At 45.4% G+C, this 288358-nt stretch overlaps 3 protein-coding genes across 3 annotated transcripts; 2 read left to right on the top strand and 1 right to left on the bottom strand.

Annotated features, from left to right (window-relative positions):
• Positions 1–64493: 64493 nt before the first annotated feature.
• TDG (thymine DNA glycosylase) lies at positions 64494–203828 on the bottom strand. The gene is given in 11 exon segments (XM_085653250.1): positions 64494–68924; positions 70445–70576; positions 75218–75336; positions 75338–75387; positions 122934–123028; positions 123109–123191; positions 123277–123412; positions 128984–129053; positions 144503–144777; positions 153290–153552; positions 203623–203828. Coding segments are annotated over 11 exon segments (1383 nt in total). The 5' UTR covers positions 203646–203828; the 3' UTR covers positions 64494–68787.
• Positions 183584–201721, top strand: LOC146855460 (uncharacterized). The gene is made up of 3 exons (XM_085650315.1): positions 183584–184802; positions 184957–185128; positions 201598–201721. Exons 1-3 carry the CDS (start codon positions 183599–183601, stop codon positions 201719–201721), a joined length of 1500 nt encoding a protein of 499 aa, XP_085506441.1. The 5' UTR covers positions 183584–183598.
• A 435-nt stretch (positions 203829–204263) lies between the features above and the next one.
• Positions 204264–279569, top strand: UQCC6 (ubiquinol-cytochrome c reductase complex assembly factor 6). Its single transcript, XM_085653249.1, has 3 exons — positions 204264–204399; positions 221847–221983; positions 279227–279569. Exons 2-3 carry the CDS (start codon positions 221876–221878, stop codon positions 279320–279322), a joined length of 204 nt encoding a protein of 67 aa, XP_085509375.1. The 5' UTR covers positions 204264–204399; positions 221847–221875; the 3' UTR covers positions 279323–279569.
• Positions 279570–288358: the final 8789 nt, after the last annotated feature.

Raw genomic sequence — 288358 nt, 5'->3', positions numbered from 1 at the left:
TTACAGAATATATGGTTCAACAAGCACCTGCGTGCAGCAGCGAAACAAAAGGTCAGAACATGTATGATCTGTTGCCAATTCAATGCAGGTAAAGGCATTCCGATGGAACAAGGTGGATTCCATCCACCTGACCACCCTTTTGAAGTGCTCCAAATGGATTATATCCAAATAAACAGATGTAGAGGTTACAAATATGTCCTGGTACTAATGAAGCAGGTGTCCCTTCTGTTAGGGTATACCTGGAAATTCCATTGTGTGCGACATCCTGAAGCAGCAGGCCTTGTAGAAAGACATAATCAGACATTAAAATTTTGCGCAGACAAAGGTATAGACTGGATGGTAGCCCTGCCGGTTGCCCTCTTTTACATGCGAATGGTAGCTCATTCTAGAACAGGCTTATCTCCCTATGAAGTGGTCTTTGGTAGACCACCAAAATATGTGGGCACTACAATGCCTAAAAGATTACTTATGTTGACAGTAACATGCTGACAGATTACCTGGCTTCCTTGATGTCTGCACTACTCTCTTGTTGTTCGCAGGTTGCTGCCGCCTTCCCTGACAACACCCAGGTCAAAGAATACTCCATCGCTCCTGGATGGAAGGCGCCAAAGTCAGTGCTCTGGACCACGGGGACGGCCGTTAAAGTCAAAAGGCGGAAAGGATGATTGCACCTTCACCACTCTTTTACAAAGGAAAAAAAAAAAAAACTTTGAACTATGATTTTGGATTTTGAACAACATTTTCTAGAGGAGAATGCCCAGAAGTTTCCACAAAGCTAAACCTTGATTCAAAAAGTCAGAACCCGTTTGATCAATTAAGTCCACTAGGTGGTGAAGCGGTTGAACATGTATTCTGGCTCGCATAAGATCTTGGACAATAACATAAAGCAAAAATAAGAGAGCTAGATAAGAAGCAAATAGATGTATAGTGACTGTAATTTTTCAATCTCTTATGTGCATCATGATAATATGTATCAGCTTAATACTACATGCTATTTTTCCTCCTATTGCCTCACTCTTATACTCCTCCACTAATGATACCATAAAGCACACCATAAAGCACACATTTAGTGATCTGCCATCCTATGAGCTATCATATCGACTTGCCTTACGCAACAATACCTTTATTCAGATGCTGCACCATTCACATCAGACTAGCAATGCTACAGACTGCTGGGTCTGTGGCCGACTCCCCCCCTATCAGAACTATAAGGGAGTTTTGCCCCTCTTTCTCTATCCGTTCACACACAATGGCTCCTGTGGAGCATGGTTTAGTTTGATTAATTCCCTAGATTTGAATTCCGCAGTTTATCAAGATAACTGGGTATGGGGAAACCTGAACTTAGTTTTGCTTAAAGTCTGCTACCCTAACAAGGAGGGACTTTCCAAAAAGAACAGGAACTGATCTAAGAAATGAAGTATATGGATTAGGTAATTTTACACTTAACCTCATGATCCTGAACGTTGAATCTGAAGCTACACCAATATTGCCCGCCATGTCCGTATTCCCAGTAAAAGGGGAATTATGTATAAGAAAGAATGGCTCCATACACATGGGCCATAGTAAATGCACCACTGTAATAAAATTCAGTGAGCAAGGCAAGTCTACATTTAGAGCTTCTCGTCATTCCTACTTTATATGTGGCCAGACCGCATATATACGCTTACCTCTAGATTGGGATGGTACCTGTTACATAGCATTCCTCCTACCACCTGTTTTCCTAGCTCCTCCTGATTCTCATAGAAATACTCATTTAGTACACAATAGACAGCAGAGAGATCTCCCAATTGTCAATTACACTGAAACAGCATGGGAAAAATACACAGATTTCAATAAAGGTTTCTTTCCCTATATAGGTACAGTTACCAATAGTAAGCTGATACGTAGATTAACCAGAACCCTTGAAGCAGTAGTGAACGAAACTATTTCCGCCTTAGGCAATTTAACAGAAGAGCAGTCTGCTATGCGGATTGTTGTGCTTCAAAATAGTCTTGTCCTTGACGTTATCCTGGCCGATAGGGGCGGAGCTTGTAGGGTCATCGGATCAAGCTATTGCATTTTTCATACCAGAAAATTCGCCATCTGTATATAAAGCCATAACTCGCCTTCATAAGATTGTAAACCAGATACACCAGAATCCAGGCACCTGGACTTGGTCCGGTTGGTTTTGGAGTGTATTATCTACCTTTGGATGGAGGGTCCTATCCTTCCTAGGTATTGGCCTTCTCATACTATTCAGTTGCTGTCTATGTCTACAATGTGGACCAGCGATCTGTGGTCTGTGTGCCACATCGTGTATTCCACCACCAAGATTTCATTCAAGATCACGGAAGAAGAAAGAAGAACAAATGATGCTATATGAACAGATCAATGGATTGATGAAGATTGATATCTCTTGAAGGGCAAGTAGGGGACAAGGAGGGAATGTGGAAATGTGGATTCTCCTGACCAGTTATGTCCCCTATCTTGGACCCCAACGGTTCTATATGCATGTTACAAGTACATGTATGTTCCCTCCAGTTCCAGTTTCGAAGACGCAAACACATGTGCGTCCACCGTTAACATGTCCTCTGTCAGATCCGCCATGAATGGGCTGGATATTCGATTCCTAAGTATGAAAGGCCACCGACTTTTTATGGCTAAGTTACTCCATTTTTGCAGTTCAGGCAGAGTAGGCCCGATTCTGTCCTCAAGCCTTTCCCTGCTCTCTGCCTCTGACAGCTTCAGCTTGAGCTCGCATCTGTATCCATGAACTTTGTCCTACTCCCTGTGCGGCTAACGGTGCCTGCCTCGGCCAGTTTTGCCTGCCTGCCAAGAAACTGTATTTCACCTTCGAATTATCTGCTTCCCCCTCAGCCGATGCATTCCTGCCTAGTAGTTTAAGTAAACATTCTTCCAGTTACCAAGCAAAAGGCCCGGCTTCTCTGTCTTCATGCAAGTAATTCATAGCCCTGTTACCATGGAAAGTTTCTGCCCCTTGCATCTCATATAGACACTTAGACGCTTGTACACGCACTCAGTCAGTATAGAATAGATTTTGTCCGAGAGCCCTTCCCTTGTGGATAACACAGTTCTTTAAACATAGGATATTAGATATGATTTGGGATTAGGTTGACATAACCCCAGACTTTTTGTCTCCACATGTAGAGCTAAATGTCAAGTCCCCTTCACCCTCTAGTTGCACGTCTATCACACGTCATGCTGCTGCGCGCGCATCTCTGCCAAGTATTTCTGCTGACATTGCGAAATCATCTCCAGGTATCCACCCACACATGACAATTTACCCATTATCATCAAGTGGACGCCCACATGGACGCCCACCTTCACGCCTACTTACACGCCCACATGCTCTTATCTCATTCTCTCTTGCTCTCTTGCTTACGTACAATTGAGAAATGTATATATACTGTACTCTGTGAATAATGTTTTGAGAATATTGAGAATACTTTTCAGCCCCGTCCAGATCCTTTTTGGTGATGGAGATATTCTCCCTTTGACTCGAGTTATTGGAATAAAGCCCTTTATGTATCTGATACCACAGACTCAGCCTCTTGCTTTATGCATGATCTTATTGATATCTGAAAAATTATGACAGCGTGATATTTTATTTACCACAGTACAAGCGCCTTGAGACCCTTGCGGGTGAGTAGTGCGCTATACAAGTATCAATTTACAATTTACAATTGTATATTTAGCTCTCCTTTGTACCATTTCAACCTGTTTATCTGTTAGATTATAGTCAGAAAACAGAGACGTACTGTTTATAAAACGCCAAGGCACAAAGCCTGCACGCAATGATTGCAGTGTCCAGCTCCATAACATGATAGAACGTAATTGAAATTGCCGTGTTGTAATATGGCCAAATCTTGTTCTAGGATGTCTATCTCAGACTGAATTTTGCCTAAAGAATATATTCTGGAGGACAAAGTTGTTAACCCATTGTCTACCACAGCTAACGATTTTTCTAAGCTAATACGGTCTATTTTCCGTATTCTCTCTGCAGCCTGCTGTTGAGATATTTTCCAGATTTCATTATAGGCACCAAAAATGCCAGCATATATGAAACGTTTCTGACGTGTCTTTCTGGGACTTGACCTAATAGAAAATCCCTAAGATCCATGTCTTGTGAGAATAAAGATAAGTGTTGTTTCACGTCTGTGAGTGTTGAGGTTTCTAGCCAATCAAGGCACAACTTCCCAATACTGCAGGATGTCACTACCCCTGGGTGTTCACTTTGTACATAGTGTGGGTCCGGCCTGTGGATACTGTACCCTTCGGTAATACCCAAGAATCTCTTATGACATATGTTTGTGTCTAAAGACCAAACCACCCATTCTTTCCAATTTGGGTCTGTTCTATCGTACTGTAAAATGTAATCTACTGTTGCCCCATCTTGTGAAGTGGTGGTCTGTTTTGAGAGGACATTACTTTGTCTTGTTCTGGATTCATTTAGATCCTGTAATACAGCCTAACGATCATGGATATCAAATGGTTTCCCATCCACCACTGCGCCTTCACAATCAAGATCTGGTACCCACATTCTCGTCCCAAATAGGATCTCATATGGAGTGACACCCCCCTAGAGAACTTCTTGGCTGGTTATCGAGGGCTCTCTGTACCCCATATAAGTGATTGACCCAAATACCGCCCTTGCCTAATACCCTAGCTGTTAAAGATTGCTCTAAGTCCCGGTTTTTCCTCTCCACAACCGAATTTCCCTCAGGATGGTACAGAGAGGAGTACCGCAATGCTATGCCCATACTTTCCATCTCTTTGTAAGCCAGAGAGCTAAAAGCAGGGCCATGGTCCGAATATAATGTGCCAACTGCGTATGTCCCTATAAAGACTTGCAAATCTTTTATAACAGTTTGAGTGTCAGCCGAGCGCGGAGGCCAAACCCAAAGGAATCTGGAGCATGAATCCACTTCCACCAAGATATACTTTTAAGCCCTATCAGATTGTAAGGGGCCACAGTGGTCCAAATACACACATGCAAGAGGTTTGTCTGATTTTAATAGTGGTGTCTGTGCCGGGTGTGTTATGGTAGACCCCTTCATCTGCTGGCAGATGTCACATTTCAAGATGTAGTCTTTAGTTTGTTTGGTTAGTCCTGGCCATCAATAGCGCTGTTTCAATAAAGAAATAGTCGCTGTAACGCCTGTGTGTGCAGAGCTCAAACCCTCGTGTGCTGCTAGTATTAAACCTTGCCTACGATCCATATTTGGTATTATTCTGTCCCCCACTCCAGGAATTTGAGCATATGGAATGTTGTGTGCATCTAACTTGTAGGAGTACTTGAGTGGAATTTCTTCTGGTACTGCTGAGCTGCCCTTGCGTGAAGCAATGACAGCCACCATCATATCACCGTCTATTCTCGTTTTAGAGTGAGTGATTACAGCTACGGGAGCCGTGCGTACAGCCCACTTTGCGTCTTCATCAGCCAATGAATTCACTTCAACGTGAACGCCATCACGCTGATGACTTAATGTGTGTATCACGTGAGCCCGTGTTAGTTCGTTTTTCCACTCTACCTGTTCCCATAGGATTTTATGCTTAATTTTGCCACCTTTCGCATCTTTAAACCCGTTTAGTTCCCAATGATGTAAGTACTCATGGTACGATTGTACACAGTAAAAGGAATCACACACAATTAATGTGGGGAATTCGTGATCCGTATTTACGAGTGTCAGTATTAGTGCTTTTACTTCTGCCAACCGAGCCGTGCAGTCTCCTAGAGATTGCGTTTTGGTGCAACTTGGATAGAACTTTCCATCCTGCATGCAACCTTTAACGATAGAACATGCCGCGCTGTATTGTTGCTTACTCCCTATGGCTGGTTGAGCAGATCCTTCAGTGTAAATAATATATTCATACTGATCGAGAGGCAAGAGTTCATTTTGTAGTGGGTATTCTTGTTCGTATTGCAGGAATGCTTGTGTTTTTAGTTGGGATCAAATCTGTATTCAACATCCGTTGCAGTAAGAGAATTCTTCTAAAGTCGGTATCGGGGTTACGACTATTATGCGTTTCCCCTGAGCCAGTGCTCTTTCTCTTGCTACGCAAACAAATGATGGACGGAATGCTGAATAAATCATACATTCACCCACAGTCAAGAAATCTGGGTTAAATCCATTGTTCTTTTGCTCACCATGCTACCCCAGTTTAGACCCAGCCATATGCAAATCAGTCTTGACCCTGTGCCTCATGGGAACAGTCCAGACCAAACTGCCAAGCCAGGTCTTCCCTGGACTGGAAGCAAGCATCCTGGGACCAGTTTCTGGGTATTACCCTTTATCAGCCAGGCTAGCTTGAATCCAGTGGCACAGCGAGTAAGGGACCCATGTCGGGGCATACCCATCCCACTTAGCGTGAAAAGTGCTACACAAACAAATGATGGACGGAATGCTGAATAAATCATACATTCACCCCCAGTCAAGAGATCTGGGTTAAATCTATTGTTCTTTTGCTCACCATGCCACCCCAGTTTAGACCCAGCCATATGCAAATCAGTCTTGACCCGGTGCCTCATGGGAACAGTCCAGACCAAACTGCCAAGCCAAGTCCTCCCTGGACCAGAAAAGAGCATCCTGGGACCGGTTTCTGTGTATACCCTTCATCAGCCAGGCTAGCTTGAATGAATGTATGACATTGTTCTGCATTCTATCCATCAACTGTTCTTTTTGCATTTGTCACCCCGAGTGGGACGTGTATGCCCAGACACGGGTCCCGTGCTCTCCATGCCACTGGAGTCAAGCTATCCTGGCTGATGAGGGCTGAAAGCCCGAAACCGGTCCTAGGATGCTTGTTTCCAGTCCAGGGAGCAGTTTGGGCTGGACTGTTCTCATTGGGTGCAGTGTCAAGACTGATTTGCATATGGCTGGGTCCAAACTGGAATGGCATAGTGAGCAAAAAAAACAATGGATTTAGGCCCAGATCTCTGTACTGTGGTGAATGTATGAAATTGTTCTGCATTCTGTCCATCAATTGTTCTTTTTGCCCTTCGCTTGCTACAGCGGTCTGAACTGCTGTCAGGATGTTTTCTGTTGAGGTGAAACGCATTTCTGCGTTTGTGTACAGGTGTGAGTTGTATGCGATTGATACCGTTTCACCTTTATTGAAGGTTAAGTAAGTGTACCCGCATTGACCCGCTATTACACGAATCACCAAGTTGCGTACATTTACACGTGTCTGTAAGTGTTTGGAAGCAATCATGTCTTCTTGTAATGAACGTAGGATATTGGAATGTTCCGTTGTCCAACGTCTAACTGAAAAGTCAGGTTTTATTAAGTTGTAGAAAGGTTTTACTCTTTCTGCGTAATCCAAAATGTATGTTCTGCCGAAATGTAGGAATCCCATTATTGATTGTAAGTTTTTTAAAATGTTTTTGGAGGTTGGAGCAGCGCACACTTTTCTGAAAAGTTAGCTGCCAGGCTTTTTCCTTCACTTGAAAGCTCGTATCCTAAAAATAGGACACTGAGGTGGGCTATTTTTGATTTTTTAAAGTTACATTTGTAGCCCTCAGAGGCGAATCCCATAATAATGGTGCTTATCCTGGTCAAGTGCCTCTTTAAGTCATCATCTATCCGATAAATATCATCCACATAGAACAATGCTTCCTCATCAAAATTTTAGAGTAACTCAGTTACTCTTGCTGAGAATACCCCCGGGCTGTTCTTATAACCCTTGGGGAAGATGACAAAATTGTCCCTGGGACCCTAACGCCCAGAATGCGGTCAAATACCTGTTTTCAGGTGCTATATTTTGGCATATTTTTTCTGCACAATGTTATTCATTAATGCGGCACTGTGTGTTTTGGACAGCGATTGTCTTTGTGCAAGTGTTTAAATGTCTGTAATCTAAAACTAGACAATATGAATTATCTAGTTTTGATATGGGAAACAAAGGATTGTTCATTGGTGAGGTGCAATGTTCAATCACCCCTTGATCTCCCAGATCTGTTTTTTAGCTTCTTGTTTTATAGGGTATTGCCTCTGAGCATTTGGTGAAACTTTTAATGGGATCACATGGTGGGTAGACTCCCACCCTGCATGATTTTTATACAATGCTGGAGCTAGGGCTACTACCCACTCCCTTGCATATGCATGTTTAAGATGTATAGGTACGAGGTCAGAAAATGCTGGAAAAAGTATGTTTTCCCCCCTAGGGCACTCCATAACAAATGCTGGCGGCCAATCTTGCTCTGCTAATAGGATGTCACACCCCGATGACAGATTTTCCCAAAAGAGACCCTTAACTTTCCCGGGCTTGTCCCCCTCCATTAGGAGTGTTATCTCGTGTAACTTATGTGGGATGCTCACCCTTGTGTCTGGTGTTTCCACCGTGATGTAATCATTCAAGTCCGCTGTCATCAGAAATTCCTTCTGGTTCTGGCGAGCTATTGTTACTTCTGCTGCACTGTCTAGCATCGTCTGAGCACGTTCAGAAGCTCTGTCCTCAGAATTCTGGGCATGTCTGATCTTCAGACCTGCAACTTTCTTTTTCTTAAATTGAGGTTTTGATTTCGGCTTGTCTTCTTTTTTGGAAGTATAAACTTGAGCGTGCTCCTTGTCTCTGGACTTTGTACGTTCTTCTTTGTGTTCTGACCATCCTTCACTCTGAGGTTTTCGTCAAGCCCTGAAAGGAACGAGAGGAACGTGTATCAGTATCCTGATACCTGCCAGATTATACCTCTTTTCAGAGTGCTCCTGTGGAGGAGATCTACCTCGGGATTGAGATCTTTTTTCTGTAGCGTTATGTTATTTTTATTATCCCACTTCTTTTTAGAAAAAGAAGCAGGTATCTGCTTAGAAGTATCCTTTTCAGGACTGCCCATCAGTTGTGGTTTTAAAGCTTTCCCACCTAAACTGTCCCTGGCTAATTAAGCATACGTAGTTTCAATTATTTTGGGTAGTTTGTGTTGTTGATCCAATGGACCGAACTCCCTTAGGTGTTGGTGGATTGCCACTGACGCTGCTTCCCCTTTAATATAAACTAGTATTATGGCTGATACCGGGTCATAGTTATTTAATAACTTCCTCCCTAAGATCAGAGCAGGCTCTGCTCCGTACTCATTTTGTATTTGTCTCAACACATCGGGTATCATCGCTAATTAAGGAATACCATGTGTTCTGGTATATATGGCAGCAAAGACTGTACCCCAAGTGGTACAATCCTCTAATTGTGGTGTTATCCCCATGGGCAAGCAGATTGTTAACATTTTGTGTTTTTCAAATGTAGTAGTATTTCGGAATACAGCCTCGAGCTGAGTTATTTTCTGAGCTACCCAGAATGGTATTTGTTCATGTTTCGTGGGCATTTTGCCCATTACTGTGTGTAATATTTGTGGAGTTATTTTAGTTGCTGTACCCTGAGATTGAGTTCCATTGTTGCAACTATTGTTGGTTGGACTGTAAAGGTCCTCATGACAAATTGCGTCAAGTTTCTGTAGATTCTAATTAAATCTTTGTGTTGTATGAGTAAGTCTGGTTGTGGCATTTTATCAATGTCAGGATGTGGTGTGTTGGCCTGTTGAACTTTACAATGGATTTTCCACCACATATTGCTGAGTAAAGGACTCTTAATATGTAGTGTACCACAACAGTGAAAAGAGCCACCACATGTAATTTTCACTCTGGTTCTAAACATTGTTCTGGCTCCACTGTTCAAAGTGTTAGTCTCCCCCACCCAAAGTTTGGTCGAGTTGTACCCCTGTATGTAGTATATATGTGACGTAAAGTTCCTCCCGACATACTTACCACAACATAAGGACACTCAGTCCCATTTCTCCATTAACTCTTTGTTCTTTTTGCATCATATGGGTTTAAGGAAAACATATAAATCCCTAGGGAATATTCTGGCTTTATATTGCATTAATGTCAATGTGTTCTCTCTTTTTTTGCAGTCTCAGGTTTGAATAGGTGTTCGAGAAGGCATACATTCTTTTTGGGTATTTTCGTCAACATTAAATGTTTGCCTATTTCTTTAATTTGAGTGTATATTTCAAATGCATGCAAAAAAACAAGGGTGTTTGTTCTATATTCTGTGATGTGTGGAATTTCATGAAATGACATGCTGGTTGCCAGACACAGGTTAACCATTAAAAATAGCATGCAAAGGCAGTCGCGTCCTGTTGTAGCATGCAACAAAGAAGAAGAAATATTATAAAATAGGCTTAATTACATTCAAACTGAGTGCAAGCTGGAGACCGCAAAGACTCAACAGTCTTTTGTAAAGAAGCACACTTGTGAGTCATAGTGAGGGTGGTGGTAAAATCTATGTAAACAATCAAAAATTGATCAACCTGTGAATGGCAGGGTGATCATATATACTCTGAACTTGGGCTGGAAAGGAGTTCAATAGTTTGGACCGAGAACATCGAGTCTTTTCGTTAAGAAATGCTAAAGTTCGAGTCTTCAGTCCAGAGATGCATCACTGAGCTGAGACTTCATCCACGGGGGCGTGGCCTGACTCGCCATGGAATAGGGAGTGCATGTTGGCAGGTTCTGCGCCGCTGCAAGCCCCCCCAACAACTCCCCTGATCCTACCCCCCCCCCGAGACATCGGAAACAGACTGAGCTGTCTGAAAGTGTCTGTCGGCTGAGAGCAACAGACGAGCGAGCACAAAAGATGGCAACCACCACGCTGCCCTGAGAGGACCGTGCACAGCAGCAGCTATTTTGCTCCATAAATAGGTTCATAGAGGCAGAGTACTGGGCCAGGGGAATTAGTGATCACTTGCCTTTGCGCATGACTAGGACCATGGGTGAATGCAGTGAAAAAGGGACCTGGGAGATGGAGACTTAGCACCTCTTGAACAGGCGAGAGGACCAGCGACTAGTCAAGGCCACGGAGCTCTACTTCAACGAGAACAAGAGAACAATGCAGAGTCTGACAACGTGGGATGCGGATAAACTACGATCCAGGGAGTGATTATTACTGGAGAGATAGGCGACAGGAGGGAAAGACTCAGTAGGATGACCACCTTGAAAGGAGAAATGATGCAGCTAGAGAAGGATTATGCAACCTCCCCTGATCCCCACTTGAAAACTGACATGGACTAGAGGACAGAGTTCCTAATTGTTGCTAGACATGAGGCAAAAACAACTTATCTAGCGAAACAAAAATGTGTACACAAAGCTGGGACTAGAGATGGAAAATTATTGGCGTAGATAGGTGGCAAGAAAGGGAAGGAATGTATGTGCGAGAACACCTGGCAGAGTCAGGGAAAATCGTGAGCGATAGCAAGAGCACAGCAGAGGTCTTTGTGGGCTATACGGAATTGTTCTACAGAACACAGCTGCAGGTCACTGAGGAGCAGGTACTGGCATTTGTCAATAACTGCCCAGTGAATCGTCTTGGACCACAACAGGTGAGAGACTTAGAGGCGGACATCTTGGTTGAGGTGTCACTGGCCATGGGACAGATGCAGGCAGGAAATGCTCCAGGCCTGAACGGTTTACCGGTTGAGCTGTTCCGTAAGCTGTCTAAGAGAACGGCAAAGCCTGTTCATGATGTCTATATGGCGGCATTTAAGGCGGGGAAACTGCCGGAAGATAGGTGGACGGCGACAGTCATTTTGAATCCGAAGGCAGGGAAACCCTGTGATCATTATGAGTCTCATCAGCCAATTTCTTTGCTCAATGCCAATATCAACATCTTGGCAATGGTCCTAGCAACAAGCTACGGGATGGTAATTGATTTAGTGCAACCAGACCAAGCTGGGTTCATGCCAGGTTGTTCAACTAGACTGATCCTGAGGAGACTTGGCTGCAGCGGAGGCTTTGAATGAGGAGCGAATTATTTATATCACAGATGATATTTTGCTGTACTTTACAAAACCGGACCAAATTCTGTCCTGGCTGCGGGACATCTTTCACATATTTAGTAAACATAAAGGACTTTCCATAAATTAGGAGAAATCACTATTGTTCCCGGTAGGCGACTGGGAACTGGTAGGTGTGTTATTCTTACCACAGAGAGTGGAAACAAAGCAATTTAAATATCTTGGGATTTGCATAATTCTGAATCACAATACGAGGGAAATCTGGGACCCATGCTAAAGGGGCTAGAATGGGACATCAAACACTGGCACACGCTGCCCCTCTCGTTACTGGGATGGAAAGCAATGTTTAAGATGGAGCCCCCCCAACTGCTGTATGGCCTTCAGAACAGCCCATATAAGAATGTAGATGCACACGTGAGAATGCTTCTCTGGGCAGGGAGACACCCACGCATTGCCTTGAAGGTCCTCTAAAGATCCAAATATGAGGGGGGTATTGCCCTACCATGCATCCAAAAATACTATGAGGCAGCGCAGATGGGCATTGTTAATGGTTGGGCCTATGTGCACTGGGACGACCCCACTTTCCATCGGGACAGGTTAGGTATGGGCGAGCAGAGTTATCTGTATGTGTTATATGGGGTTAGACTGGATCCCACTAGGACAGTAGTTGATGTCTGGCAAAGACTGACCAGGGAGATGGGATCGGGTACTAGATTGACCCCGAAAACTCCGCTGTGGGAAGGATCCAGATTGCACTGATGGGCTTCTGAGGCTGGGATAACATAGGCCTCTCCACATTGGCGGACATTTGGGATGCCAAAGAAGTAGTGCTATTTCACTATCTGAAGAAGGAATACCAGATGCCAGAGTCGCAATGGCTAAGATATGGCCTTTGGGAATGTGTGTCGCAGGAGTCGTCGTCCCATGAAGAATCCCCATTAGAAGGAAGACTGTTGGATGGATAGTAAACGAATCTCATCGACGTATGGCAACTATAATAAGGAATACACTAATCGTCCTTCTAAGTTTGCAGGTTAGATGGGAGCAGGAACTGGGGGAGATAGATAAAGATTGGCAGGTGGCACTGTGGTTCCACTCAGTGATGGCGATAAAGGCAAGTAACAACCTAGTTTAACTTAATATCCTCCACCGAACATACTACAGGAAACCCTTACGGAACAGAATTTGTAGGGCGTAGAGTGCAAACTGTTTCAGGGGCTTTGGGATGGATGGCACACTACTTCCTACACTACGGAGTTGACCCAGTGTGCGGGCCTTCTAGGAGGAAATACAGCGTTCACTGGAGCAAGCCCCCGGGAAACCCCTGGAGTTACAGCTGAGTGTGGCGATACTGGGCATATGGGGGCCAACGGATATGGCATGGTACCAGTAGATTCTATTGAACCTGTTCTGCATCGTGGCAATAATGAACATTGCCAAAAACTGGGGTAGTGAGACCCCCAACCCACCCTACCCCCAGGCTGCGACTGGGAAACAGGCACAGATCACTGCAAACTAGTGTAAAGGGAGGTATAGAAGGAATATGGGTGCCAGAGTCAATTTGAAAAAATCTGGGGCGCTTGGGGCTCGGGGCACATGAGGACTTAGATGGAGACACACAAATACATTCTGTTGAGGGCTCATGGACGAACACTCGGTGAGGCTCAACTTGTTTGTAGACCGCACATGCAGGGTGATAGCTAGGAACACTAATAGGTGACTGTGTACGTATTTACATGACAAATTGCTTCATCGAATCGCTAGGCGCGAAAGGCCTGGGGGTAGTTCTGGGATGTACAGGGTGCACAGGTATAAAATGTTGACATTTGATTATGTCATGTCATCTGTAAAACAATAAACAAATATGAAAAAAAGACTTCATACGTGCCAGTAGATTTCAATTCTTCATGGGAAAAATGATTCACAACTCCAGCACCTTTAGCTTCCTTGGTGACCTCAACTACTATCTGGAGGACCTCACCCATCCCAGTACAAGCAACTTCATTGAGGACCTGTCCAACCTCTGACTCACCCAGTGAGTGGAAGGCCCTACACATGCAGCTGGATACACACTCATGCAGCTGGATACTTACTCAGACCATAATCAGACCAACACCCCATCTTCACCAACATCACATTAGGCAAACCCAGACAAATCACCTGGTTTGACCACACCCTCCTCAACTTTCACATACCCATTCCACATCAACTTAGAAACAGCGTGACTGGAACAAGATCTCAGAAGCATCCTGGTCTCCCAAATTCCTATGCCACTGGCCTTGACTCAACAACAACCGCCCCAATTTCATCTCAAACTTCACCCCTGGATCACCAACTGCGTATTTACCCTGGCTTCTCTCAAAATTAATGAAGCCATGAGAATCAGACCGCAAGCAAGATGGTACACAGAGGAGCTCAGGCTCACCAAACACCACTGCAAGCCACTTGAACACAGATGGAGACAAAGTTAGAATGACACAGACAAGAGCACCTACAAATCCACACTCATCCGCTACCATCAGCAATTTAAAGCCACCAAACGCTCTGTGCTCACTGACTGTATCGAAAGCAGCACCAATGGTGCAAAGGAAATCTTTGCTATAGTAAGACATCACCTCTCTGGCAATAAGCTCCACCAGTGTAAGCCCTTTTGCAGGTCCACTGTACCCAGCTGTCCATATTCTTCAGGAACAAGATCACCGGCATCTACGAAAACTTCGAGCCCTAAACAAAATCTTTCAGCCTTGAAGCCCTCCTGCCAATCTCTACCAAACCCCAAAGGACCACCCTGACCGCCTGACCTGGATCACCACTCAAGAAACTGCAAATTTGCAAGCCATACACTCTGGAACACCCTCACACCCAAGCCCTCACCACATCTTCATCTAATGACTATACCCCCATCACCACAGCTCTCGCACCAATCCTGAATGACTCAGTCATCGCAGCCACCTACAAAGATCCAGCACAGTACTCCCTTTCCTGAAGAAACCCTCAGCAGACCCAAAGACACTAGCCAACTACTGGCCTATCTTCCTGCTCCACCCACCTCATTGACAAACACCTCCTCAGCCCAACTCATTCTGCATTCATGCCCAACCACACTATAGAGAACACCCTCATCGCCGCCACGGATGACATTTGGATAATAATTAACAATGGAGACACCGCATTCCTCATCCTACTGGACCTTTCCACAGCCTTCAACACAGTCTTCCACCCCAGCCTTATCAAACAACTGCATGAAGCCAGCATCTAATGTCCAGCACTTCACTGGATTTGCTCCTTCCTGATAGGTCGCACCCAGTCAGTCAGCTTGGCAACCTTCACCTCAGACACTGTCAACCTCATCTGTGGAGTTCCACAAGGATCCTCACTCAGCCTCACTCTGTTCAATTCCGACATGACCCCACTTGCTGACATCATCGTGCCCACAAAATCAGCCTCATATCCTATGCTAACTCAAACCTAGCTCATGCTTTCCCTCTCCAACAAGACTCAAAACACCCAAACCAATTTCTCCTTCTGCCTTAACACAATCAACAGATGGATGAAAGCCAACTGCCTCAAGCTCAACACAGACAAAACAGAAGTAGTCATTTTTGGCAGATACCTCATATTAGGAGCCCACATGGAGGCCTGCTGAACTCAGACCAACACTCCTCCCGGCAACCCATGCAAAGATACTCGGAATAGTAATGGACAACCAACTCACAATGACCAGCCAAGTGAACAAAGTCTTTTTCTCCTGCTTCCACACAGTCAACATGCTCAAGAAGATCTTCAAATGGCTATGCACAAACACTTAAAGAATCGTCACCCAAGCCCTCATCACCAGCAAGCTGGACTATGGAAACGCACTCTATGCTGGAATCAATGCTCAACTAACAAGAGACTCCAGACCATACAAAACTCAGCAGGCAGGCTCTCAACCTCCCACCCAATAGTCACATCACACAGCACCCCAAAGAGCTCCACTGGCTTCTTATCCACAAATTCTTCAGACTCATACATAGCCTTACACAACATTGACCCGTATATCTCAACAACCGCATAAACTTCAACAAACCTACCAGACATCTCTGCTCAGTCGGGCACCTACTCGCACCAACAAATACCATCCACCCCCACCACTGCATACACAGAATCCGATGCAGTGGTAGTGCCTTCTCCTACCTTGCCCCTCAAGCCTGGAATGACCTGCACATCCGAGACACCTCCTCAGTTCTTGAATTCCACAAGAAACTGAAAACCTGGCTCTTCACATAGCCCTGACCTTGGCTCAGCCCATACAGTTACTGCTTTATTTATCTTTATTTTCTAAGTTATTTAAAGTTTTATATAGCGCGGACAAGACCAGAGGGAGTATCAGAGCACATCACAGAAAGGTAGTTACATAGTTACAAGAAATATACACCAGGATAACGTCCAAGGTGAGGTGTGTGCTATACAAATAGACATAACATAACAAATGCATCCACTACCATGTACGGCCTGATAGGCGATGAACTCCTTGAAAGAAATCTTCCTTTCTATATGAAGCCAATAAAGAGCATGCAGGCTGAAAGCAATAAGATCACACAGTAGAAGGTTAAAATAAAGTCTTGCCAATATGTTCGGGATCATATGGAGCCTTTGTAGGAGGCATGTAGGAGCATGAAGATACAGTCCAGCAAGGACCAGTGCCTCTGTCCTACAATACTTCCTATATGTCGAGGACTGAGGGTGGCCGAGGTGGGCCAGAACACAAGGGAAGGCATGCCTTCAGTGCATTAGCACAGAGGCTCTCCACTAACTGCCTGGGTGACACTCTCAAATGCCATATACAAAGCATGAAAGTTGGGCTCAACTGAGAGGATGCATGAGGAGTCATGCAATTGTCCTACTTCATCAACCTATGACTGTGACATGATCCCCTGACCTGCACCCAAGGTGGGGGGCCAGTTCAATGTCTTGATGCAAGAGACGTGCAACACCACACGCAATAATTTCAGCTTCCCTAGAGATACACACTACTCATGTATTGCTACAAAATTATCTCCTATTGGATGAGTCCAGGGGGACGATGATACTCTGTATCTGGTGGCAGAGGGCCTGTAATTACACATTACAATTTCTTTCCGATTATAAAATCAAAAACATTTTTAACTATCATTGCACTCGTGCTGTGCAAGCAAGCCAGACATGTTTGCAGAGACCCCATACCAATTGTTCCATGAAGGTATGCATTGGATAACAGCTACTCAAAATAAGATGGGCTGCTGCTACAAAAGGCTGATACCAAGAATAACATGGTTAAAGTAGGAGTGTTATGGCATAATTTACCATCAAGACAACACAAAAGAAGATGCAACTTCTAATAATAATCATTTAAAAAAACATCAGGTATAGGAGCAGTATACAGGTTCAACCTATAAGCAGTGAAGGCATAATCTGTAGAAAAGCATAGGTTCTTACCTTACTTTTAGGTCTTGCCATGCAGTGCAAGCTGTCTGTTGGTAATAAGACCTAGTGTCTGCTTGCAGTTGGTTTGGAGCCTGCCCATTGCTCACCATTGCTTGGCTTTTTTGTCATTTGTTGGCTTGTTTTTTAAATTTCTTAGCTTTTGTGGGCTTTACTTCCTCTACTTGAGTGTGCCCCCCCCCCCCCGAAGCATGGACGCATTACTTATGTCCTTCCACTGATCAAGTTTTAAGCACTACTTTTTTAGGTCTCGCCTGACCCAGCGCATGCGCTGGTCTGGCGAGACTTATTGAGAGGGCTCCAAAAAGTGCTACCAGGCCAGCCTAGAGCTACAGTGCACGGGCGTGCGCACCGCGCTTTACCGCGATTACTTTCACTTTCGCGGCTGCACGACCTAAAAACGGCCTCCACCCTTCCCCGCCCACCAGGGAAATGCTCGGTGCCCACTACAGCCAGTCCGGCCCTGGTGATTTAAGATTTTGATATTCTTTTGGGTGTGGAGAGGGTATGCGGGGGATTTTACCTGTGAGAGGAAGGACTTTATTTAAATCCAAGAAACATGATTTTTTTTTATCTGGGATTAGGCTTTGAAGAGACTTTTAAGGAATACTTTAACTAGTCTATTAAACTACAGTGCCAATTGCCCTGTAGATCTTCTAAAGCGCTCAATTGCCATTAGGTAGACCTTGATCGAATTACGAAGAAGGCCTGAACATGTTAGATGTAATAATTATGGTAAGATCTGCTTAGGTGAAGATGAAAAAGGGTGTATGTCATTTCCAGAGCACCATATGCAGAAACGAGTCCATTTAGATGTATAGGCTGCATTCGTCATTTCAGCCCCAGCTTTGGTGAAAATCTCTGTGCAATACTCTGAAATGTTTAAGTAGTTGAATTTGTTGAATACGGGAGTTAGGCCGATAAGCTCAGAGAACCCGATATTAGTTGAACAAGTTGGCCCTTGTTCATTGTCAACAGATTTGGTGCTAGTTTAAACAGAACAGGTTGTTGTTCTGACAGGAGAAGTAGCCCTGTGTACCAAAATTATCTTGGCCATGCTGGGGCTATTAGAAAAATGCAACATGGTTCCCCTTTCATCTTTTCTTTGAATAATCTTGGAATTAGAGGATGAGGGGGAAATATTTAAGTGAAGATTCCTGTCCAGGCTATATGAAATACCCTCTCTGAGGGTATCTCTGGCAAAGAATCAACACTTTCGGTTGAGATGTAGTCTGAACAAGTCCAGGTATGGGCTACCTTAGGTTTGAAAAAACTACCTCTAGTTGACTATCTAATTTCCACTCGTGGCAGTCTCTGATGCTATGCTTAGAGTGTCTGTCCATTGGTTGCTCAATCCAGGAACATGCACTACTTTTATATTGACCTGCTGATGCAAAATCTATTTCCTTGTAGTCTGGCTTTCTGTTGATAGCAGTAGTGACGTTTTTCCTGCCTTGCTTGTTCAGGTTGATAGTTGAATTGTCTGTAAAAGCAAACACTGAGAAGTACACCTGGGAGAAAATGATTGAAGCACTAAGGCAACTGCCCTCAGTTCCAACATGTTTGCATGCATTTTGGTTTCCTGACTAGACCATTTTTCGTGGACTCCGAAGTTTTGTAAATGTGCCCCCAACCTGCTAGCAATGGTCACCATAAACCTGCATAATTCCAGTGGTCCTGAGTGAAACCATTCTAAATGATTTTCTCAAGAATTTGTCTAACTGCAGAAGATAGGATATTTGCCTCCATTGGACCAATTTTTTCTTTATAAGGAAGAAATCGTAATCAAATCCATTTTGTATTACGTGTAATGAACTTGTTCAATAACGCCCTTTTAGAGGAACGAAATAATCTCCAACTTTAACAAAGATGTTGATGTGACCTTCTGCAGGGTAGATTTTGAATTTTTTGAAGGAATTCTAAGGTGTGGCCATGTTGAATGACATCCAGCACCCACTTACCTGTTGAAGTAATTGGAAAGGCTTCTGCTCACCTGCTGCAGGGGGTTCGTGGTGACCGGTGCCTAGCAAGCGCCACTGACACCTGGCGAGGTCCTGTCATCTGCCTGATAGTGCAGATCTTTTGCATGGAGGCTGTCCTGATCGGCTGCAGACTCTGGTTGTCTGTACTGCTGTTGAGAGTATAGGTGGCAGGAACCCTATTGGTGCTGGGAGTAAGGTTGGAACCTGTAGGACTGAAGTTACTTTGTTAAGAAAAATGACCTCTAGTGCTTCAAAAAGGTTGAAAACTGCACTTCTGCAGCACTGCCAGAGATCTTGTCTTCGTAGTATCTAATATGGGCATCATCCATGTGTTTGCCAAACAAGGCCTCACCATCACGACATGTCTAACATTTTTGCCCATTGTTCAGGTCTGAAGGAGATTGCTCTAGGCCATCATGCCCTTCCAGCTGGCAAAATGCTTGGATGTGTTGCTGGTCTACTCAGATGCCCTCTTGGATGATCATTTTTGCTTCATTTCACTTGTCCTCTGGCATAACTTTGAGGTCATATCTGCCTATTGCATCTCCTGGTATATTGTATCGCCCTATCGGGTCTTCTCTCCTTGTCAGGTCGTGTGGAAGGATTTCTAGAATGTCTCGAGGGTAGCCTCCATCACACCACATCTGGCAGAGGGTGTCCTATTAGGCAAGCTGGAGAATCGTCTGGGACCTTAAGCTTGTTATCAAGATGTGATAAAACCGCAGCCACTTTTGCCTGAACTTTCATTTGCTGAAAACCCTCTGCCCATTTGTAGTGTAAAATTGGTTTAGCCTCTGCTGACTTGTTTGCCAGTTCCTTAAGTCATAAAGAAAACAGTCTGATTGTTTTATAGGGAAAGGGAGCTTAAATCTCTTAAAGGTCTCTCCAAAAGAGCTTGAAACCCTCCCATGTAATCTGGAGGTGAGCTAGCCGCAGATGGAGTAGGCAGTACTGATAGCGGTGCGGTCCTGTGTTATCACACCCTCCCCTACTTCACCATCATCACCATCAGTGTCATCATGCTATATACTAATGGGTGGAAGTATTCTGGGTGGGGGTACTAGTCCTGAATGTGAACCAGGACTTCTTAAGGTCTGAACTAAACAACGAGTAGGAGGAGAAACAATCTGTTTAGGAGCAAGAGTTGGTTGTGGAGTATCAGAGGGCCATCGCATTCTCGAAACATCTTAAAGTAATCTCCCAGCATCTAGAGAAGATCTGCCACTAGAGCTGTGGGTGCCTGGATCATCGGCTCTAATATCGGTCCTCTTCTTGGTATGTGTCTTAAGCGTACGGACCAGTAAAGGAGTCACTAGGTCTTGGCCTTGTCACCTCTGGCTGGACCTAGACCCAGAAAGAGAATTCACCCTCCAAGTATGTATCAATGTCATCAATGTCCCGATATTTCACAGAGTTGAGTGAGAGTATATGCAACACCAAAAGGATTGCCATCCCTAGACTCCACCAGCCAACAAGTGTGCTCTGGCACAGTGGAAACTGTCATTCCCTTATCAATATTCAAAATAATGCCCTTTTCCTTCATAAACGGTCACTCTAAAGGATGTTGTCAGATCTTACGATGAAGCTCTCGATGTCTGAGCTGTCAATATTTTTGTCATCAGTGGTGTTTTTCCTGCAGCTGAAAGGAGCATCAATGAAGCGGACGTCATTGTCGTTTTTGACGTGGACACTGTCGATGACATTGTCATGGTCTGTGTTCTCATCTATGGCTTTTTTTTTTACCACATAGGTTTTGTTGACAAGGGGTCCGCATATGCCTTTTTTTACCTTCAAACTTAACAGCACATTCAGCAAAGTTATGAAAGGTTCTGACCTGGTCTTTTCCAGAAGAAAATAGATTTTTTTTCCTGCCATATTTTTCCACTCTGAAGCAGGGCTCTTACACAAAGGCCTCTTTTCTGGGCCCTTCTGGATTCTTTTTTTAACAGAGTTTCCCTTCTTCATGATGCTCTCTCGTGGGATTTCTTATGATGAGCAGGTGGGCCCCACCTTCACCTCTTGAAGATGGATTGTCCTTTGACTTCTTTTTCTGAAAGCCAAAGTAAGAACTTGCTTTCTCTGTCTTTTAGAGACTTTTCTGAGAAGGCACGGTAGTACTCACAGTCCTTTGGGGTCTGGGTGAGGATGAAGACAATAGAGGACTTCTTTGTGGGGGTCTCCAGAGTAGAGCCTGAGCTTACCACAAGACCCATACGGTTCGCAAAGACCTTTTTTTAGAGGTCTCTGACATTGTTTTCGATCAAAATTAACACCCAGTAGATGTTGTCTTGGGGGTGTACCCACAATAATCCAAGCAAAAGGTCAAAGGTTGTCAGAAATGAAGTAGATAAACTAGGCAGAGGTCAGGAAGACTCCATTCGCACAAAGTGCGGTTGGAATTCTGAGGTGTGGTGGCCTTTGAGAGGAAGAGTGCTTCAGGAGGTGCTTCCTCATTGACTGAAGTCTGGTTCTTATTGAAATGATGTGAATTGGCTCACAATGTCACTTATTTAAGCTGAACGTTATACTGCTTGTTATAATTACCATTGTCTCCCACCTCGACAGGAAATAATAAAGTATAGGACTTTTTGAAAGATTCAATACTGGATAATTTGTGGTTTGAGAGCTTATCCACCAGAAAGATAGTTATTGAAGGTTAGTAACTTGATCTTCTGAGGAATACATCTAACTGCAGATTCTGCACCTTGTGTAGATACTAAGGCAGTACTTCTCCAGGTAGTGGGTCTGTGCACTGATTCAGTTCAGAGTGAGCAAAATGCCCCCTCGACGAACATATCGTGGCAGAAGCGCTTCGTAAACTTATGTACTTACGTCCACATAACCGCCAGACAAATGAACAGGTACTCTGCATGCTAGTGCATTGGTAGCAGCTTTTACCCTGATAAAATGAGCCCGCAAGCCTTCTGAAGGCTATTGATTTGCCAGTTCAAAGAATACCCTTATGCAAAGAACAATGCACTGAGAGATGGTCTGTTTTTGCACTGCCTTGCACTTCTTTGCCTTGAAGGACTCTACAAACAGCTGATCGTCCACCTGATGATCTTCAATGTGATTTGCATAAAAGCGTATTACCCTTTTAGGGTCCAAAAGATGGAGTCTCTTCATTGATTGAGGGCGGAGGTGGGGCAAATAATGCCAAAAGGGTGATAGCCACCCAGACATGAAATGGAGTGGCCATTATCGGAAGAACTCATGCTCTGGTCCTCAAACCCAACTTATCTGGGAAGAATATTGTATAAGGGGGGCTGACAGAAAAATAATGCATCTTGCTCAAACGCCTAGCCGATGTTAAGGTGAAAAAAAAGACTGTTTTCTACGTCAGAAGCTTTAATGGATAACTGTGCAGCAGCTCAAAATTGCGTATCAAACAGTGAGAACTCAGTTCCAGTCCTACTGTGGAATAACAAAGGGTGCTGGCACAGACAGACAGGTGTTGCAAAGCTTTAAAAAAACTCATCACAACGTATTGCTGCCGAGAGGACATTAACAACCTCAGGAGAAAAGTCAAGTGAGTTAAACTGCTGTTGTTCAATCTCCAACCATGCAGATGCAGATAGTGCACACTCAACAGCAGCACCCAGCCTTGATCCTCCACAAGCAGCATCTTGCCCATGCCTAGAAGGTTCGGGTACCGCACTCTCCTGGTCCAATCCGGTGCCACTAGGAGGACTTGGGCTTGAATGTTCCTGATCTTCTTTAGAAATTGAGGCAGGAAAGGCAGCAGAAAGAAGGCATATAGGTGTCCCGTGCTCCACTCTAGGATGATTGAGTCTCCAAAAGAGAGTCTTCTTAGGAACTCCAACGGGCAAAAGTGCTGACATTGAGCATTCTTGACCGTGCAAAAAGATCGAACCAGGATTCTTCTCTAATGTAAGATGCCCTATTCCACCTCAGTGTAACTGCCATTTGTGGCCCACTACGATTTGGTGGCTGAGGTTGTCTGCCCTGGAATTTAATGATCCTACCAGATAGTTCACCACCAAAGAAACTCCCTGGCGGGCCAACCAATTCCAGAGGTATAGAGGCCTTCAGCTCCAACATACTGACGTAGAGTTCAGCTTCTGCCAGGGATCAGAGGCATCTGATCTCCACTTCTACCAGATGTCCCAACCCAAAAGTGAAGAAGAGGGGTCTTCCACTGACCGAATCCCGATCCAGCACCCACTAGTGAAGTTCTTTTCTAGTCCCCTCTGAAATCTGGATACAATCTGCCAGATTCCCCGGATGCTGTGCCGACTGGGACATCAGGTCCAACTGCAGCACACAAATAATGCCATTTAGCAAGCTGTATCAGCAGATGCAAGAGGCAAACAATGCCAGCAGCTTTAAGTCGTCCACACGGAGATCCAGGACAGAGGCTGAAACATCGGGATCATAGCCAGAATGCCTTGAACTCTATGAACTGGAAAAATAGGCATGAAACCGTACCATATCCAAAATGGCTCCCATGAAAGGGAGCATCTGTGGAGACAGATGTGGTACATGGACAGTGACAACCAATGATATGAGGTTTGCCGTCATGTGGAGGTAGTGGACTGCCTTGGACAAGCAAGCCTTCAACAGCCATTCGCCGAGGTAAGACTGGTACCCCCGAGCTCCACAAGTATGTCGCAACCACAGTCATAAGATTCATGAACACCTGAGGAGCACTGGTGAGGCCAAAAGGGGGCATCAACACTGAAAATGCTTCTGGCCCACTGCAAACCGCAGGTAGCACCTATGGCCATGCAGATCGGGGATGTGAAAATATGCATCCCGTAGATCCATTGCCACCATCCAGTCTCCCGGGTCTAGGGCAGAAAGGACCTGGGCTAGCTTAAGCATCTTGACTTTGTCCTTCCATAGGAAGGCATTGAGAGGGCGAAGATTCAAAATAGAACTTGGCCTCTGTCCTTCTTTGGCATAAGGAAGTAGCAGGAGTACCCCCCACCCCCAGCTCCTACTTGCTGTGCCAGAACCCTTTCTATAGTCTCTTTGACCAAAGAGCCTACACTTCCAGCTGCAAGACAGGTGGTCCTCTGTCAGCCACCCAGATGGTGTTGCAAGGTGCAGCGGGTGGAAAGAAAGGGGAGGGCGTAACTACTATGTACAATGTGGGAGACCAACTTGTCTGAAGTGAAGGCTTGCCGCCCTTGGAGGAAATATTGGATCCTACCTCTGACAGGGTGGATGCATCCTGGAAAGCACACAGTAAAGCAATTGTGTGGCTGTAGATGATGGAAAGGTGGGAGACTGCTCTGCACGCTGTCCCCGATGTCCTGGGCATTGTCTTTGCAAACTGTGGCCTGGACCACGAAAGGGCTGGGAGACTTGTTGGGGTCTGGTATTAACAGCAATAGAAAGCCCTACCATAGCCCCAAATGGGTGAAATTGTTACTGGGTGGGTCACACAGACTAAAGGATCGTGCTGCAGCACAGCTTTCATTAAAATGTTCTAGGGTGGACTCAGACTTATTGCAAAAAGGCTTAGAGCCATCAAATGGCAAGTCCATGAGGGATGCTTGGACATCCCCAGAAAAACCCATCGGCCTCATTCAGACATGTCACCACAATAAGCAGTTGGTTGTGTCCAAGTCGAAGCAAATTACAAATGTAGCTGTATCACTGCCATCCTCCCATTAGCAAATAAAGTGGGGGTTCTCTCTGGACAAGATGTCCTAGTAAAACGACCCACTAAAAGGTTTATTAGTTTCGTTTTAGATTCTGCAGGCAAAAGCGCATTATGGGAATACTAGATAAAGATTGAGACAGGGGTCAAGGGCCGCTAAGTGAGACAAGTTCATTTAAGGAGACAGAGAAAGAAATGGTGAAAAAATCGGTAACAGGGAGGCAGCAAGCAAACAGAAAAAAGAGAGAAAGGTAACAGAAAAACAAGATGAGAAAAGAAAGAAAGATCGGTGGTAGAAAGCATATGGGGAAAAGGCAAAAAGAAAGGGTGAAAGGAAGAAAATGTGAAAGGAAGGAACCAACACAGAAAGGAAGAAAAAGTGAAAGGATAGACCAAAGGAAAGAAGAGTAAAAAGAAGAAAGGTGGTAAGGATGAATGAAGGGGTATTGGATCGAATGGTGGATGGATGAGCGAAAGGATGGATACATGTGCAAACTGATGTATAGCATACTGAAAGGATGGATGAAAGTGTGAAATGATGGAAGAATAGAAAGGAGAAAGGATGCTTGAATAGAAGGTGGATGGAACTATTTTATGAAGGGTAGCTTTTCTCACTCTGTCATTAAAGGTTTAGTTATACGTGGGGGGTATTTCAATTTTCTGGCTACTCCTTTGATAGAGGTATTCCGGAACTACTGGTAAGACTTGGGTCAGTATGTCAAATAGGGCATGGAAGTAGCGGCCTAAGAGGCAGATGGTGTTCACCGATTGCAGAGAAAACTCAGAGGAAAAGATGCACTTGTCAAATATCACTATTCTCCTCGACGACGATCAAGCGGGGTGTGGGGAATACTGTTGCTATTAACCATACTAGCGGGCGGTTGCATCACTAAATTCGCTGGTGTTGGATGCTGTTTAAGAAAACCAGGGACACCCTGCATCGAGTGACCTGTGTATGGACTGGTGGTCCTGAACATGGTTTTGTCCAAGAGGGCTTTGTTAAATGACGATAGAGGTTCTATAGGTGCTTAAACAGGCTGGAGTACCTGTCACAGAATTAATCTTGCAAAAAGAACAACTGATGGACAGAATGCAGAACAATGTCACACATTACACAGATCTGGGCCCAAATCCATCGTTTTTTTGCTCCCCAGCTATATGCAAATCCGTCTTGACCCTGCGTCCAATGGGAACTGTCCAGCCCGAACTGCCAGGCCAGGTCCTCCCTAGACTGGATTCAAGCATCCTAGGACCGGTTTTGGGGTTTCACCCTCCTCACCCAGGACAGCTTGACTCCAGTGGCATGGAGAGCACAGGACCCACGTCTGGAAATACCCGTCCCACTAGGGGTGACAAATGCAAAAAGAACAATTGATGGACAGAATGCAGAACAATGTCACACATTTACCCCAGTACACAGATCTGGCCCAAATCCATCTGGCTTTGCTCCCGATGCCATTTTAATTTGAATCCAGCCATAGGCAAATCAGTCTTGACCCTGCACCCAATGGGAACAGTCCAGCCCAAACTGCCAGGCCGGGTCCTTCCTGGACTGGAAACAAGCATCCTAGGACCGATTTCAGGATTTGACCCCTCATCAGCCAAGACAGCTTGACTCCAGTGGCATGGAGAGCACAGGACCCAGGTTAGGGCATACCCGTCCCACTCGAGGTGACGAATGCAAAAAGAACAATTGATGGACAGAATACAGAGCAATGTCACACATTCGCCCCAGTAGAGAAATCTGGGCCTCAACCCATTGTTTTTTTTGCTCACCATGCCATTCCAGTTTCTCCTTCTTAGCAGGGAGTTCCAGTACTTCTGCTGACCACGTCATAACAGCAAAGGAGGTGCTTTTTAAGTGGCAGAGCTGGAAAGAGAATCAAGGCCAGTGTGTGAAAAAGTATCCAGGCGCTGCCATCTTGTAGGCTTCATACCAATTTTCCTCATCATACTGGGAGAGAAAAATCATCCCCTTCCTCAAAATTCTCTGTGCGAGTGAGGGCTGAAAAGATTGTGTAACATTTGAGCCCTACCACGTGGTGAGGGCAACATATCAGAATCGGAAGGGTTGCTGGCTGTGCTCTGATGGGAACAGGTTGCGGCCTTGGTCAAGGTCAGGTGGATTCTGCTCAGAGTCAGAGAACACAATAGGCCGCGAATCCTCCTCTGGCACACCAGACTAGACTTGGGATCAGCTCCGATGGCTTTTGGGAGAGACCCCAGATGGCACGTTTTAGCCCTCACTGGAGTCCGAGAGCGGTAGGAAGGGGTTGATTCCCACTTTATTTTCTCATGCTTCTTATTGAACTTACCAAAGACTTTGACCGCAGTACTAATTACCCATGGGAATGACTTGGGACCTTTCTTTCAACTTCGACTGCTCACAGTGCGAGTCTTACTATCTGTGGCGACATACTGGGTCGCCTCGTGGTCACATATGGCCTTTGGACTGATCTGGGCACAGTTATCACAGGCCCTGGAATCATGCTCCGACGCCAGGCATCAGAGAAATACTATGTTAAGGTCTGTCACAGATATCCGTTTGCAACAGTCCCTTCATGGCTTGAAGGGGAGACATTTTCCCTTGCACACTTGAGAACTTTAGTGAAAACGGTTCAGAAACGACCATGGAGTAGCTTCAGATCCATGTCTGAAGGCGCGGAAAGGAACAGGCGTCAGTGTGCATCAGCTTATATGCAGCTCTGCTTGTCACTTCTGGAGCAGATCGACAGCAGTGTGGAGCAGCACAGTGCCACCTACCGCCACGCAGGAGTACTGCTTTAAGGTTTCCAGGTCCAGCCTGATGCCTGGGGAATAGTCACGAAATAAGAAACCTGCGGTTAGAAGTATCCATCATGTATTTGTAGTAAAGTGACAGTCGTTTTCAAGTCTGCCAGTCCTCTCTCACTGTCATTTGATGAACTATTAGATTTCAAAAGGTTTGCTACCCATCGCGAGTTAAAAACACAGAGGGTCCTCTATGGTGCCAATGGCATATGTGCCATTTGCACAGATCACATATATGCCCCACCTGACACGACAGAGGAGGGGATAAGACTGGTTCAAGAGCACAAGCTTTTTCTTGAGGTTATGTGCGCTGGTGTAGTGCTATCCTTGGTGCTGGCAATGCATGTACCTCTACAGTGGTAACAAAGAGGCACTTACCTGTGCTCCTCACAGTGCAACCTATTCAGCGACGTCTCTGGAGGGGGCATGTCTCTTCTCATGCTCACATCCACCACCAGGTCTGCAGGTCCCTATCCGTTGCAGACAAGACAGGACAGCACCTTATGCTGGGAAGGTGGGACAGAGCAAAGGTGGCCAATCCATTCAGATGGAGGTGGCAGTACATGTCTGGTCCCTAGCATACTTAGTTGGGCTTCTGGCCTCTGCTCCTGCAGGAAGCAGTACATCGTACAGAGCACAGGTCTATCTCGTCTGAAGCTCTGTACATCGATAGCGAGATGGACTGTAGTTTACAACCCTGCTCTCCATTACTTGAACTCTGGGCCCAGGAAGGCAGGGGTGTTGTAAACAACTGGTTGTTAATAGAAGACTGTCATCTGGGAGGGAGGACAGGACCAATTTGCAGAACAAATGAAAACCTTCAGAATAACTCTATTGACTTGGACCTGCTCCTAAATGATAATTTTAAAATTGGTTTTACACAATTGCTCTACTGAACTTTCCTGTAGATGGTGCAGAAAAAGCACTAAAGGCAAGGAAGTTAAATGTCATATTTGGCCTGCGGCATGTATCTACATCATCCACATATGACAACAATACATGGATCCCAGAAGCGCAACTGTACTCTGGCAGGGCTGCAGTTTAAAAGCACTGCAACAACACAGGGAATGGAAAAGTGCCTTTGCCATTTAGGAAAATATGTGTTTTACATATTAAGTAAGTGTGCATGGGTGTACACACACTAAATGTTCAAAATAATGTACCCTCATAGTGACTACATCCATCAAAGCAGTTTTCACCATGCAAGTTAAGTTACAGTCTCCATGACTTGTCTGTTTATCCATCTCATACTGGGCCATTCTGGTAGCTGGGTGAACATTGAGCATTGAGTCTGGCACCCGGGATCAATAGAGACAGATGTTCACTATTTCTGATGGGAAACTGCTTGCACCTCACAGGTTTTTCACATTAGGCCCTGTAAGCAGGATATATAATGTAGGAAGCTGGCTCTGTGTATACTATACCAAAGTAAGGTATAGTGTGCACAGAGTCCAGTGGAACCCCAAAGGTAGGCAGAGGTAAAAGTAGATAATACCTTACTCTCTATTTGTGGTAGTGTGGGCAAGCAGTAAGGCTTTATCAGAGGGTAGTGCTAAGCATTTATTGTACACACTCAGGCAAGAAATGATGTCACACACTCAAAGACTGAACTCAGACCAATTTGTTTGTATAAAAATATTATTTAGTTACATTTATTTCCTAGAACCAAGCAAGCCTGACACAGGTAAGTGAAATAATACTTTGCAAAATCTTATGCAGTGATTTACAGTTGAACGCAGGTTCAAATACAGTTGTTTGAATTACAGATAAGTCAACAGTTCAAATGATTTTTAATTTACTTTACAGATTACTGGGCACGTTACTTTTTAGATTACTTTTTAAGTTACTTTTGCTAATCAGTGTGATATGCCTAGATTTCACACTGAGATATTTCCTAGACAACAGGTAAATTATTCCCTTTAGTACAGTTGCAGTTTTTCAGTGTTTCATACAAAGCAACTCCACACTTTTCAAGGAAAAGCAGTTAATTCAATCCTATGGAAGAAAATTAAGTTAACGGTTTGCAGGTAAGTACTTCTTTGTGGGAGTTGGTATTCGGGGGTTAGAACCAGGGTTCCGCCAGGGACGAGAATGCGCTCTCAAAACACCCTCAGCGGCACTAAGGCGGCTGGGTGCTGAGGCCCAATGTTATCCAAGGCTGTGGTAGGGGGCCGCCGGTTGGTAACTGCTCACAAGCAGGCCACAAGGTTGGGGGAGCAAAGCTCCTGGTGTTAGGCTCAGGGCAACTCTCCGGTTGCAACAAATACTGCAGGCTCGGGGACGAAGATCTTCTGGAGGGGACCACTGGTTGGAGAGGTAAAGTTGGGATGCCTGGGGATACTGGGACACCGTCGGTTGGGCCACCCAAGGCCATGGAGTGCAGGGGTGTCTTTAGGTGTCAGGTTTTCTTACCAGCTCTGGTCGCGGTCAGGGGGGATCCTCCAGAAAGGGGCTGCAGGCGTCGACTGGAGATTCAAGGCAGTTCAGAGATCACCAGATCTCAGGTCAGGATTGCCTCATGGAGACCTCCTCGTAGTGTTGGGCCACTTGAACTCGGGCCGTGAGCGTCGGTTGCAGACTGGCAGATTTGGCCGGAGAGCCAGAGTCTGTGGGCGAGCAAATCCAGTGTTCACAGGAGACAAAGTCTTGGTTTGGAAAGGCAGGGCAGGTCCTCCGGGTTCTTGGGGGCTACTGGCTTCAGGACACACAGGGATTTTGCTGGAGCAGGTTCGAGGTGCGGACAGGCCGGTAGGGCTGGAGTCAGTCAGTTGTCGTCGTCCTCTTAGTTCAACACGGCTTCTTCGGTCCTTCTTTTCTTCCGGTCGGTTCTTTTCTTCGAAGGCAAGGTGCGAGGTTGCCCCTAAATACTAGATGATGGGGCGTTACAGGTAGGTGAGGGTCGGGACCAATGGGTCCCTTCCCTGGGGTGGATAAACCCCCTATTATGCCACCCTCCAATGGGAGGAGGGCATATGCCTCTCTCTGGTTGGCTGGGTCCTCCCCCCCATCTACAAGATGGCGGGGACCGAGAGTTGTGCTTCACCTCGCCTTCCCCACCTGAGGGTTGGGATTGGCAAAGGTGGGCACACCTCCCTACCTCACTTGGTTTTCCCGCCGATTCTCCTGCCCAAAGTGGGGGTCAGAACCAGTGGGGGCCAGTTGCTGGAAGCAGCAAATGGCTGGGGAAGCTCACAAAGGCGGCAAGCCTTTGAAGCTTCCCCTTCGTGGACCCTTCCCATTCTGGTGGAGGAGGCTTGGCACCTTGTCCCAGGACCTACATTGTTCCAGACCCAGAGAGCAGCAGTCTTTCGACCCAGGGGTCCAGAAACATGTGTGATGGTGGCAGCTGGCGAGCAGCCACTCAGCCAGGACACTAGAGTTAGGTCGTTTTTCAGGGGTCATCTCTAAGATGCCCTCTGAGTGCATTTTTCATTAAATGCCACACCGGAATCAGTATGGGTTTAATGTGCTGAGAAGTTTGATACCAAACTTCACAGTTGTCAGTAAAGCCATTATGGTGCTGTGGAGTTCCTAATGACAAACTCCCAGTACCATATCATCTTAATGGCATTATTGCACTTACAATGTCTAATAATTGGCTTAGAAACTGTAGGGGTACAGGGCTCATGCACCTGTAACCTCACCACTGGTATAGAGCACCCAGCTAGAGGGGTGGCTTGCCTATGCCAGGGCAGTGGGTTGTGGGCATGGCACACAGGGATGTGTGCCATGGCGACTCTTCACTTTGTTCTGCACCAAAACACGCAGCCTGCAATGGCAGTGTGTGTGTGTGTAATGGTACAGGGCCTCTAAGGGTGGCACAATAAGTGCTGCAGCACTTAGAGGCCTTCCCTGACCACAGTGCCCTTGGTACCTATGGTACCAGTTACAAGAGACTGACATGTGGCCAAAGAGTGCCAATTGGGTTTTGTATCAATGAAGTTTAGGGAACGAACATAGGCCCTGGGTACCTGGTGGGCAGGAACCAAGGGCACACTCAGTGAAAGTACATCAACAGTTTGGCAAAAAGTGGGGGCAACCATGCAAAAAGAGGGCACTATGTTACACATAATGCTCATTGATGCTTGAGGCCTATATTCTGCTCCTCGATCTTCTTCATGTCTGTGGTAGTAACTTTAAACCAGCGCTGATCCTCCATTTAAGCTCTTGAGATACAAACTCGCTATATATTTGAGCTTTCCATAGAATGTGACTGCTTATTTTTTCAGGAGGTTCAAGTTCTAACGGATCCAGTGCATTAACCATTAACCACTGTGTAAAGATCAGGATGCCATAGTAATGTTGGAGTCTGTTTCTTTAAGTTGAAAACACCAATGCAGGAGCACCTCCTCTCCGATGCTCTCCCGGTACGGCCGTGCAGGAATCTGCCTAATGGCAGTAGAATAGCACACAGGGGAACAGGAATGCGCCTGGAATACATACAATACAAGTATAGAGCGCAAGAGTTCACGTGCATATTAAATAATTAAATAAATACAATACTCACACGCTCGTGAATATAATTACATTACTAAAGTACTCATGACATTGTCTCTGTATGATGTGGTCTCTCGAGCTTTTGTTAATAAAAAGATTTAAAATATATATATATATATATATATATATATATATATATAAAATTACATTACACAACACATCTTACCCCTCTCCAAAAAGAAAAAAAAATGTATCCTTACATTTAAATATATTTAACAGAATCATTCTATAGTATTTTCGCATACAAAATCTGATAATCATTTTGGTATTGTGGGCACCCGTCTATTCCTATCTTCCTTGACTGGCGTGTTCAGTCATTAGCAATGGCATAATTTCCTTCTACTCCCTTCTCAAGATCTTCAACACTGTTCTCAATCGCATCTTTACCAGTAACACTCCTACTATCAACGCTTTCTTGTTCCCTACAACCTACTTCCTTTTCTCCACTTTCAATGTCAAAAGTCTCTGAATCCTTGTTTACAAAACGATCGCCCAATGATGCCTTCTTCTCAAATGAATTACTATCCCCTCTCATTGCGCAAAACTTTAAGCACTTTAAATTGTTCTGAAAATTGACTTTCCCCTTTTCTTAGTCTCCTGGGTTTTTTTCTACTTTGACCCAACAACCTTCTTTCGTGTCGCACACCTTTGTCCCTTCTCTTGAAGTCAAACATCTCCTTGTGCTTGAGGAGTTTAGTCACAATCCTTGACCTCCACTCGTACTGTGGGTAAGGTATTCTGAAATAACCACTCAGGATTACACTTGGTTCTAGCTCCTCTTCCTCTCATCAAATGGTGACACTTCTAAAGCTTCTTGAGGTGTAGTTCTATACATCCATAGTGTCTTAAACACTTGCACCTCCCAATCACCACCATTCTTAATTGCTAACTGTATGGTGTTTTTTTAAACTCTGTTGAATCTCTCTATCACACCAGTAACAATTGGATTGTATAGTGAAGTGATTCCTACGTTCTCAAAATAATCTTTAGCTAGCTTAGATGTAAACTGAAAACCATTATCGCTAATAAGGTGCATTGGTAACCAACCCCTCAGCAATAAAAACCTTGCCAGAAATGTTAAAATCTCTTTAGAACTGACCTTGTCTACAATTTCTATAACAGGCCACCTCAAGAATACATCTATAAGCGCTATATTTATTCTTGATACCTATAGGACCCATAATGTCAATTGCTATAGTATGCCATGGTTTGCTGGGAACAGAAGGTTCCCACCTTTCGGGCCTCAGAGTAACCAATGACTTGTCAGAGTTAACGCACCACACACAATTCCTCGCAGCTCTCTCAATGCACATATCCATGCCAGGCCACCAATAATACTGTTTTACTTGTTGTTTGGTTTTACCTATACCACTATATTCTTCATGACACATTTTAGCAATGTTCATTCTGAGCGAAGAGGGAGGAATTATCCTCTCACCACTTAAGACATTCACCTGAAACTCCAACAACTAATTGCGTGTTTCCCAAAATGGTTTCAAATCCTTAGATACTCTAGATTTCCTAGGCCAGCCTTTAGCAATGTACCTGATAAACTGTTGCAAATTACTGTCTCAGCATACAATTTCTTCTAATCGTCTTTCTTAAACTTGAAAAGACTTTGGTCATGAATTAACCTGGCTTGGCAGTTCGGACTGGACTGTTCCCATGAGGCACAGGGTCAAGACTGATTTGCATATGGCTGGGTTCAAACTGGAATGGCATGGTGAGCAAAAAAACGATGGATTTAGGCCCAGATCTCTGTACTGGGGTGAATGTATGACATTGTTCTGCATTCTGTCCATCAATTGTTGTTTTTGCATTGGTCATGAATTAAAGCAACTTGTACATTTTCCCATTCAGGATCTGAACCATCAAGTAAATCTGTTGGCATTTATGATAAGAAGTCTGCAACAACGTTTTTTTTCCCAGGAACATATACAACTTTGTAAATAAAATTGTGTAACTTCAATGACATCCTAACAATCCTGGCTGAGGCATTGAATAAACCTGTGGTGAGCAATTTAACCAATGGTTTATGGTCACTACTCATCGTGCAATGTTTTCCCCACACAAATGCACAGAAATGCCCTAACGCCCACACACAAGCCAGTTTCTTTTTCTATCACAGAAAATGTCTCTTCTGTAGGAGATAACACACAAGAAGGCATACGCAATTATGCATTCTTTACCCTCAGAATTCATCTGTGAAAGTAAGCCTCCTAATCCTTTGTTGCTAGCATCCACCGTGATGATATTGTCTAGATCAGGGTCAAAACTACTTAAAGCTGGTGCATCAGGATAGCTCTTTTAATGTCTTAACATGCTCTATTGCACTCATCAGACCACAGAAATGTAGTATTGTTTTTAAGTAACTGTCTAATACTAAATATCCTACTGGAGAAACCCTTCTCAAATTTAGAGTAAAATGATTCCAACTAAAGATCTCACTTCATCTTTAGTCTTGGGATGAGGAGCATTAGTAATAGCTTCCACCAAGGATGGTTTGGTGGCGACACCATCACCACTAACCACATGACCCAAGTATGTTATGGGTCTTACAGCAATTTTACATTTGGTGGGTTCTACTGTTAACCCCTTTTCCTCCAATGCTTTCAAATCTGCGAATAAAACGTTGTCATGCTCTTCTCTATCTTTCCCAAAAATAAAATTATCATCTTGAAAGCAGCGTACATGTTCATGTTTCCCAAATAGTTGATGCATAAGTCTTTGAAATATGGCTGTTGCTGAGGCTAAACCGAAAGGTCATCTTTGGTACTGAAAACATCCTGTTGGAGTTACAAATGCTGTGAGTGATTTACTTTCCTCACATAGTGGTATTTGATGATACGCAGCCGATAAATCGATGGTGGAAAACCACCTGGTGTCTTTAAAAGAGTTAACATTTCTGTAATTTTGAGACGAGGAGACTTATATACTACTACATTGTTGTTTAGATGGCGCAAATCAATGCACAACCTCAATTTGAATTACTGTGTCATGCCAGGACAATTGGCGAATTCCACTCTGAAGACTCTATTGGTTCTATAATGTAAGCTTCTACTAGTTTCTCTAACTCCCTTTCTACTTCTTTCCTGAGGAGTATGGGAATGTGTCTTACTTTGTGAACTTTTGGGCATGCATCAGACTTTAAAACAATACGATGTTTGAAATTGTTTAGTTTTCCAATCTTCTCGCTGAACAACTCAGGAAATTTATTCAAAATGTCCTTACACATGTGGTTCATTATCATCTACAATCATGACAGGAGCAGGATTATTTGGGTTAAGAATAATCCCCAAATTGCCCTGATCTCTCCAACCTAACATAGCTGGACCTCTCTTAGCTACGTAGAGCTTCATGTAGGATTCCCTGCATTTGAACCTGAATAGTAAATTCCTGTATCCAACCATGTCAATCTTCTCCACAGAAAATCCTTCAGGGCAAATATCAGACTGTAGTTAAGTTTTTACCTAAACTATCCCCAAAATTACTATTCATGTATTTTCATCCACAATGGTGTAAGGAGAACAAGAGTCCGCATACATCTGCACAGTTACACCTCCAATAGACATAGAACACAATGTTTTTTAGGTTTTGCCTATGCAGCGCGCATGCGCTGGATAGGACGACCTTTAGCAATCGAATTAGTTTGTGTCCCAAAAACGTACACGCGTTGCATTGCTTTTAACGGTGACGCGTGCACGTTTGGCGATTCACTTGCGGAAGCGAGCTTTAAACCCAACTGGTTTTAATTAACATATGGTTCCTGCTCGCTACCCCAAGGGAAACAGGCCCAGGCTCCCTCCTCTATCCCCTCCCCCTGCTGCTTTTTACTTTCAGCGCGAGGCGCGGGCTGACAAAGCCACAGCGCATCTCTTCACTCTCCTGCCTCCTGCGCTCTCGCGTACTCTAGTGCATAGAGCCGCTAGAACACTAAGTGTTTGTCTGTCGTTGTGTCTTCACAAACTATGCGTGAGCGGAGAAAGCAAACACTGGAGAGTGAGCGCTCTCCTAAAACAATTTACTAGCATTAGCAATGCTCCTTTTTGTCTGGACGTATATGTCGTCTGCCGGGCTATGTGCGTGTGGCTGTCTGCCGGGCTGCATGCATGTGTTGGTCTGGTGTATGTGTCGGCCGGTTGTGTATATGTCTTCAGGGTGTATGCTTGTGTCTACCAGCCTGGCTGTATGTGTCCAATGCACAAGGACAGCCGCTGAGGGAATCGGACTATGATCGGTTTTGCAGTCTGGAGGTAAACTCAGATTTGGTGTTTCACGAGCCACCTTTCGCCAGTGTTATTCGCCAGCGCCTGCCCTCTGCCCCGGGGCTGGCTCTGTGCTCAGGGTCTGCTGTGGCGGGCGCAGCCAGTGCCCGGTCAGATTATGCTCAGAGCAGCTGGGAGCGCGCGCACAGCCCCGACTCAGACACACAGCGAGCCATTTCATTCACACAGGGCACGCCGCAGCTCGACTGACTGGCAATACCGGCCCTGGCTCAACACCCAGCAAAGGCAGGTGCATCAGGGAACGAGGCATTGCAACAAAGAGCGTGAGAACAGCAGTGCCCACGAGTTATCCTCTTGCAGGAGTGCAGGGACCGTCACCTTTCCTGGGTCTATAAGTAAACTGCAGCAGCCTACCCGGTTCAGCTTCGGGTTGCATTTTGGTACTTGCAGTCTTCATTTCATTGTGGTCAACGACGGACTACAAGTCCTCGAATGTAAAGTAGAAACCTGGACTGCGTTTCCCGAGCAAGGACTTCTGAAACCCAAGAGGCAGTGTGAAGACACCACCTTGGCGTGGGGCAGTAGGGAACACCAGCGCTTGAAGTGTGTGGAAGAGATGACAACGGCAGTATACGTGAATGCCTTCTGTGATATCCGACACTCCACACAAGTTGTTTCACCTGAGTCTTCACCAGAATCCCACATTTTCATAAAGCGTTGAGGTAGAGAGAGGCGCGGTGTAGGTCGTGTTTAACCTGCCCCTTGAACCTGCATTTCTGAGCACGTTGTGAAGTCGAGCTCAGAGTTCTCTTTTTCTGCACCTGCTTCCAAATCTGTCTGGCTTCCGCTTTATTAGGTATTCCTTAAGTTTGTGGCACCGGCACACTTTTTTTTTACTAAGTATCGTGCAGGATATATATATATTCCTAAATTTCTAAGACGTTACAAAGTATGTTAACTGTGTTGTCTCCGATTGGAGTCGCAGTGGTTCGCTCAGCCTTTCAACCTCCTTAACCAGAGTTGCCACTATGTCAATGAAATATCACTTTTCTGTCCTAAGACTTTGCTTTTAGATATAAGTGCATTCTGGGAGTTGTAGTCATAGTTCATTTTAATTGGACCAACCCATCAGATGTTATGTGAATGCTAAGTCCAAGAATGGAAAAGTGGTGTCCGGTGACAAAGCGCCTCCTGGTCACCCTAACAATAAACACCATTGAGTTTTGTAAAATAAATATATATATATATATATATCTACACATTAATACATACATGCAGTGTTAAACCTCCGTCTCGCCGTTGAAATCGCTATTAAGCGGCTGTGTGCTCTAATGCAACCGTATCTCGGCAGGCAGCTGCACCCCAGTCCATGGCTGTCAAGTGTTTCCCTTTCTTTCTTCCTGGGTAGGACTGTATAGCTCTCATTTCCGAATTCACCACCCCTGGGCTAGGAGTTAATATTCTGAAGAAGGCAAACTTGCCTGGGGTTCAAAGGTATGTGTTTAACCTGTGGATTCTGGTTTGTCATATGTTAACAACAGTGTCTGTGAGTTCAGGTGTTTGTGAGGAACAGGACGAGGCAACAGCATTTCCCCATATACTGTGCTTACCTCAGGGGGCTCCATTTCGATCAATCATATTGTGCAGGAATCCCAGAAGAAGTGCCAAGGTCCTTCTGGGGGTGTTCAGCTCTTTGGTGTTGCCAGAAGCGTTTTCTTTCATGTCGACATAATATTTTCTGTATTGTTTTTTAATGGTGAGATAACAGATTTTCCTGTTACAGTATTGTTTGCGTTTTTTTACATTTTTACATGTTGAGGCTTGCATGTGTATTTCTGTTGTGCTTTTTAAATGTTTGTGTTACATTTCGTGAGTTGGACACCATGGCATTTTCGTGTTTAATTTTTCCTTCGGTAATCCACGGGCTGTCTCTGAAGTGAAAACAGCTACAGGGTGAGGTCCTTTCACTTGGATGCACTCTCCTGCTCTCCCTCTCACAACACTGACCGCATCCACGGTGCTGGGGCAACCAGCTATGCTCTGCGAGCAAACAGAACAAACAACAAACACTGGGATCAACCAACAAATGCCACACCTAGCTGACATGTGAGTCGAAACAAAGCAACAAGGACTACATAAATCAAGCATTGGCATAGCCAATAGGTCTTGCCTTTGGGACCTTATAAGTGTTTAGCCATGCAACAGTTGATGTTGTTGCACCAAGGATATTGTGCTGTATAACTAAATACTTATAAGGTCCCAAAAGCGAGACCTATTGGCTATGCCAATGCTTGTTTCTTATTATCATAAGACTTATCAGTGATGTTGAGAATGAATAACTCTTTACAATCATAACTTTGTGCCCCATCACAGTGATTACAATCATTAATAGTAAGTTTCCTAATCAAATTCTCTTCATCACTGGAACTTGCCATATCATCCTCCACACATTTGACTTTCACATTCTTCTTTTTGCGAAAATGGCCTATGATATTACAATTGGAACATTTCTGTTTAAGTGCCGGGCAGAATTTGCTAGACACCAAATTTGTGCTACTATCACAATAGTAACATCTAGAATTTCCATTCCTTTTTTAATCTTGTCCTTTAGGGTTATGGTGTTTTTTGTGAATTCTCTATTTTTGATTTTGCTAATAGTTTCTTCTAATTCTACTTTGGTATCTGATCTGAGAATTTTCGCACTGTGACTAGATAACTCAGCCTTTCTCACTTTAGCCAGTATATCCTTCAATTCAGAATCACCATTAATCCATAACATCTCTTGAATGGCGGGGTCACTTGCGTGCATGACAACTTGATCTCTAATAAACTGGTCCTGTAAATGATCAAACTTGCAGTCATCCACTAACTTCCTCATTGCAGCTATGTTCTTGTCGAACAAGTTACTTACCTTCGGTAACGATGTATCTGTAAGAAACATTAGTTAGTTAGATTCCTCACCTTAGAATATCCCCAGGCGTCAGACTGGATCCGGAAGATTTTTCGTCAGCAATACCCCTTGCGCGTCGCTAGGCGTCGTCTGCGGCTCCGCGTCCGTCGTCGGCGTCGTGCGCCGGAATGACGTCGTCGAGTACTTAGACGCCGCCCTCGCGCTCTGACGTCAGTTCTTGTACATAGCTTTCCGCGCCAGGAACGCAGAGCCATGCAAAGACCGACACTGGTGCCAAAAATAAAATCTAGGGGCCTGAAAAGGATAACCTTAACCCTAGATGTCAGTTCGCAGAACGGGGAGGATGGGTGGGTCGGTGAGGAATCTAACTAACTAATGTTTCTTAGAGATACATCGTTACCGAAGGTAAGTAACTTGTCCATCTGAAAGAAACACGTTAGTTAGATTCCTCACCTTAGAATAGATACCCAAGCAATACCATCCCCGGTGGTGGGTCTGCGAACCAAGATCACACCAGAAAGTCCTGGAGGACAGAACGGCCAAAGAAGCCATCCCTCCGGACTTGGCTGTCAAGGCAATAATGCCTGGCAAACGTGTGTAGCAAAGCCCACGTTGCCGCCTGACAGATGTCCTGCAAAGGGACACCCCGTCCCAAAGCAGTAGTAGCCGCTGTGGCCCGAGTAGAATGGGCGCGCAGCCCAACAGGAGGGTCCTTTTTTGCCAAGGAGTAACAAATTTTGATGCACAAAACGACCCACCGAGAGATGGTCCGTTTGTGCACAGCTTTCCCCTTCTTAGCACCCATGTATCCAACGAAAAGTTGGTCGTCCACCCGGAACTGCTTTGTGCGGTCCAAATAAAAGGAGATCGCACGTTTTGGGTCCAGACGGTGGAGCCTCTCTTCCTCTTTGGAAGGATGCGGAGGCGGAAAGAAGGTGGGCAAGGTGACAGACTGCCCAAGATGAAATGGAGTCACCACTTTCGGAAGAAAGGAGGGACGAGGCCGAAGGACAACCTTGTCCGGATGAACAGAGAGAAAAGGAGGCTTTGAAGATAAAGCCTGGAGCTCACTCACCCGTCTAGCCGAGGTGATGGCTACTAGAAAAGCAGTCTTAAGCGTCAGCAGACGAAGAGGACAATTATGAAGAGGCTCAAAGGGAGCACACATTAGAAATGTGAGAACAAGATTCAAGTCCCACTGAGGCATTACAAAAGGGACAGGAGGGAACGTGTGAGTAATGCCTTTTAGAAAGCGTGTAACTACAGGGGACTTGAAAAGAGAAGGCTGATCAGGAAGCCGCAAGAAGGCAGAGATTGGAGCAAGATAACCTTTCAGGGTGCCCAGGGCAGAGCCCTGCCGGGCCAAAGAAAGAAGAAAGAGGAGAACCTCAGAAAGAGGGGCGGAAAGGGGGTCCACAGCCTTTGCTGTGCACCATGCCACAAATTTGTTCCACCGGCAGGCGTATACCGTCTTTGTGGAGGGACGCCTGGCTGCCAGAATGATATCACAGACTTCAGGAGGCAAGTCAAATGGCATCAACTGCCGCCGCTCAATCTCCACGCATGGAGGTGGAGGCTGGACAGGTTCGGGGGGAGGACCGTCCCCTGCTGCTGCGACAGAAGATCCTCCCGAAGGGGCAGACGTATCGGAGGATCGGTCAACATACTGAGTAGCTCGGGATACCAGTACCTTCGTGCCCAATCCGGAGCCACCAAGATGACTTGGGCCGGTCGTGCCTGATCTTCTTCAGCACTCTGGGCAGAAGTGGTATAGGCGGAAAGGCGTACAACAGACCGCAACTCCACTCGTGACGAAAAGCGTCGCCGAGCGAGTGCCGCCTTGGAAATTCCAACACGCAGAACTGCTGACATTGCGCGTTCTCTTCGGTGGCGAATAGATCTAACCAAGGCTCTCCCCACTGCTGAAAGAGACCTTGCGCCACTTCGGAGTTCAGACGCCATTCGTGATCCATCATGCACCGGCGGCTGAGTTCGTCTGCTCTGGCGTTCAGAGAGCCCGCCAGATGTTGAACCACTAGGGTGACGCCCTGGTGTTCCAGCCACGTCCAGAGGCGCAGAGCCTCCTGACAAAGGGTCCACGACCCCACCCCGCCCTGTTTGTTGCAATACCACATGGCGGTGGTGTTGTCCGTGAACACCTGCACGACACTTCCCCTGACAGAGGGAAGGAAGGCTTTCAGTGCAAGTCGGATCGCTCTCAACTCCCACAGGTTGATGTGGAGACGAGACTCCACCGGAGACCAGAGGCCTCTGATCTCCGCCTCTCCCATATGGCCACCCCATCCCAGGAGGGACGCATCCGTCACTACAACATGCTCCGGTTGGGGAAGGGAGAGGCTCTTGCCCTTGACCCAATCGCGGTCCGTGAGCCACCACTGCAACTGCTGTGCAATGCCCTCCGAGATCAAGACATGGTCGGACAGGTTGCCGTGATGCTGGGCCCACTGAAACTTCAGGTCCCACTGCAGAGCCCGCATGCGCCGCCTGGCGTGATGCACTAGTAGGATGCAGGAGGCCATCAGCCCCAGAAGCCGCAACACTAGCCTGACCGAAACCCAGGATAGAGGCCGAAAGATGGGAATCAGGGCCTGTATATCCCGGACCCGCTGTTCCGATGGATGGACCCGGAACTGTGCCGAATCGAGAACCGCTTCTGAGAGGGACTCAAGTGTGACTTCAGCACGTTGATGGAAAATCCCAGCAAATGCAGGAGATCCGCCGTAGTCTGGAGGTGGGAGACAACTGTCTGGGGCGAGCCCGCCTTCAACAACCAGTCGTCGAGATAGGGGAAGACTGGAACCCCTGATCTGCGCAGATGAGCTGCGACCACCGCCATCACTTTCGTGAACACCCGAGGGGCACTGGTGAGGCTGAAGGGGAGCACGGTAAACTGGAAGTGCTCTTGGCCCACCGTGAACCGCAGGTAACGCCGGTGGGCCGGCAGGACGGGGATGTGGAAATATGCGTCCTGCAAGTCCAACGCTACCATCCAGTCTCCGGGGTCTAGGGCAGCTAGAACCTGAGCCAAAGTTAACATCTTGAACCTTTCCTTCCGGAGGAAGGCATTGACGTTCCGGAGGTCCAAGATAGGGCGTAGGCCCCCTTAGCCCTTCTTGGGAACCAGAAAGTAGTGGGAATAACAACCACGTCCTACTTCTGGGCTCGGAACGCGCTCGACGGCCCCCTTGGCCAAGAGGGCCGAAACTTCCTCGTGGAGAAGATTCAAATGATCCCCCGAGATACGGTGGTGCTGCGGTGGCATGGCTGGAGGGGTCGTCTCGAAGGGGAGGGAGTAGCCCCTTCGGACGATTTGCAGCACCCACCTGTCCGATGTGATGGACCGCCAGTGGAGCAGGTGGTGGCGAACTCTGCCGCCCACTGGCGTGGAATGGGCCTGAAAGCTCGGACTAGGAAGGCTTTGAGGCGGATGCTGCCAGAGTGGATGTGGGCTGACCTCGTCGTCCTCCAGAACCGCCTCGGCGGAAACCACGTCCGCGACCGCGCGCAGGTTGGTTCTGCGGCTGGTGGCTAGGCGCACGTGAGGAGGCACCCCTTCCTTGGCCACGAAAGGGGCAAAAGGCGGAAGTTTGCGACCGCGGGTCCGAGAGGCCCAAGGACTTGGCCGTAGCCCGGGAGTCCTTAAAGCGATTCAGCGCACTGTCCGCTTTCTCGCCAAAAAGGCGAGTGCCATCAAAGGGCATGTCCATGAGAGTGCTCTGGACATCGCCCGAAAATGACGTGGACCGCAGCCAGGCGGGACGTCTAAGCGCCACTGTGGTAGAAATGGCCCTACCCAGCGAGTCCGTAGTGTCAAGCCCACATCGGATAGCATGTCGCGCTGCATCCCTCCCATCGGCCAGAGCCTGGGTAAGTCGTGTCCGGACCTCCTCCGGACACAGGGGCAGCACGTCCTCCACCGCATCCCACAGAGAGTGGGAATAACGGTCCAAGAGACAGGCGGTGTTCAAAGACCGCAGGCCCAAACTAAGGGAGGAGAACAGCTTTTTGCCAAACTGTTCCAGTCTCTTGGAATCCCGGTCCGGCGGGGCGGTCGGGAAGGAGGATTGGGAGGTAGAGGCCTGGATAACCAGGCTCTCAGGGGTAGGGTGTTGGGACAGAAAACTGGGGTCGCCAGGAGCAGGGCGGTGGCGCCTGGCGACGTTCCTGTCCACAGGAGGAACTGTGGAGGGCTTGGACCAGGTGCCCTGCAGAACGTCAATGAGGACCTCATTGAATTGCAGCAGAGGCTCAGTGGAGCTTGCTGCAGACTGAAGCACCTCAGTAAGGACGTTAGTCCTCACAGCCACGGCAGGCAGCTCGAGCCCAAGGGCTGCGGCCGCCTTGCGCAGCACCACAGAGAAAGCAGCGCCCTCCTCCGAAGCCGGAGGAGAGACGAATCCAGTGTCTGGAGAGGTATCCAGGCCACTGGCCTCCCCAGTTCATCTGCCCAGTCCTGTGACATTTGAGCCTGAAGGGCCATAGGATCCTCGGATCCCTCCCAGTTGTCCCCATCATCCGATTCCTGGTATACAGGAGGAATGATCGGAGCCGGGCGATAGACAAAATGTGTCTCCAGCGGCGCCGAACGCGGCGTCCATCGACTCCGTATCGGCGCCAGGCCCGGAGCGGGGCTGAACTGGGGCTCGACGTCGAGCGTCGGGGGTGGTACCGGTGTCGACGCCGGCAGAGGAGGCGTTACGAGGTCGACCGGCTTCGGCGGGGACTCGGGAACGGGTCCCTCGGGCGCTTGCGGCATCGAGGCCGGAGCCGTCAACGGCGCCGGGGCCGGAGCCGCCGGCATGCAAGGTTGCCCAGTCGGGTCCGCGGGGCCCGAAGGCGCGCCAGCGGGCGTCGACGGCGGAGCCAGGCTCCTTATGGCCGAGAGGAAGGCACTGACTTCCGCCGGCGTCGCGTCAGTCCCAGGGACCGGTGGGTATGGGGATTTGCGCAGCGCCTGCGGCTCCGCCGGAGCCGCGGGGGTGGAACCACCCTGACCCTCGGCCGAGTCGCGCGACCGGCGAGGGGAGTCCGAAGAGCGGTGTCGCCTCTTGGACTTCTTGGAATGCTTCGACTTACCCGAAGACTTGGAGCCCGACGACCGATGGTGACGTCAGCTGCGGCTCCGCGACCGATCCTTGGACCTCCTCCTGGACCGGGATCGAGAGGCGCGCGGAGCCGAGTGGCGAATCTCGAGAAGCTTACGGGACCGCTCCCGTCTAGCCTTCGAAGTCAGGGCCTTGCAGTCCGAACACGACTCCGCGTCGTGGTCGAGGCCCAAGCAGTAAAGGCACCGGCGGTGATGGTCCGTAACCGACATCAAGCGGCTACAGTCAGCACAGGCTTTAAAACCAGGCATCCTACCGGCACCGAAGTCGAGACAAGATCAAAAAGGATCGAAAAAGTTAGTCAAAAAATGACTAAAGGGGTAGCTCTCCCGGATCTGCGCTTACTGGCGCGGAAAAAAGAAGAACTGACGTCAGCGCGCGAGGGCGGCGTCTAAGTACTCCGACGACGTCATTCCGGCGCACGACGACGACGACGGACGCGGAGCCGCAGACGACGCCTAGCGACGCGCAAGGGGTATTGCTGACGAAAAATCTTCCGGATCCAGTCTGACGCCTGGGGATATTCTAAGGTGAGGAATCTAACTAACGTGTTTCTTTCAGATAATAGACTCAGTTTCCTGTTTTCTATGAAAAACATATATCTTACAATTCCTATACAGACTTTAGTTGAAAAGTAATTATCAAAATCCTTTAAAATGGCTTGAAAAACACCTCCGAGAGCTTTAGTCATCTTCTTGTAAGCCTCCAGGGCACACAGAATGTAGAAAAATCCTTTTCTTTTTTTCCAGAGACATTTTATCCTCTTCATAAAGTGTAAATGAAATTCAAGAAGTATGATTTCCATTCAGTCCACTTCATACAAGGACTTCCTTCTGCAGGCCAGAATGCTTGAGGTGGTTGTAAGGAAAAAGTCTGCGTAGCCAAGAAGAGAAAGTCACTTGTATTGAAAGTAGGAGCAAGAATATAGTGTCCCTTCTTCACCCAAGGAGGACTAGTTCACTACATTCCAATAAAGGATTAATCACTTCTAAATACAAGTTCAAACTTGGTGTATTGTTGAAGAGTAGGAAACTATTTCCCGCTATGCCTGAGGAATTGAGAGGTGGAGTAGTCAATAAATTCCTACCAACGTGTGGATGTAGGTCCCCTCAGTATTAACACCCTCCAAACGAGAAGTTAAAGAAAAATGTGAAAAAATTGAAGCTAAAATAGTTGAAAGCCCACCTTGTAATGATGAATCATTCCATAAGGTTTGCGTACTATATACATGTATACATTTATAAAATCAGAATGTAAAAGCTGCAGAGCTCAGCAGAGACTAGCGTGCCCTCCGAGGTTGAAATCGCTGTCAGGGATAGAAATCTCCGTTTTGCCCAAAGAACTTCCTAAAATAGGGGCATGTTGCGTGAGAGACACTTTGACCTTACGCACACACTTGTAGCCGCTGCAGTGATCAACGTGCCATATGAGCTTGAAGTAGCAGTGCTGGATAGGAATTGTCGTACTGCCTGTAACACTTTCCAAAATGGAAGATTCGGCACGCTAGGTGAACGTTTCTCCTCGACAACAGCAGACTCCCAAAAATGGCTTCGAATCCTCATGCAATAATCTCTGCATCAATTGAAACTTACATCTGAAACGGGAATGTTTAGGAAGAAAATGTTTTCTTTTCTTGCGCTGTACTTGTCCCTCGACGCAGTCTTGGTGGTAAAAGTAAAACGGGTAGAAACGTCCCGGGGATACCACCAAAACGAGAGCCCTCTTTTTTTTTTTTTTAAAAAGTGATCCTGCTGGATGATAAAATCGAAAATCCGAAAGAAGTGGGTTCTGTAGACGGTGTTTCAACTAGGCCTGGCCTAAAATGTTGTTCCGTTCGCGGAAATTGCGATAATTTGACAATATCAAAATTTCCGCATTCCGCAGCTTGGCGATAATTTGTTTCTTGCTCGCGCTGTAAAATAATACATTTTCGCGCGCGATCGCCTTATCTGAATCCCTGCGTTCGCCGACAAGTTTTCTTGATCCGGTCGCGTTCTCCATGAGATGTTATATTGTTTTTAGCCATTTGCGCTGTCTCGCGACAGTTCGCGCCCGCAGTGACGTCATGCGTCACGCGATCACGTCTTTCTTCTCGCGATCATGCACCGCGAGACAACTGAAAACAAGATGGCCGCGCCCGCAAGCAACCACATGGGTAAGTTGGCGAGCCGCAACCATGCAGAAAATCTCACGAACATGCGGGAAAAAAACTTCCTCATCTTCGCGATATTTCCGCGTGTTTGCGATAATTTTTAACATTTTCGCGATAATTTGCGAAAGTGGATTTCGCAAATTCCGCCCACCCCTAGTTTCAACACAGGTCGTCGCCAAATTTGTAAAGATCAGGGCATCGTAGTAATGTTGAAGTCCGTTTATTTAAGTTGAAAACACCAATGCAGGAGCACCTCCTCTCCGACGCTCTCCTAATACGGCCGTGCAGGAATCTGCCTAACGGCAGTGGAGGACCACACAGGAGAAGACCAATGCACCTGCAATACAAACAATACAAGTATAGAGCGCAAGAGTTCACGTGCATATTAAATAAATACAATACTCACGCGCTTGTGAATATAATTACATTACAAAACATACTGTTAGGCCTTTACCTGGTGGGCATGTGGTAAATATGGAGTTTAATTTCTTTTTTTTTTCCAGTATTGATTTGTACAGCCATTAATGGCAGTTTATTTTTTTCACAACTTTTTGAATTACTTTCGCCTTCCTCAGTAGGTGCGGTGTACTGTTGAATGATAGTTGGGTCCTCTTGCCTTTATGAAATTGTCAGAATCTGATTTGGCAATGAAACATGTCAGCCATTTGTTTATTTGATGGTCTGAGCATGTTAATGGTTTTTCAACCATGCACAGAAGACAACAAGCATTGGTAAATGCATTAGGTTTCGCCTATGGGATTAATAATAAGAGGTGCGGGAGCAGTGCATGATCAGGGAGAATGGTGTGAGTGCTCTCGGTGCGGGGTAACGGGTGCATGAGTGAAGGTTGATTAGTGTCTGAGTTAAGGGTGAAAGTGCCACATGCATGGTAATTGATTTGTGTCCTCGCTCAGGATTATCACTGGTGTTTGGAGCTGGGCACCGCTAAGAGTGGTGGGGATTGCATAGAGTGGTAATAATTAGTGAAGAATCATCGGACTAGAGACTTGCCACAGTGAGCAGTCTTACTAATGAGAGCACATTTTAACAAATGACCCCTTCAGGAGCAATGATTTTACAGTGAACGCATACTTGCAAAAATGACAAACAGTTGCTTTGAAGGCGTACAAGTGTTTCACTCTGCAGGGATCACATAAATAGGATTTGACTGAGAACGTTTGCTCTTCTATTGTTAGGGTGTAGTAGCCTGTGACTAAAATATCGGATAAGGCTGCCCAGGTAATGGTGAGCCTTAGCGTATTGAGAAATTTCGTTTTTAGGTCTCGCCTGAGCCAGCGCATGCGCTGGCTCAGGCGAGACATTTAGTGAGTGGGCTTAAAAAAGCCGACCACAGCTTTTTGGGTGGCATAGAGCGTGCGTTTACACGCACAGTAACGTGCATTCCTCGCATCCCTCGATCAGGTGCCATCTGGCTTTCCTCTCACTTGCTATCCCAAGCGTGCGCTTTAACACTCCTCCCCACCACAGAGCGCGTCTCGCGGCGGCGTGTCTTGTTTCATGTATAGCTTGACTTTTAAGTGGGCTTTTTTTCTTTTTCCTCTGCTTGTTTAGTAACTATCCTGTTGTGATTCACTTTGCTGCTGCCACCCTCCCCGTTGTCCTATTCCCTATGTTTCCACCCCCTCCCGCTGTCCCTGTGGACTTTCTTCCTGTCCCCCTCCCGCCATACTTTGTTGCCTTTCTTCCCGCCCCTCCTGTTGTCTTTGTTGATGCCCCCTCCTATTGTCCGTGTTTTTTTGTTGTTCACGCACCACTCCCGTTGTACGTGTTCTTTTTCTTCCCGCCCCCCATCATGCTGGCTTTTTTCCTGCCCCACTCCCTTGCTCAAACATAGCTTCTTCCGTGTTAGACCATCCAAGAGCCTTACGTTCATTGCGCTCCACCTTTGTGTGTTTTTGTGCATTGACCAAATTGCTCCATCAGCGAGTGTTATATTATCGCATAATTTCCAGTTCCGGATTTAGGTCAGTTTCTGTTATAGGATCACATGCTGTTTCCGGCTGGAGCAGTTTTTGCGTGACACTCCCTCACATTGAGCCTAAGGAACCGAAGCATGTAAGGATGGCCGGGGTCACTAGAACTGCACAGGTAGGTCTCATACTCAGGCTGCATGAGCTTTTCCAGCACACCGGTCTTTTGTGTCCGTTTCCCATGTCGCCTACCCCGACCCCTGTTGTGCCTGTCTCTCACTCATTCTCAGTTGATTGATTGCTTCTCCATTTGAAATGAACGACTACTGTAAGTCCCAGAAAGTAGTTTTAAAAATATAAAACCTTGCGACTCACTTTGCTGCTGCTATCCTCCCCGTTGTCCTGTTCCCAATGTTTCCACCCCCTCCCGTTGTCCGTGTTGACTTTCTTCCTGCCGCCCTCCCGCCATACTTTGTTGCCTTTCTAGCCGCCCCTCCCGTTGTCTTTGTTGATGCCCCCTCCTATTGTCCGTGTTTTTTTGTTGTTCACGCCCCACTCCCGTTGTCCGTGTTCTTTTTCTTCCCACCCCCTTCACCCTGGCTTTTTTCCTGCCTCCTCCCTTGCTCACTCGTGACACACACAGCCATAACTGCCTGCGGCCTCACTCGTGACACGCACAGCCATAACTGCCAGCGGCTTCTGTGTAAGAAACAGACTCCACTCCACACAGCAAAGACAGAGGGCTGGTCAGCTCGGTTCTCATGTCTCATGTTTAGCCTTCCGCTGTAATCCTTCGTTCTATCCTTCGTTCTCGTGTTACTCTTTCCCTTTGTTGCTTTCTTCCTCGTTTTGTTAATTCTGCGCTTTTGTAATGTTATGTTTTACTGTCGCGCTACATTGGTAATAACGTTATGCTTTTGTGCCTGCTACAGGGTGTCCCACAGCAGAGCTACCCCTCGATTAACACAGAGTCCAGTGTATTGTGCAGTAGATAGCAGAGCCAGGCCTCTACCTACTCAGAACAGATGTTTAGGCCTCAGATAGCTGAACTAGCCCTCAGGGAACAGAGAGCGTTCACGCTCAGGCCTCAGTCACAAGAGCTGTCTCACAAGTTACCCCGCAGATGTCACTGTTGTGACAGCCTTGGACTCTAAAGTTTCACTGCACTTACATGGCCGAATAAACATAACTGGGGATCAATCAAAATAATTGTGGAGGGTCACACATGCCAGCAAGGAACAGTGATCTCATAAAGCAAAGCGCAACCTCTGCGCTCCCTGTCTGCTGTCCGCCCTGCAGAGCCCCTTCCTTCCTTGGGCAGTAGGATGAATGTTCTGCATTCAGAGTTCATTTCGATTGTTTTCATTTCGCGTTTTGTTTTCATTTATGAAGCAGCTGTCGCCACCATTCCCTTCAGTACAAACTGTCGCACTCATAGCCTCTCGATATTTCCTCCGTCTCTTCGTCTTCCTTTGCTTCTCACTGTTTGCATCTCTTTCACTGACAGTCGTTAATCCCAAAGGTGTCCGGAAGGGGGTGCGGGTCTTTGCACAAAATGCTCCTCCTAAATATGTCTTGCGCCTTTTCTCCCCCCTCTGCAGGCAGCGTATGTGCACTGTTGCTTCCCGGTGTCCTGTTGTGTCTTAAAAAAACACTCAAAAAGGTCTTTTCTTCTTTGTGTTGTCTCTTTGATAGAGAACCTAGACCAAGTACTGAATTCATACATTTATTTATGTGTCCTTCGACTGGTCGCAATTGGTTTGAGGTACTTGTTTTTTTTCTCCATCCCACCCCCCCATTGCTTGTTGCCCCCGTACTTCCTCCCCCCGCGGTGTTGCTTATTTTTTTTCGTCTGCTCGTGCCCCTTTAATTTCAGAGGGGCGTTGACTTCACTTACTTCTAGTCAGAGGCGCCTATTTCATCTGAAAATCTTAATAAACTGTTATTTCTGTCAACTCCAATATCAACTCTAATTAAAACAAACAAGCATTGGCATAGCCAATAGGTCTCGCCTTTGGGACCTTATAAGTGTTTAGCCATGCAACGGTTGATGTTTAGCATATTGTGCTGTATAACTACATACTTAAAAGGTCCGAAAAGCGAGACCTATTGGCTATGCCAATGCTTGTTACATTTGCATGCACTTGTACAGAATGCCAATAGGTGTTGCAATAAAGGAGTATTTGTTTGACTACTTATTCATAGGAGCGTCCCATCAGGGCGTGTGATGTGCGGTATAAGTGAATCTATTTTCTATTGAGCTGACATTTCTTCCCAACACTGCATTTGAAATAGCGTGAGCCGTTTAAAAACCGCTGGAGCAAACGTGATAATCTCTCAACTATATTCAGGCTCCTCTACCTGTCATAAAACTGCCCTCCCAACGATACACACCCCGCCTTTACTCACCTTAGGTGGCGAACGCGCTGCACGCCATTCTGAGCCTTAGGGACGTAAACGAAAGCTGCGCCGCGGTCACGTGGCCATGGCTTTGAGGAACTATAAAGCTCCTTGCCTGCAGCTCTGCTGTACAGTAGGATTTACAGCGCACCGGATCGGGGGCTGTTCACTTTAATGAACCTGCGCGCATCTAAATGATTCTGGGGATGGTGGCCAATTACCCGCCGACAGGCACTGGGTCACAGAAAACGAAGCTTTTATTGCATATACATGTAAATCTGGGACACTTCAGGAGAAGAACATAGATTTCAAAAGGTGGACACTCGTGTGACATCTGTCTCCAGGAAAGCACCCGCTACTATCAGAGAAGCCCTAGAGACGTGGACTCGTCTTTTTAAGAATACTTGCCATCCCAAAACTTTCCCACAGTGCTCCTTGCACCGCCGAATGTTAAATACCGCTATCTCGACTTGTTAGGCACGTTACACTACCTATGGAGTATAGATGAGCAGCTACCATAATGTCCGTAGCCAGCATAGATAACATCTTTCACTAGGCAACAACATATTGCATGCTTGGGCTACAGGCCCAAAACTTTTATCAAAAATGTGAAACTACAAGCCCCGGAATGCGATTATTTATGGCTAAAACACAGGTCTAACAAAAGAGGTCACACAGTAGGAAAGGCAATTGGCGACACAGGCTATTCGGGTGCAAATAAATGAGTCAAGTGAAAATAATTTAGCGTTTTGTAGCTTTCAGGGTCACCACGCTCTGCATTACACCAGCTCTCCCTGCAAGCACCTTTGTTTCATGGGTTTGCACTTTTGCCGAGCCTGGCAGTTGAGTCGACTGAATGCATCCACAGCCGTCATAGGAGCACCTCGGACTACACATTTCTCAAGAGGCAGGACCGGGAGCAAGTAAACTTGGTGTGGAGCCGTGAGGCTCGTCTACATCAAGAGGCCACCACTCGCTTACTGACCTGCAGCGCCTGGGAACAGGCACTTTTGCAATCGAGAGCGTGTGATCAGCGCAGATGCCATATGTTCATGGAAAAAGGACGATGGTGGTGGGTTCTAGTTTTAACAGGAATGGCCATCTTTAACTTGCAGAATGTGACGTTTTGTACAATACAATTGAGCTACTCGTTTATTTATTAGAGAGCTCTGCTATAGAGGATGTGGCTTTATGTCCAGAGCTGCCGGCTTATAATCTGGGGGACCAGGTTCCAGTCCTGGCATTTACTGGGATTCCGGGTATCTCCTCGTACCTTAAAAAAGAAGATATCTGACTGTGTAAAGTAAGTGATGCTTGCGTAAAGCATTCCAATACCACTGGGCAGAGCTCGCGTTTCATAAATCTGTACCAAAGGTAATTGTCTCCCAAGCTTTAAGTGGGATTAAAAACGCAATGGGGGCAACAAGCAACGGCAGAGGAAGGGGGGCAACAAGCAACGGCAGAGGAAGGACGGCAGCAACGATGGGAGGGAGAGAGTGAGAGCGAGGAAGCAACAAGCAACGAAGCAGTAAGCAACAACAAGCACCGGCCTCTGCAACGAAAGGGTGCACTAGAGTGAGTGCCTGCTTTGGCCCCAGGGGGACTGGTGAGTGCACGTTGTCGCGGGGAGACTGGCAAGTGTCGTGCCAGATTTGGATTCATGAGGTCTCCACTGAGACCATGGCACTCGGGCAGCGCTGTAACTTTAAAGCAAGGGTGTAGCTCGTTTTTATTTTATTTTCACTTTGTGGCTTGAGATGCTAAAAAGAAGTACCACCAAAGCTGATGAACACAGTACTTTACAGATGAGAAACTGATAAGAGAAACACACATGGAAGAACAGGAAATAGCATGCCTACAACAAATAGAAATGATGAAAAGTAAAGTGACAAGGACCAATAAGGGAAGGCAGGATGTAAGTCAATTTTAAGATGTATTTAATACACTAGATTTCACAAGCACAGCGCAAGCACTGTGCAGGTGAAACCTAAAAAGTGTTTTTGGTTCATAAGACCCGTTCTACTATTTTTTTCTTGGATCATTTTGTTTTTTGCTTAGCGAGTGATGTATGAACTCAGATATTTAGAGGGCCTAATTCAGGAGTGCAGGTTTGAGGACAAACTTTTGCAATGACCTAGCTCAACTCCGCAGCAAATCTGGCAGTGATGACTTATTCCTGCATCTATAGGAAAGTGCTGATGAGGACTAGTTAGGCTGGTCAACAGCATGAATTGACAAAATTATGGTGGTAACTCCTGTGAGCCACTTCCTACTGTTTATACAATATTTTTTTACCATACATTTTCAGATGGTTTGTCACTGTTTGACACTACAAATGCATATTACCATTTTTTTTGCAGCATCATCGCCCAGTTAATGAATATCCCCTCTGTCACTTATGGTGAAACGTCTTACAGGACCCGCATATTGCATTTTTAAAGTTGCGTGGGTTGTTAGGAGAGTGGGGTTCTTTTTACTGTGAATTGACTTTGAGTGGAGGGTATCCCACTGGTCTCCATTTCCATCTATAGCTCCTCTGTGTTTAGTTTTACAAATGAAACCGTTGAAGTATTCAGGGGCGGAACATCGGCAAGAAGCAGAGGTAAAAGAAGATAAGATAGCAATCTGTCCCAGTGTGAGCACTGTGGGGTGATCCACACCTTATCACATCATGTCCTGTGCAAGGCAAGATAGTCTCAAACTGCGGGAGATCAAATCACTTTGCAAAAGTATTCAGTGGAAGCAAGGAATGGGAGACTAGTCCCAAAGAAGACAATTGCTTCCTAGGGGCGGGTACAGGCCATAGCTCAGGATCAAGAGTGGTCACTATTACAGCCCAAACATCGGGCGGATGACAACCAGGATGATGAAGAAACAATCTTCTTCATAGCCCTGATGGATAGAACAACCACAATGCACATGAATGCAGCCAAAATGGAAAAATACAAGCGCTGATCATTCATGCTTTCATTGACTCAGGAGTGTCCATTAATATCATAGACAAACAGCAACCCCTCCAACATAAACTGAGGTTTGCCTTTACCAGAACAAGCATATATGCATACAAAGGCACTGCCCCTCTGTCACTTGCCGGGAAATTCAATGTAACTGCTTCTTCTGATAGAAGGTCTGTGCAAGCAAGCATTGTCGCAACAGAATGGTACGAGCAGGCTTCGGACAAGTTCCATGGTCAGTGTTCCCTGATGGTCATCACATCCAAACGCGATCTGTCTTGCATGGTGAGAATTTGCAAATATATATTTATATGGCCCAATAAAACCATCAAAAGGGAGCGCCATCTGATCTTGATAATTGATGGCATGTGGTCAAACCAGAAAAAGGTCAGCAATTTTTCCACAATTACACCTAAATTCAGGGCACCATCAACTGAAACAAGAGGTGGTGAGCCGATACACCCTGCTCAACCTGCATAGGCCTCAGGCATTAAAAGCGGGTCAAATTCAATGTATTTTCAGCCACTGAAGTTTTTTTTTCTTTAAAAAAAAAAAAAGGTAAGTTGTGAAGCTGCATCAGATCTAGCTGGTGTCATGAACATCAACAAAGATATTTTCATCTTCAGCAGATCTGTGGCAGTATTACCATCGCCTTCACACTGCCTTGAACAGTAAAACAGAATGTGGCCTAACACTGCATTACAAAGAAAGTGAATTTCTCTTAGAATAAAATTAGTCTCTTTGGCTACGTCTTCTCAGGTAAAGGTGTAGTTTTATATAGGACAAAGGGCAACGGCAGTATGAATGTATCAACTCCCAAGAAGGTCACAGAACTCCATGATTTCTTGGCCATGGCCAGGTACTGTGGCTGTTAAATTCCTTGATGAGCAACAATCCCTACTTTGGCAACTCGTCAAAATAAAACACCATGGCAATAGTATAATAAACATGAGAAAGCCTTCCAGAGCACCTAAAAAGCTATATTGTCTGACTCAGTGATGACATACTTCAATCCAACAAAATGCACCTAATTGGCTTTGGAGCTGTAGTGTTATGAGAACATTCTCATGACAACTGGACTCAACAGCTGTTGCAAGAGGAGCACTACTGGATGTTGAGAAGAGGTATTTGCAAACTGAGCGTGAAGCACTGATCCATAAAGTGGGGGTGCATTCACTTTCATTTGTATCTATATAGCTGCATGTTCTCTGTAATTACAGACCACAAGTCCCACATAACTCTAATCACAGGCACAGGACCAAACCTGCAGTCTCCCATTGAGACAAGGATTCTCTAGTTGTGAAAGCAGAAGTTCTCAGCAATGTACAGGCCTGACAATAATCCACTGCCTACTTGTCGTGTTATCCCAACACATCAGACAGCATTACGCTCATCTACTCTCAAGATACAAAAGAACATATAGCCAACATATAGCCTTTGATACCTAAACTGCATGCCTGAGGCAATGTCAACATAAGAAATTGCAGAAGGAACCACAGAAGATGACTGCTTACATTTGACAGACACAATGAAATACAACTCTTGGAAATAAATTCCGGAACACAAGAAATAAAGAGACAAGAAAACACAAGGTGTTAAAATCTTTGTGGAGAGTTCGCTACCAGCTGTGTGTCGCGGAAGATAGCATAATTATGCGAGGGAACAAGATCATGATCCCCAAAAACCTGCTGAACGAAATTGTTCATTTATCCCGTCACGCTATAGCTAAGAAAAAACACAAGACTCTGGGAAAAGTGATGTTCTCTGGTATGGACTGTGTACTCGAAGAAATAGCTCAAAAATGTCAACTAGGTTATGCCACTGGTCTGAGTGACAGCCCTGATCGTGTAATAACAAGAAGTCTGTTGGCATCTCTGGATTAAGGTCAGTGTGAATTTCCGTCGATTTCTTGAAGACCAGTATTTGCTTGTGATGTTTAGCACCTATTTCGAATGATCAGTAGTCAATACAGTACAGACCACTGCCTTTGAATATGTGAAACACAAATATATATATATATATATATATATATATATATATATATATATATATATATATATATATATTTTAACTAACCGCACATGGTTTGGACCACTGTCTGTTGTGATGAGCACTGTTTAAGGCTGTAGGTTCAGACATATCTGCAGCAAGGGGAAATAAAAATACCAGTAGACCAATGCAGGCTTGCTTGAAGACAGTGGAAAGGTAGAAAGGACTAAGTTCTGAGGATCTGCACCGAACAAGCTCACAGCCTAAAAATGGGCATGTCATAATTTTCTGAGAATTTATAGGAACAACCCACTCTCCAGAACAAAATGAATGCCGGCAACTTTTCTTTGGACAGGGCTATTAAGGATACAATTTAAAGAGCTCAACAATGGAAGCACTTGATGCCCAAGACACAGAATGCTGTTGACAGGAAAACAATGTCAGGTCCAGTGGCCATAAACAGCAAAGGCCTATGGAGATGGACTAAGTCACCATGTTCAGATCACAAATCGCTTTCCTGAAGGAAAGTTTAACACCCATATGAATGTGGTTCACAAGAGACTTTAAAAGGACTATGATCGCAGCTTCCTGTGGGTGTTACAGAACAGCCCATGATGTGTCCATGTACAAAAGGCTAAGATCTGCAAAAGATGCCTTGAATCACTTGGAGAATAATTAGGAATCATAGCATCAGGATGACGTCTGTTATTGGAAAACAGGAAAGCAGAGAAGACTGCAATGGAGGAGGCCAGTAAAGAGGGACGGTCTTATGTAAGAATGGCGGATGAAAGCAGAGAAGACTGCAGAGAACATTCCTGAGCAGATTACCGAGAGAAGGAGTCAACAATAAACCCAGGACCTCAGCCTTGAGAATCACAAAGATTAAAAGATTAACTCCACGAAATGTAGTAATAATCAGACTGAGAGATTGCTGAGCCTGTTGCTCCTATTCTGATACTAGTTGTTAAAAGAATGTAGTGTGCCACCGACACCCCATTTTACACATAGCAAGCATTCACAACATCCTGAAACTGGACATGGGAATGACAAATAAAAGGGGTTTGAGCATGCAGTCCCATTCCTAAGAATGCATGTTCTGACGGATCATCATCCTTGATGCTGACAACATACAGCTCTAAAGCAGTCATGCTAAGGTGAAAAGGTTCTTCAGGAACAGAGAAAAGATGGAACAAAAGAGTGGACGATCTAAGACAGAGGTAAAGCTAGTGATTGAGGCAGCAAAGGAGAATGGACAGCGGGAAGACAGAAAGAGCAGAAAAGCTCAAAGTCTGAAATGAGGCAGCCTGTTTAAACAAGCATTTGCAATGTAATAGGTCTCGCCTTTGGCTTTAAGCTATGAAGCACATTATCCTGGGAATTCCTTGAGGTTGTAAAACAAATGATACAAAGAAACATCTTTTCGCATAGGGAAGGATTCCATTACAGATCAGGGTACCCAATGTTTGCAGCATAAGATCCAAGACGAGGTATGTCTCCATCGATCAGTGATAGTCCAAATTATAAACACACGTTTGCTTACACATTCAGAATAGTGGTAATGGGATTTATTCCCATCATCAGCAGTTCTTTCTTATTTGATAAATTCAATAAAATGTGTAACGGGTTTCCCCGAAAATGTTGCATGTGTACAAAACTAGAATCAAATGTCAGAATGCACAGCAACCATACTAACAGTTTTGTAACTGGGAACTGCGTCTGGAGGCTCTTGTGAAAGGAAAAACTTTAGAACTCTTGTTCACATACACTAGTTCTTATCCTGGTCCCCAGCGTTCCTGCTGTGGTCTGGAAAATATATGTATCGCTACACTGAAAGCCACACCCTCAAAATAAACAGCAGGAAAGGCACAATAAATGAATCCAGTCTGGACTATGCTTTCACATGTTTCTGAACTAGTCCAACTGACAGTTTTTGGGAACACCTGTATATGGGAAGCAGACACTGCAAAAGAGCAAGACATCTCTATTCGCTGCATAAACACAGTAAGGAAAACAAGAAACTGGACATACACTGCAGTCCAGAGGCTAAGATGTCAAGTGAGAAACATTTGCTAGTGCATGCCCAAAACAAGTGAAGAAATAAACCCAAAACATGCCGTTGACTCTTATCAATGCACCTTACACATGTACAAAATGTTACTATCAGATGTCTAATGTAACACATTGTAAGTTTAAATAAGTTCTCATGTTTCCCACCTGTTGGCCACATTGTGCCCAACACAGCACTGCCTGCACTCTTAGCTACCTGACAACCACACTGCACCCTCAGACCATCGCACCCTACATGACATGACAGCCAACTCCTAGTACCAAAGAAGTTCCTTCAGGCACTGGCAGCTGGGCATAGATGTTGGGGAGATTTAGACATTGCCTCTCGTTTATGAGATGCTTCTAGGCTAAGTAAACACTTATGCTGTAGCTCTAATTCTAGAATGCAGCTACAGACCACTGACAAGTGCATTACGTAGGTACATTTATACGAGTTCCAAAAGCACAGTTGCTTTGAAAGAATGTAAAACACACGGCAGAGTACTTCAGCTAAGCGGCTAAAAAAACAGCTGTCAGACGACTCTTTCTGAATTTGGAAACAAATTAGTGATAAAACTGGGAAATAGATTATACATGGCAGATACAGGGACTTGAATGTTATGTGTTAGTAGGCAGCGCAGCAATAGAAGAGCAGGAGAACCCTCAACCCTGTTCACAGGCCAGGTCGCTCCCCCACCGCGTCAGCGTCCCCCTTGCTGCCTCTGTGATTCCTGCCTTTTCCCGCCGTTTTTTGCGCTTTCCCGCTCCTGCCGCTGCCTCCCCTGCGGTCCCGTCCCCCGCGCCCGATTCGCCACCCGCTCCCCCTCCCAGCTGCTCGCTCCTCCCTCCCTCGCCCCCTTCTTAATGGAGGCCGCTGCGCGGATGCGCCGCTGGCGCACCTAAGGCAAGCCCGTCTGCGCCCGTCCGCGCCTGGACCACGCCCAGTGCCAGAACCCCTGGACCCCACGCCAGACACGACGCCGACTCCCTCCATGCACTCAACGCCGGCCGACACAACACCTGCTTCCAGGCCGCCCCGAAACGGACCCTTCTCCTGCCGCACCTGCAGATTCACCTGCGACAGACTCACCAAACCTCCTAGAACTGGACCCAACCACCTCCGCTGCATTCTGCTCAACACCCGCTCCGCACGCAAACACGCCGTCGAGCTCTGGGACCTGCTCGACACCCTCGCCCAAGACGTGGCCTTCCTCACCAAGACCTGGTGGAACGACTCCTCGGCACCCGACATCGCCATAGCCATCCCGGACGGCTGCAAGATCACCCGCAGGGACGGCGCCAATGGAATCGGAGGAGGAATAGCCATCGTCTACAAGTCCACCCTCAAGGTCACCACCCACGCAGACGACACCCTCAACACCGCCGAACACCTGCACTTCCGGATCCACACCGACCCCAACACCACCCTCAGAGGAACACTCCTCTACAGACCCCCCAGACCCCGGGCTCAGTTCAGCGACTCAATCGCCGACCTCGCCAGCACCCACGCACTCGCCTCCACGGACTACATCCTCCTCGGGTACCTGAATTTCCACCTCGAGAACAACAACGACGCCAACTCCGCCACTCTGATCGAAAACCTCGCCAACCTCGGCCTCAGACAACTCGTCACCGCACCCACCGACGCCGCAGGCCACACGCTGGACGCCGTCTTCTCCACAAGCACCCACATCGCCTTCGACCACACCTTCGAACCCCACTCGTCCGACCACCGCTGCATCCACTTCACCTTCAAAAAACCAACCACGCACCATCGCACCCAACAGCTGCCGCGCCGCTGCTGGAACAAAGTCACCGAAGACCAGCTGACCACCACCCTGGCCCAGAACCCACCTACCAACCCCACCTGCTCCGACGATGCAGCCCGCAACCTCAGACAGTGGATCGACAACTGCTCTAACACCGTAGCCCCACTCAAGAGCCACGCCAGCAGGAGAGCCACCTGGTTCACCGACGAGCTCCTGACCTCCAAACGCGCCTGCCTTAAGCTGAAGAAGAAATGGCTCCACAAACGAACGCCAGAAAACCACGCAGCCCACAAGGACGCCACCCGCAGACATCACCACCTCATCAGACTAGCCAAGAGATCCTCCTTCAAAGACCGCCTGGATAACAACACACACGACAGCAAAGAGCTCTTCCGCATCGTGAAAGAACTCTCCAATCCCGACGCCAGCACCAACGACATCCCGCCCTCAAAAGAACTGTGCGACTCACTGCCCATCTTCTTCCACCGCAAGATCGCTGACATCCACGACAGCTTCAACTCCACGACCGCTCCAACGATGTACGACTCCACCCCCCCCAGCAATCACCAACAGCGCCAACCGCCTGACCTCCTGGGCCAACACCAACGACAACGAGACACGCAAGATGATGAACTCCATCCACTCAGGATCTCCGTCAGACCCATGCCCACACCATGTATTCAACAAAGCAGACGCGGCCATCGCACCCCAACTACGGAAGGTCATCAACATCTCCTTCGAAAAAGCGTCATTTTCAGAAAGCTGGAAGCACGCCGAAATCAACGCCCTCCTCAAAAAGCCCAAGGCGGACCCCAAGGACCTCAAGAACTTCCGACCCATCTCCCTGCTCCCGTTCCCGGCAAAGGTCCTCGAGAAAATCGTCAACATTCAACTGACCCGCCACCTCGAAGACAACAACATCCTGGACCCGTCCCAATCCGGATTCAGACAAAACCACAGCACCGAGAAAGCCCTCATCGCCGCCACAGACGACAACTAGACAACGGCGAAACATCAGCCATCATCCTCCTGGACCTGTCAGCCGCATTCGACACGGTCTGCCACCGCACCCTAAAGACACGCCTCCAAGAAGCCAGAATCCAAGAGAAGGCCCTTGACTGGACCACGTCCTTCCTCTCCGGCAGAACCCACAGCGTCCGCCTCCCACCTTTCCGGTCAGAAGCCACCGACATCTGCGGCGTCCCCCAGGGCTCATCCCTCAGCCCGACGTTGTTCAACATCTACACGGCCCCCCTCGCACAAGTGGCCCTCCACCACAACCTCAACATCATCTCCTACGCCGACGACACCCAGCTCATCCTCTCCCTCACCAAGGACCCCCACACCGCCAAAACCAACATTCAAGAGGGCATGAAGGCCATCGCCGACTGGATGAGGAGCAGCCGTCTGAAACTGAACTCAGACAAGACGGAGGTCCTCATCCTCGGACCCACCCCCTCAGCCTGGGACGACTCCTGGTGGCTAACCGCTCTAGGGACAGCACCGACACCAACCTACCATGCACGCAACCTAGGATTCGTCCTCGACTCCTCCCTCTCCATGTCCAAGCAAGTCAACGCCATCTCCTCCTCCTGCTACAACACCCTACGCTTGCTCCGCCTGATCTACAAATGGATCCCGACCGAAACAAGAAGAACAGTGACACAGGCCCTCGTCAGCAGCAGACTGGACTACGGCAATGCACTCTACGCAGGAATCCCAGCCAAACACCAACGGCGGCTACAACGCATCCAAAACGCCTCAGCCCGACTGATCGTCAACGCCCACCGCCGCAGCCACATCACCCCCCTCCTGAGAGACCTGCACTGGCTCCCCATCAACAAGAGGATCACCTTCAAGCTCCTCACCCACGCACACAAAGCACTCCACAACGCCGGACCAGCCTACCTGAACAGCAGACTCAGCTTCTACACCTCCACCCGCCAGCTCCGCTCCGCCAGCCACGCCCTCGCAGATGTCCCCCGAATCCAACGTACGACCGGCGGCGGCAGATCCTTCTCTTACCTCGCCGCCAAAACCTGGAACACCCTCCCAACCCACCTACGACAGACCCAAGACCTACTCGCCTTCAGAAGACTCCTCAAGACCTGGCTCTTCGAGCAGTAGCGGCAACTGGTACAATTCCATGAAAACGTTTTGCATCCATCGGGCATATTTGGAGAAACATTTGGCGCATAATACGGACATGCACGTGGTCATTTATTTTTTAGACTGCCTTTGTTTGGGTATTGTGTTTGCAGTTAGTTGATAAAAAAACACTATATAATTGGATATGATTGGTTACAAAGCAGGATAAACCATGGGTTTCCTGTGAGCCTCATCAGCAACAGACAAGGGCAAGCCTACTCCTCGGCAGTCACTGGACTGTGACACGGGGAGGTTCCCACACAGCCTCTTTCACTTTTCCCCCAGGCATCCGGCACACGGCTGGGGGAGCGCACGGGGGACACACAGCGGCTTTCCCTCCCCCCTTCCCCCAACCCCTCGCTCTAATTCCTTCCATTAAAACAAACAGCCGAGCCCACGAAACGCGCCAGAAGAGAACGAAGGCGAAAGAGCAGCAGCTTGGCATGATGGAGGGGGAGGAGGGTGGATAATCTGTCGACACATCAGGTTCCTGCCTGCAAGGCTCTGTGAGGAATGTTTTTAAAATCCACGCCGCTGCACAGAGATGGTTCCTTTACCTCGATCTGGGATTGTGTCATTTGCGGTGCCAAAGGGATATTGTTACTCCTAGCTGACTACACGGTGGACGGCACAGCGCAGCAAGGTAGGGGACACAATAAACACTGCCATGGAACAAGTGTGTGTTTGTGTGAGCTGGACTGCTGAAGCGGCGTGCAGGCTGTAGGAACAGAACCTGTGTTTGTTTACCTATTGTGGACATTTCGCATTGTTCAACAGATTTCTCTGATAGCTTTTCTTCATGATTCTGGAATATAGGCGTGTATAATGACAATTGGTCTGTCACCTTTAGTTTGTTGTCAGTGAAGGTGGCTTCTGCGGTGAGGAGGAAAGAGTTATTGCACGGGCAAAGCGTTTGCTATGGCACCATGGCGATGCCACCTCCCTGTAGTGCCCAAGAGGGATGCAAGTGCTTGACAGTTAGCAATGGAAACCAACAGGGATAACTGGCACTGAGCGAGATATCCGTTCACGGGAGGGTGTAAATACCATGCATCGAACACAACAACCTGCTTGCTGCCAGGGCACGATTTGCTATATATGGAGGAACGTGGTCCCTGCGTGCCCGTCTCCATGATTTCACGATCACTTATGACCTAAAAGGTTGATGCTGAGGTCACGAGCGGCCACACGATGAGTTATTCCGCTGACAGGGCCGGCGAAGAAAGGGCTTGTGAAATTAACGACCGGGCTGGTGTTTCTTTCAGATAAAAAATGCCCCGAAATTCCCACGGGTTGGCGCGGGTAGGGAGGCGGCTGGTGCCGGGGGAAATTACAGCTGTATTTTTTAATAAATGATGCTAGGCAGGGCAATAATTGAGAACGAGCATTGGCCGCGCGGCCCGCGAAAGTGATCGCGATCAACGGAGGAAAGACAGATGGCGGCTGCACGCGTGCATGCTCACGTGCACGCAAGCTTTAGGCCACCAAAAGCCTGTTGCAGCACTTCGAAAACCCACCTACTAAATGTCTCACAGTGCAGCGCATGCGCTGGCTCAGGCGAGATGTAAAAAACGATGTTATGGACAGAATCCAATAGCGACTGAAAACACGAGAGCTGGTGTTCTGGCCAGACAAATATTTACACATGGAGAGAAAAGCTGTCGGAGCAAAGTGTGTGTCCCACAGTGCGCACCGCTGCTCGTTCCCGCTGCAATACTCCGGGAATGAACTTCTTAGAAAAGGTGGATAACGCACCAATAGCCATTTGCAGGCTGAGATTTTTAAATGAAACACTCAAAAGTCAATCCAAAGTGTGGGAGGAGTGAGACTCCCAAAAAGTATCTACAACAGATCGCCTAACAGTGCAAGCGCTGTAAAGGCTCGACCTAAAAAGGGAATGGAGTTTGCGGCAAAGCAGTAATGATTTCCAACATGCCAGTTAAAGGGCTGATACTGGTTTGAGGACACTCACCCCTTCCACTGAACAGGAAAGAGCAGCTAGTGCCAGCAGACCATCAAGTGACTGTCACTTCTGCTTAAACTGAATATTCTCCAGGGAACATGGGGTAAAGTGATCTTTAGTAGGTAATAATAAGAGAGACCCAACATACATGTGCTAAACGACTGTACATTTCTTTCAAATACCACTACCAGCCCGATAGGCTGGCATGTGAGACACTACCAGACTGCAGACTACTACCTCCTACACTTGCTTGCTTGATAAAATAAAAAAACCCTTCTGCATATAAAAATAACAACAGTGCTCAGAAATAAGGAGGCAGGGTTCCAGAATAATGCCTTATAAGAAATGAGAGGCTATAGTCTTCCCTATCGTTTCAGGCATGCGTTTATTTATCGACCGTCCACTGGTTCTTCGTGCACAAATCCCCACTGTGCCACTTGATGGACAAATCCAAAAAGAGGGATGGCTCTAATAACTGTGGATTTTTCTTTTGTTGCCTAAACTAAAGGCTATTTTAGGGTAGTGTAGGGGAAAAGTTTTCATTTCAAACCTGTAAATGTCATTTGATTACCTATCCCTCTCCATTAAATGGTGGGTTGATTGAGGACTTTTTCCTAACTCCACAAGGCTACTTCATGCCTGCTTAAGCAATTGAACATAGGAGAACAAGGACCATCTTCAATTGGTAGAATAGACAGGATAGCAACACCATAAGTAAAATTACGCACACAATTATTGTCACACCCCAGCTTGTACTTTATTGTACAAAATGTTTTAGTTTATTTTTTTTATAGGACTGTTTACATGAAGAATATGATAGACTACTGCCAAACTAGATAGCTACATGCAGGGCACATGATAATGTGGAAAACAACAATGCAGCAGAACCAACAGTTCCACTGTGGACTTGCCTTTTTACATATTAAAATACACATGACTCCATCTCGAAGGTCATGAAAACAACAACCTGTATGAAGGTGGCTATGAAACAAGACATTTTAAAAGCACTTGCCGGAGGTCATGTCTGTAAACAAGAGTTAACCATCAAACAGCTTATGAATTTAAATAACATTAAGTTAATAATGTAAATATATTGCAGATCCTAAGTTACAATGTGGAACAAACAGCACCCTGAGCATTCAAAGAACATCAATTACAAATAAATAAAAAAAACTGTTCCATTTGTTGCTCTTTTAAGAGAATGTTTAGTGCACAAAAGACGTGTAGAATGAGCATGTTACAGAAAAGGCCACAACAGCAGAGATTCTCCAGGGTAAGGCAGCACGTATTATGACAGATCAGCTTGCAACATAGCATTTAAATTCATTAACATTAGTTGGTCTCTTGCAATCTTATGTCCTGTTGTTTCTTGTTCCAGTAATCTGCGCCATTGACTGGTATCTGAGGACTGTTGCCCAACAAGGGGGAGCATTCTGTCCTATATATTGACCTTGAGCCCACGTAAACACTACCTTTGGCCATTACAAACATATGTTAAGGTCAGAGAACACAGTGTAAGGAAAAGGAAGGAAGCAATTCTTGTCAATTACTTACACTTACACACACACTTACACACACACACTTACACACACACTTACACACACACACACACAACTTTACAATGCCAACTGGCCATTTTAAATCACCTTCAGAATATGGCAAGTAGCAGTAAATTGAAACCAGTATGGACAAAGTCAATAAGTTCTTGCCTTTGGAACCTATTGGCTTTACCAATACGTTTAAGCCATGCTGTGCAGCATCCCTATATAAGAGTCATTTTGTAGAGGCACACACTACGCATGCTCAAACCTACAAAATTACATGGCCCCTTTTTTTCTTTTTGGGGGTGGGGGGCAGGGAGGGGGAGGTTTGCGAGTAGGAGGAAGCAACACGGGAAAGGGTGCAGAAGTAACCAGGAGGATGGTGGAGGCTGAAGCAACATGAGGAGGCTGAAGTTACACGGGGCCTGAAGCAACATAGAAGGTGGGAATGGAGGAGGAGCAACACGGAGGCCGAGTAGTCGGGCGTGCAAGAAAAACATAGTGCGGAGGGAGAGAAAAGCAAACAGGTGAAAATGCAACATGAGCTAGAAGGGGATAAAGCACATGGGTGAGATAGAAACGCAGGTTTGGGGAGCACACGAAGGTGAGTGCATCATGAAGGGGTCCAGTGAAGACCCATGCGGGCACGAGAACAGCATGGAGAGTGAACAAAAGCACACTAGGGATACATCTGGAAAACACGTGCACTCTAACATAACATAACTGCATTTGTAAAGCGCATGTTCACCCTGAAGGGTATCATGGTGCTGAATAACAGATGTTTATTGTTACCAAACTCAATGGTACTCATTTTATCGACCTCAGAAGGATGAAAGGCTGAGTGGACTTGTCGGCAAATGAACCCCTGACCAGGAAATGGCACACAGGCCCCTACAGTGGACACATTAGTTCACTAAGCCACCAGACCCAACAGGGTGTGTCCTTCAGTAATGCACCAATGCTCCATGGAAATGAACAACATAAGAGGAGGAAGGAAAGCTCACACACATAACGAATAAGCAAGCAATCAAACGAGCATGATAAAGACGCTAAGCAATGGACAGGCTCGAAGCCCACTATAAGCTAACAATACTTCTCGTGACTGAGCTGTCTGGAACGTAAAACCTAAAAAAAAGCACTGTAAGAGGACAGAGAAAAATCTAGATAAAAAATTTAGATAGCAAAACCTTTCTTTACAGGACATCCGCTTCATGCTCTGACATAGCTTGTTCTTGTGCTTTGGCTCTGGGTTGAAAAATCCTGATGAAGTACTGGCGGAGATGTGGGCAATAATGGGTATTTTTTCAACGAATCAATTATCGGCATAGAAGATACATTTGTTTCTGTAACATTGGCCTGTAGGCACCAATGAAATCAGAGCACACTAATATTTTTTTTTAAAAGCAGACGGTCAAAAGAGTATTTTTTACCATTTACAGAAAACAATTCAGGCCACTGGCATCAACACATCACAATACAACTGTTCAAAATATACCACTTTTCAAACTTTGAAGCCATTTTCCTTACGTGCCATTAAATAGTTTGTGTTTACAAAACATTTAAAGTAAATTTTCAGCTTTCATTAAAAATACTAGGCTGTCAATGGAAGTTACTCAACAATTCATGCATTTCCTCACCTCCCTTTAAATTGATTGCAGAAGCTGTGACCAAAAATCATCAATAAACCTAAATTTTTTTGTTTTGCGCTTTACTATTATCTAATGAAACATGACAACACAATAAAACATTAATCCAAGTACAGCTGGGTGTGAGGAAGGTTAATGAAGGAACTGCATTAGGGCGCCTCGGAGTCATCATTTGATATTGTAGTGGGAAATCAATTACGTATAACTGTATCATATATTTTTATAAAAAGGACCTTTTTTAACATTTAGCACAATTATTAGAGTCCTACATGCCTCGATACCTGCATGAGGTAATAGTGTTCGATCAAACGGATCTAGGCCTGTTCTCAAGCACAAACATTTATCAGCTCAGTGAGTTCAGCAGCTGCGACTACACTTGACGTGCTGGCCACAAGCTCAAATTCAGGCCGGAATGGCACAAAAGCTCAATTTTTCTGCTTGAGGTTATGTTAACATGTGTTACTTACAGGGCTACACATCAGCAAAAAAAACGCCTTCAAGCACCAAGGAAAGAAGAAAATAATGGTACTTCCTTGCATGCCTGGACTACATATAGCATGAGCCTTCTTAGCACATCTCATTACCTGATCATATTTTTGCTGCATGGATAAACAGGTCATTGTCATTCCATGAATTCTTGTATTTAATTTAATTTATTAGCCTTATTTCAGTTTGGAGCTCTTAAAATCACTTTAGTCCCAACAAGGATTAGAAAGCACCATAAATAAAGTCCCAGTACCTTGGAGGGCAATAAATGGTCATCTCATTAAGAGACAGGATGACAACCTGTAAAGGCAGCAGCAGTCCAGTGCCCCTCTTCCAAAATGAAGCACCCGAAAAATGAAACCAAGCAAAGTAGGTGTCCACCCTAAAAGCAGGTGTTCCCTCAAAATCTATCAGCTTTTCAAACAAAAATAAAGCGAAAGAGGAGAATCTACCTACAGTACATGAAACGTTAAATAATAAAAACAATTTAGTAAATGAGATTGTATGTTTTGTGCCAATGTATTGCTACAAATGCATTTCAATCTGGAAATACACATTTTTGTTACCTTTCTTTCATTGCCCCCTTGTAAAACGTGGAGAGCAAATCACAGCAGGCTAGTGAATTTATCACACTTTTAGAGCAGAGAAAATGTGTGCAGATATGTGGACATAAAGGAACTGAGGGCCCACATTGCTCAGCCACCACTTCTCCCTCCATTCTTAGAAGAATGCTATTTTAAATATAAAATCTTTTTTGGGAAGAATTATTGCCTTAAATGGGAATTGTTTGAATGGCAATACTTACATGATCAAATCTGCAATAGGCTTCAAATAGACATCTTTGTGGAAAAACAGGGTAGTAGGCGTGCTTTTATACGCACAAGTGGACACGTATTAGAAAAAATGTATAACAAGGATTCTTAAATGAAGTTTACACTTTCAATCATGACTAAAACGGGTATCATTTATCAATGATTTGCCATTCTATAAAAATCACGTGTAAAAAGTCCACCTGCATTAAAAATGCAGGTTATAGTAACTCCCAGAACAAAATCTTCCTTGAAAAACAAAAAGCAGTTTCCACAACTGCTATAAACGGTTGAAGTTAAATATAAAACAAATTCATAAAGCAAAAATGTACCTATCTACCTAGTTTTCATTTTAAAAAATGCCAAACATTTCATTAAAACTACACACCTTCCTTGTAAGGAGGTTTTATCTAATACATCATTGTTTTCACTATCATAATAAAATAAGAGGTAAAATATCAAAATGCTTCGGCCAAAGAACTGAGGTACAATTCTTTTACCACTGCAATAAAACTGCAGCATTCTGGCACCACGGTTCATAAAGCCTTTATGCACTGCTGTCGCCTGGCTGCGCGTCACAGTTGCCGAAAGCAGGAATCTGGTCTGAAAAAGTCTGAGGCATCCAGTGTCCATTTGGAACCTGCCCAAATGATGACCCTTCACTGAATTCTGGACTGGTGGATGCTGGGAAAACAAACGAACAACAAAAAGTGGTTATAGCAGTGAATGCATTTAGAGCTACGTAGAACCTCTTGCTTGGAGAGTCCTTTGGCTTCAAGACTCCGGTTTTACGTATAGAATTGTAGCGCGGCGAAAATTAACACTAAGTGGAATCACAACGGAAATACAATGAGTCAAAAACAGCAAGCAGTATGCCCAACTACTCAAGTCAGACTTCTCCTGAAGACCTCAAGGAGTGTAAAGTGCAAACAATATGACATTTCAATAGTACACAGACAGAATTTGGGTATAAATTGTAAACAACCATTTTTTAAAACTTAACGGTTAAGTCACAAAAATACCTTAAAAACAAAATCAGAAAGCAGAGCAGCATACACTATTAATGCTCAAATTCAGAACGAAGTACAAGTGTAGGAACTAATGAAAATGATGGCGACAGTTCAAGTTACTGAAAAAGGGCAGTCATGAAAAGTGTTCTTTGCGTTGGAATTACTGCAGTTTTGTGGTAAGACTTTAAACCGCCATTAAATGTAAACCAAACACTTAGGCCCTCTTTAGAAGTGGGTATGTAAATGAGTCAGATATTTACCCAATCCCAGGGTTACCCATACAGGAAGTTCCGGCAACGCCAGGGTTCCGTGAAATGTGGCCCATTACAAGTTGGACATTGAGGGTCCACTAAGAAATAAAGAAATACTCCCAAAAAAGTAGGGATCATATCTATCATCTGTGAGTAGAAATGTGTCCAGATTGGAAGCAGTTAGGGAGAGTGTCCTCCACATTCCCAATCCAAGAGTCGCATAAATCGCATTAATGTATTTTTTTACTACTGAAGATAGGTCAGTTAATGCACCCCTCCCCACAATCGCAGAGAGCACCTCAATACTTAAAATGATGATGTTCCTATCACATAAGCATGCCAGGGCAGTTTAGTAATGTCAATTTCACTTTTGCATACCCTCGGTTTTTCCCATGTACATTTGCTTAGATTGGAGATTCTCTCGTGAATGGACTTGAGGTTTAATCCATACATTATTTTCACAACCATTTTCGGCAGACAAGGTTGGCATGAATCTGAAAAGCAGCCTCTTGAGGCAGACCCCCAAAGTACTAAACTTTAGTCTATCGGTAAGAAGTTTCTAATGAGGAGTAAAATGGGAACACTAGCTAGTCTATGCTGTTAATAGGCCTCTACGTAAGCACTGCACTAGTTCCACGGACATGCCTCATAGTTTAACCACCTTTAGCATACCAGAAGTCACGGAGCAGTGGCTAATATTTGTATTCAGTTTTAAAGTTTTGTGAGCAGAATTACCCTACAGCCATTATAGAGGACTAGACTGCAACTAATCCTACGCATAATAAGTTAGGGTTTTGCCCTTATTCAATAGCTTAAAAGGAATCAGACTATTGCAGAGGATTGTCAATGATGGACTCTCTTCGGGGTGCTGAGAAACATAAAGAACAGAATATGCAGAAGAATGTTGCAAAAAATACGTTTATGAAAAACAGACATAATTTACCTGTTTCACTGGACGAGAAATTGCACAGTTCGCTTCCATCAGCTGGCATTGTTTCGCTATAAGGGGCCTCTTGTGCGCCCTCGTAGCCCGGATCGTACTTCTCCTCTTTAACAGCTTGCCTCTTTGCATCCTCTGAAAAAGCGAAGTACAGTAAGGGGACAGGCGCACAAATCTGGGGGATCTAACCAAAAGGGATAGGGTCAAATAATACTTAAAAGGATCCCTTTTGTACCACACACACTTTGTCAATGCTAATCAACAATGCAGATCTTTTAAAAGTAGTTCCATCTTATACTTGCATGCACTTATACTTATTAAACACCGAACACTGTTTAAAGCGAAGAGGTATAATTTATTCAAGATGAACAGCAAACCTTCACAACTACAAAGTTAAAATATACTGTATACAATATTTCATCGCAAAAACGTGATTAACTTTTTTTTTAAACCAATAATAATCTTCTGTACAAATATCATCCAAATACATCTCAATGTTGTCCAAAATACATTTCTTGATAAAAAAATAAGAGAATAGTTCTAATCTACCCACCCACAAAATTATCTATCACTTTCATCTCTCGAAATTAATAAATCTTATCACATGTTGTCGACACAGCGTTTCAGTGGTTTTACGTTGGTTCACCCCAGTTTCTTCAGGACATATTTAAAACATGTATTTATCTTAAAACCAAGAGATTTATCCCCTCATGCTTAAACTTTATGGTTCTAAAATCTGTTGTCTGTCAGTTTCACTATTATTGATTTCAAAGAGTGTTCCTACACTTCTAATATTGCTATCTACATCTATTTAATAACAACTGTCTGGAGCGGGATGCCCTCTCGCTCTCTTTCTTATCTGCTTGTCATCGGGTCACACCCCAATTTGTGAATATTGGGACACCATGGATAAACCGTCCTCTCGGGATTTATTTCCCTTCACTCGTCCAATAATGTTTTTTATCAATCAAGCACAAGGTTGCTATTTATCTTTCTCCCTTGTACTCTCTACCTTCTTTTTGGTCCTGTCTCTGCAATCGGGAATTGGAGATGGGTGGCATCATGGGGCTCTGCGTCAAAGTCATTCCACTCCGGAAGTTACAAGTGGAGCCGCATACAAGCGCCACCCATGCGCGCTGATATCAGTTGCTTTCTTAGGCTGTCTGCACCCTCACAAGCAAAGCCTATTGGCAAACTGGCATGACCAGTGTGCAGATTTCTAGTTTGAGACCTTTTTGATAGAAAAGAAGTACAGTTCCCAAAATGGGGTGTCGAGAAGGTGAATGACGAATCTGCAGTTAGAGAATCCACCAGAAAGATCATAAGCTCGGTGCTCTCTTGAGGTCTAAATGATGAAATATCTTACTCCTCAGATGGGGGTAGGGCAAAAGAATGCGGGAAAGGATGATAGCCTGCCCAACATGAAATGGAGTTACCCCTTTCAGAAAGTTAGCTTGGCTACTCAACACCAACTTATCTGGGAAGAATGTAAGGCGAGGTAGGTTGACAGTGTCTGCAGCTCGGTGTCCCGCCTCACCAATGTTATAGCAGTGAGAAGGCTGATCCAGCAACCACAAGAGCCAATAAATTGCCTTTAACAGTGCCCAAAGAAAGTCTCTGATGGTCACGGGACAAAAAAAAAAAAAAAAAAAAAACACAAAACGTCCGACAACTTAGCTTCTAGTGTGTAAATTTATTGGGTATGCATCAAGCCACAAATGTATGCCACCGACTGGCGTCCACTGATTTTATGGGAGGGATGCCTTGCGGTCAAGATGACCGATGATCTCAGTAGGAAGATTGAAAGAAGTAAACTGCAGATGCTCAATCTAGAAGCATGGAGATGCAAACTGTGCAGAATTGGGTGTAGTAACCTGCCCTGCTGCTTCGACAGAAGATGCCCCCAAAGGCGTGGCTTTATCAGAGGACAGATGCTCATGGCCAAAAGTTTTAAACAACACAGTCTCCCGGTCCAAACTGGTGACACTACGATGATTTTAGGCCCAATCTTTCCTGGATCTTCTTCTAAGCTCTCATGGCATGAGAAGCAGCAGTAAGAAAGCTCACAGGAGCACCAAGCTCCAAACTAGATGAAGGCACCTTCAAGAGAGCTGCCTTGGAAACTCCAATGTATAAAAATACTGACACTGCATGCTCTTGGATATGGTGGATTATCCCCATGGACGGAAGACACCCTGTACCACCAATGAATGCAAATGCCATTCCAGATCTGCTATGCCTCAGCAGCTGAGTCTGTCCGCCCTGATGTTTAAAGAAACTGCCAGGTGGCTTACCACGAGAACTTCCTTGGCGGTCTAGCTTCTTTCAGAGGCACAGAGCCTCCTGATACACAGCTCAAGACCCCATCTTGCCCTGCTTGTTGCAGTACCACATTGTCCGTGAGTACCTGCAGCAGCCTTTCTCTGATGCGAGGCAGGAAGGCCTTCAGTGCAAGTGAATCGTCCTTAACTCCAAAAAAACTGATGTAGTGTTGAGTTTTCGTCAGAGGCCTCCGATCTTCACCTCTTCAAGAAATAACTCCAATGGATGGCAGAGTCTGCAGAGAAGTCCGGTGTAACTTTGGCACATTGATAGAGATCCCAAATAATGTTAGGAGGTTCACCGTCATCTAGAGGTTTTTGACAAGTTTCTGGGGAGAGCCCGCGTTTAGCAGCCAGTGGCCCAGATAGCTTAAGACATGGAACCCCGCCTACTATCATCACAACCAAGGGGCATTGGTGAGGCCAAAAAAAGCACTTAGAACTGCAAATGTCCCTGATCCACTGTGGACTACAGGTAGTTATGTGAACAAAGGTGTCCTACAAGTCCAACAGCACCCTCCAGTCTCGACCTGCTGCAGGGAGGCACTGAAAGGGCAAAATCTAAAATAGAATAAAGGCCTCTGTCCTTCTTCGGCACAAAGAAGTAGCAGGAGTAACACCCAGCTCCTACTTCTGAGGTTAGAACCCTCTCAATGGTCCCTTTGATCAAAAGGGCTTTCACTTCCTGCTGCGAGACGAACTGGGGGTCTTCCATCGGTCACCTTGCTGGTGGTGGAAGGTGCAGTGGGGAGAAAAGAAAAGGGAGAGCATACCCCTAATGTACAATCTGGAGGACCCACTTGTCTGAAGTGATGACTTGCCATCCCTAAAGGAAATATCAGATCCTGCCTCCAATGGGGTGGCTGTGCACCGGCTAGGACACACTGAAGCGGTTTTGCAGCTGCTAATGCAGGAGGGGCAATTGACCTAACTGCAAGATTTTTCTGTTCTCCTGGGCACTGTTCTTGTGAACTGAGGCCTCGCCATGAAATGGCTGAAAGGCCAGCTGTGCTGGTGGAGGGGTCCGGTGTTGGCATAACTGGAAACTCAGACCATAGGCTCGGAGAGGGGGAAATTGCTGGACGACCTTTGTGGTCTTAGGAGGGAAACATTTTCCCTTGAACATTAAAACGATTGAACATTTTTTATGAAAAGGGGGTCTTTAAGAGTAAGCAGAAGCTCTGTATCCACATCTGAAGGCACAAAACTAAAGGAACTGACATCCACGTGCATGAGTGGTACTCTTATGTGGCTCTGCTCGTCACTTCTAGAGTAGAATTAAGTTGACGAGGAGCTACACAATGCCACCTACTGACGTGCAGGAGTTGTGCTTCAAGGTTTCCGGATGAAGTCCAAAGCCAGTGGAATATTCAAGAGGTGAGGAATTTGCGGTTAGAAGTATCCATCAGAAAAAGTTTCCATGGGAATGCAATAAAGCCTCTGCAACAAGGCAGTTAAATAGCTAACAGTTAGTACCTCCCACTCATCTCACCTTACTATGCTTCAACACACCGCAGGTATGCCATTAAAAGCTAATCTTTCTCTCGCTTTGCACAATGCTGCCCTAAAACCAAGATCACCGATTGGTCTTTTCTCCCTCCCAATCTGGGAACGTTTTGGATAAAGAGGCCCCCAGCGACTATTATAAATGATATTAAATGTCACTTAGTCTAGGAATCTACAATAACAATCTCTCTCTCTCTATATATATATATATATATATATATATATATATATATATATATATAGAGAGAGAGAGAGAGAGACACCTCATACTGCATTATCCAGCAAATAATAAATGTAAGTAATGCTGAATTTACAGACAGTACTGGATGTAAATTTCAATTCGACCGTATCCATCAACATACATTAGAGATGTGATCACATACTAAAGTAAACACCACAATTACACCTTGGCAAATAAACGTTTTAGCAATGTATGCACTGTGTGTACAAATTATTAAGAGTTAATTGTGACCAATCAAATGGCACAGGTTTAGGACCAAGCACATTGTGGAAAGTGTGCAGCATATTACCTATCAGCATTGGTGAACACCAGTCCACATTGCAAAGGGGAACAAGCTTTGCTTAATTTTCATGAGTAGCCATGAACTCTGACCTCCTCATATGTTCTTCCCAGGGATCGTGCCTGCCATATAATCATTTATCAAGTACATGTATTTCTCTCTGCGTCCCAAAGGCTGAAACAGCATAGAGCCAGGCAGGCTTGACATCTGAATGGCAAACCGTGCTTTTTCGGATGAAGTGATCCTGTTAGTGGAGTTCAGATATAGTATAGAATGGAAAATTCCCACTATTCTGTTTAACCATTCACTGCAGTTACAAAGCTGTAAGTAAATGCTCAGGAGTCAAATGTTTAGTGCATGGACTTAAGTATTATTAAACTAGGGAAATTCATCTTCAAAAAGTGAAGCGATGGTAACAAACAGCCTACCTTTAGCCAACTGTAGATCAAACGTGTATTCAACCTCTGTTACTTCCCTGGGCTGCACAACCCCCTTCAGCTCGTCCCGCAAGTCCTTCAGCTTAAGATAATGATGGACCTTGTCCTGTGCGAGGAAACTGTGCGCACCGCGCACTGGATGATGGCATCACATAGCACAACTGCGTGAACAAATGACAAGACAATGACGCAGTCTCAACGGGATGCCAGAAACACATTTTATCACAATACATTTATTTGGTGCTTAATCTAAAATTTGTGTAACCCTTCTTATGACAACAAGAAAGAAAACATTTTACAAATGTGTGTGGTGATGTAAGCCCTTGGCTTAGAATGTCTAGATCTCAGAATGTGTCATGAGGTCACTGTAACTCTGCATTCTGATTGTAAGCAGTTGCTCCAGTGCCCTTCATGAAGAGACGTGCCTTCTTAAATGAACCTACAAAAGACATTATTTCTGGCCATTTCGAAAAGTTATCTATAACAACTAGGATATACACATGGCAACCATCATCTCCCTCAATGGGACCCAGCGAATCTATACTTAGATTTTCCCACGGCCCATTAGGAAATGATTTTGTACCTAGGGTGGGTCTTAACACACAAAGTGACTTATCAGCATCTTGACAGATACAACAATCCTTTACAAATCTCTCAAAATCTCGATCAATACCTGGCCACCAGTAAGATAACTTCAATTTACTTTTTAGTTTAGAGATGCCTAGATGACCTTCATGATTTAGTTCTAAAATTCTTGATCTTAAATTTAAGGGTACAATAATTCTATCGCCCCTACAAATGTATCCTGAATCATCCATAGACAATTCACATTGTATCTCCCAAAATGCCCTCAAATCGCCTTGATTATCATTCTTGGCAGGCCAACCTTTGGTTATGAGCTGTGCAGTTTTTTTTAAACACTCATCTTGCGAATTTTCATAGTCCCATTCCTCTTTAGAAATGGCACTAGTTTTATCATACACTGCTGCTACATTGAACTCGTCCCAATCATTTTGTACAAAGCTCTCATAAGGTAATGGAGATCTGCTCAAGTAGTCTGCCACTTGGTTCTTTTTCCCAGGTAGGTATTCTACCTCATAGTTAAAATCTAAGAGTTTCAAGGTCATCTTTGCTATCCTAGGTGTGGCTTTGTAAATGCCTTCAGAGGTTAATACCTTGAGTAGTGGTTTATGGTCTGTATGTAATATAAAACTAGACCCCCCATACAAATTGTCTAAATTTTTCCATTGCCCATATAGTTGCCAACATCTCTTTCTCTATTACGGAATATTTTTCCTCTGAAGGTGAAAGGGAACGAGACGCAAAAGAAATGGTTATTTCTTCACCATTCTCATCTATTTGGGATAATACTGCTCCCAGTCCCTTCCCGCTGGCATCCGGTGTAATTATGGTTGGTGTCAAGATATCAAAGGCTTGAAGGGGTAAGGCAGAGTGCAGATCATTTTTTATCCTAATGAAGTCACTTTCCAAATCATTGTTCCAAATAAATTCATTTTTTATTTTCAACAATTGCCTCATATTGTAAGTTTTGGTAGCAAAGTTCCTTACAAATTTTGCGTAAAATTCTGCCATCCCCAAAAATGATCTCAAATCATCCTTTGATTTTGGAGAGGGAGCATTTTTGATAGCTTCAATTAGACTTTTCTTTGGTGATATGCCATCACCACCCACTTCATGTCCTAAGTAGGTAACAGATTTCATCCTAAATTTGCATTTTTTAATCTCCGCTGTCAAGCCTTTCTCTGCCAATTTCGATAATACAGTGTTGAGTCTTGTGTCATGCTCTTGTTTGTCTCGTCCCATTATTAGAATGTCATCTTGGAAGTATACGACACCTTTTAACCCTTTAAACAATTTGTGCATTAGCCTTTGAAACACGGCAGCAGCAGAAGCCAATCCAAAAGGCATTCGTACAAAACGATAGCAGCCAAAAGGGGTTATGAATGCGGTTAGGTTTCTACTGCTGTCATGCAATTGAATCTGGTGGTACGCGGATGTTAAGTCAATTGTGGAAAAATATTTTATATTTTTCGATTGAGCTAATAATTAGTCTATTCTGGGCAATGGAAATTTGTCAACTACTATGTTTTTATTGAGATCCCTTAAGTCAATACATAAACGCAACCGTCCATCCGGTTTTCGCGCGACGACCAAGGGAGCAATCCATTCAGCGCATTCAATTGGCTCAATTATCCCTTTTTTTTCTAATTGGTCTAGTTCTTTCATTACCCCTTCTCTAATGCCTATAGGAATGTTTCTAGCTTTATGCATGACCGGTATGGCATCCTTCTTAAGTACAATTTTGTGGACAAAACCTTCCAATTTACCAACTTCTCCCGAAAATACCTTAGGAAACTGTTTAATCATGTCATCTACTAAGCCTTTTTCCAATTCGTCTAACAACAAGACTTGATCTTCAGTATTGGGGTTGAGTATGATGCCAAGTTCTCCTTGGTCCATCCAACCAAGGACGGATGGGCCCTTTTCTGCTACATATAATTTTCCTGTAGTGCTCCTGTCCTTAAACTTGAATTCTAGCTCCACGAAGCCTACCATTGGAATTTTTTCACCGGTGTATGTCACTGGTTGTATATCTGGAGTTTTTAATTCTTGCTTAATAACTTTTTCAAATTTTTCTTCCCATACTGTTCTTTGTATGATGGTATACGGTGAACCTGAATCTGGAATGATTTCCAAATCGACACCACCGATATTTATTTCACATACTGGCTCCAGTCGGAGTGACAGTTGCGCTATATAAACATACCCTTCATTTCATTTAATTTCTTTTTCTTTTTTAAACTCACATTCATAATTACATTATCACACTCCTCAAAATCCTCAATACATAAAATTTCCTCATCACTAGACTCAACATTTTCTTCCTCCTCCTCATTCTTAATCTCATTAATGCAATTAACGTATCTTTTGCTATTGCTGTTCTTGTTAATTCTTCTTCTACACGCTTTAGTGAAATGACCCAGAACCCCACAATAACTGCATTTAGATTTCATGGCTGGGCACCACTTGTCTCTGGCAGTATAACCCTTATATCCACACCTGTAACAAGTTGGCCTGTTATCCTCGTAATCGCTTTTGTTATGACTACCCATTCGTCTATTGGCATCTTTGTAACTATTCTTTTCTACACTTTTTTTACTGGTTTTAACGGATTATATTTTTCCTACTACACTAGTATCTTCACTTTTTTTTAATGCCATCTGTGCACATCTTTTTGACATTTCCCCTTTAACAATAGCAATAATTTCATTTAGGGGAGAATCCCCGCAGACCCATAACTTTTCTTGTATAGCGTTGTTGTTAGAGTCCATTACTATTTGATCTCTAATAAAACTATCGTGCAAATTTTCAAATTGACAATTAACAGATAGTTTTTTCAACGCAGAAACATAATCTTCTACGTATTCGTTTTTTTGTTGTTTGCGTTGAAAAAATTCATACCTGTTAATTCCCACGCATACTGTAGGTTGATAGTAAGCATCTAAATCATGCAAGGTATCCAAGAATACATTCGCATTTTCACCAGGTCTAGACTTTTTTTTCCATTTGATTATATATTCTTGACCCTTCGGGTCCTAAACTGTGCAAGAGCATTTTCTTTTTCCTGGAAGGCGAGAATTCCTCCTCATTTTCTTCTTCCAAAGCAGAAATGTAGTTCAAAAAATATTCATTCCAATCAAGCCACTTTAAAGTTGGTTCACCCGGACGAGTTAAAAATGGAACAGGAAGTCCAAGTCCACATCCCTGGTTTGCCATTCTAATTTGCAAAAATGGAATTATATGCCAAAAATGTTATAAGTTCTGAATTATGTTTATATAATTCTTGCTGAATTGTGCAGAAAACACTGTATTTAAATGAATTCTATTACCAAGATGAGGACAATTCTATAGAATATTTGATTGCTGGTCATGTATTCTTAATCAACATAAGTCATTTAAAATGTGTATTTATTCTGAGCAAAGTCTCATTCATTTTTTTTTTTATAAATTAACTTCCGGAATGTAGGACAGTACCGGTATAGTTTTACCTGAAGATCTGGTGTATCTCCACAAGTTCGTGTTCGTCCGATATGCTTTTGCGTGTGATTTCCTGTAACTTGTAAAAATACAAGATGGTGGCTCCGTAAGGTCACATTGCGTGACCTCACGTGATGACGCGATGCGTGCTGACGTGTACGTTCCTTCCTCTGTGGCGATCGAACGACTGGAACAAGTTGCTTCGCACGAGCGCTCCTCTCGCTCACCGACTCACGTGAGCTGAAGTACCGGAGTTGGAACGTTCCCGTCTTTGAAGAATGCAACCACGCTGTCAACTCCTACTCACCCGGTTCATGACGGTGAGCAGGATCGTAATTCCTCAAAATGCTTGACAAACGTATTCCACAGAACTCACACGTTATAATTTCCTCCTTTCCTTTGAATTCCGTTGTGCTTCTTAATGCAATTCTCTTAAGTTTGCTTGAAAGATATCAAATCTCTCCAAACAAAAGCACATCCTTTGTTTTGAGCGGTTTTTCCTCTGCTTACTCCCTTTTAAATCCACTCAGGTAGGGCTTCAAAATCTCCTCCTCAAGTTTTTTTTTTAACTTGTGGAAAAATCGGACTGTTAAATCCAAGGAAAGAATCTTTTCCTTTGAAGAAATCCTTTCTATATGAGTACTTGATCAAAGTTCAAATCTCACCCAAGTCGCCATTGTAGCAATGCTCCAAGCAGGTTCATTTATGTAGAAAGGTTTATTGGAGTAAGCAGGTACATCCTTCCCTGACAAGTTCCCTCTGCAACTGAACTCATCCACCACGATCTAGAACATTGATTGCATCTAGCAACCGTAACCATAACAATGCATATGCAAATATCAACATACCACAATTACTGACTGCTTGGAGTCATCTTTATCCGACTGGTGATGATCTGGGCTCACTTGGATGCCCTCCACACAAACTTCATGATGAATCTATCAAAGAAGGGGCCAGAGAGCAAGACGGTGACCATTTCATTTTAAAGACATCACTGTTCACCAGTAAGTGAACAACCGAGGTGAGAGACTTTCATTTCCTCTCGTCGTCTCATCTCGTCATACAGTGAAAAATTCAGTGAATTTCAAGAAAGGCCCACTACTTTCAAGACTCCTACAACGTTTGACTCGTTACCTAGCAACCCTTCGTCAAACACGCTCGAGTGCTGCTGTGTGTATCAGCTGTTAATTGCTCTGCATTGAGCGCCCTTTGCCTTGCGCTTTTGCCAGTAACTACGACATTACGACATACCAGCCTATTTAAAATCACCCTTCTCCAGTGCTGGCAAAACAACAAAGTAGAAAATTCAATCGCATTCATACACGTGTGTATATGCGCACTCACGCTCGCGGGTACGGCTCACCTCGAATTTTAAAGTCACTCGAGTGTTTTCTCATGCGTCTGCCTTTCAAACCGGCGAAATGCGCGAGCACACCACATAATTGTATGCTTAAGGACGCCTGCTTCAATTAATGCTCACAAGCCCTAATCTCGGTCTGTGTCTTGTGAGGAGCACGTCTTCGTTACATCGCTCTGCCTAAGTAGCAAGTGCAACCATCAAACTTCGCATCGCTTCATTTTTCATCGCTCTGTCAATAGTGAGCGCACAAGTTTCTATTGTGCCACATTACATTTTCTCCTACCTGCTGCTCTTCTCCATGCCTCCTCATCGTCTGCTTCAATTTCGTCATCATCATAGTGTATTTCCTTATGCTTAGTCACTCTTGTCAGTTCACTGCCATCATGTGGTCATTTGTGGTACTTCATTTCAAGCAGCATTTCTCAGTGACAAGCAGCAGCTGATCAGTTTTCTGTGTTTTTTTATACTGGCACACCGTCGATTTCTTCTGTGATGTTCACACAAGATTAATCTCAAGTGCAGATTTTTATCCTTCAACAACTTGCACCTTTTGTTCTATTCTGCAACGTCTAACATTCCAGTGCAGATCCATATTTCAGTGATTTGCACACTTGATTGTATGCAAATTTCTTAGCGATTTGCACGCATCAGTTTTCTGGTACATGGTCAATTTCTTCTGAGATGTGCACACAATTTTTTTTTCTTTTTCTCAAGTGCAGATTTTAACTATTCAACAGTTTACTTCAGAGCAGATCTACATTTCAGTGATTTGCACAATTATTTGTATGCAAATTTTTCAGCGATTTGCACGCTTTGCATAAGTTCATTTTTTTTTTCTTTCTTATTTGTCTGTGATTTGCTCACTTTGCCACAAAGAATATGCAGAGCATTTCACCTCCAGCATCTTTCCTGCAAGAACCAGGGGAACCTATTCTAGAATGGAAACTGTGGATTCGTTCATTTAATGCATACTTAATAGCCATTGATGCTACGAAATTCAAACCAGATAGAAAAAAAGGTTTGTTGCACTATCAATTAGGAGTTGAAGGGCAAAATATTTTTGACCATTTACCCGATTATCCTGATATACATAAAACTGATCTTGAAAACTGCCCAATTGGATAAATATTTTTCAAAGTCCAAAAATCTTGTTGTTCATAGGTTTAAATTCTTTACACGAGTACAGAAACCTACAGAAAGCATGGACTCTTATGTTACTGCCTTAAAAGTATTAGCGGCAACTTGTGAGTTTGAAGATTTTACTTCACAATTGATAAGGCATCAACTTGTAGTTAGATGAAAATCCAAGAACGTCTTCTTACGTGTAAGAACCAGTCCTTAGATAAAGCTGTTGATATAGCTAAAAGTATTGAGGGTTCATGTCAAGATGTGAAATTCTTGGAAGATTCACTTAACAAAACTACCATTTCGGGTGCTGTCATCAATAAACATTCTTCTAATTCTGATAAAAGTGACCTCAAAAATAACAAAACTGTTTTTAAATCTGCATTCCAAACTTCACATCTATTTGCCCCAACTCGCAAAATCATTTGTTTCAGTTGTGGTTCACCTAACCATGTTTCCACCTTCAAATATTGTCCTGAGCTTGGACAACAATGTAAAAAATGTGGAAAGGTGGGTCATTTTTCCAAAGCTTGCAGAGGTGGTAGGTTTAACAATGGAGGTAGGTTTAATAACGCTAATCCTGTCCGTTGTGTAGTAAATGATGACCATGACACTGTTGACAGCAATTGCAATACTCTGGTTAAAGTTATCATTAGGCGTCAGATGTATCAAATAAGACAAAATTTCTTCTATGGCTGATCCAGAAATCGAAGTTTGGATTAATGGTATTTCTATTATGCTACGATACTGGAGCACGTATCACCATTCTAGATCATATCAAATATACACAGTTTTGGAGTTCACAACATTTACTGCCTCCGGATGTCATGACTGTGGTCTTTGAGGGCAGTAAAGTGGATTTGATTGGTTATTTCTGGTCATCCATTAAACTACTACATTCCTTAATAAGTAGAAAGATTTATGTAGCACGCAAAGGCATTAATGTTTTAGGTCTTATTCATCAAGCTGAGTTTAACTTAACTATTAGGCCTGGTTAAAAAAATCCCATTACCATTGAAAAACATGATGTTAAATCGGTTACTAATATTGACACCGATTGGGAAAATAAATTTACTAAAGTTTATCAAAACAAATTAGGAGAAATTTCAAATTTTGTATATTCTGTTAAAATTCAAACAATATGTAGCACCTGTCACAACATAAATTGCGCAATATACCTTTTAGTGTCAGGAAAGAACTATCAGATATGCTGTCTGACATGTGTATGCAAGGCATCATTGAAAAAGTAGAGGGTACATTAAGGCTTTCTTGCATAGTTTTGGCCAAGTAAAAGACAGGTGAACTGAGAATGTGTGTTGATTTAAGAAGTGTCAATGAGGCGATCTGGGTAGACAACTTTCCTTTGCCCAGGATTGAAGACTTCATGACAAAAATTGGGCAATCCAATTGGTTTACTAAACTAGATCTCAGATCCGCCTACCATCAAGTGGAATTAGACAAGGCTTCTCGTCATCTCACTGCTTTTGTCACACCTGATGGCACTTTTCAGTTTTGTAGAATGTCTTTTGGCATAGCCTCAGTGGCGGCTGTTTAACGATTAATGTCTGAAATGTTTCTTGGTATTTCTCAAGTAGCTGTTTTCCAAGACGATATTTTACTATTCACTAAGAGTGAGTCTGAACATAACCTTCTAATAACAAAAGTTCTGAATATACTTCAATCCAGAGGAGCTACATTGAGAAAAGACAACTGCATCTTCAAAGCTAAAGAGATTGAGTATCTAGGACGTGCTTTTTCCACTCAAGGGGTCAAACCTAAGCCTTGTCAAGAGTATAACAGATGCACCAGCTCCCAAAAACAAAGAACAGTTACTTTCCTTCCTAGGCATGTGTGAATTTTACGCCAAATTAAAGAAAAAAAATTGCTAATCTAACAGAATGTGCTAGGCCTTTGTTAAAGAAAAATGCAGAATTTATATGGTCAGATTCTTGTGAACAATTTTTTAAAGAGAATAAAGAAAGAATTGTGAACGTTCCTGCTTTACAGCCTTTTCTTGAAGGCAGAACTACTATTGTAACCGTCGATGCCTGCGAGTTCGATCTTGGCGCTGTTCTCAATCAAATGGATAATGGACGTGAATTTACCATTGGATTTGCATCCAGGACTCTCAGACCCGCTAAATGCAAGTATTCAGTGATCGAAAAAGAACTCCTAGCCTGTGTTTGGAGTGCAGAAAAAGTCAAAGCTTATGTTTGGGGTAGACCTTTTATACTAAAAACTGATCATTGTCCTTTGGTAAATATACTCTCTGGCAAGAACATCAAACGTACTTTCCAGACTCCCTATTGATAATCAAGAATGGGAAACAGAAATAGAGGAGTGTTTTATTGCATACATAGGAGATGCTACTTTTTGTGAAAAAGACTGGATCTCTGCCATACATTCTGATCCCATTCTTAACCAGGTTATCACATTCGTAAAGTCTGGTTGGCCTAAAGAAACTGTGCTGCAAAGTGAACTCCAAACATTTTGGAAGGTTTTGGATGAACTGTCTCTTGAAGGTGACATTTTAGTCCGTGGAGATAAATAAGTAGCCCCTTTCTGTTTTCATCAACGTTGAATTAGCTTAGCACATGGGGGTCATTTAGGTTCCACCTTGACCAAGAAAAAGATCAGAGAGAGATTTTGGTGGCCTCGCATGGATTCCGAGGTCGAAGAATTTGTGTCCAACTGTGCTAAATGCAAACTCAGTGACAAGGTTTTAATAACTGAACCTCAAATTCAATAAATAAATCAATCCTTGTCCCAAGAAACCTCGGCAACGCATTGGGGTTGATTTCTTAGGTCCTTATCAAATTCTTCCCAACTACATGAGATATTTTATTGTAATGGTAGATCATCTCTCTAGATGAGTTGAAGTTGAATCAATTTCTGAACCCACTACTAAAAAAAACAATTGAATGCTTTCAAAGAGTGTTTTCAAGAGAAGGTCTCCCTGGCGAGATTCTTACTGATAATGGGGTTCAGTTTACGTCATCTGAAATGTCCTCATTTTTAGTAAATTGTGCTATAAAACATCTAAGAACACCCCCTTATCACCCTAAAAGCAAAGGTAAAGTTGAACGCTTTAACAAAGTACTTGTAGTTCAATCTGCTATCAAAAGCAAATCTTGCATTGCTAAGTCCATTCAAGAGCTAGTTTGGTCTCACCGTACCACTCCACATTCTGTGACTGGGAAATCTCCTTTTGAACAGATGAGAGGTAGAGAATCCACCACTGAACTCTGTCCTTTTTGGACCAAAAACATTTCTCAAAGAGATGGAAGAGTGAATGAATGGCGGAAATCAGCTGAACTTAATTCTAATCTTGCAAATTTAAAGAGATCTGCTAAAACCAATTCTAGCTTAAAGAAAGAATGTAGATTAAAAATAGGCGATTGGGTACGTGTGAAGAATCCAATTCTTGTTGGGAAAGGCCTATCCAAGTTTAAAAATCCTGTTCAAGTTTGTGAACTAGGAAGAAATTCTGTTAAACTCTGATGGAAATTGGTGGGGCATGTCTCGTGTAGCGCTTGTTCCCCACCATGACATGTCTGGAGACACTGAGAAATGTTTCCTTCAACCTCCTTTTCTACCCGTCAAAAGATACCCAAAGAGTAATGTGACCATTAGAAAGAGTTTCGCATTCCTGTACGACCTAGAAGATGGAATGATTTTGTTTGACTTTAATTTTTCTTCTTTTCTTTTTCCTCTTTTCTTCTTTCTCTTCTCTACTCCATCTCTTCCTATGTTTTTGGGGGAGCGGAGGGGGTATGGGTACTATATTCAGAATGAATTTGCCTTTATACTTTGTTCTGTAAAAAAGGAGATGTGTGGTGATGTAAGCCCTTGGCTTAGAATGTCTAGATCTCAGAATGTGTCATGAGGTCACTGTAGCTCTGTATTCCGATTGTAAGCAGTTGCTCCAGTGCCCCATCATGAAGAGACGTGCCTTCATAAATAAACCTACAAAAGACATTGACTGCTTGGAGTCCTCTTTATGAGACTGTGGATAAAAAGTACAGCGTACTTTAATTAGTCAAAGTATTTTGGTAAATCAGGCTAATGTTCGTGTGAATCAAAGAAGAAAGCCTTCTCGTCTCACGCAATATGACAAAGACCTAGCACCAACAACAGCGCTGTGTTAGAGATTAGATGGAGGCATCTGTAGAGGGTAGAATACATTTTTGATTTGACTGGCAACCAACCTTGCCATTATTGGAGTCTATTTTAAGGAATCACAGATAGGATTAAATAATTATATAACTAGGACTCACATGTGTATGGCTATTTTTTTTTCAAATTTATGTCTATTATTTCCATATTTATTTTGGGTTTGTGAAAAGATGAAGCTGAGACTAGTATATTTCAAAATGTATTTAACCAATAAATGAACACTCCTACTTCAACGTCTGACAAAATTCGCTCAATGATATGAACACCCACAGATGATGAAGCAATCACTCACATGAAACATGCACATTTTAGTATCAACCTTGTACACATCTACAGATGCTTAAGCAAGATAAAAAATTTACGGGCCAGACGCACTATTTACTGGTTGAACAATACTGGTCGCAATTTTCAACCAGCATTTTTGTGACCTCTTAAGACATTTAAGAATCGACCCACGTACTATTAGGTCGGATCTTAAAATTTCAACTAGTAGTGGATTGCAATCCAACTTACCTCATGAATATTAATAAGGTACATTTCACTACAATTGGAGGCAATTCGCTTGATGGTGGCCTGCTGGAATCAGCAGACTACCATGTCTGTGATTGCTTTTAAATAAAGCAAACTTTTTTTTGGTAAAAGCATTTTTCCTTAAAGGAAAGTAGCAGCGATTAAACAAAAAAATGTTTTCAAAGTTTAAGAGTTGGCAGTGGTCACTTGGACCACTGCCTACTCTCCCACAAACTTTGTTTTACATTCATATAAGGGAAGGGGTCCCAAAGTGGACCCTTTCCGTTTTACAAATGCATTACCACCTCCTTTGAGGAGTTGGTAAAACTTTAATGTTTTGTGACTGGATTTCTTTTGCAAAATAATGATATATATGGTACCAACTCAATATTTAGACAGGATACTTACACCATGTCCCTGCAGGATACCGAGCTGGTATCCGAATTCCATTTTAGGAGTCGTAAAAGTTTTTCTGACCCCTAAAAAGGGATTAGAACATCAAAAAAATTGTGAAAGTCACAAAACACCTAATTTGAGTGTACATATACACAGCATTTGGCCTAGCAGGCATGACTGACAGCATTCAGTCCATAAACTGCAACAACAGGAGGATGGATGGAATGCTTGAAATAATGTCATTCACTGACAAACGCTGGGCCCTCATTCCAATGCATCCTTTTTACCCCCCTTCACACCAGTCTAACCAAAGGCCAGCCTTTTGCAAACCAGCACTGACCCATATCCTCATGGGAACAGTCAGTCCTAAACTGCCATGCTGGGAAAAAGAACAATGGGTGTACATGCTACCCAAGCAACTGCCAGCGATTACATTTATTGCATTCATTCCACCCTTCGCCTTTTGTCTGTTTGTGTGCCGACCTAAGTGGCAAGGGTATGCCCAGATGTGAGTCGTGTGCACATTGTGCCACTGGAATAAAGCTACTCTGATCAATGAACCACAATCAAGGTGATACCGGTCTTGAGTTGCTTGTGTTCCGGTTCAGGAATGACCTGGCTTGGCAATTACGGTTGGACTGTTCCTATCTGAGCAGGGTCAAAGACTAACTTGCAAAGGGCTGGGTCCAAACTAAGGCGGCATGGTGGGTTTCAGCACTCCGTCCATCATCTCATGTGTTTGCTTTGTTTGCCAAAAGTTGCCAGGGTATGCCCAGATGTTGGTCCCTTGCTCACTTTGCCACTAGATTCAAGCTAGCCTGGATGATGAGGGGTGTTACCCCAAAACCAGTCCCAGGATGCTTGTTTCCGATCCAGGGAAGACCTGGCTTGGCAGTTCGGGCTGGTCTGTTCCCATGAGGTACAGGGTCAAGACTGATTTGCATATAGCTGTGCCTGAACCGGGCTGGCAAAGTGAGCTAAAGAATAATGTAATGTAATGAGGTGCTTATATAGCGCTCTATCACCCGACGGGTATCCTGGCGCTTAAAAAGGAGAGTCCCCACCAGAAGTTAATAGGGGCAGCCGAGGTGTACACAGGAAGGGAGGAAAAGGGAGATAATATCAGAAGGAAAAAGTACTCCAGCCTAGGGAATAAAAACGTTTTCAACTTTTTCCTGAAATCCATAAGACTTTGGACCCGACGTAGATCCAAAGGGAGAGTGTTCCATTGCCGAGAAGCAGCGGCAGAGAAGGATCTGTCACCTGTCCTGGACCGCCTGAACCGGACTACATTCATTAGAAATGCAGAAGCAGAACGAAGGTTTCTAGTTGGAGAATACCAGCTGAATTTTCTTTGCAGGTTCTTAGGGCCCATTCCATGAGCTGCCCTAAAGACAGTGCATAGAGCTTTACATTGAATTCGCTGGTGGATCGGCAGCCAATGCAAATCTCGCAAGGCTAATGTGGTTGAGGTCCCTTCGCTGCCTATTTAAAGCGAGTTTTGCTGCAATGGCCTGTATTCTGTACAGCTTCCCGATAAGGGTGTTAGGCGCACCAGATATAGAGAGTTGCAGTAATCAAGTCTGCTGAGAATTACGCATCTCACAACCTGCGTTCTAGTAGAGTTAGGCAAAAAAGGGAGGATCTTTCTCAGCTCTCGGATTAACGAGAAGCAAGTGCCAACAGTTTTGTTAACCTGAGAATTCATTTGGAGATCCTGATCCACCATCACCCCCAGATAGCGTACTGTGCTAGAAGGGGTAATAGGTGCGCCAGTAGGGGACAGCTGAAAGATGGGTAAAACAGGCTGATCAGATCTTCTGGAAGAACACAGGACCACTTCCGTTTTAGAGCTGTTAAATTGTAACCAGTTCTTCTAAAGCCACTTCGTGGTGGCAGTCATACACTCGTGCAATCTTTCCAAGGAAATGGAATCCTTCCCTTCCAAGGAAAATACGAGATGGGTATCATCCGCGTAATTCACCACCTCCACTCCAAAAGATCTAATAAGCGGAATGAGAGGCTGCAAATAGATGTTAAAGAGCACAGGACTAATCCCGGAGCCCTGCGGGACCCCCTGTCGTAAGGAAGACTTGTTAGCGGAGAACGGCTGAAGACACACTGTCTGTTAGATAAGAACAAAGCCAGTCAAGGGCGCGACCGGTCACACCCTGGTCTTTAAGTCTCTCCAACAGTATACCGTGGTTTACAGTGTCAAAAGCCGCTGACATGTCAAACAGCACCAAGATTACTGACTGCCCACTGTCCGCCCGCATCCTCATATCATCAAGCACGGTAACAAGTGCTGTTTCAGTACCGTGCTTGGGCCGAAAGCCAAATTGCATCTCGTCAAGGAGCGAATACTCCTCAAGATACTGGGATAGAGACTTACTGACGAAGCGTTCCAGAATTTCAACAGGATATGGCAATAAAGAAATTGGCCGATAGTTGGCCACACACCCGGGGTGAAGCGTGTTTTTTTTTTTTAGAAGAGGGGTCACAACTGCTTCCTTCCAGCTTTTAGGGACCTCCCCCGTACTCAGGGATAGACCACAGATCTGTCGTAAATAGGGAAGAGCTCGGCCCCGTATTCCTTCCAGATTCTGTGGGGAAGGGGATCCGGGGGGGGGGGGGGGGGGGGACCCAGAGGAGACACCCCTGGCTAAGGTATCAAATGTTTCCTCGTCCGGAATGCGAAAGCAATCCAGAGTATGCTGGCAGTGTTTTAAAATGGTAGGGTTGCTGGGCTTAGAGTCTGGCGTTGGCAGACAACACTGCTCAGCACTGGACAGCTGAGGATCAGGTTCTTCCACCGCTGTTGGTGGATCAAAATCCCTAACTATCTTGTTGATTTTATCCTCCAGATAGGAAGCTAACTCAACGCATAAAGCTTGAGTAACAGGAATTTTGTTATTAGCACAGTCAGGTTTAGACAGACTCTTTACTAAGCTGAATATAGCTTTGGTGCGATTAGCTGCTAGAAGAATGGTATTAGCAAAATACTCAGCTTTAGTTTTCGCTATAGTGTTTTTGTACAGATTAAGTTGATTCTTAAAAGCATTTTTATCTGAATCACTATATCCTTTTCTCCAGGCTTTTTCGGCCACTGTACAACCCATCCTGAGTGCTCGCAATTCCTCGTTAAACCAGAGGGCTGAGGGTTTCTCTCTCTTTTTTAGCTTCTTTGCAGGAATATGCTTATCAAGCCTGTCTCGGATCTGCACACAGTGGAATTGGTAATTCCAGTCCACCGACCTACTGGGTTCCAGGCTGTCTAAGTCATTCCAATGCAAGGAATTTTTAAGCTTACTCAATGTGGCCCATTCTCTGCCCAGCGGATATTGTCTCTGATGATAGATTTTACAACACACATTAGGCAGAGTAAGTCTAAAATGTACCAAAATTTATGATCAGTCCAGCACAGTGGTGGAACATCTGTAATTGTAGCCATGTTGGAATTAGCAAACAGTAGATCTAATATAGGTCCACCCTGGTGCGTAGGTTGCAACACCAGCTGGAGCCTATCGAAGCTTGCACAAGCTTCCGACAATTCCTTAAACGCCGTGTCCAGCGGGCCATCAGCCCACAAGTTGAAATCACCCAGGATGATCAGTTTAGAGTGTGTCAAGGCCAGGTTACACACCACATCAACCAGGGCAGAGCACTTCGAGTTAGGTCCTCCTGGCGGTCTGTAGCAAAGCCTACCGGTTAATAGAGGACCGTGAGCTTCCCTTAAGGAAAACCCCAGGAGTTCGAACCCTTCGGCCTCATTTAATTCAAGAGGGGTGAAGTTCCATTTATCTTTGAAGATTACTCCCAACCCCCCTCCACTCCCTGATATACGGGGTTTGTGAAAAACATTATACCCAGGGGGGCAAGCAAGTCCTAGTTCAACTAAAGAATCAGTGCGGGTCCAGGTTTCGGAGATAAAAAGTACGTCCAGGTCGTGACATTCCAGCAGGATGTGTATTTCCTGAAAGTGTTTAACTAGAGACCTGGCATTCACAAGACCGCACATTACCTCAATCAGCGAGCCATCAGTACGCAAGGCCTGGTCCCCCTCCCTCCCAGCCTTAACCCCTACCTCGGACTTCTGCCCACCAAGCCTCATAAGTTGGTCCTTGGAATAGCAAACACTAGCAGGGCGTGGGGGCTGGGAGAGCGATCCGGCAGCATGACTGGCACTGTGCACGGTCAGTGCGCGGATGGGCGCAGACGGGCATGCCTCTGGCTCGCGCGCGCTGCGCGCTTGCATGGGTCTCCCTTTTAAAGAGGGAAGGATCGTTATTGCGCTAGAATGCCAACCAAAATGGCGCTCACCCGGTGTCTCAACAGGAAGTGAGGGAAAGAAGACACACCGGCTAGAGTGTCTACAGGAAGTGAGGGAACGAAGACACACCGGCTAGAGCGTCTACAGGGATTGAGCACACTCAAGACAATGGCAGGTAAATTTTAAAAGCAGCATTAAAAACGATTCCCAGCAGCAGTCCCCCCAAAGTAGTGCAAATAGCAAAAATAAGATCAGTAAGTAAAAATTTCCTTTTTTAAAAAGGCAATGAACAGAGTTTCACACACACAGCCAGCAAGTAAAAATTTCGTGTTTTAAAAAGCAGGAAACAGAGATTCACACACACACAACCGGGCTCTCAATTTGATAATGATGGATTCAACACAGATCTGTGACTGGTGGTGAGCGTCTGAAAAGTTTCAGCACTCCGTCCATCATCTCCTTGTGTTTGCCATGGTGGGAAAAAGAACAATGGTTTGGAATGTTACGCTGAGTGATTGCCAGCGGTTAGAATTATTGCAAACATTCCTCCCATCGCCTTTTGTGTGTTTGAGGACAGCATTTGGAATCACTCAAAACATTTATATATGAATAAAGAGAGGAAAAATAAATACTTTTCTGCCTGTATTTATCTGTAAATATCAGTAAAGAAATGGAGACTTAATTTTAACTCACTGTCAATCTATGCTATGTCAACATATGCTGTTTTGACAACTGATGAATGCTTCACTTTTTTCCTACTTTTTCTCTAATTCAAAATGCAAGTCACCAGTTCAGAAAATTCTAGGCGGACTAGGTCATTTTAGCGATGAATGAAAGTTTTCACTAAATTAACTCCTAATTAGAGCAATCTGTCTGAAACCACTGACGGGCAAAGCAGATCTGCAAATCAGAACATCTTCTCAAAACATCCTTCAAATCATGATACAATCAGTTATATTTAGCCTCGGTAAATGTGTGGCAAAGCTCACTGCAACTAAGCATAAAAAATGTCTTAGGGTATATAAATGATTACGGAAGAGATTTGTGATAATGTTCATGGGGCATTTCTAGAGGACCCAATTGTTTACTTAATACGTCCAGTCTCTGGTGCTGAATTGTTTATATTAGACAAATTCTGGTCAGCAATATTCTATTTGACTTTATCTGCTCGCATTTAGAAGGGTACTTAAAAACCTCAACTGTGCGTTTCTCACAGAATGATTCTTCCGAGACCCAAACGCCTGATGCCCCTGTAGAGTGACGATAGGTGGCCTAATGCCAGAGGGATTGTGGGATGGGAGTGATGAGGTATTGTTGTGGCTTCTTTACTGAGAAGAGGGGCAAAAGTCAGGAATTTACATTTATTAGTCAAAGGGAAAGTGAGATCAGAGTAGAACACCACACAATGCCATGCCCACAGGCTGGAGTAGCCCGAGGGCAACACTCTTAGAGACCAGCAGAAGACCCTGGACAAGTATTACCTATGTAGCCTGATTCGACATCGCACTGGTGATGACTGTTAGGAAATGTACGCGGACTACTTTTATTCTGCTTGCTCCCACCTGCCTAGTTTCCTTTCTTTCGTTGGTTATCTTCTTATGTTTATCCGATTATCTGTTTAAAATAAAAATTATTCTTCCAAGACTAGAGTTCAAAGTCTTCTGAAAGCAAACAAGAAGTGGGCAACTTGACAGACATCTCAGTCAGGCTTCTATTATAGAGCATGGCATTGTTGATTATCTCACCAGAGCTTTCCCTTCCCCTGGCATCACTGCTAAAAGTTGGACAAACCATTTTTTTAAAAAGATTTTTTATTTGCAATTCCCAAGAGCGCAGAAATAGCCCTAATACCCACAAACACAGCTGGGCAAGGCGTGATCGAAGATGGTGGCGGTCGTTTAATTTGTGACCCAACCCTAAAGGCTGGAACTTCAGCCAAGAAAAGTGTGGAGGCCGAGACTGGGGTACAGAGGTCTGTGGTGCTGCCAAGATTCAAGTCTAGGGACTGTGGAATCCCAGAGGGCTCCATGCACACTGGGGATGCAGTGCTGGAACCGGAGCAGCCGGTGATGTGAAGCTGACTGACAGAAATACCACTGCACACTTTAAATGGTAGTGCGGCCCAGAGACTGGGTAAGAAGCGCTGGGGAGACCTGGCAGGACCCAAGCTCAGAGGCACACCGGGGTCCTTGTTAAATCAGCAAGACACAGGATGACTCAGTGGAGACGCGGTGATCTGCTCGCATGGACGATCCTTTCAAAGGCCACATCCTGCTAACGCTAGTCAACATGGACCACCATTAAAGGCGTGGTAAGAGTCCTAAGCTTGAGGGAAACTCAGACAAACAGTTCATCACCAAGGCCTCTGAGTGAACTGGATGGCTGCCTGAGTGGGTGATAAGAAGCCCACACCGAAGGCCACAGCACTGATGGGGCCTCCTGGACTCACATGGGAGACTAAGGAGAGGGCATGTGCAGCCTGGCTGCAGCTCCATTGGCATGAAGCATCTGCGGGGCTCTCGAGCCATTGTTCCTCAGAGCCCAGGAGTGGAAGGCCATGCTGCATGGAATGGGAGTCCATACAAGTTTCATGTCGTGGCCCAAAGGACGGTGAAAGCTCCAACATCAACCCACCAAGAGAGAATATGGAACCATAAGTCTACCCAACAGATGTCACAACAGGAAATCCTAAATGGACACCATAGAGGGAGACCTAAGGTGATGATCCATGTAGGCCACCACATGGAAATAGATCACCCCAGGTAAAGGAAGTAAGAACCTGGTAAGGTGTGGGGTCTCCTGAAGAAGCAGGGTGACCAAACCTTCCAGAGGTGAAGAGGGACGTAATGGGAATCTCTGCGACAGCAGAAAGCTAGAAAACATAAGATTCTGAGACAGAGAGAATGAGGTGCCACCAGCTCTAGCACCAAGCACAGGGTATCTGTGGCTCCCACATAAAAAGAACAAGTAACCTGGAGCCCACTAGCACAGGTAGACTGTGAGGGAGATCAAATGGCAGGCGCCAAAGACAGAAAAAGAACACACAATCAAAATGATGCTTCAAAAAAGAAATACCAGGCAGAGCACGCCACAATGAACCCCCAAAAAAGCCATTGGAAATGAAAATCAAAGAGCTTCCGACTAACTTGGGAAGGGAGAATAAGGATCTTACTAAAACCTTTATACAATAATTCTTCAAAGAAATACAAGAGGAATTGTGGGTGTACAAAAGGAACGGAAACAAAGCCAGAGAGAGATCAAGAAAGATGTTTCACACCAGGATGACAGAGTTTGAACCCCGGAAGAGTCAACCAATGAAAGATCCTTACACAATTAAGAAAGGAGGGCCAGGATCAATCTCTTGCAAGAATAGCACTTCATGGAACAGGAAGACCATGAGAATAGGTCTTGAAGAAATATCTGCGTCCAAGGGGTTTTCTTTCAGTCTGAGGGTAAAGTTACTAGAAAGTTTATTGATGAATTATGCAAGTCATACTGGACAATAAAAAGACTATTTAAATAGATGGGGCCCGTAGAGCAGACCCCATGAATGGTACCAGGAACTGCCCACTCAATATTGTAGACAAACTCCACAACTACTCGGACAAAGAAAGTATAATGAGAAGCTTGAGACGGAGAGGGGAGATATACTTGGCGTTGCAATTTAAACGCTGCAAGACCTCTTAACTAACTTGCAGAAGATAAAACAAGCCAGTGGCCGATTTTCTACAAAAGTGAGTTGATACAGATGGGGCAACCAATTTCATCTGTGTTTCTCATAGAATCGTAAAAAGCGGGCAGCGTCCTGACTGTTCTTCCCTTGGTGTGGAAGAGAGGATAATCCTGGTGAAAGCCTCCAACTAAGTGACTGAGCAAAGCTCCGGATAAACAGAAAGGAAAGAAAGACATTATAGGCACTTTGGAAGAGACAGGTGGAGAGGCCAGAACTCTGGGAAAGAGTGTGAAACGGGCACAGAGGCTGATGTTGTCCAGGACTCTGTCAGGACAGCCTAGATGCTCTCCTGAAGGGGGTACTTTTGGCAGCCTGGTGCCTGGGCTGTGGAGTGGAACTAATTTAGATGCCTTCTAAATTACTACTGAGAAGTTAGACATAGATTCTTCTTCTTTGATACATGGGTGGAGATAGGCTGGGGGAGCTGAAAACATTAAGGTTTACTGAAGGGGTGGGTGGAGTTAGTTGAGGATAGTTTTTTTTGGGGGGGGTAACATCTGTGAACAGGGAAAGGCGATATGTTACTCTAGAAGCATTATTAGTGGACAATTGGCTGCTTCCTGAAAACAAGAACAAACAGAAATCACAGACTACCTGGTCTGATTAACTGTACCCTTATATGGCTGGGGAAAGCAACATGAGGTTGTGTTTGATGTTACAGAACAGGGCACTAAACTACCCAAGTCTAAATGACAATGGAAATGTGAGCAAGGCGACTGTCTGGGACACACTTAAACCAGTATTTAAGAGGTCAATTAACTGCACAGGCTAAACAGTTTAAGAGGATGTAAGAGACGTTGACCAAGAAAGTTGGGTAAGAAATTGGAGGCAGAAAAGAAACACAAGCAGAACAGTCCCAGAAGATGTGGAATAGGGTTATTGCTCTCAGAGGTCAAAACAAAACCTTGGAGAATGAGAGAGAGCATTATATATTGATTACATTCTACATGAAACACTACTAAGGAGGCACTCAAACTTGGCGGTTGATAGAGAGAAGTGGACAGACCAAGAGAAACCTAGAAGAAATTAAAGACAAGCAGGAAGCACTCCTGACTGGGTGAGACGTAAAGGCAGAAAGGTCCCAGCAATTTATGCCTATCTCCAAAAAGAGTGAACCCATGAACAGAGAGAGGACAAAGTCCTACCTAAGAGCAGCGAAGATCCCAGAGCTGACCAAAGGCCAATAAGGACCTAGAGGCAGTTATTACAAAAGAGGAGGTCCAGATGGTGATAAAGCAGCTCAAACAGGTTAAGGCCCAAGGAACAGAGGGATTGTTAGCAATGTTTTACAATGCCTTTGCGACATCTGGATTATGAGTACTGATGGAGATGTTAAAGAAGATCACTTGAACTGGGACAATGACGCCCCCTATGTCTGAAGTGACTCTCTCTGAATATTAAAGCCATATAAACCTCCATTGAATGTGCCTCCAATGATCCATTTCACTGCCAAATGTTGATGTGAAGCTACTGACAAAAATTCCAGCATCTACAGTACAAACCTATCGGCCCATCAAAGTTCACCGAGATCAGGCCAGTTTCATCCTGGGCAGTATTTCGGGAGATAACATGAAAAAAGCCCTCCACCTGGTGGACACTGCTCTTAAAGACAAGAGGAGGATGACTTCCCTTAAACTGGTTACAAAAAAAGCTTTTGACAGGGTATACATGCCAACAAAGCCATCAAGGACATTAAGTGTGGCTCAGATACATTTAAGAACACATTATTTGCTGATGACATTCTACTCTCAGTGACAGACCCGGGGATGTCCTGGTCTACCCTGATGTGCCAGTTGTAGGAATGTCGAGCAGTATCTAGGATCTACAGTAAGCCTCACAAAGTCAGAAGGTGTTAACATACAATTGCATACCATGCAAATACAACGAATGACACCACTACATTGGTTGACAACTGCCCCCCATTTAAGGGATAGACCGGCCAGAACGATATGTAAAACCAGGGATATTACTAACAGACCTTTATAGCTGAATCATTGTGGAACTGGAAAGTTGAAAACAATTAGTGATATCCTGAGTACTGTGCATTGCATCCATTAAGATGTTGGTCATGCTAAGAATTCTTTACATCTTCTAGACTCTACCTCTCTGTGTCCAAAAGGAGGATGTCCAGAGGCTGCAAAAATACAACAAGCATTTGCAATGCAATAGGTCACGCATTAGTGAAAGTTTGAGCTATTTTTCAGTGATTCCAGATCTATTGCATTAAAAACCAACTGCGGCACTCGCACTTTAGTTTCAAACATCTTAAACTAAAGCATGGGTGCTGACATTGCATTAAAAATAAACAAATCGATTTTTTTTAAGTTTTATATTTCTTTACTTTTGAAGCAATTGGCACTTTAGCTTGAGATATTTAAAGCTAAAGCACCGGTGACGGGATTGTAAAAAAACTAAAACAGATAGTAAAAAAATGGCGGCCGCATACTTTAGAGGCAACATGCTGGTAGAGAAAAGAAATCTCTGATGCGGCAAGAATTGTCCGCGTCAGGGCGCTTTTTGAATGCCAGTAGGGGGGCAACATGGGCAACAGAAGGAGGGCAATTGGGTGGGAGGGGCAAGCAACACTGACAACAATAGAAGGGGAGGGGCAAGCAACAACGGAAGTAGGGAGTGCAGGAGGGTAGGTGGAAACAAGCACAATCGAAGGAGAAAGGATGGGTGAGGGAAAGCAATAACAGAAGAATAAAGACAGGGAGGGAGGGTGGGTGAGGCAAGCAACAACAAAAAGAGGGAGAGCGAGTGCCTAGGTGATGACAAACATCAGTGGAAGAATGGAGGGCTGGTGGGTTGCTTGTTGACAGGCAACAATGGAAGGAAGGAGTGCGGAATAGCTGGAGTGGGGATGCAACACTGCTAACAATAGGAGGATGGGGGCAAGTGTAACAGACAGCGGAGGGGGCAGAAGAGCATGAGTGAGGTAGCTGAAAAAAGAAGCACTCCAGTAGAGTGTTTAAATACACCTAGTAGAGTACACCTATAACAAGTACATTGCCAGAAGACACTGAAAAAGCAGACCCACTCCGATTAGATCTGAGGGGGTGATCAAGGGAAGGAATATGCTACTTACCAGTATGCATCTGTTCTTGGCATGTAGAGCTGCAGATCTATACACTGTGCATAGATCGCCATCTGGTGTTGGGCCCGGATGTTTGCAGTTTGTTTTTCTTCTTGGACAATCTTTGGAAGTCACGAGTTCGGTGACTCCTCCGGCCTCGGAAGCGCTGACGAGGTCGTCTTCCTGTTCGGTGTGCTGCTGTCCCGAAGCTCCGATGTCTTCTCCGAAGATGTCGGGTGGAGCAGAGGTCGATGAGTGCGTCATGGTGCGTCGAGCTCGTCGATCCCGAATAGTCTTTTTCGATCGAAAAGACTTGCAGGCGGGCAGTCTCGGGCCTCGTGTTCGGGAGAGAGGCAGAGGTTGCACACCTGATGTAGATCGGTGTGGGGAAATTTAGACCCACATTTTGGGCACTTCTTAAAGGGAGTCTTTTCCATCGGCCGAGACCGGAGTCGAGATAGGCCCGAACGCCGCTGCCGTTGCCTGGAATCGAGGAAGTGCCGAAGAGAGAGATAAAGAAGATGATTTTGTCTGAAGAATCTCGATGGACGAGGATTTTTCATCGAAGGTCGAACTGGAAAGGTTTTAAGCCGGAGCACGAAGTATTACATCCGAGCCCGATGGCGGAAAAAAACAATCTGAGGATGGAGCCGAAGCCCATGCGCAGTACGGACCAAAGGAGGAGTCACCGAACTCGTGACTTCCAAAGATTGTCCAAGAAGAAAAACAAACTGCAAACATCCGGGCCCAACACCAGATGGCGATCTATGCACAGTGTATAATCTGCAGCTCATATGCCTCGAACAAGATGTTTCTTTTTAATACATCACTTTTGGTGAGCTCACTGCACATGCTAAGTAGACCCACACTTATTTATTTTAGGACTTGCACCCTGTTCGTCACACTCACTGTACTTGTTTGACTCTTGAGAGGAAATGACAACCAAGTATTACCTTTTCCTGTGAAACCAGAAACAGGATGAGATAAACGTTCTTGCATGGCTCTGCAGACAGAGTGAAAAGCATAGGTTCAAATCTCCGCTTCCTTCCTTTGCTAAATGTTTGATCCTGTGCAAACTATTTGACCTCAGTGTACCCAATTTTCATTATCTTTGTCTGAATCTTGCATGATTTATGTCATAGTCTCACATTGCATTCGTTGCTTGCACTCCTACGTATTTTAGACGTTGACTACTAGCAGAGTCTGACAGTTGTGACAACTATGCCAATGTGGGCCAAAGCTTTAACTACTTTCAAGCTGCTTCCGGAGTGCCACAAAAGGTGACCATTCCAATGAAGTCACTTCCTATGATGCTCCTTCCTGTGATGTCATGGTAAGTCAAACAGCATGCCTTATGAGTCCGCAAGCTAACTACCGCCCCCCTGCCCCCCTCTCACTGGGGCACTTGGCGACTTTGATATTACCGGATTCATTGTAAACGAGCTCACTTCGTTTATTTCTCATGTAGAGACAACCTGCCTTTTTTACACTCTCAGCCCAAATCCCTCTAGGCAAAGCACAAAGAACGCACTTCTGCACGCACGGATTACAGCTGAAACAGGATAAATTTTTTCATGGTTTTCAAAAAGAAGCAAATCATCTTTGGCGACCTGGGGCTACGCGAGTAAATTTTTGTTACATCAAGATTGTTGCTTTTTGTGAAATATAATATAACATATATTATGCACACAGCTTTCTATCAGTGGAGAGCCGACTGTTAAAGGCGCCAAGAAGCCATAGGCATGGCAGATGTACGCTATTCAAATAGCGCGGATACACACATATATATAATATTATAATACAGTGAAATAGATGAACATTCTTTACTCTTACGGGCTTCTATACAGCGCCGATAGCCCACTACTGTAGCGCCTTGGCGCCGTGAGCTGTCCAGAGCGGAAATTGCCACGCAGCTGAGAGTACATTTCAAGAAGGTCTGGGACTTCCATTTCAGGGATATTCGAAGCGCTAAAAGGCACGCACAATTACAGCGAGCCAATTTTGGAGATTACACTGAGTTCCGGGAGACCCGTGCAACCTACCAGAAAAGGGTCGTCAAGCACTTCTAAAACAAGCGCTCGCAAAGCCATTGGTCGGTAATCACGTGCATTTTGCAGTAAGAGGACTACACTGTAGGACAGGAGATGTCCGTGCAGGAGTGCGATTGCTATTATAAACACGCCCGCGAGTGGTGCGGGTGTGCGCGCCACAGCGAAACATGTTGTTTCCATTATCACGTCCGTGTCTGGGCACGATAATTGAAACCACATGGCCTTTGGTGCGCGTAATAGACACCAATAGGCCATGGGCGGAGCAATGCGCCCGCCTTTGGCTTACTGCGTGCTCTCTTGCTAAAAAACACGCACGCAAAGGCCAATAGCGGGGCACAAAAGGAAAAGCACACGCATGAGTGTGTGCGATTCCAGGCTCTGTTTTGGAAACCCCTACAAAAGGACTCTCGCTGTGCACTGCATCGCTAGGCGCGAGACCTAAAAAGGGCATAGCGGCCCATGACCACAGGAGAGTAGCTGGGCATCACCTAGCCAAGGAGGTGTTACCAAGAGGCTCAACTGAGACACCTCATAGATTGGACAAGAGAGAAAATGGGAAAGCATTGTGCATGACTGCCCACATATTGTTCAGCAGATCGTTATGGGTAATCCCTGGTTAGCGAAATCGCATCAGGATTCCAAACTTTATATCTTGCTATCACAAGAGCACCACTAAAAGTAGGGCACAAAATGGGGACTGTATTAGGTTTGACGTCATTTCCCTCCCCCTTTAGACCACTTTGGGGAAACTCAAACTTCATTCATGACAGAACAGAACTGGGAACCTCTGAGCACATAGAGAACGGGGTTGCAGTATAATTTACGACAGGAGACAGAATATGTTAGATATCAACAGGTGAGACAATAAGTGAGGAGTTCTCAAGTCAAGAGAGAAGCCACAAGAACCTCAAACACGCTTTGAAAAATCCCCCCCTAATGTGTGAGCACACCAGACCTGCATTATCATTGGAAACTGGGATGGGGACCTACCTTGGCAAGACACAGCCAACTGTCATTTTGTTCTTGAAAAAATGTCAATAAAAAGCATTAAAACTAAATAACCTCACAAATACACAACTCTTAAAATTTCATTACATTTAGAATGTCTACATAGCATACTATTTGATCGCTAGTTTTGATCATGAAAGGTGGTGCAATATATAGGACTATTATGCCATGCCCAGAGGCTGTGTGGAAGACACACAAATGATGGACGGAATGCGGAACAAATCAAACCTTCACCCCAGTCAAGAGATCTGGGTTAAATCCACCCCAGTATAGACCCAGCCATATGCAAATCAGTCTCGACTCAGCTCATCATGGGAATAGTCCAGCCTGAACTGCCAAGCCAGGTCCTTCCTGGATCAGAAAAAAGCATGCTGGATACAGTTTTGGGGTATCACCCCTCAGCCAGGCTAGCTTGAATCCAGTGGCACATTGAGCCCAGGACCAAAGTCCTGGCATACCCGGCACACTTATGGCAAGAAAGCAAAAGTCACACAAATGATGGACAGAGGCTGTGTGGAGGCATTGCACCACCGGCAGGCAGTGGAGAGCTACTGCTTTGGAAGTTTATGGATCCAGTCAGGTGCCTGGAATATTCAAAAGGTAAGGAATCTTCAAGATGCAGCAACCTACATTTCTTATACCTATTGGTGGGTTTGTACCTTACTCATGCTGTTGCACAAAGAGATTGAAGTAGAATTTCAGGAGGGGTGACAAGCACACAAATGTTTGGTTACAGCTCATTTTGTGATTGAGAGATTGGTGATCTAATTTCTGTAACAGGTATGACTAAGACTTTCCAGAATTTGGGGGGGAACTCTGTTTTTTTTTTTTTGGAGATCCATTAACATGGTCTAAAGAAGGTACCATGCAAATGCGGAGATGGAAGGCATTCATTTTCATAAAATCAGCAAGCTGACGAAATTTACAATGATATAGTTGGTATGTGTTTGGCAGCAAATTGTCAGAGGCAGAGGATGAGAGTGTTCTCATACAAGTAGAACGCGATTCTGCAAGGAATCTGTGAAGTTGTCAATGCTTGTGGTTTCAGATTGCACCGTTAACGTGCAGGGAGTGATAAGCTACTCTGTTAAATATGAATGACAGTTTGTAGAAAACAGATTTACAAGTCGATACAGTAGTTGAGTCTAGAGAGGGTGGCGGCCCAGAGTAGTCTGCCGATATGAGGCGAGGAAAAGTGAGATTTTTTTTTAATCAATAAAACGTCTCACAATCTGGTATACTAGAGGAATTCAGGCAGTGTACGACAGGGAAGGCAGCTTAATGTATTAACAGGAGCACTGAATGCAGACTACCAAAGAGTCTGGAGAGTCGAAGTACTTCTTGCAAAAAAGGGGGGACTAACTAAGATTGCGATGTTGCTTCCCTAAGAGCCATAAGCATGTTTCTGCACACTGGCACGGATAGGGGCCAAACCGGTAGTTAGAGATCTGGTGCTGGGAAACTTGCGTATCACTCAGGTGCATCTTTTACCGAGGACTGAAAAAAGCTGCCAGAGGCCAGATACAACGTTTAAATGATACAGTTATGAGACTAATTAGTGGAACACTGCAAAGCAACGAGGAAAGGGACAGGTGACTGATCCTGCAAAACAAATCTAGCTCATCTAGGGCTTGACCCCACGCGCTCACACAAGAGCCGGATTGGTTCCAATGGACCCAATGGTGAACAGTCTTACAGAAGGCTGACAAGTCCAACAAAATTAGAACTGCAGGGCAACCACTCCATGCCATCCAAGAGGAAAGCCTGGATGCGGAATACAGCATATTCTGGGTTGGAATGTAATCCGGAAGAGACTAGAGGCCAATGAAAGTTTATTATCCTTCAAAGTGATATTGGATGCGGTTTAATCACTCCTCTGAGCTCCCCACAATGATCCCAGCTAGGAGGAAAATGCAGAAGCTGGCACGATAGATGGGCTGAGAGTACTCTGAAGTACAGGGGGAGACTTCAAAGACCAGGGAAAAAGCCCTCATCACATTGGAAGATTCGGTCTATCGACGAAACTAGTTACTTGCCTGTAATAATAGATTTGAAGCTTAAAAGTATTCCACATTTACATGTGATGGATTAATACACCCTCTAGTGGTTGGGTACAGGAATGTATCGAATGTTTTCATTTTGGGCCAAGGCAGTCAGTTTGGCTTACTGCGACGTCGACCATGAAGTCAAAATACCCAATTTTGTAACACTGGAGATTCTTTACCTTTTAAAAATTATTTAGACACTCTCCCTTCACAGGGAAGGTGGGAGAGTCACATCTATAATGTCTAAATCTATAATAGCATCAGGTAAAACAAGCATTTGCAAAGCCAGTAAGTCGCACTTATCCAAGAGCTAATATGCTTTACCAAGGTCTTTTATCCATGATGTAGAGCAGCGCGGCTGCTGTGCAGCATGGCTAAAAGTTATTAAAAAATGTGTTTTAATGCTGTGGGGGGTGGGTAACAGACAATAGGAGAGAGGATGGACTAAGGAATGGGCAACACCGACATAAGGGAGGGAAAGTGCTACAGGGCCGATAATTGGATTAAAGGGAGGGGAGCGCAGCCCCCTCCCAGCGCCTAGTTTTCCTACAACCAGATGCTGTGGAATGGCACCCACTTTTAAAAAATAAAATAGAAATGTCCGGCATTTTTAACAAAACATATTGCGATATTTCCCAAAACATAGGTCATTTTAGGGATAATGGACTTTTCAATAAATTAATTCATCCATAGATTGTTAAAGGGATATTTACCCATCTTCCTAGGAACCAATAAATCTCCTAGCTTGTTTTTTTTTTTTTTTTAATTCTTGATTGGGATATCTTTGGTTTTGCAAGTTATAGTAATATCAAGGTATCTTGTTGGGTTCCGGGATCTTCAAACTCCATGTTTCGTGTCAGTATTCCCAATTTGGTCTTGTAAACCTGACAACCTGAGATTCCCCAGAATTCTCTAGTCAATTTGTTTATTTTTGACTAACGAATGTTTGAAGTCTGCAGTATATATTCTTAGGGTACCATCTTGAGAGGGAGGTAATAACCTCTCTTAAGTAAGCATTATGTGCTTACCACACTATCCTAGGAGAAGCTATCCCTCTATCAAATCGAAGTATTTCATGGTTTTTGCCCCGACCTGGTCCATAATATTACTCTTTTGCATTTACTTGCCATCTATAGTCCATCTTAAAAATTGTCTCCTGAGCCGGGACAGCTATTGAAAGCCGTACTGAGGCACGACCTGAGATGTGTTTAGAACCATGAGTGACAGTGATGCAATATCTGCATAGTAAAGCGTCGACCAGAAAATTGTCTAATCTTGAAAAGTGACCATACTTATTGCCATGGAAAGTTTATCCTCTATGCTTGCCCGTACTATCACGCCATATGTCCCTTTCCCCCAGATTCTGTATCATGTTCTGTACTTGCCTCCGCACTCTAGGAATACCTATGAAGGCCTACTCGCTGATCTACCTAATTCTATGTCCAGCAAAGTATTTAAAAGAAAACTGAAAATTAAATATCTCTGAAAGTCCAGAAGGTGAGCCGATAACGTATTTATAGATCCAGTGTCGTCCAGATTAGGGCCATAATAATTAGCTCAAACATATGTCACTGTTGAGTCGCATTCAGACTATAGCCCACCTCTCAGATACATCTATATCTATCTGAAGTGCCTCTAGATTATGGGGCTGCCTGACATTATTGCCACCCCCCTTGACGCACTCACAGTGTCTGTGCACACAAACTGCTTAACCCAGGTCTCCTTCTTAAATATTTATAATAATGCCTTACGAGGGGTATGTGTCTCTTGTAGCATAATTACATTTGCTTTAGTCTTTTTAATACATTCTATCATCTTCTGTTGGTTGAACCTGGATCTCAAACCGCTGACATTCTAGGACAACAGGGTGAGTTGGCTAGTCAGGGATTTGTGCTGAGTTTTCCTACTACTGAACAAGCATACTAGTGAATGAGGACAACATTTTCTTGATTTTCTCCGTCCACCGACCTAAACCTACGTGCTGGCTTCCACCCTACCCTTGGGAACCCCGCACACTCCTCAAGGCACTAATTAAGTGCCTACTTACTCCTCCGGCACCATAGCAAATATATTAAAATGAGAAAATATAGGAAAATCAAATCAACAGGTAAAATAATACATTAAAATAGGAGTTCATCCGTTTTCCAGGTCCTATGAGACATAGTCTTATTCTTGTGTTCTAAGGTGAAGGCATCCTCCCCCACTGTACTCCTGAGATTATGCATCATCTTGTGCCACATCACTTTGACAAATGCAAGAAACTTTATTTGGTCTTTGGCCCCCATCAACTGTCAGTCAGGGATATGCTTCCCTAACTCCCATTGTCTCTCTTCAGTTGCCCAGCATATACTGGAACATATATCAAATGATGTAGTTGGAGATACAAGGGAATTACATTTGAATGTTTTCCAGGAGATGTATTCTTGACGGAATATGTTTGAAAGTATGTTTTGCTGGGCTTCTTCCGATTAGGATTTAACCTAAAGGGGTCCCTATGTATTCTTTGGTTTTCCCCATTTAGTTCTATTCCTGGGGGTCTTTAAAGACTGATATTCTAAGAAGAGAGAAACTGTTTTAGATCGCTCCCCTCAAAATCCTCCAGCACTCTTAGTACACGTAGATTGTTCCTTCTGGAATGGTTTTCTAACCTTTCCAGATTAGCCACATTGCACACTACTGGTTGCACAGCCTGGCGAATTTGCCACACCTATTGTTGGAGTGCGATGCAGTGGCAGCACAGAAGCGCGAATCTGCATTGGTTCGCTTTCCAAAGAGGCGCTGCAATATTATTGACCCTGTAGGTACCACAATACATGCTTAGAATTGACTGCTCAAACATCAACAGGGAACATTTCTATACACACCAACAATGCTGGTAGATTAGTGCACTTAGCTCCCGGTTGGCCAGGAGAATGGAGTTGCTGTGCAATTGCCGAAATTACCCATAAACATAGGAGAACAGTTTAGGGATGGCATACTGCTGCCACTGGATAAATTGCAGGAACCAAGACAGACCCTCACCACACTAGACATATTGGTGCATTACAGGATATGTCACTCCTCAATGGAGATATTAGACGACAAATTAAACAAACCAAAACCATTACACCTATTAGCGAACATACTACACGACGAGAGTCCCATGCACATTATCACGTCTATATGCACCAACACGAAACGCTGAACACACAGAAAATCCAAAATACAGATGCAAATGGCATATAATTATACAGAGAACAGCAGCAGATTAGCAATAGAGGCACTGTTGCTCAGCAGTATAGACTATCACTGATTAGTCCTCTCCGCCTAATACACTTGAATGCATTCAATATTAGTACACTCCCGTCAGACAATCGCTATGTACCAGGGAATACCATGGATTGCTCTAGATGCACCACTGAGGTGGCAGACTTTTTACATGTTACTTGAGACTGTCTGAGCATATGCAATTAGAGAGCTGCAATATTTGCCTAGCTCAATAAAATTAGAGAAACTCACAAAATATGCAATCCAATGCAGTCATTAATTGGGTATGTAAAGTGCCTAAACCCGTGAGAAAGCCTGCTGCCATTGTGCTGTTGCTAGCAAAACTGTACCTAGTAATGCGATGGTGCAAAGGCCCACTACCAACGCTACAGGAGTGGCACCGAGGTTTGATAGTTTGTAATGATTCCAATCAAAAGCAGACCCCAAAGCATTTTGGGCCCATATTAGGCATATAAATAGTCAAAACTGCAGACAACATAGCTAAAAGACTGAGACGACAGACACTGTAGAATCGCAGTATATATATATATATATATATATATATATATATATATATTTTCATTCTACTGGTGGTCGCCAGTAGATAGTTATAGTTAGGACCGAGTTCCCATAGGAGATCTGAAAATTCTATTTTGAATAACTTTGGCGCCGGTTGACTTATCTTCGTGAAATTTTCAAAACTAATGGGGCGCTCCGCTCAGCTCCTACCCTGAAAGTCTCGGGGTGATTCGTCAAGCGGGGGCTGAGAAAAAAGGGGGGTCCCAAAACGTGTTTTCCCCATGCATTTTCCCATAGGACCTTTAGTCGAAGGTACAGCCCGAACGGCTGAACAGAATTACTTGAAATTTGGCAAAGAGGTAGTCCTCAGGTCAGGCATGTGCCTTTTGCATATATGGTGTCAATCTGTTCAGTAGTTCCTGAGAAAATTGCAGTTAAAAGTACATAAATATCTATATTTTATGGTATGGAATGGAGATTCCAAAAGTGCAGAGGATTTTATTAGAACTATAAATGTGAATTGTTTTAATCTACATTTTACATCTTGTATCAGTCCTATCAAAATTGAATTTTTAGATGTCTGCATTCAGATCAAGAACTGTGAATTAGTTACTACTGCTTTTAGAAAACCTACAGCAGGGAACGCAACATTACACACAACCAGTGCACATCCCAAACATCTAATCAGCAGCATCCCTTATGGTGAAATTTTAAGACTAAAGCGTATATGCAGCAGTTCAGAAGAATTTGAAAATTGTCAAAATGAAGCCCTGATTAGATTAAGGAAATATTAACAGAAGCAGTGACAAAAGCTAGTAAGAGATCTAGGGTATCTCTCTTACCAAATGAAATAGAAGAGGAAGGACAAAATAATATATTGGAAGAATCACCTAGACTTATTACAACTTTCAGTCGTCAGGAAAGGAAAATTAGAGCCATAATGAATAAAAATTGGCCCATTATCCTTACCGATAATGTCCTCAGTAGCAAGCTGCCTAATAAACCCACCATTACATTCAGAAAAAATCAATCTACGGGGGGACAATTGTCTAAAAACTGTCCTGAACTTGCACAAACTACTTCATGGTTAAAACCTAGAAAAGGTTTCTTTAAATGCACAAGTTGTCGTGCATGCAAATTTGGCATCAACACTACCAAATACAATAATCCATTTAGAGAAAATGGGGTAGACATCAAGGGCAATTACAACTGTCGTACTGACTTTGCGATTTATGTATTCACATGCACCTGTGGGCTTAGGTATGTGGGAAGTACCAAGATCCAGGTGCATGTGAGGATACTGCAACATCTTCGCGCTATCATTAATAGCGACCGGGCATATCCGGTCGCTCGTCATCAGCAGTGGATTGCGGTCGCGCGAGTTACAGTTAGCTGAACTAACTATAACGGGGGAATTTCAACGGTTTTTTACGAGTGAAATGTCCAGCTAACTATAACATGTGTGAAACCTATGGTTTTTTCAGTATATATATATATATATATATATATATATATATATATATAGATAGATATATATAGATATATATATATATATATATATATATATATTTGGCCTTTGTGGGACCCCCTGAGCAGGCCTTGGGGGTCAGGGTGTTTCTACCCTGCCCCCTTTTTGAGATTTTCATGTTTTTTTTGTGCTTTCTTGTGCCTCGGTTCTACCAAGGCACAAGATGGCTGCCAACACTTCCTGGTTTGAAGTGTTGACAGCCAATTAGCATAAAGCTCGTGCATGGGAGGATCCGAGGCCCTAGATATATATATGTACTTTTAATTGTGATTTTCTCAGCAACTACTGAATGGATTTACACCATTTAAGCAAAAGGCACGAGTCTGAACTAAGGACTACCTCTTTGCCAAATTTGGTGTAATCCCGTTCAGCAGTTCAGGCTGTAGCTGCGGCTAAAGGTCCGATGGGAAATTGCATGGGGAAAACACGTTTTGGGACCCCCCTTTATTCTCGGCCCCCGTTTGACAAATCATCCCGAGACTTTCAGGATAGGAGCGGACCGGAGCTGGCCAAAAGTATTGAAATTTTCGCGAAGATTCGTCAATCGGCGCCAGAGTTATTCCAAATAGAATGTTGCGGATTTCCTATGGAAAATAGGTCCTAACTGTAACTATCTACTGGCAACTGCCAGTAGATTATATATATATTCACCTATGGTGACAAATGTAGGTAATTTTATTTTCAGGAATTTTTTGCATTTTCATGTAACGGGTGTAATTGAATGAGTGGAAACATAATACACATGTACTATTTATACCTGCTTAATTGATGCAATGAGACAAACCCCCAACAAAAAATAAAAAACTTTGCACCTCCATATACTCTCAATACTGGCATTGCATTAGGAGGCTGGGTTGGCGCCTCTAAAACTCACTGCAATATTTTAATGGCTGCCAGGTCCTACAGTAAATTAGATGTGGGCATGTTCGTGAGTGGTTGATAGTGATATGAATTAAAGAAAGGCAGTAGTGGTGCTCAAAGCAAGCCTAGTGTTTGTTGATTTCATGCATTTTAAGTGTGGTTCTGTAAGCAGAAAGGACATGCTGCTCTCACCTGGGCCTACTCCAGGAAAGGAGGGAAACAATTGTTATGACATTTTTTAGCTGCTGGTTAGACGCTTTTAGTTTAAGCTCCTAAAAATGCTAGTTTTGATTTTACCCAGGATAAAAAAAATAAGATACTGTGATAGTCCTGAACCGATAGTATCATCGGTAAAGTTTGAAGATTTTGTGGTTAACTTCACTTCTACTCAAGAGAAAACCCAAATCCCATTAGAATCTGTGTGGGTTCGGGGCTTATCTGATTGGAAACATAAGCAGTGAGAGGCTGACTGGGGCCTGACGGACCCCGGGCAGCAGTCATTCTTCTTACTTCTCTCAGCGTTAAGAGGTAAATCCTGTCAGGAAGGCATGGTCAGGCAGATAAAGGCTCAAATGATTGAAAAGGAATCTCTTCTTTAGGATGTTCCTGCACGGGCCACGTTGGGAGATTCCACTGAACTCACACCTGCTTCAGAGTCGAAGTGTGGGGTGGAGGATGTTGGGGGAGGGAGTTGCTCAGTGTACCCTTTCAGGACTACAGTTTGCACACGTTTTTGATTTTGTTCTCATTACTTTCTTGCAGAAAAAGATACCTGCTGCTCATGGCCGCCCGCTTCCAGGTTTCAGACGTCCTACTGGGACCTGCAGCTACTGCCTCAAGAACCCAAATTTGACCATTGACGCCCGGCCCCTACTGCCATTCATGCATGTACACTCAACTTATGGTCATTTAGACCATTTACATTCCAGGTCATATTAAGCGCAGAGCGGTTTTTCACTTCACAAAAAGCCATGCCCCAGCTGCTTTGCTGCTACAAGAGACCAATACCTGCCCCGTCTCTGCTCGGTATGGATATGACCGGGTCTACAATGCCGGACATGCAAGGGGATCCAGTGGAGTTACGATCCTCATTCACAGAACGTTACCTTTGGTTGCATCTCAAATGACACCGGAAGCTGAGAAGGTACATTGTGGTTGATGGTACCCTGGAAGGTCACCTTTATAATCTACTTAGTGTCTACATTCATCCTCTCTCCACTAAGAACCCCCTTACGGGGCTTAGAGAAGTGGTGCTGCTCCTACCCCAGGGAGTCACTATTCTAGCATAGGGGAAGGTTACAGAATTGAGTTGAGGGGTTAAGCCTCTGTGATGCATGGAGGGTTTGGACTCTCCACCCCCATGCATACCCATTTGTCACCTGGTACAAAATGGTGTCCCGTATCAACCTATTATCCCTGCCACTGATCACATGACCGGCTCCTTTATTTTACCTTGGGGTATTTCCGAACACGTTTTGGCTCCAGAGATGTCCTCGACCGATCTGGAGCCTTAATGCTTTATGCTTAATAGACAAACAATTCACACACTTTCTTGCCCAGGAATTTAAATCCTACTTTGGTTTAAACAAAGATACAGCAGTCTATCCTTGCATGTTGTGGAAGGCTAGGAAGGCTACGCTACGGGGAATAGCTTGATCCTATATGAGGGTTAATGAGAGGGAGAAATATCGGCAGATAACCGATTTAGAGGCCAGCATTATGGCGCTAGAACGTAATAACTCAACAGCCAACTGAACAGCTATCTCCTAAAGAGGCTCTCCAGGGTTGTGTGGCTTTGACAAGGCGAGTGTATGAATTCAGAGACAGATCAGGCACATTATTATAGACTAGGGGCGAAAGAAGGGGCTTCCCGATTGGTTTCATCCCATATAGCTGAACATGGTAGGACACTTTTTATGGCAGCAGGCTTTACTGCTGCATCTGCAGGTTACTACGGCTCTCTTTACGAGGTGCAAGTCTGCTCCACGCAGGAGCCTCCACCCCATTCATCAGATACCTTGCATTGCAGCAGTTTTGCTCGAGCAATCGTCTCAAACTTGATTGACCACTCAATTATGCAGAAAGTGCAGTTGCTCTAAAAGATACGAACTCTCGTAAAACCCAGGGCCCAGGCAGCTACTGTGTTGATAACTATTCTCACTTTCAGTCTCTCTTAATGTCCCCCCCCCCCCTTTCCTGGAAATGTATCAAGAAGTGTTCACATATTGCCACTTTCCCCCAGATTTTGACCTAGCAACGTGGTTCATCTACACAAGCTTGACCACACCCCGATCGCTGTGTGTCCTAACAACCAATATCTCTTATCAATACAGTTTCAGTTTCATAAGGCTTTATTCGGAGCTTAAAACAAGTCCATAAAAGCAAAACAAAATACATATCAAATACATCAAACATTACATGGTTAAAATGTAGACAGGTTACATGAATTAAGAATATAAATAGTTGGGGGAGGAGCCAAGATGGCGACCGGAGCAGTCGCTTGAGCGCCCGGCTCCGTCGGCCCTTGGCCTCGGACTATCATCCTGATTCCTATCCTTGCCGATTTTCGAGGTGCAACGCGTGCGACGACGCGCTGACTGCGCCGCCGCTTTCCCGAAGTCTTAGCCTGCCCGGATGCCGGAGTTTTTGGTGCCTTTGTTCCCCGCCCTGGACCCTTGCTCTACTGTGGCCTCGGCCGACCCCCTGGAATCGTTGCAGTCACCGGACCCGCTGGTGCAAATCTGAGCCCGAGGTCCCGATCCCGCCTCACGCCACGCACGGTCGCCAGAAGAGCCGGGAGAGAGACGCCCGGACACCTCCTGTACCCTGCATCTGATGGGCTGGAGCCAGAGGGTAAGCCCCGGTGTGGCGGGTCTCCTACCCCGCTCTGTGGACCACGCTGTAGAAGGCTGCAGACCCCCTTCTTCTAGGGTCTAGTCGGCTGCAAAGAGAGCCTGAGGGAGGGGAAGAGACTGCTGGCTTTCACCTGTTGCGGCGCAGACCTGTTGGGAATTGCCTCCTTGTCACGATCCCCCCCCTGGCCACGGTACCGTTCAACGGTAAAACATGGCGCTGATTGCCTGCTCGCTGCTGGGGGGTGATGCTCCGGTCTCGCCCGCTGCCCGCTTCGCCCTCCCTCTACCAGACTCCAGCTCCCCAGTGCCGTCCCGGATTGCTGCCGTTGGGGGGACGCAGCTTCCGCTGACATACGGCTCCGTTCTGGCTGCCCTGCGGGACTTTTGTCTGCAATTGTGTGTCGGCTTGCAAACGCTGAGTGAGCGGTTCGACTCTACACTGTCTGCTGCGGACCGTGAGCGCCCCGTTTGTGATCAACAAGACGTGAGTCTGCCAGTGCTGTGGTCCTCCTGCGGGGAAGCAACGACTGGGTATAACGGTGCTACACTGGTGTCTGCATTTGGCTTTCCCGGCGCTCAGGATCAATCGCTCTCCTGCTCAATGGCAGATACTTTGTTTCCCCGGTCATTGCCGCCTGCTTTGTTGTTGCCTGCCTCACCGTGCCCGCAGGAGTTTCCAGCTGAACTACACCTGGCGACCTCGAGGAACTGTTCACGGTGGCCTACGACTCCTTTTATGTGGAACTCATGTACTTTACAAGCCAGGTCTGGATTTTATATGGTGTGCAAGGGGACCTTAATAGATGATCGGCGGCCATTTTGTGACTCTACTTCTCCATCTTCTCCCAAGTGGCCATATTGTCTTTGTCTGTTCGGGATGCGGGGCATTCACGAGGGGGCGGGTCTAATCGTACGCCCGCGATCGGGCCAGGGCTAGATTACTTTCTATCATCATGGCTTCACGGCCGGGCTGGACTGGGACTGGAATTGTCTACTTATGTCGTGCGCACTCGTCGCGATCTGTCTGCCTTCATTTCCGTGGTGTTATATGCTATCCTCCCACGACCGCCTTTGGGTGTAGTGGGGTTTCGGTGTGTGGAGGCTTGGTTGGCCGGTGGTGTCGGGCGCTCCTGAGGATACGTGGGCTCCTCCCCGCCTCCTTTCTTCTTTCTTCTCTTAGTTTCTTTACTCTATTCCTACTTTCTCTCTCGTCTATATTTCGGGTTCATTGGGCGACAGGCACTATGCTGGGGGGGGGGGTAGGCCATAGCCTCCGCATTGGTGTAGGGTGGGGGGGTAATTTACTGTTTCTTTTTTAGTTCTATGGGCCTCTTTCTTTCATGTCTCTGCGCTATACTTGTTTCGATTCGGGGTCCGGGTGTGGGGTGGATTGAGTGGGGGCGGCTTTTAGGGGGTGCGTATTTACTACTGTGATGATCCTGTTATCTAATTGCATCGCCTTACTGTATGAGATTTTCTATGGCTGTTTTAATGATGCTGCTGCTCTCCAGTGTATGAAGCCGACTTGCGGACTCGAATCTCCTTGTTTCTATCCTTTACTGACTTTTTTCCCGATAAAATTTTTTTTTTTTGAAAACCTTAAAATTAACCTTCACTTCTCCTTCCCCCGGTGTCAAGGCTCCCTCCAGTGTATGAATCCTGAATCGTTGCTAATCTTGACCTTGACGCACAGGGGATGTATTGTTTGTCTCTGTGCTCAACCGTATTGTGGCCGGCCTGATGGTTGTAGGCCCGTATTTGTTCTTTTACTATGCACAAATAAAGGTTTTTTAAAAAAAAAAAAAAAAAAAAAAAAAAGAATATAAATAGTTAAAAAAGCATACCAGGCCTTACTTTAATAGCTAACAGGAGGTAGGTTGCGGTAAAAAAGCATACATCAGGATAGGGTTTAAAAAGCAATTTCATAGCATCTTTCCTATTCCTCACTCCATATTTTAAAAAGATGGGTTTAAGGTAGGCTCGACGGTAATTATCATAAAGGTTACATGATAAAAGAAAGTGCATAGTGCTTTGATCTGATACGTTATCGCAAGGGCAAGGGCCTACCGGCTGTTTTTTTATATATGGGTAAGCCACCAAATGATGAACTGTCCCAAACCTTAATCTGGTGATAACATATCTATGGGAGGGCCGGGTGACTAAACTCAGATATATCTGAAAACCCTCATCTTCACAAAAACTGTTATAAAAAACACATGTACTTAAATTTCTGCTAGTTCTTTCCCTTTGTTTTTGGACAAAATTCATAAAAATTGGTTTCATCACATTTTTAGACAGACTGGAGGAGGCGTTATAGTCATTTATAAGGCTAATACCATAAATCTCAGAGTAGCAATTAATGACATATTTAATCCAAGGAATTTTCATATGGCTGTCAATGGAGAGACAATCTCCGATAATTGCTCTACTTAAGGAGGTTTCTTCTTTTAACCATACAGAACGCCACAACATTAAGGGCCTTAGTGCTAACAAATCTGAGAGGTGGGAGATACCTAGTTCTCTATGAACCAGATCATTTGTGGCAGATTTAGGTAAACACAACAGCCTTTTTAAGAAGAGGTTTTCCTCTACTTGCAGGTTCCCTGCCTTGGTATGCCCCCACACTCCGGCTCCATAAAGGGCCACGGACAGACATCTCATTTGAAAGATCGTCAACATATCTTTGATCCGTTTATCTCCAATGTTTGTAGCGAATTTGAACACTCCATGTGAACTTTTCGCCATCCTAGCCTGGACATTATTGATCTCACTAGTCCAGCTGCCTGATTTAGAAAAGGTAATGCCAAGATAATTAAATGTTTCCACCGTAGACACCTTATGGCCTTCTAAAAAATAAGCATGTGGTTTCTTACACACCGCCCCGCACTCCATTATAAAAGTTTTAGTTTTGTTAATCAACAGTTTCCTGTCATTGATAAACAGCAGGAACCTATCCATCAAACGCTGTAGGCCAATAGGGGTCCTAGACAAAATAACAGCGTCGTCCGCATAAAGAAGTACGGGGACGCTGAAATCTTTTATTTTTGGAGCGTCAGCCACAATTTCCTTTAAGACTGAGTCCACCTTATTAATAAAAAGAATAAATAGCAAAGGGGCAAGCACACATCCTTGCCTGATTCCCCGTCTAACCCTAAACTTGGGGGTACACTCTCCGGTCTGGCCGTAGCGAACACTAGAGTTTAGTTTGGCATAAAGTCTCGCTAAAAAGTAGACAATTGCCTCTGGGGCCCCCAATTCCAATAGCGTGGACCATAGGATACTATGATCCACCATGTCAAAGGCACTACTCAAGTCTGCAAAGCAGAGATAGAGCGATCCTTTTTTTGCCTTTGTATATTTGCCTATGATTAAATCTAAGTTAAGGCATTGTTCCAATGTTCCTCTGCCTGGCCTGAAACCGTATTGAGAGTCCGCAAGGATATTATTGGACTCGGCCCATTCTTCCAACCTGACCATGAGAACCCGGCTCATGACTTTCACCGAGGAGTCCAGGAGGGATATTGGGCGGTAATTCTTTGCATCCCCCCTGTCACCTTTCTTGAAAATCGGTACGATAATGGATTCTTCCCAGGTGTGTGGGACCCCATAACATACAGCAGTATTAAAAACTTTTGTCAGCAGTGGGCCCCATAATTCAGGTACAGTTTTGTATACGTCAATAGGGACCCCATCAGGTCCCTGGGCCTTCCCACCCTTGCTGGATTTAATACTATCCCACACTTCGGCGATAGTGATGTTCAAGGGTATAACAGGCCAACTGTCCTCATAGGAATTTCCGGTTCTAATCGAGTCAAAGATCTGTGAGAAATGGGTAACCCAGCTCTCTGAACTAACATTGGCTGTTAATTCTGGGAGCTTTTCATCCTTTAAAAAAGGGCTGTTTACTGTTGCCCAAAATAAAGAGGAATCCGCTGTAGAGGCTGCCAAATCTAGTTTTTCCCAGGCTTCTAGTCTGAGTTCATTTTTCCTGGACTTGGTAGCCATCTGATAAATCCCTCGTAATTCCCTAATGGTTCCCATATCTCTCTTCTTATCTGACAATGCTGTTTTAAGTTTTTTTAGTGCAATAGTACAGGCGTGATCAAACCATCCCTTGGGCTGGTGTTTCGTACCCTTATGCGGTACAGTGAAGTTGCTGTTTATAATTCGGTTAAGATTAATAAAAGTATGCAGGGTTTCGGCATTTCCCTCCTCCTGTTCTAAAATAGTGACTATTTCTGTGAGACACCTTGACACAATGGCGTTAGACTGAATGTCCGCTTTATTGCCTTTCCATCTAATACGAGTGCCATTGGGGCGGTGGGGCTCAATATTAGTAATAGTACATGGGGCAAACACAGGTCGTTCCTTCCATAGTGTTAACTCTGCCGTGATACAATTATGATCGCTAATCAGGTTGTCTACAACCACAGGGGTAGAACACCTTGGGGCAATTCCAGATGATAGACAGAAAAAATCAATCACTGTATTGGCGTTCCTTCCCGTATAAGTGGGGACAATTTCCCCTAAGTTATTAGTCTGGTTAGCCAGTATTTCCATATCATATGTCATTAAAATTTTGTTCAGAGAGTTACCATATACGTTGTGAGGGAAATGGGAAACCCCATCCCCCCAACAATCAGTAAAACCACATACCTTTTGGGTGGCAAAAGGACACACCATTGTATTGAAGTCTCCCACCCAAATGATATCAAAAACAATATCAGACTTAGTCACTATATTTTCCATAGCGGATTCTAAAGCAAGTACAACCTGGTACCTTGAATTGTCAAAGACATTATTATAAAAATTAATTAAAAGCATATTCCTGTCATGCTCCTGTTGAAGCCATAAGATCTGAGAATGTGTTCCAACCAACACATGTTTTTTTACTTTGACAGGTATATCAACAGCAACCATAACCAATAGGCCACCCTTGGCTCTACCCGATGTTGAGGCCTCAGCTGGTAGGTTATAAGAGACAAAACCATTGTAATTGATTGGATCAACACACCAGGTTTCCTGGAAACATAAAATGTTAAAACTGTTAATAAATTCAACCCATCCTGGGCAAGTGGTCTTGGAGGAATGTCCAGCAATGTTCCAGCTAGCGATCAGACAGGCACTCTGGCTCCAAGATCTAGGGCGGGAAGGATGGCTCGTGGGGTCAGAAGGGATGTGACTGCAGGGCTGGTCATTCAACAGAGGGACACAGTTCTCGTCTTCACGGTGAGCAAAATTTCCAACGGCAATAACAGTCCCACTGACATTCACTGGGTCTGGGACCCTCGTTGCTTCAGTCTCTCCCTTGTCTCCAGTAATATTAGCCACAATAGTTGACTCAGACAAATCTATCCCCAGTCAATCGTTCCCATCCAATCCACTCAATGCTTCATATCTATTTACCGTGGTAAAGATAGGACCAGGGAGAACATACTTATCTCTTTCCCTCACCCCAGTATGTGCGGTATTTGGACGGATGTTATGATGCCTGTAAAAATATCCTAGAGGCCGAAGGGATATCCCTTTTTCCAATGAGAGAGAGGATTGCGCTCTTAACAGAGCTGTGGAAGCAAGGTGCGGGTTACGAAAATTAACTATAATACAATCACCCCCACAGGTCTTACGCGAGCTCCCGATCCAATCAACTCTTCTAGTACTTATGATATCCTTGGCCAAGGCTACTGGAAAGCCGCATTCTCGACGCAGCCAGTCCACAGTTTTATTTTTCAAAGAAACGTGTGTTTCGCTAAAATTACGGCCAGTTTCTTTGACTTGTGGCACATTAGTAAGGACCGCCACAAACGGGGCGCAGGCTGGGGGCAGATCAGGCCTTGAAGTACCTAAGTTTTTTACACCAAGTTCGGGGAGATTTGACGATACTAGTTGATCCGGAATCGGCAGAAAATTAGTGGAATCTCTACTTTCATTAACTTGCATGCTTTGTGACGTCTTAGGGGGATTGGCCACTAGGTCAGCTGGCTCAGAGGTCTGTTGAGAAGCACGGCTGTTTACTGGGCTTTTGGTGATTGCTTCAGCTCCAGTACTTGCTTTGAGATGAGATTCTAACAAACCTCCCAGCCTAGCCATCTCGATAATTGCCATGTCTAATTTATTCATTAAAGGTTTGATTAGTAAATCAAACTTGGCATCGATCATGCTAATTAAAAGATCCAACTGACTACTTTCAATAACGACCGGGTTACTATCCATCACAGCGGGAGGGGTTTGGGTAGGGTTTACGGCCAAGGGATCAGTTCTTTTAGTAGATGTTAATGTTCTCCCCCCCCCCCTCCTAGAATGCACGGTCTTGTTGTATGCCTTGTTATGTGACCGACTAGAACGTAGTGTTCTTTGTGATGTGGTAGCCGCTGGGACAGCAGTTAAAGAGTCCCCAATACATGTTAAATCCTCAGGAGATGGGTCAACTATGTTAGTGTCATCAGCAGAGGCAGGCACACTAAGATCTGCCGCATCATAAATCCGATCATGATCACTAAGCTCATGGTTGGCATTAACATTGCCTATATCAGTTAAGTGGGAAATAGGGTTGGTATCTACAAGAATAGGGTCGATTACCTCCCCCCGCCCCAATGATTTTCTCCGCTCTTTATTTATTTTATCAACCATCTTTACCAAATAATTGTCCATGGTTGATTTAGTTGAGGAGGGTTTGGTTTTTGACATGGGGTTCTCTAATTCCACACTGTTACAGATTAATAAGGGTAGACAGTTATTTCCCCTGCCACTTCGTTCACTTTCCCCTCAGTTCACAGTGGCCTAAACCAGTTGGTGCCACTCAATAACACAGGGAGGATGGAGCCCCTCCCGTCCTCCACATACAACAGGATGCCACAGACCTGCCGCTAGTATAGGTTACAATACCTTCACACTGAGTCCCGGTATCAGAGTCGCAGCACCTTAGGGGGGTGGCCCAGCCCAGCCTCCTCTGGCCTCTGACGGCCACAGACGGCCCGCCCTCTGCCCGGGCTCAGCCCGGCGCGTCCCGCGCGCGTCCTCGCGGGAGGAGGATCCGACACCGTCTTTAAGCGCCTCCTGGCGCGCTTCCGTGCATGGTCAGGGGGCGTTACCAAGCCCGGCACCCGAAGAGAAATGCAGCTGGGAGAGGCAGCGTCAGCACCAGCCACACGCCGCCAACAGACACGAGTGACCCACCAGTGAAGGGTCCGACACCGTCTTTAAGCGCCTCCTGGCGCGCTTCCGTGCGTGGTCAGGGGGCGTTACCAAGCCCGGCACCCGAAGAGAAATGCAGCTGGGAGAGGCAGCGTCAGCACCAGCCACACGCCGCCAACAGACACGAGTGACCCACCAGTGAAGGGTCCGACACCGTCTTTAAGCGCCTCCTGGCGCGCTTCCGTGCGTGGTCAGGGGGCGTTACCAAGCCCGGCACCCGAAGAGAAATGCAGCTGGGAGAGGCAGCGTCAGCACCAGCCACACGCCGCCAACAGACACGAGTGACCCACCAGTGAAGGGTCCGACACCGTCTTTAAGCGCCTCCTGGCGCGCTTCCGTGCGTGGTCAGGGGGCGTTACCAAGCCCGGCACCCGAAGAGAAATGCAGCTGGGAGAGGCAGCGTCAGCACCAGCCACACGCCGCCAACAGACACGAGTGACCCACCAGTGAAGGGTCCGACACCGTCTTTAAGCGCCTCCTGGCGCGCTTCCGTGCGTGGTCAGGGGGCGTTACCAAGCCCGGCACCCGAAGAGAAATGCAGCTGGGAGAGGCAGCGTCAGCACCAGCCACACGCCGCCAACAGACACGAGTGACCCACCAGTGAAGGGTCCGACACCGTCTTTAAGCGCCTCCTGGCGCGCTTCCGTGCGTGGTCAGGGGGCGTTACCAAGCCCGGCACCCGAAGAGAAATGCAGCTGGGAGAGGCAGCGTCAGCACCAGCCACACGCCGCCAACAGACACGAGTGACCCACCAGTGAAGGGTCCGACACCGTCTTTAAGCGCCTCCTGGCGCGCTTCCGTGCGTGGTCAGGGGGCGTTACCAAGCCCGGCACCCGAAGAGAAATGCAGCTGGGAGAGGCAGCGTCAGCACCAGCCACACGCCGCCAACAGACACGAGTGACCCACCAGTGAAGGGTCCGACACCGTCTTTAAGCGCCTCCTGGCGCGCTTCCGTGCGTGGTCAGGGGGCGTTACCAAGCCCGGCACCCGAAGAGAAATGCAGCTGGGAGAGGCAGCGTCAGCACCAGCCACACGCCGCCAACAGACACGAGTGACCCACCAGTGAAGGGTCCGACACCGTCTTTAAGCGCCTCCTGGCGCGCTTCCGTGCGTGGTCAGGGGGCGTTACCAAGCCCGGCACCCGAAGAGAAATGCAGCTGGGAGAGGCAGCGTCAGCACCAGCCACACGCCGCCAACAGACACGAGTGACCCACCAGTGAAGGGTCCGACACCGTCTTTAAGCGCCTCCTGGCGCGCTTCCGTGCGTGGTCAGGGGGCGTTACCAAGCCCGGCACCCGAAGAGAAATGCAGCTGGGAGAGGCAGCGTCAGCACCAGCCACACGCCGCCAACAGACACGAGTGACCCACCAGTGAAGGGTCCGACACCGTCTTTAAGCGCCTCCTGGCGCGCTTCCGTGCGTGGTCAGGGGGCGTTACCAAGCCCGGCACCCGAAGAGAAATGCAGCTGGGAGAGGCAGCGTCAGCACCAGCCACACGCCGCCAACAGACACGAGTGACCCTATCAATACAAAAATAAACATTTACATGAAGGCCTGGGGAAATAGACTCCTAAAAATACTCCTAAAAATACTACTGAATTTGGTCCACTCAGACCAGTGCGATTTTATGACACATCACCAACACTAGACATTGTATCCGTAGAGTCCAAATAGCCCTTGCACGTCTACCTGACCTAAAAGGCACCTTAATGCTCATAGATTTGAAGAAGACCTCCGACTCGATTGACTGGGCTTTCCTTGAGGGAGAACTAACGAAAATAAGGTTTGGGCCTGGGTTTAGGTCGCACGTCCGGATTCTATACTCGCATCTGCATGCCCAAGTTTGAGTCAACAGCACCTTCTCTTCAACTTTTGCGATTGGTCACGTCACCAGCAGGTTTGTCTGTTATCCCCCTTCTTTTTGCCTGAGCTACAGAACCCTAAGCGGTATGGATCCAATGCCACCCCCAGATTTGGAGATTCAATTTGGGTGTGGAAGCGGAGGACATGATTGAGCTCTATGCAGATGATGTTCTCTTATTTCTTTCCTGGCCCTTTCTCTCACTGCCCCAGTTTGTTTCAAATGCGGACTCTTTACCTGGGAATTCACATAGCTGTAGAACTTAATCTAACTTGGAGCCTAACACTTAAAACCTTTAATAACAGGTTGACTGTAGATCTTACTACATGGATCAAACTCCCCCTTGACTGGCAGGGTACTCCTGTTTAAAATAATAGCACTGTACCGCCTCCAAAATATTCCTCTATCTGCATCCCATGCCTGGTTTCAGAAATTGTTTGCTAAGACCCCTATGAAAAGACTTGCCCTCATGGGATTTGTTAGGTGGGATCTCATTGGCATCCCCACGGTGGGAGATGTTCGGCAGGGGACCTATCTAAAATCCTCCCATGACCTTCAAACTAAATACTCTTACATAAATTTGAATTCTACCTTTATTTACAATGACTTCTTCTCTACACTCCCATTGGGAAGCCCTTAAGGATATATTCGACTCAAAACACAAGCCATTAAGGACCCATAGGGAAAGGATGTATATCCTGGATCTACTAGATCCTTGTGACTAATTCTCCAGACCTCTTTGTGACTTTAAGGGCACACTAGGAACATTGGACAAGTGATTGGAGAGGCGTTTGTATGTCCCCATTGGTGTTAGTTACCTCTCGAGACTTTGGCTTATCAAACTTAACTACCTCCAAATTACCTACATCATGCCCCCATGACTGTGGCGGGCCAACAAGTTGACCGTGCCTCCCTGTTATCGTTGCCCCGAAGAACGGACACATTTTTTTCCATGTGATATGGGAAGTCCTTCACATTATTCAGTATTGGCAAAATGTGTTTGTGTCTTTCTCACAAGTGCTTGGGGAGCCAGTGGACTCATCTCCACATGTTGCACTGTTGGGTATCATATAGGGTTCTGGGGAAACCCGAGGATATCGTACCCTCATAGGGATCGAAAAGGTGCTCGCCAAAAGGGACATAGTGAAATATTGGAACTCCCTGTCCCCTCCATCCTTGCCCAGGTGCGGAGCAGACATGGTCCGGCGCAGTAAACAAGAACAACTATCTCTCAGGGGTTGTCCTCAGAAACACGAAAGTGTGGGGGAAATGATGGGCACCTCATGGTTTATGCTAATGCACCTCTGGATTTACCTGGCCTGCACCGTTCGGTGGATACACATTTACTATGCTGGCAGTGTGTCACGTGCTGCAACTGATTGTCTTTAAAATAATACAATTTGAATATATAAAGTATCAGAAAAATAATGATCATCATGGTTTGGAGGATGGTGCAATGTATTAGAGAGAATGTGTGGAGGATAAAACCTATGCAGCTTCCAGATTCAAAAGCCATCTTGGTAGCGAGCCAATAAAAAAAAGCGCTGTGCATACACGGCAAAGCTCTCTCTGGGAGGACTGAGTTACACACAAGCAATTAAAAAAAATTACACAGTACATTGCCACTGTGGAGCCAAAGAAAATGTGCACTGGTTTGTGAAGACAAAGAATTGCACATTAAAAGCAGGAATGTACTGATTTTTTTTTAAGTAGATGTCAATGATCTACTCTCCCTGCTCAAACTCAGCAGCCCCTCTGCCCCCAAACACCTCCCGCAGCAAACACAGCAGTGCAACCACACAACAGTGAAATCCTTACTTCCAACCAGTACTTACGGTTTCAGTGTCAGGTACTTTGTGAGGCTGGAGTCCAAAGTCAAACTGTTTGATTTTTATTCCAAAGACCTCTTTACTAAACATTTCATAAATACCTGCAGTAAAGAAGAATGTTTTCATGAGAAGCCTTATGGGGAAGGTGACGTTTGTATAGACGAGACAGTTAGGCACTCACATTTTCCATTAAAAACCGCTATTCTGGGTTTATACTTCTGAAGTTTTTGTAGGAGAATTCTTCCTCCTTCCCGGAACTCTTTGCTGCAAAATGACAATGGAGAATTTAAGGACACACACAAAATGGCATCTTAATTTGAGCTCTTACAAGAGGCTGGGCTTAAGCTACCTCGAGAGATCTTTGCTTCCTGGGGTCGTTCTTTCCACCATGTTTGTGAATCCAATTCCAAACTTCTCTGGTAAAGTGTGATCATCAGTGTGAGTCAACTGTTCGTCGCTTAATCCAGACAAGAACAGGCACTTCCCTGTGAAGAATCCAGACTGTTTACTTGCAGGCCACCCAGTACACTACAACAATGGAAATCATTCTTCAAGCAAGGTTACTCTCCTCTCCAAAGGAGAACTCAGTTATTTACATGATCCTTCGCCTCATAATGCTCCATTGCCAGATAGTTGCATATAACGCCAGAATACAGGCAGTGATCTCTCTCAGAAAGGTTATGGAATTTCGAGTACACACATTTCTGGATTCAAGAAAAGCGAAATAAAGAAGCACTTTGGAAATTTTGTCACACTGTTCAATGGAACTTAGAAAGGAACAAATGAATCCGCATCTCAGCCACCACTTTACTGGAAGCACAAAAATCTGCATCTGCTTGTGAGCTACAGATTACTAAAATGAAACACACACAACAAATACACATGCAAGCAAAGATTACTCGTGCACCCTTAATCCCAAACTATGGGATGCCCCACACACAAAAACACCAGACCACATTCGTGCATAACAAAAAAGAGTTATCAGAGACCTGGGCGCACAGGCGCTCAGTGTGCGTCAGGTCCACCCAAACACATGCACTCGAGTTCGTATCGCTGTCCTATGCAAGGCTACGCACACATGTTACTTCTATGAGCAGTCTCCCCTCCTCCAGATTCATATTTACATTTTGCTGAAGCCAGAAATGCAGAGTTTTGGCAGCAGAGGGGAGAGTAAAGGAAAGCAGATATACAGCCTATCTAAAAAGTTGTTTTTAAACATACATCCACTCTGGACCTACCATCCAATGCGTAGTAATGACAAAACCCTTACAAGAGAGCCCAAGTGGGTGCTTAAGTGTTTTTTTCTATTTATTTTTTTAACGGTGCCATTGATTTTTATGAAATTATTTTTATTGGCATTTTCTTTAATTAAGTACATCACATCAGTATTGGTGGCACTTACATAAAAAGATATATCACATACATTTTACACCTTGACAGGAGGCCCAATAACATCATGGTCTATAGCCTCCCGTACAGTCCCAGAATTGGTGATATTTCTAAGGAGCGAGTGGTGAGGCCGTATCAGCATTCATGCAAGGCAGTCTGTGTTGGGTGCTGGGATGTGAGGCGTACTCTCTCTATTAGCATTATATCGTAGTTAACGGTGCCATTGATAAGGAGAGTTGGAAAAACTATTTGTGACAGTTGGATTTTTACTTTTATTTATATGCTTATGTGTGAAACCTTAAAAAGGGTGGTCTCCCATTTGGGTATGGCTTGTAATTTCATAAAGGGCACATAGGCTGTACCCGCTTGCTTTCTGATCAGTATCAGGGAATCAGAAACCGAATCAGTGAGGGGCTGTCACAGATATCGCTCTGCAAAAGGGAAAAGTGGGTTTAAAATCAATGATTTTAGAGTAGACATAACAAGAAAAAGCCACAATGGAGAGAGGGAAAAAATGATCACAAGGAGCTCTGTGAGATCTAGGCTCATGGTGCCTAAAGCCACGAAAAAGTAGTTGCACATGTCAAGGTGCCATTTGTTTCCTTTATGGACCTGCGCCGGCAACCAAAAGAGTTATAACCTTAGAGTCAGGTGCAATGACAGTCACTAAGGTTTGTTAACATGCGGAGTGGGATTGGGGCCATGATAGGGGACTTACTTGTGGCTGCAGAACTTCCTTAACAACAGAACTCAATGGGTCCAATTAGACACATTTGTCTCCCAGACCACGGCAAAAGACAAGGGTGTCCCGCAGGGCTCAATCTTAAGCCCCACTTTATTTAACATCTATGTGGCCCCGCTGGCCACCATTATTCGATCCTGTGGCTTTGAGACTATCTTGTATGCGGATGACACGCAGGTGATGGTCCCCATCGAGATGGACCCAGTGGAGACGAGAGCTAAGTTTAAGGCCCTTATGTTGCAAATCGCCACCTGGATAAGCGAGAACTTTTTGCAGTTAAACTCCAATAAAACGGAGATCCTCCTGTTCAGGAAGGCCACGGAGATATGGTCCTCGGACTGGTGGCCAGCAGAACTGGGGGAGGCTCCTAACCCAACGATACAGGCACGGAACCTGGGTATACTGATCGACAACAAGCTCTCGCTGGAGGAGCATGTGAAATCAGTATCTGGAACCTGCTTTGGTGTCATAAGGATGCTGGGGAAAATGTTCCCATGGATCCCTGTGAAGGACAGAAAGACCTTAGTACAGGCCCTACTAGTCAGGAGACTTGACTATGGCAATGCGCTTCTAGTAGGACTCAGGGAGGACCTTGCAGCGAGACTACAAGTAGTGCAAAATACAGCGGCACAACTGGTCCTTAATACACCAAGGCGTACCCCCTCCCGCCCTCTCTTGCAATAGCTGCACTGACTGCCTGTGAGGAAGAGAGCAATGTTTAAGCTACTAGTGATGGGGTTTAGAGCACAGCAGGGGACATGTCCGCTATATTAAAGGAGGAAAATAATTGCCTATACACCTGCTCGCTCACTAAGATCCAGCAACCGGAATCTGCTTCTCCCATGTAAAATCAGGAAAACCAAAACGGGAGGATGTGCATTCACGCATCTGGCCCCTCTCCACTGGAATCGGTTGCCGGAGGAGCTGCGCACCTGCCCCAGTCTGGAACAATTCATGAAGCTCTTAAAGACTTGGCTCTTCTGAAGCCGTATTCCCTGTCTTTGCCGCTAGCACTGTGCCACCAAAAGCGCCGAGAGATCCCTCCTGGGATGATTCGCTGCGCGATATAAGTCCTAATAATTAGCCCTAACAGAGAGATAGGGCAGTTATCACAGGTGTACAAATCTGAGGGAATAGCCGGGCTCCAAGCAGGATTCAAAGAGGCTGAGCTGGCTCTATCCGGACTTGAGAGGGACTGGAAACAGTTCCATCAAAGGAGCGGAAGTGCCCTCTGCCCTGGGATTCCAAGATTCACCTACTGTCAGCCCTAATTTAAACTGGAACCGATTTTCCTATCTCTGCTTTGGGAGGGCCAGGCGAGGCTCTACAATGAAGATACAGGTCATGGTTTTCGGGCTGGCAGAAGAAAAGATAGAAGATTCAAATGCCTGGTGCACAGTCAACACGCTTCAAGACAAAGTCATTCTTATCAGTGGTGCAAATATAAAAACAAATGCTGAAAGAAGCAGATTTAAAAAAATGTTACATAAAATAGAGTTCATATTTCTACCATGCTTTCAGAGTGATGCCGTAACTTGTGGGGAGATAGTTGGTCATGGCTTGCAGAAACCTACCATAATGAGGTTTGAAAAACAGTTTCGGCTGATGGAAAAAGGAGATTCACAAGCCCATTCTTACAAGAAAATGGGGAAGGGGTCCAGATAGGGCCCCGCCTATCAGGAGGGAGGGGGAGACCGTGTGGGAAAATAAAGGCCCAAGGGATACACTCTCCCTAAGTAGGTAATGTAACTTCAAATGGAGTATCCTTTGTCCTACAAGAGAAAATCCTATCCCACGTGGGAACCCGGTCAGAGTTTAATGAATCAAGGGGAATCACTTTCTTTTTTTAGTATGACCCTGACACACACTAATAGTGGCATGCTTCATCACTGTTTTCACCATGGCCCCTAAAAGACAGAATGGCTTCAAACATCCAGGGAGCTCTTTTGATATTATTTATTTCCACTGGGGAGACTATAAATGAAAAACAAGCATTGGCAAAGCCAATAGGTTTCGCCTATACAAAATCTATAGGCTTTGTCAATGTTCATATGCTGAATATTCATTCAGCAGGCGGCTCCTACTGTAAATGCTGCTTCTACTATATATGTTGCTTACTGTGTAATTATAACAAGGTTGGTGGGTGACATTCAGAAGAGAGTCCGTTTTACAGACAATCACGCTTATCTGCAGACTGGCTGTTTTACACCACAGCCGACCTCGAAGCTGGGGAACCGGGTTGGAGTCTCGGCGGGAGGCTCAATATACTGTGATTCTGGGCAAATCACGTAATCTCTCTGTGCCTGTGAGTGTATCCGTTTGTAATGCAACTGTTCATTAAAGAAAGATAAAAATATGAAGACGATAAACAGAATAGAAGGGCAGGAGACTGAAAAGGAATGAGACATAGAAGTAAATGGGTCAGGAGCACAATATTTTTCTTTTTTTTATTTAACCAAAGATTTCACAAGCACAGCACAAGCGAAAGCTAAGAATACCTCAGTCAGACCAAGGTGTCCCTCTATTAGTGGACTGAGAGGGTATGGGTTAAAAGGAATTATCCGGTGGTGGGGTTCCTAGGATATAATGGTGCTAGGACCCTAAAATGATCATCGACAAGTTTCAGCCCCTATTCTATGGCCGATCTGGTCCAGTGCTTCCTCCAGGACATAATGATGTTAATTGCTCCAGTGTGCTGTACACTCACTATTTTAGTGTCTTGTCGCATGCAAGGAGAGTTGAATCACTCACCTCAATGTAGGATCCCTGTTCCCCAATTGGGGTAATTGTCTTTCTACTCAGGGGGCGGGGTAGCATGCCCCTGTAGTCGCACAGCCCTCAAGGGTAGCATGCCTTAACTGACACCTAGATTCATGCCTGACTCACCCTCAAAAAAAGGGTGCTGGGGAACAGGGACTACTTGACAAAGCACAAATGTTCTGGTATCTTCTCACAACGAACCGGAAAAAGCTGAGGTAGCTGAATGACCGCACGGCATTGTGGGCAATTACTTGCTTACAGATGTACACAGGTGGAACCCTAATTTCATAGTTAAGGCCTCTTAAAGGAACATGCATTGGCAGAGGCAGGATCCCTTGCATTTACTTCCAACCTTCTGGCTTCGTTAATGCTTGTTTTGTCATGGTTTTCCTAAAACTATATTTTTGAGGTGCTGGCGGACTTTGCCAAAGTAAAAAAAAAAAAAAAAAAAAAAAAAAAAGTCTAAAAGCTAAAATATTTTTCTTCACAGCACACTTTAACACAGTTTTTCAAGGTACTTATGGGAACTATTTTGTGTGGATCTACTCTATATAAAAGAGCAACATGCCATCATTCACAGTGAAGTTAGCCAATGACTGAAGTGGGCTGACGCACTGCTCCATCCTGTACGCTGCAGTGAGTGGAAGATAAATGTGACTGACAACAGACCATTGGATGATGAGGGGTGGTGAAAGTATGTTATATATGCAAGTAAAATCAAAAGGTGTCAATTAACGCCAGCCCAAAAGTGTTTTTGAAATAGTTATATATATTTAAAGATGTCCTTTGGGATCTATTGGACAATTTTAGTACTCCATGAGTTATGCCAAGTTCCAATGACCTGGAAAATGTTATCCACCGTAAATTGTGTAATACCATCCAAAACTTCTACTACTCAAGAAAGAGTTACTTTTCATTCAAATTAGGTCATCTGAAAAAAAAATTGTAAGTTTAGTTCAGTTGCTTTTTAAAAAGGCAAATTAACATAGAGGTGTTTTTGCTCAGGAGTGTTCCACAAAATCAAAGTCATAGAAGAATGTGGACTCGTTTGTACAGGACTTCACAAAAACACAAAATGCATACATACATTGATTTTCTTTTTCATGTATAAATTACTTTTAAACTCCCGGTAGGGCACAGACAAACAAGATTTGAAAGAACTTACAGAAGTGGTTCCCTGGTCCTGGATAATGATGCCCTTTGTAGGCTGCCATCAGCCCCGGGTTTATACCAATCTGCAACCAAAACAACTCATTTAGCTGAATTGATTGAACTAGAACAGGAACAAGACAAGAGCGGTAAGGGACAGAGAGCATGCAAACACGCGTGTTCAAATGACTATCTATATGGCACCTTAAAAGCCCCGCATTTCTTCAATTAAAATCTATATTATACTTTCACAGTGGGTTACAGGACAGACATTTGCGGCAGGAGTAAAGCATTTAAAACTGATTATAAATAAAGAATAAGTAAGCAATTTCGATATTTTCATATGCATTTCATAACAGAAAAGCACCAACAATTATGAGACTGGTGCTGGACACTTTCCAAGTACAAGCAAATTACAGTAACGATCCCACACACACAACACAACGAGGTTTGAAAAAGCCAGAGGTGCACATTGTCAATAGGATTATGCTGAAGTTAAACAAGCATTGGCATAGCCAATAGGTCTCGCCTTTGGGACCTTATGTGTTTAGCCATGCAACAGTTGCATAACTAAATACTTATAAGGTCCCAAAAGCGAGACCTATTGGCTATGCAAAGCGGACGTCCGGCCGCGAAAGTGAAAGTAATCGCTGTAAAGCGCGGCGCGCGCACCCGCGCACATGCACTGAAGCGCTAGGCTGGCCTGGTAGCACTTTTTAGAGCCCTCTCAATAAGTCTCGCCAGACCAGCGCATGCGCTGGGTCAGGCGAGACCTAATAAAAACCAGGTTATCACCCTCCGAGGTCAAAATTAATACTCCGGTGTCAAAAGTGCATTAGGGGTTGTACACTTTTCTCTTTACCTTCGGTAGGACGTGAAGAATAGGTTTAAAATAATTACTATGAACATAAGGGAGGGATCCTCCTAGATCTGGTTAGACACCCACTATGACTCTCCCCTACTTATTTCTAAGTGGCATACTTCATCATGGAGTACTCACGCGGTGTGGTGATGTGACACTGGGCAGGCTCTACCCCACTACTGGGAGGAGCGACCTGACCTGCACACACTGTGGGATTGCGAACTGGTAAAATTACCCCTGTGTCGAACTGTGTTGCTTTATTTTTATCACTACAGAGGCACCCTGATCAGGTTAAAAGTCACTAAAGCGGGAAACAGCAGTGAATATCAATGATCTCTTCGTCAAGTGGTCAGCATGCTTCCGCTGTTATCATCGCCACAAACAGAACTGACAGGCTGGCAGCCCTGGATTATAGAGAGTTCCTGGCTCGCCAACAATTTGAGGATGATCAGGCCAGCAGAGTGCTGGCATGGAGTACCACATTCCCCTATGGGGGCCATTGGGTCAGAGGAGGGAATTGTCCTCAATTCCCATATTGGAATTAATGCCACATATGAAGGCTACTACCGCACTCTGTATATGGCAGATGGGGGCTCCTCATATTCCCAGATCCACACTTTGCTACATGAAATACCCCTGCTGTGACAGCTCCGAGTGGGGCTCGATGGACCCCTAAAAGTGGAGGAAGTGCGACAAACCATAGCCCAGATAGCCCGAAATAAAACACCAGGCTTAGATGGATTCCCCATCGAATTCTATGCAACCTATAGCACACACTTCGCCCCAAAGTTGCTAATGTATGAGGAGGCAAAGAATGTGGGTACATTGCCAGAATCTCTCAGGAAGCAGTACTCTCTAGGCCACGCCGCGACCCTCTTGATGTCCGTTCGTATCGTCCCCTCTCATTGCTCGACCTAGATTATAAGATACTGGAGCAGCTTTTGGCGAACCGGCTTATGCCAATAGTCAGTGGCCTTGTACAGAATGGTCAGAACAGTTTCATATCAGGCAGGGCTCGAGTCGGGGTACCACGCGGGTGGACGGCGTCCCCCCACTTATTTTACCGGGTTTTTACCGGGTGGACGCCGTCCACCCTGCCCAAAAGATGGAGCCGGTACCCGAGCCTGCGCGCGCGCTCAGCACTCACCAAACCTAACCTTCTATTGTCGAGAGAGGGCGAACAGAGCTCTTTAAGTTGTTTCACGTTGATGGAGCCGTTCAGTATGACAGACGGGCGCTCGTGGCCGTATATTAGAAAAGGTCAGTATGTGTTTATGCATTTCAGACGGAGACCGGCAAATTTACTGTGGGCAATAAATACGCACCGAACAAGCGCATCTTTAATTTCCCCGCTCCTTTGAGTGTCAATACGGTGACTAATTCCAACGTAAACATTCTCCTTTTCCCTTTGAACCTGCCCCCATCGCCTTCTAACCTTTGTTAATTAGTGGGGACTCCATCTCGTGACGTCACTTCCGGCTGTGAGGTCACTTCCGGTGACACCACCTAACTTGGAGCGTCCCCCCACTTCTTTTTTTAGGACTTGTGCCCTGATATCAGGCCATAATACCTTCTAAAAGATCCACATATCAGATGCCAGGACACCAGCGGGAGGGGATATGCTAACTGGATTATCCTAGCACTTCGAGATGGTTAAATACTTGGGAGTGTTTATCTACCACTCCGAAGCAGATTTAATTGCCGGTAACCTGCAGTTGGTCCTTGCTTCAATTAAATGATAACCCTCCTTCTGGACGTCGCTGCCACCGTCTCCACTGGGCCGCGTGGCAATAGACAAAATTTTAATGTTGCGGCAATTATTATACTTAATTGCTGCCTTACTGGTGTTCTCTCCCCCCCCCCCCACCCCCCGGCTGCCTCGCTGTTCTCGGCCGTCATGAAGTTGTATTATGGCCGGAGTGAGTTGTGATGCGTATTTGCATATAGAGAGTAGCATGCAAACCTTTCAGGCCATGCATGATGAGCATGGGGTGCCACCGGGCCAATTCTTAGCCTAAAACACCCTGTGTCCACGTAATGGGGACGGGGGCATTCTGAGTCCCTCGCATCCCAGCCCCTGCACGGCATATTGACAGACGCGACTCAAGAAAATCTAGCACACGCTTGTACGTGGCTCTCCACCCGCAGAGCTACGAGGCAGAGCAGGTGAGCTCTGTGGGCTGTAGCAGGCATTACACACGGAAATAACAGACAACCAATGGGCAGGGGCGAAGTAAGAGTTGAAGGGAATATCCAGGAACCCCCAATTTTAATACACCAAATTTAAATACTTACACCAGACCTACCTGACACCACACTGCTTTAGCCGCATGTTCCCGAGGGGCGTCCTTGGACTGCGCCCAGGTCATGCACAGGATTCTTGCTTCATGTACATGGTCTGAGACTGTGGGGTGTTACAGCAGGCTTGGTTGGATGGTCATGACAATCATATCGGACATAGTGGGCTGCGCGGTTCTACCTACACCAGAGTTTTGTCTTTTAGGTACATGCTCAAGGACTAAGGCGGACAAGCTCAGGTGCAGGTTCATTGATTCAGAAAAGGTGCTTTTGAAACAGATGGCGATGTCGTGGAAAGTCACTGCGGCACCTGTTGTGAAGCACTGGCTGGGGAGCTTTTGAAAGGGACCAAGGCAGAATTAGAAGTCATTACGGAGACCCGGCTACACAGCGGCAGGGCCTGGAAGACAGTGAGTGAGACACATTTGTCCTGGCACTGGAAGCCAAGAATGATGAGAGGAAGCCCCGAGCGAAAAAGCTGTGGGGCATGCCTTAGGACCTGTAAATTGTATTACATGTGTCATATTTCACGGTAGAGCATGAGCTACACAGAAGGGAGGATCATGCGTACGAAATGTTCCAGCTCTTGCTCATTGTACCTTGCCTCTCAATATTGTCACCCTGCTGCTTCATTTTAGGAAGATAGTGATGGTGCATAAAGGCCCGCAACTCCAACACGATTGTTTATGGGAATTCGACCAATCTTGTTGGGTTTATTCCTCTCTTTTGTTTAAAGATCTGAATGGCATTGAAGAAAGTGGGGGGAAAAGTTTGGTTTGTATAGAAAGAATAAATAAAGTTATAGCAATCTGAAGGTGGTGTGTTCATTATAAATGTAAGGTATAACTATAACTTTAGAATTTTTTATGTTATGGTACTTTAAGTTTCAATTGTATATATATATGCTTAGTTGTAGTTGAACTTTTTAAAATCTTTCTCTACAACTGAAACGTAAAGTACACAAACATTAGAAATTCTAACGATGTAGTTATACCTTACATTTATAATGAACACACCGCCTTCAGATTGCTATCACTTTATTTGGCAATACATTGTTGAACAGCATGGTCCTGCCATGAGATTTCGCACCACCGAATTGAAACGAGGGTGTGAAATCTCACGGCTGGACCGTGCTGTTCGACAATGCATTGACCCTCTGCTACCAGAGAAAGCGAAGCACTCCCCATTCAGGCTGCTTCATTTATTTAATTAGCCAACAAAGTCGGTCATTTCCATTCCCTGACGCGCTTCGGTCACCTGGACCTTGTTCACAAGATGATGCTAAGAGTCCAACCACTAAGTTAGTGATCACAAGTTTATTTTTCAAAAGGACTGCGCAGTTATTGATTTAAAGCAAGTCCATCTCATTCCACCACTCCTTACGTGCAACCCATTGTTGGTAATTTCGCGTTTAGCCATGCTTGCGGAAATCCCGTTCTTTTTCCTGTCAGCCCTTGCTCACAAAGTGCAGGATGGTCTCAGTGGTCACTTCTATCGTTATTTTACTTTCATGGCATCATTTTCATTTGCTACATTTTATCGCCCTCCAGTGGACTTTTATTTTCAGATTTGTTCGCCCTTCAGTAGGCTTTGCAATGTTCTCAACGAACTCGTATGAATTTGCAGTCTTTCAGCCTCGACCAAATGTTCCACTTTTATCGGTCAGAATTCTCAAAGCCAAAACGGACCGAATGTCACTGGTCTGTCAGCGGCGGCAGCCCATGCCCTAAACCTAAATCGTAGCGCCAAGAGGTCCAAACTCGGGCAGTGTAGCGCTCTGTTTCAATTCGGTGGTGCCAAATCTCATGGCAGGACCTCGCCGTTCAACAATACATAAGACGAACCATGCTGAATAATGCGCTTTTGAGACACTGAAGACCAGCTCTCTTATTTTTACACCATTTGCATTCAACTGAAGTTTGTTTCGTAGTTTGCATCTTTTGTGTCTTGGGCTATAAGAATCAGATCAAAGCAATAATGAAAGAATGACATTTTAAAATTGACGACGGATTTCATGTGTTCAGTGCTTGCTCATATTCGTTTGGGTATATTTTAGATGATTCGTTTATAGTTGTACCGCATCTATTATAGCTTTCATAACCAAAATAAAGATTTTATTGATTGACAAGATACCAAAAGACAGACAACCCAGAGACAGTAACGCCTGGATTGTTGAAGTTGCAAAAAAAAAATAAGATATATACACAATTACCTGGAGGTCGATGACTAGCACTTCTCAATAAACTGACAGTCAATAATACTACATTTGTCTTTTCTTGCCTTCATCGCCCCTACCACTTCTGCTGCTTTCTTTGATTATGGAGGAAATTGGTATTAGAACTTTGGGGTGGGTGTCGCCGATCAATTACAATTAAGTATGAATACTTTCAGCCTGGAACTTCTTAATAAGAAACCGACACAATGCAGGCCATTCTTTGACATTATCTTCTTAGTTACCTATTGGCGCAGGTGACCCTATAGAACTTGTATGGAATTATTTTATCCAGTCGTTTAAGATCCCCTTCAAAGCAGACACCAAAAGCAATTAAAAAACGTGTAACAAAAGCAAATTAGGAAACTGGAAAAAATGTCCCCCAATATTTTAGCTGCCACTCTAATAAGCAATCTAGACAAGATTTTACCAGGTTTTAATATAGATGCAAATAATTTGCAAGAGTTTTTCCATAGTTAATTAACAGAGGCTCTTGATAAAACTGTCCAATAACTTCAAAATTATCCAACGGATCTTCGAAAGATAATCCTTGGTTCATCGATGAACTGCAGGAGAAACTAACAATGTGCAGTTGGAGCATCAATGGCACAGAATGCACGACATCAGGGATACATTTAAGTAATTTGCGTAATCTTATAAATAAATTAAATAATTAAGTATTTTTCGGAGAGGATTGCCAACTCTAATATTCTGTCTAATTAATTGTTCAAAATAGTGAATACACTGCAATATCACCAGTAACAGTCAGGCACTAGGTCGATAGAAGGGAGATTTCTGGGTCGATAGAAGGGAGATTTCTGTACCCATCTGGGCTCTTTCTTTGAAGAGAAAATCCACTCCGTGATATTGGCGGATTAATTTAAAAGTCCCCTGATAAACATTAGACCGGATGATTCTACCAAAAGCTAATCAACAAACAGAACAATATATTTTAGAAAATGTTAATCAAATAATTTCCTCTCCCTTTTGCAAGGTATTATCCACTATGGGTGCGTATGGATCCCCAAATGTCATGGCACCATTCAAATGGCTTAGAGCCTTTACACTCTTGGCTTCCAAATGTGTTTTACTCATCTTTAATAGTAGTCTAAAGTCCAACATCATGGCTACTGTGTAGAAACAAGCTTTGGTTCTAGTCCTCACAAAAAATAACTTAGATGCTAATATAATAGATAATTAGAAACCCATTTCACTCCTATCTTTCTCTGACAGTTATAGAAAAGTGGCTATTAACCCCCCTACTTGCGTATGTGGATGCAACAAGCTCTTGGATTCTCACCAGGCGGGTTTCTGGCCAGGTAGAAATACAGAGTAAGTCGTAATCTCTGTCTGAGACGACCTCAGAAGATCAATCAGATCAACGCATTGGTCCTCCTTGACCTCTCTGCTGCATTAGACAACAAAAAACATTCTTTTCTACATGCTCTGCTTCGAGAAATCAGGGTTGGCAGCTTAGATCTGCAGTGGATCCGTCTTTATTGGCAACAGAAGCTGGCTTATGGATCTCCCACTGTTCGCCGCCAACCCAAAATTACTTAAGTATCAAGTACCACAAGGTCGATATTGAGCCCTGTATTATTTATTATCTATCAAAATCCAATAGCGCCGGCCCTCCACAAATTGGGAATGGCTTTATATATGTTGTCGATGGCACACAACGCGTGTTTAATCTGAAGAAGGTGCAAGATTCTAACAGCTCTCCCTGCTGTAAATTAAAGAAAAGGGTCTACTATACAACGTGGCGATGTCCATTTTTATTTTTAATTAGACCTTTCTAAAACTGAATTTTTTTTATCCACAAATTGTCCACAAGAAATTAGTATAATCTATTGGCCCCACGACATGGAAGTTTGTCCAGCTTTAGTGAAATTAGTATCCAGTGATCATCACAGATTCAGAGCTTTCCCACTAAACTCAAGTGACCAATGTAGCCAAATTGTTGAAAATTCTACTTCCCTTCCTGGAGGAATATCTTCATATCCAAGTTATCAACCCATTAATCCAATCACAACTGGTCTACTGTAATGCCATTTTCTCCAAACACACTTGTCCAAAAACTGCAATTAGTAAAAAATGCTGCAGCACGCTCGCCTTGTAACAAAATTTCAAGGACAGCACATATTTTTCCAGTCTTGCATACACTTCACTGGCTTCTTATGAAACAGAATTAACTCTAAATTAGCAGTTCTTGCTCATTGAGCCCACTACCAACACAGGCAGGAGTTCTTAGCAAAAGAATGTAAGTGGTATACTCCTGCTCTTGGATCTATAGACCAACTCTCCATCTCCAGCCATAAAACTAAGACTGCCAAAATTGAGGACATGCCAAACTTTGAAACACCCTCCCTTTTCATTTGTGAGCAGAGTTGAACCTCGCAAGCATTAAAAAAATTACTGAAGACACCACTATTTCTATGATAAGACCACAGACCGTAGTTTTCCAGTGTGGAAACCTCAGCACCAAGAAGCTTAGGAAAATCTTGGGGGGTTGTTACACCAATAACCATACTTTTTAGGATTGCCGACTAAGGGCAAAAGAAAAAGACGGGATGTAGTGGGACTATAAGCGGTCCCTCCTTCCCTTGGTCCACATGTCTCGGCCTACTATAGGAACACAAAATGAGTCCAAGAATTTCTTCAGGAACAGTAGATCCTTACGATGATTATCCCTACATGGACACTAATAAGTGTGAATTTGTATGAAGGGTATGATATGAAAGAATAAAGATGGATGCTAAAATGTCAATACAAATACATTTCTTTATTTTTTTGGGTACATAAGCAGTTAAAAGTGGTCAACCGGGACAGGGATAAGGCATATACAAAAGGTTAAAAACTAAAGTTAAATATTTTCTTGCCAGGTATGTAAAACACTGTATTGTGTGTAATCATTGCTAAGTTTGTAATATACAAAACTCCATGCAATCATATCATGGCACACAAAAGAAAAACATTCAAGGTGTAGCACTAGTTTGACACATCATAGTTGCTTCTTAATCTATAAGCTAAGAGGTATAAACCCTATGGAGGTAGCGCTTATATGTCCCTCTGTAATTAAACACTGGTAAACAATTAGAATGATTAAGTAAGCATATTGCAGTTTGAGGAAAAACGGGACGCCTGCCAAGCAGAATGAATGTTGTGATAAATCTGAGATGATACAAAAGCGATTTTCAGATAGTTGCTACACAAGATGAAAAACTCAGTCCCCATCTACTGGTCTTGAAGAAGGACTAACATTTTTGCAGGCTGAAACAGGATGAACAAGGAATGTAGAGATCAATTATAATCCTCATGATGAAACAAGCCACCAAGATGTCGTGCGTACTTTAAATAGGGATACCCTACAAGGCAACAGGTGACTTTGTTGCATATCCTGGCAACTTCAACAATCCAGATATTAAGTTTGAGGTGCCCTATCTACTCAGACAGACAGGACCGTCCCGCCCAGAGTACAAATTCACTGTAAACAATACATTTACTGTAGTATGCCTGGGGGGCTTCCTTGCATGCATATCACATGCCAATAACCATGCACAAACACAGGCTTTTGCACCAGACACCCACTCTCGCACTGTAGGCATCAAGTCCCTTAAAATGGCTCATTAACAGGACCGTGAAATGTAGCAAATAGCTTCTCTAGGCTCTTTTAAACACTAAACGGAGGATTCCAGGATAAATCTGTCTTTTTACATAATTTAGCTTAGCCTATGGGGCAGCGGAGTGCTCTTGCTACATAGGTCATTAAAATATCTATTTATGGCTCCTGTCATACCCCCAGGAGAATCAAGATGCAGGAACCAGACTGGTAGATATAAACAGTTATTTTGTCTCCACAATGTACACAAGTAAGAAAAGGAATATGCTACTTACCAGTATGCATCTGTTCTTGGCATGTAGAGCTGCAGAGTTGTACACTTAGCATAGATCGCCATCTGGTGTTGGGCCCGGATGTTTGCAGTTTGTTTTTGTTCTTTGGACAGTCTTTGGAAGTCACGAGTTCGGTGACTCCTCCTTCGGTCCGTACTGCGCATGGGCTTCGGCTCCATCCTCAGATTGTTTTTCGCCAACAGGGAAATGATGGAGCGTAGTAATAACAGTGAGAAACCCATGTGTGTTGTATCTAAATAAGATGGACTGGAACGGCTACAGGTAGCCGGGGAGGCGGGTGGGCGTGTACAACTCTGCAGCTCTACATGCCAAGAACAGATGCATACTGGTAAGTAGCATATTCCGTTCGAGGCATATGAGCTGCAGATTGTACACTTAGCATAGATTATATAGCAGTACCCAACCTTAGCGGCGACCACCGGTATCCGTTGCAGTGGTTTGAAAAGGTGTCTTTAGTACAGCCTGGCCCACACTAGCTTGCTGCTTGGAATGCACATCTACACAGTAATGTTTTGTGAAGGTGTGCGGTGTTGACCATGTGGCTGCTTTGCAGATGTCATCTAAGGGTATGTTCCCTAGAAAAGCCATAGAAGCCCCTAACTTTCTAGTAGAGTGGGCTTTAGGTGGAACAGATAATGTTCTTTTTGCCTTTTGATAGCAAATTTGTATGCACTTTACAATCCACCTAGCTATCCCTGATTTAGAAATGGGGTTGCCTTTATGTGGTGGAGAGAAGGAGACGAACAATTGTTTAGTCTTCCTGAAAGGTTGCGTTCTCTGTATGTAGTACAGCAAAGCCCTCTTAACATCAAGTGTGTGTAAAGCCCTTTCTGCAACAGATTGAGGTTGCGAGAAAAAGACAGGTAATTCCACCGATTGATTGAGATGGAAGGGGGAAATGACCTTGGGCAGAAACTTCGGATTTGTACGAAGTATGACCTTGCTGTGATGTATTTGTAGGAAGGGTTCCTGTATAGTGAACGCTTGTATTTCACCAACCCTTCTAAGGGAAGTGATAGCTACGAGGAAAGCTGTTTTCCAGGTGAGGAACTGTAGCTCACATTTATGCATTGGTTCGAAGGGTGGACCCATTAGCCGTGTAAGAACTACATTTAGATTCCACACAGGGGAAGGTGGTGCCCTGGGAGGAATTACTCGTTTAAGGCCTTCCATAAAGGCTTTAATAGCGGGCACTCTGAACAGTGATAAATGCTGTCTGTTTTGTAGATAAGCAGCAATCGCTGCTAGGTGTAGGCGTATGGATGAATATGCCAGGTTACACCTGTGAAGATGGAGCAGATAGCATATGATGTGCTGTATGGATGCATCTAAAGGGTTGATTGTATTGTTACGGCAGTAAATTACAAATCTTTTCCACTTTGCGGCATAGCATGCTCTAGTGGTAGGACGTCTGGCTTCCATGATAATGTTCATGCAATCAGGGGGAAGGTTAAGGTATCCAAATTCTAAGATTTCAGGAGCCAGATCGCAAGGTTGAGCTGAGCTGGGTCCGGGTGCCTGATTTCTCCATGGTTCTGGGTTAGGAGGCATGGGGACAGGTGCAGTTTTTGATGTGGCACCACCGATAGCTGTAGTAGTGTGGTGTACCACGGCTGCCTGGCCCATGTTGGGGCTACCAGAATGAGTGTGAGGGAGTGCTGTTGTAGCTTCCTTACCACTAACGGAATTAGTGGGAGAGGTGGAAAGGCGTATGCAAATCTGCCTGACCAGTTCATCCATATCGCATTGCCTTTGGACAATGGGTGTGGGTATCTGGCGGCGAAGCTTGGGCATTTTTTGTTTTCGTGGGTGGCGAAGAGGTCTATCTGAGGATGCCCCCACTTTTGGAAAAATGGGTGAAGAACTTGTGGATGCAGTTCCCATTCGTGTAGTTGTTGCGTTTGTCTGCTGAGCAGATCTGCCATGGTGTTTTGTACGCCTGGAACGTGCTGTGCCAGGAGAAAGATGTTTTGGGGAATTGCCCATCTCCATATGCTCTGGGCTAAGCGGGAGAGCTGGGGAGAGTGTGTCCCCCCCCTGTTTTTGGATATAATACATTGCAGTCATGTTGTCTGTGCGAATGAGGACTGCTTTGCCCGAAATCTGTTTTTGAAAAGATTTTAGGGCTAGAAAAATCGCCAAGAGCTCCAGATGGTTGATGTGGAGCGATTTTTGCTGTGGCGTCCATAGACCTTGCATGGTGAGGTGTAAGAGATGCGCTCCCCAGCCGGAGAGCGATGCGTCCGCTGTTAGAATCACCTGAGGAACCGGGTCCAGGAACGGCCGCCCTTTGGAAAGGTTTGTGGTGTTCCACCACTGCAGAGAGAGATGGGTGCGGCCGTCCACCAACACCAGATCCGTCAGCTGACCCTGGGCCTGGTTCCACTGTTGTGCTAGGCACTCTTGAAGTGGACGCATGTGGAGTCTTGCATGGGGGACTATGAAAATGCAAGACGCCATCATTCCTATGAGCTTCATAAACACTCTTGCTGGAAGAGAGTGTTGAGGAAGGAATGTTTTGCGCAAGGCTTGTATGCTTGCGATTCTGGCTGAGTTTGGATAGGCAATACCTTTGGAGGTGTCTATAGTGGCCCCGAGATATTGCTTTGTGTGAGATGGTATGAGGTGGGACTTTTGGTAGTTCACCGTTAAGCCTAGCTGGTGGAGCAGTTGGATGGTGCTGTTTGTATGCTGCACACATTGGTCGTAGGACGCGGCTTTTATCAGCCAGTCGTCTAAGTAAGGGAAGACGTGAATATGTTGACGTCTGAGGTGTGCTGCTACTACCGCTAGGCATTTGGTAAACACCCGTGGTGCGGTGGTGACCCCGAAGGGGAGAACCGTGAATTGGTAATGCTGACCGTCCACCACGAACCTGAGGTACTTCCTGTGAGAAGGGTGTAGTGGAATGTGAAAGTATGCGTCTTTCAGATCCAAGGTAGTGAGAAAGTCTCCCTGACAGAGGAGCGGGAGGACTTGTTGTAGGGTGACCATGTGGCAATGGTCTGAATGTATGTAGGCATTTAGAGGCCGGAGGTCCAGAATGGGCCTCAGGGTCCCGTCTTTCTTTGGTATTAAGAAATACAGAGAGTAGACCCCTAGATTTTGCTGATTGACGGGGACCTGCTCTATAGCGTGTTTTTGGAGGAGGGAGAGCACCTCCTGTTTGAGTAGTGTGGAATGTTCTTGAGACATTGGACGGTGCCTTGGTGGGATATTGGGTGGGGTAGATGTTCGCTCGAGACAGTATCCTGACCGAATAATTTGGGTCACCCATTTGTCCGATGTTATGGACTCCCATGCGTGGATAAAGTTTTGCAGTCTGCCCCCGACCGGAGTGGGATGGTCTGGGGGGAGGGAAGGGGAGTCATTGTGCGGGCGGGGTGGCAGAACGGGTGGTGTTAGTTTTGCCCCTGCCCTTATTGTTGTTGCCTCTGTAACCACCCCTTAGGTAGCCCTTTGAAAAGGTATTTTGAGGAGGGGACTTGTAGGAGGTAGAGGCGCTATCGGTGGAGTAGCCTCTGCCTGTGCTACGAAAGGATGAGCGTCGAAAGGAGCGTTTAGGGGCCTGTAATTGTAGTGCCCCCATAGACTTTGCTGTGTCTGTGTCCTTTTTCATCTTTTCTAACGCTTCGTCCACCTTTGGCCCAAAGAGAGTTTGTTGGTCAAAGGGGTGATTTAGTATGGACGCCTGGACTTCAGGCTTGAACCCTGAGATCCTGAGCCAGGCATGACGACGAAGCAGGACACTAGTATTTATGGCTCTAGAAGCAGTGTCAGCTGCATCGAGGGCACACTTAATGGAGGTGTTAGTAATTAGTTTGCCCTCCTGTATTAGTTAATGAGCTTTGCGTTTGTGTTTTTCGGGGAGGTGCTGCATAAGAGCCTCAAGCTCGTCGTAGTGTGCTCTGTCATAGCGCGCAAGTAGCGCTTGTGTATTTGCAATGCGCCACATGTTTGCAGCTTGGGAGGTGGTGCGTTTGCCAGACGCGTCTAGAAGTTTGGATTCTTTATCTGGCGGTGGGGCTTCTCCTGAGGACTGGGAGTTAGCCCGCTTTCTAGCTGTGGACACAACTAGGGAATCTAAGGGAGCAGGGCCCTTAATGTATGCAGGGTCTGTGGGTGCCGCCTAGTACTTTTTTTCTATTCTAGGGTTCAATACCCTGGCCCTGACAGGATCTTTGAACACCTCTGCAGCATGCTTGGTGACACCTTTAAGCATAGGCAAGATAGATGTGGACTTGTCCTGAATGTCAAATGTATCCAGTAGGAAGTCGTCTTCCACTGGTTCACTATGCATTTCCACCCCATGGTAGTGTGCTGCTCTCTGCACTAAGTGGTGAAACCCTAAGGAGTCCTCTGGAGGAGACGGCCTGGATGGGTATAGGTCGTCCTAAGGCACATCCGGCATGTCAGGGTTTTGGTAGTCTTCCCATGGGTCTGGGGTCCCCGGTGGAGTGGGGTCCATTGGGGCGTCCGCTGGGTCATAATCTGGATCCCCGTAATCCGGATCTGGGGACGGGGAGTGATGAGGTAAGGGTGGCGGAGACCTGGGAGGGGGAGGGGGTGGAGGAGGTGGAGGAGGCGGAGGAGGAGGTAGTGGGGAAGGCACTCTGAGAGGAGAAGTAGCAGAGTCCTTCCGCTTGGGTGGTGGAGGAGGAGGAGCCGGAGTGTCAAGGCGTCTTTTTTTGATAATTAAAGTCAATAGCCCAGTCTTTGGATCTTTAAATAGAGTCTTTTGCAAAGGGTCTGGTGTAAACAGATCCAGTGGCGCCGAATCGTCCGCTGGCGCCGATGGTTTCGGAGCCGAGGGCTTCGATGGTTTCTGTGCGCCATGCTTTTTTGGAGCCTCCGGTTTTTTCGGCGTCGAAGGAGTTTTCGGCGCCGGAGCGTCGGTGCCGACAGATTTGTGTTTGTGTTTGGTCGGCACCGAGAGTCCAGACTTCGGCACCAGTGGCTTCGGAGTCGAGCTGGGTATCACTTTCTTCGGTGCCGGATGGTGTTTTTCGGCACCAGGCGTCGGCTGGCTCGAGCCCGAGCTGCCGTGAGACTTTTGAGGCTTCGACACCGGGCCCGAAGGTGGGGTGATAGAAGCTGTGTGCTTGGTTTTACCCAGGCCTGCAGGCGAGGGTGTAACCTGAGTCTCTTTGGTTTTGGGCGCGGGGGTGGGAGGGGGTACAGTACTCACGACCCGCTGCGCCGGTGTGATGTCCTCCACGTCGAAGTCGTCGGCCTCGGAAGCGCTGACGACGTCGTCCTCCTGCTCGGTGTGTAGTTGCCCCGAAGCTTCGGCGTCGTCTCCGAAGATGTCCGGTGGAGCTGCGGTTGATGAGTGCGCCATGGTGCGTCGAGCTCTTCGATCCCGGATGGTCTTTTTTGATCGAAAAGACTTACAGGCGGGGCAGTCTCTGGCCTCGTGTTCTGGAGAGAGGCAAAGGTTACACACCTGATGCAGGTCGGTGTGGGGAAATTTAGACCCACATTTTGGGCACTTTTTGAACGGAGTCCTTTCCATCGGCCGGGACCGGAGTCGAGGAGGGCCCGAAGGCCGGTGCCGATGTACGGAATGGAGAAAAGTGCCGCTTCGAGAGATGAACATATGATGAAGAAACTCTAAGAACGAGGATTTTCCGTCGAGGCTGGAACCGTAGAAGTTCGAAGCCGGAGCACGAAGTATCACATCCGAGCCCGATGGCGGAAAAAAACAATCTGAGGATGGAGCCGAAGCCCATGCGCAGTACGGACCGAAGGAGGAGTCACCGAACTCGTGACTTCCAAAGACTGTCCAAAGAACAAAAACAAACTGCAAACATCCGGGCCCAACACCAGATGGCGATCTATGCTAAGTGTACAATCTGCAGCTCATATGCCTCGAACCAAATGTTCCACTTTTTTAAACTGAGAAAAGGGGCTTGCTTGAAGTTTTTCATACGCTAGCAAAAGCCATACAAGTATTAGACATGGGTTCACAGTGGTTAATATGATCTATGGAAAACTTATTGGTGTTAATGTAGAACGCTACTAATTTGATGATCCTAGAATTTCACTAGGTGTTGTGTCATGCCTAATCTCCGGTGTCCAAAAAAGAATCCTACAACATGTTAAATAAACAAACACTCCCTGGAATCCCCGCTCACCTCCATTCTTCCCAAGGCCAACCAGTAAGTAATAAGTAATATATACACACACAGCAGGCAGAACTTACTTAACTGTGCATAAGCACATCAGTTTCACAAAGAGAACAAACTTACGATCACAATATCCAGGTTGAAAGTCAGAATATCAGGGAGAGTTTTGGTCAGGAGCTCAGCTTCGGTCACTCCTTTAAAGCGGTCCACTTTTCTTTTAACTTTGAAAGCATCTGTGATCTTTTCTTGTTTCCCATTTGACTTGGGGGCTTTTGGAACCTTAGGTGCCTTTGGTTCTTTAGGAGCCTTAGGGGGCTTTGGAGCTTTGGGGATTTTGGGTGCCTTGGGAGCCTTGGGTTCAGTTGATTTCCCTCTTTTTCCTTTGGTCTTTGGAGAGTCTAAAAACAAAAGCAAAAATATCTAAATTGGTAGAACAGCTGGATCAAAATAAGATTACACAGGCATCTAAACAACATGTCACACAAACCATCAAGATTCACAATGGGTTACTGTACATCACTAGTCCAAACAAACAGGGAACTCCGTGTTAACAAATTAATCTTACTACAAGCACATTTGCTAAAGGTACCAGGTTATTATACACATAAAGGTAGTCTGTCTTCTACCCAACATATTTTATAATCCTGCTAGTGCCTACTGCCGTTTAGGAAGCTACTCAATTCCTGCAGATTTAATTCTGACAAGACGAAGATTCTTATCATCGGTGGACCGATTAGCAGCTGGCAGAGTGAGTGCTGGTCCACCGAGCGTGGCAGGTCACTGACCCACAGCTTGCACCAGCAACTTGGAAGTAATTTTTAATGAAATCATCTCTATTAAAAAACATGCTAACAAGGTAATCTCTGATCGTTTCCTTGTTAATAAAGTCCTTAGAAAGATCCTACCTTTTTTTGTCCCCACAACTTATCAGAAAACACTGAATTAGGGAACTATTACATTCAGGCTGAAAATCTTTCATGCCTGCAGACAAAGCAAACTTACTTTTGCACATATTACTCTTGACCTTAGTAAGGGTCTTTGCATTTTGACAGTCAGTATTGTTGTGCTGGCTGCCCATTACCAACTGCACCATTATTAAAAAGGTTCTCCCATCCGTTACCAGGCACTCTCTAAAATGGCCCCATATTTATAAGACAGATTTGTGCGATTCTACCCTTGCGTCTGTCGTCTTTCCTCTTCAGTTCAACTTTTGCATTACCCTCCCTTCAGGAAAGCAAGCACAGCGGGCAAACCTTCATTCTGATGGCAAAGGCGTGTAACGCCTTTCTGCTGACTGACTTTCAGAAACAGGGATGACAATGTCCTCTTCACCGTTCCCTCTTTTGATCTCCCTGCCACCATAGGTTTTGAGTCTTTCAGCTTAAGATGGCTTTGTTCCCAGGGAAAACGACATCAGGTGCGAGCGTGATTGAAAATTTGACAGGAGGTATTACAAATTGTAGCTGAAGGGAAATGGGGTGGGGTGTGCCAACAAGACACAAAGCGTTGGAATAATTCAGAGTTATTCGGGGCGGGGAAGGGAGGTTGGAGGCAAAAAGATCTTGGAAGGGAGTGGCGCTTTAGAGCACCAAAACTGCTTGAGCCTAAGCATAAACATAGGCATTTGGGGCTGCTTCTTATGTTGGGTGGCATTGCATAACCTGTAATGGTGTATAATAGGTCACAATCTTCACACAAAAGCTGGAAAAACTGAATGCAGTGGTTGAAGGGTGTTCACTACATTAAAATGTCTCTTCTTTGTCTGCTTGGAACAAGTGTACTAAGCCCATGTGACACACAGTGATTCCCTGAAAGTTGGATGGTCTGCATTAGATATCACACATATATCAATTAATTGGTTTCTAAACATTCAGGAATATTGAAAATAAATACAGTGATTGCTGTTTGATGTACTTCTCATTTTTGGAATAAGCCTCAGAAATATTACAAGACTTTTTTTTTTACATTAATTTCCACAGATTTTACCTCCTTCTCCACAGAAATCTAAAAATACTAAAGCAAATTTTCCTATATTTTTCTGATTATTAAGACTGCCTCTACTTAGAAAAAGTAGAGAGTTACAAATGAACTTTTGGTGAGGAATAGTGCCAACGCTGGTGTGATTATCGATAAGGGCGAGAGTTGCAAAGTCCACCTTTACTGTAGAAGACGTCAGGGTAGATATTTGTTACAGGATATTTCTTACAAAGTTTTTTTTTTCCATTAAGGTAATTTATTGTCATGGTATTTTCAGATACGTGCTATAACCAAACTATTGCCTAAAACTCTTTAGCATGCCAGTGTAGCCCTAACTTTACACGAGTTTCCTGTGGAAAAGGGAGGATGCTTCCAACCCCCAATTTGGCCCATCATTCATCTCATACATTTGGTTTTAATTCCCAACCTTGCTTTGGTCCTCAAAAACTGAAACCCCACATTTAGAATCATTTTCTACAATATATCATTTCAGTTCTTGCAATTGCACATGTTGCACTAAGATAAGGATTTGAGAAAACTGGCATAATCAAGTCTCTACTCTTGCCACTCACATTTAGGGCTTGCACCATGCAGCAGCAGCCTTTACAACGCTGCCAGCACAGCTTCTGAACCAGGGTTAGATTGGGTACACTCTTATAAGAGGCCCTTCCGCCCAAATAATCCTCTTTTCACTGCTGTTTCTTAAGAACATGTTATTTACCTTCAGTAACAATCTTTCTAGCGTATACTTTAAGCACAGACTTCTTACCTTGTGAAAACTCCCCAGGCAGCAAACAGGATCTGGAAACAAATATTCCCTGCACGCCGGTAGGTGGTGTTGTGCAGTTCCACACAGACATCGTTCCACTCTGATGGTCACAACCGGAGCTACATATAAGCACCACCCACAAGTGCTGATGTCAGTTACTTTCCATGCTTTCCGTGCCCTCAAATGCTGAGCCCATCAGCTGATTGGAAAGACCAATGTACAGATCACTAGATCGGGACCTTTTTAGATGGAAAAAGAGACCAGTTCACAGAACAACAAAGTGGGAGTGTTGGTGAAGAATTTGTAGTTATCTGAAATATCCACCAGAAGGTTCATTACAAAGGTAAATAATTTGTTTTTCTGGTACATACTTCTAAGAGCAGATGCCTCACCTAGTGATAAGATATCACGGCAGTACCACCCAAGGTGGTAGGTCTGTGAACTTTCTCAGAACGAAAATTCCTGTATGACTGAGCACTCAAAATGGCCACCCAACGGAATGGACTGTTGAGTCAGTAGTGTTTTGTAAATGTGTTCGGACACCCATGTAGCCACCTGACCTGCAGTGGGAGCAGCTTTGGCCTTGGTGGAATGAGCCAGTAAGCCTTCCGAGTGTTGCTTCTCAGCCAGTGCATAGCAGATATTATGCAGAGAACAACCTATTGGAACACAGTTCGTTTTTGCAATGCCTTGCCCTATATTGCTCCTAAAAAGAGCAGATAGTACACCGAATGTTCTTTGGTTCAATCAATATAAAGGTTTAGTGCCCCCTTAGTGTCCAACCGATGAAGCCTCTCTTCCTCTTTAGAGGGACGAGGTGGAGCAAAGCATGCTGTACAGGCGACAGTTTGCCCAACATGAAATGGAGTGATTACTTTCGGAAGAAAGGAAGCTAGGGTCCTCCTCACCAACTTAACACGAAAGAATGTTGGTTGAGTGGTAAAAGGCTCAGAATGGCATAATTAGAGCCCAGTACTCCCCGGCAACCCTGGCACTCCTGAAAAAGTATGTAACAAGAGGAGGGACAATAGGGCTTTTTTTCAGGTCCAGCATACGTGCCCAGGGCAATGTGTATAAAGATGGGTATGCAGATCCTAAGGGTGAGGGGACATATAAGGTCAGCGAGTACTAGGTTCGATATGTAGATTCAATAAGTGAATCCTATTATTCAAAGTGAGAGGGGCAGACCCCTCTTCGGAACTGGAGCCCTCACACACCCAGCAAGCTAGGTGTCATGTTTCATCATCTGGGCTTGGTCCTCGTCGGGCCGGCGCTGCAATGCCTGACGGGCTCCCATAAATGGGGCTCTTTGTCGGAGATCTTTTGTCCCTGCCGTTTGGTGCAGTGGGGGTGAGGGGCCCAGTAGTGTAGATGTAGTGTAAGTGAATTAAAACAGGTCAATTATTCCTTGAATTGTATTTATTCTGGTAGGTAAATTGCCGGATTAAAAGTCAATAGAGTGGCGTAAAGCTAGGGGTTAAGTGCCTAGATGCCTACGTCCTACTCTCATTCGGTCGACAGGTTTCTTGCCTCTGTTGCCAGCAAGATTATGGGCAATTCATCAGGACCAGGGTATCAAATGATATCTACACAAAATGAGAGGGGAAAACCTACCTCCCACATCGTAATACAGTGGGCAATGTCCCACTGATGTCACGGAACCTAGATAAGAAAAAGGACAGATATTATAATAGCTGTACGTTTACTCGACATTCATAATGTGCTTTATACACCTTAGTGACAATAGCACACTACATATTAGAAGGTGTGCATATACAAGTGATGTCTCACGCAGTTATAGTGTCTAGGTGCTGTATATAGTGGATTGACCAAGCGCTAAGTGTTTTAAAACCAATTACAACATAAAAACATGAGCAAAGCAGCAGTGGAGCAGATTGTTGTGGAAATGCTCACCTAAGGGCCTAAATAGTATGGCCTCACCAATTTCCGGCGAAATAAAAGGGACACCTTTTATCCACTCGCTTTTAGCGAGACTCCTCCCCCTCCGATCAGGCCAATCAACAGGCGCCATCTTTGTTTGGTCTTGAGTGGCTGGGACTATTTTAACCAGGGGAATGCAAGCGCGCAGCGGGCGCGCCAGAGGCAAGCCCGTCTGCGCCCGTCCGCGCTCTGGCCGCGCCGAGCGCAGCAAATGCTGCCCTATTTGATCCAGCCCGCCTCCACTACTCCAGGGACACCTTACTTAACATCGGTAAGAGGAAGTCAGGGGCCCCCCTGCAGGGGCTAATCTGTGGGTTGGTCAACAGCAGGTCAATGATAAAACACTATCAGGAGATTCATGACCTGCTGGAGGACCGAGACCTGGACTTACTATTTGTTACGGAAACCTGGATTACCCCTGACTCCTCGGTGGAGCTGGGACTTGCATGCCCAGCAGGCTATAAAATTCTCCAAAAACCACGCCTGACGGGGAGAGGAGGAGGGGTGGGGATAATCTTTAAAGACAAATGGGACTGCGTCCCTTTGACGATAAACGCCATAGCAGGGTTTGAACTCCTGGGTTTCTCCCTACAGGAGCCCAGGGGGAAGGTACTGTCAGGTATGGTCTGCTATAGGCCCCCGGGCACGGATTGTCATTATCAGACCCTGCTAGACACCATCACCACCCTGGCTCTCTCACACTCTAGACTGCTGCTCCTCGGAGACTTCAATCTGTGGAACACAGGGAATCTAGGGAGTCATCTGGAAGCCCTGAGTCAAACTTGCGAGAACTGTGGTCTGCAACAGATTATTCAAAGACCTACTCATAAGGGAGGCAACACCCTGGATTTAGTCTTCGCTAAACAGTCTGAAACAGAGGTTCTTAGCATAGTGCCAATTAACTTGACTGACCATTTTTTAATTCAGTTCAGGATAACCTTGCCAAACAACAAACCGACGGGCAATAACTCAACCACCTATCGGTGGGGGAGAGACTGGGTAAAACTCTCCAAACTAAGCCCCTCCCCCCTATCTCATTATCAGTCCATACTTAAACCCGGGGAGGCTGTTGAGGAAAGTTACACTAGATACAGTAACTCTATCAACATTATTCTAGAAGAGCATCTCCCCAGGAAAAAGCTTAAGATCAGAAGTACACCCTCGGCTCCCTGGTTTAACGAGGAGCTGAGAGGGCTGCGTCTAGCCCGCCGGCAGTCTGAGCGAAGGTGGCGTAGGGCATACCAAGAATCTGACAAAATAGCTTTAAAATCAATCCAAGCCCAATACAAACAAGCAATTAAGGAGGCCAAGGCACAATTCTACGCAAGTTCCATCTTACAGGCATCCAATAGCTCCAAGGCTCTCTTCAGCATTGTCAGAGATCTTGGCAACCCTGGCTGCATGGTTAATAGAATCCAGCCATCGCAGAATTTGTGCAACGAGGTCGCCTCCTTCTTTACTGACAAGGTCACCAAAATCGTAGGCGGACTTGACTGCAGCTCAATGGATATGATGCCTACCAGTGAGGTTGTTAGGACAGACACCTCTCTGATCTGCTTCCCACCCCCCACAGAGGAGGCCTTTGGTATCAAAGCTCAGCAAATCATCTGGCTCGCCTCTTGACCCCCTTCCTCATAAAATCTGGAAGGAGTCTGGCCGCAGCCTTTTTCCTGACCTCTGGCATATCTGTTGCCAATCTTTGAATGAGGGAACAGTACCAGACTGCTGGAAACGGGCAATAGTCACTCCCCTGTTGAAAAAGCCCTCTCGCGACCCCAAGCTACCCGTTAATTTCCGTCCCATTTCTCTACTGCCTTTTCCAATTAAAATTCTGGAAAAGGTGGTTAGTAAATCCCTGTCTAACCATCTGGAAGCAAATCTACTGCTGGACAGTGATCAGTTCGGCTTCCGACCGGGACATGGAACGGAAACTGCCTTGACAACGGTAATGGACGAACTCCGTATGCGAGCCGACAAAGGAAAGTCTTCAGTACTAGTGCTGTTAGACATGTCGGCCGCGTTTGATACGGTCAGCCATGCTGTACTGTTGTCAAGACTGACAGAGCTAGGGGCCAAGGGTAGCGCCCTGGAATGGATGCGCTCCTATCTTGAGGGCCGGCAGCAGGCAGTCATGATCACTCCCTTCACCTCCCCCTGGTCCCCGGTCCGCTACGGTGTACCTCAGGGATCGGCAATCAGCCCGATACTTTTCAATGTATACCTTAGTCCACTGATCCCCATTATAAAATCTTTCGGGACCAAAGTGATCAACTACGCGGACGACATTCAATTGTTGTTCTCCCTCGAAGGGGAAGACTCGGTTTCCATAAGATCTTTCCAGGAATGCATGGGGCGGGTCACAGACTGGCTGAAGATCAACTAACTGCAGCTGAACGCCGAGAAAACGGAGCTGCTGCTATGTCATGCTGCTAGAATACCTAATCCTATTCTGGGTGAGTTCAGGCTCCGACCAGAGGACATCCCCATAGTAGCTGCTAAAACGGTCCGCACCCTGGGGGTTATGGTAGATGAGAACCTCCAGATGCTTACTCAGGCCAACAAAACTATCAGCACCTGTCTCTCCTTGCTGAGAGCCCTTCGCCAAATTCTTCCACTCTTACCCAGCGAGGCAAGGCCTTTAGTGGTCCAGAGTGTAATCCTGAGCAGACTGGATTATTGTAACTCCTTGTACCTGGGTGCTCCCCAATACATTGTGCAAGGGCTACAACGAATCCAGTCTATGGCAGCTAAACTGGCACTGAATCAACAGCGCGATTCCTCTGTGCAACAGGCCCTGAGGGATCTGCATTGGCTGCCTGTAAATGACAGAATTAATTTTAAATCTTTGGTTTTGGTCTACAAGGCTCTACACAATACTGGGCCGCTTCCTTTGCGAGAGCGTTTCTCATGGTATGAACCCAAAAGACCTCTTCGATCATCCAATCAAGGCCTAGCCTCTACCGCTAAAATCAAACTAGCTAGGATGGGAGGCAGGGCCTTCAGCACGGCAGCCGCACGTCTCTGGAATAAGATTCCCCAGGACTTAAGGCTGGCCGGATCCTTGATGGGGTTTAGAAGAGGCCTCAAGACCTGGTTATTCGCCTTGAACAGACAGCAACCCCTTGTTTAGCTGAATCGTTTACTCTTTACGGTTTTTTTCCACCTTGTCTCTGAGCGCCAGGATACCCGTTGGGTGACGGTTGCGCTATACAAAAGCACTATACAATACAATACACCAACAGTTAGTGTCCTGTTGAAAGAAAATAAAAAAATATAAAGAAAGATAAATGGGGATCGGTAAGTGAATGAATCAGTATCCATCCGTAGGTGCTCACATGGGAACAGTGTTATAACATGGAGGAGGAGAGGAGATATCGAGGTGGATCGCCAATACCCCCTCAGTGTGTCCCGCACATAGGCAAGCTCACAAGGGATACAAAACCAACAAGGCACTCGGTGAGTAGTCAAACCTCGGGTGCTGCCTAAAGTGCCAGCACACCAACAGTCATGGAGAGCACCTAGAAATCTCAGCCCCCCCGAGGCCAATGTAAAATAGCACCAAACAGTGTGGGCTGGCGGACGAGTCCCGTTGACACTTACCGGAAATCCAGAGATTGTGTGCAGACTCACCTACCCTCCTGAAAAAGTACCACCAATATATAATTTAGAAACAATTAACTCAAAAGAGATGCAAAATCAAGGACGAAGAGTAATGAGTTAATAAGCTAGGGCAAGAAGACCAAAATGGGGCAGGGCCAACCCTGTAATGGAGAAGTGAAATGTCACAAATGTATTATATAAATGCTCCTAGCGTAAACGTTGTGGTTTCCTAGGAAGACTTCTTAAAATAGCTCTAAAGGCAGTCCTGGCCACTACTGAAGACTCTTGTCAAGAACTGAAAAAAGAGACCGTATGAATAAGCAGTGGAGAGAAAGATGCAACAATTAGTTTCAGCTTTATCATTGTTTAGAAACATATTTCTAGAATTATGAATAATTAGGTTGGCTATCATCAAAGTGGAAATGCATGCTCAGTGTCTTGCCAGAATAGATGACTCATCCCAGCAAGAACATCAATGAACAGGCCATAAACCACAAGTCATCGAAATGTCATACAAGTCCTACAGGAGATGTACTAGGTCTAGGAGCAGTAAATCATCTCAATCAAACTTCGACAAACCACCTGAGCAAGCTTGGGGACAGAGGCTCACATTTGCACTATACCTTCTTCTGGTTCATGCTTTATGTCGGATGTTAGGAGTCCCATCATAGACTGCTGCTCGTACGCCGGAACAGAAGTGAGGGTCTGAAGAGTTTGGTGCTCATAACCAGGAGCAGCAGAGAGTGTTTGGTACTCGTGAGCTGGAACGCCCGTCACAGTGTGTAGAGGCTGCTGCTCGCTCATAGTTTCCATGCTGGAAGCAGGATTCATCATTTGATGGAATGGGAATGTAAAATAGGGTGGAGCTGGCTGAAGAGGATAATACCTAAAAGAAAATAATGGTTTTATATTTTAGCAAAATAGGTCTTTTAGAGGTTAATATTCTGTACATCCTTATGACAGTGAGTGTAGAATAACCGTGTCACTTTTTTTCCACATACAAGAATACATTTTGTGTCAGCCAACATTTGGCCATTCCCTGCTCCACCGCTAATGCTTGCAAATCAAATTTAGCTTGGAAATGCATTTATATGGAGGGATACATTCGAAATAGGAGTTTCCAAAAGAAAACAGTAATAAAAGAATGCCCAACATCTACCATGCGGTGTAAGGCGGAGAGGAGTCATACGCCTATTGTTTTATCTAGAACCTGGTTCGCTTGTCCCTCACAAACTATCTCTGCCCGAGATCAAATGGTCTCTTAATCACATCTGCCATATGGAGGAGGTGAATATTTCCAGCAGTCACAAGCCAACATGAATGTTTCACTGCACAGTCATCAATAATTAGCATCAGATATTCACATTTTGCAATCTGTCCTCCAAGGCAAAAGCAGGTATACAACAGTGTTTTGGAATATAGCCGCATCCTATTCGAACAGTATTTGCATTTCATTTACAAGACCAATTTCTTCAACTATTTAGACCTTTTACATTTATTTCTACGATTGTTCAAAATGTTCCTACATAGGTCTGACTTGCTGAGGCCCATTAAATCCAGGTTGAGTTTAAAAGCTTTATGTTGTCATTAATGTGTGTAAAGTACCAAGGCAGCCTTTCCAATGCAGAAACATCATTGATGAGTGGCTAATAAAGCAAATTGATAGTTTTAATTTTACTCAAACTACCTGAAAACATCCACTGAAGCAATCAAATTAAAGATGGTCCAGGTTAAACTATAGGGGCGACATTAATAGCTTCATGGGAGCCACAACTGAAGAGCAAATGTTGATTGCATTAAATGTAAAAGTTACTGGAGGCCTTTCTTCTTTAATAAAAAGATATGAAGATGATGAAAAGTTGGACTATTCACACATTAGGAAATAAGAAACATATATAGATATATATTATCTACTGGCGGTCGCCAGTAGATAGTTATAGTTAGGACCGTGTTTCAGGACCGTGTTTCCACAGGAAATCTGAAAATTCTATTTTGAATAACTTTGGAGCCGGTTGACGAATCCTCGCGAAATTTTCAAAACTAATGGGGCGCTCCGCTCAGCTCCTACCCTGAAAGTCTCGGGGTCATTCGTCAAGCGGGGGCTGAGAAAAAAGGGGGATCCCAAACGCGTTTTCCCCATGCATTTTCCCATAGGACCTTTAGTCGAAGGTACAGCCCAAACGGCTGAACAGAATTACTTGAAATTTGGCAAAGAGGTAGTCCTCAGGTCAGGCATGTGCCTTTTGCATATATGGTGTCAATCTGGTCAGTAGTTCCTGAGAAAATTGCATTTAAGAGTACATAAATATCTATAAGCGCGCACCGTGCGCGCACCCTAACGTGCGTGAGCGCAATTCTGATTGGTGGTTACATGTCAGTCAACATTCGAATCGGTCGAAATCAGGAAGTGTCGGCCGCCATTTTGTGTGTGACAGTGAAAAAGAAAGGTGGAGAACGTGAAAAGGGGGGCAGGGTAGAGAGTTCCTGACCCCCTAGCCTTTGTCAGGGGGTCCCTGAAGGACCCCGAAGGGTGAAAAAAAACATTTTATTTTTTGTTCAAAAATTCGCGGGGTGCGCGCACCGTGCGCGCACAGGGAAAAACCTTAAAATAAAAACAAATAAAAAACATTTTAAACGAGACATTCCATATTACAAGATACAGTCAATCTATAACTATATACATAGGTAATTGTAAAATAAATATATAAAAAATATACATATATAACTTAGCATTTAAAAACCCTTACAAATTCACTTAAAAAACCATAGGTTTCACACACGTTATAGTTAGGAATTAGCATTTAAACAACCTTGCAAATTCACTTAAAAAACCATAGGTTTCACACATGTTATAGTTAGCTGGACATTTCACTCGTAAAAAACCAATGAAATTGCCCCGTTATAGTTAGTTCAGATAACTATAACTCGCGCGACCGCCACTCTATCACAAGGATGATGTCATCAGTGATGCCACTGACCATGTCATGAGTGATGTAATATGTGACGTCATGAGCAGTGGATTGCGGGCGCGCGAGTTATAGTTATCTGAACTAACTATAACGGGGGAATTTCATTGGTTTTTTACGAGTGAAAATGTCCAGCTAACTATAACATGTGTGAAACCTATGGTTTTTTAAGTGAATTGTATATATAAATAAGCACACACACACACACACATATATATATATACATACACATACAACACACATGGTTGAGGTGTAGCTATGACATCTTGGTGTACACGTGGTGAGAGAATTATAAAAAACGGATTTACTATAAACTCAAAAGTAGCATCATTATCATGAGACAAACCACCAAAATTACTCTGACAATTGAAACACAGGATGGATGGTGGACGTTACCCTAAAAGAACCTTCAATGTTTTTGCCCTGAAAGAGTTAAATAGAATTTAAAAGGATGAAACGAGTTGGCTGTCGATATATTTTTTTTTTTTAAGAATTGGACGATAAAAGATAATTTTTGGAAAATTTGAATCTCTATGACCTCACTGAACGTTGGAGTGTGCTCTCTTTGAACTGATGATTTTTAGGTCGAGCCTAGCGCTGCTCTAGTAAAACGACCTCTTGGAATCGCTCTGGACTTTTTACATGCTTGTGCGTGTGAAAAGGCCTACCTACGGCTTGCGGTTACGAGAAGCAGCGCGCAGTGTGCAATCTGTCAGATTTCACACGCGCAGCTGCTTTCACTGGCCTTGAAAGTGGCTTCGCCCAGGAATGAATGGACAGGGTATGGTATTTTGGATGGTGCCTTGGCATTATCGGAAAGTTCCAGAACAAAGGTGCAGAGTTGCTCACACCGCCTCACTTAGGATCCGTAGCATCTTGGTACATCTCGGACATCCCTGTAGCACTTTTCAAGCACTTGGGACTTTAACTGCGTGGCTCCCCACCCTTATCACACCAACACTGCAACAGCCTAACGGCTGCGATGCCCCCTACATGCAAATCATTTGGCAGAGTAGTCGTTGAACATTTCACTTGAGTGCACTTTAAACTTTCAGTTCACATCAGAGTGCATTTTACGATCGAGCTAAGATCTTCAGCCAGCCCCAGTGGCGCACGCCGCATTGCACCTTTCAAGCACTTGGCACTTTAACTGGCTGATATCACACATTCGTGCTCCGCCGCTGCAACGGTTTGATAGCCGCAGCGTCCACTTTTCTTACGTTCAGTTAGTTATGATCGCAGTTACCATGCACCCCGATTTCATGCGAGTGCACCCCAGACTTGAACAATAGCCCCGTTGGGTACTTCGCACATCCCTGGTTTCACTCTTTAAGAATTGGTCTTCTTGTGTCATGGTGCTGCGCTGTTACAGGCCTTTCACTGCTGTGGCACAGTGGAAATCGGTAATTATTGGAACGCATAATCAGCTGGCAGAAGAGCCTCTTCCGTAGTTTCGGACATCTTGCACATTTTTAAAGAGATTTGATTGAATGAGTCTTAAAATCTCAAATTGGGTTGGCTCTGGCTTATTACTTTTTGTTTTTAATTCCTTTTTCTTAGGTCGCAACACTAAAAGAGGCATGGTAAATACATGCCTTTAGCAAATCAGACGGCTAAATGCACGAGTGAAAAGGCAAGCAGCCAATAGCAAGAAAATAATATACTGCAAGCCCACTGAGTTGTTACAGCAGGTCTCGAAGAGACAGTGCATGTGCTGCCTTGCTAGACCTAAAAATGAATGTGTATTTATAACACAAGGTGGGATTTCTTATGCACAAGCTTTGCAGACTACGATTTCCTTTCCTAGTGCTGGACGTTCAGATGCTACAATAATATAGGAAGACTGCTATATTTAAGCTCCCGCTGTCTCTGACAGGATTTGTTTGGCTAAACTAATCTGCCCTGGGTGGCTGCTTTTCGCGCTCACAGACATTTAAGGGTTCTTGCCGAGCATACGAGGGTGTCTTGCCATTTTGCCAGGTAAACCTATTTATCCTCCTGTTTGGTATACTTGTTCAATCCGTATACTCAATCTAAGTTTGTTTTTAAAATCCCAATACCTATTATTTTACCCATGTATTGGACGATTTTAAATGTATTTTTTCCCCAGAGTTATGGACTTTAAATATGGCTGTGTTTTAACTGTAGAGGATACCCGGGGTCCTTGTAATTCTAGGCTTCCCCCAAAAACCATAGAGAAATAAAAGAAATACGGACGGGATGAATTGGGAAGGTCCTCAAAAACTTGGGGGCAGTGTTTAGTGGCAACTGAAAGGGGCATACAATCATGTTTCTGCCTGCCTGTGTCCCGGATTTCTGCCCCTTTGTCTAACGCTCCCCGTCCCATAAAACAATATCTCAAACTCAGTTTTCCCCACAAACTCACTTTCTCTGTCTCATGCGCAGTCCCTTTAAACCCCACGTCCTTCCCTACACCTCTCCCTTCATTAAACTCCCTCTCCCTCACATGCACGATACCCTCGCCTATATTCCCACCCAAAACTCTGTGTCTCTTTCTACTAGTTTCTCTTCTCCCTCACTCATCTCTGTTTATCTCTTTTAAACTAACTGCTATCCTCCAAACTCTCCGTTGGTCTCTATGTTATCCTATTGTCCGCCACTTTCCGCCCTTCTGCAAAACTCTCTCCCTCTGTCACACTGCCCCAAACACTGTCCTTAAAGTCTACCCAAACTGTGTTAGCTTTTTATTCAACACAGCTGGTCTCCCCATTTCATGCTCATACCCTAAATATGCACAATCTCTAAATACACATAAGGTCCCAAAGGCAAGACCGATTGCATTGAAAATGTTTTTTTTAAAAGTTTTGTTAAATTTTTTTACAGAGTTTTATGTAGCGCAAACTTGACCCGAATCGGGTATCAGAGCGCTTTAGATAGCACCAGTTGCATTACATGAGGACACATTCATTTTTGTTAGGCACGGGGAGATTTAGTGATTTGCCCAGAATCTCAGAATGTTCAGCGTCATTGCCGAGACTCGAACCCAGTTCCCAGATTCAAGGTCGACCGTCCTAGCCGTTAGGCCAACTCCTCTCCCCCTTCTGTTTCAAGAATGACATCTTTGAAATTGCTTCACTCACCACTGGCTAAGCAGCAGTACCCAAAGCACTCAAGGGATAGTAGCGGTTACGAACAGTACCCACCTTTACCCAGACACACGATTTCTATGCCCAAGATGTCAAACCCCTGATGCAATATTTAAACATATGTTTTGGCTCTGCCCCATGACAGTCCTAATACACAGGACACTGCGGGAACTAACTGGACTAGCAGACATTCACACCTGGGATGCCAGCGGGATTGGGCTATTTGACAGGCAAAAGACCCTTAAAGTTCAAACGCGCTTTGCCTCCCTAGCCCTCCTACTGGCGAAAAGAGGGATCACAATGTAATGGAGAGCCCCAGTGGGACCCCCACCGGCAGCCTGGGCAGGGGCAGTTAGAAAATGGGGCACGGCAGAGGAGGACACAATCAGGCGGGAGGAGGTACAAGGTGTGCATAGGAAACACATTTCCACAGAGTGGGCTACACTGCTACACCAATTCCGCCACCAAGTAGTAAGCACCCAGCAACCGCTACCACAGAGAACTACAACTGAAGTACCAAGCCAAGAGGCACAATCAGAAACCCCCACCCCCCAAATACCCACAACGGCGCAGTTACCCGTAGGCGCCACGATAATACCTGACCTAGCAGTACCCCCACACAGCGCCCAAACTTGCCTGAGCCACATTTTAGTCCCATTCCTCCCCCCCTGCAAATATATGCAACAACATAATCCTCCCATCTCTCGATGCCCACAGATGGAGCAGCTCTAATTTGCCCCACCTACCCCCCGATTCCCAACCCTAGTTAGTTGTACACACTGGCAGTTCCGAAGCCGGATACCGTTTCAGATGAATGGCTCCTATTGCGACTACAATAAGACATACCACATTATTACACGCCACAACGGGGAGATCAACAGACGAACCCACTACTCATGCATAGTGTCATACCTTTGGGTGACCAGTAGACATGTAACATGCAGTTATAATAAGTGTGCCAATTGTCATGACTGCAACCATGTAAAATGTTGTAAAAAATTCTATAAAAATAGGTTAAAAAAGAAAAAAAAAAAAAACAGTATCCACCAAAGATTTTGCCCAGTAGTCCCAGCTGTTTTTCTATATTTTTTCAGAGTTGCACAAAAAAACCAAACACCATTTATACAAAAGCATTGCAATTTACTGTAACAGTGAGCAGTCCATATTTCTGTCCAACATAAATAATGTTATCAGAATGAATGAATTACTAACAGTTGGGAAAAGTGTAAATAAGCCTTCAGTTTCATCCCAGACACAAAGCTATATGTGCTGCAGCTTCCCTACTGCTGAAGCTACCCTACCTATTTCGGAGCCCACTTCAGCGATAGGCTGACTTCACTCGGAGTGACTGCATTGGTCAGCTGCACATGCATGTATCTGCCTAAAGCAGTTTCTCAAAGTTCAGACACTCAATCTCACCCACTCACAGACCCACTGACTCACACACCCCACCCACCCACAGAGCCATACAGCCACTCACACAACCATACAGCCACTCTCACACCCACTCATCGATCTATAGAGCAACAGGTTAGTTAGGAAATAAAATAAAAAAACCTTTGAAATTCCCTAAAAAAAAACAAAGGTTACAAGGACATTATAGTTAGGAATTAACAATAAACAAACCTGAGAAATTCACTGAAAAAAAAAAAAAGTCACAGGGGCGTTATAGTTAGGAAATAGAATTGAAAAAACCTTAGAAATTCACTGAAAAAAAATCAAAGGTTACAGGGACGTTATAGTTGGCCTCAGATTGCACTCGTACAAAGCCATAGAAATTCAGCAGTTATAGTTACCGGAGCAAACTATAACTTACGCCCCCACAATGCACTGATTAGGACCTCACATATTACATCACTCATGACATGTCGCATTCTTAAGAGAGGCAAGTGTACCATGGGGTACCTGGTTCCCAGTAAAAAGACAACTGTGGATTATTTGCGCAGGACTCACATCCTACAAAAAACCTAATTCCTTACAGGTTTTCATTTCTTTTTATGGTACACTTAATTTCCAACCCGTGCTACACAGTCACAGGCTGGTCACTGCAGGGCTTGGGCGACCAAGGAGAGATGGGTGCAAAACCTGAGTGTACTTGTTAAATTGTATTTTTCAATTAAATCACATTTTTGATGTAGGGTTCTTTTGCAAGCAAAATATTTTTTTCAATATGTAGCACCCGTCAAATATTATGGTGCCTTTACATATTTATTTAGATCCTCTTTCAAGTAAACATCTGTTTTATATGTAGAATGGGTTGTTTTTACAAAGCGAAGTCTCCTTTTCAAGATGGCCTCTGCATTCAGCTGCTGTACCTGAAAACAATCCGCCTCATTCTTTGGAAGGGGAACAATATACTGAATAGCTTAGCCAATGGTATGACGGTGAGACAGAAATAATCCTCTGAACTTCTTCAAGCTGCGATTGACATCGTCTCAAAGCAATGCTTGAAGGTGGGGTAATCAAAAGAAAGCAATTTCTGAAACAGGCTTACCAATTCTATGGGTTTTTTTCTTCGTTTTGTTAGGTCTTGCTATTTCAAACCTAAGCAGAATACATTTTAACATTTCAAAAGGTTATTGCATATAAATTATGCTACATATGTATGTAGTTTATTCTGGAGTGGTAGAAGGTGTTGGGGGCTGCTGAAATGTGGAACCCTCACTTAAAAACAAAAAGGACCACACCAACATCAATAACTGGAAAAAGAAACAAGCATTGGCAAAGCCAATGGGACTCGTCTATACAAGAGCTATTAGCGTTGGCAATATGTCCCATGTAATGTTTTACATCAGCGTGGCTGCTGTTCAACATGGCTAAAAGTAAGTGGGGTAAAGGAGAGTGGAGTGGTGTGAAGTGGAGTGTCAAGGAGTGGCTTTGAGTGCTGTAGAGTAGATTTGAGTGTCATGGCGTGGAGTGTCTTAGAGGGATATAGAGTGGAAGAGTAGATTAGAGTGGCTTAGAGTAGATGGTCGCAGAGTAGAGTGATGTAGAGAGGTGAAGAGTGTTCTGCCAATTACATATTTTATGATATGGCACTCTGAAGGAGGTCCATAAAACACAATATCAGAAATATAAAATCAGTACATCATTATAATATATGTCATTAATAAAAATATAAAAATTGGAAAATCTTGGTGCAAACCATTTCATTAGGCGGAAACATTATACAATGTACTGATCGAATATTATATTTGAGAAACACTGGCCTTAGAAAGTGAGGACATGCATAGTGCAACACAGGACATGCAAATATTACACAATTAAGGTCTTTCATATACAAGTGACATAACTTACATAAGCTCTACTTTTTGGGGACTTTATCCCAAATGTCTGACATAGCATGTAGGGAAAGCAAATCCATTCTGAACGTTAAGATGGTTCTTTGGGTCCCATAAGGGTGATTCATGGGTTAGATAGGGTTGGAGTTTATTCCCGAGTTTGCTCTCCTGAACAACCCGATTTAGCGGATTTAACTGACATAGATCAAGGTCTTTCATGCCTAAATCCCTTCTAAAGACTTGTATAAAAGAGCCTACATTTCAGTCAGTCAATCTCAAAAGTTTCTTTAGCCAACACAAAGGACCAAAAAAAGGTGCTCCTCTCTTTTTGTAGGACACAAATTTGGAACCCAAATGCTGCACAAAAAGTTCTCTCCTCTCCGCCAGGAAGCGAATTTCGCCATGTCAGAAAGGTAGCCATTGCAAAAGTACAAGTTGGCAATAATCCAAGCGAAGGGCGTGAGGGGCTGCTCCAGTATTCAAGTCAGAAATCTGACAAAAAAATGCAACCTTTTATAGACGCAAAGAATCACCAAGGTCTCATGTCCAACACATAACAATCGTAACATAACGATGATGGAATTTGTACCCTATAGACTGACAAAATGTGACCAAAGTGATGTTTTCCACACATTTTATATAGTTTACTAAGGGCATTTGCTAGGATAAGGCCTTACTCAAGCAATGGTTTACATGATCATCATCCTGCCCATTACTAGAGAAGATCTTACCCAGGTAAGGATACAATACTACTTTTTCCAATTTATCTTCCCCATCTGTAACTTAAGTGCCAACTGAACGTTGCCCCGTTCTTGCCCATTCTAGCAATAAGTCAAAAATGTACTTTTTGATCATGTTTTTTAAATGTGCTTCTGTGTACGCTGTCAAAGCCGTAAGAATGCGTTGTAAACCAATAGGCCTTAGATCCATCGTCTCCAGGTCATCCGCGTGTAACAGGCAACTAATAAACATGTCGCCAATTTTAAGTGGGTCCCCCCGCACCCGACAAATAACCGGGCAAATCATAAATGTAGAGGAAGAACAACAGGGGAGCCAACAGGCAGCCCTGTTTGAAGCCACTGAGGGTTGTAACCTATTGGAACAAGCCTGGAGTACCTCCCATCAAGATTTGACACCAGGTAACGGAGTGAAGTTCATTAATTAGCCTCAGAAGGTGATGAGAAATAGCCAATAGAAGTAGCTTTCTCCACAGCATCCGTTGAACAACTATATAGAACGTTTTGGACAAATCCATAAAGGCCGTTTATACCGACGAATCACGGGAATGAAAATATTTCTCAATTGCTTGGAGGACAGCAAGGGAGCTATGGTTCCTCCAGAAGCCAGCCTGTTCTGGGGGATAACATTGTTTTCTTGAACCCATTGTAGTAGGGGGGGGGGGGGGGTTAGTAAACTCAGAGAAAGGTTTACCTGGCGCATCTAACAATGCTATCGGTCTACAACTTGTGGGTGGCAATTTGGGGTTGGGGACCCTTTTATGAAGTGGTACTATGACAATACCTCTCCAAGATGAAGGGATATTTCCAGTTCAGTAGCAATATTCAAAGAGCAGACAAAGGAAGGTTACCCAAGCTATGGCCTCCTTTTTAATAGCCAAGATAGGTATCTCTTCAGGCCCCAATGCTCCAGATGTTCTCACATTTGTTTTTATAAACCCAGCAATCTCTGCTTGAGATGAGGCACTAAACAATATTAAGCAATTCTTCATCTACACTAAGTTCAACAGGATCAGCTTCCCCAGGATTACCAGAATACCAGTTAGAGATGTAACCCACCCAAACTGTTACCCTAGAAAGACAATATTCAGCCACCAGGCACCAGTATTTCCTTGGCCCCTTTGAATTAGCAGTCTTCATTAGATTAATCCACTCATCGTCACTTTCACTCCTACGCTGTAGGGCTCTTAATCACGATCTAAAACATTTATGAGGATAGATTTCATGTGGTCTTAAGAGTAGAAAACAATTGATACGGTCTCCTTATCAGGAAATTAATTTCTTGGTTTAGCACCTTCAGCTTCGGATTACACTTTCAGTTGCTTATGGCCTTTATCCTTTGAGCCTGGGTTACGAAAGCCCATCGTGTGAGATTCAAAACAAAATATAGAGTCACACCACGAGGACTAATTTGATTTAACATCTTTGACGCTGGTAAGAAATACCCTAAATCACAAGATACTAAACTCCCGTAATGATTCCTTATATTATAATCTTTTGTTGTTTAATTAACTTTTGCACTAATAATTTCACAACAGAGAAGTCAAGGGTTCTGGATGTAGTGTAAAAAAAAATGAATGCTTACATTAGAGACTATAATAGTACTATTAATATTCTATTGGTGGGTAACTTTAATGTCCATAGCTGTTATAATATGATAAAATCAGTGTGTGGACTATCCAATGAGGAAGGAGAAGTAATACCTCACTTTACTCTCAATGAATACGGCAAAGCACTCGATAGAATGCTCATTATAAGAAACCTAGAAATTATGAATGCGGCTGATAGTAATATAGGCATGTTACATAAAATATTTGGATCTAACTCGCAGGGCACCACCATTGAGTACTTGATAGCCTCAACACCACTGAAAGCCTGAATGGTGTGTAAAATGAAAGGAAATGAAGAAAAAAAAAAAAGAAAAAAAAAAATATCACACGTTACAGGTACTAGCTGAATTCCAAAGCGTTATAAAGGGAAAAGAAATGGGATCTCTCTTAAATGGGGCAATATTGATAAAGAAAAAGTGATCCCTGGTGGTCAACAATAGATACCATGAGATAAAGACCTGCCTTAATCTAGACTCTCCTCAAATAAATGTGGTGGCAGCTTTTGAGCTAATCATGACGGAGGTGAAATCTAATCTTGTATGTAATGCACCTAGTCTTAATTCTTTCTAGTTGAGGCGGGTTTGATTCAACCTGTACTAAAACTAACTAACCTTCATAAAGCCCTTAAGTTAAATCCTAGGGATCAGTCATTGGTTGGTTCTTTCCGTTAACAATATAAAGAGGCCAGTAAGAATAGACAGAAAGTACTAAAAGAGGAGGCTTGGGATAGTCTTTACCAGGCTGCCATCAAAAACCATTCAAAAGATTTTTGAGCGGTAATTAAGTGCACGTTTTTAGCAAGTAGCTTGGATCCTACTCTTGAGACGCATGTGTATGAAGATACTTGGGTTGATCACTTAAAAAAATAAAAAATCTTTGGTCTGAATTTTGATGGCTTGGAATCTTATCCAAAAGATCCCCTAATACCATCCAACACTTTATCTTTTGAAGAATCAGAGGTCAGAAATGCCTTAGAGCAGTGTAATAGGAACAAGGCTCCTAGACCGGTTCACACCAATTGATTTCTTTTTGATAAACCAGATCTGTGGAGACCTTTTTAACCAATGTTTTTAATGCAATAGCTAGAGTGGGGGTCACCAGAAACTTGGTCCAAATCAATTATAGTTCCAATATACAAAAAAGGCGATAGAACAATGGCCAAAAATTATAGACCTAATCCTCTTATGGATGGCTCAGCAAAATTAATGGGATGAGTCTTACTAAATAGACTAGAAGAATGGGCCAGTCAGAGAAATGTTTTGATCCCTGCGCAATATGGCTTGAAGAAACATAAAGGTACTATGGATCAATGTATAAACCTAAATTTGCTTATTTCTAAATATAACTTAGCTAAAAGGGGAACAATCTATATGGTGTATATAGATCTGCCAGAGGCTTTCGATTGTGTTTCCCACCCTCAACTATGGTTTATCATGGAAGAGATGGGCATTGATAAGGCCATCATCTCCTTCATAAGACAATTGTATGTACAGGCTTGCATATGGTATGGAAATAAAAGAGAATGTACTAGGTGGTTTAAGATTGAAAGAGGCGTCAGACAGGGATGTGCCCTCGCTCCTTTCCTATTTTCTTTATATACCAATGGTGTGGAGGCTCCCCTGCTTGATTGTACTCTAGATGTCCCTATGATAAATCAGACCCGTATGGTCTACTTTACGCAGGTGATGCAGTGCTAATTGCCCGGACTGGCATGGCACTGCAGAAACTGATAACGGAGTATGTGACATTTAAGAAAAAGCTGGACCTACTTGTAAATGAGGCTAAATCCTGTGTGTTAGTGGCTGGCCAACGGGCAAATAAAAATCCTGTATTTCATATAGATGGCAGCAAAATTGAACAAATGGACACGTTCTCATATTTGGGAATACTGTTCAATAAAACCATCTCGTAGAATCATATGGCTGCTAACAGAAGCTTATTTTTACAAAAAAGTATCAATGCAGTCTTATTTTTATAAACAAATTGGGCTTCAAACCTCAGGACGTTATTAAAAAGATCTGTAAGGCCAAAGCAACCTCTGTTGCAACATATGGAGCAGGAGTATGGGGATACACAAATTCTGAGTCACTTCAATCGATAAAAGATATCTTTTTGAAAAAATGTGTAGCCCTCCCTAGCTGTTTTTCCTCTTTTAACTGCCACTGTGAGCTTGAAGTAACTTACATATCTGACCAGGTTCGCTTAGCATCAATCTTTGAGAACCCATCTACATGTGTGTCTATGTCCAAAAAAATTAATTAAAAAACATTTTTATGTTAAAATGGAAAGAGAAAAATATAAATATAATCATAACAAAATAACAGTTTTAACGTATGTGAACATACCTGCTATTCCTGAGGGAACAGCTTCTTATCTGTCATTTGTAACAAATTCTCAACATCGATTTGTACTGTTAAGGTTCAGACTAAATCTTAATTTCCAGTATGGTTATCCCTCTGGTATTTATTTGCAGCAAGCTTTGCCTCCTTGGCCATGTGATGGAGTTTCGACTCAAACTGATCCTCATTTTCTGTTTTTTGTAAATATTATGCACTAATCAAAAAACTGTATTGTTCCAATGATGCGTAAATATAATTTTATGCAATGTCGACCAGTTTTATATTTTCTGCAAATGCTACATGATCATTATATTTGTTATTCGATAGCATCTTTTTTAAGTCTATCGATAAAAGTAAAAAGGCTTATTAAATAATTAAGTTTTAAGTATGTATTTTTACCTGACCCATTTTATTGCTCCTCGTGGATGATTGTTTATCAATATTTGTGCTTTTATGATCTATGTGCATTTTAGATTGAATAAAACACATAATTCTTGAATTTTTTTTAACTTAGGGTCTCAATGTTACTAGCTGTTCAGAAGGTACGTCCGCTCGACCTATTAAAGCCAGTCTTGCCATTTAAAAGGCCCCAGGGAGCTAGTTCTTGAAAATGTTAATGACAAGCGTCACACCTACTATGATATGGTCGCTCATGTAGATTTTTAAGCAATGTAAATTTGGAGCAAGCCCCAAACATTTGATAGGACACTATGACATAATCAAGTAAACTCTGTCTGGAGGTTGAATGGAAAGGCTCACCATCTGGGGTCCATCCATTCAGAAGCACTGATTCATCCTTCCTAAGATTATCCAGTAAAAGAAAGCTGTGCCTATCTGTTCTCATTTTTTCTGGTATTAGAAATCTCCGGGATAGACCACGTTTCTTTTTCGACATTAACGAAGGTCGAAGAAGCAGAGTTGGAAACCTTTGCTTTCAAATCAACCATTATTATTACCGAGGGACAAACTTCAGACATACTAAAATCATAAACGAAAGAAAAATATGTACTCACCAGGTGGACAAAGGGTTTACCACGAGGAATATACATATTTGTTAAAAAAGGAAAAAGGGTGGACAACCTCTCTCAACGTGGAGAACCAAGGAATTCAATTTCGCTTCATCTGATTCATGACCCAAGCCTGCCAAGTTCCAGAGCAGGAGTAGCTCACCAGAGCTACTTCTACAGCTCACCAGTCTTAACCATGGGACAGACGCCATTAAGGGGTCCCGACACCCAGCTCCATTAAAGGAGATCATCCTTCAACTCAACAACTTGTGAGTTAAGAGCTTGACCCTCAAAGATGTTTATCACCCACCCTCCCTGCCCCAATGAGACAACTATATCCTTAGGGTTCCCCTGTCGAATGTCATTGTCAGGCCCCACTGCAGTGACCACAATTGACTTAATTACTTTTAATGGTATCACTTGTTTGGGCAAAGGCTCTGGGCTCTTGGCAACAGGAACGACATCAATCCCCCTTTTTAGAACATAATCGCAATTTTGTAATATCAAATTCTCAAATAACTAATGAACCAAAAGTGATTCTAGATTTCAGCATCGGAGCAGTCGAGTATATAAACACATTTTTTTATGTCACTACTTTTCATTAACCTTAGTGCTTCTATTTCCGAAAGCGAGTTTAAGATAGAACTTCTATTCACAGGGGAGAGCTTGTTATCAAATAATGAAATTAAGTCCAATGATTTTTGACTCTATGTCCTGCCCTAATAATGCCTCTTGAGGGTAACATTCAACACTCCCCATTACAGGCTCCATGACCCTCAGAACAAAAACTCTTGCTCCTTGATTAAGCAAATGGGAGGGTTTATTATTGTGAGCTATTACAGCTACTTAATCTTGTACAATTAGTGTACACAATAGTTGATTGGCCTGATCTCCCAAATGTGTCTCTGATGAGGAGAAACTACCCCCTTTGAACTGCCCAGCTGCTGTTCCCCCAAAATTTGTATAGGCAACCATTCCATTCAACATCAGTAGATAATGGTGGTGACAGGCTTTTGATTACATGCCCCCTCCCATCTGAGCTTATGAGGACCCCAGTAAAGGATTTGGAGCAAGATGGAATTGTGAGGGGGGGTGGAACAGGTGGAATGTGAGACTCTACTTTGGGCTCGTTCTTTAAACAAGTTATTACAGGATCTAGTCTTTGCTTTTTGTAAAGGCCAGCATTAAAACCAGCCCCAGCTTCTATTTATGCCACTGTTGCATTCGCTTTACCAATTGTCTTACCCCCTTTCTTTAACCCTTTTTTTAAGCATGGGGAAAATCTCAGTCGTAGCCGAATTTGAGGGAAATTACTGACCCTGATCCTCAAACAAACACAAAAACTCAGGCAAACGTCCTCATCAACATTTGAGCTAGAATTTGTTTGCCAATACATGACACAACTATGGTTTACGAACCCCTGCAGGGGGCTTAACCGATTCTGGCTTGAAAAATCGGCTTTTCACAATTAGCATCAATATTAGCAAAGCCAGACTTATTAACATTCTGGACTTCCAAGAAAATAGGGGCAGCACATCCAGTACATGATCAGAGCTTGGCATAGATTTCTCTAACAAAGACAGTAAAGAAGATAAAATCGTTTCAATGCAAAACAAAAAAATCAGATGAAACACCCCCCCCCCCCCCTCACCCCCACCCCCCATTGTTAGGAGGGTTTATGTTCCACCGTGCACTTGGTGTTAGAAAATGATCATGATAGGGGGAGGAGTCCCCTAAAGTCAAGAGACCTGCTGTATAATGTTGGCAAGGCGGGGCAGGTGGAAAAATTTGTATTAGGATTACCCACATCAACCTGAACAATGTCAGGGGAAAAAACTTGCGGAGGCTGTCGCCCCAGCCGATGTACTACGAAAGTCTCAATCAATGTATGGCAGGGTAAAGTCGTTCACAAGAAGAACTACCTCTTCGTTGGAGTTATTGGCTGATACAGGGGGTCTTCAAAGTCTGGGGCTGGTCCTTCCCCGTCGCAGTAGGGGAAGCAATGAAGAAGACAAAAAGAAACATCCTCCGAAGCCCTTGTCAGAAGAACGTCCCACAGACAATGGAATTTAGGGCACAAGGATCTCCTTAAAAGACTTGCTGCCCAACCCCTCTGGGTCACATATGCCAACCAACATCCAAGGGGATTTAGCACCCACTCCTTTCCAATATTGTCCAGTCCTGGAGGCTCCCCTTTGCATCAGGGGAGTAACATACTTACTTGCACTCATTTCATTTATGCTTGAAAGAGTCAAAGGTGTGGAAAACACAGCCAAAGTGGAGGCTTCCGGAAAAGAGGAACTCAAGGCTTCTTCAGCCTCTATAGGTATACCTTCATCTATATTTTTAAAAATTCTGAAATTGCCAGAAAGGAACTTATGTTTGTAGCCGAGTACCTTTGTTACGATTAATAATTTCTTTATTTTTAGGTTAGAAGAGATTACACGACCAGAGCGTAATTTCTTCAATATCATCATCATCATAGCCAGAGATGCCAAGAGCCCCCCTCACATCTGTCAGGCCTGAACACAGACCGCCTGTGTGCTACCCGCCGCCAAAACTCTAGCGTACTGGGGGCGTAGGCACCAAGGCCGAATGTCAGGTGAATCCAATCCAATTAAAAGACCAAAAGTTCAAATTTGGTGTGCGGGGGCAGAATTGTCAATATAATTATCAATAAATGGTCACCGCCGAAACAACTGCTAGGCCAAACGCCAAAGACGGAGTCAAAGACAGGACAGGACAGGGAATCACAAACTGCGCTGTCGTAAGTCATACAGTCTTAGGGTCAACCGTTTCCGTGACACCACTTGCCCTTTCACCTGTTCACAGAACTGGTATATGTTAGAGCCTGGACTAATCCCTATCATAGGGTGTTTGGATACCTGGCTGTATGGAAGCAAGCAACTTCTTGGCTCCTCCTAACTCCTCTTAACTCCTCTGTACCAGGGGGAGCAGTTAGTAAACTAGCAGGCAGTCCAAACTCCAAGAAGCTGCATTGGCCTATTGCCGACCGCTTCCGCTCACAGGGGGGGCTTGCTGCGGAGTGCCTAGCACCTCCTCATCTGGTGACTTCCCTTCCTTCCTAATAGCTGGCTCAGCCGGCCAAGCCAAGAAGAGAAGAGAAGGTAGGCAGTGATCAGACGAAAATGAGAATAGGGGCCTAGCAGGAGAAGGATAGGGGAGCCAGGGAGAGCTCTTTCCTCTCCGAAACCCCAATTGAGGCCCTGAGTCTCCAGGGACCAACCCGCTGACACACTAGGTCCGCAGCCCCACCACTACACGCCTTACACAGAACGCTCTGACTCGCTCCTCGGAAAACTTGTAGAACAAAATCTCAAGGTGTAGAGTACAGTAGAGAGGTAGAGTAGAGTGCTGCAGAGAAGAGTGGCGGAGAATGCGGAGTGGTGTAGAGTACAGTGTTGCAGAGCACAACACAGTGGCGTAGAGTTCAGAGATGCAGACTACAATGGTACAGAGTACAGTGGCGTATAGTGGGGCAAAGTGTTGTAGAGTATAGTGGCTTAGATTGCACTGGTGCAGAGTAGATTGGCATACAGTGCCTTGGTTTTGAGTAAAGTGGTGCAGTGGCGTAGAGTGGAGTTGCTCACAGTACATTGTTTCAGAATAAATTTGGGTGACGCACAGTAGATTGTTTCAGAGTAGATTAGAGTTGTGCACAGTAGAGTACACTGGCATAGAGTAGAGTGCACAGGGGTAGAGCGGAGCAGTGTAGAGTGCAGTGGTGTAGAGTAGAGAGGTGTAGAATGCAGAGGCGTACAGTACAATGGCACAGAGTACAGTGGCATAAAATGTTGCAGAGTAGGGTATAGTGGCGCAGAGTGGAGGGGTGCAGAGAAGAATGACAAAGTGCATTGGTGTTGAGTAAAGTGATGTAGAGTGCAGTGGCGTAGAGTGGAGTAATGCAGATTGGAGTGGCGCAGAGGGCAGTGACAGAGTAGATTGGAGTAGTACACAGTAGAGTGCAGTGACAGAGTGGATTGGCATAGAGTGCACCGGCATAGAGTGGAGATTGAGCAGAGCAGAGTGTTGCGGCATAGAGTGCAGCGTTGCAGTAGAGTGGTATACAGTAGGGCGTAGAGTGCCACAGAGTGGAGTAGTGCATAGTAGACTGCAGTGGTGTGGAGTGGGATCAAGTGAAGTACGCATGGTGTGGTAGCATACTGCCATTAAAGACACCCATCTTCATCTGAAATGACTATTACATTTGCACAGACATTCACTTTTACTGATAAAAGTATACGGTGCACAAAAAAATGTGCGGAAATGTCATCATCCAGTGTATTGATCGTATTAACCTCTTCAATGCCCATGACGAGAAAGTCTCGTCATGGAGCACGGTTGCGCTGTGCCCATGACGAGACTATTTCGTCATGGACCCCGCCCGCAAATGAAAGGCCCGGCACAGGAGGGGGAAAGGGCGGGGCACAGAAGGGGTTAAAATATTTGTTTGTACCCCACTTTGCAATTGCAAAAAAATTGCTATGTTGTGCTTTTCTATTTCTGAAATATTCTGAAATACCTGCACAGTTCATTAACAGACATTTAAATTTTGTTGTGTGCTAAAAAAAAATAAAAAAAATAAAAAATAAAAAAAATCGGACAGACTTCCTCACGCACACCCCAAGTAGCCAGTAGGATTGTCACATAAATCCGCTCACATTGAAGTAAGAGAAAGAAAAGTAAACATTAAGCTTCCTGGATGACAAAGCCTGACATTTGACCCCGGTCTTTGAATGCACAAGAAATTTGACAAGATAAGAAAAAGATTTGAAAAGGCCCGTTTACAGAAATCGAGCACTGGTGGACTTATACAGTAAATAGGGTTTTGGTCTCAAACAAACAGAGCCAGCAAATAGAAAGCACACACGTGAGTTACAAACCATAAAGCCAATGAGCGAACTGCATTCTCAGGGATGCTTCCTGAATGTCCCCAAGATGTCGCTAGTAAGCTTCAACCAAAGAAAAAAAGACTGCAAATTAGGTTTAAAAAATTAAGCTTACTGCCTTGTTGTTGGAAGATGGTTAGCTATATTAGTCTGCTTTTACACAAGTCTTTAAACTCTACCTATAATGGTTTTTGGCACACCAGAATTTAAGGAAATAGTTATACGCAAAGCAATTCGTTTTTTTCACACCATGTGTATTGAGCCTGTCTCATACTTGAAAAAGAAACATAAAACATTACTAAAGTAAGTTCAAGGTAAGGGTTTTGCAACTCTGAGCAGCAGTGTGGGATTCCTGGAATGTGATTAGCAGTGCAGTTTGAACGAAGGGTCCCAAACTAACTTGTCTTCCACTTACAGGGTGTACTTTGTAAGCAAACATTTGTAGCAACACAAGGTGTGTTCCGCACACCGAACGTCCCTTCCACCAATAACTAGCGACATCAACATCAACTAATGTCACTGTGGTCCTTTGAAAACCTCTAATCTTGCACCATTGTTTAGTGAAATCTAAAACACACAATACTGTACACCAGGTTTTAGCTAAATGACAAGTTCCTGATTTCAAAGAAAGACAGGGAAAAAAAGACCTGCCCCTCTAATTCCCTCTGCCAAGTGCTCCCAAAAACGTCACACACTGGAATCTTCTATGTGCATACTTAGTAATGTTGATCATTATTCGCTTAGATAGCGCACAATACTAGCATTAGACTATGCTTGTCAACTTACTATACGTATTTCCTGTTTTTATTGCCGATCAGTGAGTAAACAATAACTAAATATCAAACCATTACCCCCAAGGAAGTATTGACCAGGCAGCCACTGCTTAAATCCAACACCTACTAGAGGAAATCAGCTCTAAATGTGTGGTCACCCCAGATGTTATGCCTTTTGCTGGACCCTATATTTAATTGGACCCTCTAATTATTTTTCTTGCTGTTTCCTAACAAAATTAGCATTACTAAAGATTATTATGAACCAGAGTTTTGCCACAAAAGGGCATGCTTGCTACAAGTGAAAATAGCTTGTGGGGCTTTTTCACTGTAAGGACATGTTTAGTATTACATTTCAGTAGAGGTTGCTGACATTTGGAAGTGGTGGGGTGTAAAGGTTGGGTATGACTTATGTCGCGAGCAAAGCAAGCAAGCTTAATGGACAAATGTGGGTCCCAGGAAGGGGGTGGGGCACTCCACTTGACGACGATAAAAAAAGATTGGCAAATGGTGTATTTTAAAGCAAATACATTTAGCAAGAAAGCAAGGTTTATAAAGCAGTGGGAACGTATAGTCTTGAAATATTATACACTTTAAAAATTGCTCCATATCTTACTGCGTTGATATGTTCAACAGTTACTGTAATGTGCAAATTGTACAGTGCAACAACTTCAGGCCCTTTAAAGAGAGTGTGCTTACCTAGTGTCTTGCACTGCATGCCACATGAACTTTGGAAGAAAATGCTCTACCCAAGCTTCGGGAAGCACCCACAGCATTTAGCTGCAATCAGTCATATAAACACATGTGCAGACAGGTCTTTTAGTGGGATGAAAAAAGTTGGGGATCCGTAAAAGGCAACATGCAAAATGTATTCCTGTGATTTACTTTTTTTTTTTAAACCGTTTTTATTGCAGAACAAAAAGATAAGCAGCTTACATACATAATGACCCTGCACCGCAAATGCCAGTGCCTTTTCCTTTCTTGGCCATGAGGCTTCCGTACACAGCTTGTGAGCCCACATCCCAGAGGCCGGGCAGCGATAACATGTAGGTCATTATACTTAACCATATTTCAACCTGTACATTTGTTTATATCATTATAGGATGTCTGCGTTCCGCTTTTAAGTTTTCTCCCCCCTTCCCTCCCACCCAGTCCCCTGTGATTTACATAGTGTGCCACCCCACCGGTATTTTAGTTTCTCTCTGAGATGTTATTGCATCCAGATATATAACAAAAACTGACATACACCTTAAGCCTGCCAGTACTATTGGCTTTTTCAATAGTAGTTAGCTGTTTAAGATAAAGGAGAAACAATAATGATTTGTTATAAAGAATTAACAGTGGAAATGTTTCACTGAATAAAATATTATTGAGGGCTGTGGAAGGAGTATTGGCCATCCGTTATGGGCGCGTTAGGTTAGATATGTATGCCCTTTTTCTCTGCACATCTTCAATCTCATCTCGTTCCTCTTCAGCACCCTCTTTTAACTCTCCCCCATATGCACTTCCTCGCATCTCCCTCAATTCACCCCCAAAAATACACTGCACTCACACACATTTAACCAATTAATTTTCTTTTACTTTTGCCATGTAATTATTTTGACATCTGTGTACTCCTACATGCAATTATACATTATGGTAAGCATTGACTCAAAGTGTTTTAATTGACTCCATAGTGAACAACATTTTGTGCTCTTGTATGGTTTTATGTTGCGCCTTCTTGCAGCTTCAGTGTGGGATGTTTTCAAAACAGCCTTGCTTGGAACAGAACATGTGGGATGTGCGTTTTAAAGCGTGACAGAGGGATGTTCTTCTCGGTCTTAGGCCAAGCACTGGAGCCTGGCCGCCTTTGGTGATTGGACTAAACACAGACAGGTATAGTCCGCCCTGGTTTTGCAATAGATGAAGGAAGGGGGATTTTCTAGAAGTCTCGCTGTTACTAAACGGTATTAAATATGGGAGATCTTGGCACTTGGACAGAAGCTCGCCTGTGGAGCTGATGCACTATCACAGGGAAAAACTTCAGTGGTTCCTGATCGAGATTTCTGCCTGACCGTTGAGGGCTTCCAGGTCGTGCTGGCCAGAATGTTGAAAGATTTTCGCTCAGTGATGTATTTCCTTTGTATATATATTTCATGAGTGTCATTATTCTGTGTATATATTTCATGTGTTTTCAGGTCGTGTCTACGTACTCTTAAGATTTGATTCTTTCATTTGACAGTGCTTATTCCTAGCATTGGACATCCATTATTATTTGCATGTGTTTTACTATTATTGTCTGCTTAGGTTTTATCCCTTGCATGCGTTTTTGTTTTTTTGAAAATGGCCCAAGTGGGTAAGACTGACGGGAGAAACATTTACCTCCTTAGTTAGACCATACCTAGGAGTCCTTCCTGCCTACTGCCAGGCAAAATCTGGCACCTGGAGGCACCCACTTTAGATAACTCCTGGACCTGAGAAAGATCAGAGGAGCATTATGTGCCTTATGTGTGCACTATGCAAATCAATATAACATAACATGCCATTGGATTCTAACACTGCCAGGAGCTATAGAAACACCATAGCACATCCCCTACTTTTCAATTCAATAAAGCCAAATGGGTCATCTCCACACCTTATTGAACCCAATGGCTCTATGTACGTATGTGTTCGGCCTGACTACTTGGGTTGCAGCACCACAGTTTGAGCAGTGAACATTGAATTCCAGGGTCATACCATCATTTCTCATGGCCGACCACCACATGCACATGCATTAATGGTGTCTTTATTTTTCAGGAACATTTCATGTTTGCTACTTGGTGGACCTTGTACAACTATGAACGCATACAGTCTTAATTTACTGGGATAGAGCATCTCTGTTCCTTACTATACCCCAGGTCCATACATGAATACAGTATCTGGCTTGACCCATGTCACAGCTGGGTGGAGGCATAGAAGAGCTGTGTCCTATGACATTGATTACGCTAGAACAACAATTGATAGACAGAATGCAGAACAATGTCATACATTCACCCCAGTGCAGAGATCTGGGCCTAAATCCATCATTTTATTGCTCCCCATGCCATTCCAGTTTGAACCCAGCTATATGCAAATCAGTCTTGACCCTGTGCCCAATGGGAACAGTTCAGCCCGAACTGCCAGGCCAGGACATTCCTGGACTGGAGACAAGCATCCTAGGACCGGTTTCGGGGCTTCACCCCTCAGAAGCCACAATAGTTTGACTCCAGTGACATGGAGAGCACAATTAAGCTAGAGCATAACATTTCCAGTACTGGGTAAACTACATAGAGACATAAGAATTCAGTCTCTTGAATTTCCAGGTTATTGCATCTCCACTCCTGAAAGGACCCACCCCCTCCCCGAGTCATAAGAGTTCTGCTCCTGAGTGGACATCATAGACCCATCTATGTACAGTTTCTCTTGATTACTGTAGGGCAGAGCATCTATGCTTCTGGGTGGACCTCATAAAATCATTTTTGTGTGGCGTCTTAATTTCTTGTGGTATAGCATCTCTGTTAGGTAGATCCCAAAGACCCACGCATTTGTGTGATATAATAATTTCCTGGGTCGAAGCATGTTGCCTCCTCGATAAACTCCACAGACCTGCATTAGAGTGAAATGTGCAGATTTAAGTGAATTGCAGTATTGCTCAGACCACACTTCAACGCTGTGAAACCCACTCTACTAACTATGTACGATTAGCAGCTTAGCCAACCACCCAGAAATCACTTTATATTACTGCAGTAATTGGGTGCTGAAGTCAGTATAGTGTTATTAAGTACTGCAGGTCAAAAGAGATAAGTGTTATGGCCCAACCAGCCAGCAGTCAACGGACTCAAAAAAAATTATAGGATCAAAAGAAAGCAAGATACTTAACTGTTACTTTATGTGTAAATTATAAATATTTGCAGAAACCCAATTTCCACAAATTACTGTTTGTGCGCTGCAAAGTATCATCAGTAAAACTGCATGTCTGTGCAAATGTAATGGGTGTTTTAATGCAGAATGTGCGGTCTGTAAATGACTGAACTACCACACCATGCTTTATTAATTTGTGAGACCCTGTGCTCTTAAAATGCACCACCAGCTACACACCACACCCTTACCCCCCATGCTGAATGGACGAGGCTCATTTGGTACACTTTGTTCTTTGTGTGATACTTCGATTTTTCACTACACCGGACATCAGTTAAGTAACATTAACGTCAGCAACCCACCGTGAAAATTGTTTCCAGCACCACAGAGTACCCTTAAGGGTGACAGTTGCAGACTTTCGAAAATTTTAATTTTTGTTCATTAGACCAGATCTCCTTGTGGGACCTGCATACCTGCCAACCTGAACAAAAATCTTACTGTGAGAGGGGGCGGTGCCTCAAAGGCAAGAAGTACCTAAGAGGCACTTTAGAACCCTACCCTGCCCCCAAGCCCCTGACCCCATCCCCCCAAAAAGTTTGCCGAGGCTGGTGCCAATATCCTAGAACACACCTTAACGGACGTCGGCTGTTCAAAGCCTCGGGAAATGAGCTGGAAAACCACTATTACAGTGAGTTTCAGCTCGTTTTTCCTGTCAACATGTGATGTAGGCGCCTCACCGGGTGATCATGCGAGGGGAGCCTATTGTGTGTCACACGGTGGCACTGTGCGAGTTGGCAAATATGGGCCTGTTTACGGCGTGCTGCACTTGCACATAAAATCACGTGATACTAAAAAAAGAATACAACTGGTTCTGCACTTCAGCGCTCTCTTAAGCAGTGTGAAAAAAAAGCCCTGGAGCTTCTCCGATATTATTAAATCAATAGTATGATTTGAGGGGCTATTAATACACATACTACATGTGCTAACAAAAATCTAACATTGTGGATGCGCTATGCATTACACAGCACTACGGTAAGTGAAAAGGCAGTTCTGTGTGCTGAAGCTGTGCCACCGAAGCAACGCACGCCCGCTGCCTAGCAACCAGGCCCCTTCCTGAAACATCTCTTTTGAGGAGAGTCACGACTGACTGGTAGGAGAGATAACGTAATGCACGGAACAAGGGTTAAAAAGGGGCCTGCGTTACGCGCATAGTAACTCCGCAGCTCAATGAGGGAAAAGGGCCCGTTCAAAAAACACATTAGCGCAACCTGGTCGAATCCACAGCCTCAGTAAACAAGAAAAGACAAAACAACCTACGAGAATCTCTACAAGTACAAACGCGATGACCTGGAAATGACGTGAGAGTGCGGGGTAAAGTGATCTCCGTCAGGCCAGACAGTGGGGCCACAGCTTTGCATTCTATGGTATGGGCTACCTGTAAGAATAGCCGCTAACACGCAATCCCCTCTGTTGGTACAAAGGGCCGTCGAAGTGACCCATCGAGTCCACTCAAAACAAAAAAGAATGTGCTCCTGTTATTCTTGGTTATTTTCGAGAGGCTATGGGTTTCTTGACTGTAGGGTAGACATTTTAACAGCAAGCCTGGACAGGTGACTCTTGAGGGCTCGGACACAAACGGATCCAGATAGATGTGCATGCCACCCTTAGAGGCTCTGACGTGGACTGTGCTAACACCCCGAGTCCACGTGTACAGGTCTGGATCCCTCTCTGGTGGGGGCCTTCCATGCAAAGGAGCGGGCGCCTTCCTTCCTTCCAGTCCTACAACTGCATCCTCGACCGGAGGACCTCACTCTAGCGCTGTAGTGGTAACAAGCTGTTCATGCTGCAAAGAGGGGAATCATCTCCACAGGGATGGGAGGCAATTCATCACATCTAGGCCTTTCCTCGTGCTCCCTGGATGTACAGACTAGCAGGAGGAATGCACACTGCTAGGTGTAGGCTACATCAAAAATAAAATATAGCGAAGGTAACTAAAAGTTAGGTGCAGGCTACACTAAAAAAAATTATATTAGAAAGAAGTTAACAGCTGGGTGCAGGCTACATTCACAAACATATAATATAACAAACGTAACTAACACCTAGGTGCCGGTTACATTAAAAACGTATAATATAACAAAGGTAACAAAAAGCTAGGTGCAAGCTACACTAAAAAATGTATATTATAAAGAAGGTAACTAATAGGGGTGAAGGCTACATTAAAAATGTACATTATAACGAAGGTAACTAACGCTAGGTGTAGATTACATTAAAAACGTATATTATAACAACAGTAACAGCTAGGTGCAGGCTGCATTAAAACATAAGCCGCGCGCAAGAAAATACAAGCGGCACTGAAGAAGAAAAAAAACACGCCCGCGCGTGCCACTGCGAGGCATACGTTTTCAATTATCGCGCCCGTGTCTGGGCACGATAATTGAAAACATATGGGCTTTGGTGCGCGTAACAGACACCAATAGGCCGTGGGCGGAGCAATGCGCCCGCCTTTGGCCTATTGCGTGCTCTGTTGAAACAAAACACGCACTCAAAGCCCAATTACAGACCCCAAAACAGAAAACACACGCAAGAGGGTGTGCGATTCCAGGGTCCATTTCTGAACCCCGGACAAAAGGACTCTCGCCTGCGCGAGCACTGCTGCACAGTGCAACGCAGGTCGCGAGACCTAAAAAGCATATACATATGGCAAAAATTTACAAAAAGATTAACATAATATTAACAAGCGTTGGCAAAGCCTATAGGTCTCACCTTTGCAAGAACTATTGGCTGGTACACGAGGGTGGCCGTTGTTCAGCATGGCTACAATATAATGGAGTAGAGAAGAGTGGAGTGGCATTGAGTGTCAAAGCGGAATGGAGTGTTGTGGAGTAGAGTGGCATTGAGGGGAGTAAGGGGGAGTGTCATAATGTTGATTAGAGTGGAGTAGAATGGCATGGGGTGGCATATATTGGAATAGAGTGGCGTTGTGTGAAGTGATACATGTGATATGTGCCGGCTCTAAGCTGCTGTCTCCAATGGCAAATAGTGAGTGGCCTCAAATCCCTTTTTATGTTTAAGATACAATAGATCTCAAAGAGAGAGCACAAGTGCCGCCTCAGACGAGATCTATAAAGGAATCATTTGATTCTACAGTGCACATCCTGAGCTTAACTATTTCAAGGCGCACTCCACATATGCTAATAAGGGATTTTACACAGATGAGAGCGCCTTGCAATACATATGCTCAGAATGTGTGCAGTACAAGAAAAAGATTCATTTTGGTACATCGCAATCTTAAGTATTTCAAGGCGCTCTCATATATGCTTATGAGGTCATTAACACATATGAGAACACCTAGCTATACGTTCGCACGGGATGTGCGCTGTTCCTAAATGTTTTTGGAGAATGTTTTTGTATAGCACCCATCCCGATCTCAATCATTTCAAGGAGCCCTCAGATGTGCTAATGAGGTCATTATCACATTTTCAGAGCACCTGACAATATGGGACATCAGGATGTGGGCTATACAAAAAAAAAGGATCCAAAGTTTTTACAACACAGTACTTGAGCAACACAATTGATATGTTATTTTAATAGTGCGCACAGAATTAGGATGACATTTTGCATTAAAGCAGAGGATGCACATTTGGAGTCAAGGTAGGGTTCAAACCCAGATCCCCACAACAAATGGGTATTAGTTATAGCCGCAAGGCCTCATCAGCTCCTTAAAAAGACAGCTTATTTTTTGGAACTTGATGTTTGCCACCTCGCATGAATAAAACAATGTTTTGTACAGTGCACATCCCGAGTTTAAATATTTCAAGGCGCACTTCATATATACTAATGAGAATGCTGGCGCCTATGAGAGGACCTTGCAATAAATAAGCTCAGGATGGGCACAGTACAAACAAGCATTTGCAATGCAATCAGTCTCGCCTTTTGGAACTTATATGTATTTAGCTATGCAACACATTAGCCTAGGTGCTGAAACATCTACTGTTCTTTAACATGGAGGGAAAGTAAGCACCAAACTGCGTAACATGCCAGGTATGGGAACACATGGAGAGAAATATTGCCTTTCAGATGGAAATGGTATAGTCCAAAGCTCGGTTTTGAATATAAAATCAGTGCCATCGGTGGTCATATCACTGAAAATACAAGATTTGAAAAAAATATTACTGTCTACGGGTGCTTGTGGAAGTCAATTATTATGGCCTAGAGAATGCTAAAGTGATTCTGGTATTTTACTGACCTGCTGGTTGTTTTCCATCAAGAACGTTAAATAAAGGCAGTGCCAGAAAATTTTTACAAAAATAAATTCCCTCAGCAGAAAGCAATTCTTGTATTTTACTGACCTCTACTGGTTGTTTTCTATCAAGACAGTTAAATAGTGGCAGTTAAAGATTAAGCTGAATCAATCTGTGCTTGGTCCCTGTTCCACTGAAAGGATCGGAAGAGATGTTTGGCTAGTACTGGCCAATTAAGGAGGCAACAAAGAAGAGGTACAGTGGAGCCAACAAATGATAAGCAATGGGCAGTTTCCAATTCCTTTTTGTAAACAATAGAGTCTCGCAAGCAAGACACATCGCAGGCTCAAACATAACAAGCATTTTTGCAATGCAATAGGTCTTGCATTTACGCAAGACCTATTGCATTGCGCATTGCAAATGGTAGGCATCACAGACAACGGGAGGGAGGGCGGACGGGTGGGGGGAGAAGGCACGGACAACGGGAGGGAGGGCGGGCGGTTGGTAGGGGGAGAAGGCAAGGACAATGGGTGGGCGGGCGGTCGGGTGGAGGGAGGACAGGCAGGGGAGAAGGCACGGACAACGGGAGGGCAGGCAGGGGGACCATAAGGCACAGACATCGGGAGGGCGGGCGAAAAGGCACCGACAATGGGAGGGCGGTCGGAGACGAGAAAGGCCGACAACGGGAGGGTGGCCGGGGGTCAGGGGGAGGCACCAAAGCATGTTATGCCTGCAGTAGGAGAACCTCATTATCTGAAATAGTGCTCACAGTCTAAATATAACACGTACCGTGTAACAACCAAAGTAAAGGGACCAGTCTCCATGGGAGGTGACAAATGAAGAGGAGGCGGTACTAAGGAGGGACAAACAAGCCATTTGACGAATCAGAAGCCAACATCAAGGACAGGCAATGACACAAGCCAGTGGCAAATATGGCCGGAGAGTAAGCGGGGCTTCTATTCCCTACTCATCTACAATAAGTCTTGCAGCGCATGTGCTGGCTCTAGGCTCGGCCTAAAAAGGAACTACATGCACACATGGGTTGAACTGCTTTACTTCACACACTTCTTTAAATCGAGTTGGCATTCTGCATGTCCTCCGAGGGACTGTTATTTTCAACTTGAATCACGCTGCGATTCATTCCTATCACCAGCACCCCCCAACGCTCCCATGCATTTTGTCCCATTCAAACGTGAATTACTCATCAACATTGCTCCACTACAACCACAGTTCTACGGATTAGCTGCAACCACCACCCTTTCAGTCTTTAGTTGATACAGGGTAACCCTTATCGATCTTTGAACATCAGAAAATGTTACATACACACTTGAAAAGGTACTCCGAACTTTGACAGGCCTGCACACAATTTTATGGCAAGACCGGAGGCTCCTATTATGCTTTCTTTTCTTGCTTTATTCCAATAGCAGCAAGATAAAACTACTCTTCCCAGAAGGCTTGGAGAAACAACTACCAGCCAATGGGAAACAAAGAAGCAAATACTGACCAATCACATCATAGATAATAGTATAAGGTGTATCGTGACTGCAAACAGCCCTCTTTTCTTGCTGCTCGCAGTCAAGATAAGTACCTTTTTTCCTGTCATTCATATGAAGTTAATTAATTTGTATTTCTGTCATGGTATTGTTCGGTTTATAGTATTGTTGGCCTTTGTAGCGCAACTTGTTGCTCCCGTTTTCTTCGCGCTCTCACACGCGCACACAACTTTCAGTTTACGTTTCCCCCCCCCGTGCCTTGCACGCATTGCCTGCCCCTCGCGCGCCTCTCTCTCACCGGTTTCCGCCTTCTCTGTGGCGCAGCGCTCCAGAACGGCTCCTCAGTCCGACGCGCTATTACCGGCTCCTCACCACGTTTCCTTCGTGTATATTTCACACGCCCCCTAAGGGGAGGGGTTTCTACTTTTTCATACGCCCACTCCTTTTTTCTGCACAAGCATAAATTAACCCTTTCTTGTCAGGTTTTTGAACAGGCTCCAGTTTATTTTTCATAATGCAGGTTTCTAATGAGCCTCATGACAATGAAGGGGAAGAGTTCAAAGAAGATTTGAGCTCTTTTATTAATTCCTCAGTGGAGACTGCGGTCGAAGCTTCTATGAAGCGTTTTTCCAAGACTATGGAGAACTCTCTCTTAAGTATAATGACCAAAGCAATGGCCCAATCTGCGGGGGATAGCAGAAAACTTACAGTGGTACACTCCAAGGTTTCTTCTTTGGCGTCAAGAGTGGTTGGTGAGTCTTCCTCACATATGACAGAGGACGTGGTTCCTCCCAGGCCTCCTGTTCAGGAGGGGTTAAAAAGTTTATCTGGTAAACGCAAGGTTAAGTCCAACAACCCGGAGGTACCACAGAAATTGGTCATTTCAACAATTCACGACACAGATGATGATATGGATGACGCCACTGACCTTGATGATATTTTTGATATTGTGAGTCCTTCCCCTCCTAAGAAATTGAAACTCGACGCTTTTGCGTTGGAGCCGGTGCTGGATCCTGAAGGTACCCCTCTCTTTGACCCGGCTTCTATCAGGCATCCTAATTCTACCGAATGGTTCCCTATTGACCATGTCGGAGAGTATATAACCTCCAGACTTCGTCTCCCTTTAGACAAAACTGTCCGGGCCAAATTAAAGTCCGAGTGTCCTAAGCCCTCTCTCCCTTCTCACATAACTTCTACCCCTGCCATTGATCAACCTCTCCTCACTTTCTTCTCGAAGTTTGGCAAGGACCCGCGCAAAGGCGTGGATAAAGCTTGGTCCTCCTGCCAAGACAAACTGCTTGATTTAGTGGGACCACTGGCCCGCATCTTTGATTTAGCTGAAACAGCTCGTCTGGATGGGACAGACCTTAACCCAGAGGAGATTTCGCTGTGGGTCCAACGTGCTTTTTGTCTCCTGGGAAACACTAATGCGGCCTTGACTCATGAGCGCCGCAAGGGTCTCTTAATAAAGTTAGATCCCAAGCTTGCCAACCTTGCCCCCCTAGATCCTGGCGTCAAGGCTGATGGTCTTCTCTTTGGAGATTCGTTAGTAAAGGACTTAAGTCGGTTTGTCACCACCTTTGCCTCATTGGACAAGGCGCAGCAGTCCATCAAGAAGGTCTTTCCTTCGCGGGTTTTTGGCAGGGCCGGAAGAGGCAGGAGCCGCTCTACCGGCCGTGGTTTCCAGTCCCAAGGCTCCCGTGGTGCCTTCAACTCCAACCAGCAGGATTTCAAGCCCCAGTTTTACCCCCAACGAGGTCGAGGTTACAGGGGCAGGGGCCAACGCGGCTTCCGCCACAACAACAACAACTCCCAACAAGGTGAGTGCGGTTATTCCTGTGGGGGGTCGTTTAGCCCTTTTCCTTCACAGATGGCAGACTCTCACTGCGGATCCATGGGTTCTCGACACCGTCCAGGGTTATCGTATCGAGCTTTACGCTCCTCCTTTTCAACATGTTCTTCCTTCCCCTCTAGTGTTCTCAACAGAAATGTCACTGCTGGTCACCTCGGAAATACAGGCCCTTCTCTCCAAAAAGGCTATTCTGGTTTCCCCCTTCGATCCCTCCGGCTTCCTCAGCACTCTTTTTCTTGTTCAAAAGAAAAACAAAAAGATGAGACCGGTGATCAATCTCAGATTCTTCAATCAGTTTGTGGTTTATCGCCACTTCAAAATGGAAACGATTCTTCACTTGCGAGACACTTTGCGTCTAAACGATTGGATGGTCCGCATAGATCTCCAAGACGCTTATCTTTATGTTCCTATTCACGAATCGCACACAAAGTTCCTCCAATTCCAATGGCAAAACGTCACTTATCGTTTTCAATCTCTGCCCTTCGGTCTTTCTTCAGCACCCTGGTGCTTCACAAAGGTAATGAGACCGGTCGTAGCTTATCTACGATCTCTGGGAATCAGACTCATCATTTATCTCGACGACATTCTCCTCATGAATCTAGACAAATCGGCATTATTGAACGATCTCAACACTACACGTTCTCTTCTTCTCGAATTGGGGTTTCTCCTCAATTTAGAAAAGTCCTCTCTCATCCCGACTCAGAGCATGGAGTTTCTGGGGTTCCATATAGATTCCCCCCTGGCTTCCCTGTTTCTTCCTCAATCCAAGATCTCCACAATTCAAACGGAGATTTCCCAGGCTCTGCGCCGTCCTCTCATTTCTCTCAGAACCCTTGCGAGAATAGTCGGCCTTTTATCAGCCTCCATTCAGGCTATCTTTCCAGGTCCCCTCCATTATCGTGCTCTTCAGCGCCTAAAGATCAGGCATCTTCGGCAAGGTCTCGCTTACTCCGATCAAATAGAATTAGATCTCGAATCTCAACTGGAACTGCAATGGTGGTTAAACCACTTAGAGGCTTGGAACGGCCTAACCATCTTCGCTTCCGCCCCAGATCTTGTATTAGAATCCGATGCAAGTCTGACGGGTTGGGGCGCCCGTTGTGGACCAATATCGACTGGCGGTACATGGTCAAAAGAGGAGTCCAAATTGCACATCAACTGTTTAGAGATGCTTGCAGGTTCCTTTGCAATCCAGAGTCTGGCAAAAGACAGAGTAAGTTGTACCATCCTTCTACGCATGGACAATGTTTCTGCGGTTCGTTATATAAACCATCTCGGTGGCACAAAATCGAAGGCTCTAGCAGATCTGGCAAAAAGCCTTTGGGAGTTTTGCCTTTCCAACAGACTTTCGCTCTCTGCGGAATATCTCCCAGGAGATCTCAACGCGGTGGCCGACTGGCATTCTCGCTTCCTCCGGGATTCCAGCGACTGGAAGCTTCTTCCCTCCGTGTTTCTCTCCCTCTCTCAGTTGTGGGGTCCTTTCTCAGTAGACCTTTTTGCTTCCCGTCTCAATTCCCAGTTGCCTCATTTCTTCAGTTGGCGTCCGGATCCTTTGGCTCTGGCGACCGATGCCTTCCTCCAGGATTGGTCCCTTCACCTCAATTATGCCTTTCCTCCTTTTCTGTTGATCAACAGGGTTTTATCGCAGGTGCGTCGCCAAATGACATCTCTGGTAATAATAACTCCCTTTTGGCAGTCCCAGATTTGGTTCCCGTCTCTCCTGGAATTGGCGGTAGACTTCCCCGTTCTTCTTCCTCCTTCCCCCAATCTTCTCTCGGATCCTCAGGGCAACCCCCATCCTTTAATGGTCAGCCAGTCTCTGACGTTGTCCGCCTGGAAAATTTCCAGCCTCCCTCTTCTGATTTCGTCATTTCACAGGAAGCTTCAGTCTTTATTAGTCGAGCATGGGCCCCTGGCACCTCCAAGGCTTACAAGTCCGCCTGGTCTCTTTGGTCAAGCTGGTGTCTGCAGAAATCTGTCGATCCCGTTTCAGCCTCTTTAAACTTTATGGTTAACTTCTTAGCCTCTGAGGCTAGCTCGGGTAAATCCTATCGTACCATCAACCTCTATAGATCCGCCATTTCACTCAATCATACCCACATTGATGGAAAACCTGCGGGGGCGCATCCCTTGGTATGCAGACTACTAAGAGGAATTCGTTTTTCAAAACCTCCTTTGGCTAAGTATTCTAGTTTATGGGATGTCAATTTGGTTTTGCAATTGTTTTCTACCTGGCCTGATAACTCTGCTCTTTCATTAAAAATGATCTCAGCTAAACTTACTATGTTATTATGTTTAATTTCCATTAAACGAGTATCTGATGTGAAGGCCTTAGATGTTTCTTCTAGACAATTTACTCCTACTGGTGTAATGTTTCATATTCATAAACGTACCAAGACCAATTTACAGTCTGTGTTCTATCCCTATTTTCCCTCCAATCCCAAATTGTGTGTAGGCCAATGTTTAAAAGTTTATGAAAGTAAGACCTCTGCTCTCAGGACTTCCTCCAGCTCCCAACTCCTTATTTCCTTTCGTAAACCCTTTCATCCTGTTTCTGCTGCTACCTTGGCCCGTTGGGTTCGTTGGGTCATGTCCCTGGCAGGTATTGACGTCTCCGTTTTCGGAGCTCATTCCACTAGAGGAGCCATGGCTTCTAAAGCCTTTTGGGCTGGCTCCCGTCTGGAGGATATCCTGAAGTCAGCAGATTGGTCTAATGATTCTGTGTTCCGTACATTTTATTGCAAACCTGTTCTTACTGCTTCTTCTATGGTGGTTGATATGCTTTAAACAAGCATAATAGGAGCCTCCGGTCTTGCCATAAAATGTAGATTTTCCTAATAATTTATGACGGAAAGTCCTAATTTTATTAAAGACACGGAGGCGAGTATTATCCCGCCACAACACTTCTAACTGGTGTTCTCCCTCCCCACAGGAACTCCAGCGCTGCCACCGGCATCATCCTGAGGTCTTCATGGATTCTATCAAGATCATTCCTGCTGATACGGCACCTTCTGTCCTTGGACTGGATCTTCTCTCCGACTCTCCTCTGGTGGTCTTCGGAAAAGAACTTTTTACGTGGACTTTGACTTTTTGCATTTTGTTCTCTGTTTCTCCTTTATTTTTCCATACTCTATGATTGCTCGCATAAGAAAAGAGGGCTGTTTGCAGTCACGATACACCTTATACTATTATCTATGATGTGATTGGTCAGTATTTGCTTCTTTGTTTCCCATTGGCTGGTAGTTGTTTCTCCAAGCCTTCTGGGAAGAGTAGTTTTATCTTGCTGCTATTGGAATAAAGCAAGAAAAGAAAGCATAATACTCGCCTCCGTGTCTTTAATAAAATTAGGACTTTCCGTCATAAATTATTAGGAAAATCTACATTGTCCAGGCTTCATTTTAATGATATCACCATTCTCTACCCATCTTGGTCTTCTGTATCTTTTGCATTCTCTGAGAACTTCCTCTCCTCTCACACCGTCTTGCTTCAAACAATTCGGAACTAATTTAGTTTGTCCTTCTCTACCACTCAACATGAACAATGTTTGACTTCCTACACTGTTAACACATGCGCAATGTGCCCATACTGCTTCCTGTACCACTCTTGCAACATCCAATTTGCTTTTGACAGTCAATTCAGTTACCCCTTTGACCAACCTATTTGCCCTTTGGCAACTCCAGTGATTCTAAAACACCTTCTTGGACCATTTCTCTTAGCAAGTCCTTCTCTTCTTGTCGAAACAACACTGGTATCCTCCTGAGTTGCTGCCTCCCCAGAATACGTCTTTCCTTCAAAATTAGCCTAAGGCCATATCCCTCAATGCTTTTTTCTTTAAACACTTCCTTGGTTTATTCCAATAGTCTTCCCACATCATCGCTATCTAACACCACCACCAACATAACTTAGCTCAGTGTGTGGAACTTAGCCCCTGATAGTCCGTGGGGCAATGGAAAAGAGTCCAGTTTACTATTAGGGGGTGCAGATGCCTAGAGTATCACTAATTACTAGTGATCTCCACATTTGGAGGTCTCACGTGCCAAAGGCAGAGATAGTGTTGTAGTTGATGAGAAAAGCTAGAATCTTACTCTAAAATTAGGTGCTGCTCAGGCTACTGCGGAGTCAAAAAACGCTTCTGGCAGCTGTAGGAGGTGCTGAAAGCCCTCACACAACAGATGCAGCCCCCCAACAATTTCTTCATTTGCTGGGAGGAGTGGTTTTGAATTACGAGCAGCGAGTCTTCTTTTCTTAGGATGATATATGTTCAACATTCAATATGGACATCAGCATATGCTGGTGTGCAATTTTAATCCTGAAACTCATTCTTTTCAGTAACGTTGTTGTACTATATTGCTTCCTGTGTCCTATGTTTTCCTGCTCCAGCATGATGCTGCATGGGTTTCTAATATGTCACATGAAGAGTTGCTCTGACAGTTACGCCAGTTTAGACCAGAGGCTGAGAAGGGACTTCCTATGCTCCTGGTGGGGTATCCTATAAATATATATATGCAACCAACAACAGATCCTGATGTTTCCTAAATGTATCCTGATCTGCGAATAAAGAAGCTACCCGTTTTCACTACACTGTCCAGGCTGATTACTGAGCGCAAGTGAATTGACAACTGTGATGGTGTCAATTCTGTTAATTTTACTTTTTTTTTTTTTAAATCTACTTACCGATGTTACTTTCCGTGTTTCCATTCAAGTCTAATGTTGTGTGATATTACTTCCCGTGGTAGCATCGCCTGTGTTAATTATTGTTTACTCCTAAGAATTTCAAATCTTGGACGCTCTGTGCAAGTGCTTCTCATTCTTGACCTGGTTTTTATCAGTCTTAATTATGCATATGGTGTTTCAGGCCCATTGTTATTTTGGCAGGTTGGCTGCATCATTCTTCTGTGCCACAGCTTTGGGGCGAGTAGGGAGCTAAGGTTATGGATACGTGACTTTTGGGAACAGTTCAGTGTTTGGGGTAGAGGGGATCTTGAGAGTCCCAAAATATTTAATTGGCAGATTACTTTTTTTTTGGGGGGGGGGGGAATACTCTGTTTTAGTGCACGCTGGTGTGGTATGCTTATGGGGGTTAGAATACTAAGACTATGTTTATTGGGGGCAGTTGCTGTATGGGTGATCCATGAATCTATTAAATGTCCATATAATTCAAAGATAAATGCAGAAGTTGTCTTGAGTTTCTATATCATATATTGTTGTAAGCTGAGATATTGTTGTAAGCTGAGATAATAGCTAGTTATTTTTGCGGTAAAGGATCATGTTCTGATTAAAGTGCTTGCCTCAAAAGTCATTGAAGTACAACTCCTTGTGAGGGCGAGCAGCTGTTCCCAGATACAAGCACTTCCTTTTACTCAGTTGAGCAAAGGCAATACAGTACACAGGAGAGGGACCAGATCCAATAGGAAGAGGAAACCTGTATTTGTATCTGCCTGTGTGGTAACAGTAACTGTATGGGCTATCTAAGGGTTCCGATCACCTGTGCTCCAAAAGGGCAGTTTATCAGAGCATGGAATAACCAGATTTTATTTGGTTAGCCTTTATTGACCCCTCGTGTACTTTCATTTGGGTCGTTGCCTGATCAGCCTGAGGAGTGGGATCAAAGGTACCCCTCCCGTAGACTTGGAAGGGCTTAGGAATTTTTTAACCAAGGGTTCGTCCTTTCCCCCAGCACTGAGTCTGAAGAGTTGGCAGGACTGATGCAAGGGATGATACACTTCAGAACAGTGAGCAGGCACTGGAGCCAGAACCGTAGGCAGGGTCTTGTTGAACAACCACGGAAGGAGATATTCATTAGGGGGATTTTCATGACTGGCTTGAAAGAAGTTGAGTATGGCATCTTTCTACCAAGGTGGTAGGCTGCTGCTTGCCCAATGACCTCTGATGTGACGGTAGTCACTTCCCTGTGACTGCCACTGGAAAGGTAGAAGCAGTGCTTTAAGTGGGATGAAAAAACTGGGGAGGGGTCTGTCAAAGGGGCGTGTCAAATGGGCGTGACCAATGTAATTAAGGGTGTGGCTTAAAAACATGTAAGCTAAAAACGTGTGTGCTGCCCGACTGGTATTTTGCCGTTTGTCATTGCATCCAGATATATGATATAAGTAACTCATACCTACAAGTCAGGACTATTGGCTTTGTCAATAGTTGTTAGTTGCATAACCTAAATAATCAGCAACTAAGGCTTGTATAGAATATTGGAAAAGCTTCCACTTAAAGCCCTGGTGACACCATGACAATGTTGCTGCTCCCGAGTTTCAAAAAGAGAAGGGAAATCCAGAGAGAAAATGACTCTCTTTAAAGGATTTCCCTTCCCCTACAACGCTCACCTGGCATGACCTCATGCCGTAACTGCTCCACTAGTCACTAGTGAGCAGTGTGAGCACGCATACATCGATGTGCCTGCTGTCAATGCAGTCCGGAAAAAATGGACCTCCTGTGCCAGGGCACAAAACAGAGCCCAATAGAGACCCGTTTCGAGGCCCCCTATAAAAAACTGCCGGTGCTCAGCACCGGTGAGACCCGGCCCACTTAAAGCCCTGGGTAGAAGTATTTCCCAGGACATTTATCTTGGACCACACTTTTAGCATCAAACCAAGGTGCTTGCCCGCAGGCAAATGGAAACAAGCATTGGCATAGCCAATAGGTCTCGCCTTTGGAACCTTATAAGTGTTTAGCCATGCAACAGTTGATGTCGTTGCACCAAGGATATTTTGCTGGATAACTAAACAGTAATAAGGTCCCAAAGGCGAGACCTATTGGCTATGCCAATGCTTGTTTTTATTTTGTTATTGTCACTCAGCTTTTTCACTCAGTTTGAACGGCTGAAGTGTCACGATCAAGTGTTGCAAGCAGATTATTATTTGTGATAGAAATGTGTCTCATAGTTTGTGATAATTATTTGCTTCCCAAGACATTCGTTATTGGGCTTTTAGCTTTCTCTGGTGTTATTATAGTACAAGTTATTGTTCTATGAAACTTAGAAGCACAACATGCATAACCCTCTGTCTAGGAATTCAACCCTGCTCCCTGTAGACCGGGGCTCAGAGTTACTTCCGGCACACTCACTTACGTCGTCACCTGCTGACAGCACCTGATGGCACTGCTTCAGGTGCGCCGCGAGCACGTGTAGAGCACTGTTTACATTTTGTCTGTCCATACTTCCACTGAGCCGTTTCTTCATTTAAAACAAAGAAACGCTAACTAATTACGCAATTCCGGGAGATGCACGCCAGCTAGGCTATAACATAATAGTGTGAACAGAGAAATATGGTATGAGCACGCATCAATACGGAAACAACAAACTCCTATACCTAGAGCAGAAAACCCAGTTGGCGGATATGCGCTGACAACTTTGGATGAAGGGTCGCGGTTAATCAAATTATACAGTTGATAGTTTTGTTTCCAAAAATAGTGCAGCTGTGGGTGTCCTCGGAGGTCTTCATGCATGTCCATCCAGGGTCTGATGGCAATAGTATGGAGCGATTGACGACCAATTTAGGTTGAAATAGTGCACTCGCGTGAGGTCGCATGTGTGTCCATTTCAGGCCCTGCATGTGCTTTTCTAAACTTGACATCGAAGCTAGTAAGGGCTATGCGATTTTTCGTTAAAAAGGCGTTTTACGTAACACATGTTGTTCTTTTTCTGGTAACCCCTGCGGCTTGATCTGTCCATTGGCTCCATAGTTTACCTGAATAAATAAAGTACACCACTTTTCTTCACATAGAAACATACACCCGTAGTTGACGTGCACGATAAACGTGGCCTTAGCCTGTAAGATTTACAGGAACCCAGGTCTGTGCTGTGAGTGGGGCTGAAGACGGGTGCTGTGACGTGGTTTACCAGTCTCCGTCCCTCCAACGCCCGCTGCAACTGTGCCCTGAATAGCACATCAGATATTCCGGTCTCTACGGATGATAATGATTCGCCACGTCTGTCACTTCCCCGCAAGTAACCCCCCCCATACATCTAGCTGAGCGCTGACACCTGCTGTGCCTCTGTATACACAGCCCAGACAATCCACGTGCCTTTCTATGTAGCAGTGTATAACAAGCGCGGTCCCGAAAGTGGGAGAGGACCGTGCTGCAGCCGATCTCTTGTTTTAATGGCCCCATAAAGATAAGAAATCGCTTAGGACAGAAGGAAAGCTGGTGAGCCAGTCCAAGTGGGCAGGCACAAAAAGCCAAAGGGAGGCAACATAGATAGCTCATTTCCAATGGCTGGCCACCGTTTAGCATAAACGGTGACGCCGGCCAATAAAAATGAGGGGCGGGGCTTAAAGCCCTCTTCTGATACTCCTCTCCTACAAAATCTCTCGCGAAGGCGGAGCAGGGCTCTGCCCTGTAACGCAAGCGAGACCTAAAAACGTGTTTATCCGCCCCACTAAACCATTAGATGAAGGCGAATAAAAAGCTACCTTTAAGTGCAAAATCTGATAATCCTCAATCAATGTTCTCATTTTGTGCGACACAATGTTTGCCATTGGTGGTAACAAGTTCTTTAGGAGCACCTTCAACAGAGAAAATGAGCTTTAAAAACAAAATAATGGAGTCCGCGTTAGGAGAAGAAGTGAAATCCACATACACCCATTTGGAAAAATAGCCCACCAGTACCATCATATATCTCGGGGACACAGGAAGATGTTCAAGCGCGCCTGCTAAATTCAAAGCCACTTTGTGACAAACATCCTCCGGAAACTGTACAGGATGAAGCAGAGACTCACGAAGCCACTAGAGTTTGTCAAGATACCAAACAAGTGGCATAATAATCAATAAATTTGACACTTCCGACTCCATGGCTGGCCACCAATAGAATTGCTTGAGAACCTTGCAAGTGCTACTCATACCGAAATCCTCCTTGTGAGCTTCCTTTAACAGTATCTCTCTCAAAGACGCAGCAGGCACACACATATCCACATGTAGCTAAACACCATCCAATAAAGAGAACTCTTCAGATACTTCCACATATGGATGCAAAGAAGCATCCACACTTCTCTCCCTAGACCAGCCATTAACAATGAAAGAAGACACCATCTCCAACACAGGATACTTTGTTGCTGCTTCAAACCAAACAGTGTGCGAAATGGAGTTATACCCATGTAAAAAGTCTGCAGCTAAAGCTACATCTACCTCTGGCTCATCCACACAGACCAACTGTTCCTCTTGAACAGGCAACCTGGACAGGCAATCCGCTCCAACGTTCTTCCCACCAGGATTATACTTCAATACAAAATTGAACTCCTGCAACGTTGACAGTAAGAGAACAAAACGTGCAGATGCTTTACCTGTACCACTTCCATTGCACAAGTGCAACAAAGGTTTTGAACCTCTCCACAGCGCAGGAGCACGTCAGTGCCTCAAGTTCAATTGTGTTGTAATGAGCCTCAGCAGAGCCAAGTTAACATGGAGTGAAGGCAATGGTGTGCTCAGTTCCTTGAACAAACTGTGATAAAATGGCACCTAGTCCAATCTGACTTGCATCAACCGTGATCACACATTTTCTGCCAGCAATATAAGGCGTCAAAGCAAGTGCAGACACAATTTTCTTTAGTCAGAAAAGCCTCCTGACCATTATCCGATCAGGCATACATTGGCATCTTTCTTCAAAAGGTTTCTTACGGGTTGCACCACGAACGCATACCCTTTAACAAAACACAAATAGCATTTGCTCAACCCTGGAAAAGATCAGAGTGTTTCTTTGTCTTTGGGCGCCTGGGCATCCTGAATCGCCTTGATCACATACATTTTTGGTAAAATACCTATAGGACTGATACTGTGCCCTAAATAATAAAAACTGAGCACTCAATTTGCACTTGTCTGCATGCAGAGTTATGCTGGACTCTTTCACATACCTCAGATAATATACCTTGTTATGCTTCTTCAAAGAAAACACAAAGACTAACACATCATCCTGAAAAGCCTGGACCCCTATATTACCCCTTAACACAGAGTCCATATTTCTCTGAAAGACACTAGCCACAGAAGCCAAGCCAAAAGGAAGCCTAGTGAATTTGTAGGCTTCAAATGGTGTTACAAAAGTTGTAAGCGTTTGGGAATGCTCATCCACAGGAATCTGGTGGTGGGCAGACTTAAGGACCAATAGAGAAAAGAACCTTGCGTTATCGATGTTGGATAAAAGTTCTTGTACTTTAGGAAAAGGATGACACTCCACAACTATATTTTTGTTCAGACTGCGGAGATACGCACATAGCCTAATATCGGCATCCTTTTTGTGAACTAAAACAATGGGACTGACCCACTCAGAAGATTCAGCTTCCTTAATGATGCCATCGCTTACCATCTGGCCCAATAATTCCTTCAACTCAGATCTAATGCTCAATGGAACAGGGCGAACTTAATGAGTTACTGCAATGGCATTCTTCTTAAGTTTGATTGATTGGATGTAGTTATTTATGCACCTAATGGTCTGACTGAAAATCTGAGGATACATTTTACCAACACTGTTCACCGAAAGCTGATCCTGAACGTGAACAACAGAAATGTGAATATTTGAAAGTCTAACTGGGAGATCAGGACCAGAAACTAGCATAAGTCCTAATTTGGCCAAATCTTTCCAACTAATAATATGCCTTCCCTTAATGGACACATGAACTTTGGTGAACATCATTCTGCTCAAAATATCCTAGCATATCAATGCCCTGATCTCCATAGACTTTAGGATGGATATCAGGTTCAGATAACACAACACAAACACCCCAATGAGCATTAAAACAGAGTATCAGTAATAATTGGGATACGTGAGCCAGAATCAGACATAATATCAATGGTTATAACAGCCCCCAAATTCACTTTACATACAGGGTCTTTACGCTCCCTTGAAGCATCCGAAACCACCTCCGAATTGAGCACCAAATTAGACAAATCAAAGGTATCATCATTGTCTGCAATTTCAATACTATGCAATTTGGTAAAATTCTTGCACATTTTACAAACCCATGAAAATGACCCAACTTCTTACACTTAGTGCAACGTTTGCCCACAGCTGGACAACGTGGATAGTTTCCCAAATTAGTTTTCGATCCGCATTTATAACTACATTGGTTAGCGTTTTGGGCTGAAAACTGCACATTCTTGTCCATTACACGCAAAACAAAAACCAACATGTTCAGCCTCATCAACCAAATTAACTACTTGAACACTCGAGACATGGCACGGGTGATGGCCATTGAACGTTCAATGCTTTTTGCTAGAACTAATATTTCACCTAACGATGGAGCTCTGCAGCTCAATAGTCTTTCTTGTATTTTCTTCGAATAGCAGCTGTACACAAATTGATCACGTAGGTATCAAGTTAAGCACCAAAATTACAAGTAACAGCAAGAGATCTAAAAGCTTCAATACATTTATCAACGAATTCATCAGCAGATTGTTTTTTTAAGAAATTTAATCTTTCCAAGAGAGCACTGGGTTCCTCCGAAAATTTCCGCTGCAGGTGCGCAACAGCTTCAGCAAGCTTATCCCCATCTCCAGCATCAGCAGCAGGATGGACAGCCTTTGGCAAACTGTCAAAAACTTGCTGACCTTCAAGGCCCAGATGAGAAAATAAAACGGCTGCTTTGTGTTTAGAGTCAAACTCATCTTACCCCACTGCCACCAAGTAATTCTCAAATGAGCGCAACCATAACGTCCATTTAAGTGCAGGTTTACTCGAATGCTGAAGAAAATGGGCAATGAGGGCCAAATTAGTTGCTGCCACGGATGCCATACTCGGAACACAAGAAACAAGCATTGGAAATGCAATAGGTCTCGCATTTGTTGGAGTTAGAACTGCTGGCATTGTAAATGGTAATGTTTTTACATCTACTTCACAGGAGTCGAAATTACCAGGTAACTACTAGGTGTTTGGTGTTATCCTATCTCCCCAGCTTCACAATGTAGCTGGAAAGGCAATGATAAAACAACATTCTAAAGCTACACATACTATAGGTGGATACCTACTGTGTGTATATTCCTGACTTGTCCCTGCATATTAACAATACTACGTACCTAAGAATATACGCCAGTTTTAATAGAGCAAATGGACAAACTGACAATTCTCTCAACATTTACAGCAATGAACTAGCCGGGCAGCAGGCAATAAAGGAGGTACATTAGGACCATTCCTCCTTGACGTACATCCACACATCATAAACAACAACCAATCAAGTTTAGGTGATTTTTTGGCCACACAATATACACAAAGCACCTAAAGATGAGAGAGTAACATCAAAGAGGAAATTAAACCAAGAAACAGTTTTCCTGGTCAAATCTAGAGTGCTTAGAAATAGGATTTAAAACACATTAGTTGATGTAAAGCGTCTACTCTAGCACAATCACTTTACCCGGTTTATTACAAAGATTAACTTGTGAGAGAGGTGCATGGTAACTTCTAGAAGCAGTCTTAAGAATAAGCAGCAAGCACACTGCTCTTATCCAGAGAAAGTGGCTCGGGCATGAAGGAGTCGGGCTTCCTTAATGAATCTTCAGCGGTGCATTATGTTCTCCCACCAACAGTTCAACACATGTTGAGTACAGTCAGAAGAAGCATTTCCTGCTTGGAAGCATCACAGCTTGCATAGGCGTGCTCTGCAGTAACCCCAGACCCGCCCGAGGTCTGGAAGATGTACTGCATGATGAAAGTCTGCGTGAGGGCACATGCACGACCTCCATATAGCAGCTCCAAGCGCAATTTAGCAGGAAACTCTCTGGCGAAGGAGCTGGGCAGGGGAGTACATCTCTCTGGCAAGATTTCTTTCAATCCTTGCTAGAAATGGAAGCGCAAGCTGCACACAATTATCTCTAGTAACAAGACACGGGGAGCCATAATTAAATGTAAAAAAAAAAAAAATAGATTTGGTCGAGCGGCGCAGCACGCGAGTGCATACGACTCCATTGTGAAAGTGAAAGCGTGCACAGCGCACTGCAAATATACGAAAAAAAGCACTGGCGCAGCTCATTGCGCCTTTTAAATATGTTAACTGACCCTTTAGCTTCTGCTTGTTCCTGATGCTAAACAGCAGTGGCACAAAAGCCGAAATGCTTGCGGCAGTGTGATAAATTATTCTTATTTGTCTTGACACTGTGGCAAACACCCATCTTGGAGTTGTAATTTAAATACACGAGAAAGGGTGCACAAAAATGCATTATAAAGAAAGATGCGGTGTGTAGCAGATTACATAATGGAGGAACAATATCTCTGAACAGAGAGAGGTGTGGGAGCAACAAAGTAGCAGGCAGTGAGGGGGACATTTAGGAGGAAAAAAAACAATTAAAACATGCAGGACATGGAGCAGTGGAGAAATAATGAGTTCCCTGGAAATCATGGGGGAAGAGCTACACGGAGAGCATGGGGGAAGATTTGTTGAGTAAAGCAGCAGACGGAGCAGAGAACATGACAACACATGTGCCCCCGTGGAGCGCTGAAAGAAAAATATAATAAGCCTTCCCTGTTAAAGTGAAGTAGGTCTTGGAGTTAAACTGTCTCAGCAGTCTGAACGCAAGCCTACTCTGTACCCATGTATGGTTCTCCTGGGGAGATCTTCCAGGCTCGACGTACCAACCATTCACCGGCTCCAGGGCTGTCACCAAAGCAGCAGGAGCGACTAGTCTACGTCACACCCCACCCCCTTCTACACATACCACCCGCAAAAACAGCCACTCTCTTTAAACTAACACAAATATCTCAACTTCTAACTCCTGTCTCGTAATCTGTGAAGTAGGCGGCCCGGTGACCGAAGTAAACACAACAGCTTTCTTTTGTTCCGCCCTCATCAAACTACACTTCTCACAACGCAACGGGCACTGCTATACTTAACCGGGACAGAGAGGTGCAGCTAACTGGGAGGGCTGCAATGAGGTTGGGGAGGAGTTTAGAACATGCTGCTCTTACTCCTCGTCAGAAAGGTGATATTTTGCTCTTTTGTACAGGTACCCATCACGGTCTGCAGCAATTAAAATTCATAAAAACATTTGCAAAAGCGCCTCATGCAGCGCTTTCATTGTAATGGCGGCTCATGTAAACAAAGGAGCACGGCCGCCATTAATGTCAAAGCGCTGCATGGGGCGCTTTCACAAACTAACGTTAAAAGAAAACAAGCGCAGACAAGCGCGGTCACGAAAGTGAAAAGCGACCGCGCTGGGTTAATTAGTAACCTGATCCTGGAATGCAGCTGGCACACTGCGCACCGTTGCTCGCTCCCAAAACCCTTAGGCCATGGGAGTGAACGTTTACAGAAAAGGCGGGACATATCCCCGCCTTTGGCCATTTGCGTGCTTTCATCTTTGAAAGCCACACACAGTGACCAATAAAATGTGTGGGTGTGACAAAATCACACAGAGAAGTCTGTAAAAAGTTGGGAGTGCTTACAAGAAGCCTCCCCATAGAGCAGCGCAAGCGAGCTGCACTAGGGTCGACCTAAAAAAACAAGCCAACACCAGGAATTTCCCTAGAACACCCCAAAAAGTAACAATTGTACTTCAGAGCCTGGCGAGTAAAATAAAGATGGGCCTGAATTGAGAAAGTTGCAAAAGTACCTCACATGCCTACCACCGAAATACAGACTACAGATGTGCCAGCCATGGGTGGATTAAAATTTGGAAAGCACAACAAAAGAAATCCAACAAAGTGCTACATATTCAGACATAGCCAGGTCAACCCTGCAGAAAATATCACAGCCCAACATGCAGTGCAAAGGGAACAAAGTATCCGTAATCAGCGGTCACGTAGCAACACACTGTGCATATCAGTGCGAATGCGCTCCAGAAAACAAAGTCCAACCAGTGGGAGCGCCTATCAAATATGTGCTCCAATCACAAGCAATCCAGAAGAAACGCTGATGCTCTGGTTGCGGGCTTCTGCATATATAGTTACAGAAAGAAAGCTTTTTGGAAATGTTACTTTCTGTGTGTCTTCCTTAAGTGCCAACTGTCTTGCAACATTTGGGGACGGGAGTTGGTGATTTATGGCACTTTTAGGGGGGCTCACAGTTGTTGTGCTGCAAACTTTTGTGCTGTCCTGCGGTAGCCGATCTGGATTACTTCACTTCTCAGATTGCTTAATGTTGGAATTTCCGCAGGATTTGCGCGGTCTTGTTGAGCCTGGTGTGTTTCCGTGGTTCATCTGTCTCGTTTGTGCATTTCTTCTCAGACTGATCTATGCGTACTTGGAGTAAGCAGCAACCGACTAAACCAATGCACCGGCAAAGCCAAGAGAGCTGTACAATTCAGATGTACACGTCGTGCTAAAGCATTAGCACGAGGAAAACCAGCTTTAAAACAATACAATCCTTAATAAGAAAATCCATGCTCATAGCCACAATCCGCGCACGCACAAAGGTGCACGCAACACACAGAACAACCAAGCTAATCACTAGTACACTTGTCTCCTCTCCTTCTGTTCATCTCCTTCGAGCATGCAGACAATTCTTAAACAATCTTCAATATCGTGATAGCCTCCTTAAGAGTTAAGGGGCATATTTACAAGCTGGCAATAAAAAATTATCGCCGCTTTTGCGGCCGTTTCCGGCCGAAAAGCGGCGATAATTTTATCGCCTAATTAGCAAGGCCACGGTAACGCGTAAAACCTTGCTTTAGCGTCGGGATTCCTAACGCCCAGCTTTGCATCTCTAATGAGATGCAAAGTGGGCGTTCCTGACCTAACATGACAGGAGAAATGTCCTAAGTGACATTTCTCCAATCATCAAGCCCCACACTATGAAGCATAGCGTCAGGAAATGTAGCGATAACCCCTGTTATCGCTACTTTCCTTACGCCTGCTTCAGGACTGAATTAGCCATGATATCCTATGGAAGGAGGATATCATGGCTAAATTTGTGAATCCCTATCATCAAGCGAACGCCACACTACGTGAGATTATCGCTGAGTTTCCAGCGATAATCTCACGTTAGGCAGTTAGCGTGAGGATTTTTATGGCTGAGGAGATAAGCGTTGCTAATAGCACGCTATCTCAGCGATAAAAATCCACGTTACCCAGTGATAATTATCCTCACGCTAAGAGCGCTGAGCGATAATTATCGCCGGTTGTTGCTGATATGCCCCCAAGTTCCATTCTGCCCAGTCTCCTGCATTTTTGTTGTTGTAGCACTGCACAAGTAAATGGCCCTTTATTAACTCGTCAGTCATCTCTCCAAATTTAAACTTTTTGCCAAATCTCTTAAACTGGCTACAAACTCCTCCACTGTCACATATGGCCTCTGCGAGTAGGTACAAAACTTGTGTCTTGTCATCGCCACAGTCAAAGACTTTACAAATCTAATTTTTAGCCTTTGCTTGGCTACCTTGTAAATATCTGTTATGGAGGACCTCGCACATCTACTGCAACTGGCAAGAACAAGAACGTGCAAGCATTTATCAATAATGCTTTTTTTTTCTTTCAGGAGAGCAATTTTGAACATTCAAAGTTATGAAATAATTAACAAATATGTGTATGCAATCTTCTCATTCTGTCTGAGGTTGTCCTGATTGAGAAACAAAGTTAGGTTGTTACGTTATTGCCGGAGAGCCTTCCACGAAAGTCTGTGAAATGTATGTACATTTTGTAATCCCCGCTGGGAAGTTCAACTAAACACACTTGTGCTGGGATGATGGCTGGACAAGTGTTAATGGTGCTCAGTCACTTAACTACACATGCAAATTGTCAGACATAAACTTGAGCATTAGATGACTTCTCTGTAATTACCTCTAGTGCGCTATATGGCATGCATTGCTTAATGCTATGAATTATGTCCCTTCTCTCTGTTTAGAGTGTCGACCTCAGTGTCAATATTGCTTGGACAGCGTTTACTTCCTGGGCAGGAACAGAAAAATGTCAACAACGCCAAGACGGGTTTAGATCGGAAAGCTGTCTGTGGCTGTGCTGCCGCTTGAGTTTGCACTTCAGGTGACACGCACAGTAAGCACGGCAGAATGTGGGGACGTGTAACAGTGGAAAAGCTCTTCAAGTCAGTCCTGTTGTGTGTGAGGGCCTTTCAGATGTCACCCTCCATATTACTAAGCTGGCACACTAAATGCAAAACTCATATTCATAACGGGTTGCTATGCTGCCACGCTAGAGATATGGCTTGTATTCAACACCCTTATTCTAAGAAGAATGTGAATTTTCGGGACATACATTTCTAATTCATCGCAGTCGCGTCGCTTGTCCCACCAGGCTGCGATTTATCGTTTCATTCAAAGATGCTGATGCAGGTTTCACTCTTCCTGACCTCTTGAAAACAGGTGATTGCCGCTTGTGCTCGTTGCCAAACTGCAGTAATTTTGGCGATGGAACTCCGTACAAGGTTTCACACGTATCTACTAAGTATCGGAGGTCACATGAAATGTGTGGAAGCTCACATTCCAGCCAGGATCTGTTTGCTGGAACGGAAGCTATCGCCCAAAATAACGGACACCACACATGTAATTCAAAAGCAGAAAAGGCCACTTTATTGGACGAGGTAACTCATATTTACTTCAGGCAACTTAATTTCCTAGAACAATTTCACAATTTGGGCCAAAACCATTTTATTATCACTATGCCTAACAAACTGTATATTTTCCAAGCAAAACCAATGTTTACTTTTGCATTTCCAGATTTTGTTTTCAATCCTTTTTCTTTAACGACTTACCAATAACGAGGGTTGGGTAAAATCCGCTCCAAATTTACCCTCCCCCATCTTGCCTACACAACTATACGTGCCTGAGCGAGTACCTGTCCAACTGTGGCGATACCCACCTCCCCAAATCCAACCCGCATGGTCCCTTCATGTATCTATATATATATATTTTTTTTTGGGTGGGAGAAAAACAAACTTCCCCCACCTAACTGCCACTAAAAGCGCTGCGCCACTCCACGCTCGCGCCCCCTGACCTCCCTATATAACCTACGCCTCGCGCTGCACGCTACGCCTACGCCGCCTACCTCGCGCTGCGCCCGTACCATTTGGGCGAATGACCCCGGGGGGAGACCGCTCCGCTCTGCTCCCCCCGGGGCCCCCATTCTAGAACACTGGGGACATTACATTCTATATAAGACGGCAGAATGCAGACACCATCTATAACAGTTGCCACTGAGGGCAAGGAACGAGCTATCAAAATGAAAGTGCGACAAAGAGATTATGAGAGCACTCAGCAGCTCCAAAGTTAATACAACATTAGTTTGGGGCTAGAGGAACAATTGGCAATGATCGATATTTAACCAGGCATTGTGTGCTTAAAAGTTCACAGTTTTGTGCTTTCCTAACTAAGGAACGTACAGGGATGCATCAAACTATCCTAAAAAGTTCACTAAAGCACATTCTGTACTTTAAAAATGAATAAATATTTATGTCTACTTTCGTATTCCACCCCCTTAAAACCTTTGGTGTATGATCGCTAACTAGTCAAAACGGTCTAGGAGTAAAACATGCCAGCCAGCTGACAAATAGCAGATTAAACCTCATAAAATGCCTTATAACACTAGTCTGTGCAACGTATGTGTCACGCAAACCAAATGCAATTTAGAAGCTATTTAGGGCATGTTATTGCATCATGGCATTTATGCAGTAGAGTCACGGTGCCTCTTTTCTCACTGGTGCCTTTAAAACGAGGATTCTGTGAGTATCCATTCCTGGTACCACTTATCTACTTTGCTTTCCCCCGCGCCTTTTTTTCTCTCTTTGTACCACTGCTGCTGTAAAAGAAGAGCCCGCGCATGCGTAATCGGTCGTAGTTAATTTTCCAATTTTTCCATCTTGCTTAGCCCTCCTCTTTCTTTGAGATCCGTAGACACAAATTAAGCAATGGCTCACCTGCTGGGGTCCTGTGCCTCCATCCTGTTGTTATTATGTGACAGGCTGAGGACCGTACGCAGTATCCAGATGCTACAGTAACCCCAGCTTTCAGCCGGCTCCTGAACGAGAAAACTGAAAGATTCACTGCTGACTGGGTGTTGTAGTGGGGGAGGAAAACGTAGGTGAATAGATATTGAAATAGGACTGTGACTAGCATATGGCCATGAGAAAAGGCAACATTTCACTACGCTCTGTGTCAACGCTGACCTACAACTCTCGTGTTGGTAGCTAATCCTCGACTCTACGCCATCTTTTCCATGGAAGCCAGTTTAGTCATCACTCTAGTTATATATTTGAAGTATGCGATCATTATGAAGACGACTTGTCATAGATATGCTAAATATACTTCGAGTTGTAGATTGCCGATAATGTATGCGACTGTGTGTTTAGCTGCTTATGTCCTTACTTATGGAACAGTCAATGTAGGAACATAAATGATGTTAGGGTTAACATATGAGCAAGAAAACGATAAACGTAATCGCTACATATTTTCAGTACTACAGTACTGCATTTTCTCCGACACTAATAACACGGCTCTCGAACAGTAACATTTTTCATTAAAAAGAGATTTCAAGATGGCTGCTTTACTCAACAGACAACCTTTCCCCACTCAGGCCGTTGTCCAGTTTCCGTAAGTGAAATTGACAGAGTGCTTCCGGGTCTGTCTGATCTGTACAACTTTAAGCTGATTATTATTACAAGACTAACGTTGCAACGTCTTTGCAGTAGTTTAAGGTATGACAGTCTTAAAAATGCTTCTAAGTTGTTTTTCAGTTAGTTGTAATATTTATTGAGTACTGTTTTCCAGTGACCCTCATTGTGAAAGTGTGACCTTTATTTGTAATGCCCCAAAAAACGGTTCGTTCGTGGCTGTTACAAGCGACGAAGTAATGAATAGATTTTTAATACCCGGTACTGCACACCAATCGCCCCATGGTTTGTGTGTTTTTTTTAGACCTTGATTTTTCAGCCGACAGGCCCCTAAACATGCTCTGTCTTGTATACTAGTATTTATAATTTGAAACCTCCCCGCACGCTTAGTGCAGTTGACTGCAAACCAGGAGTGAAAGTCACCATCCTCACACGGTAGCTAGTCTTTATTTTTTTTAAAAAAAGATTAATTTATTTGCATTATTAAAACAAACCTACAATTATCTAAATACGTAATCAATTGAACAGATACTTGTACGGCACCAATCCCAGTAGGAGCTGAACAGTTCGACTCAGTTCAATATGGTGAATCCTTTTCAAAGTCAAAGAGAGCTTTATTTCGGCCATACGGCCATAAAAGCACATAAAATGTTACAAATACATTTAATACAATGGAAAAAACAAAGGATAACAAATGGTATGCTAAAATGCCATCATAAAATCGGGAGTATAGATGCAAATTGTACAGAAATGTAATATTCAGCATTGGCTGCACTGCCTCTTGTCAATTCTCAGTACTAAGGTAGTTCAAGCGATATTCAACAATGAATATATATTTTACATCACAATGAAGACAATTGGAATGCCCCTTAAAATCAGGTAATATGAACTAAAATTCTAACTTTGACTGATAGCCCGAGGGCATATTTTAAAAGAACACGTTAAGATGTTTAAAATATAAAACATTTGAAAGAAGTAGATAAACAACACGACCCCAGAAAGAAGGAAATTTACAGTACAGTAATCAAGCTACGAAAAGATATAAGCATGGTGTGTCAGAAAATTTAATGAGCATCAGATTGAGGGTTTTCTAGGTTCTTTTTCTTTAAGCTACCCCTGCGAATGCACCACTTCGAAAATAAAAAACTGGAGATCGCGACCACGAGTAAGGGATCTGTTTCGTGTTTAAGGAGCCTAAAGACCTCGATGTGTCGTCTAATCCCCAGATTTCTACAGAGCTGGAGTATCCTCTTAGACCTGGGCCTGCTATAGGCAGGGCAAAAGAGAACAACATGGAGATCTGTTTCTTCAACTGTAGCACACCCTGGACAATCTAATTTGAGTGCTCCCTGCCACTTATTAGTGAGTGCTCGAAGCGGGAGCACCCCGTGTCTAAATTGAAGAAACAGTTTCTTTGCAAGTAGTGGTTGTATACTATCAAGTACCAACTCCAGTTTGTATTGCTGTTTGACGTCCAAAACCCTGGAGGTCAAGCTACTAGGATGTCCTCTGGCATAGTTGAGTCAATTTATGTTCTCTGTAGGAGGCAGGTAAGGCCTTTTTGGGGATTGTGGGGCAGGTCTCTTCAGGTGTTAACCACATGTTTGCCCTCCCCAATGCCTGGCAGGAGTTCCTAATATGGACTAGCCATGGTAGGTTCCCTGCGCCCAGAACGGTCACTATGTCCTTCAGTTCCTCCCTGTAGTTGACTAACTCAGGTGTGCACCAGAGGCGACGCCAATATAAAAGTGGTCTAGAGGCAACTGCATCGGCTATAGGGCCAATACCCAGGTCTATCCTAAGTGGTGTTAGTGGAGTGCTCTTCGGGAAGCCCAACAGTTGCCTTAGGAATAGATACTCTGTCAGGGATAGTAAATTCGATGCACAGTGGCCCCGGAGTTCCCCCCCCATATAAAGAGGCTCCCCTAGCCTGTATTTTATATATTTCTACTGGTGGGCCTATCACTCTCTGAGAGCAACTTTTATGTATTTTTAAAATGCCCCCTGTGGACTGGGTCATTTTTAAGTTAGCTTTCTTTACTTGTGTCTCCCAATCCATCTTGGCATTGAGTGTGAGCCCCAAGTAGTCAAAAGGCAGGGCCCTCCCTAGGGCCCTGCCTTTCAATTGAGGATGTGAGCAATTGGTAGTATTAGCATGGAAGACCATATATTTTGTTTTTTGGAGATTTATCTCCAGACCCCTCTTCCTGCAAAAAACACGAAATTCTTCAAGTACCCGCTGCATGTCCATAGGTGATTTAGATAATAGCAGCGTATCGTCCGCAAACATAAGCGCTGGAATTTTGCGGTTCGCCAACTTCGGTGCGTCTATGTCTTTCTCTGCTAGTAAAGTTTAGATTAAACCATTTAAGAAGAGGGAGAACAGTGTCGGAGCTGAAACGCATCCCTGTCTCACCTCTTTCTCTACAGGAAAGGGCGCAGTCAGTTCGCCTTTTTTTGCCATATCTTATTCTCGAGTAGTTGTCTTGGTGCAGACGTTTCAGCTGATGGCAAAGGTAATCTGGTGCTCCCATATCGAGGAATATGCCCCATAGCTGAGCTCGCTGCACCATGTCAAATGTGGATTTAAGATCCACAAATGTGAGATAGAGGCTGCCACCCTCTAAAACCACGGTTTTCAAATGGATCAATTGCAGTCTAAAGATCTGGTCAATAGTTGAGGTCTTGGCCCTGTATCCGGCTTGTAAAGGTGTTTGTACGTTATTTTCTTCTATCCAGCGTTTTAGACGGCCCAGAAGTACACGGGCAAATATTTTTTGGGTAATGTCTATGAGACTTATTGGGCAATAGTTTGCTGGATTAAGTGGTGTACCTTTTTTTATAAATGGGGATAATTTCTGCCCCTGCCCAGGTCGGGGGCAGCGCCATACATTGTAGGATGGCATTAAATAATGACCATAAATATGTTACCCAAACTGCTGGTTCAGATCAAAATAGGTCACCAGGGATCCTATCTAGCCCGGGTGCCTTGTCTGGGAGTAGGTTGCCCACGGCCTCTGTAATATCTTTCATTGTACGGGGAGGAGCGTTCGAGTTTGGGGGAATTACTTCTACGGTAGCTAGTAGTTCACTGGGATCTTCAGCTCCTTCTGCAGACCTCGAATATAAGGTTTTAAAGTGGGATCTCCAGACTTCTTCGCCCAAATTTGGACTGATGGCCAATTAGCCTTCAGGTTTCCCTGTCTTAACTAAGTTCCAGAAACCTTGCATATGGTTATCTAGGGCTATTTTATTTGTCTATTTCCCAACTGGTTTTAGCTCCAGCTATGGTTTTTTGTATTGGGCCCTGGCTTCTTTTATTCGTAACCTGTCATTCTTTTTAATAAAAGCTAGTAGGACCTGCTTGGCTTCCCTGCATGGTTTATTATACCACGGATGCTTGGGTTTGGAATTCTGTCTGATCTTATCGCTATTGTGAAAAAAAGGTGCCAGTGTGGAAAGTAAGTCCTGATGGTTTTTTTCCATCGCCATTTGCAATGCAGAAGCCCGACTATTTGCAGAGAGTTTGAAAGTAGTTTCTAAAAATGGGGCAATTTGTTGATACAAAGTAGCCACTTTTTCTGCAGACTGTGCAGAGACACCCCAACGTACCTTCCTACCGCCTTACATTAATACTAAATTTGGGGTGGGATGTGGGGATGTACTTTGGTGGTCCTTAGGCACGGGGAGGGCTATTTCTAAGGCCAGCGGATTGTGGCCACTTTCGTGACAGGGAATGACTATACAATCTGTGGTCTTATGCCATAGTTGGACATTACCAGGATGTAATCTATTATGGATGCCTTTCCCGGCTTATTAAAACTAAAATTCCCTGGGCTATCGGAAGGGATTCGTCCGTTACAGGCCCTTAGTGAGTGGCTAAGTATAACTGAGTTCATATGTAAGGCTAGGGGGGTCCATGCCCTTATTGGCTGATGTTAGTTTCTGGGATTAGCCACACCGAGTCTTCCTTGCTTGTAATGGGGGTTGTGAGGCCAATTTGGCAGTTAAAATCTCCACCAATATTTACGTAGCAATTCTCTGGTACAGTGTGGAGAAACGTGACAAGGCAGTCAAGTGTCTGGGAGGTATGCCCCAGACTCACTGGTCGAGAGTAAACATTAATTATTACGAGCTTCAGGGAGTTATAGAAAGAAAGGAGGGTACACAAGATGTCAGGGGAGAAGGTCTCTAGCATTTTAACATTGCATCCCAGATGTACACCGACCCAAGTGCATAGGTCCACCGAGGGTCTCCCCCCTAGCCCCCTGGAAGGGTGGGATATTATATGTGGCATAACCCACTCTATGTAGTTCTGTCCTTGACCATGTTTCCTGGAACAGGCATAGCTCATGTTTGTCTATGAATTCTCCCCAATCTGGGAAGTCCAATTTTGAGCTAAGGCCTGCTATATTCCAGGATAAGATCTGTGTGTTCAGTGGTTCGTCTATAATAGCTGGGAAGGTCTGAGGGGTGTGACTTTCCTGCAGTGGAACATACTGTCTCCCCTTGTCATTGTTCCCTGGCCCTTTCCCTAGGCTACATTCATCAGCCCAGTATGTCTCACTTAGAGGACCGGGAGTGCAGGTTGTGGCGGTGGTCTCACGGATCTCATCAGAATCTTTATTTTCCACCTTCATCTCTCCATTCATTTGGGGCTCAGCTTGCTGTATGTTTCCCTGTTTATCCTCAACATTATTGATGTTAATGCGCCTTTTGCTATTGGTACTTAGTCAATCTACCAGGTCCAGAGGACTGAATCTGTTGTTAACAGGGATGTTGTACGCCAGTGTTTTTTGGCGTTCCCAGCCCGTGTTCGATGTGGCACCATACTGACCTCTTAGTCCCCAGTACTTGTACACAGTTCCCTCTGTATCATGCGTAGGCCTAGAGGGGTAGAAGTATCCCAGGGGCAAAGACCGAATACCCCCTAACTCCCTTGAGTGTCCCCAGTCCAGGATGTGTTGGACCGTCCGGATGGCTCTAAAGTTGATCACAACACAATCCCCCGGAATATCCTTACATCTCCGCCCCAGCCAGCTAACCCTGCGTGTGAGTAACATTTAGCTGTGTTCTTGATAGGAGAGAGGCCTATGTTTGTTTAATCAAAAAATGGTTTTGTTTTTAAGTTCAGAGTGTGTCTCCCCTTGGCCTATATCCAGCTAGGATAATAGCGTAGGGAATGGAGGCTGGGGGCAGGTCAATGCAGGGGGTGATGATTTTGATTCCCTTGTTTTGGGGTGTGGTGTAATCCTGGTGTCAACCTCGAGATTGCTTTGTATCTGATGATTATTAGATGGGCCTGATGTTGTTGCTGCATACCTTCTATAGTGTGCGATGTCGGTATGGTGAAAAGACCTCTGTTGGTGGTTGACTAAGTCCTGTTTTTGTGGGGCTGGTGGTTTACTCACGGTGGATGTGTTATTTTGCACAATTGGGTTGTGCCCTACAGAAAGGGGTAATACATTGGGAGTGGATGGGGTTGCCTGATTTGGTTGCAGGGCCAACTTTGAAATTGAGTTTTTAATGGGTTCAATTAAGCATCTACTTTAGGCGAGTTAACATTTCCAAATTCGTCTTGTTCGATGTTGATGACCAGAATGTATCAAGTTGCACAGCTAAAGGTGTCAAATTTTTGATGCAGGCAAGGTCAGTTGTTCCATTTGTAGGCATTTGTCTGATTCTTTCACATTCTTTGACAGATAGCTAAAGGTAATTATGAAAGACAATGTGCAGTTCATGCAAGCTGCACACTGACTTTGATATCTGTAGAGCAGTCTGAACGACCTCTCTGAAGTTTTGCATAGATAAAATCTTGACCATTTGCAATTGTGACATATAGTCCACAACAACAGCAGTTTTCAGTAAGGATACCTTTTTATTGAAATTCTTCAGGTTAAAGCTCTTTTTCAAGCTCTTATACAAGTTTGTCTTCACTCGTTTGGTTGCAGCATCTCCACCAAATAATGCGTTTGTTGAAAGAAGATCAAGTGACAGAATGTCCTTGATAAATCACCCCTTTTTTTGCAACATCCATCTCTGTATGTGCTTGCGAAAGTAGTAGAGTTATTTTGGTAACCTGATTTGTAGTGGCTGGTTGGCCAAAACTCTTACTGTAGCAATTAAAGTGTGGAAGTTTAGCTTTAAGTGAATATGTCAAAAAGCTTTTGTCTCTTTCAATACAAATCTGTCCTGCTTCAGTTCTGCCTATAGTTTCGATCCATGTTTCAGTAAACCTAGTAGACGTATCTTTATATCGGTATCCACATATTGTTTAATCACGAAGTTGTGTAGTCGCACATGCTCGGTCATTTTGAAGGGGCATCCTTGCTGCTGCATGACATATAGAAGGCTGTCGACATGTTTATTAAAACGTTCCTCTGTCTTTCCTACAAGTTCGTGGCGAGGAACAGTTTCACGATGGTCCATTAATTTTTGAATTTCTCATTTCTATGAAAACATTGCAAGTAGAAAGGACTTCAACGTAAATTAGCTGCCATTTAGCAACATATTCACTTTTACATGTCTGACCAACAATTCCCTTGGAGATGTTCTGTAATCTCTGAATCGTCTGTTCCAGCTTCATATCTGGAGCCACAGCATTGAACCTTCCCACTCTGTCTTTCACCACAAAATGTCTTTGGATTAATTTTCTGTAGAGGTATGGTTTTTCCACCTCCAGCTTCTTCACTTTTTGCAAATACCAGATCCCATATCTCATGTAGTTTATGCAATCGAATTTGCAAAACACAGTAATCAGTGACTCCACAGTCTTCACAAGCAGCTCCCAATCACCTTCCCGATCAGCATGTATCAAGTTTTTCACTCGAGCTATCATGTGTAAAACATTTCCCCAGTACTTGTGAAGTTCTGATTTTTCTTTACATTCTTTGACAAACTCTACAAATGTGGTTTTTGAGCTTTATGATTTTCAGCTGAATGTATTGAACATTGCCTGGCTTTGCATTATGTATTTTGTATGAATTGCACCCTGTGCCTTGTTCACTTTTGAGATAAGATATGCAAAGCCTAATTTGTCATTATTTGTCCAGAAAGCATTTCAAAGCAATGTTTCAATGGCCTCTATTATGATGAGCATACCTTGTCACGAACTAACATAACAAGTTCCACTCAATACTGACAGTAGAGTTTTGCTTCCAAAGATTTCAGCCCCAATAAGTGTATGATCTATGCCACATCCACTGAGCTAACTTCATGTGGAAAACGGCCATAATTGGATAAAGATCATCAAATTCTACTGGACTGTTCCCAAAAATGTCAGCTACAACACGGAAAACAGCTTCATAGCAGAAAATTGGCAGCATAGGCTGATCTTGAAGCTGACCACGCACATTTTAGAATTTTTTTTGAGCTGTGTATACTGTTGTGTATTTTGTGACTGGAGATGGTATTACTGGTGAAAACCCAACCTTCTTCAGTGGGACAGTATTCTGGGAGATCAGAGCATGAATTTCAGCCCACTTAGGATCTGGCTTCTCATCTTCCTTCAGTCCTCACCAAATAGTGATATGAAAAATTCAGTTAAATCAGCTTTGCGGACTGCAACACCAAGTAGAAAAAGTCCCATATCCTCAGCCACTTTGAAGCTTTCTGGTAGACTGGACGTGTTGATGGCTTGTAGTGATTTTGCACATGTTGGCAAGGTAGTTGAGTTATAAGCTTGCAGCTTGGTTTGTTTGTGCCGACTGCTGACACAGTTTGTTTTCCAGCAGATACTTCATAGGTACAGTCTTGAAAAAGCACCTTGGCAGCATCATGTCTGCTGGATTTCCAGACAAAGAAGAGGCTTCTTAAAAATCAAAATTATTGGGGAGCGCTAGGTGGCGCCTGACCGTCATGGACGCCTTTCAGTAAGGCTCCCGGCGCCGGTCCCCGCAAATCCTCCTGATTCCCCCCTGGACTGCCCTGGCCGGCCCGCTCTGGGTGCTGGGGTGTGCGAAGCTGCCCTGCTGCCCCACGCCTGCTCCTGGGGCGCTGCGGACATCGGGGGCCTGCCTAGACATCGCGGAACCCGGCCGGCGGCGGACGGTGGAGCCGCGGCCCGGGCAAGCAGCAAATTTAGCCCGCGGCGCCCACGAGGGGCACAGGCCTGACCCTGCCGGAGACGAGGAAGCGGCGGCCGCGAGTGCTGTTGGTGCCGGCCGGGCGCTGCCCTGCTTCGCTGATGCAGTCCGGAGCCCCAGGAGTGATGTGACAGACCCCCCCGTGCGGAATGTGGTGGCGGATCAGGCGGTGAGTGCGGCAGCGTGTGACCGCTTCGCCGGGGCGGCTGTGGGGTCTGGTGCGGAGGGGAGACCCCCCCCATCGGGCCGTGCGTCGGCGGCCGGGGGACCCGGACCCCTGCCCCCCCCCTTCTCTCTCCCTTCTCCTCCTGGCTGCAGCGCTGAACCGGCCCCATCGATCCGAGACTGGTTGCGGATTCCGGGTGCGGGGGGGCCCTCCTTGACTCGGGCCGCACATCGGCGGTCGGGGGGTGTCGGTGCTCTGTTCCCCCCCCATCGTTTGGGGCCCCAGCCGAAGATACCCGACAAGTGGCACCGTGCCCCCCCCTGGGGGCTGCGGGGAGACCGCGCTGGCGAGGCGTCCCCTTGGAGAGGTGGGCTGTACACAGGAGTTGAGGCCTTGGCGACTACCGGCTGCGGTGCTCTCGAGTGACGGTCCGGTGGCCTGGGACTGTGAGCTGCGTTGCTGGGCCTCGCTTTGCTGGGGGAAGCCTGCAGGCGCAACTGCGGCCAGGGGCTGGACTAGCTGTCCCGCTGAGAAGCTCATCGGGGATTGACCGCTGGGGCTGGTGGTGCCCGGCCATTTCCAGCCACGGGTCCCCCCGGCCGTACCCCCTGCTGGTCCCACGTCAGCCCGAGCACCCATCGACATCCTGCAGGTGTATCTCCAGCCCGTTGCCCCGCTTCGCTGACGGCCGCCCCAGAAATGGGTAAGGACAAGGCCACTAAGCCGGCGTCCGGGGCCACCCAAACCAGGATGGACAAATTCACGACCTCCGACAAGGGGTCCGGCCCCACGGGCGAGCTGGCCCCAGCCCCCGCTACAGACCTTGCTGCCATCCTGCAGGCCATCAACTCATCCCGCGCCTCCCTCGTGGGCATGGTGGTAGAGATCAAGGTGGACGTTGCTCTTCTCCGGCAGGATCTGAGGAATGCCACCGCCCGCATCTCAGAAGCCGAGTCCCGGATATCCACCGCTGAAGATGATATCCGCCATCTACAAGACCAGGTTCGGGAGCTGACCACCCACTCTAAGGAGCTACACCGCCGGGTCGAGGATGCAGAGAACCGCGCTCGGCGCAGCAACCTGCGCTTAGTGGGATTCCCGGAGGGAGTCGAATCGGGCCGGGCGGACGATTTCATGGAGCGCTGGTTCCGGTCCTGGATGCCGGCGGACAGCCTATCTGCTTCGTTCGTGGTGGAGAGAGCCCATCGCTCCCTGGCCCCCAGGCCCCCCGGTGCGCCCCCCGGCCGTTCATCCTCAAACTCTTAAATTTCCGAGACCGGGACGCCATTCTCCGCGAGGCCCGGCGCACGGACACCCTCCACTACCAGAACCACAAAATCATGATATTCCCGGACTACACTCGCGAAGTCCAAGAGCTGCGCCGCTCCTACACGGAAGTGAAACAAAAGCTGCGCTCCCTGGGACTCCAGTACCAGCTCCAGTTCCCGGCCCGCCTCCGGGTCGTCTTCCAGCATAAGACACTGTTCTTCGATACACCGCGGGCGGCCTGGACCTGGTTGACAGAGGAGCACCCCCTGCAGCGCTCTGGACGCGGATCGCCTACGGGTATGCGGGGGGGACGGGGGAGGCCCCGGACATCGAAGACCCATCGGCGGCACCGCACATTACCCCGGGAGCGCACAGCGGGGGAGGCGATCACCACGCGCTCTGGGGGACGGCCACGCCGGGGATCGAGAACCTCATCTGCCTCCTCGGCCGCACACGCCAGTCCCGTGGCAGACGGGCGGCGGGCCGTGTCACCCCGGCTCACGGGCCCTGCAACCCAACCGGCCGAGTTGGTGGACACTTCGGACCTCTCTCGCAGCCCTAACATTTGACTCTCTTTGTTTCTTTGGGGGGGGGGGTGGGGGGTGCCCGGGCGGGGGGTGGAATGCTCCGCTGTCAGTGTTGCTCTTGGCCAGGGCAGGTAAATCAGGCTTGACTTCAGTTGTATCAGGGGTCCACTAGCGCTCAAGCCCGAGCGTTTTAGCTTGGTGGTTCTTCCATTTGGTTCGGGCGACAGATGCTTCTGTTTTCGAAGTATAGGGTGGGGGGTTGAGGTTGGTTTGGGGTTGTTTCTTCCTCGTTGGGGAGATTTTGTTGGTGGGGGATGACTCCCTCTTATCTGTTGTGCTAAGGTATCATGTACTCTTTGACCTGCTCTCCTGCCCGATGTCCTGCTGTCCTTCCTCTCTAGGGGCATGCTCAGACGCGCCTCCACTGGCCCCTTCTTCTGTCCTGGACTATGGCTGACCCACCTGTCCCTAGGGCCGCCATGCGCATATTATCCTGGAACGTCAATGGTCTTCTGGACCGTTTTAAACGCATGGCGGTCCTCAAATATGCGCAACGTGCAGAGATTGATGTGCTCTTCCTCCAGGAGACTCATCTGTTGGGTAACAACTGTCCCTTTCTTGGCCGCTATGGTTATGACAGGGTATGGCATTCAGGTTTTGCACGGGGATCCCGAGGGGTGGCCATTTTGCTTCGCAAGTCCTTCCCCTTTGTCCTGACCCAGGTGCATTTGGACCCCCAGGGCATGGTAGTGGTGGTATGTGGCACTCTGGAGGGGCGACCCCCTTACCCTGATGTCCCTCTACGCGGCGCCATCCCTCCTGCCGTCGTCCCTCTCCCACACAGCGGGTCTCCTCCCGACACTCCCGGCGGGTTCCCTCATTCTCGGCGGGGACTTCAACGCTGTCTACTCGCCCCACCTGGACTCGACGGGTCCGGTCTCCCTGGCCCGCGTCGCCCGCGCAAAACAGCTCTCGTCCTGGGCTGAATCTCAGGGCCTCTGCGATGTTTGGAGGATCTGGCACCCGCAGGCTCGCCAATACACCCACACATCGGCGGCCCATCACTCCCATGCCCGGATCGACCTCATCTTCGTACCATCCACCGACTGCACGGGGGTGCAGGATGTGCGCATTCTCCCGAGGGGCCTTTCGGACCACTCGCCAGTGCTCCTTGCTCTCGGCCCCCCCCCCTCTCTGCCCGTCCGATGTGGCGTTTGAACGCCTGGTTCCTCCACGACAAGGCTTTTCGGAAGGTGGTCGGGGGCGAGATAGCCGATTATTACTCTCACAATGAGGGCTCTGTCCCCTCCCCTGCCGTCCTGTGGGAGGCCGGCAAGGCGACTGTTCGGGGTGCCACTAAGGGGCATCTGCAACGCCAACGGCGGGCTCAATCCCAGAAGCTCGCGGACTGCGAGGCTCAAGCCTTGGAACTGGAGCGCAATCTGGGGGACTTGGATGAGGACACGCGGTCTCGTCGCTTGGCCTTCCTGCGGGAAGAGATTCGCCTCCACTCCCTGGAGGCGGCGAAGATTCTGTGGCGCTCCTCGGTGGCCCGGGTATACGGCTGGGGAGACAAAAACGGCACTCTTCTCCACCGACTGGCTACTTACCCCCGGGCGGGTAGGATCATTCCAGCCATCGCGGACTCTGCGGGTGGCCTCCACACAGCCTCGGTGGCGATAGCCCAGGCGCTCGCTGACTATTATTCCCGGCTGTACCGTCTCCGGACGTCCACGCTCTCCCTAGAGGAGTTGCTGGGGACGAACGGGGCGACGCTTGCGCGGCTGCAGCCTGAGGTTTCTGAGACCCTCGATTCGCCGATCGAGCTGCAGGAGATTGAAGAGGCGATCGGCCGCCTGGCGCCTGGGAAGACCCCAGGACCCGACGGGTTCCCCCAGGAGTACTACGCTCACTATCGTGAGACTCTGGCCCCGAGGCTCCGGGACCTCTTTGCGGACGTGGTGGAGACGGGCTCGTTCCGGCCCGAAACGGACACAGCAACCATAGTTGTCCTCCCCAAGACACAGCCCCCCTCGCGGTCCTGCTCCGACTACCGGCCGATATCCCTTATCAACACCGAACTCAAAATCTATGCCACGGTCCTAGCGCAGCGGTTGCGCCCGTCTCTTGCCTCCCTGGTCCACCCGGATCAATGTGACTTTATGCCGGATCGGGGGACCAGACACTGCCTGCGGCGCCTGCACCTCGCGATGGCGCACCGCGGCCGCCTTTCCCCCTATCTGGCCCTCCTCTTGGTCGACTTTGAAAAGGCCTTCGACTCAGTGGGATGGGCGTACTTAGGTGACGTCCTGGAGCATATGGGCTTCGGTCCCCGGTTCCGTGCCATGGTAGCGGTCCTGTACGCGAACCCGCGGGCCCGTGTGTTAGTCAATGGGGCTCTATCTCGCCCGTTTCCCATAGGTCGGGGGACGCGCCAGGGATGTCCGCTCTCGCCCCTCCTTTTCGCTCTGGCCATGGAACCCCTGGCGGTGTTGATTCGTTCGGATCCCGTTCTTCGCGGATGGGACTGGCCAGGTGTGGCCCCCGATAAGATTGCCCTCTACGCGGACGACGTCCTCCTCTATCTTAATGATCCAGCGACCTCGGGGCCCCAGGTCCGCCGGATTCTCCGTCGGTTTGGCCAAGCGTCGGGTCTTCATCTGAACCCTAAAAAATCCGTTCTAGTCCCGCTACACCCGTCACGGGACTGTTTCGACTGGCAATCGGATATTCCCCTCCGGAGACTCTCCTTTAAGTACCTGGGGATCTGGGTCACCCTCCTTCCGGAACTCTGCTGGGCCCTCAATGTGGCTCCTGTAGTCAACAAGACCAGATCAGATATGCTCCGGTGGCAGTCCCTCCCATTGAATCCACTAGGGAGAGTCGCCCTATATAAGATGATGATCCTCCCCAAGTTTCTTTACATGCTACAAAACACTCCGTGCCCCTTTCCGCGCCCCTTTCCGCGCCCGTGGTTCCGAGACCTGGATAAGATGGTGACCAAATTCCTCTGGGGCGGCGGTAGGCCTCGGCTGGCCTTAGATCGCTGCAGGGTCCCCTCCTATGACGGCGGCCTGAGCATGACTAACCTATACCTCTATTATCTGGCCACCCAGCTATTGGTGATCCATGACTGGTTCTCGGGTGGTTGGGGCGACCCGGCTTATCGACTCGAGGTGCAATGCCTCGGGTTCTCCTCTATCCAAAACATGCTCTATGGAACAGCGATCCCCCTGTCGCTCCCCGACGTCGTGCGGGCCCCTTGAGGCACACCAGATGGTCGGGGACGTCCACGCAACTCACTCCGCTTTGGCACGGGACATGGCTGCGGGAGGTGGTGGGACTAGCGGGCTTTCGGCAGTGGGATCTTCTCGGTATCTCCTGTCTGGGCGATATATGGCGCGGGAGCCACATGTGTTCCTTCCAGGAGCTTCAGGCCCGCTTCTCGCTGCAGCCTTCTCAATTTTACCGCTACCTTCAATTGCGCCACGCGGTCCGGGCCCACGTCCCTCTAGACTCCAGATTGCCTTCCCATAGCCCACCTGAGGCTCAGGTGATGTTAGGGTATCTGGGGAAGGGGGGTATATCCCGCATTTACAAATCCCTGATTAACAATACCCCGGTAGACTGGAGCGGGCTAAAACAGCGATGGGAGGCCTGGGTGGGACCCCTGGATGACGCGGACTGGAGGGACGCCCTTATGGCCCCTCGGTCGCTTACCGCCTCCGCTAGGCTGCGGCTCATCCAACTCTATTATCTCCACACTGCTTATCTGACCCCGGACCGCCTCTATCGTGCGGGCCTCTGCGTGGATGCCTCCTGCACTCGCTGTGGGGTAGCTCCGGCGGACTTCTTCCATATGGTGTGGTCTTGTTCCCGTCTGGAGGACTATTGGGCAGCGATCGAAGCCGAGCTAGCGGAGGTCCTGGGATGGGAGGTTCCCCACGAGCCTAGAATGGCCCTGCTGGGCATCATGGACGGGATGGACGGGTCCCGTAACGAGAAGTATTTCCTCACTACTGCCCTTATGGTGGCTAAGAGGGATATAGCGGCCGTGTGGTCACAGCCAGACCCGCCCAGAAGGGCTACCTGGAGTAGAGGGATGGATTGGTGTGCGGCCCAGGAGCGGTCGTTATACGCTGCACGGGGCTGCCCCAAAAAATTCCGCAAGATATGGGGGAAATGGCTGGGGGGCCTGTTTTGAAGGGTGGGGGCGCAAAGGGTGGGGACGGGGGATGGGGGAGGAAGGGGGGGTCTTTACAATTGTTTGTTGATGCTTCCCTGATTGAAGTTACTGATGCCATGTTCAATGCACTGCTGTATATCATTCTTGATATTGTCCTTTATGCTGCAAAACACAATAAAAATTTGTTTATAAAAAAAAAATCAAAATTATTGAGAGCAGCAATTGTAACTCCTTTTCTGTTAAAGTGACATGGAAGTGATGTGCCGTCGACTTCACAAGATTTTATTGAATGAATTGCTAACAAGTTCCTGCTCCGTACTATGTTTTTATAATTTGATGATACATCAGATCTTTTCATTGAAGTGATTAGCTCTCTACTTTTGCACTTGTCATAGATTGCGTGGGCAGTCATCATGTGTAGCCGAGTTTTCTTTTTGCTGTGACGTAATACATAAAACATGATTTGGAAAAGACAGTGCATTTGCACAGCATAAGCCAGTCGGTTCATGGGATTGTGTTCCACTTCTTTGCTTATACCTTCAAAGTCATGATTAATGTTATCAGCTTCGGTTCCAAACTCAAGAACCTTTGATTGTTACAGTTTTGCTTTGCTGATATTAAACAATGATGTTTAAAAGGTTAGGACATCAGACATTCTTGTTGATTCCCATGATTTGTAGATCTCTGCGGCATCACAAAATTTGTCATTAAGTCCAAAATCTAAATCTTATAGGACGTTTCTCAAAATGATTCCTGCTGATTTTACTGCATCCCATGATCTTATTTTGGCAGCAAGAACTCCAGGAGCGAAATCAGCTTAGAACTCATAAGTGGCTCATTATTTGTGTTAGACTGAAAAAAACAAAATCTGTCTTTGTACATTCTCACCAGAACTTTTTTTATTTCATTATTATGGAACAATACAGTTCATCTATGTTGACCATTATTTCTCTGATCTCACTGAGTGTGAACCCGTAGCCAGCATTCAAAAGTGGCTTTAAAACTTCATTCGCATTTTCAGAGTGCAAACCTAACTGAAGGCTGGCTGTTGCGTTGCTGCTGGGAGCTCATTGTATATTCATGTTTTCAAATGCATGCATGCAGTTCGGGTGGGCATACATTCACCTCGCTGTTTAAATCAGCTACTCGGCTAAAAACTTCATCTTGGAAGACACAAGCTGCAGACAAAAACATGTTTAGCCTTTGAGACTCACATACTCTGTACTTTGTTCTTTCGTCAATCCCTTTAGCCTTTGTTTTGGTTAAACCCCGGATAACAAACTGAAGATCCTCTGCTTTCTGATCAGTTGTTGGAGTTGGATGAGGGGTAGCTATTGATCTTCTAAGTACATGGGCATTGAGTTTGGTTGTCATCGCTATCTCAGAAGACTTAGATTGTTGTTGTGATTCACTGGTGTCTGCTTGTTTTGACAATTGTTTTCCTGGATTTTTTCCATTCTATATGACTTGTAGTTACAACAGTAAAATATTTGATCCTCTTCACCCATCAGTTTCAATCTTTTGTGAACTGCATCTTGCCGTATTTCTGCAGCATCTTGCACTCTCTTCTGTCCAGCTGCAGTTGATGTTCGCTTTTCTTTCGGATTAGTTTGGCATATGACACACTTTACGTTTTTTGAAGAAGTCCTCAGATTTTGTAGTTAGCAACACTCTGTCAGGAGGTAAAGATCCTCTGCTTCCACCTGCTTTGCTCATGTTTACGAATTTAAATCAACGGAAAATCTGAAACAAAAACAATATTAAAATATATTAACAATATGATGGCTACAACACGTTATTATAGAGACACCATTTTGGAAACTCTGAGGAGTTATTTTCTCTCTCTATAAGACCACTTGCTATGTTTTGACACCAAAATGAAGTATATGGGTCTCACAGTTCCTAAAGTATTACATTATCCCTGCACACATCTGCCATTTTTAAAAATGTCACCCAGAAAAAGTCGGCCCAGGATAGCAATGCCTACCCAACCTAAATTACTTCTCTAATGATACAAAAACACAAATCAACAATGAAAATATCTGGACAACACCTGTTTTACAGAGGTAAATCAAGGGGCCAAGACCAAAGTCATTTGCAACATTTATGAATGAATGTTTTGCCAAGTGTCAACAGTATTTAAATCTACACAATTGTATTTTGCTCCTTTCACTCAACCAGTGAAGACTACGGAAAAGTATCTGGAAAACTAAGCGAACCGCCTCGACAGTACACCAAATTGGGATCAAAATATGTAGTCATTGCCAGCTACTGTCCAATCTCCCTTAAAAATGCAGACATGAAGATTCCGGCTAAGGTACAGCAAATAAATAAGATGGAATGATTCCTAGTCATATCCATGACTGCCATGGAGAATTTGTGCTTGTTCGATCATCCCAAAACCGTTTTGTACTCTAACGTATGGCAGGTGAAAGACGATATAAAAGGCATAGTTGCCATTTTGATGATGTGCAAATGGCCTCTGAGTGCATAGGTTGGGGTTTTTTCTTCATAAAAATGGAAAGAGCGGGACTAGGCAATATTTTCATTTCCGTAGTCGAATGGCTCTACACTCAGTCTTTAGCACACATAAACTGTGCTGTCACATCTTAAATGTTCCCCTCCTGTAAAGGTAGTAGACAAGGTTACCCCTGTTCCCCATTCTTGCCATTGCTTGCTCTGGAGCCCCTCCTATCCTCCATAAGGCAGGCCAGAGACATTAAATGTATAGTCACCCCAGCAGAGTCTCAATTCATTCTGGTTGCTGACAATATCATGCTGACCATGGCAGAGCTCAAGTTGTTGCTCCCTCCATTGATGGCATTTTATTGACCGCTTTTCCACCCTTTCGGGCTATAAAATTAACTGGGGAAAAACAAGATTCTGCCTTTATTAAGGGAATTTAAGAGAACATCAGTAACTGAATACGATTTCAAATGGCACATGGGCAAGATGAAATATCTGTGAATACTGGTAAACAGAGACCCGGATAGCCTGTTACCCTGTACAATTGGTAAGTGCTCTGATACATTTGGATGTCTTCCTTCCTCATTCAATTTACATATTTCTCATGCCCCTGCCCCTCCTCTTTCCTTTTCCACTTCTTCCCCCCTCTAACCCATCATTTCTTTCTTATGCTGGATAGTAGGTTTAAAATTACATATGATGCCATATACTTGAAAATATAAGTATTTGTCACTGTTAGCCGCAATACGGCTGTTTTCTCTTTCTTTTGACTCAATTTTATCACTCATTGTACAAAATCTAAATGTGCATATAATGTCCTTCTACCTGCACAGGTGCAGTGTTTTTGCAAAACCTCTTTACAATGCCGGCTGGGGTGTCATGGATGCAATACATGAAAATGCTAACTGCAAGTGTGCTGTCCATGTTTGCAGGAGCTGAGGTTGTACACAGATATTACAGGCCTGATTTAGTAAGTAATGTGAATAATTTTATTATTAAGAAATTTGAATAACAGCAACAAACATGTTTTGCCATCAGTTTATAAGAACTACTTTGTTCAGGATAATGCTGAGACTCGAGCTAATTGAATGTGTAGATTGTGCACACCTTTGTCTTCTAAACTCAAATTAACAAATTTACTGGTTCAAAACTGTATTGCGTGCTACCTCTGACCTGTGTCTGCCCTACATGTGTAGTTAAATAGACCAAAATTCTAATATCATCATAAATTGCGCATAATTTTTTTACAATGAAATAAAACCAAAGACAAATCCAAAGAAAACGAAGCACAATGCATTTCGGGACCTTCTTGTCCCTTCGTCAGGGGCGAAAATCTGAAAAGAATGCACAATAAATTATATGATTTCTTAAGCACTGCGTGGATCACCATTATACATCAAGAAACTATTTTGCTCATATACATATTAGAAGTTCGCTCTCCTTTTACATGAAATCTGAAAAGTACCAAACAATTCTCCACATGCCAAAAGCCCTGTGTTAAAAAGTGCTCCAGGAAGTGATCGTATTGCCATGCAAAGTATATTCAACCCGTGTGAACATCATTTATCTACGTTCAGTGATATACCTAAGGTCATGCAACCCAGTGAAACATCCTCTTAACTCAGACACTTACTCTCAAAGCTGTGATCCACAGCCCAGTACGGGGGTGGATGATTCCTGTATAACAGAAGAACCTCCATGAAACCACAGATTATGCAATTAACATGATGTCAAAAAATATGACATGTTCACCCGTGACTCATACCTTAATGGTTAACCCCTCAGGGGTTCCAAGTTGGACTATGAACACTAAAAACTGTCCACGCCGTAAAATGGAACTGTGATTTAAAAAAACGATCATGTTAATGGAACCTCATCGCTAATATCATACTGGGTCTACATCAGATCTCATCAAGTTCTTACCAACACAAATGCCGCTACCCTTCTTAGATTATTAATCACCTTCAGTACCAAGTTTTAATGCTGTACAAAAAGAAAGTGAAAAGCCGATCAAACTTATATACCTGTGTCTATTCTAATCATGTAATCACTGAAGTCTCACATCATGTCTTACCCGGTTACTGGTGACCTCGATAGCTCTATGGATTCAATCCACGAGTTTCGCTTGCGGGATTCCAAAAACGCCGTGTCCGCGAATGCAGTGATTATAGGTGAACGCTGTGTCGGATAATACAGTGAGTCTAAGTATTCAACAATCTCGGGCACGCTAATTGTTGCTCACACGAGAGCACGTCCAAAACTGAAATGAGCACCATATTAGAACGGGCTGAGCCCACAATTTCACTTCCTAAAACGCAAGCTGCACTGTAAGCTCCATCTTTAAACATGAAAAACTCATGCAGGCCACCAAAGTTTATCCCAAACACCCGTCAACTCAGAGCTCTTGGCACGCTTACAATCTAATGAGAAATAACTCGTATGAATGGAAACATGTGAATTGAACATTGTCAATTACAGCTCCTTTGATTAAAAAACTTTGATAATCAACAAATTGAATCAACATATGCTTTGACGTGTTATCCATCAATAGAATTTATACATAGATCATTCAAATGCTAGCATAAACAATCATAACTAGTAAGCAGCTTTTGATCAATTAAACAAAACCGTGCAATATGATCTGGCGTATTATTACTTTTCCCCACCATCGAACTATTGACATAGTGTATATTTATCACATGTAATTGTACGTTTTGCAGGGCAAAGACCTTTCCACATTGCTAAACAGTGTAGTTCTGAACAGAGCTGGGTTTGTGACAAGCCCATGAAAGAGTTCTTGATGTGGGGGAACACTTCTATTATTATTATTTTTGTTTTGACCAAATCTCTGTTTCCGTCATTACTAGTAGTAGTAAAAATACTTTATTGCATTAATCATTTGATTACAATAAATAGAAAATACGCAGCATAAAAATAGAATAAAACAGTCACATATTCACCATACGTAATATCGTATAAAGAAGATATACATTGGTCGTGATACCTGTCTTTGCATCTATATACAGATCCAATAAAAACAATCTAGTCAAGTAATGTTTTATAAGCATGTTCTAAACAATGTACAGTCCTTCTAATTGCACTTTCCCCTGCGAGACTAAAACAGTAACATATAGCCTCTGTACTTGTTCTTATTTTGGCATTATTAAACACGGGGCGTAAATATAACCTCCGTGTGGGCAAAAGTCTTGGGAAGATGCATATTAAATGTTCAAGAGTTTCCTTGCCGGTTCCACAAAGCCGACATCCCTGAGTATCTTTAAGAGCCTTATTCCAAGTCCCTTCAAACTCCCCTATTGGAATATAGAATTGTCTGAACCTTACGTATTTCCATTTAATGTAGCGGGTCAAATTCCATCCCAAGTGTTCTTGAGCCTGCAAGGTATATGTATCAATTAGTAAGTCTGTGTGTTTATATTTCCCAGCTTGTAGACAATCTGAATTCCACTGTGTTAACTTTAATGTTTTACATATTAGTTTTTCCGCACATCCCTGGTCATTTGTCCCATCTCCTGTATATCAGGCAGTTCCTAAGAGTGTATTTCCATAATTATAGTAGAAAGCTGCAGATCACTTACTTTTTTTCTCAGGAGTTCATCCATTATTAGATGTTTCAATATGCATGAATCGGCCTTAGCACAATCGATAATGTAGTTAACACAACCGATCTTATGGAGGATTTCCAGAGATTTTAGGCCAAATTCCAACCATATCATACAATGTGGAGTAGACTGTCGTAAATGGAGTATGGTGCGTACGCATTTCATAAAGCATTTTTCAAATTCAAAAATGACTTTCTTGTCCATGGCAGGAGATGCGTACAATAGAAATGGAATCATTTTCATCTGTAAAGCTTTTAGAGATGGGATAATTGCATTCCCTCCGCACAGTTTCATAACTCTCACAATTGATTTTGTAATAGTTATAGATTTTACACTTTTACAGACCGTATGGTTTAACCATGATAACCTTTTGTCGAATGTTACGCCGAGGTAGTTATATTGATCCACTACCTCGATTGGATTATCTCCAAGAGTCCACATTTTTGATTGTGTAGGCCGTCCAAACGTAGCAATTTTTGTTTGAGATAAGTTAGCTATCAGACCATTCACTGTGTTGTATGTTTCTAGTTGGTTCAGTTGATGCTGTTATCCGTTAGGAGCTAAGGATAAAATGACTAAATCATCGGCATATGCTAGGTAAGGTATTTGTTTGTCCCCTAATTTAGGTGCCACACCCATATCTGAACTTAACACCGAGTCGATATCTGCAATGTACAAGGAGAATAATAAAGGCGCAAGGACACAGCCTTGTTTAAGACTGTTAGTGATATCCAGTTTTGGAGTTAGTGTATTATCATGAGCCAGCTTCACCCTGACCCATGTATCCGAGTGCAGGACCCTAATAAAATTTAAAAGGTTCAAATCGACCTCCCATGCTGTTAATTTATTCCACAACCTTTGCCTGTCGAATGCTGTGGAATAGTCCACAGAGCAGGCGTATAATGTTATTTTCCGCAAGCTTGTCTTTTTTCCCCATCATGGCCAGTGAAACAATGTTATCAAGGGTCGAACACCCTAAGCGAAATCCAGTTTGCATTATTGGTATTAATGGTTTTTCCTCCGCCCATGCCCTTAATTTATTCTGGAGGTGCTTCGCAAACAGTTTTCCTTCGAAATCCATCAACGCTATTAGTCTATAGCTGGACAGATCCTCTTTTGGATCTTGCTTGTAAATCAGGTGAATAATCGCTCCTTTCCAGGAAGATGTTATCATTCCGTGTCTAATTACCTGTAGGAACAACTGTTTTAACAACGCACTCCAAAATGTTATGTTAAATTTTATCAAGCCGATAGGGATACCATTGGGTCCTGCTGCCTTGGATGAGCGAGAGCTCTCTATTAATTTGACAATTTCATCTTCGGTTATTTCTGCAAATGAACCAATCCGCGTTAGTTGTCATATATTCACTTATTACAGATGATTTGTATAAAGATTTAATATGATTTTCCCACTTATGACTTGAGACAAAAAAATCGTCTGGCTGTTTATGCAAATTTGTGCCATGTCCCACCAGGGCCCAAATAGCTAGCTCATTCCTAGTCGAAATAGCATGATATAATGTAGCATAAGCAGTATCCACACTATCCCGCTTTATCTGTAAGTTCCTATTCTTAAATACTTTCTTTATGTCTTGTATTTTCATATTCCTCTCATTCGAAATTGGAAGTTTTAAGATATAACGCATCTCCTTATGATAGATTCTCTTGATTCCTTGAATTTTGAACTCTTTGTTCCGTTAACATTTAATCGTGGCTCTTGTATACTTGCCACAAGACTGGATAATATATATATTTTTAAATAGATTGCCAGGCATCCGACCAGTTGTCTCCAGACTTTAATACAATCATGTCTTTCTGGATACAGGCTGTCATGGTTGTTTCCAGTTTCGATGCATTCATTTGTAGTTTGTTGTTCCAGATAAGTCTTTTCCCATTTACAGCGGTCAGTCTTCCACTATTGGCCGTTGTGTGAGTCTCCCAATGATCGTGCTTGATGCTGATGACTAACCTTTGAGGATCATGGTCACTCTCGGCTCTAGGTATAATAGTATACTTTTTACATAAGTAAAAATGGGCGTACTGGATAAATGTAAAGTCTATAATGGAAGACCCCATTGGCCCACAGAATGTTAGGGAAGCTGGTTGATCATCTTTTAGTCTTCCATTGAGAGCTCTATATCCTAGATCAGTCAACAAGACATATGTATCTCTTGAAGAGGTACCAATCTTTTTTACCTTGTTTTGTGAAGGAAATACTACTTGCAGAATATTGTAAGCCAAATGTGGTTCATCTCCGGTTACAGGGTTATCCGCCAGGGGCAACAGAGTCTGATTAAAACCTTCCGTTAGTATGACTACCATGTGTTCATTCATTGCCATTATTTTTTCCAATTCGTTTAGTGTCGCTTGATAGCTACACTTATTTTTCACTAATTGAGAAGGGAAATAAATGTTAATTATCAAACATTTAGTAAGGTCTTGATGTATTAAAATAATCGGCAATATATATTTAGATGATGTTTTGAGTTTTTTACTTATCAGACATGATTTGGTACTTATTGAAATCGCCAATCCTCCACTTGCTCTTCCGAAGGCGTTTTTTTTTGCCTGGATTTCATGTGTTATAAAATTTTGTATATTTAAATTCTCGGAATACTAGAGTAAAGATGCTGGGGCAAAACTTGTCATTAATTAACATGGCACTCCAGTGGTGGACCCTGCTACATATTGCTCTTTTGTGAAAGGGTCTGCTGCAAAGCTCCAAAACAAGCATAATGGTTTTTCACTTTCCTAAAGTGCCTTTCTTTCCAGGTTATGCGCAATGGACATCCAATTTCATTTACAGGCAACCTGACAGTGCTTAATTTGTAAAAGGATAACTGCAGGGGCCCAAAGTTTTGCACCAAAGCCTGCGCTTTTGAAAGTCTGGGTGCCAAATACCAAGGCTGCCTAGTCTTGGTTCCACCTCATGCCTCTTTAATCCACCACCAGACTCTTCCTTCCCCTTTTTTCTCACGCCTATATGTTCTTTTCCATCCCTGCATACTCCCTCTCTTACTGTGTTTCCCTATTTCTCTTCCTCCTTCTTTCCCTCTTTTGTGTTTGACTTTGATGAGGAAAAAATAAGCGCTGGCCCCTAAAAATGAATGCCGGTGGGCGCAACCAGTTCAGATTAAGCACAATAACCTGGGCTATTCATAAAATATCCAGGTTGGAAGCCTTGATGCTGTTTAAACAAGCAACATCAACATAAAATGTTTTTAGTAATAATCTATGACTGGGAGTCGGACCCAACCCACAAATTGATTTACACTCTTAAATACTCCTTGGAACTATGTATGCGCTGGGTTCCGCTCCTCCACTGTTTCCAGATTCTGTTTCCAAGTGTGCTGCCAAATGGTAAACTTACTTTAATATCATACTGAATCTTCTACCATTCCCCTAGAGATGATCGTATCACTTAAGAATAGGACAGAGAAGAGATTTTACCCACTTGCTACCTCGGTTCTCCCTCATGGCATTTCTGTAGTATTAATACTCGCTGGATATCTCTACCTGTGAGGATCACTTGTTAAGATTCCACTTACTTTAGCTGTTTTAAAGATCTATAGTATTGTTTGTCTGAGCTTAGCCACAGTGCATATAAATATATTCTATGCATGTATATTCACTGAAAAAATACAAAGGTCATTGGGATGTTATACCATTTGGAGGACGCCAGCGGAACCACACACCGCCATCCTAGCTGGCTTCCCCAGTCGAGACACCATAGGATTTGAAACTCAGGATCCAACTGAAAGCTTAGCTCCATCCCAGGTGCGTTTACCTGCATCACTGCTGATGCACCATCGAGGACAGCAAGTTCCTCCGTCCAACTTGGGGCCCATTCGGCATCCAGGCAGTCATCAATCCTGTGCAGCTGATTCCTTCACAATCTGCCCCCAGGCCAGGGGAGGCGCCATAACTTTTTCATAGGCTTAAGCCCAGTTTCCCTCTGGTTGTTTATTCGTCCACTGTCCTGAAGAGGCTCCAAATCATAAAGAGACGAAACGCGTTGACACCCCTGGTTGGAGAAGTCTCCTTTTTAGGTCTCGACTAGCGTTGCAGCATGTAGTATATACTATAGTGGGGAAGCTTCGCATAAGCTCTGGCCATTCTCCGCCCATCTTTTTGTTTGGCTTACACCCTAAGTGCTGCCTTCTCATTGATTTTCTACTTGTTAGTCCTTCTCCTGACGGCCATGGCGTAATTTGTTCACATCCGAGGCTATTTGCCCCTTTACTCAAACATTATTTTATGCCCTATGTCCCCCCCACCCCCTCCCGCAGTTCATCACTTCTCGCCCCCATCACCCTTTCCACCCCGTTCTTGCTTTTTTAAATGCCCGCACTCTCATTTGTAAGGCAATACGTCTTGAGTAAATGCTACCCGTATTGCATTGCAAATGCTTGTTTTAAAGTAGTGCGCATTCAAAGTGTCGTCGGCGTGTGCATGTCATTACGTTGTTTCTCTTCCTGAGTGCTCTGGAAGTTCTGGCCTACTGCGAGTTTCCACTGTTTCCACGGTAACGCAAGCCAATGCTTGTTTCGTTCGGCTCACTGAGGCCCTGATGCGCATCTTTAGCTGTAAATAGGGGGATGTGCGCTCAGTATAAGAGAGCATTCAGAGCATGCTGAGACCGCCCTGTTTCTGTAGCTGCAGCTACTAGGCACAGTCCCAATCTGTGACAGCTGGACTGGAGCTTTGCTGCTGGGACGGAGGGGCACTTTTAACGCAAACTCCCCCCTCACTAGCCCATCCTGGTAAACCCCTCAAAAGCAGTCTGCCATTGTTAGTGTGTCCCTGTAATCCACACCTTAGGCCAGGCAAAGCACAGAGCGCTTGGCCTCACTCGTCTGATTGGACGTAGTTGCCTGACCTCGAAAGGGCAGCCTCAGGAAGTTAGGTCACGTGACCAGCTGATTCAACACCGGCATCCAGAGTCAGTGTGGAGAGAGTGCAGGCACTGCAGGACCAGGCGCTGCTCCTCCCGCTTCAAGGCGCTCCTGGCAGCGGGTCTGCTGAGCCAGCCTGCTCCTCAGCGTGCCATGCACCCGGGAGCCTCCCTCCTGCTGCTCCTGTGCGCACCCGGGCTCCTCGCCTCTCCTGCAGCCGTCAGCGGTGAGTGCGCAGCGGCCAGCTGCAGCAGACAATTGCTGGGACGCTGGGCCGCTCTATACATTAGGGTGATTTTATTTAATATTTTTTTTGTTGTGTTATACAGTGCGAATTCGGCCACATGTATTGTAGCGCTTTACATGAGCACCAGTGATGTCACACAAAGGGGCAGTCTGTTTTATAGGGGGGGTGGGGAGGGAAGAGTAGGTGATTCACCCAGAATCACAGGATGTTGAGCCCACGCCGGCACTCGAAACTGGTTCCAAAGTGGGCAGCGCTGGCTGTCACGTCCCCTCCGCTCCTTGACCGGGATCACAGGGGGTGTTGGAGTAGGAGCTGGGAGTGTAGTGCCACGCCTCGCAGCTACAGGTGTTGTGCAACATCTGGCATCCCCGCTCACCTGAGAGTAAACTCCGCCCAGCCATGGTCAGCAGAAGCGGCAGAGCTCGCCTGACCCTGCAGAAGGGGATGCTTCCGCCTTGGTGCCAAACTCAGCTCGGGCTACACATTTCAGAAACTTGTCTAATACTGCTGCAGAAGAAGTACATAAAATTAATGCATCTACATAGTGAAAGCAGGGAAAATGTTAAATGGAATCAGCACTTTATTCTGTCAATATTCCTTAATTTTGTATGCAGTCGTAACCACCCCACAACCCCCCCCCCCCCTCCCTCCTCAAACAAAAAGGCTTCATGACCCCCGGGGGTTAAGAATCACAGCAGCAACAGACCATCATTTCTAACTTTAAATGGCAGCATTTTATTTTACCATTTTTAATTCCTATTACATCAGAGGCCATCAGTGCTTGTAGTTAGCAAAGAGACAAACCAGACTGTTCATTGCTGTAATGGTGCTTGCCTGGGTGTCCCGAGCAGGACTGCAGAGGGCTCATGACCGCAGCAGCTGTCTGTCCGTGCTGAGGGTTACCTCTCCTTGGGTGGGTGGAGCCAAGGAAAAGCCGTCGTAGCTGTCCGACTTCGGATCTTGGCTGTCCCTTCCTATGTGCTGCATAGCCTCTGCCCCTTTCTCTCTCTCTCTCTCTCTCTCTCTCTCTCTCTCTCTCTCTCTCTCTCCACAAACACACACATACATTAACTATCTCTATTTCTCTTTCGCTATTGCTTTCTCTCTCTGTCACACACACTCTCACACTCTCTAGTTCTCTTTCGCAATTGCTTTCTCTGTCACACACTTTCTCACTCACACACAAACATCACCCTTCTTTCTCCTTCCTTCTCTGTCTTTCCATTCCCTCAGTTTTCACTTACACACACACATTCGCAGAGCTTATTTCTCTCCATATGTTCCCATACCAGGCGTGTCACGCAGTTTCGTGCTTACTTTCCCTCTATATTAAAGAATAGTAAATGTTTCAGCACCCAGACTAATATGCTGCATTGCTAAATACATATAAGGTCCCAAAGGCGAGACCGATGCATTGCAAATGCTTGTTTCAGTCTGTAAACCCTTCAAAATATTTTTTGTGGACACACACTAGGAAACAGAGGGTGAATTTGTCCCCCGTGTGTGTTTCCATTATGGACTATCTCCTGCAGGGACTGTGCAATTATTACGAAGCACAGCCATAGTATGTAAGAACAACTGGAAGACTGAAGAAAGATTCTAGTTGCTATGTAAATTTTAAATGCAGAACATGTACACCACAGTATTTTTTCTTGTTCTTTTTCTCTTTCATCTTGTGTGATAGTATAACTGTTTGTAAAGTGTGTTTTACTATGCACACTTCAGGTACCTGTACCCGGAGTGAAGATTCCCATGCTTGTTAAAAAATCAGAATAAATAATGCTTTGTATAATCAAATACATCACCAGTGACTAATTTAAATTTTCACGCTGAAAATTACATTTGTAATAATTAATTCCCATGAGATACCGTGTCCACTCGTCTAAATTGTATGTTGGGGTCAGGTGAAAATGTCAGTTAAAACAGTTTTAAACAAGCAAAACCACTGAAATTCACCAGTTATAGTTATCACAAGTAACTATAACTCAGAACCTAAACTAACTATAACTCGCTTCCTCTCCATGCACTGGTAATTACCTCATATATTACATCACTCATGGCATGTTCTATGACATTACTGATAACATCACTGCAACATCTGAAATTACATAATTGATAACATTGTGCATGGCGGGGGCCTGAGTTATAGTTACTTTAGGGCACGAGTTAAAGTTACTTGAGATAAACTATAACTGGTGAATTTCAGTGTTTTCGGGGTTTTTTAAACGGTATGTTTACCTGGCATTTTCCCCTAGTTATAACATCCCTTTAACCTTTGCTTTTTTTAGGGAATTTCAAACTTTTGTAATGTAAAGTAAGATATTGCAATTCCTGACTCTAACTTTACTTTAACCTTTGTTTTTTCAGTGAATTTCTATGTTTTTTTAAACATAAAGATGTCCATTGACATGAGTGGGATTGGGCGCAGGTCCAAGCCGTCCATCCAGCCCTCGCATGTGCCCTACCACCCCACAGTGCACAGCATTTGGCTGTGTGCAGTGTGGGGTTAAGGGAAGAGTCTGGCCTGTGCCCAGGCTCTTCACCCAACCCTGTGCTGGTGCTAAACCCACACTTGGGTTGGGCACCCTACCCCACCTTCCCCCTACGGACACGGCTGACTATGTGATGTAACAATTTAAAGGGTGTTGTTTAAAATAAGGCAGACCACCCAACTTTGTCAAAGGATCAGAACACCAAAATATAAAAAACAGACCTAATGGCTTTATTGAGGGGTCAAAACATCAACATATATAAAGCAGACCTTTGGTCTTTGTTAATATGGTCACCAAAAATTATAATCAAATTTTATATATATATATATATATAGCTATGAGGGACACGTGGGCTGTTGTAACTGCTGACGCATTCCCGTGAGCAAGGAGCAGGAGCTCCGAAATGCGTAGGGATGTTAACAGGAAATGTTCAGTGTGCTGCTGGTATTGCGGAATAAAGGACTCTCCTTTTACAGCTGGGTCCGCCTGCCTTGTGTGCACCTCTAAATGTGGGCGAGTTTGGATGAATTTAAAACCGGCCGGTCCTGGTCGGAGAGGTGGCACCACTACGATGGATTTCGTGGGCTGTGGGCGCAGATTCTTGAGCCCGTCACAGGAAGGCTGGTTGCATGGATTGTTACCAACACGACGCACTGAGGGCTCCATTTGGAGTCTTTTTGACTTTTAATATGCTGAAGCAGAACCCATTATGGTTATATATTTTTAGCAACAGGACTACAAATCCCATAAGCACTACGGAGCTCATTGGAGGGCGATATAAGCTATGAGGGACACGTGGGCTGTTGTAACTGCTGACGCATTCCCGTGAGCAAGGAGCAGGAGCTCCGAAACGCGTAGGGATGTTAACAGGAAATGTTCAGTGTGCTGCTGGTATTGCGGAATAAAGGACTCTCCTTTTACAGCTGGGTCCGCCTGCCTTGTGTGCACCTCTAAATGTGGGCGAGTTTGGATGAATTTAAAACCGGCCGGTCCTGGTCGGAGAGGTGGCACCACTACGATGGATTTCGTGGGCTGTGGGCGCAGATTCTTGAGCCCGTCACAGGAAGGCTGGTTGCATGGATTGTTACCAACACGACGCACTGAGGGCTCCATTTGGAGTCTTTTTGACTTTTAATATGCTGAAGCAGAACCCATTATGGTTATATATTTTTAGCAACAGGACTACAAATCCCATAAGCACTACGGAGCTCATTGGAGGGCGATATAAGCTATGAGGGACACGTGGGCTGTTGTAACTGCTGACGCATTCCCGTGAGCAAGGAGCAGGAGCTCCGAAACGCGTAGGGATGTTAACAGGAAATGTTCAGTGTGCTGCTGGTATTGCGGAATAAAGGACTCTCCTTTTACAGCTGGGTCCGCCTGCCTTGTGTGCACCTCTAAATGTGGGCGAGTTTGGATGAATACATATATATATATATATATATATATATATATATATATATATATATATATATATATATATATATATATATATATATATATATATATTATAAATTCACACATTGCAAATTTTATTAAAAGTGATTGCCATCAAATATTTTCTATAAAGCACTAAAAAAAACATAAACATGCCTTTGAGTCTTTTTTGTAAACATTTTTCAGGCCACAAAACGCAACTCTAAACCCACGACACCAGGCCACCCACTCCAGTTTAATAGCATACAGCTCAAGGTTAAAGCGCTTTAAAAAATATGGTAAGCTTTGCTAGGGTCATGGATTCATAGACTCAGGAGACTTACTGTGTTTTCTTTTAATGTTGCTGACGGGCTACTGTGTCACTGCAGCCCTACGCCCTTCTAGGGGCATCACAAAGAAAACAAATTGTATTTAAAAAAAGCCCTAGGGCATTACGGAGTGCTGCTTGCATTGCAGAAAGCACGTCCTTACACAGGGAGGAAATAGCTGGTCTACGTAAATATCCCATTGTGCAATAATGGGATGTAATGCTTGCAAAGCTGAAGATTACAGACAGGGAAACAGAGAGCAACCCCTCGCAAACTGCGGTACGGCCGGACTCAGACACAGACACTTGAACACGCCTGTTAGACCTGTCAGCCCTTTGGGTGGTCCCTCCTCATCATTATTTATTTTGTCCCACTTTTGCCTCAAACCCTGTTATACTTTTTCCTTTTTGGGAACCACCAGACTTTTTAGTGTTGATGCAGGGTCAGGGAGCCATTTTCCCTACCCCTGGAACTTCTGTCTGAGGGCCTGAGACACAAAATGGTGGCCACCTGTGACATCATCAGAACCCACTGGAGATTTCTAGAACCTTCCGTAACATTCTGGAACCCTGTGGCAGTTAGAGGCAGTTTAGAATGTTGGGAGGCCATCTCAGAGGGGCAGTTGGCAACTGACTAGAGAGGAGAGAGGACCAGTTCAGAAGGAGGTCGGAGTAAGGCAGCAGAGGTGGAAACCAGTGCTTGGAGTGGGGTCCAGAAACCCACCCTTGATGCTAGTCTCTACTGACCAAGCCCAACCTAAAGCCCTGTGTGGGATCAAGACCAGAAGAACCATCTTAAAGGACTGAAAAGTTGAAACAGGCCTTAAAGAAGAAGAACAGCAAGTTCCTGACCTGTTCAGCAGTGTCCTCCTGGAGTCCTGACGTCGAGAAGCCTGGAGACCTGAGGCCTGAGGTGGAGAAGCGGCGCTGACAGAAAACAGACGTCTTACCCGGAGCCGTCAGAGGTCGAGAGAGGGCGTGGAGAGGCACCGGAGGTCGAGTAAGGAGTCACCCGAGGTCGGGTGAGGGCGCCGACGGAGGTCGTGGAGAGGCGCCGGAGGTCGAGTAAGGAGTCACCTGAGATCGAGGTGAAGCGCGCCGGAGGTCGGGAGTGGAGATCGCACTCCGGAGTCGCCGGAGATCGAGGTGAAGCACGCCGGAGGTCGGGAGTGGAGATCGCACTCCGGAGTCGCCGGAGATCGAGGTGAAGCGCGCCGGAGGTCGGGAGTGGAGATCGCACTCCGGAGACGCCGGAATCTGAGGTGAAGCGCGCCGGAGGTCGGGAGTGGAGGTCGCACTCCGGAGACACCCGGAAGCGGGGAGGCCGTGACCCTGCGACGCCGGAAGGCGACATCGATCCGGAGCAGCCCAGCGACATCGAGCCGAGGCCGCCCAGCGACATCGATCCGGAACAGCCCAGCGACATCGATCCGAAGCCGCCCAGCGACATCGATCCGAAGCCGCCCAGCGACATCGATCCGAAGCCGCCAAGCGACATCGAACCGGAGCCGTCCAGCGACGTCGACCCGGCGCCGAGCGGAGCCGATCATCTTAAAAAGGGCAGTAAGTGGTAGAGGGGGCGTCTGAGGCCCCGTGGAGCCCTAAAAGACCATTCTAGGGGCTAGAGGGGTGTTAGAACCAGCCTGGGAGTGCCAGGGGTGAACTGAGACTGGTGCAGTGACCTCTGTGAGGGGTTGTGTATTTTGGGAGAGCCAGATCCTTAGGTTACCCTTATTCTACCTCAGTTCAGGCCCAGCCATGACCATTCTAGGTGGGACACCCCCCATGTCATCCAAATGACCACAAGCTGTACTCGGGCATAGTAAAACCAAACTACCTCAGGAAAGTGTTGTGAACTGTAATTGTCATTAATTGTGTTATTTAAGTTATTGAAGGTGCTTTATTTATTGACTGTATTTATTGTCTGACTGTATTTATTCCTGCATTGTATTTATTGTCTGACAGTATTTATTTGCCCTCTGTATTTATTGCACCTATATTTATTCCGTGTTTATTTATGACCTGATCCTATTTATTGAAGCCCCACTGTGGTATTATTTATTTGACCTGCTATTTTCAAGAAAAGTCTTATGGTATTGTATGTATGTTTTGAAACCTGCAACTAAGAGAAAATAAGATAAAGACAAACTTCTTTCTTTCATAATTTTTACGGTGTAGTGTCGTTTTTGGAACGGATGAACGCATGGTTATTGTGAGGGTGTGACGTACGCTTAGCACGGTGCCTGACCCCCGACCGCTCGAGCCAAGCTACCATTGTGCTGGGAACCTGGTGACTGCTAACCCGGTTGCCCGGTTTCCAACAAAAAATTGGTGTTCAGTGGTGGGACTGAGCTGTGCTTGCGTCTACTCGACAATAACTGTGGGTAGTCCATAGGCCTACACCGGGAGTTTTCTCCAAGCGGACTTCCTAATTTTGAGTTTTGTTTTTTCCAAATTTACTTCTGGTGGTGGGAGGAGGTATTATAAAAGGTACTCCCCTGCATAGATTCTGTAAGCAACTGTCTTCTATCCTGAGTGGGCAAAATGGAGTTTGTATTAGAGGATGTGGAAACTTATACTGTGGCCCAACTCAGAGAGTTTTGTGAGCGAGAGGGGGTGTTTTGTCCCCAAGGTGCAAAGAAGGGTGAACTCCAGACCAGCTTAAGGGCTTGGGGGGAGGCACGACGAGAAAGTAAGGTGGAGAAGGAAGATAGGGATGGAGAGCCTGTCAGCGAGGGGGCTGGTTTGTACCAATCTGAGGTGGGGGACCTAGTAGCGGGGACCAGAACACCTTCAAGGAAGGGCAGCAGTGTCTCTAGCCACGGCTTATTAGAAGCAGAATTCACTGACCGGAGGGAGAAAAGACAGCTCACATGGGATTTGGCGAAGTTGGAGAATGAAAAAGAGGAACGGAGGATGGCTCACGAGTTGAGGCTCAGGGAGATAGATCTCCAGATCCTACGGGTCGGGGCACACCCTGTTCCTAGTGGTGGCAGCGAAGAAAGAGAAGTCACCAGGGAATCCAAACCCTATTTGCCAAAAGACATAGTAGCTAGTTATAGTGCGGGTGATGATATCGCCAAGTGGCTAGCGGCCTATGAGATCTCATTAAGAGTCCATGGGGTTCCAGATAAGTATTGGGGAGGGGGATTGTACAAATACATGCCTCCAGCTGGTAGGGATACATTATTGGCCCTGGAGCAGGATGAGCAGACCCACTACCCCACCATGAAAGTGGCGCTCGTAAGGAAGTTTGGACTAACACCCGAGAAGTATAGACAGAAGTTCCGGGGTAGCCACAAACTGGGCACACAGAATTGGGTGGATTTCCTGGACTATGCAAAGAAGGCATTAGAGGGTTGGATACAAGGCAGTGAGGTGAGGGACTACGAGGGGTTGTTTGATTTGATGTTGAAGGAACACCTGCTCGAAAAATGTTTCCCTGAACTGCGTCAACACCTGGTGGATAGCAAGCTGACCAATCTCCCGGAAGCTTGCTGAGGAGGCGGACATTTGGGCTAGTACCCGGGTGTCCACAAGGGGGACTGGAGGGGACTCTCAAAAGACCGGACAGGGCGCCCCCCAGAAGAAAGAGGGAGGGGAAAAGAAAACGGAGTTCTCTAAAGGCCCCCAAAATAGTTCTCAAGGGAAGGGAACAGGATTCACCCCTAGGGCTAACCCACCCAGAAACCCTAATCCTGGCCAGAGTCAGCAGCCAAGGGTTGTCCATTGCTACGAGTGCGGTGGTGTCGGACACTATAAGGGAGATGTGAAGTGCCCGAAAAGACCACCCCCTCCCATCGGAGGAAAGACCCCCGGAGTAGCTAGTGTAGTGCTCGGGGAGGAGATGCCCTTAGGTAAGGGAAGGGAGTGGGCGGGTGTCACTTTAGTGTCCCTGGGAGAACGGGAGATGGTTCCTAAGATCCAGGTGCCCGCAAATACCACAAAGTATGGGCAGTGGGTCACCATCAACGGCCAAAGAGGGGAGGCTCTGAGAGACACAGGAGCCAGTATGACTATGGTACGTAGCCAACTGGTGTCTCCAGAGCAGGTGATTCCCCATGTACTCCACCCCGCCGCGATGGCTGACGGCAGAATGGGCCACTATCCGGTGGCCGAGGTTCCATTTGAATGGGAAGGGGTTTCAGGGTTACTTCGAGTTGCCGTAAGCCCTGCCGTGCCAGTCGATTGTCTGCTGGGGAATGACATGGAGCATAATGCTTGGAAGGAGGTGGAATACCGGACTCATGCTGAGATGCTGGGTACACCTGACTGGGCCTGTGTCATCACAAGGTCTGCGACTACCCGGAGGGGGAGTTCGTTTAGGCGGGAGCCTGGAACAAAGGCACCGCCGGCTGCAAATCAAGGGAAGAACCGAAGGCAGGAGGAGCCTGCCTCGGCATCCGCGCCCCGTGTGACGGATAGGCCACCGGAGGAGGTGGACCAGGAGTCCGCGGAGGGGGATGTTACCAAACTGGAGAACCTACCCATCCCGGCCGAGTGGCACGTGGAGGGAGGGCCGACCAGGGAGGAATTCTGCAAGGGCCAGAAGGAGTGTCCTACCCTTGAGGGACTGAGGCGACAGGCCGAAGCCCAGGCAGCAGGGAACGTTGAGGGGAACTATAATATTTACTGGGAGGATGGCCTCCTCTACAGTGAACCCAAGGCACCCATGCACGGATCGTCACGGGCCTTGGTTGTCCCTCAACGTTACCGAGCCTTCCTTCTGGAGTTGGCTCATGAGATCCCCTTGGCAGGACACCTGGGGCAAGACAAGACCTTTGCCCGTCTTGTCCCACACTTTTATTGGCCCCAGATGAAAGTGTCGTCCGACACCTACTGCCGGACGTGTGTGTCTTGTCAAGCCAGTGGGAAAACAGGGGTGAAGCTGAAAGCTCCCCTGGAACCACTTCCGGTCGTTAGCACCCCCTTTGAAAGGGTGGGCATCGACATTGTGGGTCCGTTAGATCCGCCTACTACAGCTGGTCACAGGTTTATCCTGGTTCTGGTGGATCATGCCACACGGTACCCAGAGGCCATACCTCTGAGGACCATTACTGCACCTGTTGTGGCTAGGGCCCTGATGGGAATCTTGACCCGAGTGGGTTTTCCCAAGGAAGTTGTGTCCGACAGGGGGACCAACTTCATGTCAGCATACATGCGGGCGATGTGGAAGGAGTGTGGAGTGACCTACCGGTTCACCACTCCTTACCACCCCCAGACCAATGGTCTGGTGGAGAGGTTCAATAAGACCTTGAAAGGCATGATCAGAAGTCTGCCTGAAAGCCTGCGGAGGAAATGGGACGTCCTCCTACCCTGTCTATTGTTCTCTTACAGGGAAGTGCCACAAAAGGGAGTGGGCTTCAGCCCCTTCGAACTTTTGTATGGGCACCCTGTGCGTGGACCTCTCAGCCTGGTGAGAGACGGATGGGAAAGAACTCCCAGAAAGCTTCCCCAGGACGTGGTGAGCTACATGCTGGCCTTCCGGAGCCAAATGGCTAAGTTGTGGAAGCAAGCTTCTGACAACTTGGAAGCCAGCCAAGCAGTGATGAAGGCGTGGTATGACCACAATGCTCACCCGGTGGAGTTGGAGCCTGGCCAGAAGGTGTGGGTGATCGAACCAGGAGAGCTTAGCGCCCTCCAGGATCGCTGGTCAGGACCCTTTGAGGTGTTGGAGAAGAAGGGTAAGGCTACCTACTTGGTGGACCTGAAGACCCCTCGTCAGCCCCTACGGGTGCTGCATGCCAACCGCCTCAAACCCCACCATGAGAGGCCCGAAGTCCTATTGTTAATGGTGACTGACGGAGCAGAGGACGTGGAAAGCGAGCCTCTCCCCGACTTATTTGCGTCTCAAGAAAAGGATGGGTTGGTGGAGGGAGTGATTCTCTCCCCGTCCCTAACTCCTGAACAGCAGGAGGACTGCCGCCAGGTCCTGGGGCAGTACTCTTCGTTGTTCTCCCTTGTTCCGGGTAGGACTCACCTGTGCGTCCTTAACGTGGACACAGGAGACAGCCCACCTGTGAAGTCAAAGATCTACCGGATGACAGACAAGGTGAAGGCCAGCATTCACAGTGAAGTCACTAAAATGCTGGAGCTAGGAGTGATTGAACCTTCCAGCAGCCCCTGGTCCAGTCCGGTGGTACTAGTACCAAAAGCTGCACCACCGGGGGCCCAACCGGAACTGAGGTTCTGTGTGGACTACCGGGGACTGAACTCCGTAACCAAGACTGATGCTCATCCGATCCCGAGGGCGGATGAACTGATTGACCGGCTGGGAGCTGCCCAAGATCTGAGTACCTTTGACCTTACTTCTGGGTACTGGCAGATCTCTCTGACTGATGAAGCTAAGGAAAAGTCAGCCTTCTCCACGCCCAAGGGCCACTACCAGTTCTGCGTGATGCCCTTTGGGCTCAAGAACGCACCTGCCACGTTTCAGCGTCTGGTGAACCAGATCCTCACTGGAATGGAGAGTTTCTCTGCTGCTTATCTGGACGACATCGCCGTCTTCAGTAACAGCTGGGAGGATCACTTGCGTCACCTGCAAGCTGTTCTCCAGGCCCTGAAACACGCTGGTTTAACGATCAAGGCCAGTAAATGCCAGATCGGGCAGGGGTCGGTAGTGTACCTTGGACACTTGGTGGGTAGGGGAGCGGTGCAACCCCTCCAGGCGAAAATCGAGGCAATCATGGCCTGGGAACCCCCCAAGACTCAGACTGAGGTCCGAGCTTTTCTGGGCCTCACCGGATATTACCGCCGCTTCGTGAAGGGGTACGGTACCATTGTGGCCCCCCTCACGGAGCTTACGTCCAAGAAACAACCTCGACGGGTAGTCTGGACGGAGGCTTGCCAGCAGGCCTTTGTGAAACTGAAGCAAGCCATGTGCGAGGCCCCAGTCTTAAGGGCCCCAGATTTTTCCAAGGAGTTCATTGTCCAGACAGATGCATCGGAACATGGCATTGGGGCAGTGTTATCGCAACTCAATGAAGAGGGTCTGGATCAACCCGTGGTCTTCCTATCCCGGAGACTGCTTCCCAGGGAACAGAAGTGGAGTGCAATAGAGCGTGAAGCCTTTGCAGTGGTATGGGCTCTGAAGAAGTTGCGGCCATACCTGTTTGGCTCGCACTTCCTGGTTCAGACCGACCACAGACCCCTTCGTTGGCTGATGCAGATGAAGGGGGAGAATTCCAAGTTGCTGAGGTGGTCTATCTCCCTACAGGGAATGGACTTTCAGGTGGAACATCGGCCTGGAGTGGACCACGCCAATGCAGACGGTCTCTCAAGGTATTTCCGCCTTAGTGATGAGAACTCCCAAGGGGTTGGGTAGCTCTCCCCACTTTCAGCTGGGGGGGACGCGTGTTAGACCTGTCAGCCCTTTGGGTGGTCCCTCCTCATCATTATTTATTTTGTCCCACTTTTGCCTCAAACCCTGTTATACTTTTTCCTTTTTGGGAACCACCAGACGTTTTAGTGTTGATGCAGGGTCAGGGAGCCATTTTCCCTACCCCTGGAACTTCTGTCTGAGGGCCTGAGACACAAAATGGTGGCCACCTGTGACATCATCAGAACCCACTGGAGATTTCTAGAACCTTCCGTAACATTCTGGAACCCTGTGACAGTTAGAGGAAGTTTAGAATGTTGGGAGGCCATCTCAGAGGGGCAGTTGGCAACTGACTAGAGAGGAGAGAGGACCAGTTCAGAAGGAGGTCGGAGTAAGGCAGCAGAGGTGGAAACCAGTGCTTGGAGTGGGGTCCAGAAACCCACCCTTGATGCTAGTCTCTACTGACCAAGCCCAACCTAAAGCCCTGTGTGGGATCAAGACAAGAAGAACCATCTTAAAGGACTGAAAAGTTGAAACAGGCCTTAAAGAAGAAGAACAGCAAGTTCCTGACCTGTTCAGCAGTGTCCTCCTGGAGTCCTGACGTCGAGAAGCCTGGAGACCTGAGGCCTGAGGTGGAGAAGCGGCGCTGACAGAAAACAGACGTCGTACCCGGAGCCGTCGGAGGTCGAGAGAGGGCGCCGACGGAGATCGTGGAGAGGCACCGGAGGTCGAGTAAGGAGTCACCCGAGGTCGGGTGAGGGCGCCGACGGAGGTCGTGGAGAGGCGCCGGAGGTCGAGTAAGGAGTCACCTGAGATCGAGGTGAAGCGCGCCGGAGGTCGGGAGTGGAGATCGCACTCCGGAGTCGCCGGAGATCGAGGTGAAGCGCGCCGGAGGTCGGGAGTGGAGATCGCACTCCGGAGTCGCCGGAGATCGAGGTGAAGCGCGCCGGAGGTCGGGAGTGGAGGTCGCACTCCGGAGACACCCGGAAGCGGGGAGGCCGTGACCCTGCGACGCCGGAAGGCGAAATCGAGCTGGAGCAGCCCAGCGACATCGATCCGGAACAGCCCAGCGACATCGATCCGGAACAGCCCAGCGACATCGATCCGAAGCCGCCTAGCGACATCGAACCGGAGCCGTCCAGCGACGTCGACCCGGCGGCGAGCAGAGCCGATCATCTTAAAAAGGGCAGTAAGTGGTAGAGGGGGCGTCTGAGGCCCCGTGGAGCCCTAAAAGACCATTCTAGGGGCTAGAGGGGTGTTAGAACCAGCCTGGGAGTGCCAGGGGTGAACTGAGACTGGTGCAGTGACCTCTGTGAGGGGTTGTGTATTTTGGGAGAGCCAGATCCTTAGGTTACCCTTATTCTACCTCAGTTCAGGCCCAGCCATGACCATTCTAGGTGGGACACCCCCCATGTCATCCAAATGACCACAAGCTGTACTTGGGCATAGTAAAACCAAACTACCTCAGGAAAGTGTTGTGAACTGTAATTGTCATTAATTGTGTTATTTAAGTTATTGAAGGTGCTTTATTTATTGACTGTATTTATTGTCTGACTGTATTTATTCCTGCATTGTATTTATTGTCTGACAGTATTTATTTGCCCTCTGTATTTATTGCACCTATATTTATTCCGTGTTTATTTATGACCTGATCCTATTTATTGAAGCCCCACTGTGGTATTATTTATTTGACCTGCTATTTTCAAGAAAAGTCTTATGGTATTGTATGTATGTTTTGAAACCTGCAACTAAGAGAAAATAAGATAAAGACAAACTTCTTTCTTTCATAATTTTTACGGTGTAGTGTCGTTTTTGGAACGGATGAACGCATGGTTATTGTGAGGGTGTGACGTACGCTTAGCACGGTGCCTAACCCCCGACCGCTCGAGCCAAGCTACCATTGTGCTGGGAACCTGGTGACTGCTAACCCGGTTGCCCGGTTTCCAACAACGCCACAACCCAGTTTCAGGATAAGTCAAACTAAGCGGTGGTCAGTGCTGGAGCGGATGGGAGTAATATATAGGGGGGAGGGAGGGGCCCGGCAACACATCCTCCCCAGCACCGCAAAGATGGGATGGGAGATAAGTCACTTGCTCAAAATGACCCAGGTGTGACGGAATGATGTTTTTTCTTTTGTTGTTTGGTTAATTATTGTGTTACATTTCCATCAAGCTGCATTCATGGCACGGACAATGAGGCTTGAAAGGAAGAAGAAAAGCCAGATGGGCAAATGGACAAACAACTACATTGGGGCAGGATTAGACCCATATAAAATCATTCTAAAGTACTTACTTCTGCTGCTCACATAAATCATAAGAGAACTACTGCTTATTAATATTGTAACAATGATTTCCCTTAACCGGTCAACTGAGCCTGAGCTGACCAATTTGTATAATGTACGAATGTATACATGGAAACGCTAGTAGACTTCCAGGATGTTTGCAGAACTCTACCTCTTCTGTGTATGAAATTGTTTATATATAAAAATGCAAATAAAGATATTTAAAAAGAAAAATGGAGTGCTGCTTGCATGTAGCAGTGAATAATAAATGAGCGGCTCCTGGCACTCATATTTTTATTTATTTTTGTTCTTTTTTTTTTTGTGTGTGCCTAGCGAGGCACCCACAACATGGCATGTGTTGGCGGCTGTGAAGGGGAACCCCAAGGCCACTGTGACAGCTGCTGGCAGCCCAGTCAGCACCCAAACCGGCTGCTGGCAGGAGCAGCCCACCCGGGGAACCAAGATCGGTTCTAAATGTTGGGGGTTGCAGGTGTAGCCCCAAGCCTGCCGTGGCCCCTTCGGCTCCCCAGGCAGTGCCCATACTGTAAACTGAAATATGGAAACAGTGGAAGAACGGAACCCAACGCATACATAGGTCCAAGGAGTATTTAAGAGTGTAAATAAGAGCAGCTCTCCAACTAAACTTGGAAACATGCCAGAGCTCCTGGCATTGCTTTGTGTTTTTTGTTTGTTTGTGTATTTATTTATTTTACCAGCTGGATTCCCACCACTTCACTCTTGATAATTACTCCGCCCTCCAGCAAGACAAGACCCTCAAAGGGTGCTCAGACGGAGTACAAGAGGTGAGTGAGGCATTGACCTGTATTTACGTTGTTGATCTGGGATTGCAAAGGACTTACTCTGAGAGGCCTAGGTGCTGTAGGATTGAGATGCTCCTGAGTCCACAGGCAGCTTCTGCTGTTGGAGAGTGACAAAGGAGATTGGTTTCAGTGTAGCCAGTCCTGATGAAATCTACAATTTACACTGTGGGTTTTGTACATATACCTGGATTTGATTTGAATCTTTAAATTGCCAAGGCCTTAAATGTTAAGCAGACGATAAACCAAAACTTTGCCCTTTGAACTTGCACCAGGCTGTGATTGAAAGATGTCCATGCACCTGGTCAGAATTCCTCACAGAATCACCAGGCACACAAGCCTTCAGCCCAAGTGGGAGACTCACCTCAATCCACCACAGTCTATGGTTTAAACCACCATTTAATTTTACTGAGTCTTTACATTAAACCATGAAAACATGTGACCGCTTTTGTTTTTATTTCCAAACCAAGCATCCCAACACCCATTCATCAGATGTTAGACTCTTTGAGCCAGTGCGGCTTTGCTGCAGCCCATAACTTCATGTTAACTCACTATGATTTGACATAACCTCTACAGTGATGGTAGCAAGGTTCAGTGATTTGATCTGAACTGTACTTTGAGACCATGGAACTATTGGACCATTTGATTCTTAGGGGAATTTTGTAAGTTTACAGCATACTTTTCAACATCGCTTTTTCCTTAGTGTGTGAATGATCTTGGTGCATCAGATGTTTCTCTTTGTAACAAAACTTTGCGTGAACCTCTAAGTTCTTAATATCTTAACTGCACTGGTATTTGGTTAGCTGATGTACACAGTACACTTGATTTCTCCTTAACCCCTTTTTGCTTAGGCCTGGCTACCAATGTTGAACTAGGGTGTTCCTTAGAGAAAACAGTTTACATTTGCAGATCTGACTGCTTGAGAAAGATGACAATGAGTCAGAGCTCCTATATAGACAGTGACCTTTCTTTAACTGAGCGTTCTGGTTTAATAATACATAGAGCAGCACTGCTGCCCAAACACTTCATGCCATTTCTTTTACAAAAAAAAATAAATACAAAGGAAACTGGTTTTGTAGTCGTACAGCATCACGTAAAGGGAAACTGTGCTTTAGCATGCCCAGCCCCAAAGTGTAGCACAGTGGCAGGTGGCCCCTCAGACCATTTCTTCACACTCTGTGAGTAGGACTCTGAACACAGGGAAATGTCTTTTGCTTATTTGCTCTCAGAAATGACAAGTACATTGTCCAGCGTCACAAACTGGGTTAAACCTCTTATTTTGTACCAAGACATTTTGCCCTTATCTTGGCTCCAGCAGTGGTGACCCCGTTCTCTACCAGGAAAGTATATAAAGTGGGGCCAGTTGAAAATTTCAGAAGCATGTTCCCATTGCTTTCTTCACATCAGACAATGTCCATTGTAAAACAAGGGTATTCTCTTCATTGGCCTGAAGACTGTGTGCTAGAAATGTAAACATCCATTTCTAGTATGGGCTGACAGCCTTCAAGACATATGAGGATCAGCCCTTTAAATGGGAAATTGATCTGTTGTGCTTCTACCCACGTCCTTGTGGCTTCCCTTCAGATACTTTAAGAAAGTCCTTGGAAGCTTCCTGCGATTCCATGCAATCTCCAGTGTTCAACATGGCTTGATCCATAAAGAGGGCCGTGACGCCAGGCAGATGCTGTCAGTGATATTGCGATAGACCTCAATGTCACAAAGGAGTTGACGTGGAGAAAGGCATGATCGTAGCCTGAAGGTCCTCAGGACATTAGGTGCACAGCCTATGTCATCAAGAGATTGTGTCACAGGTTCGTGAGGTAATAGCACCTGCCCACACGGTCATCACAAAGCAGTTCCAGACTAGTACTGTTAATGACATAAAAGCACATCCATGCGCCCACAAGGCAACTTCACCATAGAATTGGACCATGCCATCATGTGACTGTTCCACCAGAGGACTATACTGCCACAAAGCTGTTCCTCCAAAAGTCAACAGTACCAGATAGCAGTGTCACAAAACTACAAAGCCAGCAGAAGGTAATAATGGAAGAGGGTTGTAGCACAAGAAAGGGAAAATGCCAAGTGCCCATATCATGATCAAAATACTAGAGATCGAGTCATGAGGTTATTTATGCATTCCCATAAGATAGAAGGGGTTTCAACTCTTTAAGGCAGTAGCAGAAGATACAGAGTAAAGTTGTTCCATGAAAAGGGCCATATCACCAGCAGATAACAACAGAAAATGGCCCTTTTCTGCATGAGACTATGGTGACAAAGTCCATCATTACATTGTGATGGCTTTTCTGGGCACTCTCCCTGGTACACCCAGGAACTCCGTTCCCTAAAAAAGAGCTGCAAAAAACTAGAACGCGCCTGGAGGAAAAACTGGTCCACAGCCTCCAAAAACGAATACAGAAGCGCTATCAAGCTCTATAAAACCGCAATTAAATCTACCCAGGCCACCTTCTTTGAAGGAAAGATTGCGGCAGCAGCTAACTCAGCGAAGGAAACATACCGCATAGTTCGGCTCCTCACCAATATCCAGGACCCTCCCCCCCCCCCTGACCCTGAAGGCGTGAGATGCAATCAAATGGCCAACTTCTTCTCCGCAAAAATTGATAAAATACTCACCTCACTCCCCGCACCCTCCGCTTCTCTCCATCCTATTGCATCCCCCCTTCAGCCGGAGGCTCCTTGCCTGCGAGCCTTTGATCAGATCTCCACGGAAACTTTTTTAGAAACCCTGAAAGCTGTAAAAAGTGGCTCACCAGCGGACCCTGCTCCCATCAGTAAGATGAAACTGGTCGCCCCCACCATTGCCCAACCCTTCACCAATCTAATAAACGCCTCCTTCAGGAGTGGCGCCGTGCCAGCCAACTGGAAAAAGGCTACGGTCAAAGCCCTCCTAAAGAAACCCCTCCTAAAGAAACCCCACCTGGACCCTCTAGACCCCTCCAACTTCAGGCCGATTTCACTTCTTCCAGGGATTAGTAAAGTGGCTGAACGAATAGCTAACAAACAGCTATCCTCCTTTTTGGAGTCCAATCACTTACTACGCGACTCCCAGACCGGCTTCAGACCGGGCCAAGGCACCGACACCGCCTTGCTCGCAGTTGTCGAAGAGGCGAGAGCCATCATAGACGCAGGAGGATCAGTGGCAGTGATCCTCCTCGATCTAAGTGCCGCCTTCGACACGGTGGACCACTCCATCTTGGTCCACCGGCTGAGCCAACTGGGACTCACCGACTCAGCCCTCGCATGGATTAAATCCTTCCTCGAGGGAAGATCATTTCAGGTATCAGACGGCTTTTCCACGTCTAAACCCCTGCCTATGCAGTGTGGGGTCCCTCAGGGCTCTTCCCTTAGCCCCACACTTTTTAATGTCTATATGGCCCCCCTCGAAGACATCATCACTCCCTTCGGTGTCAAGTCAGTGATGTACGCTGACGACACCCAGCTGGTGGTGTCCATTAACCACTCTGACTCTAGCTTAGGAAACCTCGCCAGTTGCCTAGAAGGGATCTCACAATGGATGTCGGACTCTAGACTCAAGTTCAACGGCGACAAATCCGAAATCCTCCTACTGGGCAATCAACACAAATTACCCGTAAACCTTTCCTGGCCAGCCTGCATGGGCACCTACCCTACTCCCAAAACAGAAGTCAAAAGTCTAGGTATCTGGCTTGACCAGGACCTTAATTTCAAAACCCAGGCCAGGAAAACATCAGGGACCTGCTTCGGCCTAATCCGTATGGCCCGTAAGATCTTCCACCTGATCCCTTTCCATTCCAGGAAGTTACTGATGCAGGGACTGGTCAACTCAAGACTTGATTATGGTAACATCCTATACTTGGGAGCCCCTGCATCAGTCATTCAAAAACTCCAGGTGGCCCAAAACGCCGCAGGTAGAGTCCTCACGGGAACCAAAGCACGGAACTCGGCGAAACCTGCCCTCAAGAGCCTACACTGGCTCCCAGTAAAAGAGCGCATTACGTTCAAAACGCTCTGCATAGCGCACAAAATCTTGCAAGATAAAGGCCCCCCAATACTCAGATTCCTGATGAAACTTCACAAAGCTAGCCGTCACCTAAGATCTGATTCACTTGCACTGGCATCCATCCCGAGAATAAAAAAGGCAAGATCGGGCGGCCGCAGGTTCGCCTATAATGCGCCTAAGCTATGGAACTCCCTCCCACTACCCATGAGGAGTGAGCAGAATTTACTATCATTCCGAAAAAAATTAAAAACCTGGCTCTTTCCCTAAACATTTTCCTGCACCGACCCCACTTGGAATAAACTAGGTCTTCTTAGCGCTGGGATGCCCAAGGGTAGCTATGCGCTCTATAAATCCAAATCCAAAATCCCAGAAATGGCATGATGCTTTTGGGGTACATGTAAGCAAATGCCCCTTTTTTTTACATGGTCACCCCCACGTTTTGCCTGGTATTTGATGCAATTTTGATAGACAGTTCACTGGGCTCCTGCTACCCAGCTCCACTGTGCCAGATCTCTTTCCCTAAAACTGTACAATTGTGCCCCCGATTGGCCATTCCTTTAGCATCTCTGTAAGTCCTTAGTAAATGGCACCACGAGTACCCAGGGCATGAGTACTAAAGAGGGACCCTAAGGGCTGCAGCATATATAGTGGTACCCTAAGGGACCCCTCACCTAACTCATGCAGACTGCCAATGCAATCTGCATGTCTTGTGTAGATAAAAGTGAAAACGCAACGTGGCACACATCCTTGTATGCCATGCCTACAGACACTACATGCAGTATAGGTAAGCCATCCCTACCGCAGGATTTGCAGCCCTAAGGCTGGATGCGCTATACTACACGTGTGGGCAGATATGTCCCTGTGAAGAAAAGAAAATGCTTTATTTGTTGATTACTAAAAATCATTACAAACAAGATTAAAAACACTTTAGGTTGTGACAGGAACTTGGGTTACCTCAATTAGAACTGACTGGAATCGCATCATTGTTCAACAAAACACTTATACTACTTAGTATTGATAAATAATATTAAGGTACATTATAAGTGCACTTGTGCAGTGGTTTACATCCAAGAACAATAATGAAAGAGCGCAAATTAAATCCATCTGCTACCGCATCTTTAAAAACAAAAGCTCATAAAATGGCTTTTGTTGCCAATAATATCAGAGAACATTTTAAAATGGTTTCATATTTCACACTACTCACAAAAATCCTTACTCTGAAGAAATGGTAAAAGCTTTCTCAAAGAAACTACCTCCCGACCCCCTAATTTAAAGTAAACCTATATCAAAGTACCAGGATTAAAGTGCAATAGATGCAATTTACCTGTGCAAAATCTTGCAACTAGCAGCAGTAATTGAGAAGAACTTTGACTAGACTTACATTTAGCAGCAATAGTTAAAGTGCGGTTGTGCGGCGTATTTTTTTAAAACTAAGAACGTTATCCTATAAAACCGGTCGTCATTATTTTAGGCATGCAACTGAAATTGGGGGTCGTGCGCGGAGAGTAGTTTTTTTTTTCTGGAGTGAGGACAAACTTTACGATTCGTAGGGTCAGGCTAGGCTTGATATGTCCCTGTGATGTCTGAGGCAGTTCTTGATGTCACAACTGAACAGGGAAGCCATTTTAAGGACATGTGCTGGACACTGATAAAAACAAGTTCCCCAACTATCACTGAAATCTATGGTGTTTGGTATTAAACACCTTGTAATAATGTACCCTCACTGATTGCAGCTGTGGATTTACTAACACATGCACCCAGAGGGCACCTTGCAGGTGCCCTCTGAAAACCTACCAGCCTCTAGTGTGCTGGCTGACTGGTGTAGATCAGCCTGCCACCACAGATAGGTTTCTGACCCGCTTCAGGTGAGAGTCTACGCTCTCTGAGGGCAGAAACAATGCCCGCTCTGGTCAGAGGTGTTGTTACCTCCGCCAAGCAGATTGGCTCAATAATCAGAATATTAAGGCATAAGGCTTCAAAGTCCTCTGCCACCTCTGATATGTGATTACGGCTTCCCCAGACAGGGGACATTCCAACCCCCTGCCCTGGGCCCATTTGGCACCAGGACAGGCGGAAAATTAGATATGCAGGGAGGCATGATGCACTTCGAAATGAAAACCCATACAGCCATGATGGGTATACCTGAATGGGTGTGTGTTAAAACAGGAGCACAGTGCAGAGCCTAGGGCGAAAAAGAGGTGTTGGAGTCTGAAAGAGTGTCCCAACACTCCAAGAGAAAAGGTAAGAGTCTGGGAAACCTGCTTCTGAGCAGCTACAAGCTCAGGTCCCCTCTCCTCAGGGAGAAGACCTGTCAGCCCCAGAAGGAACTGAACCCCAGGAACTTGGCCATACCTGGCAGAGCTCCTAGGTTTAGGGGGCCCCTCTAGGGCAGAGCTGTATTCCGGGCAGAGGACCTGTCCTAATTTTGAAAGCCTAAGACAGAAAGCTGCTGATCAGTAAAATGGAGATGTCAGTGGTTCCCACCAAACCTATTGGGAAGAGGAACTCTTATAGACTGAGGCCAGAGACCCCAAACCTGGTGAAACTAGGATAGTGGTAGTGCTTCAGCAATACCGAGAGGTCTCTTTAGCCTATAACATCCCCTTAGCTGAGCATCTTGACCAGACCAAAACCTGGAGTAGGTTAGTCACCCACTTCTACTAGCCAGGTATGTCCGAGTTTTGAAACTCAAGTTTTATCTGCCTAGCCAGTGAAAAACAGGTAACCACCCAAAGCCCCGATTAATTCCACTTTCCGTAGTTGGGGTCCCAGTTGAAAGGGTAGGGGTTTACATTGTTGGCCTCCTGGACTCTCCAACAGCATCAGGGAACAGAATCATACTGGTAGTAGATCATGCCACCAGGAACTATGAAGCTATACCCCTTAGGACTGTAACTGCTTCTGCAGGTTGCCAGGGCCTTCTTGAGTATCTTTACAAGAGTGGGTTTTCCTAATGAGGTGGTAGCAGCCAGAGGTAGTAACTTCTTGTCTGGTTACTTAAAGGCCATATTATCCACAAACCAATGGTTTAGTTGAGAGATTCAACAAAACCATGGAAAGCATGATCATTGGACTCCCTGATGAACTCAGAAGGAGATGAGATCCATTTTTGCAGTGCATGTCTTTCGCCTACAGAGAAGTACCACAGAAGGAAGTAGGTTTGGGGGTGGTGGGAGAGGGTTGTGTAGAAAAGTGCCCCTTTTTGACATGGGTACCACAACTTTTTGCCTGGTATTTGACAGAAAGTGCACTGGGTTCCTGCTGTCCAGGTCCCCAGTGCCATATATATTTCCTTGAAACTCTACAGTTGCACCCCAATTGGCCGTACCTTTAGCACACCTGTAAGTTCCTAGTAAATGGTCCCATGAGTACCCAGGGCATGCATCCAGGGCTGCAGCATAGATTGTGGTACCCTACGGGACCCGCAGACTGCCATTGCAAGCTGTGTGTCTTGGTGCACATAAAAGTGAAAACACAACTTGGCACACATCCCTGTGTGCCATGCCTACCGACACTGCATGCAGTATAGGTAAGCCACCCCTACAGCAGGCCTTACAGCCCTAAGACAGGGTGTACTATACTACATGTGTGAGTATATCTGTATGAGCATATATGCCCCTGTAATATCTGAGCCAATTCATAGATGTAACAAGTTAACAGGGAAGCCATTTTAAGTACATGTGCTGGATACTAGTAAAAACGAGTTTCCCAGCTACATGAAGGCTTCACTGAAATCTATGGTGTGTGGTATCAAACACCTTGTATTGATAAACCCACACTGATTCCAGAGGTGGATTTATTAATACTTGCACCCATCCGCTGAAAACCAACCAGCCTCTAGTTTGCTGGCTGGCTGACTGGTGTAGACCAGTCTGCCACCACAGACAGGTTTCTGACCCCCGCAGATGAGTCTACACTCTCTGAGGGCAGAAACAATGCTCACTCTGGTCAGAGGAGTTGTCACCCCGTCCAAGCAGGATGGCTCAGTAATCGGCATATCAAGGCAGGAGGCTTCAAAGCCCTCTGCCACCTTTGATATGTGATTACAGCTTCCCCAGACATGGGAAATACCAACCCCCTGCTCTGGGCCCATTTAGCACCAGGACTGGCAGGAAATTAAATATGCAGGGAGGCGTGGTGCACGACCCGGTTAACTCACCCCTAAGGGGAGCTGCCGGCATGTCCCCCCTTAAGGAAAATCCCACCATCTTGATGACGGAATAAGGACATCTGGGACAAGGTTACACCCACTTCCCACAGGAAGTTGTCATATAGGTGGTGTAGGGACTAGGCCTGGGCAATGAACTCCGCTCCGCTGCCGGAGTTTGCGGAGACTTGTAATCTACGCATTCCATTAAAACCACGGAATTCAGGCAAAAACTCTGTTTCTCCACGTAGTGGAGTCAGCTACTAAACTGCACCTACAAATGCTGTGTTAGAGCAACTTTACATGCTAAAAAAGCATATAACCAATTCTCAAAAGTGAACTTTGAAGATGAAAATTATCAGGCAATGAGAGGTGTGATGAAATTGGGGTCCCCCCTAACCTAGGGGGAGGACCAAGCAGATGCCTTGAACACAAAGAGCATATCATGCTGAACGATTCAATGGTGGTCCCATCCTCATAGGGCCACCCGAAGCACAGTTATGGGCAAAAATACAATCCCAACCAAAGGCCCTGCAAAGCATTATGGGACGAGATCAGCAGTGGACAGTGAATATTATAGTATCCAATATCAAAATAATTCTACAAAGAGCTGCAGTTCAACTAGTCGTTACTAGGTGTCCCTCACTAGTCAAATGCAAAAGCATTGAAATTATTACATCAAGCTGCAGTTCAACTAGTCGTTGCTAGGTGTCCCTCAAGTCAAATGCTTTTACATTTGACTCATGAAGGACACCTAGTAACGACTAGTTGAACTGCAGCTCTTTGTAGAATTATTTTGATATTGGATTCTATAATATTCACTGCCCACTGCTAATCTCTCCCATAATGCTTTGCAGGGCCTTTGGTTGGGATTGTATTTTTGTCATAACTGTCCTTGGGGTGGTCCTAAGAGGATGGGACCACCACCGAATCGTTCAACAAGATGTGCTCTTTGTTTTCAAGGCACCTGCTTGGTTCTCCCCCTAGGTTAGGGAGGATGCCAAAATCATCACGTCTCTCACTGCTTGCTAAATTTCGTTTTCACTTTTGTGAAATGAATATATGCATTTAAGCATGTAAAGACAGAGATACTTGTAAGTCCTGGAGTTTTGGTTCAACTTCGTGGAATTCCGTGTAGTACTACTCCGACAATTACGCCCACCCTTAGTAGGGATCCCAATTGTCAGTAGCTCATTGGCTAGCACCCTTCACTTCCCTTAACCCCCCTAAATTTAGTATTTAGGGGAGACCCTGGCACCAGGAAAGCAGATTCTACCGACCTGAGAAGGAGGACACGGAAGAGCAGCGAAAAGCAAGAATTGAGGAGTATCAACAGACTTGGCACCAACCCTGCCGGCCTGCATGCTTGTCTGCTGTCCCGGACAATTACGCCAAAGACAACTCGTCCTGCAGCTGCAGTGCCTCCAAAACACTGGGAGGAATGCCAGCACTTTGTGATACAACCAGAATCTCCTGTGGAGTACGGAGCTGCTCCCCTGTATCCTGCAGGCACCCAAGAAGAACCGTGAGGACTCAGAATCGCCAAAAACCTGACACCCGAAAGCACCCATGCCCCCTAGCCCTATTTGAAGTAGGCCAACAGTGCCAGTGAGGTCCTGAGACGCTGCAAAGTCGAGCCCCACCTTCAGTTTGCCCAAACTGGACTCCCAGTCAACGCCTGCAGCCGCTTTGTGCAGGCCCCCTCTACTGTGAGTGTCTTCTGTAGTGAAAACCTGACGCCTCAAGACGCTATTGCACCGAGCCCCACAGCCCAAGGAGAAGTCGACCGAAAGTGTCCCTACGTGCCCGAGCATCATGAGACCTGAGGCCCTCTGTTGGTTATGCCGGACTGGTCCCTAAGTGCAGGTACTTTGTCTCAGCACTGTTTCCCATTAAATCCAATGTGGAAACCGATGCTGAAAAGCGCTGCTGCAACCGGACGCCCCAGAGCCTCCCGAGGTGATCTGTTAGTGCTGCCTTGGACCTTGCCCCGTACTTACCTTTACTCCAGAAGATTGGTCCTGTAAGTTGGTGATAAGTACCCGAATGCAGTATATGTGTTTTCTTCATAGGATACCATTACCTCATTTGAGACAATACAAGTACATTTGCATGTTTTTGTCAAAACTGCCATTTTAAGATGGAAGGCACATGACCCACCACACGCGCGAGCATGGACCTCCTCATTTCAGGCATGGGCTAGAGCAGAGGGGACCGCCATCCGAAGGGAGGAAACTCTGGGGCTGCGGAAGGAACCTATGGCGGACCGCTGGGAGCAGTTGCTTATCGAGCTCCGGCGCCTGGAAGGGGAGGGTCACACGGGCCACACGGGGGTGGTTGGAAATGCCTGCGCGACTGACTGTGTAACAAGGGCTGCCTCGCTGACGGGATAGCATAGCCCCTACTACCTCTGGCCTACAGTCCGGGTGTCTGCGGACACATGGGGGTGGTTGCAATTGTGGGGCATGGGGGTGATCCCGGGGGTGAAGGGGGGGGGGGGGGGAGTCAGGGGTAGAAAGGGGGGGGGAGCAATATATGTATACAACTGTTCACGCTGCCACTGTTATGAGTTCTTCTTTTGAATTGTAGGTAACTCATCTGTTTCTAAGCCTAAATTGAGTGGGCGGCATAAGCTTGCATGCACGGCTAAGTGGCTGATATACGGTTGCTACTGTTAATCCTTAAGCGACTGCACCAGAACTGATAATGAAAATGCGGCCGAATCCCGAGCGGGTGGTGGTTGACACATAATTCGAATGCGTGTTATATTAAATTGGCTATAGACCAAGTACGGATTAACAATTTGAATATGCTCACAAACTCCTGTGTGTAATGTATGCTGCCAAAACGTGTATTCTTTAAAAAATAATATAAACAGATTTGCAAAAAAAAAAAAAAAACTGCCATTTTAAAAAGTACTTACCCAATAAAGGTCTTGGTACTAAATATTATATAAAAATGTTATGTTCGAGGCATATGAGCTGCAGATCACACACTTAGGATAAGATCGCCATCTGGTGTTGGGCTCGGATGATTGCCGGTTGTTGTTGTCTTCGGAAGAAGCCTTTTGGTCACGAGATAGGTGACTCCTCCTCTGGACAACAGTGCGCATGGGCATCCACTCCATCCTCAGATTGTTTTTTTCCGCCATTGGGTTCGGATGAACTTTTCCACTCCGGCTGAAAACTTCTGAAAATCCAGCTTTCGAAGCAAAAAACCTTTACAACTCAACGTCGAAATTCAATCGGACCGGTTCCGGACACGGCTCATGGAAAGGACGCCTTTTAAAAAATGCCCCCAATGTGGAGCAAAGTTCCCCCACAGTGACCACCATGAGGTCTGCAACCTGTGCCTCTCGCTGGAACATAACGAATCCAGCTGTCCAGCCTGCGCCGCATTCCTATCCAAGAAAACCATCCGGGACCGAAGAGCTCGACGCCATATCATGGCCAGACCAGCTCCAAAACCAGAGGACATCTTTGCTCAGGATGTCCCGGAAGAAGATTCCGAAGACCTCCAAATCATATCCGAAGCGGACGATTCCGATGACCTCATCACTCCGGGGCAACGAGTGAGTACCAGTGCCCCTACCTCAACCCCCCCAAAAAAGGCATTGGTCAAGACTCCGCCAGCTGGCCCCAGTCGCGACCGAAAACCGTCTTCAGAAGCCCCGCCCTCGGGCTCGGCTCCGAAGAAATATAAGCCTACAGGTGGCTCGGGCTCGAGCAAACCACATGTTATAGTACCCACAGTACCGTCGGCACCGAAGCAGGCTCCGAAACCATCGAGGCCTATTGATAAACCGGCATCTAAAGCTATCAAGCTCAAAGATTCCCTCTCGGCACCCAAATCTCCACCGGCACCGAAACGTTCTTCGGCACCGAAATCCCCGCTGGCACCGAAACCATCATCGGTACCGAAACAAAAAGACTCTACCGATCATCCAAAACATAGATCGGAACCGAAAAAATCGGCACCAAACCCACTTTTGGACAATGAAGAACTTTTTCGCCCTGATCCCACGCAAAAAAGGATCTATATCAATCCAAAAACTGGACATGTCACCGCTGTGCCATACAAGAAAAGGAAGCTGGACACAACACCTTCTCCAGCTCCCATAAAAAAGAAGGACTCCGCCACCTCACCCATTCGTCCTTCCACTCATATATATCACCTCTCACCCCACCCCCCCTGCCCCCACCTCCTTCTCCTCTACCATCTCCTTCACATACACCACCTCCACAGGATGATGATGATGGCTTAGGGGGAGGGGGTGATCCGGATGACCTTAATGATCCTAATGATCCTTTCTCACTCCCGGATACGGCACCCTTAGATGACTGGGCTTACTCTTTACCTGATATTCCTGATACCACTACATACTCCTCCAAACCCTCCCCTCCAGATGACCACCTAGGGTTTGGGCAGCTGATAAAAAGGGCAGCACTTTTCCATGGCGTCACCATGCATTCAGATACACCCGAAGAAGACTTTCTTCTAGACACATTCGAACAGGCTAAAAAATCAGTTCAAATCTTGCCCATGATTAAGGGCGTCATAAAACACGCCACAGAGGTTTTTAAAGACCCGGTCAGAGCTAGGGTTCTTAACCCCCGAATTGAAAACAAATATAGACCTGCCCCACAAGATCCCGCTTACATTAAAGCACAGCTCCCTCCAGACTCTTTAGTAGTTTCAAACGCAAGAAGGCGGGCTAACTCCCAAGCAACAGGAGACACACCGCCCCCAGACAAAGAGTCCAAGCTATTAGAGGCCTCGGGCAAAAGAGTTGCAGCACAAGCTGCTAACCATTGGTGTATTGCCAACACACAAGCCCTATTAGCCCGATATGATAGGGCTCATTATGATCAGTTGGAAGATCTTTTTCAACACCTACCAGATCAGTACAAATCCCAGGCCAATGACCTCATCCAAGAGGGGAAACTCATATCTTACGCATCAATCAAATGTGCACTAGACGCCGCGGACACTGCTTCTAGGGCGGTCAACACAAGCATACTTCTTAGACGCCATGCATGGCTACGTATTTCAGGCTTTAAGCCGGAAGTACAAACAACAATACTTGGTCAACCATTCAACCAAGAGCAACTATTTGGGCCCGCAGTAGATACTGCACTTGAGAAGATGAAAAAAGATAACGAGACTGCTAAATTAATGGGAGCATTACAGTCTCCTCCACCACCACGAGGCTCCTTTCGACGCTCCTTCTATAGGGGAGCCTCCAAAAATGTTGGGACAGACACCTCTTCCACTTTCAAAACCTCCGCGCAAACATCCCCCAACAGAGGATATTTAAGAGGAGGATATAGGGGAAACAACACCAAGGGCCGAGGTCGGGGCAATACCAACACCCGCACCTCTCCAGCCACTAAACAGTGACTTGCCTCCACTCCCCCCAGACCATTCCACTCCGGTCGGGGGAAGACTCCAACAGTTCCTACCTGTCTTGAATTCCATTACAACATACAAGTGGGTAAGACAAATTATCCAGTTTGATTTGGTTACTGCCTCGAACTCACAAACACCCCTCCCCCCACACATACCACCCAAACACCGTCCAATGTCACCACACCATCTTACACTCCTCAAACAGGAAATTCGGTCCTTGCTTCAAAAACACACAATAGAACCAGTTCCACTCCAACATCAGGGTACAGGAGTATATTCTCTATACTTCCTAATCCCCAAAAAGGACGAGACGTTAAGACCCATACTCGACCTCAGACTCCTAAATCAGTACATACACTCAGATCACTTCCATATGATCACTCTTCAACAAGTGCTCCCACTACTTCAACAAGATGACTTCCTTGCCACATTAGACCTCAAGGACGCATACTTTCACATCCCCATGCATCCTGCTCACAGGAAGTACCTAAGATTTGTGGTAGATGGACAGCACTATCAGTTTACGGTCCTCCCATTCGGAGTAACATCTGCACCCAGGGTATTCACCAAATGCTTAGCAGTAGTGGCAGTGCACCTCAGGAGACAACAAATCCTCATAAAAGCCAATACTTTCGACAAATGCGTTCTCCACACTCACCGCACTATTCAAACCTTACACAACTTGGGATTTACCATCAACTATCCCAAATCTCAACTGCAACCCTCCCACATACATCAATATCTGGGAGCCACCATAAATACTTGCAAGGCTATAGCTTATCCCAGCACAGCCAGGATAACCAACATACAAAACCTCATCTTAAACTTTCAGACTCAACACTCTCTTCCAGCAAGAGTGTTCATGCAACTATTAGGCATGATGGCGTCATGCATCTCCATTATGCCTCACGCACGACTTCAAATGCGTCCCTTGCAAGAATGTCTAGCACAACAGTGGAACCAGGCTCACGGACAACTTACCGATCTGGTGTTGGTGGACAGTCGCTCACTTCGCTCACTGAAATGGTGGAACACCATCAACCTGTCCAAAGGGCGACCGTTCTTAGAGCCTCTTCCACAGATAGTGCTGACAACCGACGCATCTCTCACAGGGTGGGGAGCCCATCTCCTACAACACACCACTCAGGGCAAATGGACCACTCAACAAAAACTGATCCATATCAATCACCTAGAACTTCTAGCGGTGTTCCTAGCACTGAAATCTTTTCAAGTACATCTAAGGAACAAAACTGTCCTCATCCGCACAGACAACATGACGACCATGTATTACATACAAAAACAGGGGGGGACACATTCTCCTGCTAGCGGAACACCTTCCAGGGGTTCACAACCAGATTGCCGATCTCCTAAGTCGACAGACACAACAAATCCACAAATGGGAATTACACCCCAAAGTCCCACTCCCATTCTTCCAAAAATGGGGCCAACCAGACATAGACCTGTTCGCCACACATGAAAACGCAAAATGGCCAACCTTCGCCGCCAGGTTTCCACACCCACAGTCAAAGGGCAATGCAATATGGATGAACTGGTCAGGCAGATTTGCTTACGCTTTTCCGCCTCTCCCACTCATTCCATTTGTGGTACGCAAGCTCAAACAACAGTCTCGAAAACTGATTCTAGTAGCTCCCACTTGGGCACGTCAACCCTGGTTCACGACACTTCTGGAACTCTCGCTAGTTCCACATCAAAAACTGCGCCTTTCCCCGACCTTATTAACCCAGAACCATGGAGAAATCAGACACCCAGATCCACAGCAACTGAACTTGGCGATCTGGCTCCTGAAGTCTTAGAGTTCGGTTACCTCAATCTCCCACCAGACTGTATGAATATCATAAAAGAAGCTAGAAGACCTACTACTAGGGCATGTTATGCTGCAAAATGGAAAAGATTTGCCATTTACTGCACTAACAATGATATACGTCCACTGGACGCTTCCATCCAAAACATTATTTGCTATTTACTACACTTGCAAAGATGCAATTTAGCGTATTCCTCCATACGTCTACACCTAGCAGCGTTAGCAGCCTACTTACAAAATCAACAACACTTGTCACTATTTAAGGTACCAGCCATCAGAGCCTTCATGGAAGGTCTTAAAAGAATTATTCCTCCCAGATTACCACCTTCTCCAGTGTGGAATCTAAATATTGTTCTAACAAGGCTCATGGGCCCTCCATTTGAACCTATGCATAAATGCGAACTGCAGTTCCTTACATGGAAAGTGGCTTTCCTTATTGCAATCACATCCCTACGAAGAGTAAGTGAGCTACATGCCTTAACTATTGAAGAACCATTCCTACAACTACATCGTAACAAAGTGGTTCTTAGGACAAACCCAAAATTCCTACCAAAAGTCATTTCCCCTTTCCATCTTAACCAATCAGTCGAGCTGCCAGTCTCTTCCCTAATCCAGACTCAGTAGCTGAGAGAGCCCTTCATACCTTAGATGTTAAAAGAGCCTTACTTTATTACATCGACAGAACCAAACCTTTTCGCAAAACCAAACAACTGTTTGTTGCTTTCTCTCCACCACATAAAGGCAACCCCATTTCAAAATCAGGTATAGCCAGGTGGATAGTTAAATGTATCCAAATATGTTACCAAAAAGCTAAACGCACTCTTACAGTTCCCCCTAGAGCGCACTCCACACGTAAAATAGGGGCTTCCATGGCATTCTTAGGGAACATTCCCTTAGAAGATATTTGCAAAGCAGCCACATGGTCTACCACACACGCCTTCACTAAACATTACTGTGTTGATGTGCAATCCAAACAACAAGCTTCCGTAGGCCAAGCTGTCCTAAAAACTCTATTCCAAACTGCTGCAACAGATACAGGTGACCACCGCTAGGGGAGACACTGCTATATAGTCTATCCTAAGTGTGTGATCTGCAGCTCATATGCCTCAAACGAAATATGCTACTTACCAGTATGCATCTGTTCTTGGCATGTAGAGCTGCAGAGCCACACACGCCCACCCACCTCCCCGGGACCTGTATCTGTTCCAGCATTGTCTTAATTAGACATTACACATGGACATCCTTTCTCTTTATTCTTATACACTCCATCATTTCCCATCATGGCGAAAAACAATCTGAGGATGGAGTGGATGCCCATGCGCACTGTTGTCCAGAGGAGGAGTCACCTATCTCGTGACCAAAAGGCTTCTTCCGAAGACAACAACAACCTGCAATCATCCGAGCCCAACACCAGATGGCGATCTTATCCTAAGTGTGTGGCTCTGCAGCTCTACATGCCAAGAACAGATGCATACTGGTAAGTAGCATATTCCTTTTCTATCTTGGTGTGACTTTCCTTTATTGAGTGTGTGTGTGTGTGTGTGTGCATCACTTATTGGCTCAGTGTTTGCACAAATGGTTAACACTCCTCCTTGATAAGCTTAAGGCTGCTCGACCATATTACCACAAAAAGAGCATCTTGGGATTGTTAAAGCAAGCCCTGTCCATTGTAAGGGATACCTGGACTCTCTACACAATATACCTTTTTCTGATATATAAAGAGACAGCTTCCTACAATGCAGGAGTTCAAATTTGACACCAACTGAATACATCTCATTATAAAAGGACATACAAAATTGAATAGGTCCTGATTATTGTGCCATATCCCGCAGCCCAGTATCAAGATTTGAGATCAAGCCCTTGAGCTTATGTAATACCTCCTGCTTGCCATATTTAAGATTTGAGATGTAGCCCATAACTAACTCTCATCACTGATTTGAAAGCCTATAATAGCAGTAATTCATAGTGTACCAATCCTCAATAAGATGACAGTATCCCTCGTCCTCGCTTAGCTTAACTACAAATTCCGTTTTAGTGAGCCACTGAGCAGCTAAGTGTCCTGTGTTTTGCTACCTGTTTGTCCCACCATCAAATCAATGGGAGCATAGTCGAGCAGTCCTCTAGCTCCAATTTATTTTTCCTTAACTAAGTTAAAGTCCAATATGGGCATGAAGAAGTGTTTTGTATATAAAAAGGACTTGTGGTATTCCGGAAATGGAGTTTGGCCACAAGCTAGATGGCCAGCTACTGAAACAGCTCCTGGGTCTGATTGCCTATGTTCAGCTATAATGTTATGATCCTGATGATTCCTTGGTCTATCTTCGCAGGCGGTGGAGTGGTGATTCTGAGAGGAACTCATATGGGAACTAGGAAGCGATCTATTACTGCTAAGCTGCTAAGCTGCTGATCTAGTGTGGGGTCAACACTATGTCGAGGTCGTAAGCACGTGGTGCAATCGGGAATCCCCCATGTGCAGACAACAACAATCAAACACTATACTGGCCAGAGCTACACCAACTGAAACAGCAAGGTCCAGCAGGGTGCCGGTCCTGGCAATTCCATGGGTTTGGCAAGCTACCTCGCAAGGACCTTAATTACACAACTGACTTTTGACTCAATTTTGTTTTGAAGATGCGGCTCCTCCAGATACCCTGCGACTGACAGGTTAGTAGTCTGCATGTAGTGTCAACAAGGGCCTTGTCTTGAACTAACATCCCCCGCCCCCGGTGTCCCCCAAGACCAGAGTATCGCTGGGCCCCCTGTTGTTTTGGATCGGCGCTGCAGCCATTTTGGATCGGGCTGGTCATGCTTAGACCGTGTCGGGTGCCCCAGTGGAGGCTGGTATCTGATGCTTCACAAGGAGAGAGGACTCTTAAACACAGCAACAAAGCCTTCCGCTGGCGTTTGGCCATAACCCACAGAGAATTCCTGCTTTCCTTGCTCTTCACAACCAAATTACTTGTAGCAAACCGTTCTCAACCGCTCTGCATTTAAAAAGGTCATACCTGCACTCGGAATTTCAAAGTTGTGTATTACAATTATCTGACGTTCATAGATTTCACAGAGTAGGCTTACATAGTTAGTTCACAAGTGTCTCACAGAGGGGGGGTACAGTACAGTTCGAGTGCATCACCAATACATGTCCATGCAAAAAGCATTGATGCAGCTCCTTTTTTCAGAGGCAGATCCCAGTTGTGCTAAAAATCCATTAAAATACCACAGGGGCCAGGACTGAAGGGCTTCAAATGTTACGCAGAAACAGTGGAGACAATCACCACAGCAACTAATAGAGATCTAAAATCGATATACAAGGAGCTGGCAGGCTTAAAAACAGTTAAAGTCATCAGAAAACACATTGATGACCTAAAAAGAAGCCTGATGACCACACTTGGGCTATGGAAACATGGAACCTCAAAAAGATGGCCAATGATCTTGAAGACAGAAGTAGGAGGAATAATAATCACATCTTTGGCCTTCAGGGAAATTGGCAAAGGGGGCTGACATGATCCAATGTTTAAGGGACCTGCTGTCAAACTTACTGGGCTTAAAATTCAATCCCCCACTAGAATTTCAGAAAGCGCATCATCTCAAAAGGTGGCCAAAACTCCTTCAAACTGTCATCGTCTTCAGACTCAGACACCAGAATAAGCAACTTATACTGGCAGCCTACAAGACACATGGCCTGTACCACCAGGATAACAATAAGATACGCATCTAATCTGATTAATCCTATGACATGAACGTTGGTCCTAGCTTTACCACTACAACTGAAAAAGCTGAAAGCTAGAAAGTTTTATCCGACACAACAGTGATGGTGGTCACACTAGACAGCAAAACCAGTGAATTGTAAGACCCAGAGGACCTAGAGCAGTTCATTATGAACCTCGCTGACTGTAAGATGGAAATCACCATGTCCCAGCAGAGGACTGAAGGCTCACAGGAGAAACGGCCACTTGATTCACCACACTCTGGAGGCCTAAAAGCAGAAAATGCTGCACCACAGCGAAGCACACAGGGAGCGTTCAGAAGAGTAAAACCCACAACACCAAGAAACAAGTCTCGATCACCACTAAAACTGTAACTTACCAAGTCCACAATGTCATAACCACACTTAGTGATTTACTACCTCCCAAATAACATCTTTAACTACAAAGCACATGGAAAACACTGCTCAATGGCCGGCAAAGGGCAGTCACACATAAAAGTAGAGCCCACTAGATTAAAGTTTGTTACGAGCACTGCCCGTTGTTCAGTTATATCCCCTTATTTCGTGATTAAACAAAAACCACTTAGTTTCACATCACCAGGATCTCCCTCAAAGTTTAACTGCATTGCACGTACAACATAACACTCACAGCCACGAGCAAACAGTAGAGGGTTCACTCAAAGCGAAGCAAACTCACTGTATCATGGCCACTACCACCAAAGACCTCCACATATGGTCTCTTAATGTCAATGGCATATTGTCATTTATCAAATGAAAGAAAATGTTAACTTAGCTAGCATACAGGAGGCCTAACATAGTCCTGTTGCAGGAGACGTGCCTGACCAAGGAAGACTTGGATAAGCTCATAAGAGACTATCTAGGAAAGGCCATATATATTCAGCTGGAACCCGAGTACTGAGCCAGCAACTCAACACATCCCAAACAAACACCTCCTGCTAAAAAACAGCAGTAACGAATATTACTACACAAGTGCTTCCTAACGAAGGTTCTGAAAACACAGATGGACAAAGATGGGAGATTTCTCTTTCTGAAATACTCAAAGAGGAGTCTTTTTGTCCAAACTCAACCGATTATGAGCAGAATTGGGCCAAACCCAGCTGCTAATTGGTGTGAATTGGAATATGGAAATAGACCACATTTGGATAGGTCTCGCAATCCAGATCTTAGTAACAACCAAGACAGAAATATGTTAAGAGACTTGTTGAATGATCATGGCTTAAGAGATCCATGGCACTTACTCTATCCCACAAACAGGGAAAAGACACATTTCACATGCCCCCATAAAACAGTATTGAGAATAGACTCCTGTTTAGTCAACATCAGACTACTCCCAAAGGTGACTACATGTGGCATATGAGCAATGGGTATTTCAAATTACACACCTATAACAATCTCACTGAATCTTGAGATAACCATTTCCAAAGCAAAGACATGGGGAATTAACACCTTGTATCGTAAACAACCTGTGAAGAAAAGAAGCTTTGTGACTTAATGAGAGAATATTTAGCTCTTATTGACAGTTCTGTCACATGGGTACAAACCCTTTCGGCGGCAGGAAGAGCATTTCTGCGTGGCAGTCTCCTTCAAGAAGCCAGAACGGAAATGAAACAGACAAAGACTCAGAAAACGTCTTTGAAGCAAGACGTTTTGGCCACCCAAAAAACTATAAACTATCCCCATTGGATGACAACTTAGGACGGCTGACCCAAATAAAGTACTGTCTGAATACAAAGTACTCACTCGAAACAGAAAAAGTGTTGCAAAGGATACGTGCCAAACAGAATGAACATAGCAAAAAAGCCAACAAACTCCTGTCAATGCAACGAAAGCAAAGAAAAATGGCATTGGCAATACCAGTGCTCTACACTACCACTGGCACTTTGTTAACGGATCCAATATCCATCACAAAAGAATTGGCATCCTCCTACACAGTTTGGATGAAGTTGCTTTCCTAACAAACTGCCTTTGCCAATGATAACCGCAACCCTTCAGTCTCACATGGATCAAGATTTTACTTGTAAATTTGTCACCAACGGTCTTACAGAAATGCCATTAGGGAAGGCACCGGCATGGGCTTCTTCCCCATTTTGTTTTAGAAGACCACTGTAAGGATGACAATACCCCTGCTATCACGGGTCTAGAAGCACAACACGGATTTGGGAAAGTTAAAATCAGAATTCAATAAAGTATACATAACACTCATTCTGAAGACTGACCGTGACCTTCGCCATTCTTCAAATAATAGACCCAATTTACTACTGAATTTTGATATAAAAATGTGGGCAAAGATATTTGTGAGCAGACTTAAGAAATTAATGCCACTTATCATACCGAAAGATCAATTTGGCTTTGTGCCCAACAGATCTGGATACCACCTGAGGACTCTTTCCATTTGATCCGGCAGATCAGGAGCGATCCGAATGAGATGGTGGCCCTCTCCCTCGATGTGAAGAAAGCCTTTGATCGAGTGAGTGGAACTACCTTTTTAGAACCATGAGAAGATTGGGATTCGGACAGTGATTTCTAAGGATGGTTCAAACATTAAACAATAAACGGATGGCCCAAATAAATTTGGAGGCTTCCTTTCCAATACAAAATCAAAAGGGAGGGGGACCAGACAGGGATGCTCTCTTGTCCCCCTCCCGTACTATTTATTATCTCCCTAGAACCATTGGCATTTGCTATCAGAGGAGATGAGAGCATCTCTGGGATCATGACCATAGCTAGAAAAATCAAACTCGTGCTCTTCGTTGATGATGTCCTTTTAAATTTTCCTCTCCAGAATCATCATTAAAAGCATCAATGTCCACAGTCAAGCAATTCTCTACATTCACCAACTGTAAAATAAACTGGTCAAAAAGTAGAGCTACTACCATGATGACACACAGGACCGCTAAGTGTCCTTCCCTTTAAGTAGGTCTCATGCAAAATTAAGTACCTTGGCACTCTGATCAGCAGTAACATTACCCACATGGTGCATGACAATATAACATCAAATTCAGCTGGACTTCGAGAGATGGAAGCACTTACAACTCTCCCTGTGTGACAGAATTCAAACCGTCAAGATTACAGTGATGCCCAGATTTAACTACCTATTCAGAATGCTGGCACTGACTTTCCCCTGCACCTTATTGAGCTTTATAGATGCACAGATTAAAGCACATGCATAGAGGAGAAGCCAAACCCGGAGTGCCCATGGTGAAATTGCAGGCAGACATGCCTTATGGAGTACTAAGACTTCCCAAAATGGAGCAGTATCATGCCACCCACCAACTTGTGCAATTAGCATACTACTTCTAGGTAGAATTGAAAACTCTTTATTGGGTTTTAACAGAAAGACATTTCCATAAAGGAGTGAGAGGAACTCCGGTTTATACAGGAAGAAGGACTGGTCCGCTGATCCCACAAACCTAATACTGAGCTCCTTGGTGAAATTCTGAGAGGCGCTACACCGCCTACTTAAACAGAATAGATCATTAAATCTCGGACCCCATTTAGGTAAATGCTGATCTGATGGTAAACAATGCCCCTTTGACTGGCAAGAATGATTCTCAAAAGGCACCTCCACTATATCATGAAAAATGTTCAAATGAAATAACTTTTCCACAATGCGTGAAGAGATAAATCAATTTTGGCGGTATGCCCAATTGACCAGCTGTATTAGTGTTAAAATAGAAACATGCCCAATAGTTTACAATCCTCCCACATCCACGACTATTTAGTGAAGTGGGGCACTTATAAGAAACTGATATCACGATTGTACAATTTGGTCATGGAGGATATTTACTTGAAATCCACGAGAAATCAACTTTGTCATCAATGGTCAACTCTCTCCCAGAAAATTATCCTGAAGAAGAATGGGAACAATTGCAGCCCCCCCACAAGTCAGGCTTGAGAGAAGCGTGATTGAAATTTGGATATTTTAAGATACTTCACCTCTGGTATTGGACCCCAAACGAGCTCAATAGGGCAGGGCTGGCTCCAACCATGAACTGCTAGCACTAATCGGGAGCCAACCTTATCCATATTCAGCAGTCCAGCCTCTATCTCCAAATGTACTGGGATGGAATCTGGAGGATGTTCGGCCACTCGAGTCTATGTACTATTCAACCATCTATCGAACTAGCACTGTTGCCTGACATGGAAGAGGCGGAAGGAATTAATCCCCATTCCTAAAGGTGGCTGGTCTTATCGTTTGCTATAGCCAAACTATGTACATTGGGCGAATGTAAGTCTTCTTCACTTCCAAAACTATTGGAGTGGACCGAACCGATTGTGACTCTAGCAGTTTATGGAAGAACAATTTATAAATTGATTGACAACATTTCAAAATTAGAAGAAATATAGGTCCCTTTCTTGGAAAACCTTTTGTGATCAGCTAACCTGAGAATTACTCTATGGGTGGGAAAATTCCCAGACCCACTGTAGATACGTCGAACCACATGCACAGTAGATGCCCAACAAGACAAACATGTTGCCTATGGTATGCAGAAATACTTCATCCACTACTTTATGACAGAGATACCAAAATACTATCTTGGCCGCTTACGGTAGTAGTCTGATCAGTCAGATGGGAGAAACTCGATAACAATCTTGCACCCACTATATAATATACAATTTATCTTAATTATTTTCAAGTATGTTACCAAAGGTGTGTTTTTTTTTAACTGTATTCACACTACAAAAGCTAATAATCATTTATGCACAAAGGTTCTAATATGTATTGTCATGAGAAATACCTAATAAAAAATATTCAAACATGAGAAGGGCTTGTTTGTTCCTGAAAAGAAAGTGTACTCCCGGGCTGCAGGGTGACTGTGTTTCCAAACATTCCTTAGGCAAAACGGCATTACAAAAGCAGTTACAAGGGTACAGCCAGTGCACATCTGTTTGAGGTCTAAAGATCCATCCACTACTCTGTCGAAGTCAACTCCAGTTATGGTTAATCTAGATTTGGTATGTAGGAGGACAGAACCCATTGTCTTTGGGTAGGGATCTGGCAGCGGAAACAGAGCAAACACATTCAGAACTATCAGCCCGGTCCCTGCACCGTCCTTGTTACCATAAGATATATATGGCAAGCACAGCGGACCTGAACATTTTTTGAGTACATAGTAGGCAGCAACTCCCGTCAGGCCCCTGGCTGAACTGGCATGCAAATCCTTGTAAAAATTGTAGCTGCCTACGAATTTGCAGGTGTGATCCATTAGATAAGTCTTTTGAAGTAACATGATATCTGGAATCAGATTCCCTCACTGCAATACCTGGAACCGCCAGGTTCAGCCCTGCAATGTTAAGATCTCATTCTTGGTCCACTGAATTTACCATAGAGCAAGCCAGGGGGTTCTCCGTCTAAGGCTTGATTTTATAGCTCCATAGGTTGGTTCTCAACTTTCACTGCTAACAGTATCATAGGCTGTCACAGACCACCCCTTTCAACATCTTTCTACATCTTTGCCTGGTACCACTGCTGTTCGGGCCACAGTACTTCAATCAGCTTGCGATAAGTGCAGTCACACTGATCATCAGAGACAGTCAACTCATCGTGATACACACCCCCATCGCCACAGTGCACTGCCTCTCATTTTATCTCTTGGTGGGACCTCCATGCTCAGTGACTACTCCTCAGGCGGAGGAGGAGGCCCCACACTTGCTCATTGGTTGCATTGGCTGCACCTCCGCAATCTGGGTCCCATACCGCTTCTTTCCAACAGCCCAGCATGTCAACTAGACCTGCTCAATCAACACCTGTTTCAAAGCGCTATGCCCAACAATTCAGCACTTTTTCTTGACCCCTGGCTGCCCCAACACGCTTCACAGCATTGCGCTGCTTTCATCTGCCCACCGCCAGGTCTGGGCCTATTGTCAATGTTGGTGCTCTGGTAGTGAGCCTGAGCAGCTTCCGTAGCAGAGAAGGAGCCATTCTTCAAACCAGATAGCATTGATTTAAGTATGCAAGGAACGTGATCTTTTACTAAGAATTAAGAAAGGTCCCAATTGGAGCCCTCTTAAAAAGCAGCCACCGTCTTACCCTGCCAACCAACCTCTGTAAGCTCTTTTTGTTTTGCTCATTCTGAGGAGAAACTCCAGGTGAAATCCTGACTGTGTAGGGTTGAAGTTTGCTTCATAATACATTAATTGGCTCTGCCTTGTGCAGCCAGTGTCATAAGTGTTTTTTATGTGGGATAAGAGAGAAATTCCTCTGTATGATTAGATACATTCTGCTGGCAAACTGTAATCTGTTGCTAAGCACTTAAGCTATTTAAACCTCTAGTTACTACTTTCAATCAATCAGGATTTGTAGAGAGCAGCTGCTTCACCTGTGAGGGTCTAGAGGTGCTGTCGGATCATGCTACATATTCTCCTATTGATTGAACATCCAGGTCTTCAGGTCCTTCCAGAATTGCTGGAGCGATGATGAGGTTCTGAGGTGCAGAGAGAAGTTGTTCCAGATCTTGACCTCCAGATGGGACAAAGAGCGGCATCCGCTATTTGTCCGGTGGATGCGACAGGTGGCAGATCCAGATCTAAATTTCCTGGTAGGCTGGTGAAATGTCACACGTTGGTAGAGGTATGCAGGTCCTTCATCGTGCAGTGCCTTGTACGTGTGGATGAGTAGCTTATACTCTCTTCATGACTAGTAGCCAGTGGAGTTTCCTGAGGTGAGGGGTTATGTGTGTCCATCTGGGGGGTTCAAGGATGAGTCTGGCCGCTGTGTTCTGGATCGTCTGGAGTTTCTTCGTGAGTTGAGCTGTAATTCCTACATAGAGGAAGTTGCCATAGTCAAGTCGGCTAGTGACGAGATTCTGTGTGATAGTTCGCTCGTGTTGGTCAGGAGCCATCTGAAAACCTTCCTGACCATTCGGAAGCAGGCAGTGGAGATGGCACAGATTTGCTTCTTTATGGATATCTGGTTGTCAGGGAGGATGTCGAGGTTGCATGCATGTTCTGTGAGTGTCGAGGTTAGGCCCAGCTCCACGGGTCACCATTGGTTGTTCCAGTGTCAGTGTGTCTTTGCCTTTCCCGGAGATTAGTATTTCTGTCTTCTTGGTGTTGAGTTTGAGACAGTTGTTCATCCAATTGGCAAGCTCTTCCATGCATCTTTGGAACTTGTCTTTGATGGCTCTTGGATTGTTAGTCAAAGAGAGAGAATGAGTTGGGTATCATCGGGCTAGGAGATGTTGAGTCCATGGCTTTTGATGATGTTGGCCTGGGGGGTCATGTATGTGTTGAAGAGGGTTGGGCTGAGGGATGAGCCTTGAGGTACACTGCAGGTGATGTTCTTAAGGAGCGAGGAGTAGGGAGGGAGGATGATTTTCTGCGTTCTTCCTATAAGGTATGATGCAATCCACTTGAATCCTGCTCCTTGGATTCCGATCTTGTGGAGCCTGTTGATCAGTGTGTGGTGCGATACGGTGTCGAAAGCTGCAGAGAGATCGAGGAGGATAAAGGCCACTGTTTGTCCCTGATCTTGCAGCATTCAGATGTCATCTGTGGCAGCGACTTGAGCTGTCTCAGTGTTATGGTTTGTTGTGAAGCCGGATTGGGAGGGGTCCAGGAGGTCATGGTTTCTCCAGATGTCTGGTGAGCTGGATGTTGATTGTTTTCTCGATGGCGTTGGCAGGGAAGGGGGGCAGTGAGTTAGCACAGTAGTTCTTCAGTTCCGGATCCACAGATGGTTTATCAGCAAAAGCTTCACATTGGCGTGTTTCCGGTTCTGGGGGAAGTGGGCTGTGTTTAAACGAAAGGCACGCTGGATAACGCAAAGAAGTCTAACATATGTTTAATGCAAAATAGCCATCAAGCATCAAGTGGCATAATGAAACTACAGCTAGGCACTAATGAGCAGGTGTTGGCTCTTGTGGTGATAGAATTGCAAGAAGACCATGACTGCTTGATACAGTATTGTAGGGAAAACAGTTGGCATCACTAATTTCTGCAGTTCTTGATTCGTTGTACCGACTTCAGTAAAAGGCTATGCTTTACTGAAACATTTAGGCTTAAATTTGCAATGTACAACACAAGATAACAAAATAGTAGTGTATTTAAAACACATGTAAATATGCATTTATTCTAAAGCTTTAGTGAGATTTAAGAATTTATAACAATAATTAAATTGCAATTGGTAATACAAGTAAAGTTATATATAAACATTCACAATTGTTAATACATACATAGTTCAATAGAAAAGTTTATATCCTCAAATGTCATTATCAAAATCTTCAATGCCACCGAAATTGCATCCGATTTAGTTTCACATTTTTGCTTCTTTAAAAAATATATTGGAGGGGCGTGGCCAAGATGGTGACCTATGAGGACGCAGGAACTCGAGGCTCCTCGCAATGGGCTCCCCTTCCCAGCCAATTCAGGCACAATAGTCCCCAGTTGTGCTTCGAAATTGGCGGAATATCAAGGGGAGGCGAGGAGCTGTGCCTGAGTGCATTTTTGGAGGCGAGCTGTCCCCGGGAGACCCTGACGAGGCCCGCGGCTGGCTGCCACGTAATGGCATCCAGGCTGAGCGGGTACTGATTTGTGTGTGCCCGAGCCCAGCCACGGAGACACCGGGGCTCCTGAGACGGTTTGCAGACCACCGGCCCTGACTGATAGTAATTGGGAGGCAGCGGCGGCAAGACTGCGGGGCGGGAAACACACCGGTGCACCTTCGGCGTGCAACGGAGGACTGAGAGGCGCACTTGAGCGGCGGCACGAAAATTGAGACCGGGGCCGTTGGGCCTACCTGGGCGCGGACTGGCGCCACCCATCTTAGCAGTGCAGCGCGGGACCACAGCACGGGACCCCTGTGAGTGTGCAATAGTGACGGCGGAGAGCAAGAGGATCCTGCGGCCCCCAGCAGACTCGCATGCAGCAAAAGCCATGTACTTGAAGCGGAAGGGAGGTGAGGAGATGGGAGGCCGCTGGTGACCCGTGCGGCAGCATCGGCGAGGCCTGTCGACTCTGCAGGAGAGGGGCGAAGGCAGCTCCACTGATAGCAGCACCCCGGGGGGACGCAGTGGCCGGAAGACGGTGGGCGCAGGTATGGCACACCCCGGGGGCACCCCAGATAGTGGAGTGCGTGCCCCATCGTGGAGGTCAGGAGCGGAGGCCGGGGCGGACTGGAGATCAGTGCAGGAGCACAAAAGGGAGTAACTGGAGGGCCTCCACGGGCAAGGGAGGGGTGCCAGTATCAGTAGTGGGCAGCCGGCCTACACTCCACACTCAGCAAGGAGAACAGGGCACCGGGCGCATAAACCCGGGGGCCCCCGAAACGTCCCTTGAGACGCCTCCGCTCCGGGGATTGGGAACCACAGAGAGCCTTCCTAGGGAAAGGAGGGAGCCAGAATACCCCAGTGAGGTCCAGGACACCGGTAGTCTCAGCGAGACATGCATGCAACCCCCCAGCACGCAACGGAAATGGGCAAGTCAGTGCGGCGGTTCTGAGCCTGCCCGCCAACCTCCCCATCTGCGGTATGGACAGCCAGAGCTCGTGGGCAATTACACGGGGAGACAAGCGGTCCCGCTGAAGCATTCTGAGATCCTGAATTCTTGGTTGGAAGCCGAGGGTGACCCAGGATTGCCACAGTACCCCCGGGAGCGGGCACACTTTTGGCACGAGCTGACACACAGCGAGGAATTCGTGACTCTGGGGGAGAGGTGAACTCTGTGGCTAACCCAGTGCACGGCCCACAGCGAAATTACTCCGGAGGCGCCGGAGATAGTCGGGAACAGACAACCAGGCCCGGGAGCCTCACCATGTCCACAACACGAAGCGAGGAGCTGGAACAACTACAACAGGAATTACTCCGCCTTAAGGACCAGCAGGTGGACATGCAAACACACGCAGAAGACCTAGAAAACAGGTCGAGGTCCGTGGAGTCCCGTTGAAAACGGAGGGGGTGGATGTTGCCCACTACCTACAGGGCTTATTTCGGGAGATCCTTGGCGAGGGTCCGGATTTCGAGATCCGCATCGATCATGCGCACAGAGTGGGCTTGGCGAGACGGACGCCAGCTTCCCCCCCCCCGATATTCTGGCTTTCCTACCAGATTTTCCATTGAAGTAGCGCATCATTCGAGAGGCACGATTGAAGCAGCCTCTTCAATATCAAGGACACCCCGTAGCTCTGTTTCAGGACTTGGCCTCCATCACTCTCCAAAAGAGAAAAGCATTGAAGGAAGTGACTACCTTCTTAAGAGATAAAGGAATATCCTACTCCTGGGTACACCCTTTCCAATTGATCTTTAAATGGAACGGCGCGCTTCATCAGATGAGATCCCTCTGAGAGACAGGGACCCAGATGCCTCCCCTAGTCATTCCCAATGGTCCTTGGGTGGAGGATTGGCCGCAGATGCTCGACCAAAGTGGAACTGAAACCTGACCAGACAACCATGACGCAGGAGCGGGCGTCTGCTCTGGAAGCGGTGACTCAAGACACCTCATTTCCTGAATAACCTGGATCCGCACTTGGGGACACACATGCATGGACTCACAGCTGACTGGGGAGGGGGGTGGCGGGGGGCCGGGTTGTCTGAGTTACACGCTCTTCCTGATTACTCACCCGTTGTCTGCGAACTTGGTAGGCGGGCAGCGGACTATGTTACTTTGTTGAGAATGTTCAGTTGGGGTTAGGGAGGGGAGTGAGGGGGTGTTGGGTGGAAGAAACGAGGAAGGGACTCACTTGGGGAAGGGCTGTTGGGTTTTGGGAAGGGGAGGAGGGGGTGGGGGGAAGGAACCAGTGTGCCACATATGGAGAGGATCCACAAGAGGGGTATTCTAGGGGGAGACCCCCAATGACAATGCTGTCCCTCTTCGCACAGCCACTTTGACGGGGTCGACCCTGAAAGTCATCACCCTTAATGTAAAGGGGCTAAATAATCCCATTAAGAGACGTGCTATATTGTCATACATAGAGCACTCTGGAGCCTCGATTTGTCTCCTGCAAGAAACCCACCTATTGTCCAAAGATTGGCATAGAATGAGATCCCGGGCATTTCCTCACCAGTTTTATTCCTCTACTACTGACAAGAAGGTAGGGGTAGCTATATTGTTCGCGAGGCACTTCCAGAGCACGGTGTGTGATAAAGTGGCAGAAATTAAGGGCAGGCTGTTGGCATATAGTGTTAGGGTGGGGGGCACTCCCATGGTCATTGGATCCCTCTATGTCCATAACTCAAATCAAGAAACTTTCCTTAGGGGAGCCATTTCAGAGGTCTTGAGTCCCCAAGAAAGGCACATACTGGTGGGAGGCGACCTTAACCTGGTCATGGACCTAGACATGGACAGATCAGGCCACCGCTTTGGTTCCACGGGGGCACTGTCGGCAGAGGGGAAAACTTGGTTGGCCCGCAGGGGACTGGTGGATCTATGGCGGGAGGCACATCCTCAAAGTACTCAATACTCGTTCTACTTCCACGTGCACCACACATACGCTAGGCTAGACCACTTTATTGGATCCTCGGAAATCAACAAGCTAGTCGAAGGAGTGGACATCACTCCAGCCACACTATCCGACCATGACGCCGTGTTAGTGACTATAACGGTCCCCCGAACTAAGACAACTGGGGGGAGCTGGCGACTGCGGGAGACCCTACTACAAAGAAAAGGGGTGACCCAACAATCACGCAAGAGTATCACTGACTACCTCACCATCAACGATAAACCAGATACACCCTTGACTGCGCTATGGGGGGGGCTCTTAAAGCAGTAGTGCGAGGGGAACCGATAGCCATCTCGGCAGCACAATCCAGAGAGCGAAAAGAAAAAAGGGAAACACTCACGGCTAAAGTGGTTGAACTCGAGAGGGTGTATAGTCGCACGGGAGCTCCCAGGATATGGAGGCAACTGAAGGCCGCTAGGGCGCAGTTAGCAGGCCTGGACCTGGACAGGGCCGAGTACGCGGCCCTGCAGCTAAAACACACATACGATGTAGGAGGCGATAAAACAGGGCGTCTCCTAGCAAGCAAGTTTAGAGCTCGGGTTCAGCGGTCTAAACTCACAACTATCCGCAAGGCTCAGGGAGAGGAGGTGGGTAACGACGACCAGATAGCCGAGGCCTTTAGGGACTTCTACGCATCTCTATATAGCGAGGACTTGCATATTCTCAAAGACGGAGAGACCTAGCTATGTCACATAACGACGACAGCTCTCAACACAGCTTTAGGGCCTGGGTCTTGAGTTGCTATGACAGACCAAGGGCAACGATACTCGTTAATGGCGTAAGCTCGCGGCCGTTTGACATTAGGTGAGGTACGCGGCAGGGGTGCCCGCTGTCGCCCCTCCTCTTTGCCCTTTACATAGAACCCCTCACACAGAGGATTCGGAACAACCCAGATATCGCAGACATTCCCTTTGGAGGGGAGCAACATGTAATTAGCTCATACGCCGATGACCTCTTGGAGGGGTGCAATATGTAATTAGCTTATACGCCGATGACATCTTGGCGGCACTAGATTTACTCAAGCGGTCAGTGCCTGCCGTTCTGCGGGAACTCTAGGCCTTTGGGAGGGTGTCCAGCTTTAAAATGAATCTGGGGAAATTGATGCTACTACCCTTGGGTTGCAACGCAAACAAGACAAGCGGCGCATCTCCTGAATACGGGGGTCCTGCAACCCCATGACACGATTCCATACTTGGGGATAGTCCTTACACCGTCTACGTATCAGACAGTCACTCTGAACTACGCGGACCTCACTTCCCAAATACACAGAGATATGAGGAGATGGCAGAAACAGCCACTGTCACTGCTCGGCCGCATTGCAGTGGTAAAGATATCCATCTTACATAATATTCTGTACATCTTTCAGACCATCCCAGTCAGCCCTCCCAGGGAAACCCTACGCAAGCTGCAGGATGCAGTGCAACATTTCATATGGGCCGGAAAACGACCAAGGATGCGCAGAGACCTGTCCCAGCGACCTCCGGGTGAGGGTGGATTGAGGATCCCTAACATACTATGATACTTCACACAAGCTACCAAACTTTCCGCCACCTGTTTTGGCCTTCTTAAAATGCTCAAAAAAATTCTTCATCTTTTACCCATGGAGGCAAAACAAGTGGCCATCCAGGGTCTGATCCAGTCCCGCCTGGACTTCAATAACGTCCTATACCTCGCTGCACCAGACTACACACTGCGGAGACTTCAAACAGTGCAGAACTGTGCAGCTCGGACACTGCTCCAGCTCCCACGCCGACAATCCGTCAGAGCTAGTCTGACCAGTCTACACTGGCTGCCAGTCCGCCAAAGAATCCACTTCAAAGCCTTGTGTATTGCCCACCTGGCTTTCTGGGACAAAGGCCCAATCATCACCCGTGACCTAATCTCTCACTACCATCCAAGCAGAAACCTACGGTCAAACCAGACTTTTCTGGCCACCGCACCCAGAATAAAAAGAGCCAGAGCAGGCGGTAGGACCTTCACCCATAACGCTTCCAAGCTATGGAACGCCCTTCCTCTTCATCTGAGAGCCAATTCTAATCTTACCTCATTCCGGAAACAGCTCAAGACTCTTCTTTTCAACTCCCCACAATAATTCTGGTAACTATCCCCGCCTCTGCCTATACATCTGTCGGTCCCTCAGCGCTTGGACGCCCCCGGGCATCCATCGCGCTTAATAAATCCACATACAAATACAAATACTTCCAGGCGGCGCAATTGCGATACCTGGTGGAGTGGAGCCGGCCCTAATCAGAGAAGAGATGGCTCTTCCAAGACAGGGCGATGGTTCAGACATCGCTCTGGAAGATCCCCTTCCTAAGGCGACCGGACAGACCGGTGTACCTTAACAAGTCTCCAATCACCTGCACAGTGATGCGCGTATGGGACACGGTCGCGGTTGAGAGGGGGCTCACCTCCTTCCCTTCCCCACTCATGCCCTTATTCGATAATCCTGAATTTGAACCGGGGAAAGAGAGGCGCGCGTTTTCGCAGTGGCGTACATCAGGCTGCAAATCCGCAGGCCATCTATTCAACCTGGATGGTTCCTCCCGCTCTCCGCTCTACCGCAGCTGTATGATATTAAGGACCCGAAACGCTTCCAATATTTCCAAATCAGACACTGGTTGACACACCCAGAGGTATGCCCCCTGGTAAGCAGAAAGCTGACAGCCTATGAGAAATGGCTCATTACTAAACAGTCTGACCGAAAGTTGCTTTATAAGATGATTTGTTCTCCAGCTTCCTCGGGGTCTTCGGACGGTCTGAAACGATGGGAAAGGGAGTTCGGGAGGGACCTCTCGGACAAAGAATGGCAGGCTATATATTATAGAGCGAATCACACAGCCAGGAATACGGCTAGCAGAGAGGCAGCGGTCAAAGTTGCAACCTATTGGTACTTAACACCAGTCAGATTGAATAGGGGTAATCCTAACCGCAGCCCCACTTGTTGGATAGGCTGTGACGAGGAGGGCACATTGACTCATCTCTTATGGGAGTGCAGGGAGGTGGCGGGCTACTGGACAGCAGTCCTCAATGACATTGACAAACACTTTGATACTGAAATTCCCCGCCTATACACTTTTAGGGCTGCCCAACACCCTCACATTCCCACTGAATTCACTCTGGGGGAGACAGAATGAACTCGCCATGGGAGCGGCTGTTCAACATATCCAATCACTTTGGGGTACGCAGACCCGTCCCACGCACACAGGTTGGCTGCACAAATGATGGTATATTATCGGCATGGAGCGCATCAAAGCCAACCTTACCCAATCTACAGCCTCCTTTAACACTATTTGGCACCCTTTATTATCCCTGCTGGTGATGGAATTTAACAAAACCACATGCCCAAAGTATCTTCGCCTCCTACGACTCACAGATACATCAGCACCAGAAGAAACCCCTGAAGGGTGAACATTTGGCAATCCTCACGCACGGTATCTACTTACAGTAGCAGGGGGGTTGGGGAGGTACGGTTTAGTTTTTCTTGTTCTTCGGAGTCAACAATGGGTCAATCCAATACATTAAAGAACTCTTGTTTTGCATTGCTATGACGTAGGGTGGAGGGGTCGGATTCAGGGCCTGTCCCCACTGTACCAGGACGGGGATACATGAGAACGGTAGTGTGTTTATCTTTCTTTTGCCAACAATTCAATTAAACAGAGTTAAACAAAAAGAAAATATATTGGAGAGCCTTCACAAAACCCCTACTAGCATTTGATTCATCTTCCCCTTTCAAAATGGCATTATTTATCAATTCTTTTTTCATTAGCTGCATCACCGGAACATAGAAGTCAAACTCATTGGTTTGCCAAACAAAAGTAAAATGTTTTTGTCAAACTCATTCAAGGTTAAGGGAATAGAAAAGACAAAGGAGAATGTATCATTCCATAGATTGAATGCACCTGCCAAGTTCTTGGCCATAGATGTTTCTGACAATTACCAGTTAATGCATAAAAACTTAAATGTTGCAGCACCAGGTTAGTAGCCATGAACTAATCATGTATAGTTGGAAATTATTTCCATAGCTGTACAGCCTAATTTTTTCTGCTTCGGACAGTAAAACTACCTCTCATAAGAGTTGCCAACATTGATAGTTCCGAAATACACTTTGCTAATACCAATAGATTATTGTTTATTCACTTGCATTACATTTTTTCCTTACCAGGTAATATTATTTCCTTTGCTAAGCTAGTATGAGACTGTGCCTTTATTTTCCTCTTGGCACATGTTCATTTCAGCTTATAATTGGTGTCTTACAGAGCATACCCGAAGTTCCTCCCAACCCTGGTGAACTCCGGACTGAACTACTTGGACTACGACCCCACCAAACAGAAAAAGTGCAAACGTCCCAATAAACAAATGGTTGATATCTACAAACTCGTGCCTGGTTCAGCAAGGGACCCTACACAAGCTCTTGAATAATGTAAATGCCTTTACACCGTATTATCAGAGGGTCAAAAACATACAAATTGTTCTTGCATAAGTTTTCATACATATTGTTTAAGGCACGTCTAAGTTAATTGTAGGTCTACTACAATATTACTTCTAAGAAGTATTTTTATTAAGTTAAATGTAAAATAAACGTTATCATTATCTAGCTGAGTTGTGGCTTGTTCATGAACATTATTTATCTGTGAAATGTGAATGTACCTTCAACTGAACTGTAGATAATTTTTTTTAAATGAGATTCAAGAGTTATTTGCCTTCTGGTTGGAACCATGACTCGGCTCTCTGGAGTCAAGAAGGACTAGCCAAGCGAGCCACAAGGAAACACCCCAAAATGTTTTAGTATATCATGCTCCCTTCACGGCATGGTGAGCTAAAGCTCATTTAGCCCAAAATTAAGTAATTCTCTTTAGAGAATTACTTGATTTATAAATTATATAATTTTCTTATATGCAAATGATTTGTTGCTATTGCTACGTAATGTGCCTGTGTAATATGCCAGGCAATGAGATATTTCAACATTTCTCATGTATCTCTTGAAAACTGCCCTAACTCTATGGCTTTTTTACCCAATTATTTTCAAAAATTGTGCTGTCAAAATAAAGATTATGCCTCGTTTATAAAATCGTAGATTGGAGCCCCATTCCCAAGAAATGATTTCATAGGAGCGAGTTTCTCTTCACTTTTTTCCTTCGGTTACACTGTTGATCCTTGGGTTGAAGTGGAATTTTATTACAGATTCCTTATACGACTCCTGAATCTGAATGTGAATACTGCTTACTAAAAGCAGTAGTAAAAGGGAAACTTGCAGAAGAGGCAACCACAATGTTTTTGTTTTTTTAAAGAAGTGAATTCTAGCATTTCTCATAAGTATATGTGCATATACGTAGGCTTTCGATTATTGAACAGGGTACAAGAGTTAAAGGTAAAAGTGGTTGTGGACTGGTGTAAAGTCACATTAGTTCCTACAGATGCAGGCTTCCTTGCAACAACTGCATCAATACTTCTGCAGACAGTACAGCGGCAAAGTCCCATGTAGAAACAAGCAACCTCCTTACTCCTCTTCATCCTCTTCTGCTCCGACCAGTAAGCAAGTTTGATTTGTGTGTTCTGCACCATATAATCCCAGTCAGTGGTAGACTTATTCAATTTTCTACCTGCTGGCTGAGAGTAACCTCATGCCAGTGGGTTCTGCAGCTCATTCAGTTAGTTTACACATTATATAATTTGTTAAGAAACCTACTTTTGTTTTCACTATTCGTACCCCTTTCTCCTTCCACACAAAAATCTTGATGAAAAAGATTCTCTCTCTCTCTCTCTTCCAGGCATGGAAAGCAGTGAAGCAAGAGAGAGTCAATGTTTTTGGTACAAATATTTCCTCATTCCCAGATGAGGAGTGGGGTTGAAACCATTTCTGTATCTCAAGTATTTAAACAAATTAAAAAATAAATAAATTAGAAAGTTCAAGATGGTGACACCTCCATATTCTGTTTGCTCTTCAGTCACACAAGTGATTTGTTTTTCTGGACTTGCAAGACTGGCAATACTGTCTCCTTATGGCCAGAGACCTGCCATTAAGGTTCAGGGTGCTTCTATTGGGCTAACCTTACCAATCTGATTATTTACAGAAGTACTGGCTGTGGTGGTTCCATGCCTACACCATCGAACTATTTATGTCTGTCCTTATCTGTTACTAGCTGCTGAAAGCAAGCTTTCCTTCTGAAGAACTTAGAAATTACAGCCTCACTTTTGCAATGTTTGGATTTTTCATCAATCAAGACAAATCCAATCTGTACCTAACCCAATCTCTCCAATTCATAGGAGCGGTCCTAGACCCTCACAACATTAAAGCTTTCTTTCCTCCTGAGCAAGTGGTTCATATTCAGGACATAGTGTCTTAGTTTTCAATATTTCCAACTCAGTCAGCCAGAGCTTGCTGAGTGTTCAGGCCTCTTTTGTCTTCCTAGTTCCAGATGCTTGTGTGCATATGAAAAAATTACTATTGGCACTTTGCGTCCAGTGGAGTGGGTTCCATTGAAACTTGCAGGACATGACCCTTTCACTGGAGAATGTGGTCAAAGATAATTCAAACCATACCAACAGGGGGCCCTGGCCAAAGGCAAGCTGCCTCCTTTATTGCCCATCAAAAAACACGTCTGGTTGCTGTCATGCAGTTGCTACGGAAGGGTAGCGTGCAACCAAAATGACATCCCAGGTGCAAAGCACATAGCCAGGTCACAGAGTCCTAGTTCTGTGGATGATATAGCCATGACTAACAGACTGAATGAAGAATCTGTTCGTCCTCAACCAGAGGAGATTTATCATAAATGGTAGTGAAAGACTTAGATAGAAGACTAACAGGTCTGTGTGAAATGTGTCTCCTTTCAACTAAGATCACCTGCCCCCAAAATGACAAAGAATCCTCTGACCACAAAGAAACAGAAGAATACAAGAAAGTATGAATCGGAACCAAAGTGCCACCCAAGAGGTAGAACTCTCCCAGCGGTCCCACAGTGGAGACTATACAAAGTATCCTCCCGAAAGAAATGTCACCAAAGTCAACAAAAACAAAGGTCACTGCCCTTGCATTCAGCAAACTGGTCTGATGAAGAGCAGTCAATAATACCTTGGAAGCTCAGTCTAAAAGTTAAAGTCATCAAGTTCCAACAGCCTGCAAACATGATCCATGCTTCCCTGTCCGAAGATGTTATCATTCAAAAGAATTGAAGCACTTCCTATATGCATTAGGCCCCACCAGGAAGGTTGAAAATCTTGATGGCACCTGGCAGTAGCCATGACACATGTAAGAGGAGTGGTGTGTACAGAGAGTGCTACATAGATGGACAAAAACTTTCCAGACAAGCACAAAGCAACCCGAGCCGGGAGCAATCTATCTCAGCTGTAGGAGATTTCCCACGGCTATCCATTACTCGCCCACATGAACACCTACATCTTGATCCACTAAGATGCTCTATCATCACCAATATAAATTGTGTAAGTCACAAATCGCTAGCGTCGTACCAAACAACATACATGCAAGCTGACAACCAATAAATCTTACTACAGAACACAATATTTGTCCTGTAATCTCAAGGAACAAAGAAGGAAACATACATTCTACAGGGCAAGCAGACAAATGCCAGGACACCTATGTTACAACCACCCTAAGAAGAGAGATTCTGGAACTGTGGAACCCACTCCATTGCCTCTTGCAAAGAGAACAAAAGTGGCCTGCCAGAAGAAACGTCATGTCCGGCAGAAAGAAACAATTAAGAGTACTGACTTTCAAAAAGCAAGGGTAAATCCCCTTGCTCAGTCCGAAGGCTTCCGTGGCCCACATTGATGTAATGCTATCACGCCTGTTCGGAAGGGACTCCAACCCACATTACTCGTGCTTCTATTGGGATGCATTAAAATGGTGTGGCAGGGGACGCTTTAGAGGAGGAGGAAGGATAGTTCTCCTGTTCATCTTGGTACATCAGTAAGCACTATGTCCCTATTAGGGGGAGGAACTCACCACTGTTGACCAGGTTCAGAGTGTTGGTGCTCCTTGTCATGCTGTATTCTCATATATCCTTTGAATATCCCCTACTGCCAAGAAGACATTCACGCATAAGAACCTAAGCCTCAAGATCGGTCAGTAGCACACCTTTGTTTAATTCTCTCTCAGGTCACACAAGACTTTTTGTCAAAGAGAGGAAGGAACCTGTAGAAGAGGAAGCACCACTTGCCCTTCTCCCCAGCAGCATGGGAGTAGCTTGGCAACAGGTATTCGGCATTGCTTGAATGAAGAACCTGCTTCCCAGCTCAGAACAGTTTTTTTCCCACTGCCTCGTTCCACAGTGACCCCCTTGTCAGTCTGAGAGGAGGGGACTCGTCTGGAGCTTGATGATGATAAAAAGTAACCTGGTAGCACACACCTTGGATTAAGGCTGTCTCAGAGCAAGCAAAGGTTATAGGGGATAGGAGGACCTCATGAAAAAGCAATAAAGGTCTTGATGTGGAGGAACTGGGCTGGAAGATTTCTATCAATGAGTTAGTCCTTACCTCTGCAAGGGCAATGCAGGGATCTCAGCTGTCTTGCACAAGACCTCCATAAAAGAATGTTCTTTGAATAGACTGCTCTTTGTCGATTAAGATCCGCTTAACAAGAAGTATAAAAGTCACTGGAATTGTGGAAACCCAAATACAGGACCTTGATGAGTCGAATGAGAGAGCTGTGTGTCCATCTGACTACTGTTCTTAACATGAAAGCCTTTAGCTTGAACAAGTTGGGTAAGAACTCATTAAAGGGCGAAAGAAGAAAAAGGATACGACGTCAGAGTGCAGGGGTGGCCCCATATACTGCTCTGTGATGTCACATTCAGGAAGGGCTCTGCGCCCAATTGTGCGAGCGATCTGTTTCAATTTTCTGGATCCAGTCTGGCACCTGGGCAGATTTCTGTAGCGAGGACTGTGCAAGAAGACGTATTCACAATAATCTAAAATACAACATTAATTTACAATTTCAATAAAAATAATAACTTCTAGGATTTTAAAAAGACAAGACTTCTCGTCAGAATTCAATAATTCACTTGAACAGTTATTCATACGTACAAAAAGTGACGCAAACCAGCGCAAAATTTTTTTGTTATTTACTTTCCAGCATAAAACTTGTTTTGCGCTGGAAAGTTGCCTAAAAATAAAGCAAAGCAGTTCTTAGCTTTAGCGATATGGGGCGTTAGATGAGTGGTAAACGGGAATTCCCATGCAACCACCCATACTTTTTGACGCAAAATCCTATCTACTAACATAAGTAAACAGGCTTTTGCGCCAAACAATAACGCCGCTTTGTAGCAGGTGTTAAAAAGGATAAATGCTTTTATTCCTCCTAATACTTCCCACTTTGCTTGTGTTCTATACTGTACAGCACACATCCAATGTGGGAAATGTTTTAAAGTTAGTCTATGCATAGTATTTTGTGCTGGAAGGGTTTCCTTCCAGAACAGAGCCTATACTATACTAACTCACACACCCTTGCACTATGGCGCAAAGGAGTGAATGTGGTGCTCGGCACCCTGATTGTATTCTAGGGTAAGGGGAGGAGAGTGCCACATCTCTGTAAATATAACGCCGTTCTTTTCTCTCCCTCTCATGCAACGCTGCAGAGCATTTCTGGGTAGTGTGCTGCATTGTGTGAGAGTTTTGTAATTCTGATGGATACATCTGCCTGTGGATTCCCTACTTTTTAAATATCCCAATGCGCCAGCATTCCACAAAAACTTTTCTTTACAGGTCTCCCATGTCGACGAGGATGTCATAATGCCACGGCTCTGCACGTGACTCCTCCGCTTGACATCATCAGAGCTGTGCTGACGTCCGTTTCCTTTTTTCCGCACCTTTGACGTGTAACAGTTTTTTCTAGGCTTTCCACAGAGTCTTGCAGTTTTTTTCACAAAATTGCAACGTTGTTGCAGGGAAAGAATGTTACCAACATCTTCTCCGGGGGTCACTCCTGCATCACCCCGAGTCCAAGAGCCCCAAATTTACCTGAGTGCCCTGATCTGGAGTAATTGCTGGATCCAGTTCACCCTCTGGTTCCACTTCAGTCTATACCTCCTAGACAGGAGCAGGACTATCCAGATTTCGTGTCTCCAGGGTCCAACCCGTCGAGTTTCCTGAATTGTATGTATAGAATTTTCAGTAGGGCAATTAATCCTTCAGGTAAGCCTGCGGGCCCCATGGGTCTGCTTTCTTATTCCTTGGGAGGTTTTCCAGCACACTATCAGCACGTGCCATTTATGCCGATGGCCCACGTTTCCTGGCACCCTCCGAAGGCGAAAAAGGAGATGCCATCGCCTGTGGAATAGGTTCAGCAAGAGTCTCCTGCGACAGTTGAGCCCTCTTCGGCATCGACCTGGATCCGTACCAGCGTCGCATCACTCCACTCTGGTGCCGATGACATCTTCTACGCAGGAGCTAAAATCCCCCGTGCCAGTGCTACATTCATCTACGCCGGTGCTGCAACATAGATCCCAGAGATAGGCACAAAGGCTTCTTGAGGAGGAGCAGTACTTTGTGGGAGAAAATCAGGATGTGGAAGAAGATTAAATAATTTCTTTAGATCCAGAATTTGAAGGCTAGAGGTAGCAAGTGGATATTTCCCCAGCATGGGAGTTGTTATTCCCAAAAGGCATCCATCCGCCTGATGATCATACCACTCTGTGATAAGAAAGGCTGCAGAGATGCTGGAGTTTCCTCTACCATTTACTGAACTCAAAAGTAACTTGTTAACAGAGGTACTGCATTCTTCAGCTTCTTCGTCTGAGCTTTGCTGAATTTTAATAAGGCTCATTGAGCCTATTCTTCTGCTCCTCCAACAGAAGGTTCAAATTCTACTTCAAAAGGATACTTTAGAGTTTACAGAGCAGGAGTGGGGTCAAGGATGCTATTCCTGGTACTTCCTGATTCGCAAAAAGGATGTAAATTTGCGGACGATCCTCGACCGCAGGATCTTGAACTGATTCCTCAAGCTGGAAAAGATCAAGATGCTGACCCTTGCACGGGTGCTTCTTGCACTGGATAAGGAAGACTGGATGGTTTCAATCAATTTGCAGGATACATAGTTTCACATTCTGTAATCGCAAAGGAAATATATGTTTTACAGTGGGGTCTCAACATTATCAGTTTGCGGTCCTTCCATTTGGTCTTACTTCTGCACCTAGAGTCTTCACAAAGGTGAAGGTAGTGGTTGCAGCGCATCTCAAAAGATGGGGGCTTCCTCTATTCCCTTACCTGGTCGATTTTCTGATCAAAGCCAAGACTCCAGAGTTGGTGTTGCATCACTTGCAGTTGACAACTCAGTTGTTGTTCAACCTGGGATTTACCATCAGCGTACCCAAATCTCACCTAGAGCCCTCTCAGCACACCACGTTTATAGGGAGAGTACTGGACAGTACAGTGAATTGAGTCTACCCTCCTCCCCAAAGGATGCTGGACATTCAGGCTGTGATTCCGATGTTTCACAATGGAGCTATGGTTCCAGTCCTGAAGGTCTTGCGTCTGCTAGGTCTGATGTCTTCCAACATTCTGTTGTTCACTCATGCGCACTGGCACAGGAGGGCCCTCCTGTGGTGCCTTTGCAGGCAGTGGTTTCAACACAACGGGGATCTCGGAGTCAGTCAAGATCTCTAGTGACACTGCAGCTGATCTTCAATGTTGGGGTGGGTCCAGCAATCTGTCTCAAAGGAAGCAGTTTCACCCTCCACCTCCGGTGGTCACAGTGATAACAGATACCTCCTCTGTAGGTTGGGGCACTCTTCTGAGGGATCTGGAGATCAAAGGTCATTGGTCTCCAGAAGAAAGATTGTTACATATCCATCTGTTAGAATTGCGGGCGATACGACTGGCTCTCTAGGCCTTCCTCCCTTCCATTCACTGTCAGTCAGTTCAACTCTTAACAGACAATACTACAGTGATGTGGTACATAAGCAAACAGGGAGGAGTAGGGTTGTATCCTCTCTGCAGCGAAGTTCTACAACTCTGGTCCTGGGCTCAGGACCATCAGATTTGCATTATGGCAAATCACTTGCCCAGAGTTCTGAACATGCTTGCAGACAGTCTCAGTCTGCATTTTTCAGCCAATCACGAGTGGTGTCTCCATCCGGAAGTGGTGCAACACATTTTCTGGCTATGAGGGACCCCTCAGACAGAACTCTTTGCCACTCTAGAGAATGCGCACTCCCAGTCATTCTGCAGCCTCCAGTATCTGTTACAGGGAGTTCTGGGGGACGCTTTTCAATTGGACTGAGGCACCAAGGTCTTTTACACGTTTCCCCTCCATACCCTTGATTTCTGGTTTTCTGAGTAAGATTCACCAAGACTGGGTCCAAGTCATATTAAGAGCCCCGGACTAGCCGCAACGGGTGTGGAATACAGACCTCACAGGGCACACCTCCCCATGCAATCGGGGGGGGCAGGTTCTACACCCAAACCACCAGAACCTGCACCTTCATGCCTTGAGATTGAACGGCACAACCTGAGTTCTTTTTCTCCTCCTCCTGAAGTGGTGGATGTTATTTTATTGGCCAGAAGACACTCCACCAAGTCGATTTATGCTGGCAGATGGGCGAGGTTTGTAAAGTGGTATGAGGAAATTTACATTGACCCTTTAAAAGCCCATTTGTTTGAAATTTTACATTTTGCTCTTTCCCTAGCACGGCATGGTTGTGCAGTTGCGACAGCCAAGGTATTTTTGTCTGCCCTTTCGGCATTCCTTTGTTTTCCTGACCAACCTTGCCTTTTTAAGTCCCTTATAGTATTAAGGTTTGTTAATAGACATATTAACAAGTTCCCTCCCACTCAGTTTATCATGCTGCAGTGGGATCTTAATTAGGTTTAACCTACCTTATAGGTGCTCCATTTGAGCCCCTACATAGTTGTCCTTTGAGGTGCTTACTTTAAAAACAATTTTTCTAGTTGCTATAACTGCGGCTAGATATGTTATTGAATTGTAGGCATCAAGTGTAAAACCCCTGTTCACGACTTTCTATGCAGATAAGTTGGTATTGAGAATCAGGGCTGCTTTCCTGCCAAAGGTAGTTACTCCCAGACGTGGGTCCCTCATTCACTTTGCCACTGGATTCAGGCTACCCCTGGTTGATGAGGGGTGTTACCCCAAAACCGGTCCCAGGATGCTTGTTTCCTGTCCAGGGAAGACCTGGCTTGTCAGTTTGGGCTGGACTGTTCCCATGAGGCACAGGGTCAAGACTAATTTGCATATAGCTAGGTCTGAACTGGGGTGGCGAAGTGAGCTAAAGAACGATGATGGATTCAACCCAAATCTGTAACTGGGGGTGAGTGTCTGAAAAGCTTCAGCGCTCCAGGAAGGACCTGGCCTGGCGGTTCGGGCTGGACTGTTCCCATGAGGCACAGGGTCAAGACTGATTTGCATATGGCCAGGTCTA

Source organism: Triturus cristatus, chromosome 4_1 (genome assembly GCF_964204655.1).
Source record: "Triturus cristatus chromosome 4_1, aTriCri1.1, whole genome shotgun sequence".
In the NCBI taxonomy this organism is placed as follows: domain Eukaryota; kingdom Metazoa; phylum Chordata; class Amphibia; order Caudata; family Salamandridae; genus Triturus; species Triturus cristatus.
This window is presented reverse-complemented; position numbering and strand designations above follow the sequence as displayed.

Coding starts and splice junctions, on each gene's coding strand:
- LOC146855460 (XM_085650315.1), top strand. CDS start 183,599: ATGAAGCGTTTTTCCAAGACTATGGAGAACTCTCTCTTAAGTATAATG. Junction 184,803..184,956: donor CAACAACAACTCCCAACAAG/GTGAGTGCGGTT, acceptor CTTCCCCTCTAG/TGTTCTCAACAGAAATGTCA. Junction 185,129..201,597: donor AATCTCAGATTCTTCAATCA/GTTTGTGGTTTA, acceptor CTCTCTGTTTAG/AGTGTCGACCTCAGTGTCAA.
- UQCC6 (XM_085653249.1), top strand. CDS start 221,876: ATGCCGGCTGGGGTGTCATGGATGCAATACATGAAAATGCTAACTGCA. Junction 221,984..279,226: donor GATATTACAGGCCTGATTTA/GTAAGTAATGTG, acceptor GGTGTCTTACAG/AGCATACCCGAAGTTCCTCC.